General features: G+C 42.6%; 4 protein-coding genes across 7 annotated transcripts; 2 read left to right on the top strand and 2 right to left on the bottom strand.

Annotated features, from left to right (window-relative positions):
• Positions 1 to 20708: 20708 nt before the first annotated feature.
• Positions 20709 to 72076, bottom strand: PLEKHA8 (pleckstrin homology domain containing A8). Of its 2 annotated transcripts, none has more exons than XM_008522951.2 (14): positions 71651 to 72076; positions 57277 to 57393; positions 56107 to 56262; positions 54553 to 54677; positions 51043 to 51201; positions 49973 to 50013; positions 48057 to 48214; positions 46010 to 46169; positions 45516 to 45601; positions 42511 to 42569; positions 41996 to 42126; positions 41026 to 41096; positions 31820 to 31881; positions 20709 to 26637 (listed from the first exon to the last, which is right to left on the bottom strand). In XM_008522951.2, exons 1-14 carry the CDS (start codon positions 71688 to 71690, stop codon positions 26440 to 26442), a joined length of 1563 nt encoding a protein of 520 aa, XP_008521173.1. In that variant the 5' UTR covers positions 71691 to 72076; the 3' UTR covers positions 20709 to 26439. The 2 variants fall into 2 exon arrangements, with proteins under 2 accessions (XP_008521173.1, XP_008521175.1); XM_008522953.2 differs by lacking the exon at positions 71651 to 72076 and adding an exon at positions 70007 to 70107.
• A 63-nt stretch (positions 72077 to 72139) lies between these two features.
• Positions 72140 to 83029, top strand: FKBP14 (FKBP prolyl isomerase 14). Its single transcript, XM_008522954.2, has 4 exons — positions 72140 to 74145; positions 76953 to 77104; positions 79961 to 80088; positions 82152 to 83029. Exons 1-4 carry the CDS (start codon positions 73949 to 73951, stop codon positions 82308 to 82310), a joined length of 636 nt encoding a protein of 211 aa, XP_008521176.1. The 5' UTR covers positions 72140 to 73948; the 3' UTR covers positions 82311 to 83029.
• Positions 83030 to 94951: 11922 nt separating this feature from the next.
• SCRN1 (secernin 1) lies at positions 94952 to 156549 on the top strand. 2 transcript variants are annotated; one of them, XM_070616127.1, is made up of 9 exons: positions 95217 to 95499; positions 107244 to 107341; positions 116355 to 116514; positions 128482 to 128663; positions 135613 to 135815; positions 138789 to 138983; positions 141207 to 141372; positions 149944 to 150124; positions 152463 to 156549. In XM_070616127.1, the coding sequence occupies exons 3-9, from the start codon at positions 116356 to 116358 to the stop codon at positions 152619 to 152621; spliced, it is 1245 nt and encodes a 414-aa protein (XP_070472228.1). In that variant the 5' UTR covers positions 95217 to 95499; positions 107244 to 107341; position 116355; the 3' UTR covers positions 152622 to 156549. The 2 variants fall into 2 exon arrangements, with proteins under 2 accessions (XP_008521177.1, XP_070472228.1); XM_008522955.2 differs by lacking the exon at positions 107244 to 107341 and having other exon boundaries at positions 94952 to 95499.
• A 3066-nt stretch (positions 156550 to 159615) lies between these two features.
• Positions 159616 to 249625, bottom strand: WIPF3 (WAS/WASL interacting protein family member 3). Of its 2 annotated transcripts, XM_070616126.1 has the most exons (10): positions 249460 to 249599; positions 248227 to 248340; positions 225661 to 225816; positions 186977 to 187109; positions 184794 to 184925; positions 179244 to 180008; positions 176151 to 176300; positions 175003 to 175104; positions 163925 to 164001; positions 159616 to 161898 (listed from the first exon to the last, which is right to left on the bottom strand). In XM_070616126.1, the coding sequence occupies exons 3-10, from the start codon at positions 225757 to 225759 to the stop codon at positions 161875 to 161877; spliced, it is 1482 nt and encodes a 493-aa protein (XP_070472227.1). In that variant the 5' UTR covers positions 225760 to 225816; positions 248227 to 248340; positions 249460 to 249599; the 3' UTR covers positions 159616 to 161874. The 2 variants fall into 2 exon arrangements, with proteins under 2 accessions (XP_070472227.1, XP_070472226.1); XM_070616125.1 differs by lacking the exon at positions 248227 to 248340 and having other exon boundaries at positions 249460 to 249625.
• Positions 249626 to 251253: the final 1628 nt, after the last annotated feature.

Raw genomic sequence — 251253 nt, 5'->3', positions numbered from 1 at the left:
AAGGAGAAAAAAAAAAAAAACCAAGGAGAAGCCCATTTTCCTGGCTAGATTATTAAAAAAAACAAAAGTAGCTAGCAAAATTATAGCAATCTTCAAAATTATATAGCAAAAATTATCTATAGTTGTGAAACATTCAGATAAGGAACACAATGAAGATTTGTTCTATCATCACTTCTATTTAACACTGTACTAGAACTTTTCACTAGTGTGATAAGACAAGAAAAAGAAACAAAATTTACAAAGATTGGAAAGAAAAAAAATAAGAACTACTCAAGAATCTACAAACTACTATAAATAAGGGTTTATCAAGGTTGTTGAATGCAAAACAGTAAAACTGTTGTTGAATGTAAAATCAGTAACATTGCTATTCACCAGTAACAAAAATTATAAAATGTAATTTAAAAAAAGATATATTTTTCAATGGTAACAATAAAATATAAGGTACCTAGCATTATAAACAAATATATACATATATTTGTTATATATAAATATATGTTATATATAAATATAACAAAAGATGCACAAGACTTTTATCAATAAAATTATAAAACTTTATTGAAGAACATAGTAGAATACCTGAATAGATGGAAATATAAACCATATTTATTGAAGGGAAGATACAATTTTGTAGCAACAGCACTTTCCCCCAAAATCAATCTAATAAATTCAGTACAAGTATAACAAAAATTCTAACAAGACAATTTTCAGAACTTGACAAGATGATCCTTAATTTCATACAAAAGGTTAAAGGGTGAACAATAGCCAAACTCTTTTTAAGAGGAAACACAAGATGTGTGTGTGTGTGGAGTGGAGGGACCTGATTCCACAGATATCAACACTTTATTTAAATAATAGTGTGGTATTGGCCCAGGGAAAGACACTTAGGTGAACGGAATAGAACAGAGCATAGAATTAAACTCATTTATATATGATAGTGGTGGCATTTAAATTATAGGAAAGGTACTGAGACAAGTGGCTATCCATAAGGAAAAGATAAAATTAATCCAAACCACACTCCCTACACAAATAATTTCCAGATGGTTTCAAGACCTAAAGCTGAAAAATTAGAAAATTATTGGGAAAAAATATCCCATGATGTTTTAGTGAAATTTGAGTATGGAATTATTTTCTAAGCCAAATTCAACAAGCAGCAATCACAAAGGCAAAACGGATCTATTTTGATTATATTAAAATTAAAAACTTGTTTTAAAACAAGAGGCATGAGCTACAAAGTGAAAAGACAAGCCACCATCCAAGAGAAGAAATTTGCTACTCATGTAACCAGTGTAACTAGAAATAAAAATAAAAGATAAATAACGCAAGAGAAAAATGATAAAAAGTAGAAACACACAATACCCAGGGGATGATCCCCGAGTGGCCGGTAAGCATATGGAACCATCCCCTTTTCAGCCATTTCTATTTCCTCATTTGTGAGTTACCTAGTCATAACCTTTGTAACTTTTCAATTGTGTTTTGTCTATTTTCTAACTGATTTGTGGGAATTCATGCTTTGAACTTGCTGTTTTGATCTGGCTATTCCAACCTTGCAATGTCGGCTCTGCTGTTTTAACTCTATTGTTCCTGAGAACAAGTTTTTTACTTAACTTTTTAGATTTAAATATGATTTACATACATTTATGGTTCATGCTTTTTGTGTTCTAAGAAATCTTGTCTACACCAAATTTACAAAGATATTGCCCTATGTTTCCTTGCGGAACTTTTGGACTTTTCACTTTCACATGCAGTAATATGCTGTATCTTGAGTTATTTTTTTGCGGTGTGAGGTATGGGTTGAGGTTCATTTTTTCCCAAATAGATAGCCAGTTCTTCCAGAACTTTTTGTTGAAAAGATATTCCTTTCACCATGGAATTACTTTGGTACTTTGACCAAAAATTAACCGGCTAAAAATTGTAGGTTTATTTCTGAACTCTCCTGTTCCATGGATCTTTACACCATATCATCTTGATCACTACAGCTTTACAGAAAGTCTTGTAATTAGCTAACTTAAGTCATCCAACTTGGTAAACTCTCAAGATTGTTCTAGTCATTCTAGGTCCTTTACATAAATTTTAGAATTAGTTCATCAATTTCTACAAAAATCCTACTGGTAGTTTTTAAACAGTTTTGTTGAGATATAATTCACCCACTTAAAGTGTACAAGTCAAGTGTAAAATTTAAGTATACAATTCAAAGTGTACAATTCATGCAACGATTTTTGGTATATTACTTTATTAATGTTTTAAAGTTGTGGTAAAATATATGTAACATAATATTTGCCATTTTGATCATTTTTAAGTAAACAATCCAGTGGCGTTAAGTACATTCACAACGTGGTACAAACATCACCGATACCTATTTCTGGAGCATCTTCATCATTCTAAACAGAAATTCTATAACCAGTATGCAATAACTTCCCATTCTCCCTCCTCCTCACCCCTGGTGATCTCTAATCCACTTTCTCTCTCTCTGAATTTGTTTATTCTAGATATTTCATATAAGTGTAATCATACAGTATTTGTCCTTTTGTATCTGGCTTATTTCATTGAGTACAATGTTTTCAAGATTCATTCATGTTATAGCATTCCTTTTTTTATGGCTGAGTAACCCATGGTTTGTATGACCACATTTTATTCATCAATTCATCTGTTGATAGACACTTGGGTTATTTGCACCTTTTGGCTATTTAGAATAACGCTGCAATGAATATTGGCATACAAGTGTCTGTTGAAAGTCCCTGCCTTCAATTCCTTTGGGTCTCTGCCTGGGAGTGGAATTGCTGGGTCATATGGTAATTCTATGTATAACTTTTTGAGAAACTGCCAAACTGTTTGTATAGCAGTTGCACCATTTTACAATGTACAGCAATGTACAAGGGTTCCAATTTCTCCACATTCTTGTCAACACTTGTTATTTTCTGTTTTTTGTTTTGTTTCTCATTATAGCCATTTTAGGAGGTGCAAGGTAGTATCTCATTGTTGTTCTGACTTGCATTTCTCTAATAACTAATGATTTGGGGCATCTTTTATTGTGCTTATTGGTCATTTACATACCTTCTTAGAGAAATGTCTATTTCTCTTTTGCCCAGTTTTTAACTGGGTTGTTTGTCTTTTTGTTGTTGAGTTATAAGTGTTCTTTGTACTTTTTGGATACAAGTCCCTTATCAGATATATGATTTGCAAATATTTTCTGCCATTCTCTAGTTTTTCTTTTCACTTTCTTGACAATGTCTTTGATGCATGAAGGTTTTTAGCTTTGACAAAGTCCAATTTATCTATATTTTCTTTTGTTGATCATGATTTTGGTGTCATATCTACATGCTGATATTTTTACTGGGATTGCATTGAATCTTTAAATCAATTTTGGAAGAAATGACATTGTGACACTGTGATTTAAATAATAAATATATATTTGGTCTTCTGTTTCTGGCACAAAGATGCTAAAGCCCTTGGGGTTTCCTAAGTTATAAGAGTGAAAAGGCAACTTGATATTCATAAGAAACCCCTTTCAACCATGCCTGAGTTTACGTTAATGAGGTAACTTTTGGAAAGCACTAAGGATGGGGGCTCGTTGCCAGGGGAACCAACCATGTGATTAGAAGTTTGGGCTGGAGATTGAGTTCACCTACCAATGGCCAATGATTTAATCAATTATGCCTATGTAACAAGGTCTCCATAAAAGTCCCAAAAGGACAGGGTTTGTGTTGATGAACATGTGGAAGTGGTGGGAGAATGGCATGTCTGGAGAGAGCCTGGGAACTCTGCACCCCTTCCCACATACCTTGCCCTATGCATCTCTTGCATCTGCCTGTTCCTGAGTTATATCCTTTTAGAATAAACTGGTAAATGTAAGTAAATGTTCCTCTGAGTTCTGTGAACCACTGTAGCAAATTAATTGAACCCAAGAAAGGGGTTGTAGGAACCTCCGATCTATAGCTGGTCAGTGAGAGGCATAGGTAACAAGCTGGACTTGCCGTTGGCATTTGAAGAGGGGTGGGCAACCTTGTAGGACTGAGTCCTTAGCCTGTGGAATCTGATGCTTTCTCTACGTGGACAGTGTCAGAACTGAATTGAGTTGAATTATAAGACACCCAGCTGGTGTCAGAGAGTTGCTAGATGGTGTGAACAATAAAACACAAGTCAGAGACATCCTATCAGTATCAGATCTTCTAACCCATGAACATGGTATGCCTTTTAAAATTTGTTAGGTCTTCTTTATCTTGTCTCAGACATGTTTTATAGTTTTCAGTGTAGAGGTTTTGTACCTATTTTATTAAATTTATTCCTGGTTATTTTATGCTATTTTAAATGGCACTGTTTCCCAAATTTTATTTTTGAATTGTTTTTTACTAGTATGTAGGAATACAATTTATTTTTCTTATTGATCTTGTGTCCTGCGAACATCCTAAATTCAGCTCAGCTCTTAGCTCTAGTAGTCTTTGTAGAGTCCTCAGAATTTTGTACATAGATCATTTGCAAATAAAATGTTTTCCTTCTTCTTTTCCATGTGTATACCTTTTCTTGCCTTTCTGCACTGGTTAGGACCTCAACTTCAGTAATGAATAGAAGGCGTGCAGTGAGAGCAAACATCCTTACCTTGTTCCTGATATGGCAGGGGGGAACATTCATTATCATATTGTTAGGTATGACGCCACCTAGTGTTATAGGTTGAATTGTGTCCCTCAAAAAGATGTTTAAATTCCAATTCCTGATACCTGCGACTGTGACCTTATTTGGGAATAGGGTCTTTGCAGATATAACGAAGTTAAGATGAGGTCACACAGAATTAAAGTGGGCTCTAAATCCAATGACTGGTATTCTTCTAAGGAGAGAGAGACTTGGAGACACGGGGAGAAGACAGCCATGTAAAGGTGGAGGCAGATACTGGAGGTATGCTGCCACAGCCAAGGAACACCAGAAGCTAGGAAGAGGTGAGGAATTCTTTTTCCTAGAGCCTTCAGAGGGAGCGCAGCTCCGCCAACACCTTGATTTTGGATTTCTAGCCACCAGAACTGAGAGAACAAATTTCTAGCCACCAGAACTGAGAGAACAAATTTCTGTTGTTTTAAGCTGCCTAATTTGTGGTGATTTGGTATTGCCCTAGGGAACTAATACACCTAGTCTTGTAGTAAAAGCTGTTCATGAAGTTTTGGTTTTGCTTTCTAGCTGTTCTGATTGTTCTTATGTGGGAATTCGGAGACTGAGAAATTATTCTGTTGCCATTCCCATCCTCCCAGAATCTTTCTTCACGTCAATAATTTTAAACTTGTTTTATGGTCCGGCATATGGTTTAACTCGGTGAATGTTGCACGTGTACTTTACAAGAATGTGTATTCTGCAAATGGACATAGTGTTCTACAAATGTCAATGAGGTTGATTTGGTTGATAGTGTTTGTTAGGTCTTCAGTCACTTGCAACCAAAAGAGTGCTAACGGGCTCACTGTTCCTGAGGCCCAAACTTCACTGCCACCCTTCTGGGCAGCCTTTGTCCCATGCCCTCAACTAAAAGGACACACTCCTCTCTCTGGATTCCCAAAGCATTTTATTTATACTTCTCGTAGAGCTTGCACTACCTTCTGTTTCATAGCACACTTATTCAAGAACACGTCTTATCTCCATTCCTAGATTGTAGACTCCTGGAGAGCAGGGAGTGTATCTGATTCATGTCTCTGTCTGCAAGGCACCCATCATGGTGACTCGCATGCCCCAAGGATCCATTTGTTTGCAGTGTTTTGCTGCTTGCCTGGTGTTGGGGACCCTTCTGCTAGTAGAACGCAGTCTTCCAATGCAGGGACTGGCAAGGGGCTGTATCAGATAGAGAGATCTCTATTTGGCGTGTGATTAAACATCTTATTTTCTAAAATGTGAGATATTTTAAATAATTTTCTTTTAATAGAAACTTCCTCTCCTACCAATCCCGAACATTTAACAGATTAAATCAAATAACTAAAAGGAACTTTAAAAGCCTTAAGTGTAATATTTGACATTTTACATTTATGAACAGTCTAAAGATGTCCCTCCTGATGATGTGATTTCCTTTGTGTCAAGGTGCAGTTGGAGTGAGCCGAGAAGGGATTAACCACCCATCAGAAGCAGTACCTTCTCTAACCACTCCACCATCCCAACTTAATTAGTCCTCGCCACATGCTAGGCACTATATGCTATAAATATGTTCAAGTCACATAATCCTCATAACAACACCATCTCAGTTTTACAGACGAGGAAACAAAGACTCGAGGGGTTAAATGATGTGCCCAGGGTGACCCAGATTATAAATTACAAGGCAGGACCAGAATCCAGATCTGTCCATCCCAAGTCCTGTGCAGTTTCCATCCTCACACTCAGAAAGGTGAGAAGGGCACAGAAGCACCTGCGCAACCTGTGAGCACTCACTCTGTGTAGAAGATTCGAACATAGGCCCTGATAAAAACATCACCAAGCTTTGGCTTGTCCAGGTGAGTAAGGCAACGCGCCTCATGATCTTCATTTACTGCAATCTCACTCTCTTAGTTTACAGGGGAGAAAGGGAAACTCAGAAGTTAATTAGCATTCTCAGAGCCCCACAGGCAGTGTGGCAGAGCTGGGATTTGACTCTAGGTCTGTGTGGTTCCAGGCTCTGCTCTCTCTCACATCACACTCCCAGTGGTAAGGATGTGGGCTCCCAGTCAGCCTGTCTGGGCTTGTGGCTCAGTGCTACCTCTCCTGCGCATGCTCCCTGGGCAGATGGAGCAACATTTCTAAGCCTCAGTTTCCTTTTATATAAATGGAGTTAATAATAGCATATACTTCATGGTTATTCTGAGAGTTAAATGAGATAGTCTATATGAAGTTCCTCACATGGTTCTGGGTAGTCTATAAATATTCATCATTATAGTCATTTAGGAAGGAGGTAAAGGCTAACAGAAACCAAAAATGCACCCAGGGTCCTGATGCTGCAGCAGTATCAGATAGTTATGACTTAATTGGACTCCTTGATGGCCCCAGTTTAGGGATGCTGGTCAATTTTCTTCTATTAACCACAAAAGAACATACCTGTATATTATGTGGAGGTAGAAAGCATAGAGAGAGAAATATGATATTCTGGCCAAAGGCAAACGGCTCAGACTTATTTGAAAATGTCTTAGGCTTCTTTCGGTTACAAGTGACAGAAACCTAATTCCAATTAGCTCTAAATAAAAGGGGATGTATTGATTTGTATAACTGGGAAAGACAGCCGTGGAACTAGCTGCAGGCATGCTCTGATCCAGCACTCAGCAATGTCATCCCCTCATTCTCTCTTGCTCTCACTCTCTGCCCCTGTGCTGCCATTTCTCAGCTCTCTCTGTTGCCCTCATTTCCTCCTGTTGCAGACCTCCCTGAAGCCAAGGGAGGGGAGGCTGCAGATGAGTCATTCTTCTGCCATCCCAGTTTGGTAACCCTAAGGAAAAGGGACTGTCTCAGTCAGCTCAGGCTGCTATAACAAAATACCACCACAGTCTGAGTGGCTTAAAAACAGACGTTTATTTCTCCCAGTTCTGGAGGCTGAAAGTCTGAGATCAGGGTGTCAGCATGGTTTGGGTTCTTGGTGAGTGTCCTCTTCCCGCTTGTGTCCTCACATGGCCTTCCTGGTCAGTGCATGCAGACAGATCTCCTCTTCTTTTCATTAGGGCATTGATCCTATCATGAGGGCCCCACCCCATGACCTAATCTAACTCTAATTACCTCCAAAAGACCCACCTCCTAATACCAGCCCATTGTGGGTCAGGTTTTCAACACACGGATTTGAGGGAGGACACAAACACGCAGTTCATAACAGGGAGACTCTCTCCCAGGGTCCAAATATATGGTCCCAGAGCAGTCCTGGGATAGGCCATTGCTGTGGCCAGAGGACTGGGCACTGTGTCTGGCAGCCCAACCAGAACTCAGAATAGTGAGGGGGCAGTGACTGCAAGAAATGAGTGTGTTCTAGAACAAGGGAGAAGAGATCAAGGCAGAAACAGATATTAGACGTTCTCTGGAGTGAGGGGGAGGGGTCCTATGGAAAGTATCCACCCTAAAGCCCAGATAGTCATTCTTCTGGAATCCTTCATCTGGGATACAGCTATGAAGCATCACAGCTGGCTCCAGGGCTCAGGCAAGGAAGAGGAAGTACCCCAGTCTCCATGGAAACGTGGTTAGGTGAAGGTCTCCTCCTTCAAGGCTGCAGGATATTCAGGGCAGGGAGGGGACCTGCCCTAGGGACAGCAGTGAATCCTCTGTGAGAGCAGTGACAAGTGGCCCAAATAAGAAAAGGCTGATTGAGCCAGGAAAACTCCAGGCATGATAACCTTTAAAGTTCTACTTCCCTTTAAAAAACAGCAATAATAACAACTATTATCACCACCACTATCTTCAGAGCTCTTCCCGTGCTTGACACTGTGCTATGCACATTATGTACAAGTCCTGCTGATCCTTACAATAATCTTTTGTTATAGCTGTCACGACCCACACTAGGACGAAGGTGTCTTCTAGCTCTACAATCCAGTGATCGTCTTTCTATACTAATCACATCAGGGATTTGGGATTTTATAAAACTCCTTGTGTGACAGAGAGAGAGACAGGGTTGCGAGATGCTCTCACACTTGCCACAATGGAAAACAGGGTTTCCGCAAACATAACGTTGAATGGTCCTTAAAACAAACACTGACTGACTAAAGTTTCCTGCTACATTCTCTCATCCGCCATCGCTGGCAGCTGAGTTTGAGCGGCATGAGCTAACGCTGAATTACAGCTCTATTGCCCAGCAATTTCACTTGGGCAGGAAAAGGGTTGACATTTCATTTCCAAACTCAAGAAGCACAAAGAAAGAAGCCTTTCAGCTCCTCCAATGGACTGCAGCCAATTCATGTGCAAAATTCCCATGTTGCTGAGTCTTCCTGGCTTCCCCTTGGAAGAGGGCTGTCAGCCGTTCCAAACGGCTTCTGCTTCCACTTCTTCATTTATTTCAGATGCACTGGGCAAGTTACTAGATGCACACTGGTGCTCAGTTTTTCTCCTTAGCCCCAAAAGAATACAACACTTATGAGTTATATAAAATGGGATATTTAGATGAGTAATATCTTTGGGTGGGTAAAGGAATAACAAAAATAACCAGTGAAAAAAAGGAAGTGTGGTGAGATTAAGGTAAAAATTTAAAGTACTTAGCTATGAGTTATAAAGCAAACATCATTATAAAAAGCCGCCTATACCAGGGGGCCACTCACACTATACAATGCTTTTTAACCTTGTTTTTAGAATACCATGCCTCCCCAACTTTAAAATAAAAAGCATGGGTATCAAACAAAAGTCAAGCAATATAATAAAGTATAAAGAAAAGAGTCAAATAAAATCAGTACCCACTTAAAAATAATCATCAACTTTAGTGGAACATCTTCCTGACTTTTTTACACAGATACAGATAAAAGGATAGAGGAGATTTTTATAAGCATAGACTCATACGTATTTTTATTTATCATATTTATTTCTAATCACATTTTAAAAAAATAGCATTCAGCTAATTTTCTTGTATTTAAGACAAGAAACTAAACTGAGGCAATTACTAAACTTTAAATATTTCTCTATGCCAACAGGTACTTCTTTAAAAATCCATTTAAGTTTGTTTAAAAAAAGATTATCAAAAAATTTAAGAGACCAGTCATTATACATATATATACATATATATATACATATATATGTATATATATGTATATACATATATTTATACATATTCTAAACATTTCATAACCAGCATGACACAGACACTGAACAAGCAGAACAGAGGTTGGCCATAGTTCTGGGGCAGGGGACTGAAGGTTCCTTCTTGGACCACATGTTACTCCTTCAGTGGCTGGGCTGTGGGGTGGTCTGGAGTTGGGGGGGTTCTTGTGAGAGGGGCTGAGCAGCATGAGACGTTTCAGAAAATGGTTATTTACCTCCTGGCATGGAAACATTTAGATATTTCAATAACCAGCACAGCCTTACCAGTGTGTACTGGCCACGGCTGAGCCCTGCTTGCCTGTGTCTGTGTCTGCATGGGGGAGGGAGGAGGAGCTCTGTACACTGGCTTTTGTTGGAGGGACTGGACTCTGCTCTGTCTTCTGATGCATGAAGTCCTGCACTGGGATGAATTCTGAATGGAGAGGAGACATATCTACTGTATCATGGGTGAGGAGATCCTGGGATGGGCTTGTTTCCTCAATTCAGGAATGGGCTGGTTGTTCCTGTCCCTTGTTTTACCCATCTCTCCCTAGCAACACCCATCCCCCTACACTCCCACAGACACAGACACACAGAGAGACACACACAGAGACACACACAGAGACACACACACACACACACACACGCCCCATTCAGAGGAAGAAAGAGATGTCTACTTATCTTGCCCCAACTCTCCAATCAAGTTCTTTCCAAAACCTGAGATTTTAATGAGAATTATGGATTTTGCAAATTCTCCCAGTGGGGGTCAGGATTAAGAACTCTTCTCATTCTTGCCAGAAAATCTGGTCTTTTTCTTTGGCGATCATCTTTGGAAGTTTAGGGCACAACAACAAGGTTGGGTTGCTTCCCTTCATTGCTGGTGAATTTTTTTTTTGAACTTGCAATACATAATCTATAATTTTAAATTTGAGATTCATAATAGTTTACATCATTGTGAAGTTTCAGTTGTACATTATTTCTTGTCTCTCACCACTTAAGTGCTCCCGTTCACCCCCTATGCCCACCCCCCAGACCCCTTCCCCTAGTAACCACTAAACTGTTTTCTTTGTCCATGTGCTTGTTTATATTCTACATAGGAGTGAAACCATCTGGTGTTTGTCTTTCTCAGTCTGGCTTATTTCACCAAGCAAAATTCCCTCCGGGTCCATCCATATTGCTGCAAATGGGATGATTTTGCCTTTTATCTGGCTCAGTAGTATTCCAGTATATATATGTGTGTATATATATATATATACACCACATCTTCCTTATCCAATTATCAGTCGATGGGCACTTGGGTTGTTTCCATGTCTTGGCTATTGGGAATAGTGCTGCAATGAACATAGGGGTGCATATGTTACTTTGGAAGGTTGATCTCAAGTTGTTTGGGTAGTGGGATAGCTGGGTGGTATGGTATTTCTATTTTTAATTTTTTGAGGAATCTCCATACTGTTTTCCATAGTGGCTGCCCCAGTTTGCATTCCCACCAGCAGTGTATGAGGGTCCCTTTTCTCCACACCCTCTCCAACATTTGTTATTTTTAGTCTTAGTGATTATAGCCACTTTAACAGGCGTAAGGTGGTATCTTAGTGTAGTTTTGATTTGCATTTCCCTGATGATTAGTGATGTTGAACATCTTTTCATGTGTTTATTGGCCATCTGTATATCTTCTTTGGAAAAATGTCTGTTCATATCCTCTGCCCATTTTTTGATGGGGCTGTTTGATTTTTGCTGTTCAGTTGTGTGAGTTCTTTATATACTATGGAGATTAACCCTCTATTGGATATATGATTTACAAAAATTTTCTCCAAATTGGTAGGTTGCCTTTTGGTTTTGATCCTAGTTTCTTTTGCGTTGCAGAAGCTCTTTAGTCTGATGAAGTCCTACTTGTTTATTTTTTCTTTTGTTTCTCTTGTCTGAGAAGACACGGTATTTGAAAAGATCCTTTTAAGTTCGATGTGAAAGAGTGTACTACCTATATTATCTTCCAGGAGTTTCATGGTTTCAGGACTTATCTTCAAGTCCTTGATCCGTTTTGAATTTATTTTTGTGTATGGCGTGAGATAATGGTCTACTTTCATTCTTTTGCTTGTGGCTGTCCAGTTTTCCCAACAGCATTTATTGAAGAGACTGTCTTTTCTCCATTGTATGTTCTTGGCACCTTTGTTGAAGATTAGCTGTCTGTATATGTGTGGTTTTATTTCTGGGCTTTCAGTTCTGTTCCATTGATCTGTGTGCCTGTTTTTGTACCAGTACCATGCTGTTTTGATCACTACGGCTTTGTCGTACATTTTGAAATCAGGGATTGTGATGCCTCCAGCTTTGTTCCTTTTTCTCAGTATTGCTTTGGCAGTTCAGGGTCTTTGGTTGACCCATATGAATTTTAGGATTCTTTGCTGTATTTCCGTGAAGAATGCCATTGGGATTCTGACTGGGATTGCATTGAATCTGTAGATTGCTTTGGCTAGTATGGACACTTTAACTATGTTTATTCTTCCAATCCATGTGCATGGAATCTTTCCATCTCTTTATGTCATTATCTATTTCTTTCAAAAATGTCTCATAGTTTTCATTGTATAAGTCCCTCACTTCCTTAGTTAAATTTATTCCTAGGTACTTTATTATTTCAGTTGCGATTGTAAATGGAATTGTATTCTTGAATTCTCTTTCTGTAAGTTCATTGAGTACAGAAATGCAACTGATTTTTGTGAGTTGATTTTGTACCTCGCAACTTTACTGTAGTTGTTAACTATTTCTAATAGTTTTCTGATGGATTCTTTAGGGTTTTCTATATATAAGATCATGTCGTCTGCAAACAGTGAGAGTTTCACTTCTTCACTCCCTATTTGGATTCCTTTTATTCCTTTCTCTTGCCTAATTGCTCTGGGCAAAATCTCCAGTACCATGTTAAATAAGAGTGGTGACAGTGGGCATCCTTGTCTTGTTCCTGTTCTCAGAAGGCTAGCATTCAGTTTTCCCCCATTGAGTATGATGTTGGCTGTGGGTTTGTCGTATATGGCCTTATTATGTTGAGGTAATTTCCTTCGATCCCAATTTTGTTAAGAGTTTTTATCATAAATGTCTGTTGGATCATGTCAAATGCTTTCTCTGCATCTATTGAGATGATCATGTGGTTTTTATTCCTCATTTTGTTAATGTGGTGTATCACATTGATTGATTTGCAGATGTTGAACCATCCCTGAGTCCCTGGTATAAATCCCACTTGGTCATGATGTATGATTTTTGACGTATTGCTGTTTTCGGGTTGCCAATATTTTGTTGAGGATTTTTGCATCTATGTTCTTGAGCAACATGGGCCTGTAGTTTTCCTTTTTTGTGTTATCCTTGTCAGGCTTTGGTATTAGAGTGATGTTGGCTTCATAGAATGTGTTAGGAAGCATTGCATCTTTCCTAATTTTTTGGAATAGCTTGAGAAGGATAGGTATTAAATCCTCTCTGAATGTTTGGTAGAATTCCCCAGGGAAGCTGTCTGGTCCTGGGCTTTTATTCTTTGAGATGCTTTTGATTACTGTTTCAATCTCTTTACTTGTGATTTGTCTCTTCAGATTCTCTATTTCTTCTTGATTCAGCTTTGGGAGGTTGTAAGAGTCTAAGAATTTATCCATTTCCTCTAGATTGACCACTTTGTTGGCATATAGTTTTTCATAGTATTCTCTTATAATCCATTGTATTTCTGCAGTATCCAGTGTTATTTCTCCTCTTTCATTTCTAATTTTATTTACCTGAACTCTTTCTCTTTTTTTCTTTGTATGTCTGGCTAGGGGTTTGTCAATTTTATTTATCTTCTCAAAGAGCCAGCTCTTTGTTTCATTGATCCTTTCTACTGCCTTTTTTGTTTCAATAGCATTTATTTCTGCTCTGGTTTTTATTATTTCTCTCCTTCTGCTGACTTTGGTCTTTGTTTGTTGTTTTCTAATTCAATTAGGTGTAGCTTGAGATTGCTTATTGGGCTTTTTATTGTTTATTAAGGTGAGCTTGTATTGCAATGAACTTTCCTCATAATATGGCTTTTGCTGCATCCCACATGAGTTGGTATGGTATGCTTTTATTTTCATTTGTCTCCAGATATTTTTTGACTGTTCTGTTAAGTTCTTCAATGATCCATTGCTTGTTCAATAGCATGTTGTTTAGTCTCCACATCTTTGTCCTTTTCTCAGCTTTTTTCTTGTAATGAATTTCTAGCTTTATAGCATTGTGATCAGAAAAGATGCTTGTTATTATTTCAGTCTTCTTAAATTTATTGCGGCTTGTCTTGTTTCCCAAAATATGGTCTATTCTTAAGAATGTTCTGTGCGCACTTGAGAAGAATGTGTATCCTTCTGTTTTTGGATGGAGTGTTCTATATATGTCTATTAAGTCTAACTGTTCTAGCTTTTCATTTAATCCCACTGTTTCCTTATTGATTTTCTGTCTGGATGATCTATCCATTGATGTGAATGGAGTGTTGAGGTCCCCTACTATTATTGTGTTATTATTAATGTCTTATTTTAGGTTTGTTAATAGTTTCTTTATGTACTTCGGTGGTCCTGTGTTGTGTGCATAGTTATTTGTAAGTGTTATTTCTTCTTGATGGAGTGTCCCTTTGATCATTATAAACTGCCTCTCTTTGGCTCTCTTTACCTGTCTTATCTTGAAGTCTACCTTATCTAAGTATTGCAACACCTGCTTTCTTTTGTTTGCCAACAGCTTGAAGTATCATCTTCCATCCATTCACTCTGAGCCTGTGTTTATCATTGGAGCTGAGATGTGTTTTCTGGAGGCAGAATATTGTTGGGTCTTGTTCTTTAATCCATCTTGCCACTCTGTGTCTTTTTATTGGAGAATTCAATCCATTTACATTTAGGGTGATTATCGACATATGAGGGCTTAATGCTGCCATTTTATCACTCGTTTGCCAGTTCTCCTGCATTTCCTTCGTTTCTCATCCTATGTATTTTGGTCTACCAATCAAGTTATGTAGTTTTTTATGTTGTGTTTGTTTGTTTTCTCATTTGTTATTTGTGTCTCTGTTTTGCTTTCTTGTTTAGTGGTTACCCTGAGGTTTGTATTTAAAATCTCATGGATAAGATAGTCCCTTTTCTGATGGCCTGTAATTTCCTCAGACTAAACCGATTTAGTCCCTTACCTCTTCCCCTCCTAAGTCGTTTTTCTCACATCTTATTCCATCTTGTGTTATGAGTTTGTGGTTAAAATGACAAGATTATCTTTGGTTCTGGTGTTTTCCTTCCCTTTGTCTTTAATGCTATACTTGAGTATTTGCTATCCTGCTCTGATTCTGTCTATCTATTTATCTCCTTACTCTGTTCTTTGTAACCCCTTTCTCCCCGCCTTTTTTTTCAGGTATGAGGGCCTTCTTGAGGATTTCTTGGGGTGGGAGGAATCTCATGGCTACCAACTCCCTTAGCTTACGTTTGTCTGGGAAAGTTTTTATTTCTCCATCATATCTGAAGGATATTTTTGCTGGATAGAGTATTCTTGGCTGAAAGTTTTTGTCCTTCAAAGATTTGAATATGCCATTCCAGTCTCTCTTGGCCTGAAAGGTTTCTGCAGAGAAATCCACTGAATGCCTGATGGGGGTTCCTTTGTAGGTTACTTTATTCTGCCTTGCTGCCCTTAGTATTCTTTCTTTGTCATTCAGTTTTGTCAGTTTCAGTACTATATGCCTTGTAGTAGCTCTTTTTACATTGACATATTTAGGAGATCTGGCAGTGTCTTCCACATGGATTTCCTTCCCTAGGTTTGGGAAGTTCTCTGCTATTATTTCTTTGAACAAGCTTTCTACTCATTCTCCCTCTCTTCTCCTTCTTGACTACCTATAATTCTTATGCTGCATTTCCTAATTGAGTCTGATATTTCTCAGAGACTTTCTTCATTTCTTTTTAGTCTTAGTTCTCTCTCCTCCTCTATATGGAGCATTTCAACATGTCTATCTTCAATTATGCTGATACGCTTCTCTATGGAGTCCTCTTGAGCATTCAGGGAAGCCATATTTTATTTCTTCCATTGTGTCTTTCATTTCTAATATTCCTGATTGATTCTTCTTTATATTTTCAATCTCTTTTGTGAAGTAGCTCCTGAACTCATTGAATTGTTTCTCTACATTCTCTTTAACCTGTTTTTTTGATGATAGCTGTTTTGAATTCTTTGTCATTTAGATTACATATTTCTGCGTCCTCAGGACTGACTTCTGGGTACTTGTCATTTTCTCTCTGGTCTGGAGATCTCATATAATGTTTGATATTGCTAGAGGGAGTGGCTCTGTTTTTTCACATCTAGCATTATTTGGTCACAGTTAGCACCTATTGCCACTGGGTGGGGTCAAAAACCACGTACTCTGAGCCCTCTGCCTTCACCCAAAATCCCAGGGGCTGGAGCCACGCTGAGCAGGTGGGGGGAGGGAGGCTTTCTCCTGCATGCTCTGGGGGTTTTCAGCCTCTGCTCTCGCTATCTGCTTTCTTGGGGTATTGGCTTGATGAGGTCATCCCCTGTGAGAGCTTCTGCCCTGGTAGAGGGCTTCCCCCTAGGCTGCAAGGGCTCTTGGGAGTCTTTGATGTTCCTGCAAACAAATGTTCCCTCCCCTGTTCCTTCCCTCTTGGAGGCGTCCTGTGGTCCTGGATAGCAGTCTTTAGGGGAGGGAGTGAAGTTTTCTCTTATCCCATTCCACCTCCTCCAAGGTGGGCTCCAGCCTTTCCACCCTCTATCATATGGTTGTGTGGGTCTCTCTGATATTTTTTGTGTTGTGTTTGGATGTCCTTTCTTGGAGTGTGGATGTTTATTCGTTGTATGTGGAGGGGAAAAATTACTGGGAAAACTCACTCTGCCATGATGCTGATGTCACTCTGGTGAATTTTTTTGAAACTAGTTTTTCCTTTTAACATTCATATTTATTTTAAACTTTAAGAGATGGTGGTTCTGTGATCTGGTCTTACTTATCCTAACAGACCCCAGAGAACAATTTTAAAGGACTAAACCAGCAGCTCTGGGGGTGTCAGTCTGGGCTGCATATTAGAATCACTGGCAGGGACTTTAACAGTACAAGTGAGAGGCTGCCTTCCAAAGACAGATTTAGGAGGTCTAGGAAGGTCCTAGACATCAATGTTTTTATCTGCTTGGTTTTTAAGTCCTTTTAGTGATTCTAATGTACAAACAGGGCTGGGAACAATGAACTGGACTTTGCTTTCTAATTGTTCATAATTTTGTACATATAAGCACCATTTAAAAAACATTTTATACCTGAATTAACAAAGGCAAAATATAAAAAACACAAAGTATTTATACTCTGAGTGGACAGTTGCTCAGAATATTTCTTTTTTTTAAAGATTTTAATTTTTTTCCTTTTTCTCCCCAAAGCCCCCGGTACATAGTTGTATATTCTTCGTTGTGGGTCCTTCTAGTTGTGGCATGTGGGACGCTGCCTCAGCATGGTTTGATGAGCAGTGCCATGTCCATGCCCAGGATTCGAACCAACGAAACACTGGGCCGCCTGCAGCGGAGTGCACGAACCTAACCACTCGGCCACGGGGCCAGCCCCGCTCAGAATATTTCTTGAGCAACCAAGAAAGCAGGAAGGAATAGAAGAGATGTGTATGGCTTTCCAAATATTTTTATCAAGCTGGACAACAGAACTAACACATCTGAAAGACTCAGGGAGTACCATTTGAGGTAATGCCCAATTTCTAAGACGATTTTGGAATCCTCCCATGGACAAGGAAGGCACTGTTGGGGGCTGGGTGCACTGACTTGAACGAGATGAACTTTACGATTTAGTGAGGCAGGAGGCTAACCAATAACTAAAACATACACCAAAGAACTACTCAGTTACCATGCAGTTACACTTCCCATCCCAAGTTCTAACTTATTCAGTATTGTTTAGAAATGCAAGAGGTGGGAGCTGGGGCTGTGGCAGAGTGGTTAAGCTTGCACGCTCCGCTTTGAGATCCCCGGTTTTGCTGGTTGGGATCCTGGGTGCGGACCTACACACTGCTCATCAGGCCATGCTGTGGTGGCATCCCACATAGAAGAACTAGAACGACCTGCAATTAGGATATACAACTATGTACTGGGGTTTGGGGGAGGCAAAAAAAAAAGAGGAAGATTGGCAACACATGTTAGCTCAGTGCCAATCTTCCCACCAAAATTAAGACACAAACAAAAAAGAAATGCAAGAGGTGGTTTAGAGGTGAAACCGATGGCTGGGATTTATTGTATCCAGGCAGTATTTCAGGAGAGATTCAATCTGGGCCTTCAGGAAGGGGGAAGGGGAAAGGATACTCCAAGTTTGTGAAGGAATTTGAGTCATGGCATGGAGTCATAAAGGATTTTCAGGTTTGGAAGACAGCAACAGACAGGTTGAAAAGAGCACAGAATTCAGAGATCAAGGCTGTAGCCACTGGGGGTGTGGAGGTCAAGGCAGGTCTTCATAACAAACTGGGCATAGAGCGTGGAAGTGAGGAAGCAGTTTAGGGCATCTGAATTTCTTGCCTGAGAGACTAGAATAATGCTGATGCCACTGACTTAGATGGCAAAGCTTAAGGGGCAACCAAGTTTGGATTTGGGGTTTCAGATGAGGGCAGGACATCTAAGGGTAGATGATCAGTGGCAGGGGGGTCTGGATTGGAGCTCCAAGACCACAACCCAGGTGGGTGACCTGTGCCGGAAGTGTAATTCAAGGGTTATCTGCCTGGAGGCTGCTATCTGAAGCCGTGGAGACAAGTGAATTTAGCAAGTTTGCAGGGATGCAAGTAGAGAGCCAGGTGTAAACCAGGAGGAACCAGGCTGAGAATCAGCCCATCTTCCTCAGCGATTCACAAAACTCGGGGCAAGAGGTTTGGTCAGTGGAACACAACAGTCAGGGGACTGTCTAAGGTGATCTCATGAAGGACTTTGAAGCAGGATTTGACTTTTAAAACATCTAAAAAATTTTCAACAACTTGGACCATCGAGCCAAAGTAAAAAAGCCCTAAAATTGGCCACACACTCCGTGTTAGCAAAAATGTGACAAGTCTGTTCTCTGAGGAAGGAGATGCGTCCACACAGCCAACCACCCAAATACGTCCTCAGTGCTGACGTCAGCGCAGATACAGACACACACGTGTATGTGTGCTCGTGAAAAGGGTCTCAGGCCACTAATCTACCTGTACAAACATAAGCACAAATACAAATACCAACTCTAGGCTGGTTCCATTCCTTCCTGCTCTTTTGGTTTTTCCATTGATGCCACTAAGCACAGATCTTCCAGGAGTATCCACGTTATCGTAGAATAATCATAGAACAGACAGAAAATGTACCATTATTTGCAGATTCTGGTAGAACAACAAGCAGCAGACACACGTAGCCTCTCCAGCTGGTCCCTCATCACCATGAGGCAGCTCTACTCCCTGACCCACTGGAAGTCAGGACAGATATCCAAAGGTGTTCTCTTTTTGAACCTACCGTGGTTTGTTCTCCAGGAAGTTTATCTTTTCATGGTTCCCAAGTACCCCAGAGGGTGGAGCTAAGGGACAGAAACTGACTTTCTTCATACAACTCCTGTCTGAGCACAGTGCTCCAGGTAGGCGTGGAGAAGGCAGGAGGTAGACAGTTGGTCCTTATACAGCCGTCTCCGGCAGTACTGACGTTCAACATTTATAAGAACGAAGCCATTACAAAAAAAAGCCCCTGGGGTTCTGTGGGAGAACTGCCCATAACTTAGAATAAACAAAGCCCACACCGACTGGCTTCAGGTCTGGACAGGCACTCCCATTTTAGACAGCAAGGATGATGGTGGTGGTAGTTCTTCAGTGTACGTCGCTTTAGTTTTCCTTTAAGACTTGCCCATATGCAGTGTGGAACAAGGACACAACTGCTCATCACAGCGACTGTTTCAAGGGATAGAAGGTGCTAAAAGCAGTCTAAGCAAAAAGACTGGGGCCATATTGCAGAGAGACAGGTTTCTCAAGGGGAGGACACTCAGGGCAGGAGAGTAGGCCTCCTGAGAACCGGAAGTAGGAAAGGGGAAGCCAGCCTTCAAGGAAAGCTTGCTGGTGCCCTGGTGACTACACAATTCCTTGTCCTTGCTTCTGGGTGTGCCTGCACCACCCTTTCTTTCCACTTTCTCTTCGTTCTTCTCTTGCACATGGCCTGACATGGCTGCTCCAGCTCAGACTCCATAGGACCCTTTTGCTTAAGCACCTACCACACTTCACTTGTTTCTCCCTCTCCCTTCAATTCCCTTCCCCTCAATTCTAATTGGCTCAGCTCATGTATTTAAAGAGGCGGCTGGAGAGGACGCCTCAAGTGGCCAATAGGTGGGAAGCCTCTCTGAGAAGGGGCTGTGGACAGGGTAGCACCCCAATGCCAGCCATATATATCTTTCTACAGACACCTTAACAACTACCAACAAGTACATGAGAGAAAATCTGACACGTTCAACCCTACTTCATCATCAAGTGATTTAGGCAAAAAAGTATCTGCTATTGAATGTAAATTTATAAACCACACAGCTATTCAAACGTTTTAGCAAAAAAAAAAAAAAAAATTTTAGCAAACATTTGTAGCAAATTCATCTATCTGTTCTGCGGTTTCTCTGAAAACAGAATTTGACCAGGTCAAAGAACACAGCATCTGTGAAAGCAGCTAGTCTTTCTAGAGCGCTTAGAACACCCAGGGCAATGCCATTACAGAAGCCATTTGACGCTTCAAAACTATTTTTTGTTTAGGTTTGATATAGTTTTATAAAGATTTTGGAGCTAGGCAGCCTGAGGTGTAGCCTGGCACTACCCCTCATCAGCTGTGGAACATTAGGGAAGGGGCTTCGGGGCTTCAGCAACCTGTGCCTCGGGTTTCCCACCTGTAACCTGAGGAGAGTAATAGTACAGGCCCTATAGAGTGACTGTGGGGATTAAATGTCTTCATATTTGTAAAGGGCCAGAACGATGCCAGCAATTAGCATGTGATCCATAAATGATACTTGTTATTGACATTTTCAATTAAGCAGAAAACCACACAAAAGCACTTGGTAAAATACTTTAAAAATAAGTTTATTATAACTAACGAATATAAAATCTGACAGATATTTTCAAACATTTTTGCAAAAAAAAGTAAAACCCTCCCGTGTTTCCCCTCCCCACAAGATATAGAGTAAGAACTTGGACAGTTTTACATGAAACCTAAACATGAACTTCTCATTCATCAGTTGGTCCTAAAAGGCTCCAACACATTACATTCTAAGTAAAGGTCCATTAAAATTAAGAAATCAACAAACCACTTGACACTAGCTTTCTACTGTCATTATGATGCTCATTCAAAATGCTGAAGGACAAGAACAGGTAACATAAGACTGCGTGTGACAGATATTCAAAGAGCATGGATCTATGAAACCACAAACATTCGAGATAAGAATACTGGGGGTCGAATTAAACATTGACTTAAAAAATTAATCCAAGGAAATCTATGTACATTGTAGCCTTTGGCATCTGGTCTAATATGTTTCTTCTTTATAGAGACATCATTTGGTCCAATCTAATAACTAGATTAAATTGACCTTAATATATGTCTCATCTGACACAGATTGTCCACAGCCAATTTCATATGAGGTAGTTGAGCTGTTTACTGACATTCTAGTGAAACTGTCATCACACAGGGGACTCATACATCAAACACACCGTGAGACTGGCTCGTTAACCTTCTGGGAAGCAACAGAATTATTTCTGGATCACCCTTGTCATCACTGACTCCATATGCATCTACGCATACAGGAGTGTGTGGGATGAGGTCAGCTTTGCAAGGTGCCTTCATCCCAGGGGACCATCCGCAGGGTGGTTTCTGTTTGTCAAGTACACGGAGGAAATACTGACCACGCTTTAAATACATATAATAGAAAGGATGGTGCTTAAAACAAACAGGATCTCTTTCTTTTGTTCTCACATAGCTTAGCTGAAAACATTTGTTCAATCTGAAAGGGAAGTGATTAAAAAGAGTAACCAAAGAATTTTGAAAACTCTCGCAGTACAGAGTAGTAGTATGCTTTTTCCTTTTAGTGAAAGGCTATATATATAAAACAGTGGAGAGAAAGGTCAATGCATGCGGCGACCTACCGTCAATGTCACTTAGTCATGCCCTGGAGTGCCTTATGCAGCAGTGCTAGTGGGAATCATGCAAACGGCCTCTGCACAGAGACTGACTGCAACAGGGTGGGAAATGGGAACGTTTACAGAGAAGTCTGGTGAACAACAAGTTCATGGAATTGTTGAAAGAACCCCTAACAATCTTGTAATAGATGAGCAGTCTTAAAACACCATTAGACAGCTAACGAATATTTTCTTATGTCATTATTATGAAACCCCTGAGTAAGCAATCGCAATTACAAAGGGACATCCAGAAGCAGAACATATTTCTAAATAAAGCATTCGATACACACTTCACAGGAACGCAGGTTTACTGTACACACGGAAGTTCGTGCACAGACTGTACCAGATCACAGAGCAGCTGAAGTCAGGCCCTCTAAGGCTGAACACATTAGCTCAGCTAATAGAACACTGGCTTAAAACATATTTTACTTATAAATCCTAAATCTAAAAATGTAAAAAAGGTTGATAGTTCACCTTAAAAAAAGAAATGAAACATGAGGGTGGGGAAACTGAAGAACTGTAAAACCTATGACTAAAATCAGAAGCAACTGATTTTAATCGATGATTTAGAAATGCACCATTATGTAACCAACTTCTTATAGGACATGGTAGTTTAGTAGGAAAAAAACACAGAAATAGTTTTCCTTCAGAAAGTTTCCAAAACGCCTCACATCTTATATTGCTCACGACCCTCTGACTCTTTGCACTGCCTTAAGTGATATTTCTTCATACATAGGATTTTCACAATCAGATTCAGTTTCCTTAGTAAGATACCTCTTACTTCAGCTCTTTGACTTCCTTCAAATTTAATAAAGAAAAGTGTACTTTATTGATTGGTCCATACCACAGTTTTCTTAATTAAAAACACTTTCCCGAAAATACAAAGCTGAAAGCATTAACTGTTTGGATATATACACACATGCAATTAATAATCAAAAGAGAAGACTGCAAACTTTTCCAGCAGCACTCATCTTACAATAGGTCACCTTTCCTAGATGCCACATACAAGGCAGTCACCTGCTTTACAGCCACAAATGGAAATAGCGGTTCTTTAAGAAGCTCTTGCAGCCTGGGAAGAGAACAGAATCCCCACTGACTGGGCACCTAGCCCTGGGCTAGGTCTGTGCCAGATGCCCCACATACATGCTAGAAGACGCTGCTGAGGAATGGGGCAGAACAGCTAAGAGGGGATGGACCTGGTGCTCTGATGGGGCACTGCTGGCAGAGGCAGTGAGGCTGAACTACGGAGTTCAGATAACCCTCAGCGTGGAACATGACATTAAGGGAAGCTGTATGTTCAGAATGACATATGAATAATGATGAGAAGGTGCCTCAAGCCACTACTTACACACCCTAATGAATACCGAGAGCCCCGCTTCCAGAACTCCCTGCAGACCTGGATGAAGAGCTGATGAGAAAATCATCTCTACCTCATAGTCACAAGTTGGTTTCACCCCCAAAAGGTATCCCTCCAACTTAACATTTTTCACCAGGATTAGCTACAAGGAATGAAATTTGCTTTCAAAGGACAAAACAATTGCCATCATTGAAAGGACTTTGTTCAGTTTGACAAATACACACTGATCCCTCCTAGGCGTGAAGCCTGGCTTCTCCCGTGGGGAGGAGGGCAGGCAGGGTGAAATGAGGTGCACAGAAGCGCCGTGTGAGGGGTCATCTGAATGTTACTTATCAGCTTCTACTACACCCAGAAGACACATGACCTTCTTCTCCAGGATCTCTTCAAAAGTTACTCTAGAAAAGGAATCCTAAAGATGTTCTGAGCAGTGAGAGCAAGGTGATTACTCTGTCAACAAACATCCTAGTGTTTTCTCACCTCCTCTCACTATCAGGGCGAAAGAAAGCTTAGATGCCCCAGGAATCTCAGAGGATATGGAGGGAAAGACTATGTTTTCTCTCTGTCACTTCTTAGATAGCAACTGCAAACTAGCACAAATCACGACTTTAACTAAAATGGAGAAGCAAATACTGCAGATCCAGGAGGATGCTCTGACTGTGCCAAGCTTCGGGTCAAGTTGAATTTATCATCTAGCATTAGGTTCAATTTCTAGTTATTTTTACTTAAGGACCCTCAGAGCTTTACACATCTTAGGCAAACTTAATACGCTCCAGTGAGGAAAATATCTATCAAAAGACATTACTCCCTTTCTGTAGGGTTGGAAAAAGGGTAAGTAGAAAATGTAACATTCAAATTACTCAAGTTATTCTGATCTGGGTTCCTGATGATCCCAGAAAGTATGAAACCCTTCCTACTGAGAGAACTGAGTCACACACACCAAGGCAGTACCTACAAACGTGAAACGGCCATGCCGAGCAGCTTTCTTTTTGTGTATATTCAGAGCCTCAGTGGCAGATCTGAGGTATTTTCAGTGTGCCCACCCCCCTCTCCAAGAGACCACACGAGTTCACCTGAGGTGACAAGGAGCCCCAGCAGTTGCTTAAACGGTCATGCCTCACAACACTCAGAATCTCCTGGTAGCATCCCCTCCCAACGGCACAACGCCTAAAGTGTCTTCATGCAAGCTATGAGCAAAGACTGGCTGCTTTTTCTTTTTTCCCCTTTAGGAGGCTATGTCAAGGGCAGGAAGTCTAAATTATCCCCTAGTCCTGCCATCACATTCACAGTAGCCAGAGAAGGAGATCCACACTAATGACTCGTGGGAGTGGGGTAAAATAACACGCACACCTTGGCAGCTGTCAACAGCAAATGCTAAAGTACAAAAGAATCAATGTCATTTTAGCACCCTTTTTCTCCCTAGCCTTAAAACATCTGACGTTGCTTTTCTAAGTTTAAGCATTTCCCAGAAGTCTTTATATGAGCAGAGTACCTGCTTCATTCATTTGAGCTAAACAGCGCCTATTTGTTTAAAGACAGACAGGAGACAAAATCAATACCGCCCCCCCCCCCCCACAGTAACCTCTCTGCCTAAGGAGAGAGTTCTCTTTGCCCAGGAACAGCATTCTCCAGGACTGCCCAGGTAGCACGCACCTGTGCCCCTCGAAGGAGCTCACCTTCTACCCTGGGGAGCTACCTCGTGCTGGAACTTCCCTTCCAGCTACTCCAAAGAAGTAGACTTGAACGGAGAAGGCACCCGTGGCTTCTGTCCCATGCACACTCTTGGCAGCGTGGCCTGCCGAGAGACTAGGGCCACAGTCCTGGCATCACACTTTTCAGGAGAATGCCTACACAAGGTTGTTTTATGAAACATTTAAACGTCACTTTTAAATCATGACGGAGTCCCAAAGCTTCTGAGATTGATAAGAGCTTCATTTAGTTTGCTCTGACTATTGGTGATTAAACCCAGATTGATCACAGAGCACATTCAGAACTGTGGTCGCTGTGTGCAACACCAAGGCCCACTGGCTGGGCGTCGACGCTGGTTCAATTAAGAAGCTGCTGGGTAAACTCACTCCACTTCTCACTTGCCCTTTATCTATTTTATTTCAGTGATAGCCTCTTTCTCTTTGAAGAAATGGACACATCACTTAGCCCATGCAGAAGACTGGGAATTGTGAAAACTAGAATTTGATCTCATGGTTCTTTGACTCTGTGTGCACAAGAATCACTTGGAAAGTTTATTCAGATGCAGATTCCTGAGTCCTGCCCCCACAATTCTGGTTCTTCAGGTCAGGGTAAGGCCGGGGAATTTGCTTTCTGAACAAGCACTCCATATGATTTTGATGCACAGATGGTCCAGATCACACTTAGAAATCACCTGGTTCCTCTAGCGTCTGTGTGACTGTGAGTGAATCCTTCAATCTCTAAACCTTACTTTTGAAATTGAGTAAGAATCCATGAATGTCACGGTTTTGCTGTCACGTCCGATTGACATAATGCATGGGAAAGCATGCTGGGAAAGTGTGGGCACTAGAGAGGGGTCATCTTGGATGACCTGTCCCCCTCTCCCATACATCCTCCAGCTTGGGCTCAGGGCACACCGCTCATCTCTTCCTAGTGTCCCCACCTGTAAACAGGGATGGATCCCATGTTTATGGAGTCCACCTCCCACACTGACATGGTCACACCAGTGCCCCGAGCACCTTGCCACCAGGTTCTTCTCACTCGCAGAGCCACAGAGCAGAGGGTTCCCCAGGGAGGGTCTAGGAGAGCAAACTCTACGTGTCAACAGCTTCGACAAAGGGGCTTAGCTCCGTCCAAAGTTTTAGTCTAGTTCTAAGTTGCCTGGAACCCTGCCTGTGAGTTACAGCCCTTGATACAGAACTAGCTCATTTTCAGCTTTGGTTTGGGTGGCCCATTAAAACTAAAAGCCAAAAACAAAACAAAACACAAAACTAACAAATTCATTTGTCAAGTCTGCTCTTCTAACTTGCTGTTCAAGTCTACATAACAGGTATGATTTGGTTCCCAGAGGCCCTTTGAACTGAAATCTATAGCACCTTGATTTTTTAATACACAAAACACACATGCATTTAAAAAAATGATATATAAAAGCACTAGGCTCTGCCTCCTCCTCTCCATCCCCTCAAGTAAGGGGCTGGAGAGGGCTGAAGCTGCTGCTGCTGCTGGAAATTAAACAGGGCAACAAAACACTTTCGCGAACTTTATTCCCTGAAGTTAGGAGGTGGCCCTGTCCTGCAGACGTCATACCACCTCGTCAGACTCCAGTCCGTGGACCTCGTATAAAGTGTCCAGTATCGCCAGCTGCTTTTCCATGGCAGGAAGGTAAAGGCTGAGATCCCTCTGCATCCCAACACTGAAAGCTGCTTTCTGGTGGTCACCTTCCTTTATGGTTAACGCGGCCACAAAATCTTCATAGGATGGAGCTGCCCTCAGAGCTAACTGCAAAAGAATTGCCCGTGAGAATCTGCATCACGTTTCTCTCTCTTGCACACTTTACTCTAATGCAGGAGCGCATGCATGCACACACACTCACACATACAGAGCTGCAGAGAGCAGGAGTAAAAAAATAGGAATATGTCTTTCTGACTCGTGGACTCTAAAACTATGTTTCAAGCACCAAATCAAATAATTTTAAGGCTAGAAGAAGCAAGTATGTACTTGGCCCATCTTGAGGATGAACAACGCCATCAAGTCAGGGAATGCTGAGAGAGTCTGAGAAAAGCTCCTTTCTCATTCGCAGTGTGATCCAGACTATCCCCCTTGAATCCTCAGTGTCCACCTCTATGCATGTTGCTGCCACAGTCTTTGTTCCCATGTGGCCAGCCTTCCAGGGCACCTCAATCTCCCATTTGTGTCTCATCTCCATATATCTTTCTTTGCATGTCTCCTACTTCCCCTCACATGGATATTTCCTTTGTATTCTTGAATATTTTCTAAAAAGGAAGGGAGCTAACATTTGTTGTTTGCTTGTGCACTGATGCTTTGATGTATTTATCCCAGTTAATCTTTATAAGAACCTGTAGAATTTATATCCCTATTGTACAGATGAACATCACGTAGCTAATGAGTGCCAGGGTCAGGATCTGAACTCGGGGTCATCTCTGTGCTTTTCAACCACACCACGACATCACATGACTTCCCTGATGAAAGATTTCCTAGGCTCCTTATAGCTCCCCTCCCTTTACAGGCCAACTGTACCCTAAGCTTGCTAAAATCTGCTGCCTGGCATCCACTGGGCTGGCTCTCTTGGGATCTCTGGAGACTTTTTGGAACCTTGAATTATCATTCTACAGTTGCTTTCTTGAGTTTCCTTATGCTTTCAAAGTCTTGGAGAATCAACCCTCCCCCTCTAAGCAACTGGAGGGTGATTGGCATTATGATGTAGTGGTTCAAGCACAGGCTTGGGTGAAGGAGACCCTGACTCGAATTCCAAATCTTTCACATATTAGCTTGAGGAATTTAAGCAAGGTTCTTACCCTCCTAGAACCTCAGATTTCTTGTCTGTAGAAGAGGACTGATACCTCTTGCCTTATTTGAAGGATTAATGGGACACGTGTAGTGTGTTTAGGCCACTGCCTGGCACATAATAAATACTCGAATAACGGTAGGGGTACAAAGGAGAGAGCAGAGAATGAAAGGAAGACAATTATCCAAAAATATAAGTGAGAAAATCTCCCAGAACTGAGGGATATGAGTCTTCAGATTTAAACAGCTATCCATAATGCTCTGCATAATGAATGCTAACAACCAAAAGATGAACACCATAAAATTCTAGAATGTACGGATAAAGATCCTAAAAGCATCCAAAAGAGGGTGAGGAACAGTTTATACACAATGGAATGGTATTAGATTTTACAGTAGTAACAGTGGAAGCTGGAGGACAATAGAGGAATGCCTTCAAAGTTCTGAGAGAAAATTATTATCAACCTAGAATTTTATACCAGCCAAAGCATCACTCTAGAAACAAAGGGCAGAATAAAGACATTTCAGACATGCAGGAACTCAAAATTTTAGCTCCCGTGTATCCTCTCTTGGGAAGCTACTGGAGGATGGACACCACCCAAAGGAGGGATGAGATCAAGAAATAGGAAGTCGGAGGACCTAGGAAATGAAATTAGGGTGAGGTGGATTCAATACAGGAAAATTCATGAAGAAAAGTCCCCGGGAAATAGCAGTACAACAGGCCTGAACAATTAATTCAGATTGGAATAAGCATTTAGAAAGTTCTAGAAGGGAAGTCTCTAAGAAAAAAAACGCAGATAATCTGATAGATTTGTGAGTTCAGAATGACCATGACTTGAGAAATCTAACGGTGCACGGAAAAATATAAAACTTGTATAAGAACAAAAAAATCATAGAATTTTGCCTTCTCATCATCAGGATAACTTGTGATATAATTATATTGGGAAGGTGGAGGCGGCGGAGGTGAAGCAGGGTTAGCGAGGCCTAAGAGCTAAATTCTAATCTATGACAGAAAGCCAACAGTAAGGACTAAAACGGCGAAGGCCACAAAGAACGGTAAACATTTTTAGAACTGCAGAGGTGTTGGAAGAGACAGCCACAGTGGAAAGTGGAGGCCTCTCTGCAGTGAGCCAGGGAAGCAGGAGCAGAAGGCAGGGACTGCTAGTTTTTGTTACAATCTTTTTGGACTTTTTGATAAAAAACAAAACCGAACCCTATGTACAAAAGTTTAAGCAAACTTTTTTAAAAATGTTTCTCCAGAGTGGGGCCCAGGACTATTCCTTGAAGGCTCCTAGAGGGCTGTGGTGGAGCCAAGTCTATCTGGGAACCAACCATAGAACTCAATTGAAGAGGAAACCAGAAAGGTCAGATGATGGACGGTTAGTAACCACACTGGAGACAGAGCCTGGACTGGGCGTCAGTTCCATGGCCTACAACTGTGTGAAGATAAAGGTTCACTATTTGGTTGGTAAATGAGTCAAATCCCCTCAGCGTAAAAGACGTTTCCCTGAGCAACTGAGATCAGTTACATGAATTTGCCCCTGATAAATAATAAGCATGTTAGGAAACTCAATGAAGTTTCCAAAGGAGGGAGGACTTGAAGAACAATGGTAGAGAGGCTGAAAGGGCCTGTCGAGCTCCTCTATTGATAAGGCTGTTGCCAAATGCTTGACAAAATCTATTTCCTTAAAAACCAGCAACTTTAAAAATTATTGGCAATAATATCAAGGACCTTCAAAATGTTCTTACTGTATAACTTCGGGTGTATTACCTCGCCTCTTCATTCTCAGGTTTCTTTGTTTATAAGCAGGGAAAATAAGAGAGCCTACCTCACAGTTATGAGATTAATAATTATATATGTAAAGCACTTAAAATAATGTCTAGTGCATGGTCAGTGCTCAAAATTCTAAGTTGTGGTGGTAGTTCTTGGTATTAGACATACCAATTCTACTTCTAGGAACCTATTTTGAGGAAATAAGAGTTTTAGTCAAAAACGGATATTAATAGATGCTGTTTCATTTGGAAAAACAAACTTAGAAGCAGCTTAAATCTCCAATACTGTGGATTGAGCAAATAAATACAGTAGTTCCATACTAGGGAAATATTACGCAGTCACTAAAAATAATGATTTTCAAAGATTCTTATGGGTATTTAAAAACGGTCATGATATAATCTATTAAGTATGGGGAAAGAATACAAAATTATACTGTAAGCTAAATGTCAAATAAATTTATATGCATATACAGAGTAAGTATACAAAATAATTATACACATATAAGCATGCAGATATAAAAATATAAGTAGATATATATCTAGATAAAAATATAAAATTAGAACAATATTTAAAAGAATATGTAAAAATATATAAAAATAAAAGCTAAGAAGGTAAAACACAAAAATGTTTAAAATGGTTATTATGGAGTGGTGAGAATATGGACAATTTTAATTTTTTCCCTTTCTATTCTTCCATGATTTCTAAAAATTTTTGCCAGTTTAAATTACTATATATTTGGAAAAATGCTGTAAGTGAAAAAGTCCTTTTAAAGACTCATGCTTATGATAAATTTTCTGCTGTAGATGCATTCTTGTTGGCAACATCTCTTGGATCATTAATATTTCAGGATTAAACTTTGCCTTCTATACTGAAAAAAAGCACACCCACATTTTTGTTTCTTGTAAAAGGGGCAACACAATGTTTTTATGCTTTGTCATCTCACCAAGAGAACATGGGTGTCAGGCACCTGCAAGCAAACACAGTATTTACTCAGGAAGATCAATGAATGAAGCAGCTTCCATTGTCTAACTACTCATTAGCAGCTTCTCAATTATTCTGTCTTCAGTGCAGAGAACTGCGATGTGGGGGATGAGCACTAGCCTCAGAGACAGTAGATCTGGGTTTAGAGCTGGCCTCTGCCACAGCCTCACATGGAGACTCTGGGACTAAAATGAACAGTTCTGAACTTGTGAAATAGTGGGAGTTAATCCTGAGGATTATCAAAGATAATGAACATGGAAGTGCCTGGCACAGTGCCTAGTGGCACAATAGGCGTCCAATAGCCACATGGTAGCTATTATGATTATTGCATGTTTATGCACTGAAGGTAAGCGTGGGCACTTTGTAGCATAACTGGTCTGGCTCCTATTCTAGTGAACAGTAGGATATGGAGCTAGTTATCTCCATGCTTTCAAAAAAGATTTCATTTTCACTTAAATTTGATTTCTTATACTATAAATTCTTCCGACTTTCTTTACCTGGCTCCTAATAAATCGCGACCTAAACAGTTCTTACCTTAGGCAAATGATGTCTCCTATGCTTTAAATTTGTAAAAGCCATCATCTGCAAGACTATTTTTATCTCCTGACCTTCCAAAGAACACTCACATTCTATGCGTTTCCTAGTGTTCTACTGTACACGAGACTCTGCCTTACGGCTGCATCTGACTCAGGCTGACCTCTCCCCGGATGGGAGAATCGCTGAGTATCAGCACTGACATGAACGGGCCGTCTATTCCTGCTATTTTACTAAGCAGGCTAACTGACTTGTCCAGGGGACTAGGACTCCCATGTGTGTGTTCTTCCTAGGTCAACACGCTGGGAGGGAAGAAGCGGTGGTTAACAGGAGCCAAAAACACATGAATACAAACACCTCCACAATGAAAATAACTGGGTAAGAAGAGATTTCTAGCCCTAGCTGCTGGCACACTCCATTCAGTTAACATTCAAAGATAAAATTTAACTAAGTAAAAAAATTTTTTAAAAATCGACTAAAATCCGAGAACTAACAGGATTGAATACAGCAGGCAGCAGAGGGAGCTACGAGCTTGAAGGCAGCACTGATTTCCCACAACGGTGAGAATTTGCCAGCTTCCTGCCTACCTCTGCACTGATGCTCTTTACCACCTTATCAGAAAGGCAACTACTTCTGAGGCAAAGCTCCACGAGGTCACTAGGACTGGACAGGATAAAGCACACCATCAGTCTTCCCTACTCTACACACTTCCGATAGCCAGCATTTCCACACACAGACCTACAGACTTAAACGAAATAAGCAACATTTTACTCTTATTCTCAAAAACGAAGCAAACAGAAACAGCACACACACAAATCAAAACACCTTGCTGTGACCATCAGAACATTAGGAGGCAGAAGGACTACTTACCGCAAAAACCCCTCGAACTACCCAGCCGTGGTGCTGCCGTAATGTTTTACCATACGCGTTATCTTGAAAAGAAGAAAAACTCCATGAAGAACAATTTCATCAGAACTTGATGTGCTATTTGTATCACGTGCTTTCTAAAATACGCAGTAGCATGGTCCTATGTTATTGGACACCGACTAAAAAAGCCTAATGACAAGATTATGTACTCCGAAAGTCTTGAGTAGGGAAAAACCTATGCAAAAAAAAAAATTTTTTTAAAGAAAAATAGATATTTCCACTCTTACTCTGTGTCAATATATATAACTTCAGCTTATTATCATGGTGGGAAACATTCAATATATATAAGGAAATAAAGAGGGAAGAAAGGATATTGGAAAATTGAGACTGAATACAATTACAAAGACACTGCAAAAATATAAAAACGCAGTTCTTTGAAATGTTGGGTGACCCTGAGCCAGTCCCTCAGATGCCCTCTCTTACCATCTGTTTGTCTCTTTGTAAAATGATCTCTAAGGCTCTTTTCAACTCTAACGTTCTATTCTGGGATGTCAAATGTTTGTCCTAGATGTCTCTATGACCCCAGATGTACAGTATTAAATCTAGAAACCTTTAAAACTATTATGAAAAGAATGGCTTGAAGTTATTAAGTTGGTTATAAAGTAATTGGTGCAGCCTATTAATAAACGTCATTCATATTCTAGACTTTAAAGATAAAAACCTATTATTCTTGTCTCAATGTGTTTTAAAATGAGATTTAAAAACTGGTATATAATAATTTTAATTACCAAAAAAGCCCCTCAAGAACAAGATGACTGCATCTTATGCAAGGGATGTGTTCCTGAAGGCTCTGAATAATTCAATATATGAAAAATTCAAAACTGATTTTTCTATAGGAATAAACGCATTCTCAGGAGGCAAAGATCTACATCACCACAGTGCATTTTTACTTCAATGCTCCATTTTATTTTCTAAGCATCATCTCCAATAGTTTACAGAGTGTTCATTCCTAAATTAACAGCACAGAGTATCATGGGGGTTGTTTGACCTTCTTCATCATGTTTTATCCCATCTAAATTCTATTCCAAACTTACTTATTTTCATGTGTCAGTTTCAGCACTAGTACACGTACCACCATTTAATCAATGCTTAGGTGACATTATAATAAGATATAAAAACATTTTAAATTATAACAAGAGCTGATGTTAAAATAACAGAAAAACAGACACCAAAACTCCAACCACCAATTCCTATGCAGTAAAAAGCAATGTGGTTCACAGAATACAGTGAAAGAAGGTGAAGTGTCTGCATTTTACTGACCAAAATGGGGCTGTCCTGTAATTGTAGTTAAACAGCTTACAACTTACTCAAATTTTGATATTATGTAATTCTTGTTAACTTCTATTTTTAAAATTTGGGTGAGACTTTATTAATACTTTTAGCATATCCTACTATTGATTTCACATAATTTGAATTTGCATAAAATACAATTATATTTTACATAAAAGAAGACTGTACCTTTGAAATATAACAGCAGATTTCCCTGGCTATCTAAAGTTTTAGGAACAGGTTGAAATGCTAGCACTTAGGATGGCAAAGCTAAAGCAGAAATTATAAAAAATTAATAAATTCAAGTACGGAAAAGAACCTTAGAAACAGTCTAAAGAAGGACTCAAGGTTAAATTTAATTATTTTCTTAGGAGAACAGTCTGAATAGACTAGGGCAAGGTTCCAAGATACAAGTCTTCAACATGAGCCACTCTTAAAACCTACCTGATTCTCTAAGGGGACAGATCAGGGACATTTTAGATCGTATACAAGCTCTTAGTGAAGAAAAGGTGGCTGGCCCACAAAGTGTATAGTGCAGATGGGCAGAAAATAACTAGGCACAGCCTCTGAAGTAAATCAACAACACAATCAACTTTCCAACCACCCAAGGAGCCATCTGGGCTGGCAAGACAGTGTGCAGGTCCATGGAAAACATCCTGAGGTGAGGCACAGAGGTAAGATAGCGGGAATCCCTTCTTTCTTGTGATCCTAATCCAGGCAAGGTATTAAATGCCATTATAATAAACAGGTGAAATTCAATGCCATTCAAATCTGCTGGATTTTACATCCATGATGGAACAGCTGCTCCATTCAACAAGAATTTAGTGGGAGTCTACCACATGCCCCACACTGTGCCAGCAGCAGAGATCCTCGGGGGACTGAAACTCAGTCAGTCCCCTGCCCTCAGGAAGTCCAGGGGCTCCTAAGAGAGCTAGCCCTTTAACATCATTATCATACAAACTGCCAACTGCTATAGTAGAGATCTGTACACGGTGCTACGGGAACATAGAGGACAGGAAGACAATTCCAGCCAGGGGGTGTGTGGACAGAGAACGCTCCAGAGGGGTCTCAAATGCTGGGTAGGGCAGAGAGAAGGGTGCAGACAGAGGGAGCAGACGGAGCTGTGAGAGACGGCGGCATGCCGGGCACGGAGTGGGGCGCAGTTCACTGGGGCTGAAGATCACTGGGGCTGAGGCCAAATTGTGAGGACCTTATATGCCACGTCAGGGATTCTGAACTTCCCACTTGAGGCACAGTGGCAGTTTAAAAAATATAACACTGCTTTTTTCTGATTTCACAAGTATTCAATACTCACTATTAAAAATATGGAAAATACAAAAATGAGAGAACTAAAGAAACCTATAATCATGCTCCCAGCGATAAGCACAGTGGGCATTGTAGAGGTATATTCTTAGTCCTTTTCTCTATACAGATAGTATTATTTTCTTCTACTTACAGCCATGATCATTCTGACTTGGAATTGCGGTAGGGAAGTAACAAGGTGAGATTCACTTTTCTTTACAGTATGCAGCAACGTAGCAGTGCTGGTCTCTGAGCCTTCAGCTCCGAAGCCCACCTGGCTGGACAAACTGCCTGTGTACAAGGGCTCTGGACCTGGGGCTATGCCAACCTCACGGACTTGACACCTTTCCTATACTTTGCCATTAAAGTCAACCATTCAGAAAAGCCCAGAAACGCTTCTCCATGGCCCCTTCAACAGGACAGCAAGAAAACAGAGGTGCTGTGAGTCCAAATAACACTGGCAGCTGGTCTAAGGAAGAGGGAGTGTCTGCAGAGCAGCACGCCGGTCTATGTCCTCCCACCCGGCCCTTCTAGAGGAGCAGCTGTTCCTTGCTGTGCCTGCACTTGCCAGAGAAGAGTCCCACAGGGCAGATGTGGGCCAGACGGTCTAATGGGAGAAGAGGCAGTCAGAGAATTTGGGCTGGGTCCTGACTCAGGCCCAGGAAGACCACTGCTGCAATTTAAAACCAACAAATGAAACAAAACTCATCAAAAAAAAAAAAAAAGACTTGGTGAAAGTCCTTAACTGACTTCTAGGGCTGCAAATCTCCCTGCCACGTGAGGCTGCATTAAAATAAGATGAAGTCTAAGCCTGACCTATTTTGGTTACCCAGAGAAGATTAGATAATGAAATACATTAATCTTCACTGTAATACCCATTCATTATCATAATGCATGTTCTATAATCTGGAGGTATTTTTGGCCTCTGAAAGACATAAATGATACCCTTCTCCCAGCTCTTTGAGATGTGTCAGTTCCTGAGAGACTGAGTCCAAATACCTGAGTAGGAAGCCTTGATAATCACCTTGCTCAATTTTCTTCCTTTTACAAATGGAGAAACAGAAGACAGAGAGAGACAGTGACTTGCTCAAGGTCACAAAGCTAAAAGCAATGAGAACCTGAGGCACTCTTGTTGAATTAAACCATTCTGCTGAAAGACTAATGTTCATACTTTGTGAAACAAAATAATGAAAATGAAAAATGTGCCTTTTCTAGTCATTTCCTGAAAGAATTAGAACCTAATTCTGTTCATGGAAACAACAAAAACAGAACTGATTTCGTTACTGGTAACTCAGAAACTTGCTACGAGGTATTTAGAAATTATGCCTAAACCTGTTATAATATCTGATCAAGAACAACCTTTCCATTACTGTTGGTGGACAACTATTCTGTCCCAGAACTGAATACAGGAGAGTGTTTCTGTACTGTAAACCTATAATTGTAAGACTTTGTAAAGTTACTGCAGGTTGTAGAGAGGACAAAGAAGGCATGTAGATTTCAGTTTTAAGAGAGAGCTTGAGAAGTGAATAAGCAAAGCCAGGAGAGGTGGAATCACTCGTTCACTGAGCTCTGGAAATGAGCTAAACCAGGCAGTCTTAGGCAAGAATCAGGAACTGGGAGTGGTTTGAAAGTGAACAAGCAGTGAACAAATCTGAAAAATAATACTGAGTGAAAAAGGAAGAATGTGTATCATGTGACACCAGGTATATGAGTTTAAAATATGCAATACAATATTAGATACTGTTTATGGACACATATATAGTAAAAGTATAAAAACACTTATTATATAAACAGCGAATTCAGGATGAAGATCCTTGGAAAATGAGAGGAGTAATGGGGTCATGAGCCAGCCCTGGTGGTCTAGTGGTTAAGATCTGGTGCTCTTACCACTGCGGCCCGGTTTGTTTCCTGGTCAGGGAAACTCGCCACCCGTCTGTTGGTTGTCATACTGTGGCAGCTGAGTGTTGCTATGACACTGAAAGCTATGCCACCAGTATTTCAAATACTAGCAGGGTCACCCACGGTGGACAGGTTTCAGTGGAGTTTCCAGACTAAGACAGACTAGGAAGAAAGACCCAGTCACCCACTTTCAAAAAATTGGCCACGAAAACCCTATGAATAGCAGTGGAGCATTGTCTGATATAGCACCAGAAGGTGACAGAAGGGTACAAAAAAGAGCAGGCAGGGTTCTGCTCTGCTGTACACAGGGTCACTAGGAGTCGGACTCAACTTGACAGCACTAACAACAAAACAACAGTGGGGTCAAGGAGTGGTACATGTGTACTATATTGAGCTATTTTATATATTTGGTCAAGTGATGGATATTTGTTAAATGTTTGAAATATTTATAATAAAAAAAACTGAGCTACTAGGAAAGTATCCTCTGAATTCTTTACTGTGACTAAGCTTCAGGCAAAATGAACTGTATGGAGAAAAGCCAACTCAGTAACCAGTGGACAGAGGCAAAACATGTACCCAGAGATATCCTTTGTTAACTTCAGGCACTATCAAGATGAACACTTGTACTGTAAGCCAATTCTGCCATTAGAGGCACATGCTGTGAGTAGTTTTGGAGAGGGCATGACTTGATTCATGTTCCATAGTATTTTCAGAATAATCAGTCAAGTTCTGATTTCGTGCTAAATATCTGATTATGAGTTCGACTTTTTCATCTAGCCTTCCTTGTCTGCGAAAGCCTGTCATATTAAACACATAACTAAAAAGCATCCTTTTAGAATGTTTCCTATTTTGTGCTAGAGATCTTGGTTGGCCTAATGTTTATCTGACATTTATGGAATCATTCCAAGGCGAGGGACGTGGCAATACGCTAGCCCGCTGAGGCAACAGTGCAGAGCACATAACATTTAGTACAATGGTGCATGAAATGCCAGAGCAACTTTTCTTCCTTCCACTTAAAAGGATGCTTTCCAACAGCTCTTTTTGATGTGTTATCTCAAATGGAGGGGCTCAGCTATAGGGTGAACCATTAAACATATCTGTCTTGTGGACCCAACTCTTTCCTTACAATGACCTCTAGAGAACATCACAGCACACTAATGGTTCAGAGCAGTGCTTGGCATGAGACCATCCAAACTATTGCAGTCTGATCATCATTATGGAGAACCCAAGTATGGCTCTAATGTAAATGGGGGCAGTATAAAGCCTAATGCCTCCTTCCAGATGCTGGAAACTTATTCTGCATCACAGAACTCAGCAATACAAGGAATATACGTGCATTTTCCAGAGAGTTAACAGATGTCAAAGCTTCCATTGAGTCATTTAGGACTTTTATATATCATCTCTCATTTTCAACGCCACTAAGATTACCAAGTTTTACGAACACTTGCCTCAAAACCTTTCTTAAGCAGTGTTTTCAAATTTGGGAGTGCCATCCAAGGTTTATCCTTAATTTATCCTTCCTAACTGCCTTGCTGCTCCTAGGTTAGGAAAAATTTTCAGTTACTGGAGAACTAGCTAATTATCATGGAAATGAGGCAAAATTAACTGATGCTGTGGCTAACTAATTTTGGCACTTCTATTCCTGTTTATTTAACAATCATCAGACACAGTCAAAATTCCCAAATAATCAAAAGGTAGATCTAGCAACAGGTGAGTTTCAATATCGTTTGAGATGAGTGGGTCCCAAACTTTCGAAGGGATTAGAATCACCTGAAAGACTTTTTAACACACTGGTTGCTGGGCCCCACCTTGGAGTTTGAGTCAGCAAGCGTCTGGCAGGGCCTGGTGGTCTGCATTTCACATAAGCTGCCAGATGATAAAGATGCTGCTCTCCTTGGACCACTTTGAGAAGCAGTGATCTAGATTTGAGACTCTAGAGGAGGTACTCGCCGTAGAAGAGGAGTATTTGGAAGATTAAATGAAATCTTTATTGAGAACCTAGTGTCATAGCTACATTAGGCGCTCTATAAATGGCAGCCTTTATTACAGTAGCTCAAATCTGATTTTAGGATTGAAAGCATGCAAGCTAATTTGCCTGTGTATAGCATATAAATTGCACACCCTCTCTTTTACCTACATACCCTAACTCCCTCATTTCAGACAAGGTATCGGTTCCAATTATAAAGGCTGTGATTTCAGAACGAGAAGAGAAAAGAGAACCCAGAAGAAATACACATCAAGGAGCCTATGGGTTCTGAAGAGTTAACGTGTGAACATTTCTCATAAAACTATATTTGCAGAGAGCTTGTGTGTCTGTCTGGAGAGGAGGGTCGGTTGGTTAGGGGAATTTTACCTCCCCACATTGAACAGCAGCAGGAAACTAGGGATCCCCACAAAGAAAAGATTTAAATCATGAATACCTATGAAATAATCCCAAACATCAGGGTGAAAATCTCAAATTTACAGCCCCCTTTTCCTTTCCACTGAAAATAGTGCTGAAGGGGAAGAGAGGGAAGGGAAAGCTGGGATTGGCTGTCATTATTCAGTTTTGGAGCAGCATTTGCCCTTCAAGTCTCCTCTTGTTTCACAAAGTCAACATCTCCAGCCCGGTGGTGTCCAAATCAAGTAAAAGGTAGGGGAGAAAGACGGGCAGAACTGGGGGTGGGGAAGGGCAGAAAGGGTATATCCTCGACTTCCTCCCCACCTGCAATGCACAAGGCTTTTCTTTTCACTTGCTAGTGTCCTGTAAGCAGCTAGGTTCTATTCCGTCCCAGCTGCAGCTCCAGCAGAGGGGTAAATGGGATTAGCATTCCCCTCCCACTCTCACACAGCCAGCTCTAACAAAGCATCAGCACAGGCGACACACAGTGCTGAATCCCCTGTCCTCCGCAGTTCCTGCAGCTGGAGGAGCTTCTTCCCAGTGTGAAATTTCCATACTAAGAAGTTAGTCTGGAGAGAAATTTCTGGCTTGGCACCTGAGCTTTGTAAACTTTCCATTTCTGATTTGTGAAAAATAAGCCCCATTTTGCTGGCAGGTTATCAACTTCATATATCATGATGATACAAATAGAAGCTAACAATAGAAGCTAACCTCTATTAAGTCCTTATTATGCAGCACTTTTCTAATCTCTTCAACTGCATGAACCTAATTATAAGAATCTTATTAAGCGAATCATATCATCAGTCCCATTTTATAGATGAGGAAACTGAGGCACAGAAAGGTTAAGTAAATTTCCTAAGGGCACAATGCTATTAAGCGATGGAACCCAGAGTACCCATGATCTTAATCACTCCACAAGTTATAAAGTTTGACAGATAGCCGTTAGGGGGCATGAATAGTTATGGTGAATATACTTTTAGTACTGAAATCAGGACACACAGGGGAGAATATAACTGAAACTGTCCTGGAAATTCAGGGACGTACGAGAAACTCAAAAACATAGGTATTCCAGGGATTGTGGAGAAGACCTTTTGTGGGAGAAATGAGGGTCCTGGAGGTAGGGGCCCCAATGTGACCCTGCTTCAGACCCTTTGTGATCTTAGCACGTATTTTAATCTTGCAGAATTTTGGTTACCTAATCTGTAAAAACAGATTAATGTCAAGATTAAGTTGTCTACATTCTTCATAAAGTGTTACAGAAATATCAGCTTATACTGTTTCATGGCACATCAGCAAGATTCTAGACAGAAAGGCCTGGGAAAATGATGTGGGGGCAGAATCCCTCCGGACTCATGGCCCAGAGGGAGGACTAACAGAAGTCACCCCTGACAACGAAAAAATGCTCCAGTCAACACTGGCTCCCCCCGCAAGAGAAGCATCTAATTTATTCATTTCACTGTTTATAATAGTGGCTACTCAGAGCTGGACCAAGTGCTTCTCTATATCATAACAATATACAGGGCTTTAAAGTAAGAGGAATTTCATTCTCTACCCCTCCAGGCTCCCCCATGCCTCAAGGCCCATGCTGGAAGAATTTCCTGCAGGTCAAGAGTGAGAGTTCAGCCACTCTGTTAGGAGCACTATGAGGATGCTTCCAAGTTTTTAATGTTTTCCAAAACTGGTCTGATAGATGCATCAATCCATCCCTCTATCCACTCATCCAGCCAAAGTTTACTAAGCATCTGCAAAGTTCCAGTCACTGCATTAGGATGCTGGAGATACAGGATGATCTTCTCAGACCAAGGCCTTCATCCCGGTCTCAGCTCTGCCACTACAAAAACGGGGCACATAGGGCATTTGAGGTGTACAAGATGATGATCAACCTTCATGTCACTCCAGAGCAAATTCCCAGGGTTCCTCGCCCCCTTACTTTTACAGTCTCCAAAACTAGCTTCTCTCTGGGTACTGACTTTAGAGGACTGCACTCTATTTGAAGATTAATTTAGGAAGAACTAACTTCGTGAAAACATTTTGTTTTCCTATTCAGATTATGAGACGGCTCTCCATTAATTTAGCTTTTCTTTAAGATATACTGATATTTAATAAGTTAGATCTAGATTACCAAGTCACTACCTCTATGAAAGCATATAAGAAACAAATAGTTAATAATAATGAAACAGAAAGGAAACAAAATCAAATCCTGAGAAGCAGAAATTTCCCCTACACCCTGTCTCCTCCTCCAGGGGTCTCCGTTCCACATCCTATTCAACAGACCAATCAAAATGTAAAGAACACTTACTCAAGGCTGTCTGGATGTCCTTTTCTCCATTTTTGACTTCTGTCAAAAATCCCTTCAAAAATTTGAGACCTCTAAAACAAAAAAGAGGAAGAAATATTATTTTCAAATTGCACTTATGTTGAATGGGCATAAAGAAATGGCAGACAACAGCTTCTTTTTCAATAATATCTTGGGAACAGCAGTAAACAGGTCAAGTCATATGGCAGTCCTTTCTGAGTTTCTTGCCTGTCATTTCCCTTTAGCTTGCTCTGGACCCTTCTCATCTGATATTCCTAAACAGTGGTTTTCCCAACATGATCCCAAGGCCAACAGCCTCAGCATCATCTGGGAAATTGATAGAAATGCAAATTCTGGGGCCCTACTCCAGACTTACTGAATAAGAAACTTTAGGTTTAGGGTGGAGCAACCATCTTGTTAACAAGCCTTCCAGCTAATTCTGACACCACTGAAGTTTGCAATCCACTGACTTAAAGAGAATCCAGTCAACTTTATCATCCTTTAAGATTCCTGTTTTATATATTGTATTAATGTAACAATATTTATCACCATCAAGAGTGAGGCAAAAAAAAAATTGTTGGTGTTCCATTCATCAGGCCTTCTAGAAAAGGCTAGCCATTGGGTTAGATCCTTCACTCAGAAGTAGTCTCCTTTGCCTAACAAGTTCTTTACTGGTAACATTTCAGCTGAGCTGGCTATTTTATTTTATTTATTTTTTTAGATTTTAAAATTTTTCCTTCTTCTCTCCAAAGCCCCCCAGTACATAGTTGTATGTTTGAGTTGTGGGTCCTTCTAGTTGTGGCACGTGGGATGCTGCCTCAGCATCGCTTGATGAGTGGTGCTAGGTCTGCACCCAGGATCTGAAATGGCGAAACCCTGGGCTGCTGAAGCACAGTGTGCGAACTTAACCACTGAGCCATGGGGCCGGCCCCTGAGCTGGGTTTTAACCGCTGCCCCAGCCCCACTGCCTCACCTCTTCAGCCACAAGAGGGCTTCTGTAGCCGAGTTCCTGACCTGGGCTACATCAGCCTCCACTTCGTGCAGCACTATCTTCTGGAGGGTGGTAAACTTTGCCTTGTTGGTTATGTACTTCTGATTTACTTTCTGCAGGAAAAGCAGGGGGACACACTAAGTTAAAAAGACTAAAGCTATCAAGCAAATTAGTACAGCATTGAGACTTGGAAGTGTGTCAGGCAGATCTCTAAAAAAATCAAAATAAATTAGGCCTCTATTACTTTCTCCCTTACCTTTTCAAGGTAATGTTTTTTCGTTTGAGAATTCTTATGAAGCTTAAGCTAGAATGAAATAGTCTCAGGGTTTTAAACTACTGTTTTTAAAGTATTTTTTTCTGCCTTAGCACCCTTCTCAGAGCTGGCCTATACTTTTCATCCTGAGTATAAAACTCAACAACCATTTGTTTCCAAATGAGATTTCAAGCAACCACTCCCTTCAAATATAGTCTCCACAGGGACGAGCTAGCATATTCACCTTAATATTTCCAACAAGATCCATTTTAACAGGAGCAAACACCGTAGGGCCAAGTTTGTCTAGAAGAAAAGATTGAAAACATCTTTGAAAAGGCAATTTTTCCAAGTAGAAAACATTTTTTATAATAACAATAAATTTAGCAGATTTCCCCCCCCCAAACTTTTATTTTTTACTTTGAAATCATTTTCTAAGCATAAGCTTCAAAGGTTTTTAGGATATTGTCATTACCTTTTTCTATTAACACTACTCTGAGGTGATTAACTATAATAAGGTCCTAAGTGCCAGGTGAGGATAATCTTACGAGTTTAGGATGCATACGGTAGTCCTTAGGGCTGCACTGTCCAATATGGCAGCCACTAGATATGCAGCTATTTAGCATTTGCAGGGTACCTATTCCAGACTGTGATGTACTGTAAGTGTAAAACACACACCACATTGCAAAGACTTAGTACCCCCCCAAAAAGCAAAATATCTCATTAATGATTCTTTTATATTTGATTACATGTCGAGATGATATTTTGCATATACTAGGTTAGCTAAAATACATTATTAAAATTAGTTTTACCTGTTTTGTTTTCCTATTTTAACGTGTCTAATAGAAAATTAAAAACTATATAATAATTATATTATTTTTATATATAGACTATATAAATAATATATATTATTTTTAAAAAATAACACAAAGGGGTATAGCCAAAAAGCCAAAGGAGAAGATATAAAGGAATTCTAAAAAATACTTGATTGATCCAAAAGAAAAGCAGGAACAAAGATAGGTAGTTAAAAGCAAAAAGGGAAAATAGAATACTAAGAAATAATTGATTAATTGGGTACAAATCCAGAAAGGAATAAAAAAGTAACAAAGAACAGATAAAACAAATAGAAAATAAATAGCAAGATGGTAGAAACAACATCTAAAAATAAAGAAGACGTAAGTAAATAGATACAGCACATTCAACGAATTAGAGGACTCAATGTTGTTCAAGATATCAATTTCCTCCTAATTGGCTTACAAATTCAATGTAATCTTAATCAAAATCCCAACAGACTTTTTAATGGAAACTGAAAACCTAAAATTTATACGGACACGTAAAGGACCTAAAATTGCCAAAACAATCTTGAAAAAGAAGAACAAAATTGGAAGACTTACACTATCTGATTTCAAGCCTTACTATAAAGGCACAGTAATTAAGACACTGTAGTACTGGCATAAGGAAAAACAAACATAACCAGAAGAGAAGAGAGAGTCCAGACACAGACCCACAGCTATCAGGTCAGCTGATTTTCAACAAAGCTGCCAAAGTAATGTAAAAGGGGAAAGAATGTTTTTTCACAAATGGTTCTTGAACAACCAGATATCATAAGAAAGAAAAAAGAATCTCAACCCTTACCTCACACCACATACAAAAACTAATTCCAAGATGGATCGTAGAAGTAAAAATAAAATCAAGACTAAAGAGTATAGAAGACAACACAGGAGAGTATCTTCATGACCTTGGGGGTTAGCAAAGATTTCTTAGGACACTGAAAGCACTAACTACAAAAGAAAGAAAACAGACAAATTGGATTTCATAAAAATTAAAAACCCTGCACTTCAAAAGATATCATTAAGAAAAGAAATGTGCAACCTATAGTCTGGGGGAAAATATTCATAATGCATATGTTTGCAGTGGAATGTTATTCAGAACATATAAAGAACTCTTAAAATTCAACAAAAAGAAAATTAACCAACTTTTAAAAATGCACTAATGATCTGAACAGACTTCATAATGGAAGAGATAGCAACGGCCAATAATTATATGAAAAATTGCTCAACATCATTAGTCATCAGGGAAATGCATAAAGCGACAACAAGATGCCACTAAAAACTCACAGGAATGGCCAAAACCAAAAATACTGACACCACCAAGTGCTAGTGAAGATGTGAAGTATACTCATAGACAGAATACTCAAACACTGCTGTTGGAAGTGCACGACTGTGTAATCACTCTTTATGAAGTTAAACATACCAACCTTATGAAACAGCAAGACCACTCCTAGGAATTTACTCAAAAGAGTTGAAAACATATGCCCACACACCCAAAAATGTTCAGAGCAATTTCATTCATAATAGCCCCCAAAAAGAAACTACCCAAATGTCCATCAATAGGAGAATGAATAAACAAATTGTGGTATATTCACTTAATAGAATACTATTCAGCAATAGAAAGGAACGAACTACTGGTACATGTAACAACAAGGATGACGACGTCATACTGAAAGAAGAAACCAGATGCAGAGGAGTACATAATATGATTCCATTTATATGAGCTTTTGGAACAGGCAAAACTAATCTATGGCAACGGAAATCAGCAAAATGGTTGCCTCGAGCTGGACGATAGGTTGGGGACTGAAGTGCACAGGGAACGTTCCGGGGTGATGAAGACATTCTACGTCTTGATAGAGATGTGGATTACAGAGGTAGGTGAATTTGTCAAAACTAACTGAATCATTACACTTAAATTCTACGCAAGTTATACCTCGATTTAAAAAAACGATGCACAGTTAAATCAGTCATATATAACAAATTTCAAAACATTAGTGATTCCTGGTACTACTGACTCTATAAAAAGTAAACGTAATTTGAACTTAAATTTATACATATTTTTTTATCTTTGAAAAAAAGTTTTAACTGGTAAAAATTTTTTTTCATAATACCAATGGATTTGAAGGTCTTTTCCTCAACTACTTTCACTTTTGCTTTAAGTATGATTGCTAGAAAAAAACAGAATTCCCTTTTTCATTACATTACTCTCAAGTCAATATTTGGTCATAATTAGAAATGAAATAGAAATATGCAATAATGCCTAAGGTCATACAGCTTTAACTATGTGGCTGGTGATATGAAGAGGTAGCTAAGAAAAAGGGTCACCTCACCATACACAGAGTTCAGAATATTTCTACTGCAAAACAACAGTGGCGAGAGAGTCTAGAGACTAACGAATTTAACGCAAATTCAGAAATCTTACCTAATACTGGAACCACAGCATAACATGATGCCAAGAATGCTTCTGTGGGAATGCCACTGTCTTCAAGAAGTTCAATGTCACTAAAGCTGGACAATTTGGAGATACAGAGGAGGAAAGATTGAAAATACAACATCAGCACTCTCTGCAGTTCAGGGGTAGTGAGGAAAACAGCTACCCCTTTGTAGGGCACATCATTTGGCCTGATTTCACAGATATGCCCCAGTGATTGTTTTTCTATTATAAGTCAGTCTAATAAAATCATTTTCCAAAGATAATCCACAATAGCAAGTTAAAATTTGTTCACGGAGTATACTCTCACAATCCAATTCCTTCTCATCCACTGCTTCAGACAAGGTAACAGTAATGCAGGTACTTGGGAGACCATATTCTCTATTCTGTTAGAAGACGTCATCACCTGAAAGGAACACCAGGACTGATTTTCTAGAAGGGAAGCTGGTGTCCAACTGTCAGTGATTTTAGAAAGTATAAAATACCTGGTGTTCATGGTACTAAAGAAAGTTGGGATAACTTCTTGGCCTTCTTCCCAGTGGGATTCTGGAGAGCTACTCAAGGAGTCTGATCCAGGCTGTGCCAAGCTGCTGTCATGATTTCCCAGGTTTCCCTCTCCATCTTCCTTCATTATTTCACCTTGGACTGCAAAGCAGAAGATACCTATTACTAACCTATTATTTATTTATTATAAAAATGAATATATATATTCATTGTCGAACATTTCTACAACACAGAAAAGTATACAGAAATAAAAGTCAGTGAAATACTATACACATACACACATATATATGTATACACACACAAACAAAATTGGGTTTAAATATATGCAGATCTGTATCCTATTTGTTGTCACTGAACAGTATATCACGAATATTTTATTATTCAATACTTTTCAAAACATGAGTTTAATGACCATGTAACATTTGCATCATGCTCACGTGGAGGGCATTTAAGTAGTTTCTAAAATGTTACTATTATAAATACAGTTGATCCTCATTATTAGTGTATTCTGTATTTGCAAATCTGCCTACTTGCTAAAGTTCATTGGTAATCCTAAAACAAATGCTTGTGGCACTTGCGCAGTCATTTGTGGACACGTGCAGTGGGGTGAAAAATTTGAGTCACCTGATGTTCCCAGCTGAGGCTGAACAAGGTGACACTCTGCCTTCTTGTTTCAGCTCTCATACTATACACAAGTGTGTTTATTCAGTGCCACCTTTTTTGCTCTTTTGTGCATTTTGTTGTTGATTTCACTGTTTCAAAGGGCCCCCAAGTGTAGCACTGTCTAGTGTTCTTAAGTGCGTGCAGACTGTGATGTGCCTCATGAGAAAAATACATGTGTCAGATAAGCTTTATTCAGGGGTGAGTTATAGTGCTGTTGGGGCATGGGTTCAACATTAATGAATCAACAATATATATTAAACAAGGCATCTTTAACACACACAAACACACATAACACAAGGTTGTGTATTAATCAGTCGATAAAAATGTTGTGACCAGAGGCTCGCAGAAACCTAATGCTGTGTTTCTCCTAGGAGCAACGGTTCAGCATTCGGTAATTCAGTGTCTGCAGTGACTCTACAGACCATAACGACCGTGAGGAATGAGAACCGACTGTAATGTCATAAAGAACACCCCTGTCCACACACAGCTGTCCTTAGATCTGACTATTATCTGAGAACAAATTGCTGGAAGTAGATTTGTTGGGTCAAATAAATAACAGTACTGTTTTGATAGAAAGTATCCGGTCTTGATTATTTACACCAGGGATAAGACTTCAGGGATGTGTGGATTGCTTGCCTCAGATTAACAGCTATGAAAATGTGTCTTCTTTTTTCCCCAACTCATCTGGAAAGACAAGGTCCCTTATTTCAAGGGAGATGAGGAGGAAATTTTTTTTAAACTTTATTTTCGAAATATTTATTAAACACTTCTAACACAATTAAAAGTTCTAATACGGTTGTCTTGGACTGATCTGTAGTTGGTTTTAGTGGTCAGAGCCAACGGAATTAGCAAATTCAAAGGGGCAGCATTTTCACGCTCGGGCTGTTTTGTAAAATGTGGGACTCTGGCTTGCTGAGAAGGCTGGGTGAAAACCTGATGCTGGCTGGTGAACTCTGACACCCTCAGGCCTCACCAGAAACCAGGAAGATGGAAAACCGAACTGTCATAACGTTACACACTCTTAAGTCTGACATCATAGCCTAAGTTCAAAGGACTTTGGGATACAGAGTGGAAGGCCAGTGACATACTCACACTCTCTAAAAAGTCAGCACAGACAGCTAATGGTCCCTGCAGGCCCTGAACAACACAGCAAGAACAGTGGGCGGGGAAGTTCGTCTTCATTCTGCCTTTTCAACATGGGGTCGGATGGGATGACAAAAGGTCGTCGAGTGACCTGTGTTAGCGAGCTACCTAGTACACTGTCTCCAGGTCAACTCCTATCAAGTGTCGTATCATGGATAATGAATCAAACTCCCAAGGTCCTATTGTTCAATGGTTTGCTTCAGACTTTACTTTTGTTTTTACCTGTTATATTATCATCTGTATTTTCTTCACTTGATATGCTGCAATCTATCTCTGCAGGTTTCAAATGTAAGGAGGTCTTGTTTTTCCTTAGGATTTCTTCATCATCATTTATTTCCATATTTAAAGACCCATTTTCACAATTGTTTAACTCCATTTGCCTGAAAATTTTTAAAAAGGAAAAAAGCCAAAAAGTCCAATTATTATTCGGTCTTAAATAGATCGCCCAGGTAGATCGCATTCTGAGGGATGGGGGAAGGGTTTACAATCACCAACTCATTTTAATACTGATTAAAACACAGAATTGTTACACTAAGCCAATCTCTCACCCTCCTGCCTGCAAAGCAGGTATCTCCTGCGGTGGAAGTTGAGAGATCAAAGAGCCATTCGCGGCTCTTTGCGCACCACAGCTGGCTCAAACTTCCTGCTCCCCACCAGCAACGGGAAATAGTCATTGTCGGCTCTTTGGTTTCAATCAGCTTTCTACAGGTACCACATCTAACACTTTCTCACTTGCCTCAGCTTCTCCCTGGGAGGTTTTTTCTCTCTCCTCAGCTTTGAAGTCACTGGCCACTTCCATGTGTTTGTCTAGCAGTTAACAGTCTAGAAGCACATGCTGTGGTCAGAACACTCCCTGCAAAGTATGTCTGACGGAAAAAACTCGGGAGGACGCAATACAGCTTGAGGCTCTGTCTTCTTCAGGGTAAGAGAAAAGTCTACTTAATATGCAAGTGGAACAGCTGATTCTGTTAAAGGGACAATCATATCTCTTATTATAAGTGATGAGACCTAGCCAAATTAGAACAAAAATATTTTCTTCTATTAAAAATAAAGGGAAAGGGCCAAGCTACATAGTGACTCCAGTAAAAGTATTTATTTCCTAAAGAAATACCATACCTCAACTTAGCAATTAAAAATGTAGTATACTGAGGGGCTGGCCCCGTGGCTGAGTGGTTAAGTTCGCGTGCTCCACTGCAGGCGGCCCAGTGTTTCGTTAGTTCGAATCCTGGGCGCGGACATGGCACTGCTCGTCAGACCACGCTGAGGCAGCGTCCCACATGCCACAACTAGAAGAACCCACAACGAAGAATACACAACTATGTACCGGGGGGGCTTTGGGGAGAAAAAGGAAAAAACAAAATCTTAAAAAAAGAAAAAAAAAAATGTAGTATACTGAGGAAATACCTCAAAACAAAAAACATCTACAAAGATGTTCCTAGAATCCTAGAAATATTCTAGAAATATTAGAACAGGAGAAAATTGTTAACAGCAAAATTGGGAACAATCTTTGCACTAAAGAAGCAAACAACAGTATACACAGAAATGCAATATTAAATAATAATTTGAAAGGACCAATATATGGACTATGTCAAAATATGGGAATGCTTATATGAAATAATAACTGAATAAAGACCCCAAATAATAGGAATACAACTTTGTAAATGTGTACTTTTTTTTAATCAAAGGAGCATTTGGAGGAAGAAATAGTTGAGATTTTGATATTGTTCTTTTTTCAACCTGTAAAGCTACCTAAGATTTTTATTTTTAAGCAAAACAAGATAGCACTGTCTTTCTGGATGAAAGTACACTTAAATCAAGGCTCAGCTCCTCCATGGGAGAGGAGGTTCCAACCTTCGGTACAGCAGAGAGATTAAAGTGACTAGATGTGATGGGTGGGATCCACATCCCAGGGGAAAGGCAAACATCTTCCCTAGGAGGCAGTGCTGAAGGGATAGTCTGCATCACTTCAGGCTCAGCCAAAAGAGGAAAATCAGACACTGTTTCCTTCTAGTATCATCTCAAATCATGAGGAAAACCACTATACAATCAAAACATTCTCATTTTTTAAAAACAAGGGATAACAATATCCTTATTTTTTATTTTTACAAAGAAGAAAAAAACAAAAGAAGTTACTGTACCTTTCCAATGAATTATGAATCGGTACAATAGGATGTTTCATCTTTAAAAGAAGCAAAGAAATGAAAGTTTACATGTTAAACTTCCAACAGAGTAGATTAGTTTTATCACATATGAAAGCGGTAAATACAGCCACAACATATACTGTCCCACTCAACAGGAACATCCTCCCAAAAGAAAAGCATCATTGATACCAACCAGTCCATCATATTTATTCAAATAAGGGTACCCAAATGTCTAAGGAAAAGGAAGATGACCTTTCGAAGGACCTAATTATTACAGCCAAACCCTCGGTGGCTGGCTTTCTTGTAATTTCAGTCATGCTCATTAAACACTAATAAATACCAGACTATGATGCAGCATTGTATCAAACACTGGAAGTATAAAGGTAAACAGTATGGGGCTCCTGCCCTTAAGGTAATTTCAATATAGAGTAAGACTGATATAGGGGTATGCATAAAGGAGGAGCTCTTAGCCCAATTTAGGAAATCAGGGAAAAAGAGATTAAATCTTGAAGGACAAATGAGAGCTAACCAGGGAAAGATAGGGAAGAAGGGCATTCTTGGCACTGGGGGGAGCTACAAAGATACCGGGGGAGCTACAAGCAGTTAATACGTTCAAACCAGGTAATGACAGAGAAAGAAGCTGGGATGTAGGAAGGGGCTAAGAAGTTTTGACTTTAACCTGTAGGCAACAAGGGAGCCACTGAAAAGTTTGGGTAAAGTGGTCCAATTTACACAGCACGAACAGAAATATCACCAGCTGCCTGGAGGGGTGAGGCTGAAGGAGACTAGTTGGAACGCCTACTACAAATCTCAGCAAGGCCTACCAGACAAGGGGGCTGGAAAGAAGAGACATCAGAGACGTGTTTAGGTGGTAAAACTGCCAAAAATAATTGACTGGATATGGTGGACTGAGGGCAGATATAAAAGCTGACATAAGGAAAGTCCACTAAAAATATGTCTTTATCAGTTGCCAAATGGGGATGGAGGACATAGCTCAGTACATCACTTCCTTAACTTTTCAGTTTTTCATTATGCCCTGAGGCAGCCAAGCTCAGCTAGATTGTTACCTTGTTGGACTTGAGCATGGCCAGCTGTGGTGATCCTGGGGGCGTGCGATAGAGAAGCTCAGAGGTGAAGGCTGCATTTGCGATCTGCATGCATTCTTCCAAAGTCTTCAGAAAAGTATTGCAGGTTGATTTCAGCAGAGTTCCCACATCAATTCCCTCCTACGAAACAACGAGAGTGGAAGACTCCTTTACCTTGCCAAAAAAGAAAAAGCCCAATTGTGGAATGTCCTTAAAGGTTTTTATCCACAACATACGTGCTCACCTATTCTGCTGGAAAAATATGTACATCAGTTATGGAAGAAAAAGACTGAGTGAGTCCAATCTATCCTTTAACCATACACAAGCCTTACCCTCAATCTGACACTTCACTCACCCACCACTCCAGCTGAAGGCACCAACTTCTTTCAACTCAACAATATTATATGCCAGCACTGTGGCAGAGCCCTCCTGGAGCTTCCAGTCTGTAAGGGGTGGCAGACATGAAATAGGGAATCACATGGACTGAAGACCAGTGGGATAAATGGAAAATTGCCTCCCATTGCCTGAGTAAAATAAGGTTCTATAACAGAAGCATTAGAAACCACAGATCACGCATTGTTTGCTTTCAGAATGGGTTTTTTGGCTTTCAGTACAGGTGAGTCTAAGAGGTGTCAGCAACTGGAATTCTTTTCAACAGCGAATCATTTTTTCCTCCAAGTTATTTTACGTGTTTTGGGTGTTGTTCCTCTGGATATTGATATTGATAAGTTGTTTAGGAAACTGAGGACACACCTTGACTAGAGGTAACGGTGACGGTAATGGTTGACTGTGACGGTAACCACGTCTCAGTGGTGTTAAAGTAACCAGATTTGGCCCAAGATGGAGTCACTCATGCTAAACCTCACGTCAGCAAATCAAAAACTTAACTAAGTTTTTATGTTCGGCTCTCCCAGAAAAGAAAGGCCTAGGTCAACCAACCAGCACTCGCCTGCTCAGCACGAGCACCTAACCTAGGTCCAAAACTGCCCTTTGCTCCACATACAGAAAGCAACCCTGCTTTAACCAGTTGGCAAAATGTTCAGGATAACTTCCTTGTTCCTGTTCACCTTGGTCTATAAAAATCTCCAGCCTTGTATAGCTCTTCAGAGCTCATTTCCATCTGCTAGATTGGATGTTGCTTGATTCATGAGTCACTGAATGAAGCCAATAAGATCTTTAAACCTTACTCAGTTGAATTTTGCTCTTTAATAGCGGCCTCTATATTTCCCTCAATTTTGTATTTCTAACAAGCTAGCAGGCGATGTTACTGGTTGTGGATCACTGTGATTCTGACACCAATTACAATGTATGTTTTTTTCCTACATCATCAAACAATTCTCCAACGCCAGCTGGGTGTCCTACAATTCAACTAAATCCTGACACCATCTACCTGGAGACGTTGTCAGATCTCACAGGTTACGAGCTCTGTTCTGCAACACTGTCCCCACCCCCCACTTCAGACACCAGTGCCAAGTCCAGGTTGTCACCTGTGCTTCTAACTGACCCACTGGAGACTGGAAATTTCAATGACCCCTCCTTGCGTTTGATTAATCTGCTAGAGGGCTCACAGAACTCAGAAAAACATTTTACTTACTAGATTACCAGTTTATTATAAAAGGACATAACTCAGGAACAGCCAGATAGAAGCAATGCATAGGGCAAGGCATGTGAGAAGGTGCTTGGAGAGTCCATGCTCCCTGAACACGCCACTTTCCCTGCATCTCCACCTGTTCACCAACTCAGGCGCTCTCAGAACCTCATGCTTCAGGTTATGGAAGCTTCAATCAATACACAGGCACGACTGATTAAATCACTGGCCACTGGTGACTGAACTCAATCTCCGGCCCCTCTCCTCTCCCAGGAGGTGGGGGGTGGGACTGAAAGCTCCAACCTCTAATCACATGGTAGGGTCTGCTGTCAACCCGAAGTCACCTCATCAACATAACAAAAGACACCTTCATCTCTCATCACAGGAAGTCCCAAGGGTTTTAGGAGCTCTATGCCAGGAACTGGGAAAAGACCAAATATATATTTCTTATAAATCACAATATCACAACCACAGTTTCAGTTCCCTAGGCACTTACTATAAGCACTTTCTTGAATTTTAAAAATTAAGAATTACAGCTACCCTTCCCTCTAGACCAGGGCTTCTCTAACCCAGCACTACTGACATTTGGGCTAGCTAACTTCTGGAGTGGGAAAGTACGTGGTGTGGCTCCCCCATCCATTGGAGGATGTTAAGCAGCATCCTGGCCTCTACTCCCTAGATGCCAAAAGCACTCCCTCAGCCATGACAACCAAAAATGTCTTCAGACACTGCCAGATGTCTCCTGAGGGCAAAACTGTTCTGGGTTGAGAAGCAGTGCTCTGCACAAAAAACATCCCAAGAGGAGAACTGAACTGTTTTTTGGTAACCTCCCCTTCCCCTCCCCTTCCCCCAGGCATTGTCTGTACACAATAGGCAGTTGCTGAAACAATAAGAGACCAAAAGGAACTGAATGAGAGTTAAATCACCTTCGCTAGAAAAACTCAAAGCACGCATACTATCAGTAGCTTAGTGTTCTTCTATTACCTAAGAAAAGTGACTTAAAACCATTAATTATAATCTTCAGATTCTTCACTTTATAGGCATTGTTTTTTAGGCTATAACTTCTTTGAGAGAAGAGCAGAGACCCTCTCTGGTTAATGTGAGCCATTCAATACATAGGTTAACACTAGATAGATCTGTTAATATATGTTTTAGGGTGAGTGAATGACAACTTTATTAATAAAGGTTAAAAAATCACAATCCCTGCTGATGATGGAGAGAAAAAAAGCTGTGTCTCCATCTTTGAAAGCACCATCTATGCGAAAGCACAACAATTACTATAGTGAAATAAAATCCTGTTACAGTCTCATCAAAAGTAACAGATATGCATCACTGATAGACACAATGTTGGCATCTGAGTAGCCACACCTATAGAAATGGCTCTGCTAGACAGGTAAGACTGCATTTTAAAAAGTAATGCAAACTGGGGAGAAACATATTTTAGTACATCAGTACTAAAGTTAAACGGTTCAAACGTTATCAATGAATTAATCTTGAATTCATTCCAGAAAGGAAAACTACAGTCATGCACCACATAAGGAAGCTTCAGTCAACAACAAACCACACATACAGCGGCGGTGCCCTAAGATTACTACCATACAGCCTACATGTGTAGCAGGCTAAACCATCTAGGTTTGTGCAAGTACACGCTATGATTTTCACATGATGACAAAATCACCTAATGATGCATTTCTCAGAATGTATCCCTGTCTTTAAGCAACACATGACTGTATATGCTTCCACGTGCTGAAATGCACACATTTCTTCTCCTTGTTGAATTTTGTTACTGTTTTTCTCCGAAGAACAGTAAATTCCAAGATAGTCAGGGATTATGTAAGAGTAAGCATCACGTGTAAGCACATCTGGCACCACTTTTCATCTGGCTGAGACAAATAATATTTTACCTCGGAACTGGACACACCAGTTGTGGTCACTTCTTTTGTTTTATCTACTTGCTGAACAAGGAGGTCACAGTAGAGTCTTAGTTCTGACATTTTCGTTTTCAAGTTTTCAGTGTTTTCAGCAAACTCTAAATAACAAAATGATGATATGTAATTATTAGAATGAACAAACGACTTACTAGGTAGTATACGATACAGAGAGTGGAATATATAACCTGTGCCTAAAGTCAGATGTTTATAGTATGGGTTACAGATATGAACAGGTAAAGATGTGGGAGCAAGAAAAACAGAAAAAGGAGATTTCCAATCTTTTGAAGTAATCTACATTATTTCTTGAGCCAACATATTGAATGATCACCCGTATGGGAAGGAGACAGCATACTTCTGATCCACTTGTGTCAGAACTGAGAGCAGAACCAAGGGTTCTGAGTTTTGGTCTCAGTTTTGCCACAGTGTTCCCTATCTGTAAAGTGAAGCCACAGCTATCTACCTGCTAAAATAGCTCAACACTGGGAAACCTTGTTCTGTAACGTGCAATTACCACTAATAAGACGGCTCCTTAATTCAGAGGACTGGCCCAGCATGCTGCCTGTCAAGGCTAATGGCACCCTCTGGGCACCTGCTGCTCCCTTATGAGCATGGCACTCCAGCCACCCTGGCGCTGAGGGCTCAGCTACAATCACTACCGCCTGTTTTCTTCTCCATGAAAAAGCCGCATGTTACCTCCTGATCTGAGCCAAAGCTGACAATGTCTGGAATTTGGTCCTGATTTAGCATTTAAAAAACCAACAAAGAGGCCAATTTTTCTGTTAAGCACATCTGTCATGAGAAAGGAACCCGAAAACACTTTTTCCCTGAGGCCCCTCTCTCCCACCAACCTCTTCAGCTGTAGAGGCTGAAGAATACTGGGTTAAGCAGGTGGGGAGGCGGCGACTAGGGCTGAGGCAGTAAGCCCTGGCATTCTTGATCCAGTCCAACAGAAAATTGTGTCATGATTCTCAGGAGACCTAATGATACCCAGTTAACGAGCATTAAGCAGTAGCAATGTGACAATTAAGTAGCCATCCCACTCGAGGGAAAGGGAGGCGAAAGCAAAGTGTTACTGCAGAGAACACCTGACCCAAAGCTTCTCTGGCTCAGCTACTCTTCACCAAAGGCCAACTTTGTGCCAGCCTGGGTCCTAGACAGCTTCATGTCATCACTAAGGCTCAGGGTAATCCTTCTAAGGTAGGTCGGTTATTACCTCTTTTTAAAATATGAGGAAACTGAGGATTAGAGAGGTTAGGTGACCTATGCCAAGGCCACAAAGCCAGTAACCCGCAAAGCCATAGTTGGACCCCAGTTGTATCTGGCTCCAAAGCCTGCAATCTTTCTACTACGACATGCTAAGAAAGAAGAGTTAGACACAGACTGTGCTTTAAATTCCTGAGATATATAGCATTTGAAGGGTACAAAAAGCTAGCTAGGTGGTCAGAGGCAAGATAACAAATATGGGAACCCAGAGATGCCAGCAGATGATTCCCAAGGTTCCCAGACCAGAGGACAATCAATACTTGCCTTTTTCCTTCTGGGTCCTACTGTCTGTGAGGCAAGCCTTGGCTGACCCCAGGGCTACCAGCCACCGCTGTCTCTCAGCCACACTTCTGGCCTTCAGGTAGAAATACTGTTCCCCAGGGATTATCAGGTCCATGCGTGTGTTATCTACAGAATGAACTGCGAGCAAGGCAGAGGGAGGTCAGAAACCTAGAAGACCCCTATCTAGGTAGCCTCTACCCCACCCAAATTCTTGAGCTCAACTGGTGCCAGTCACTGAAGGCTTCTGCCAAGAGAGGATGCCAACTCTTACTACCTCTCCTAGTTTATTTATCTCTTCCTAGACACCTCTGCTGATGAAGAGGGAAAACCCTGAAATTGGCTACAAGGTATCACCAAGACTTTGGCCTTAAAAAAGGCTTGCCCAATTCTCCTCAGGATCTTTTATCAGAATAGAGAAGGAATCTCTCTTTTGGCTTGTGTGTGTAAAGTACGCTGCTCTGAGGCCAAAAAGGCTTGCATGCCAACAAGTAAGGGTATGTTCTTTATCTTCTTGGGTTTACTGAAAAGCAATCAAGAATATAGTATTTTTCCTTTTCTACTTTCCTTTATAAATCAAATCAAAAGTGTGAGAACTCTCTCAGAGCCTTTCAGGAGAATAAACAAACAAACCACATTCTCCTTCACCCTCCAGGCGCCAAATTCCCTTCTAATCTGTTCCTGAGCTACATCTTTTCCGCATGTCTCAAGATTCCCAAAACCAAGAAGTAAAGGCTATTTGTAGGTCTGTTAGGTGTTTGCTTGTTTTGTTTTGAGTATGTGGTGGTGGTGAGAAGGTGTGTCTGTCCTGATTTAGACATAAAAGTGTTTGATGCTGCAGTAAAAAGACTTAGTAAGATTTACAAAGAGCCACTGGCCCCAGGTGAGCAGGTGACCAAGAAATAAGCACTGGATGTGTGGTTAAGCACAGGGCTCTCATTTATTCTGACTACCTCTTAATCGACTTCCTTGTAAAAACTGGCTGCAGTTTTAGGTCTTATTTGCAAGGCTTTCTTTTGGATCATAACATTATGTATCTCTGTGTATGGACGCAGGGGAGAAAGGAACACAGAGGTCAGTACCTTTTCATATGGGGGGTAGGAGGGGAGGGAGACAGAAAGAAAAACAAAACTTGCAAGTCTCTTGGTTTCTCACCTTGAATTTCACAGACCGCCATTTGGATACTCCCTTTGCAACCTTTCCAGGCATCTTCAGGAGAATCATAATAGGATAATATCCCTCCACAGAGAAGGAACCATCGAGGCTGCCAACCTGAAAACAGAAGCAAGAGCATGGTCTCAATTACTGCCTGCGTGAACAGAGGAATAGGACCTAACAAGGATGCTGGGTCCCAGCTCCAAGGAGCTTACATTCCAGGGGAAATTCTAAGGGCAAGAAGTAGGTTAGAAAAGGCCTCTATGTTTGATTTTCATAAAATTAAAAACACCCATCCACAGAGGCATATATTTTTACTCACAAAATGTATAGAAGTCTGGAATGATCAGCAACAAACACAGTGATGATTCTCTAGGTAACGGAATTACTGATGATTTTTATTCCCTTTTTTTTCCTAATATAGTACAATAATCTGTGGTTTTTAATTTTTATAAGATAAAAGATTATTGTTTCCTGAACATTATTGTTATCATGCACTTGCTCTCTTCCTCTCTGGTTAGGAAAAAATATCCCAGACTTAGAAATGAGGCAAAATATTATATTGCCCTTCCAACATCATATAGAGTGATGCGTAATAAGCCCACCTAGGGTCATGTGACCCCTAGGAAAAGGTAACTGTGACTTACTATTTAGTATTGATCCACTAAAATGGAATAATCTTAAAACATTCAAGGGCTTAACTACTTTTACTTTGGAGAATTTCAGGGGACAAACAACATAAAAAATATACATCATATCAAGTCCTCTTACACCATCTATATTCTAGTCAAACCAAATTTACTTGCTGTATTCCTGCTTCCAGGCTTTTGTTCAAGCTGCTCTTCTTCCCAAAATGTCATCCCCGACTATCTCTGCAATAAGCCTCACCAGTCTCTATTCAAGATTATATTGCAGGTTCTAGCCAGGGCAATTAGGGTACAAAATGCAATAAAAGGCACCCACATTAGAAAGGAAGAAGCAAATCTACCTCTATTAGCAGACATGCTCTTGTATATTTTTAAAAAAAACAAAACGCTAAGGAACTCACTAAAAAAACTATTAGAAAAATGAGTTCAGCAAGGTTGTAAGACATAAGACCAACATACAAATATTGATTGTTTCATTTCTATACAGATGCAATGAACAATCTGAAAGTGAAATAAAACAACTCCATTTACAACATCAAAAAGAATAAAATACTCAGAAATAAAATTAACAAAAGAAGCATAAAACTTTTATACTCTGAAAACTACAAAGTATTGTTCAAAGAAATTAAAGATTTGAAGATCATTATTCCAAAACTGTTACCAGCTTGTTCTTTTCTCACATTGTACAAATGTCTCTTTACTTAATTGACAGCAATTGTTTGCAAAACTCACTTTTTTCAGTTCAACTAATGTTGAATAGATATTTTTTCAATGAGCATAATTTTCTTCAAAAAATGCGCTTATATTTAGATCTAAAATGGCATAGCTCATGTTAATTTTGTACTATATTTTCTTTTTATCTCACAACAGCCACTATTTTTAAATCAAAATTTCTAAATGGAGATGTTCTTATTCTTTTAAAGATGCAAACTAAAAAAGTGATTACTTGTGAGTCATACTCATGTCTGACGAAAAAATACTGTAGTTTCCCTTCCTTTTTACTCAGCAGCCTTGTGACAAGTAGCTCACCCAAACACATCACTAAAAACAAAACAAAAGAGCCCTGTATTCCATTAAAAAGATACTTAAAATTTTTTTTAATGTTTACTTTCCAATTTACAGACAGTGAAATTTCTTCTTTGGTTAACAGTTCTGAGTTTTGATAAATGCATAGTCCTGTAATAATCACCATAATAATCAAGACAATAAAATTCCATTATCCTCCCCCCAAAATTCTCTTGCGCTATCCCCTTTGCAGTCAAGCCCTCCCCCCACACTTTACCACTGGCCAACCACTGTTGTGTTTTGATTTTAAGTAGACAATATTTTCTTTTTCTTGGAGACTTGCTCTTTCACCCATGGGTTACTTAGAAGTGTACTGTTCAACTTCCTAATGTTTGGGGATTTCCCACGTTTCTGTCACTGATTTCTAGTTTACTTCTGTTAAAGACACAGAACATTCGTTTACATTTGGCAGCGTTTCTACTATAGCCCAGAATATGGTCAATCTTAGTGAATGTTCCATGTGCCTTTGAAAAAAATGCAGTATTCTGCTATTGTTTGGGGGATTATTCTATAAATGTCAATTAGGTCAAGCTGGTTGACAGTGTTCAGATCTTCTGTTTCTTTGGATGATTTACGCCTATCTATTGTATAGATTATTGAAAGAAGAATGTTGATGTTTTCAAGTGTAATTGTGGATCTATGTTTCCTTTCAGTTCTACCAGTTTTTGCTCCATATATTTTGACGTTCTGTTTTTAGATGTATACACATTTAGGATTCCAATGTCTTTTTGATGGAATGATCCTTTTATAATTATGCAATGTTTTCCTTATCTCTTGCAATTTTCCCTGCTCTGAAGTCTACTTTGTCTAATATTAATATAGCCAATTCAGCTTTCTTTTGATTAGTGTTTGCATGGTACACCTTTTCCTATCCTTTTAATTTTTTTTTGCTTTTTAAAAAGGCTTTAATTTTTTATAGCAGTTTTAGGTTTAAAATAAAATTGAGAGGGAGGTACAGAGATTCCTCACATGGCCCCTGCCCCTACACTTGCACAGCTTTCCCCATTATCAACATCACTGACCAGAGGGTATATATTTTTACCATTTACACTGACACATCACAATCACCCAAAGTCCACAGTTTACCTTAGTGCTCACTCTTGGTGTTGTACATTCTGTGGGTTTGGACAAATGTATAATGATATATATCCATCATTATTCATCTTCCACCATAACCTCTGACCCCCAGCAACCACTGATCTTTTTATTGTCTCCTAATTGCCTTTTCCAGAATGTCATATAGTTGGAACCAAACAGGATGCCTTTGCAGATTGGCTTCTTTCACTTACTAACATGCACTTAAGTTTCCTCCATGTCTTTTCAGGGCTCGACAGCTCATTTCTTTTAAGCACTGAGTAAGATTCCATTGTCTGGATGTACCACAGTTTATTTATCCATTCACCTACTGAAGGACATCTTGGTTGCTTCCAAGTTTTGGCAATTGTGAATAAAGCTTCTATAAAGATCTTTGTATAGGTTTATTTTTTAATCAAGTCCTTCATTTTCTTACTGTTGAGTTTTAAGTTTTCTGTATATTTTGAATAACAGTCCTTTATATGTCTTTTACAAATATTTTCTCTCAGTCTGAGATTTGTCTTCTAATTCTCTCAATACTGTCTTTCACAGAGCAGTGTTTTTAATTTAATGAAGTCCAGCTTATCAATTATTTCTTTCATGGATTGTGTCTTTGGGACTGTACCTAAAAAGGCATCAAAATACCCAAGGTCATCTAGGTCTTCTCCCATGTTATCTTCTAGGAGTTTTATAGTTTTTTGCGTTTTACATTTAGGGCTATGATCTATTCTGAGTTAATTTTGGTGAAAGGTGTAAGGTCTGTATCTGGATTCACTTTTTCACATGTGGATGTCGAGTTGTTCCAGTACCATTTGTTGAAGACACTATCTTTGCTCCATTGTATTGCCTTTGCTCCTTTGTCAAAGAGTTGATTGTATTTACGTGGGTCTAACTCTAGGCTCTCTATTCTATTCCACTGATCTGTCTATTCTTTCACCAATACCATGCAACATTGATTATTGTAGCTTTACAGTAAGTTGTATAGTGTCAATCATTAAACTTTGTTCTTCTCCTTCAATATTGTGTTGGCTATTCTGAGTCTTTTGCCTCTCCAAATAAACTTTAGAATCAGTTTGTCGATATTCATAAAATAACTTACTGGGAGGCCAGCCCTGTAGCATAGTGGTTAAGCAGCGCGCTCTGCTTCAGTGGCCCGGTTCACAGGTTCAGATCCTGGGCACAGACCTACACCACTCATCAGCCACGCTGTGGTGGCAACTCACATATACAGTGGAGAAAGACTGGCACAGACATTAGCTCTAGGCTAATATTTCTCAGTAAAAAAAAAAAAAAAAACTGAGATTTTTTACTACGATTGCATTGAATTTACACATCAACTTAGGAAGAACTGATATCTTGACAATATTGAGTCTTTCTATTCAGAAACATGAAATGTCTCTCTATTTATTTAGCTCTTCTTTGATTTCATTCACCAGTTTTGTAGTTTTCCTCATACAGATCTTGTACATATTTTGCTAGATTTATACTTAAGTATTTCATTTTTGGGGGGTCCTAATGTAAATGGTATTGTTTTAAATTTCAAATTCCACTTGTTCATTGCCAGTATATAGGAAAGTAATTGACTTTTGCACATTAACTTTGTATTCTACAACCTTGCTATAATTGCTTACAGCCAGTTTTTTGTCAGTTCTTTTGGATTTCCTACATAGGCGATCAATTCCTCTGTGAACAAAGACTGTTTTATGTATCACTTCCCAATCTTGTACTTTTAAAAAAAATTTTATTTCCTTTTCTTGCATTAGTGGATTAGCAAAAACTTCTAGTACGATGTTAAAAAGAAGTGGCTAGCGGAGACATCTTTGCTTTGTACCTGATCTTTGTGGGAGAGCTTCCAATTTCTCACCATTAAGTATGATGTCAGCTGTAGGCTTTTTGCAGACAGTCTTCATCAAGTTGAGAAAGTTCTCCCGCATTCCTAGTTTGTTGAATTTTTATCATGAATGAGTGAATTGTCAAATGCTTTTTCTGTATCTATTTATACGATCATGTGGCTTTCCTTTTTTATAGTCTGTTAATGCAATGGATTATATTAACTGATTTTCTAATGTTGAACCAACCTTGCATATCTGGGACAAATTCTAATTGGTTATGGTGTACAATTCTTTTTATACATTTTTGGATTTGATCTGTTGATATTTTATTGAGAATTTTTACATCTATGTTTATATATCTTGTTATTTTTAACCTCTCCATATCTCTGTGTTTAAAGCAGGGTTTTCATAGACAGCACATAGTTTGGGCTGGTTTTTTTTTAAATCATATCTGACAATCTAGTGTCTTTTCATTCATCTGTTTAGACCACTTACATTTAATATATTATCAATATGGTTGGAGTTATGGCCACTGCTTTATTTTTCTGATTGCGTCCTGTTTTGTTTGTTTTTTGTTGGTTACTTTGTTCCTCCCTTTCCTTCCTTCTTCTAAATTATATGATTCTATTTTAATTTACCTATTGGATTTTCTGCTATATCTCTTGGTATTTTTTCATTGGCTGCTCTAGGGCTTATGAAATACATATCTAACATTTCGGCCTACTTAGAATTAACATTTTACCATTTCAAATAAAACATACAAGCCTAAAACCATGAGCCCTTTTAGCCTTCCCCCTTTTTGTTACAGTCATCATATGTATTGTATTTATATACAATGAACACCCCCACTGACAATGTTATAATTTTTGCTTCTAACAGTCATACATATTTTAAAGAACTCAGGATGAGAAAAGCAGTCTATTATACTTACCCAGATGTTTACAATTTCTGTTGCTCTTCCTTTAGTCTTGATATTCTATGTTTCCCCTGGTATCATTTCCCTTCAGCTTAAAGAACTACCTTTCCCATTTCTTTATTACAGTTTTTCTTCATCTAAAGATGTTTTTATTTTGCCTTAACTCTTTTTTTTTTTCTGCTTTATCTCCCCAAAACCCCCTCGTACACAGTTGTGTATCTTAGTTGCAGGTCCTTCTAGTTGTGGGATGTGGGATGCCACCTCAACGTGGCCTGATGAGCAGTGCCATGTCCGTGCCCAGGATCTGAACCAGTGAAACCCTGGGCTGCCACAGCAGACCACGTGAACTTAACCACTCGGCCACGGAGCCGGCCCCTGCCTTAACTCTTAAAGATTTCATTTGATATAGAATTCTATGTTGACAATTCTTTTCTTTCAGCACTTTAAAGATGTTGTTCCATGGTCTTCTAGCCTCCACATTTTCTGATAAGAAATCCCAGATATTGAAATTGTTTCCCTATATTTATTGTGTCTTTCCACTCTTGCTGCTTTTGAGATTTTTTGTTAGTTTTCAGCAGTTTCATCACCATGTGTGTAGGTATATCTTCCTTTGAGTTTATGCTTCTTGGAGTTTGCTGAGCTTCTTGAATCTGTAAATTTGTAGCTTTCACCTAATTTGGGAAGTTTTCAGAAAGCTATTTTTTTAAATGCTTTTTCTTCACCAATGTCTTTCTCATTTCCCCTTCTTTTTCCAATGCCAGAATGTTAGATCTCTTCTTATTGACACACAGATACCAGAGGTTTTATTCATTTTTCCCCCAATCTTTTTTCTCTGTTCTTCACAGTGGATAATTTCTCTTGATTTATCTTCAAGTTCATGGATTCTTTCCTGTGTCATCTGTATTCTATTGAGCCCTATCTACTGAGTGATTTTTTTTTTTTAATTTCAGATATCACATCTTTTGTTCTAAAATGTCCATTTATTCCTTTTTAATAGTTTATCTTTCTATGACAAGAATCCTACCTTTCCATTTGTTTCCAGAGTGTTAATCTTTATCACGTTAGTTGTTCAATTTTTGTCTTCCTTTGTCTGCCTGCTATCACATACTTTTCAGAGTCCTCAGGTAGTTGCTTTTCGTGCTTTGTTCAGAGCTTTTAGTTGTAACCAGTGGGAGAGAGGCTACCACGGGCTTACTCCATCTCGGCCCAATAACACTCTTAAATAGGAAAACTAGTAAGATGCCTACTAAATGAAATGTCAGTCTCATGTTAGATTACATCACTCTGCCTATAAACCCATCACAGTTTCTTCAGAACTTCTGCCAATTAGGTGTCACGGGAAGCCAGAAGTTTACAATCTCACTGTTTAACAGAAAAAAAAAACAGATAAAAAGAAAACATCAATACACTGTGAATTTTTTAAAATCCATAATGAAATGCTGCTGTGCAGAAGTGTAGAAAAACACAAGAAGGGGCTATTTAAATCCGTTATAAAGAAATAAGTCAAAAGTAAAGAAAAAAGTGAAGGAAAGGTGCTTTTTTCATCAAACATAAGAGGAAAGAAATAGTGACCATAATTCAGCAGGTATACAATGGGAGAAGCAAAGGGCTGAAGAAGCCCCTAACTTCTTTCAGCTTCAGCTTCCTTTTCTACAGAATTACAGCATGAGCTTAATAGACTCTACCAGTCTCCTTCAGCTTTCAAAACCTGTAAAGCTCCATCTAAATACAAAGTAACAGGAAACTCACTTCTTTTGCAGAATCTATTTAAAGAGAAAGTAACTAACATCAAGAAAATAAAGGGAGATTAAATTTCTTGATAGGATTGACAATCTTTCTGAGGTGGTAAATCAAGACCTAATTTATTCCCCAGAAACTATGGCTGCTGTGTTCATACTATATATATTATATGATGGTTATAATACATTATATTACAGATGTTATATAGATATGTTAACAGTTTAAAAAACTGCCCTTTTTAAATTGAAGCAGAGCACAGTTATTGACCCCTGACCTCCATAGCCTTGGTGTCCTCCACTGTCCTGCCCTAGGTGCTCTGCCATACTCAACCCCATCAGAGCCCTCCCCCATAACTCAGCTTCCCTGGGGGAGCTCCAGACAGGACAGTGGCTAACAAAGCCTTGGGTTCCTCTGCCAGGTCACTCGGTAAAAGTTTTGAGCAGCTGGGGAGGAGAGAAGAAGAAGAGACATCCCTAATAGAAAAGATAATAACCGAGCATTAGCTAAATTATAGGCTTCTTAATTTACCATTAATTAATTAATAAAGCATTTTTTGAGCACTTATAATTTGCCAGGCTTAGAGAATAGATGATCCCAGCTCTCAAAGAATGACAGCCTAGGGGACGGCTCCCTGGCACAGTGGGTAAGTTCGGCATGCTCTGCTTCAGTGGCCTGGGTTCGTGGGTTCGGATCCTGGGTTCGGACCCACACCACTTGTCAAGCCATGTGTGGCGGCCCCACATACAAAACAGAGGAAGGAAGACTGGCTCAGATATTGGCTCAGATATTAGCTCAGGGTTAATCTTCCTCAAGCCAAAAAAGAGGAAGATTGGCAACAGATGTTAGCTTAGAGTGAATCTTCCTCACCAAAAAAAAAAGTCTAGTTGGGAGTCAGGCATGCAGATGGTGAGGAGACTAACTATAATTACAATATATTACATCAAATTCTCTTTAGAATCTTCTGTTAGAGCCTGCTGTAAGTCACCTCTCCGGTGTGCTTTGGACTACCAAACTAGATATTTATTTGTTATACTCATTTGTTCTGAGCAATGTCTCTTATATGTCCCACCATCACCTTACTCAAGAGAACATTAATCAATTTTTGCGGGAACCAAAAGTAAAGACCAGTGGTACACAGATTTACATGATCTGTAATCATCATTCATCTAAAAGAATGACTATCATAGGACTGCAGAGTCAATTCCAAAATTCTGATGGTTTATTTGAATCTCTTCCTTCATAATTTATACCCCTCCAACTTCCAAAAGGAAAACTTAAGGAATTCAGGATACATATACTCTCAGAAGCCATGAAGAACCAAAATTTGCACACAGACAATACAAACAAACTGAATTTTTCTGGCATTATTAGTCCAAACAGCTACCCAGTTAACTTACCCTTAAATAACTATGTACCAGGCAGGTTCATATGTGTTATCCATTTCATCTTTATAATAAACTTAGTATGGCTATTATTCTTGCTGTCATCTTAAAACTGAGGCTCAGGGAGATTAAGTAACTGTTCAAGGCGTCAGTACTAGGAAGCAGCAGAGCAAAGGCTTGAACTCAGGGCTTTCTGACTCCAATCTTTTGCACTTAAGCATTCAAACACACCGGCCCATGGCCCTGTCACTGAAACCATGAATAAAGAGCTGACCATTGGATATCCTCATGCAAAAGATGAAGACCCTTACCACCCATTATACACAAAAATTAATTCAAAATGATCAAAGACCTAAGTGTAAGAGCTAAAATCATAAAAACTTTTAGAAAAAACATAGGAATAAATCTTTATGACCTTGGGTTAGGCAATGGTTCTTTGATATCACACTAAAATCACTGGTAATAAAAAAAATTGATAAATTGGACATCAAAATCAAAACCTTTTGTGCTGCAAATGATACCATCAAGAAAGCGAAGGACAATCTACAGAATAGGAAAAAATATTTGCAAATCATATATCTGATAAGGAACCTATATCCAGAATAAAAACTCTTACAATTACATAATGAAAAAATAAACAACTTAATTAACAAATGAGCAAAGGATGTAAATAAATAGACATTTCTCCAAAGAAGATATACAAATGGCTAATAAGCACATGAAAAGATGATCAACATCATTAGTCATTAGGAAAATATAAATCAAAACCACAATGAGATACCACTTCACACTCACTAGGATGGATATAGTAAAAAAGACAGACAACAAGTACTGGTAGAGAATGTGGAGAAATAGGAATCTTCTTTCATTACTGATGAGAATGTAAAATGGCGCAGCCACTTCAGAAAACAGTTTGGCTGTTCCCCAAACTGTTAAAAGAGTTACCATATGATCCACCAATTCCACTCCTAGGTTTATACTCAAGAGAAATGAAAACACATCCACACAAAAACTAGACACAAATGTTCACAGCACCATTATTCAGAATAACCACACACACACACACACAAAGAACCACCTAAATATGTCCATCAATTGATGAAAGGTAAACAAAATATGGTATATCCATACATGGAAAATTATTTGTTAATAGAAAGGAATGAAGTACTGATACATGCTACAACACTGACGAACCCAAAAACATTGTCCTGTGCAAAAGAAGCCAGTCCCAAAAGATGACATAATGTATAATTCCATTTATATAAATGTCTAGAATAGGCAAATTTATACAGACAGAAGAGTAGCGGTTGCCACAGGAAAGAGCGGGTGGGGTAGGAGTGATTACTAATGGGTACTGGGTTTCTTTTTGGGATAATGCAAATGTTCTAAAATTGACGGCGGTGATGGTTACACTCTGTAAATATACTAAAAACCACTGACTAGCACACTTTAAATGGGCGAAATTTATGATAGGTGAATTATTATCTCAATAAAGATGTCAAAAAACAGCAACAAAAAAGGTTGACCAGCGGTTGTAAGACCATGAGAATCTTGCTCTGGATCCCTCACATTCCAGAAGTCCTCTCGGTATTGTTTACACAGCACAAACATATATGGGCAAGAGTCACCTTCTCCACCTGGGGGGTAAGCAAAACTATAGCATCTCCTCAGACAACCATCTGGTCAGCATGATGCAAGCTCGTGTTATTTTTGGAATGCAGTGCTGCAATGTGCTTTGCCCTAACCTGCTGGAGGGGCCCAAGAAGCCTGCAGCTGGCTGGAGCTTATGGCAGCAGCCCTCCTATCTGCTGAGTGGGCAGTGGAAAGGGACCTAAAACTGCAAAGCAGAAAGCTCACAGCACAGCTCAGACAATTTCCTTGTGACAAAACATATGCACAACACTGGGCAAAGCCTTCCTTACTCCTCAACTCTTCCCCACCTCCACCCCCAAATAGTCTGCCATTCTAGGTCAACATACTTTAAATATAGGTACATTATGAATCAGCTAGAATTACATAACGATGGAGCAGGAAGGGCCTTTAGAAGTATTACGTAATGGAGCATTGACTCTGGAGCCATTGACTGTGTGACCTTGGGCCAGTTCCTCCACCTTTCTGTGTCTCAATGTCTTCATCTGGAAAATGGGAATAATGAAGGCAACTGCTTCTTAAAACCGCTGTGAAGATTAAATGAGCTAATGCATGTAAAATGTTTAGAATGGTGCCTGGAACATTATACGTGTTAAGTTTTTTACTAGTCTTATAAATATTAACTGGTAAATCTCATCATTTTTATGGAGGAAGAACTAACGCTCGGAGTGGTAACGTGACTGCAGCTGGCAGTGACAGAGCTGGTATCAGACTTGAGGTCTCTGACTCCTCAACTAGTGTTCCACTACAGAGCATTAATGTATCACCATGCATGTATACCATCCCTTGACTAAAGATACAATACCAACATACAGCGCCTAGCACTGTGTCTCACATAATATAGGTGTCTGTGACATGTTTAATCCATTCCAGACTTAATCTAACATCTGGAGATAGGTTTGACAATAAATCCCAGAGCGTCCAATGTTCTGCTGCTCAAAAGGTGGGATGGCTCAGGACTTTTGAAGAAAATACACATCAGCTCTCTTTTTCCTTTAATTTTCCTCTGACGGAGCACAGGGTACCTGAGTATGCCTAACACATTAGGGAACAGAGACTTTTCTTCCTTTCTCTTTCTGTATTTTAGCCGTATACTCATGCTAGCAATTTAGATGCTATTCTCAGGGCTGGACGATGTTTCCAACTTTCAGGAATTGAAACCCATCAGTTGAATTCAAGAAGCAAGAGAAGCTCACAAAATAACTACAGTATTTGGCAAAATACAGTAAATGCAGCCAAGGTAAGCTTTTCAACAATCGCATCATTTCTCCCTCTCCCGTTCTCACACACACAAACACACACACAAACACACACACACAATCACTGCAGTGTTCAAACCAGCCTGTGAAGCCCTGCAATGCCAGGCTTCCCAGTGGCCCCTGCAGCCTTGTTGGAGCCTCACCCGTCTCAGCTGCCCAGCCATGCGAGTCTTCTTTCCTTTCCTCAAACTCACCCGTCTCTGCTCTGCTTTAGGGCCTTCACCCCGACATTCCCTTTGCCTGAAAAGTTCTTTCTTACAGCCTCCACCTCAGCCTTGCCACCTAGCTAGCTTCTATTTATTCTTCAGGCTCTGCTTAAATCTTTTCCTCAAAGAAGCCTTTCCCAACAACCCAGCCTAGCCTCTCCCCAACTCTCCCCCAAACCACACACACTTGGAACATGCTTCTAACCACATGTCCAATGAACGTCTTTCTCCCTGACAAGACTGTAAGCTTAAGGCAGGCAGGGGCTGCTCTGTCTTGTTCAACGTTGCCTGTCCTGTGCACGGGGCCCAGCACACAAGAGGTAGTGAATGAAATTAACAACATCCTCCAAGGACTCAAAGGATCTGCCAATATTTGGATTTTCTAACTTCTTCACTCAAATTTGACACAAGGCATCCCATATCAAGCTGTGGGCGTGTAAGATATACACAAACTACACAAACAGGTTATGTACTGCCTTTAGAGAAAAATTCAGAATGAACAAAAACTTAGACTGGGATTATATGTATTTTAAAATTACTATGTGCAAAACCATAAGAAAAAAAAATGTTCCTTTTAAAAACAAGCTTCAGAAGAAGAAAAAGTACTGATGTCTTCATCAAAGCTTGTCATTAACACGCATACCATGCTCTTTTGGGGAGACTAACTCACACAGGAGGGTGGAAAAAACAAGAATGCGTTTGTTCCTCCTAGGCCATTACTGTTCATTTCCAAAGTAAATTTATCTCCTAATGAAAGACAATGTGCTGAACCAAAGTTCTAAGTACATCCAGGAAAAGCACCCAGTGGTGTGATGGGCTTGTAGGAACAGTGCGCCCACAACGAGGCAGCACGGGGCCAAGGGAACAAGCAGCATGATGGAAGGACAGCTGCCTCTGGAAATGGCTCCAGTGGCCCTCTTCTTTAGGGCTTGTCACCCTAGCACCACCCACAGAATTACCTTCTCTTACTTGAAGAAAAAAGTACACTCTTCTCCAAGAGAACAGATGGCACAGGCATCACACGATAAAGACTCCAAAAGATCCTTCTCGAGAAGGTTTGCTTTATTGAAGGATACATAAAAACAGCCATTAAAAAAAAAAAAGCATTTCAAGACCAGGAAGTAGGTACTGTAACAAGAGACTAAACTTCCTGTAGAGAAAGGAGAAGAAGAAAGGAAAGGGGGAAAAAAAGGAGGGAGGCGATAGAAGAAAAGAAAAGAAGAGCGTTGAGGATGAAAGAAAACTAAAAAGCTTGTATGATGGAAAGGGTGAAAGATGAGCAACTAAATTTTACTCAAGGGCATAAGATCCATACATCTCAGAGCTTAGAGATACCTCAAAAGGAAAATTACCTGATCAAGCATCCTCCCTTCAGGTTAGTGGAGTGTTAATCAGCCTCTGACATTTACTGAAGCCCAGCTATGAGTTATCCATATCTACTGCAATCGGGTGACATCAAGAAAGGTCCTTGAAGCAAACGCCGGGACTTCTAAAACACCTCTCCTCACTGCATCTCTACTAACGACTACAGGGAAAACAAACAGAACTCACTTCTAACCACACTACGCATAGGGAAGAGATTCTGGGTACACCCAACAGGTGCACTTTCGGCTGTGCAGTATAACCTCATCAGAGTCACTATGAAAACTGACCCTCCCAGACACATCTGTCCTTAAAACTCCCTGGGGCATCATCACACTATAACCTTTAAAAAGCCATCCTATCAAAGGAAGGATGGGAATATATATCTCCCCCCCAAGAGATACTGGGAATATTTCTGGTTTCAAATACATTGCTATTAAAATTAAAAGTGCATAGCTCATTTTCCATAATAAAAAGTTTAATTCCAAAAAAGTGCCTAGCACAGATTTCAGCAAACAGAAGGCTTTAATTAAGGACTTCCACAAATTGGAAAGGGGGCAGAGAACTATTTTTAAGCTATTCCGCTCAGCAGGACAAGAAAACAGTTGCTAAGATCTACATTCATTTTATGGTAATTTCTGAGTCTGTAAAACAAAAAGAAATGATCAACCAGAAAACCGAAAACCTTGTGCATACTTTGAAGCTTTGAAATTGTTGAGATAGAACTCGGATACCTCGGTCAGCACGCAGATGACCCTAAGGCGACAAAGGGAAAGTGTTGGCACTGGCGACTTTGTTTGAAAAAGGACCTTTCCGCTCTGGAGTTCCAGGTTACTGCTGGCATTCATTTGAAACCTTCCAACCTATCTGCTGGCCAGGCGTGACCAGCTCCTTTGCCAGAATTCGAGAGATTCCCAGAAGACCCCACTGCGGGAGTCAGCGCCTTCCTCCAGCACAGCCGGAGGGCATCGTGCCTTTCAAGTCATCCCCACTCTCAGCCTTTCGTAGCTTTCCTTAGGTGAGAGGGCAACTACTGCCCTGGCCCAGCCCCAACAGGGGCTGCGTCCGTACAGCATAGGTGACACGGTCCTGCGAGAGAACTGCTTTAGGGAAATATTCCCGGTCGGCACAGGTCTCCAAAGGTCTCGGGAGGGACCGTGACCCGGCGCCCGGAGGCGCGTCCCGAGGCCGCCCGCCGGCCGCTCAGACAAAGGGCCGGGCCCCCGGCGCGCCCCACTCACCGCTCAGATAGTTGGTCCACTTGTACAGCACCCCCTCCATGGCGCCCGCGGCCCCTTCGCCCCCGCCGGCCCTCACTGCCCCAGACCCCAGGCGGCGAGGAGCACCGGCAGCAGGGCCATCGCCAGCCCAGCCGAGCCGCCCACTCCCGGCGCCCGGGCCCGGTGCGGGGACGCCCGGCCCGTCTCACATCCTCGGCCCGGGGGCGGGGTCACTGCGGCGGCCTCGGCACGTGAGGACGCGGCAGGCCGAGGGGCCGGCGCAGCGGGGGGCACGCGCTGTCCACAGGGAGGCCCAGGCACTGGGTGGGCCCGAGAGGCACCCGAAGAGTCCCAAGTGCCGCGAGCGAGACAGCCGGTCGCTGGCGGCGGCACCTCGCGCTACCTGAGTCTTCGGTCCGCCGGGCCCGGGCCCGTTCGCGCATGCCCAGTGCACCGCTCGCGCTCACGCTCCCAAAATCCACTCCGCGGTTTCGTAGCGCCGGCGGCGGCGGAGCTGATGGAGCCTGAGGGGTCTGCGGAGAAATTGAGTCCTGGGTGGCGGGTTTGGGAGTAGGCAGTGGGTGAGAAGGGAGACCTCTGGGACAAGTGTGGGAAACAGTCCTGACTGTTAATGGTGCCGTAGATGGGTCGGGTCCCCCCTCCCGATTATTGTGGGTTGACGTGACCCCTTAGGGTGCCCCTTGGGTTCTGGTCCGCAGGGTCCAGTTCTTATTTCAAGGCTGTCTAAATGATCCCACTTGAGGTGCCCATCACCTAGGGCTTAAGGAGATGATGGAAATTTCATGATAGAATACTGTGTAGCCAGTGTAAAGAGATGTCTAAACGCTAACGCCTCGCTACTGGAAGTGTGGTCCATGCAGCACTGGCATCACCTAGGAGCTTGCCGGAATTGCAGAATGTCGCCCCAAGCCCGCACCTCCTGAATTGAAATCTGCACTTTAAGAAGATCCCCAGAGGATTCCTATGCATATTAAAGTGTAAGAAAGTACTGTGCTAAACATATTTGACCAGGGAAAATGTAAGCTATAGATTAAGTGGAAGGAGCAGGTTATGAAACAAAGTGTACACTGTGATCCACATTATTTTATGCATATGTCACAGAAGCAAGCTCCAAAATGTTAAGATGATTATTTGTGGATGGTGGCCTTGTAGGCAATCTTTTTTCTTTCTTTTTCTCTAGTGTAAGGTTGCCAGATTTAGCAAATAAAAATACAAAACAATGCATTTGTTGTTTATCTGAAATGCCAATTAATTCGGCTCCTGTATTTTAAATGGAGACCCTACTTGAGTGCTTTCCAGTTTCTTCCAAATCCACTACAATGAACATGTATTGCTTTTGAAATTAGGTGAAAAATGTAAAAGCAAAAATTTTAAACTAAGATGAGCCTGTGTGACTCGTAACCGTGTTTACTGTTTCTTCTTTAAAGCGGAGGTCTGCACGTCCTTATCCTCGATAGAAGCTGTAATTGACCCTCTAACGTCACCTAAGTGATAGGTGTTGTAGAATAAATCAGAAGACCTGGTTTGAAGGCGGAACTCAACTTTGAGGTGGAACAACCCTCAGCAGGACACAACCTCTCCTAGCCTAAATATACTTATCTTTTAAATGGGATAAAAGAATCTGCCTTATAGCGAGGTTCACGCACAGGAACGCGCTTTGTGACCTCTAAAACACTAAGTCTTTATCGTTTATTCTGTAAATTAAATAATAAGCAATAGCTGGAGTCTAAGATTGTGGAATCCTAGGAGGCCTCTCACCAACGACAAGAGTAAGCGAGTCTTTCCTGAAACCTCTACGGTTTCCCCAGGCCCCGCCACGCTCAGCCGCTGTACTTCACAGATGTAAATCGCCCGGAAGAGTTTCCGGTTAGCCACTTGCCCCACCCCTCTGCCCAAGTCCGAGGGTGTGGAATTCTTTAACCCGCGGCGCTCTAGGACCATTCCGGGTGGTTCGCCGCGGGGCCACTGCCCCGCTGGGTCGGGCTGTGAATTATATTGTTGCAGCGTGATTGGCTTGAGAGGCGCCTGACGGACAGCACCGAAAGCCAATGGGAGGCCGTCCTTCTCAGGCAGTCGCGTGTCAGAGCCAGTCAGGCTGGGTTTGGGCTTAACTCTTTAGAGGCGAGTTCGTAGTGCGTGGGAAAGTTGTCGGTAGTAAATGTGCCACGTCTGCTAGGAAGGGGGAGTCATGAACTTGCCAGAGACCGTTGTGCTCAAGCCTTCAACTACATTCTTAACTCTATGAGGTCGGGGACCCTTTCTCTGTTTTAGTAGGAACTTCTTTCCTGCTCCAGCAAGATGAGGCTTTTCTTGTGGAACGCGGCCCTGACGCTGTTGATCCCTTGTTTGAGTGGGGCTCTTATCCCTGAACCCGAGGTGAAGATTGAAGTTCTCCAGAAGCCGTTCATCTGCCATCGCAAGACCAAGGGGGGCGATTTGATGTTAGTCCACTATGAAGGCTACTTAGAAAAGGACGGCTCCTTATTTCACTCCACGTAAGTAATTATATTCCACAGGTAATAAAAGAACCCACCCACCTATGCTAAGTCTCGGCCAGGAAACGAGCCAGGTTTTTCCTGGTTTGACCAGGTTTTGCCTCTTTTAAAAAACTGAAATATCTTATTTCCTTCTTTGGGGAAAGGAAATTGTTTAAAGGCAATCTTATGTAACGAGGCCTTTGAAGGTCTTATTGGAGACATGTGGTCATGATAAAGCGGTTGATTTTTTATTATAAAAGCTAGAACTAAAATCTTTGAAATACTGCAGAAATATGTAGATGTATAATTAGGCAATAAGTAGAAAAAACTTAAAGGAATTTTCATTTCTCAAACTCTGTTCCTGAGGGAAAATACTCAATTCCATTTTTAATTTGGTGTAGGTGAAATTTACTTAGAACTTTCACAGCAACTTCCTGAGCAGTATACATAATCATTTATTTACATATTGTAGGAGATACTAATGTTATTTCATTGGTCTATTTATCTGGTCTATTTATCTGACAGATGATATTTTGGTCAAGGCACAGGACCATGATTTGTTTCATCATTTGTTTCTTTCTAGAAATTCAAAGACCTCAGTGATGGGTGTGGGTATGGTTATGGAACATTGATTCAATACCTACAGTGAAGGATTTTCAGGTGGTTACGCTATCATTATTTCTGTTCTGTAAACAAAGAAATTGCAACATGGAAAAGCTTTATAAGTGAAATGCCACTTAGGCATTGGTTCTCTTCATTCCATTCCAAAAGTATTTATTGAGCATTTCCTTTATGTTAGGCCCTATGCTTGACACTAGGGAGATTCAAAAATTTTGGCTTCTCTCCATCCTTGACTGTTCATTTATCTATCATCTATCAAACCCTTATTAAGTGGCTACAAGTCAGGCCTTGGGGATGTAAAGATGACTAGGAGTGGGTTCTTGTTTTCTAGCAGGACACCATCTACAGAGGGGAGGAAGGCAAGTAAATAACTCATGCTGTAGAGTAAAGAATGTTCAAAGTGCTCACAAAACATAATGGAGTCTGGAATTAATTATACTCTGAGAGGTGGGGAAAGAGAAAGACTTCCCAGAGATCATAACTGAGATGGGCCTTGAAAGATGAGTGGAGGGTTCCAGGTGGAGAACGGAGGAGGGAGGACATGCCAGGTAGAGAGAATGGCGTGAACTAAAGCCGTGAAGCTTTGCAGTCCATCCTAGACTTTGTTTTCTGGTAAGCTGCCTTTACTGGGCATCCACACCTGGTCTGGCTTGAGGTTTTGGAGAAGTGAATGGCACCCTTCTCTGAACTCTGTTAGCCCTTGCAAAAAGTTCCAAGACGTGGCTTGCCATAGGATTCTCAACAGCCCTATCTTCTTATCGACAAGACCAGTGCCACAGTGGACATTAAACGATATTATGACTTGCATTTTCAATTTCCAATTTCAGTCTGACCACTTGTAGACCCAGCCTGATTCCTTTCAGGTCTCAGAACCAAAAACCTCTGCGGACTTCAGTAGTAGCCCTGAGGTTTTATTTAGCAGTTTGCTGCTAAAGTTCTAGTACCTGATGAGGGGACTATTGTTCTGCGGCCTCCATGTAAATGGTCAGCAACTGCTAACCCTGAGTGTTTAGAAATGGACCATCAAATGGTCAGTTGCTAGAACCATAGCCTTTGTGGTAAATAGCTTAAATCCTTTAGCTGTGATGCGAAATGTGCCAAAACTGTAGTCAATGCTGGGTGGTAGGTTGTTTCTTCCTTCTTTGTTCTTTCTTAGCCTTCCCAAATTTTCTACTGGTGTTATTTTGTTACTCTGATCATGGGAGGAAAAGAGGAGGTAATTGCCTTTACCTAGGTTTAGTAACCATGGTACCCATGAAACCTAGTGGAATGACTTCTCGTTCTCACCTACAAGACGTCCTTGAATAGATCATTTTCCTTATTGCGCTGAAAGGGAGCTGAGTGGACTGCTCAGCCCTCCATCCTCCTAGTAGCTCAGCAGGTTGTTTTTCTTAGGCTGGCCTCTCTTCAGCTCATGAGCCAGGATATCTTGACGGTTCTCTTCTTCCTCAGTCCTTGAGGGGCCACTCCTCCAGGCTTGCCTGCAGAGCTCCACGGTCGATCCCTGTGGAGAGAACTGGGCTGGGGTCTGAGTGGGAATTCAGGATTGAAGAGCAGCCTTTTCCACTTGTCACAGGCATCAGCAGGCTGTACATCAGGAAAGTTTGTATGCAGGCTATAAGATGCTGTGCGCCTGACTCTCCAGTGTCCACATGGGTATGGACTCGTGTATGCTGGCAGTAAATTCTCCTTAGTCTCTCATCCTCCTTCCCAAACTCACTCATTTTTCCATTGTTTTCTCCCTCTTCTGGACCCCAGTAGCCTTACTGGGACAGCATCACTTTGTAGTTAAGACCTTGAACTTTGGAGTTAGGTCAACTACTGGCACACTTAACCTCAGTTTCCTTATCTGTACAATGGGGAAATAATGGTTCCTGCCTCATATGATCATTGTTAGAGTTAAAAGGCAAAGCATTTAGGGAAATACGTGGTATGCAGTAAATGCTCAAAAAGTTATTTGTTTTTATTATTATGCCCTCTACCCTCCTCTAGCTAAATCAACTATGTGAAATTTGCATCAAGAAATATGGGCAATGAATTGAATTATTATAAAGTTGGTTTGGCTTTGTGTTCGTGTGTGTATGTGTAGCTGTTTTCATTCATTTCCAAATTTAACCACTTATGGGTAGAAAAAATGCATCACAGCAATAAATAAAAAAAATAAAGTTACTCAAGAGTTCTAATGTGTTTTCTTTCTATTGTAGTCACAAACATAACAATGGTCAGCCCATTTGGTTTACCCTGGGCATCCTGGAGGCTCTCAAAGGTTGGGACCAGGGTTTGCAGGGAATGTGTGTAGGAGAGAAGAGAAAGCTCATCATTCCTCCTGCCCTGGGCTATGGAAAAGAAGGAAAAGGTAATAATTCTACATTGTTATCTTAGCACTAGAGTTCTTCTCTGGATTAGGAGACAGAAGTTAGTGTAACTACTATGTTTGGTCTTTTTTTTTCACAGAAGTAAACAGACTTGTATTTCTTTGGGAAATATAATTATGTCTTGATTATCATTTGAAATGGCCAATTAAAGCCATAATATCTAAATGGTCAACTGAGCTAACAATGAAAAAAGGTTCTGTAACCTTCAACTCTTATTTGCATTATTCACGAATATGATGGGGTTTGTGTGTGTGTGGTACAATATACATAACGTAATGTTTACCATTTTAACCATTTGTAAGGATACAGTTCAGTGGCATTAAGTACATTCACATTGTTGTCCAAGCGTTACTAGTATCCATCTCTAGAACTTTTTCATCCTCTCCAACTGAAACTCACCAATTTATTCTGACAATGCAAAAAGAAAGATTACTCTACACATGTGTTTTGATGAGTTGACCATTTGAAATGTAAATTAGTAAGGCATTAAATGCAGTTTCAGATGTGGGCTGTGTGTGACTTGCAACTACAGTTTCCTACAACAAAGCTTTTATTGGAGGTTCTTCTCACTCTTGTTTTATAAAATTTTTGACAATTTGTTTAAAAAAATAATGGAGTGACAAGAAATAAGTTTAATAAAATAGAGGCAAAGGGGCTAGCTGGTCTAGGGAGCTTTTGTGCTAATCTGTTCCAGGGCAGGCACATAGACCTGTTGTTGGGGTGGAAGTCCATGCAGCTTTCCAAAGGGCTATTTACAAGAGGCCAGAAGATGTTTCATGTACGGGATATGCGTATGTCCTATAACTCCTTTATTATAATCTAACCTGAGGGAGTAATCAAATATTAGGAGAAATATTTGTGAACAGGGATGTCCATTACTGCATTGTTTCTAATAGCAAAAGTACTGGAACCAACTTGAGTGTATAGTGAGAAGGGTTTAGCTAAATAACATGTAGCCCAGTTATTTTAAAAAATGGCATTTCAAAGATTTTAAAAATTATATCCAAAATATGTGTGACATAATTTATATGTAAAAGTAGAAAATAAAGCTGTAGTATATATACTATGATAGTAAGTATGGGGGAAAAGTATGTATACATAAAAAGTGAATCACAAGGAAATAAATAAGAATGTTAACAATGAACTATGGAGCTGGGGATTATTTTTATTTCTGGTTGTGTTTCTTCCAAATTCTGTACAATGGGCGTATATTGCCTACATAATGAAGAGAAAAAAATTTTAAGTAGTCATCAGAACCAGACATAGAACCACTCTGATATGGTAGGAATATAGTCTTTGCAGCATCCTTAGGTCCAAGCTTAACCATTTACAAAGTGGGACTCCTAGCCCTAATTTCCCGAGGAGAAAATAGGTGCCACATGTGTAGAATTATATATTCTAAAATGAAACTTGCTATATAAATCCTATGCACTGAATAGGATTTACTAACCAAATCCAACTCTTATTTTAATAATAATCCTCTTTAGAGAAGAAAATCAAGTATCTAGGAAATGTTTCTCTGCTGTTCGAATGTATTCTTTCACCTTCTTGTGTTTTTATTGTCTCACGTTTAATATTTATATACATAGTATTAATCCGTTATTCTTTCTCCGTACTATATTTAACTCAGTTTTACTTTATAACAAGTAGAGATCTAAATTGGACTCATTTCCTTTAAACTGAGCACTGTGAAACTAATTCTACTAACATGAATTTAACACTGATTTTGTAGTCCTTTAGTCCCATGTTTGCATGCCTCCTTTGGAAAGACACGAGTTTTACGGACGACCTAGTGCATGCCCCTTCTCTGTCTAGATCTGGAATGGTAAGCTTCGGCACACAGTGTAAGTTTTGTTCTCATTAGTGCTTACAAATGCTCTTTCATGGAAATATGTGGGATGGGGGGACTAAGAAATATTTTTAATGTTTACCTAGACCTGTATGTTAAATATAGTTATAAGAAAACAAGTTGAAAAAAATTGTTCATACTTCCCCCAAAGGTTTCTTTTTTAAATCCCTGGGACTTTAACAAAGTTCTTTTCACTTAAAGATTTTTATCTCCCTTCTCAGAAATTTGTTTTAGTTTCTCCCTTGTCGTGAAACTTCTTGAACATAACTTTCTGAAATTGTTGACGCTTCCTGTATTGTTTGTAAAGCCTGTAAGAGAATTCTATGTTAGTAACGTGTATTGAGAGCTTACTATTTTTCAAGCAGAGCGCCAAGTATTTTGCATGGATTTATCTTCCTTCATCCTCCCAACAGACTCTTGAGGTGGGCAGTATTGTCATCTGCATTTTACGCATAAGAAAACTGAGACTAAGAGACAGGCAACAGTACGCTGCAGTCCCAGATAGTATGACGTCAGAGCTCACTCAGTAGTATACTGCCTCCAGATGGTAGAAATGGCAGTACTATTATATATTTTGAAGTCAGGACTTTCTGACCCCAAAGTTAGTAAGTCACTTGTACTATAATTAACTCTAAGTCATCTAAAGCCCTTTAAGTCATTCTTGACATATAATTTGTAATATCTTAATTATATTTGAAATTTAATACCCAGGCCCTTAGGCACATCTGTATGTATGTGTGTATAAAACAATTTTTAATTGAAAACCCAAAATCAGACTGCTTTTGATCTATTAGTTTGGATTATTCCTTCTTTATTCTGTTTGTTTGACTAAAATATAAGTAATTTCTGTCATATGTGACAGTCTTAGGATGGCTCTTCATTTAATTCAATTAAAAAAAATATATGTTGTCCAGTACCATAAATTTTCTATCATCAAAACTTTGAAATCTTTTTAATAAAACTTAACCCCCCTCTTTCCTCATGTCAGGTAAAATTCCCCCAGAGAGTACGCTGATATTCAATATCGATCTCCTGGAGATTCGAAATGGACCAAGATCCCATGAATCCTTCCAAGAAATGGATCTTAATGATGACTGGAAGCTCTCTAAAGATGAGGTGACCTTTCCTTCCTCCTACACCTCTTTCTTTCTTTCTTTCTTTCAGCTCACTTGTTTAGAAATATATTTTTAAAGAAAATTTATTTTTATTTGGATAAAACGTGATTTATAAGTTTTCTTAAACTACCAATGCTTTGAAAATTGACCTTTTCATAGGAAATTGTTGTTTTGGAGAGAAATGTATTGAGACTTACAAAGCACCAGGTATTCTTCCGCTGTTTTTCCTTCTCCCAGTGCTTAAGGTTCACGTGTCTTGCCCTTGCCCTGAGGGTAGGATCCATTTCAAAGATCCATTTTGCCAAGACGACTCTCATTTTGGAGTCACTGTTTAAGAAACAGATCTGTCCTGAGGAATATCTCCAGTGGACAGTTTCTGTTTGAAACTGTAGACTGGCTGCTAAATGCATTTTGTGGTGATTTCCTAGCAACTAGCAACAAGCACCTCACGTGCTCAGTTCTGTTCAGGTTAGCACCTAGAGAAAGGAGACTCTAGTCTCCATTTTCCACATCATGAGACCTTTCCCAGCCCCTCAAAGTCCTGGTGTTTAAGAAGACAGAAAGAAGTCTGCCTATAATTTATTTAGGCTTTCACAGCCATTGCTACACATGCCTGTCTTAGTCTGGCTGCTGTGGGGAAGCAGTGAAGGTAGATATTTATCTCCATGTTTTTTGTCTACCCCTACTCTCCATTCTGCTTGGCTGGTCACAAACCAAGTTCCTTTTTATGCTTCAATCAGTTTCATTTTAATGGCCAGGAAGTGATTAAGGCTTGAATAAGCTAAGTTGTTATGAATCATGGGGTCGTGATCCACAGCTGCTAAATTTGTAACACCTCATAGTGTTACCAGTCATAGGACTTTTCTCTATCCAAGATAAATTTTAATTCCCTTTCATTAAAAAGAATCTTGAAGGCCAGCCCCTGTGGCCTAGTGGTTAAGTTCAGCATGCTCTGCTTGGGTGCTCTGGTTTGGTTCCCAGGTACAGACCTATGCCACTTGTCTGTCAGTGGCCTTGCTGTTGTGGCGGCTCACGTTAAAAAAAAAGAGGAAGATTGGTATGCGATAAGTCTTCCTCAGCAAAAAAAAAAAAGAATCTTGAATATACAACACATTCACATGGTTCAAAAAATCAATCCAATTTAAAAAGATATTTACTAAGAAGTCTTTCTCCCTTTCTTACACAAAAAGTAGCGTACTATACATAGTATTTGTCATCTTTCTTGATTCACACAGTATATCCTGGAGATACATTCTGCATTAATCCAGAGCTTCATCATCCTTTTCTTCTCCCCCCCGCCCCTCCCCCAACTCCATTAAGTCACCGTAATCTTATAAATATACTCCATATCTTTGCATGTTGGTGGCAGGGAGATAAGAGAGGCTTTGAAATTGCTGATCTAACAGAAGGAATAATAGGGATATGATTAAAAATGAAAACAGGTTGAATTGTATTATAGTGAATCTAGTGGGTAATTGGGAGCAGTATTTTGTTTATATCTTTAGATATCTGAATGAAAATGAGAAATTTTATTCTAAGCACTCATCAGGCTGGATTTTGCTTTAATTTCTGAGATCAGAAGGTCATGTAGCATGATCATAGCTGTGTCCACAGCATGCACTATTCCCAGACACTTACGTAAATAAAAAAGTGCCATCATTGAATCTGATTTTAAGAGAAGTATCTGGGATTTTGGTCCTTTTTAGCAAATAAGATCTGGATAATTGAGTGGATTGAAAGACAGCAGTCTTTCAGATGCTTGACTTTATTTAGACTCGAATGAAGAACAGGTAGTATACTTTGACTGGATGTTTTTCAGATGATATAAGCTTATCTTTGCCTCTAAGCAATATTCTGTGCCTCTACTGCAGCAGGATAGCAACAGTTTTTAAGGGAAAAAATTCTGTATAATTTTTTTACTATCATTAGAAATATATCATAAAGTAGTTGTTTAGTAGTTGTTATATATAATTAAAGGAACTACCAGTCCAGTCGGTGATATTGATTGGCTTGATGTGGGTATCTTATGAATTGGAATTATTAATGAGATCCGTTATTTTGTAGGTCAAAGTGTATTTAAAGAAGGAGTTTGAAAAGCATGGTGCAGTGGTGAATGAAAGTCATCATGATGTTTTGGTGGAGGATATTTTTGATAAAGAAGATGAAGACAAAGATGGATTTATATCTGCCAGAGAATTTACATATAAACATGATGAGTTATAGAGATACGTCTGCCTGCTTTATATAGCATCCATCCTTAAAGAGAGGCAACCATCTTTAAAGAGAATCTTATTTTTTAACAGTGTTCTGTTCTTGCTTTGTTTTTTATTTTTATATATTTTTCTGAACATTATTTGAAGAACCCCTAGGGCGTCTAAGTATCCGTTTCTTTCTGGTGAGTTATTGGGAAGAAAAAATTAATTTGTCTTTGAATAGAAGACTTTCGGACCATTTTCCACTTTCACATATGAAGCCTTGTGTTTTACCTGCTTATTTGTAATTTTAAATATGGCAACGGGGAGCATGCCATAACATGAGACCAGGTTATAGCACAAATCAGCACCCTCTATTTCTGCTTCCCTCTATTTTCTCTAAGTTAGATACTGACATTTGAAAAGCCTCTTGCAATAGCTGGAGGCTTACTATTTTCATGTTATAATGAAACAGTATGTCTGTAACTACCTTTGAGACTCTGCTTGAGGAAAAGAGAAAAATGGTTGTTGGACTCTACTTGTTAACAGTTACTGCTTTACTGAGGAGATGTGCAATGCTGAAGTGAGTAACAGAGTTAATAACTTATAAATATGTATACATCGAAACATTCTGCCTAGGACTTAAGCTACATAAGGTTTGGTTCCTAGTAGCTAATGACCTATCATGGTAAATAGGACAATTTATTTATATGTTTGTTTGTTCATAATAAAATGTGTCAAAATATTGTAGAGGAGGTTTTTGTTCTTGTTAGTGTGGTCAGTTGATTGTGATTCCTAGCGACCCTGTGTACAGCAGAGCAGAACCCTGCCTGGTCTTTCTCTGTCATCCTCTCATCTTCTGGCGCTGGATCAGACGGTGCTCCACTGCTCTTCATAGAGTTTTCATGGCCAGTTTTTCCAGAAGTGGGTGGCCAAGTTCTTCTTCCTAGTCTGTCTTAGTCTGGAAGCTCTGCTGAAACCTGTCCACCATGGGTGACCCTGCTGGGGGGGAAATACTGGTGGCATAGCTTTCAGCAGCACAGCAACATGCAGTCGCCACAGTATGACAGCTGACAGATGGGTGGGCTGGTTCCCTGACTGGGAAATGAACCCAGGCTGAGGTAGTGAGAGCTGAGAGCACTGAATCTAAACCACTAGACCACCGGTAGAGGAGGTAGACAGTTGTATTTAATCAATGTTTACTTTTTAAGGCTAACAGATTTCCTTCCTAGTTCTTTAATGGATAAAGTCTATAACTAGTGTATTATACTGCAATAACATTGTATACAAGAGAAATTATTACGCTAATCAAAAGGTTCCCATTTCTGTCTCATCAAAAAATGATGCAGACCCACAGCAGCTACTGTTGTCTATCCTGGGTCAAAAAACTGATGATTTTATAGTTTTTATCTTAAATTGGCTTTTAGCCTTTTATACTTTAGAAAAAAATGTCTCAATCTCCATTTACTAAGAATAGTCCTTTATAGTTTACAAAGTGATCTCAAGTACATCATAGTCTTTGATTCTCATTGCTCTGAAGCCTCTGAAAAAAGCTGGTGGATCTTAATGTACCTATTTTGTAGATGAGGAAATTGTCATTCAAAGAGATTGATTGTTGTGCCCAAGGTTAGCAACTAACGTGTAGAACCAGATTTCAGTTCCTCAGCTCAGTGTCTTTCTACTGCCCTCTACTACTGAAAAAGTGAAAATTTTCTTTGAATTCATTGGGCCTACTTCTCTCTTCAGTTTGCTGTCCTAGCAGTCGACTCTGTTTTTTGTCTTTGGGTCCTTATCCTTTGAAGATGCTTTACTGGCTGTTTCTGGTACTTTAGAATTCTCTCCATGATCCAGGAATGGCTCTAGTTTCATTGAATAATCTTGGGGTTAGCACTGAATGGCCTGAAAAACTCTGTGCGCTGAGAGGTTCCAGGTGTGTCTTAGTCCTTTCATTCCTGTTTACCTCTAAGTTTTTTGCTTTTTAAAAAAATTATGAACAATTATTACATCATGTATAGACTATATTCACCAGTTATATCTTGATATTTTCCTAACTAAAATGTAAAGTTCTTGGGAAGAACATATGTAACACCTTTCTCTGACAAAATCTGCTGTACCTGGAAAACTTCTAAGTTGTCACTGCTGTTTTCCTCAACCAGGAGGAGTTAAAAACTGCAGTACAGAAAGCTTGATGCTGTATTGTGGGGGAAAGAAAGTAGCTTGTCGTATGGTGCTACTTTGTGTAAGCATTACTGATGATGCTATCCAGGGTAGAGCAAAAAAAGTAAAAAGAATTTTGATTATTCACGCAACATATATCTTTACCTTGTGTGAATTTGTATCAGTTTCCATATAAATATTTAGACACAAGTATGAAATGAGAACATATAAATAGGCTTGTTTTTAAGTTACCTGCCTTTTTGGTTTAGCTGCACCTATGTACCTTTCCATTCGTGGGAATAATCAGACATGAACTGTGACCTCACTTGTATATAATTTGACTCCTTAATACTGCTAGATGTGTCATATTTAAACTTATATTGGGCCTGCCCGGTGGTGTCATGGTTAAGTTTGCACTCCGTTTGGGTTGCCTGGGGTTCACAGGTTCAGATCTCGGGCGCCAACCTACACACCACTCATCAAGCTGTGCTGTGGCAGCATCCCACATGAAAAAAGATGAAGATTGGCAATAGATGTTAGCTCAGGGCCAACTTTCCTCACCAAAAAATAAAAAATAAAAATAAATAAATTTATATGACTATGTTGTGGTATTCTTTTAAAATAAAGAATTTGTTTCCAATATTTGGGAAATAATGGGTTGTGAAAAATTCTTCAAGTACCAATTTCCTTAGCAGCTTTATTGATTTTCTTAACTGTTAATCTAGGTCTTATGTCAAAACGAAGTGAGGAAGACGGACAGGTACTGGGAGGAGAGGGGTATAGTGACACTTTGAATGTGCCTCTGATTATCCACTCAGTTTAGATATATTTGTAAGGAAAGCTGTGGTTTGATTTAAATTGTTTTGAAATCAGCATTAAACCTTGAGCATTGAAGGAAAGAGTTAATAGTGAATTTTTGGTACTGGAGAAAGCATATGTGTTTTGTTTTTGTGTTGTTTTGGTGGTAGTTACCGCTATTGTTTTGGTTTGGGATTTTATTGTGTGTCACAGGTGGACATTATGATGATTAATGCCTACTAAGTAAATTTGTGCTATAAAATACCTTATGTAATTAAGTGAAATGCTGGGTTTCATAAAAGTAACAAGAAACAATCATTTCTAATTCAGATGGGTGATCTCATCTTGTGGGAATGAATTTGCACTTCTCTTATTCATGATATAGGGTATTGCTGACATCTATATTACTAGTTAGATATCAGCATTCTATCTCTCCCACTGAAATGTCCAACATGATTATAAATTTATATGCCCATTTGAAAGCATTACAATTATAGTACTCCTCTCTGTTTATATCTGTAGCAGTCTTTTTTTTTTTTTTTTTTGGTGAGGAAGATTGTCACTGAGCTAAACATCTGTGCCAGTCTTCCTCTTTTTGCTTAAGGAAGATTGTCACTGAGCTCACATCTGTGCCAATCTTCCTCTGTTTTTTGTATGTAGGACACTGCCACAGCATGGCTTGATGAGCAGTATGTAGGTCCACCTGCCTGGACCCGCCAACCCCAGGCTACCAAAATGGAGCACATTAACTTAACCACTACACCACCGGGCCAGCCTCTGTAGCAGTCTTTTAGTAGGATTTGAATATTCCCTTTGGTATGGTGAAATCCACACATTCTTACATATGACTTTGGAGTCTTTATTTGAAGGTAAATTCTTTTCTCTCCTTAAAATATTATCTTGCCTCTGCTTTCAGCTTTGCCTCTGCTGCCTCCAGCTCCTTGCTCCAAGCTGACAGCAGAAAGAGACTTTAGGACACATTGGTTTCATAACTCAGTCCTCAAATATAGTGAGAGGCATACTTTGGTTCCTAAAGGTTACGGAAATGTAGCAGTGATGCAAATTTAGTGTACACCAGAATCACATGGGACATGCGTTAAAAGTCCAGATTCCTGAACCTTTTCCCTAGAGATTCTGATGAATTCTTGGGTTGGGGCCATGAATCTGCATTGTAACCCGCTTGCTAGATGATACTGATGCAGGTGGTCCAAGAACCGTAATTTCAGAGAGCACTTCACTAATTCTATTCCCTTGAATATACAATCTCCTAAATTTTTCTCTTCTATGAATATTCTTTTTTGCATTCTGGAAAGCAGTGGAGATTGGGGCAACTAATTCTGCCTAAAAATGAATATACCATCAAAATGATAAATTGTGTGGAGATACCATTTTCCCCAGGGTTAGAAATTTTTTTATGACTCTGACCTTATAACAAAAGTTAGATGGTCAGGAAATATGTTTTTGTGAACATCTTCCCTACCAGAAGAGAGAAAAGAGCCCCAGAATTTCTCAAAATTACTCTTTTATATTATTTTTTCAGAATTATCTACATCCCACCCCGTTTGAAGACTATACAGCCAAGAGATTTAGGAGGAAATAAAATTATTCTCTTAAAAATATACATAGATATGTGCCTGTGTATGTGTATGTATGTATGTCTGTGTGTGTATGCGTAAATATATATAGTTTTGTACTGAGAAGCCATTGAAATGCTCTCTCTAGTACATGATTTCTTCTCTCTGAAAAGTTATCTTTACTGTGCAGTTAAACTTCCCTTTTGTCCATTTGGAGTCTGTCATTCTGTCCTTTGCCCACATTTCTGTGTTTCACTTATAATTTAGGTAAAATTTCCTAGTGGTTCTCCATGTAGAACCAAAAATAATCTTTTTTTCCTTTTCAGCTTGAGACTTTACCAAAGGGGTCAAGTGGCTTATTTTGATATACTTAGATTATTGTTAAGGAAAAGAATAAAAACAGTTGGAAGATTCCAGAGGTCTGCAACACGTAGCACGGTCTGTGGATTCTTTTGTTTACCAGTTCTTTGTGTTCCTATACTGCTAATAAAGCCTCTGACATAAAATGGATGACTTGAGTGAAAATGAGTCAGCCCATAATTTACGAAGCCAATCTAAGTGCTTGCGAGCTAGAATAGCATCAATTTTGTTTTATGATCTAAAAACAAATGACATGAGATGTTTGCTGAGGTTTTATTCTAAAAATCCAGAGTGAAGTGAAAGGTGTCCCCTTGGTAGCTAGTAACAGCTAAATTATATCCCACTGGAGCATTTCTGGGAATCTACAAGTCATTTCATTAATTTAAAATGCCACACTGTAGTAGGATCAAGATAATTTCCTCTCTGGTAAACAGTTGCAGTAAAAACAATTTCATGCACAATGCAAATTGAGGTATTGAGGGACAGTTCATTGTTATGAAGAATGAAGTAAAGATGGGAAGACCCTTTGGGGCTTAGTTCCAATTTCTTACAGCATTTTCTCATTCATTTGTTGGACTTTGCCAGAATGCATTTTATGTTGATATAACTCTGAATCTAATTTTTACCTCCGGTTAGGAGACTAGGACGTTATGACATTCAACCGTATATTGATGGTTCTTTTCCATCATGATCATATCTCCTGGAATTCTTGTGCAGCTATTTTGTGCAGAATACATGCTGTTTGAGACATTCTAGATTTTTTTAAAGTGGTTCTTAAGTTAGAAGCTAAATTTAATTAAATGGGTAATTATACTTGTGTAGAATAACCAAGAAGAGTAGTACAAATACAGAAGATTTGCCTTAAAATAAGAGACAGCATTTTACTTGCAGGAAAATAGGGAAGAATTTAAAAAGAATCTGGCAATAAAATGGCCATTTGGATTGCCAAATTTTCCCACAGTGTAATTGTTCTCTGCTGCTGTCTTCATACCAATGGTTCCTTGACACTATTCACTTAAGTTTTTTCTTGTGTTATTTTGGCTAAATTTTGTAAGGTATGTAATCTTTTACAGAATGTCATATATTTTTCTTCATGTGACATGCAGCAGTATTCAAGGTTTTCTGTTTTGTATCATAGTCTTTAAAGAAAATGAAGCAACCTCCTAAAGTTACTTCATTCTTACATTTAGACGGAACAGTAGGGGCGGCCCCAGGCCGAGTGGTTAAGTTCACACACTCCGCTTCGGCGGCTCAGGGTTTCGCCAGTTTGGATCCTGGGCGTGAACATGGCACTGCTCATCAGGCCACGCTGAGGCAGCGTCCCACATAGCACAACCAGAGGAACTCACAACTAGAGTATACAACTATGTACTGGGGGGCTATGGGGAGAAGGAAAAAAAAAAAGATTGGCAATAGTTGTTAGCTCAGGTGCCAATCTTTAAAAAAAAAAAAAAGACAACAGTAAATGAATTCTGCTCTGTAGATTTTTTTTTCTAACATTTTACTGGTATGGTGATAATTCTTCAAAACTATCAACTGTTCATCATTCATCTATTTCCTTTCATCTGGGCAATGTTCAATGCTTTTCTAATATTTCTCTTTTTGAGGTAGGGTATTTTATTTTTTTAATAAAATTAATATAAGTACAGTGATTTTTTTTACAGTTCAATCAATTTTAGTATTTTCACAGTTATGCAACCATCACCACAATCAATTTTATAACATTTTTATTATCCCAAAAGGAAACCCCCATAGTCATTAGCAGCACCCCCCACTTGTCCCCAACTCCCCAAGCAACTACCAATCTACTTTCTCTCATTACTTGCCTAGTCTAGAAATTTTCTAATAATTCTTAAAATCTAATCTTTTCTTTATACTCAGGGTAAATAAAAATAGATTATCTGAAAAATTCATATGACAGTAAAATAATTTCTGCTTTTAATTTTTGTTTCAAAAAATATGATAGGTGCTTTTTGAAATTCAAAGTGAACTAGACACAGATTCCAGCTCTAAAGAATAAATTACTCTATGTATGTGAAAAATCAAATCCTTTGCACATGTAAGAGCCAGAAGCAATGATATAAGAGATATCATAAGAATAGTAAAAACCTAGGACTTGGTTTATGATTAAGGGTAGAAAGTCAATGGAAAGGAGAGTAAAGAATAATCAGGAATTTAAAAACTAAAATATCTCCATATATCTAGATTATTCCCAATTCTCTGAAAGTCAGGTAATTAATCCAACAGGAAACAAAATAATGCCAGTTTTCTGGTCTTTCGTGGAAAATAGAAGAGCACTCAAAATACTCTTTCTCTGGAGTCAGAAATTTCATACATTCTCTCAATAGGTAGAATCATTGTTTAATAACTTGTACCATGAAGGACGCCTTCCTTTAACTGAACCCAAATTCCTACACAATTTAGACAAACTTTCTTTAGTTCTCTGAAGAGCTACTGGAGAATAACTAATAGTAACTTTTGTTTAAAGTCATACATTATTTCAAGTGAGCAGTGGTATTAAAATCGCAGAGGCTCAGTTTTACAATTCTGGATAAGCTTTCGTCTATTAAAAGGTGGCCTCAAGCATCACTAGAATATTAAAAACAAACCATGTTTTAAAAATGTACATAGCATGAGGTGAACCTTTCCTGCGCATATAAACTAGGGAAATAGATCAGCAAGAAAAGATTAGGTTGAACTCCTAAGTCTGATCATCGAATTGTCTACTCTGCTCTTTGACCACAAGACGAAGTCTCAGCAGTTCCCTTTGAACTCTCTGTACAGTGGGCTAAACCATGAACGACTCCTGGAGGGGCAGCCGTGAATGTGAAGCATACGTAATAATTTGTTTTTAAAACCAGGTCTGGAACATTCATGAACTGTTATCTTATTTAAAATTAAATAGGAACCATTCATTGAAATGACACATTTGAATAACTGAACTTCCAAACCCATTACCTAATTATAATAAATAGGATTTTACACCTTTTGCCAAAATACGATTTATGGTTGTCTAAATCCCGTATCCAAAGGGCTTGATGGATCATTTACATTCTAAAAATAATTCAAAAATAGATTTTAATACTTCAATCTCTCTACGTTGCCTATACTCAATATGGGCAGTTAATTCTGTAAATTGATTTAAATGCATTCTAAAGGTTTGTTTCTATGGTAACCAAATTCAGAAAATTAACCTTCTAAACATGGTTGTCATAGGATTAAGGCAGGTGGCTGGCTCATCTTAACTAGTGCTTTTCTTTCTCATTTTTCCGTAGCTTTTCTGTCAGCTCCTTTCTTTGGTTCTCCTAAGATTACATACAAGGCAATTACACAGGCTTTCTTACCCATATATGAGAGTCTCATTCACATAATATTGTCTGTCGTTCATCCCCGTGAGATTTGCCCAGTGACAGATCTTTTTCCTCCTGCTACAATTGTGCACTAAAAGAAGCACTAGTGGAAAACACCTCTGTATGCAATGTGTTAAAAGCGTTTCTTGAAGTGGTGTACCCACAACATGACTAGCAAAAATGTACAACTGAAATCTCACAAGGTTGTAATCTATCATAACATTAATAAAAAAAAAAAAAGCGTTTCTTGATTGCACATGTACTTTGGCTCCTCAAAATCACTGAATGGGCTTCTTTAGACAATAACACTAGTCAGAAGAAGAGGCAAAATTGTCATCAATATATTTTTAAAAATAGGTTTGGGTAGCCCTCATTTATGATCCTCCTTAAACTTGTTATATTTCACAAAATGCTAGATCAATGTATTTATCTCTGTATAACTCTTAGGTTACCCTGATTGCAGCATATAATATGTGCACATATTACTTCTATGCTTAATTAATTTTCCTTGCTTGCTTCTGACTTCTTGAGAGGTGGAGCTATGATATGCCTTTTTCATCTTTGTAGCAATAATGCAGTTCCTGGTGCAGGTGTTCAATAAATGTTTCTTGTTAAATTAGTATAGTGAAGAAGTTCTGTAAGTAAACTATGCATTTGTAGTTCTTGAAATAATGAGTCTAGATGATTCTGTATCAGGACATTTGGTTCCGTAGAGGCATTAAGATTAGTGTTCTCAGCCTTCCACATCTGCCCATGAAGGAAAACTTGCTATGGGACTTGCTATCCTCTTGTGGACCACTAGAAAACTGGGCAAAATATATGAAACAGCTTTTGGATTGTGATTCTTAAGAAAAAGGAAACAAGTAAGATGAGACCACAATTATCCCAGCTTTCTGCTTAGAGGCAATTCCTGAAGCATACACAGCTAAGAAAAGAGAGACGAAATAGAGCCCAGTTATCTTGTGGGGTTGAGGAAACAGAGATCAGAACTCAGGGAGGTCACAGCACCTAGAATTTGTGGGGCAGAGCTCCAGAGAAGAGAAAACTACACGGGGGAGAACTTCAGAAATTTGCATAAAGATTCCCTTGAGTCACTGACTGAATGCCGATCTGTGCATGCATAGGGTGAATCTGCACAAGGTTGGGCAAAGAACAACTCCTCAGGAAAGAACAACTATTGGGGAGCTGTGCCCCCCAAAATTCCCAGAGCTCACACAAACCTGGGAACTGTTCAAGTTCCTACCAGCCAGAACCACCTTATTGATTACATGGAACGTTCATCAGATCCCATAGGTGAGTCATACCTTAGAAGAAGGGCTAAAACAGCCATTGAGTTAAAGCTACCCTAGAATTTTCCTAAACAGTTTATAAACAAACCTCAAATGAGTCAGGCTGATTGTTAAGTAACTGCCAGAACAAAGTCCAACCACCTTTAAAGGAATACAGAAAAATCCATCACTCAACAACATAAAATTCACACAGTCTGGCATGCAATGAAAAATCAAAAGACAAAAAATTAGGAGATTAAGAAATCAACACAAAGAGACCAAAAATTGACAGAAATGATGGAATTAGCATATAAGGACTTTAAAACAGCTATTAAAATATAAATATGATCAGAGATTTAAAGGAAAACATATATGAGAGAAATGGATGACATAAAAGTAACCAAATAGAAATTCAAGAGATGAAAAATAAGATATTTGATATAAAAATTTCACTGATAGTACTAACAGTAGATTAGATAACAGTAGATTAGAGACTATAGAAGAAAAGATAAGTAAACTTGAAGAAATACCAAGGGAAATTATTTAAAGTGAAGCACAGAGAGAAAAAAGACTGTGCATGTATAGGGGAAAGAACAGAACCTCAGTGACCTGTGGGACAATACCAAGTAGTCTAATACATGTCTAATTGGAGTCCTTGAATTTGGGAGAGGCAGGGTACAATGGGTAAAATATTTGAAGAAATAATGGCCCCAATTTTTCTTAATTTGATGAAAATTATAAATCCAAGAAGCTCAATGAGCCCCAATGGAATAAACAAACAAACGAAAATAAACAGACCAAGGTACATCATAATCATATTGCTCAAAACCCATGTTAAAAGAGAAAACTCTTAAAAGCAGCCATAGGAAAAAAAATATTATGTACAGAGGAAGAAAGATAATCAAACACAGACTTTCCTTCAGAAGCTTTGCAAGTCTTGTGACAACGTCTTATGACAATAGAATGGTACCTTTAAAGTGCCAAAAGAAACTCAACCAAAAATTATGTTCCAACAAAAATGTTTCAAAAATGAAAGTGAAGTAATAACTTTTTCAGACAAAACCTGAGGGAGTTCATTACCATCAAATCTGCACCTACAACAAATGACAGCAATAGTAGGAAAGAGAAGGAGGGGAATAGAAGTATACTGTTGAAAGCGTTTTGCCTTATACCTGAAATTATATTATTTGAAGGGAGACAGTGATAAATTTAAAATGCATACATATTGTAAGTCTTAGAATAATCAAAAAATAAAACAAGCAGTCTGACTAATACATCAATAGTGAGAATAAAATAGTATATTTAAAAAATACTCAATTCTTCAAAAGAAGGCAAGAGCAAAAAAAGAGAAAAAACAAAGAACAGATAGAACAAATAGAAGTAGCAAGACATTACATTTAAAACCCATCATATTGATGGACCTTGAGGGAATTATGTTAAGTGAAATAAGCCAGCTAGAGGAGGATAATCTCTGTATGACTCCACTCATATGAGGAATTTAAAAATGTGGACTAAGAGAACAGTTTAGTGGATACCAGGGGAAAGGTGGGGTGGGGGGTGGGCACAAAGGGTGAAGTGGTGCACCTACAACACGACTGACAAACATTAATGTACAACTGAAGTTTCACAAGATTGTAACCTATCATTAACTCAATAAAAAATAAATAAAAAAATAAAACCCATCATATTGATAATTACATTAAATACAGATGGTCTAAACCGGAGTTTCTCAACCTCAGTGCTATTGACATTTAGGGCCAGATAATTCTTGGTTGTGGGGGCTGTACTTTGCATTGTAGGATGTTTAATAGCATCCTTGGCCTCTATGCACTAGATGCCAGTAGAGACCTCCCCCACCTCTGTCACCGAGAAACCAAAAATGTCTCCAGACATTGCCAAATGTCCCCTTGGGGAAAAATTGCCCCTTTTTAAGAGCCACTGATCTAAACATTCCAATTAAAAGGCAAAGAGTGTCTGACTGAATGAAAAGCAAGATCCAATTATATTCTGTCTAAAAAAGCAAAAAAGCCACTACAATGTAAAGACGGAGAAAAGTTGAAAGTAAAAGGACAGTTTCCTTCGTTGGATTAAATGCACAGTGAGGCCCCTTATTGCTCCAAGAATCTATATGACCACTGCTCTATTGGACAGTATCTGCACTGATTCCCTCAGCCCTCTCCCACTATCCATCACTCATGTGGCAAACGACAAGCACAGGGATAATATTCAAAAGACATGAGGAAAAAGTCTCCTTCCTTCCCCTGCATTCAGTCACCTATTCTCCTCCCTGGTGGCATCTACTAGTACAATTTCTTATATATTCTCCCAAGATATATTCTATGCATTGGCAAATATGAGTACAGGCATTTTATTTTCTTCCCACAAACAACACATTTACCCAGTGTTCTGCACGTGGTTCCCCCATTTAGCGCATTTAGCGTAGGATGCAAATCCTTCATATCAGTACATAGAGATAGATCTCTTTGTTACAGCTGGATGGCATTCCATTATATTGATGTGCTGTGATTTGTTTGAACAGTCCTCGGCTCATGGCTATTTGCTTCCCATTTTGCTAGCACAAATAGTATAGCAATGGATGACCTTGTACTCATATCATTTCACACGTGTCAGTGTATCTGTAGGATAAATTCCAGAAGTGGAATCCTTGGGTCAAAGACTAAATAGGTATTTGTTATTTTGGGAGATACTGCCAAAGCGTCCTCCATGTTGGATACAAAACTTTTTGATTTTTGCTAATCTGACAGGTGGAAAATGCTACTTTGTATATTTAATTTGCATTTAAGTGAGCTTGAATATTTTTTCATGAGCCTGAGTGGTATTGCATTCGTTTTGCTGTGAACTGTCCATTCATACCCTTTGAGATGGTCTTTTCTTTTTGATTTATAAAAAAGACATGACTAATGGTCATGTCCTGACCAATGACCTTGACACCAGCATCAACACACCTGTCACCTTATTAACCCAGGTATGAAATCTTCGCTTTGCTACTTGTTGTGTGACCTTGGGCAAGCTACTTAACCTCTTGGGGCTTCAGTGTCCAAGTTTTTGGCATAGGCTTATCAACATGGCGCACGACGGCACCTTTAAAACCAAGGAGTCGGCTTGGACATGTGAGTCAACAAAGTACAAGACACGTTTCTCCGCGGAGAAATTTTGCTTAGGCACGGAGGCCCGCACGTAGCAACCAAATGGCGGAGTCCGGGAGATGCGCCCAGAGCAAGTGGGGCCTGACTCCTTAAAGCCCGAGTTCTCCGTTTTGAGAGAGCCGCGACCCCGGCCGTGACCGACAAATAGAAATCGAGCAAAGAGGAGCCAATTTCTGCAGCGAGATTCGCCTCCTGGTCCCTCCTCCTGCTCCCAGGCGCCCTCCCCTACCAGGCCGAGCGCGGCGCTGCGGCCCCGGCAGCCCAGACGCGGCGGGTGCGGCTCGGCCCGGGGACCCCGGGTGGGGAGAGGCGGGGGTGGGCCCGGCGGTCACGTGAGCCGGGCCAGCTGTTAGCGGAGGGCGGCGGGCCCGAGCGCCAGGAGTCTGGGGAGGGGGAAGCGCCGGACGGCCGCCTCTGCCACTGCAGTTGCAGCCCCCGATGTCGCCGCAGTAATAGCGGCCGCAGCAACGCCCGCACCCTCGGCGCACCCTCGGCGGCCGCAGGATCAGCACCGCAGAGCCGAGCCAGGAGCCCGCCACCCCGCAGGTGAGCCCCGGCTGGCACGACCGGGAACGCAGGGCGTCTGCAGCTGCTTCCCCGCGCGGGTTTCATCCCGATCCGCCATCGCCGTCCCCGTGCCTCGTCGCCTGCAGCTGTCCCTCCCAACCCGCGGGTACCGCTACCCCGGGTCGAATCCCGCGGGTGCAAACTTGGGCGGGCTGGGCTCCCTGGGGGTCAGGGGAGAGGTGGCCCTGGCCCAGGGTTGGGTGACTTGGGCTAGTAGGCTGCGGGGGCGCAGGAGAGGGACGCCCCATCCCGGGGCGCGGGCACTGCAGCCTGGTTGGAACCTGTCTCTGCTCTCCACACCCCATCCTTCTCCCCACCTCCCTTTAACTCTCAAAACCCCTCAGGCTATGCTGCAGTTCCCCTTTTCCAGTATTGCGGTTTCCTGATATCCCAGTTGCTGGCCCGCTGGGGTGTGTCCCTTGTGCGCCCTGCACCCCCGCCACCCCTCGGGCCACTCCGGCGCAGCGCGGGTGGTGGAGCGGGCCTGGCACCTTCGCGGGAGGTAACGCACCTGCCGCGCGGGCGGGCTCGCGCGAACATGGCTGCCTGGAGGGGCCCGCTGCCCTTGACCCGGCTCTGCCCCCACGTCCACCGGGTCGGCGATCCGACTCGTGTCCGGGGGACTGCCCTCCCCTTAAGGGCAAACGCACGGGCTGTAGCTCTGGTCTACGTGGGCCGCAGGACTTGACACAACTTCCCCCCAAGCCACACCCGGGGCGGGTCTTGGGGGTGGGGGGGTGTCAGGGCATGTTAACGCAATGGCGCCGGGGCACTTATTGGTAAAAAGCGCTCATGCCTTTAAGACGATTGTCCGCTTCAGTTTGCTTTTGCGTCCTCGGTTCGCTTGTCTGCCGGGGCGCCGATTATTGGGCGACATCACTCTTGAGGTCTGAGACGAGTGTGGTCTGCAAAGCAGGAGGGGCGCTTGAACTTGAGAAAATTGACGAGGACCCGGATTTAGAGCTTAAAAATGTCCATTATACCCAAGTGCGTCTAAGGAAGCTGTCATTTACCGTGACACAAAACTGACTTGGTAGAGTTCTGTTAAATAATACTGCCTTTCTGGATTTGCTGTTTAATTCTTGCTTGCAAGTGTCTTGAATTACTCTGGTGTCCAGCTTCCGCGTGGTGTGTGTGTGTGTGTCTGTGTGTGTGTGTGCGTGTGCCTACTGTGTTCCAAGCCTGCCCAGAAGATGCATCACTTGCAGAGGAAACCTATATTAATTCAAAATGGCAGCATGAAAAATCAGGCCAGACTGAAGCAGCACAGACCACAGCTAACATCAGCTGCCCCCTGACTTAAGCCGTGGTGAGGGAATCTTCGGGAGGGAAGGCTCTTCTGGGTGTGGCTGCAGCCAGCTCTTGGGGTAGGGAGTGATTCTTGCATCAGGCTAGATTACAGGGTGCTGTCGGGTCCTGGAGAGGTTCAGTGGGAAGTTTGGGGAGCTGTAATTATCTTCTCTAACTTATCAAAAGCTGATGCAAAGACCTAATTAAAACTCTCCGTGATTTTGGTCTGATTTTCTCCAGGCTCTGCTAAAGTCTATTTATGTGGCTGCTGATGTCTGTTTGATACGTAACTTCTGTGTTTTGTACCTACAAGTGGCTCATAAGAGATGAGTGTCTAGTGTAAACATCATCCAAGAATAGTACATATAACAAATACCAGGTTCTTAGAGCAAATTTCCTTGGAAGAACTGATTTAGCACCATGAGCAAGCACCCAGGCACAAGAGAATGGTGAATTCTTGAAAGATGACGCATTTTAGGAGTTTTTATTTTTTGAACAGCCTTTCTTTCCCGTTTCACTGTCGTGCTGCCAGCCATCTTCTCATTTAGGAAGGAGGAGTTGCATGAGGAGGCAAGTGTTTCAGGGATAATGGAATAGAGGAAGATTAGCGCAAAGGTCAGGAGTGGTGAGCCGGGAGCAGCCTGAGAGAGGTTGTCTGCTGTCAGCTCCCTTTTTACAGCCTGGGAGGCTGAATCCAGCACGCTGAATGGACTGTGCCCAAGGTCATATAGCTGGTTGGCAGCTGGCAGTGAGGACCAAAATCCAGGTCTTATAACCCCCCATTTCAGGGTTCCACATGCCACCTTTCAAAGCCTGGGGGAAAAGGGCAAACCTGTCATTATTAGGACGGCAAATGTGTAGAGCAGCTGGAAACCAAGCTGTGACATGAATTTTAAAATCTATAGGTATTTAAAGTAAGTGACTACACTTTAGTTTCCTGATTCAAGCCCATTTAACTTCTTAAACTGTGCCTACCTCCTGTTCCCATTTTCCAATGACTAGACTGCTTCTATATTTGAGAACCAGAAACATAATTTAGTCAAAATCTTTGAGGTGAGAAGTGCATTTTCTGATTAAAAAATGAGTTGCTCCTGTTTGTGGAGAATCATTAGGTCAATTTCTTTTTAAAAGAAACCAAAGTAGGACATATAATAGTTTTTGAATGTATCTAATTTTAAGTAAAAGTAAATATCAAGCCTATTTTAAAATAACTTTGAAGTAGCCCTGAAGAAAGAGGCTTTTTCTAGAATTTGAATTTGAATTCTCTGAGTCATATACCAGTAACCTCAAATCTACTAAAGCAGAACCAGAAATTGTACACACGTTGGTGTTTGTGCAGAGGTGGCGAAGATCTCGAGAATATTTCTTCTGGGTATTCTGTACCTTCAACCTGGTGATCTTCAGAAGAAGAAGGTGGGCAGGTTGTAGGGAACAAGGAGAATAATTTGAGATGGTAAAGCAGATAGGAGCTAGATGTGGATAGATATGTCAAAGTGAAGACATGCTGATGCCACGTGTGACATTTAAAAAAAATAACTTGCATTAGAGCATGAGTGTGCAGATTCATTTAAATTCCCCTGATATGCCAGATATTTTAAATCACAAGTTTTTAAAATACATAAACACATGCAATTTGTGCTTGTTGGAGAAAAATGTACAGATAAGCCAAAGTTGTTTTTTTTCTTTTTCTTTTTTTTTTTTTTTGAGGAAGATTAGCCCTGAGCTAACATCTGCTGCCAATCCTCTGCTCTTTGCTGAGGAAGACTGGCCCTGAGCTAACATCTGTGCCCATCCTCCTCTACTTTCTATGTGGGATGCCTACCACAACATGGCTTGCCAAGCGGTGCCACGTCCGCACCTGGAATCAGAACTGGTGAGCCCTGGGCCGCTGAAGTGGAACTTGCTAACTCAACTGCTGTGCCACTGGGCCGGCCCTAACCAAAGCTGTTTTTTAAAAATCACCCATGATCCCTTTATCCAGCAATAATCAGTCATTATGATCATTTTCATTGGAATAAGAGCCTAGGTCTGTGCTGTCCAGTTCAGTAGCCACTAGCCAGCAGCCACATGTGGCTATTGAGCACTTGAAATATGGCTAGTCTGAATTGTGATATGTTGTGAGTATAAAATACACACCAGATCTCAAATATATGAAAAAAAAAGAATTTAAAATATCTCATTAACAATTTTTATATTGATTATATATTGAAGTAATATTTTGGACATATTGGATTTAAATAAAATATGTTATTAAAAATAGTTTCACCAGTTTCTCATTTTTTTAGACGTGACTACTAGAAAACATAAAATTGCATATGTGGTTGCATCTGTCTTCCATTATATTTCTGTTGGAATGTATTGGTCTAGATCATTAACAAAAAGGGGAGGTTGGTTGAGGTGTGTTATACTGACATAGACCTGGACATGTAAGGAGAGAGAAGATTGAACAGAAACTGGAGGGGAGATAGGATGGCTGGAGAAGGCTACAAGGAGCAGGTGCTGCGGGACACTTCATAGATGGAGAGAGTGAGTATGTGGTGGGCTGGGACTGCTGGATGATGAGACTTTATGAAGCAGAAAAAGCAGAGTGTGTGGTGTTCCCGGATTTGGAGTCAACAGAATTGGGGTTGGCAGGGGTTACAGTGATGAGACTAACCAGGGTGGTGAAAGGACAGCACGGACACAACTGCGCAGCACACTGGAAAGTCTCTTCCACATTCTGATATGTCTGGTTTCACAAACATATCAAACACATCAAGGTAAGATGAATGCCTCTCATACAAAGAGAGGTTTCCAGGCTGCAGGTCCGGGGACCTTGGTCCTAGCTCTGGTTCTGTCTCTAATTAGGGATGTGACCTTGAGTAAGTCACTCATCAAGACTCTTATGATCTCCTTCTTAAAATGGGATAAACAAACACTGTCCACTGACTTTGCTGGGTGGTTTCCATGGGATGAAATATGGCATATTAAAAAACACAAGGGATTATTAGAATTTATATTAGCCTATTACAACACTACACACTAAGGTAACTTTTTCTTCTACACTTGTGCATACGAGGACAACAACGAAAAGACTAGCCTTCCTCTGGTTCTACCAATATAAATGCTCAAAACTGTTACATTTTTGAGTAACAATATTTTTGGGGATTAGGAGTGGGTTAGCGATCTGGACAGATTTCTTCCCTCCTTTCCCCATCCTAAATAGTCAGTTATCCCGACACCATTTTTTGTTTAATACATCTTTTCACCTCGGTTTCAAATTCAGCCTTCATCATATACGAATTTCCTGCATTATATGAATATATTTCAGGAGTCTCTGTTCTATTAATCTGTCTATTCTTGCATCAGTATTAACTGTTTTAATTACTGAAACTTTGTAATGTGGTTTAATATCACGCAAGGTTAGTCTTTTGTCATTAGTTTTCATTTCTGAAACTTCTTGGGTACTCTCACATAGCCTTTCTAGATGAACTTCAGGACCCTTTTTGTCAGTTTATGTCCAAGACTGATTGCTGCCGAGTGACCCCGTGGATTATTAGGGGAGACTGACACCTCTGTATAGCATTGGATCTTCCCAGCAAGGAACAGGAATATCTCCCTGCTCTTCAGATCTTCTCCGATGTCCCCCAAAAGCCCTACAGTTTACTTCATTGAGGATTTGTACATCTCCTTCTAGTAAACTCACCAGCAAATGGGCAGAACCCCCATGAAGAAAACTACAGAACTCCAATGATGGACTTAGAGAAAAGCTCACGCCAACAAAGACTAGCCCTGCCTCTGGTTGGAAAGATGGAGGCAGGCAGCCTGGTAGTTAAGAGTATTTTGGAGTTTGGGTTCCCACTCCACTACTTGCTTGTCATATGACCCTGGGGAAGACTTAACCACTCTTAACTTTTATATGTTATATATTTTTATATATTACTTAGCATGTTATTAAGCTCATAGTGAATGGTTAATATTCCAATACAAAATGTTAGATTTTATGATTTTGATTAATTTAGTTATCCCTGTCAAATGAATCTATAAAGCCAGTATAATTTCAATCACATGCCTAGAGGGACTCTGGAAACATTTTCCCAAATTTTTTAAACGTTCAGCTGGAGAAACAAATGGATGAAAGAGCCAAGAAATGTAGAAAAGAGTCGTTGGGATGAAGTAGGATCTGTATTCGCTTTTTCTCTGAGATTGATTGGCCACAACCCTCTAGCACTTTGTACCTACCCACTACCAGGTGATTGGCATATCCTTTTCCATCATTCTATGTGTCTCTTCTACCCTCACTCTCATACCTACCCCCAATCTGGGCCTTATATGGGATCTTCTTCTCAGCAACTCTCAGGGGTGGTTTCAAAGCTCTTATTAGTGGAAGGAATGGCTAAGACCACCTGCTCCCATTCCTTTTGTGACAGGTAAGCTACCTGAAATCCAAGAAGGCAAGAAGTGATGTAGGTGTCAATCATATCTACGTGTCCTCCCTCCCTCAGTAGCTCCCAGCATCAACCCAGTCTGAGATGGTGGTGAGCTTAACCGGATGGAATGTCAGGTCACCCAGTGAGAGTGACTGAAAGGGGAGAGAGCTGGGGGTCTTCCAGCTTGAGTCTCACTTGAAGCAGAGGGAAAGAGCTGGAGATGGTTAATGTTCGCTTCTTCGTGTGTTCTTAATGGTTATATATTTAACCTAAATCTCTCAGTGCTTAATCTACTCCCCTAAGGTGAGGTAGACATCCTTGAAACCTCCCATAAGCTTTCCAATCATTGTTTTCAGTTAGGTTGCTGCCTTCCTCTCTTGGTTGTGTACATGAGCACCTCTTCTTCTGGATGATAGAGACCTTGAAAACATCTGTGGAGCTCCATTTTCCCTTGGGTTGAACAAGCAGCCTGTAGGTGGTTAGGGGCTCAAAATACACATTGGCAATTCATCTGACTTCTTAAAAATCCTAATCAAAATGATGTAGCAATCAAAGGCTCTTCTGAATATTTTTTTCTCCTCTTAAAGTAAAACCTTAGTATACTTTAAAATTACACTTATCAGTGCCCTAGTGACCTGGAAGAATTCAATGAAATGTCTTAAAATGTCCTTCTCAAGCACTAAAGTAATCAGATTTATAAAAAAATGATTAAAAATCCAATGAAGTAATATGAGCTTGCTATAAAGAAATTTAAAATGACATAACTGATAAAGTAAAATTTAAAGTTTCTATCTCTATATCTCACCCTTACTCCTATTGTCAGTTAGATATTAATCCTTCTTGGCCCTTTTCTTTTTTCCTATCTATCAGTCTATCATCTATCTATGTATTTATCATCTATCTATCTTTTATACTTATATTTACATAAACGTTTATGTGCACACACATATATATACATACAAATATATTTGTATACACATATTATTGTATATATATATAGGGTCCTTTTGATAATAAAGTGGGATAAATTTCCTAATGGTAAAACGCCAATGGCTCTAACCTTAATGGACATTTACAAAGTAGTTTTAAAGTCCATTTTGCTAGACATAAAGTAACTCTCTGGTTACTAGCAAGATTTAAATCTTATTACTTTATTTCTTCTGTAAGAAGTGAATGTTCAGCTAATTTTTTTACAGGGATAGAGTGTAAACCACCATTTTAAGAATGGGAAGGTTTTTTAGAATCTCAGTCTGCAGAGTTGACAGGTACATATCAAATCACATTAATGGGAAAAGATCAGAATAGACAATGCATTGTTTAGATGAGAGAGGAAAACAGATGGTGGGAATAGGAAGGTCATAATTCAGAGTAACCTTGCCAAATTAGTGGACACAATGACAGCAATGTTAGAAATGAGAACAGAAGGAAATGAAAGGACCCTAGAAGCGGCTTGCTCAGTAGTTCCCAGATCTTCCCCACAGAGAATGCTTTTGGCAGCTGACCACATACCTGCCTGTTTCAAACACATTCTTCTCCTTTATCTCCAATATCATTATATTCCCAGAACACTGTTCTTTAAGAACAAGTTAAGGGAACAAACCTTTCTTGCATTCTAGATACTCTACATATATTATCTCATTTAATCCCCATAACAGTACATGGTAGACATTGTGGCCACATTTTATAGATGAAGAATTTAGTGGAGGAACTACGCCTGGAATCCAAGTCTGTCTGAATCTTTCTTAAAAAGCCATCATGTAACTGCTTAGAGAGATCATCGTGACTGCACAGTTCTAACGTGCATCATTAATGTGACGCAAGCCACTTTCTTTGCTTCTTTCTATTACTATGAAAGATGGAAAACTGTCTCCAACCTGCCATGTGTTAGAAAACATCTTCCTTACAATGAACTTGTCTGTATTTTTCTAATTTGGCTAGTTTGAGTGACAAAATGAATCCCGCTTATGCTGTTTATCTACTCTTTCCTGCATTAAAAAAAAAAAAGAGGGGGAGCTGGCTCCATGGCTGAGTGGTTAAGTTCGCACACTCCACTGCAGGTGGCCCAGTGTTTCGTTGGTTCGAATCCTGGGCGCGGACATGGCACTGCTCATCAAACCACGCTGAGGCGGCATCCCACATGCCACAGCTGGAAGGACCCACAATGAAGAATATACAACTATGTACCGGAGGGGCTTTGGAGAGAAAAAGGAAAAAATAAAATCTTAAAAAAAAAAAAAAAAAGAGGCATCCATGAGAAATGGATGCCATTCAACTAATCTCTCCTCTTCCTCTCACTCTAAAATCCCTAAAAGAGCTCTTGCAAAAGAGATAAGCACGCAGCCTGCGTTTTCTTTTACGTGGTACCATGTTATGAATGCACCAGAATGATGGACAGATCACTGGGTGTGGTGGAGTTTTGGCAGGTGGTCCTTGAATCCATGTGTCCCAACACTGAATGTACACAGACTACATAATGAGCCATCTGTACCTGCACTACTATTTTTCAAATGTGTAAGAATTCCATTGTCATTTAGTAAATACATATCTATTGAGAGTGTTACTAAATTCATGACATATTCATTACGTATTTTTACAAACCAGCTACAATGACTGTTATGTGGAGTGTCCATGAAAATTTTTTGACGTTTAAGAGTTGGGAAACATCAAATAAAAATACTTTGCATTATAGAGGAATTCTGGAGTGATTTGAAGAATACGTTTTTTTTTTGAGGAAGACTAGCCTTGAGCTAACGTCTGCTGCCAATCCTCCTCTTTTTGCTGAGGAAGATTGGCCCTGAACTAACATCTGTGCCCATCTTCCTCTATTTTATATGTGGGATGCCTGCCACAGCATGGCTTGACAAGTGGTGCGTAGGTCTGCACCCGGGATCAGAACCAGTGAACCCTGGGCTGCCAAAACAGAGTGCGTGAACTTAACCACTATGCCACTGGGCTTGCCCCTACTTTTTTTTGAGGAAGATTGGCCCTGAGCTAACATCCGTGCCCATCTTCCACTTTATATGTGGGACGACTGCCACAGCATGGGTTGATAAGCAGTGCATAGGCCCATGCCCGGGATCTGAACCAGTGAACCCTGGGCTGCCGAGGTGGAGCATGTGAACTTAACCACTACCCCACTGGGTCGGCCCCTGAAGTATACTTTTGTAAAGTGATTAGTTACCTCCTAATTTATCCTATGAATAAATGTAGATTTTGAAGCACAACATTCCATTTGACTATAGAAAACTCTACATTTCCTTAATTAGTCTGTCACATGAAGCATTAAGTTAGACATTTTGCTTTATTCATATTTCTCATTGTGACCATATCTTGCAAATGAGGCAGAATCAGATGTGGCCAAAAGATCAAATGAGTTCATTTGCCATGGCTAAACTGTGGGGTTCTCCCCAACCCACGAGTCTCTGCCTTATTGCAAGCCCATATTTATTAGCTACAATGAATTGGAATAATAGATTATTTCGATTTCCACTCTTCCTTTTCTTTTTTTAAAAAAATATTTTCATACAAATTCTATATTTTCATGTGGGAAATGTGAAAGTGACTGAATATATAGAGGTTAAGAAATTGTTTACAACCAGATATACTACAACCAGGGATAATATTACTCCTCAAAATATTGCTGCATTTCCTTATGATCTTTTTGCATCACCTATCTAAATAATATATGTAATTTGAATGATACCATATACAATTTGTGTGACCTCTTTTCATTTTACGAGCTTGTTCCCATCTATTTCTTTATTTCCTGGCTTTCCATGATGTGTATAGATAGCCAATTATGTCATAAATTTGTTTTGTTTTCTTTTTTGATTCTTATAATCATCTAAGTAGGTGTATTTTGGGAGAGAAGGTTGTACCAGCAGTGGCCCATTAAATTATCAGCGGTTATGGTAAACTTGAGTAGTCATTAATTACCTGGAATTTTGGTTTTACAATTTTTAAAGATTTTATTGTTTTCCTTTTTCTCCCAAAACCCCCTGGTACATAGTTGCATATTTTTAGGTGTGGGTCCTTCTAGTTGTAGCATGTGGGACGCCTCCTCAGCATGGCCTGATGAGCAGTGCCATGTTGGCGCCCAGGATCCAAACCAGTGAAACCCTGGGCTGCCGAAGCAGAGCGTGAACTTAACCACTCGGCTACAGGGCCGGACCCCATGGTTTTACAATTTTTAAATAGACACTCTTTTAATTTCCTCTCACTAATCACCTGAATTGCAGTATTTTTGGGATGAAATAATAAATCAGTTTGTGATCATCTCAATCATTAAGAAAAAAGTGTCCTAAGGATATTTCTTAGCAGTCTTACTGATTTAGAAATATTCAACTGCTTGACATGATATTTAACTCTTCTTTTTTCTGGCTCAAATTTCTTACTTTCTATCCAAGGCAAAAGTAGTCATCAAAGGGTTTACCTTGCATCTGTGTTCAATAAAGAAGACTTTTTTTTTTAAGCCATTTTTAAAGAGTTGGATGAGACTCGATTTCTTTAAAGCAGTGAAAAATGCAAAACATTTAAATAACACTTAACAAACCAAATCTTCTTGGTTGTCATGTAGCCTGATTTCCCAGTTTTAAAGCTAGAGACGAGAAAACACAGCCTCCTACACCCCTATTCGTCATACAAGGGAGAAGAGAATCCTACTCTCGCAAGTTCACCAGGGATGGGTTTCGCCCACTTTCATCCTGAAGGCAGAGAACGCCGCTGCCTGTGCTGTTGCTGAATTCAGCAACATCCCATTACAATTAAATGGTTTCCTTAAAAATAAAGTTGAGAAGCAAGAAGGCAGAAAGTTGATGACGCTTGAGGATGGCTGATGCCTTACAGGGCTTTGTGGTACTCCTCTCGCGTGTGTTGGGAAGTTTCCACAGTCCCAAAAAGAGCCAGGCAGAAAAAATGAATAATACTTTTGAGAAGCTAAGAAGTTAAACAAGCTCTCCCATGGCTGTTGCACACCAGTCTGAACTGGCTGCATCAGAATCACCTGGGCATTTGTGAAAAACATCCTTCCTGTGGTCTCAGCTCAGACGCACTGAATGAGAATCTCCAAGGAGGGGGTGTCCAGGAAGCTGCCATTTTAACAGGCTGCCCAGACCATTTTGATGTGTGGCCAAATGTGATTACCATGGATTGAACTACAGCATGGGAGCATCTTGTCAGAATCAGATTTTTCAGCTCTTTTTCTCTCATTGAAGTGAAATATAGATACCCCTCCTTCCCCTTCATTTGCTCAGCAGACATTTAGCGAGGTCTTATCATGTGCCAGGCTGTGTGCTAGGTGCCAGGGAAATAAGAATTTATGTAAGTCCTTGCCCTCACGGGGCTCACAGTCTGATGAGACCAGGGTTTTACAACTTGAGGAAAAGGGATCAGGCAAAGCAGAGGGAACCAGGGACTCGCCTCTTCCCCCAGTGCACTAACATCCCGAGCCAAACTAAAGCCCTTCCCTGTCCGTCTTCCTTCCTCAAGGAGGTATCTGAGCCCCTGAGTGAGTTACTCACAGGTAATAACTCCGAGAAAACATTGCCTGTGTTAGATCAGTCCAGTGCTGTTTCTTATCTTCAAAGAATTTTAAACATCTTATCCTGTGCTTTACTTTTTAAAAGTTATTCATTACAGAAAATTTCAGGTACATGTAAAAGTAAGGAGAACAGCATAGTAAACCCCTATGTACCCACTCCCCAGCTTCAGCCATTTTTATTACATTGTCCATCTTGTTTCTTCTGAACGCCCACCCTTTCTCCCCACCCTGATTACTTTCACTCTATCACTTCACGTGGAAATATTTCAGTATGTATCTCTGAAAGCTATCGGCTCTTTTTTCAGACAGAGCCACAACATCATTATATCTAAGAAATGTATTCCTTAGTATCATAAATATCCAACCGGTGCTCACATTTCCCCAGTTGTCTTATAAAGTTTGTGTACAGTTTGTTTAAATCAGGATCCACGTAAGTTCTGTGTACGGCAGTTGGTTGGTTGATTTGGTTCTTTTTTTCCTTGCAGTTTTCGTCGTTGTTGTTGAAGAAATCGGATTTGTCCTGTGGCGTCTCTCACGGTCTGGATTGTGCTGGTGCATCCCCACCGTGCCCTTTGTCTTCCCTGTAAGCCGATGGCTAGAGCTAGAGGCTCTGTCCTTCCGCTTTGGTTCTTTAAAGACATCTTGGTTAGACTTGGAGTGTGTCTTACATGTCAGGTGCAAGCCGTCGCTGAGAGGGTATCGTAGCATCGGAGCATGGTAGGAATTGGTGCCAAACTGGCAAACCCATCACCAGGGACAGTAGGAGGGAAGGAAGTGAACATTTATTGAGTGCCACTGTATACAGCCACAGGACTAGGTGCTTTCCGTAAGCTCTCACACGAACACGAGTGCTGTGTTGGGTGTGGGGGATTAGTTCCATTTTCACATGGGGAAGCTCTGGCTCAGAGAGAGTTTCTAACCTGCCTGTTTCACCAGGTTAGAGGGTGGAGTCAAGATAGGAACAAGGGTCTGTCTGTCTTTCAAGTGTGTCATTTTCTTGTCCCTGTATACGTGGGGCTGCAGGGGCAGCCAGGCATTGTAAATGAATACGACTGAACGGGAAAAGAAGAAACAAAGCAATAGTCCCGGGGTGATGATAGGTGGCGCTTCACTGGCCTCAGTGCCCGGGACTGGAGGGGACTGTGGAGAGGAGCCCTTCTCAACCCCAGTCTCACTGTCATGCAGGAATGTGGACCCGGGCTTGCCAGATCCTTTGAGTTTTCAAGAAAAACCAAGTATCTGAATTTCTTTGGAAAATCTCTAGATTTTAAAATGTTAGGGGCTAATTCAGGTTTTTAAAAAAATACTATCTAGCCCAGCACTCTGGGCCAAACCAAACAAACATGGAGCCTGCCACCCCTGTCCCACCCCATGCTGCCTGGAAGTATGTCAGCTAAAGACGGGCACAATCCTGTCCTTATCCATGCCTCAGAAAGGTGACAGGGGGCTGAGATTTGAACCCAGGTTGGCTCCAAGGCCTGCTTACTTACTTAGTACCCTACAGGATCTCTCTTCCCTTAGATAGTTCTCATTCAAGGCATTAAGTATTGGAAGCTGGAATTCACTGGCTGTGGAGTCCTAAAGCTTTATGTTCTAGTATCTTGAATTTTCAGTGAAACGCTTAGTAGAATCTTCCTTTCTTTCAGGCAGAGCTTGACGAGTCTGAGCTAATTTATACGCCTTTCATCAGCTGGCATTTACATTCCAATTTTTAGTTAGATAATTCCTTTCCCAAACACTTGATTTATTCCTTACCATTTCAACAGCAGATATGACAGAAAAATCAATTTATAAATGAGTATCATCTGTCCTATTTTCAGTTCAGCAGGAATGTCAATAATTTAAAAAATGAATTCATCAATCAGTAAAGTAACGCTAGAAAATAATTTCTTCTTTGCTTTTCTGGAAGGTGGTAATCCACAGACCTTGGACTTAAACTTACCCAGCCTCCTCGGAAAAGCCGGGAGCTTGGAGAGCACGGAAGACTAGCTGAACATTTGGGTTTCATTTCCTTGTGTGAGGAAAGGCGCTTTCTCACAGTTATTTGCAACACAGTTAATAAGCCTATAGCTTATACACACAGTCATTTTCTTCCTCTCAGGCAACTCAAGGCTTTCTTATTCCTGGATAAGGTGACTGATGAGGGCCACTCCAGCTTCATTGAGCTAAAAGGGCAGGGCTCTTTGGCAGTCAGGCGAAGAAAACCCCTGCCCGGGCTTGGAGCATTCACGCCCTTCAATAACAACTCACTGAACTTGAGGACAAAGACCTTTTCTCCCGTGCAGCTTCCTCCCTCCTCGTCTAGACATTCTGGAAGCGGTCTCCTAGTTACGGGGGTGCAGTGCTCCAGCCTTCCACGCCTGTACCCAGGCTTCTGTCCCCAGTCAGAGGGTGAATGCCAGTACAGGCAGCTCCTGTGCTGTGAACGCCAGGAAAGCTGGAGTTCTGATGCCTCCTTCCAAGAGGCAGTCAGGAATCTTGAAAGGAGTTTGATAAGGAGGACGATGATGGTTTTGGGATACTTGACCACAGGGCATTGCACAATCTCCAAAACCGAGTGGCCCAGTACTGTAGCCTCTACCGACGAGTGGCTATTTAATTAAAAAATTTTTTAAATTGTGGTAAAGTACACATAAGATAAATTTGTCATCTTAATAACCGTTTTAAGTGTACAGTATATCCATATTGTTGTGCAGCCACTTTCTAGAACTTTTTCACCTTGCAAAACTGAAACTGTACCCATTAAACACCAACTCTCCATGCCCCTCCCCCCAGGTTCTGGAAACCACCCTTCTACTTTCTGTCTCTATGAGTTTGACTACTCTAGGAACCTCACAGAAGTGAAATTATACAGTACTTGTCTTCTTGTGAGTGGCTTATTTCACTTAGTATAATGTCTGCTATTTGATTTTAAATTACTTAAAAACTCAGTTCCTCACTTGCACTAGCCACATTTCAAGTACTCAATAGCCCCGTCTGGCTAGCGGCCACTGTACTGGACAGCACAGATGTAGGACATTTCCGTTATCGCAGAAAGTTCCATTGGACAGGGTTAGTCTAAAGGAAAACAGGTGGCTCATACTGAGAACTGACTGGAGGTGGGGGCTGTGAGAAGGAAAATACTAGCTATTTTTTCATGCCCTTCCAGCTGGTGAATAATCTAACTTCTTTTCTCCACCACAAAAACAATACCAGCTATGTGATGTTTTAATATTTACAACTTGCATCCTTATCCCAGCCTCCATTCTTTTAATATCCCCTCTCTTCTAATAGCATACAACGTTAAAAATAATTTCAGCTTGAGAAAACATACAGTATAGACTACAGATAAATGTACTTTAATATATTCTTAGCAAGTACTTCTTAGGAAGTGCCTGTCAGTTTAACCATCTATGGGAGTTAAATTGGAGTGTTTCATTAATTGGAACTGTTAGTTTATTGCTAGCCTGGCAAGAATCCTAATTGGCATTTACCACAAAGAAGCCTTATTCAGTAGACCTACCCTTTAGACCCATTGCTTTTAAAGATTTTTGCTTGAAACCCACAGTAAGAGACAAATGGGGTGTCTCAACCCAGTACATGTACACTTACGTGTTCATATGTGTATACCCGAACTTAAAATTAAAGTTTCTTGTACTAACTTACTGAAATGCATATATTCTTTTATAAAAAAGGCTTTTCTAAAGAGAAAAATGCGGATCCTATCCACTAAAGTGATTTTATAGCTGGCAGAAGGTCCACAACCTGCAGTTTGGAAAACACTACTTTGGACGCTCCTGGGTTCGGTTTCAGGCCTAGGGTGTGCCACCGCACCCCACCCCACCTCTGGGTCCCCCTGACTCAGAAAACGGCTTCAGAATTGCACCTCAAAACCAGCACGTTTGAAAAAGCCATCAATCATGGCTTTATTTCTGCGTAAGCTCTGTTCACTGATTTTAACGCTGGTTTAAGTAGAGTGTAGTTATGATGGAAAATCCATTATCAAATGGTTATACTATTTTCTAAAGCTGAATGTAAAAGATGAAAAAAATTTTTATGCACTGAATTTCTGTGCTGACATGTATAATTGCGAATTAATTGTATTTTAGTTTATTTTTCTTTGTGGAGGAGAATATGACATCTCCCAAAGCTGGATAGAGATAGAGGGGGAAAAGTAGAAAAACCTTGAAGTTGGTTTCTTGTGTCGTGCATGAATAGTTTGACAATTTATAAAAATCCTGTAGACAAAGATTTCAAACTACATGTTTTATACAGTAGATAGATGAGCTAACTTGTCAGGTTTTTTTTCTTTTTCCTTCTTAGTGTGAATATCTGGTATCTTTACCAGTATTTTGACAAATAACAGGAACAAAATTGAGTTTCCTTGAATCTCTTTCAGAAGGATTTCATTTCGGGATCAGCACAGAATTGGCTTCCTGATGGGCGAATTTTTCTTTTCCTGTTAAGGGGACAACTGTAGGAGGCAGGTTTACTTTTTGTGTAAATAATAGTAATGAACATTCACGTCCTCCCTGAATAACTCTGAATTGGGCAGGCTGTAACAAAAAGGACAAGAAAGTATCAGAGAAGAGCTATAATAATGCTGAATAAAAAATTTCGTCCTAGCTATAACTCATATAAGAATTTGCCAGTTTTGAAATTTTAGATGTGTCAGGATGTAGAAGTAGAGCCAATTTTTTTTTTTTTTTTGAGGATGATTAGCCCTGAGCTAACGTCTGCTGCCAATCCTCCTCTTTTGCTGAGGAAGACTGGCCCTGAGCTAAAATCCGTGCCCATCTTCCTCCACTTTATATATGGGATGCCTGCCACAGCATGGCTTGGTAAGCTGTGGGTAGGTCCACACCTGGGATCCCAACTGGTGAACCCCAGGCCACCGAAGTGGAGAGTGCAAGCTTAACTGCTACGCCACCGGGCCAGCCCCCCAATTTTTTTCTTTAAAATAAAATTCAGGGCAGCCCAGTGGTGCAGCGGTTAAATGCACACTGTTAATATTTTGGGCACATTTCCTTCTAGTTTTTTCTATGCATATTTTTTACATAATTAAGATAATTTATTTTGGAATCCCTCAAACCATTTCTCTATGCACTTAAGAACTCTTCACAGACATTTTTAATGGTTTTATAGTATTCCACCATATAGATGTAACATAAACTTTTTAACCATTTCTCTGATGCTAGACAATTAAGTTTCAGTTTGTCTTTCACCTGTATAAATACCACTGTGATGAACACTTCTGTGCATAAATCTTGTTCGTATTCCTGATCATTTCCTTTGGGTAGATGCATAGAAATGGAATTCCTTATCGATCTCTTCATCTCCACCTACTGTGTTGTCTCTTCCCTATCACAGCCAACTTCTTTCAGAAGTTGTCTATGTTCACTGACTCTATTTCCTACGGAAAACCTGGCTTAAAAGTCTTCAGTGGGTTTACTATCTATTATGGGATAGACACTAAAATCGTCGCCATCTCCCTCCCCGTCCATCTGTCCTTCGTGGAGTAGGAGGAGAGATATCTGCTTAGAGGAGGTGGTTGGAGGTTTGAAGAGAAGTGAGGGTATCAAAGTTTATTTAGAGGAGAAAGAGACAAATTGACCAGAGAAGTACACAGAGGATTTCCAGGCAGCAGTGAGGGCCACTTTCATGGTGTATTCAGAGTAGGAATATGAGATTCAGATCAAGGGAAATGGAATTGTTATCCAGGGCTGGGAGCACCATTAGCTTCTGGGGAAAAGAGTTTGCCTAAACTCTGCCTGGTGAGTTCAACAGCTGCTTCCTAAGCTTTGTTTTCTTTAGTCTTCCGAAAGTGTCCTGCCTCCTCTTTGCTAATTCAATTTATATGGTTGATAGCACATTTTGTCATTAGAATAAGTAGAGGACTTCACAAATAAGTACTTCTGGGATCATGGGAAGCCTTCATGTGAAAATCTTCATTTCTTGGTTTATTGGGAAGTTTTGATGCTGCCCTGTCCAATAGGATTCCTACTACTCACGTGTGGCTATTTAAATTCAAATTGATTAAAGTTTTTAATAAAATTAAAATTCAGTTCCTTAATCATATTGATTACACTTAAATAACTACATAAGCCTAGTGGCCACTGGGTTGGACAATGGAGATAGAACATTTCCATCATTGTAAAAAGTTCTTTTGGACAGCACTGATCTAGAGAGCAGAAAAGAAACCAGCTAAGTCATCTCCGAGGCTAGTCAGTATGTAGAATGGTGATCCAGGAAAAATATATGGACAATTAGCCTTGGCTAGTTTGCTAAGGTTGTGATGCACAGTTTGCTGGTTCATCAGCATTTAAAAAAAAATAGACTTATAAATTCTGCTCCCTTTTGGCATTCCCAATCATTCACAAAATTCAGTGGAAAAGCCAGCCTCCCTGGGCCCACAAACCCCTGGGCTTCTGTTGCCTACATCCTCGTCATGGTCCAGTGACCTAGATGACCTGCTGGCCAAGCGGACGTCCTGGCTGAAGAATAGGTGCTTGTCAAAAACCCTATGGGTTTTATTTATTTTCTGTAGATACATCTTGAAAATTCAAGACCAGTGGATTCCCACTATTTTTAAGGATCAAATAAAGTTCCGCTCATAGATGAGACAATAGTACTTTTGAAATGGCCCACCAACGGGGGCTGAAGGGAAGTCATATTGCATATGAGAGGCTTACAAACATGGGTGAATGTGTCCTTTCTCCATCTTATCTTCTTCTGGGTCTGTTTCACTTTATTTGGCCCACCATCAATTCTTCCCACCCCCAAGTTCTAAGAACCCTCTATAAAGGCATTTTATCTTATAATTATTCTAGGTCTTTCTTACACATACAGAGTCTTTGTTTTTCTCTCTCTACCCCTGGAGTCTAAAGATAATGCAGTTTTTGTGAGAATGGGAAAGGTTAAGGGGAGAAAGATCTGGAGTCCCTTTATCGTCCTGCCTTTTCTTTCTCACAAAGGGAGTGGGGGATATTTTCATGAGCTAAGAGGGAATTATTTTCAAAGTTATGGGCTCCCCCACTTCTCTGTACCCTGGGGACGGGCCTGCCATAAGCAATAAGCAATGAGGGGACGACCTCTGACAGTCCAGGGTGTGCGTGTACAGACTAACCTGAAGTAGCCTCGATGTAGACATAGGAATATGGTCCCTCACAAAGATGTTTCTAAACACAGACAGAATGTTGCTGACCCTGCGATTTGATAACTGCTCCAGTTATGGGTGAGGAGAGTTGGTTTTGATTGGCTTGCTTAACAAAAATTTTGAGATGCTGCTCTATTTGAGCAGTCAAAACCCAAATAAAATATCTTATACTCCTATAGCCTCTACAGTTTGCAAAATATGTTCTCAAGAATCATTTCATTCGATACTCATGGTAAACCTGTGGGCTGAGGCAAAACAATTGCAGAAGAGAAAACCTAGGCTCAGAGAGGTAAAGTGACTTGCTCAAGGTCACATAGCTAGTAAGTGGTGGGGCTGAGTTTTGAATCCCAGTTGCTTTTCTGAGGACATTGCTTTACTTCTCACTTACATTTTGGACTCATAAAATAAAACACATTTAATTGTATAGTTGATGACATAAATATGCTAGTTAGTTCAATAGATAATGTTCTTTGAGTGCCTATAGTAGGGAGTTGAGAAAGGGGTGACTGTTGGTGGCATGGGTCCTGCCCACAGGGAGCTTTATTCGAAACAGCTAAAGCAGTACATTTACAAGCAACAAATGCACATTATCCTAGAACAAACTGGATGCATTAGTGCTTATGGATGCTGAGAAAATGACAGAGTCCGTTATAGAAGGCTTCCTGAAAGAAAGGGATTTTGAATCAGATCCTGAAAGATATGCACAAAAATGAATGGAACAAAATTCTAGCATGAACATCTAGGTGCAGAGGCATGGTGCAGAGAAAGAGCTGTAGAAAGTCAGCTTCAGTTTGGGGGGAGTATTAAGAAAGAAGAAAAGAGCGCTTGTTCGTTGTTTATTGAAAATGTGCCCTGCAGAAGGTTTTGTGTAGAGCTGCATTTATAGTTGTGTGCAAAAGAGACATGGTCCCTGCCTTCATGTTGCTTAGACTTTGGAGGGAGACTAAGTATTGATTGTTGGTAATAAAATAATTATGCAAATATTTCAGATTGTGATTGTTACTATAAAGGAAAAGGTTAAGATTCTATGAGAGCATATGGTACAGTGACAGAAATTAGACTGACATTTGAACTGGTTTGTGAAGGAGCAGAATTAACTAGGCAAATGGTGTTGGTGTAGGGAACAGAGAAAGGAGTGCTCAGGAAAGCGGGTACAGCATGTGCAAAGGCCCTGGGAGTATTGGAGGAATTAGAAAAAGGACTGTGTGCTGGAGTTGAGAGAGTGGAGGGCTGAGTGGCATGAGATGAGGCTGGAGAGGGGGCACAAGCTTGATCAGGTTTTGGTCTTTGTTCCAAGAGCCATGCAAAACCTCTGAAGGATTTTAAGCAGGGAGGACATGATTGACATGATCAAATCTTCCTTTTAAAAACGTCACTTTGGCTGCAATGTGGAGAATATTTTGGAGGGGGAATAACAGTGGTCATGGAGTATCCTTAGGAGGCTACTGCCGTGATCCAGGCTAGGGATGACGGCAGCTTGGTACAGGGTGGTGATAGTGGAGATGGAGAGAAGCAGATTGTTCCCAAAATTTGGAGATCAAATCTACAGGTGGAATTTGGTGGTATGTTAGGTAATGGAGAAGCCGATGGTAAGGATAGTTCCTGAGTTCCAGATGCTCCAGTGGGGTGGATAGTGGAGCTGGCCAATGAGATAGGGAACCTAGTTTAGGGAAGAAGATGATGAAATCAGCTTTGGATAATGGGTAGGCAGTCGGGTCTTTGGGTCAGGGGCTCAAGGAGAAAACTGAGCTGGAATTAAATGTGTAGGTCATTGGCACATAAGTGACCAATGGGCATGAATGAGTTTTCCCAGAGAGAAAAGAGAATTAAATGGGGAAAGAAGGGTCAAGCAGTGAGGATGCTCAGTGCTCAGGTAGAGGAGAACAAGGCAGCCCGGGAGCAGCTGGAGAGTTGGGAGGAAAACCAAGAGGTGCTTGAGTGTTATGTCATTGAGGTGGACTAAAAGTGCATAAAAAAGGAGGAGTATCTTTCAGTTTATCTCTAGACCTATTTCCCCATCAGCACCACCAAATCTATTAGGTGGCAGCCACACATCTCTAGAGCGGAGGCGTGTCTGTAGGGCACTCTGACAAGGTATATTTATTTATTTTCTATTACTGTGACAGATTGCAGTGTGTGTGTGTGTGTTTTCTGCCTGGAACAATAACCTCCTTTCCTTTCTCCTACGTCATTGCACTTTTGGCTGCCACTGCAGTTTGTTGCAAATCTGAGCTCGTTTAATCCCACGGAGTACTAAACAGTATCTGGTCGGAGCGGCTCTGTGGTTCTACTCCAGGCACCCCACCTTGCTTTGCCAGCTGGGATCTCTTAATGAGCTTGCTGCACACAGTTCAATACTAAAACTGTTTTAGCTGGTGAAATATGTTGGAAGAACTCACTGTTGGAATAGTCTATGTTAGGCCTGCTCCCATCCTGTCTCTACCGTTCTCTCTCTTTTCAGGATGCCTGTAGCTCCTCCAAGTTACTGTTTTGTGGCCTTCCCACCACGTGCTAAGGACGGTCTGGTGGTATTTGGGAAAAATTCAGCTCGGCCCAGGGATGAAGTACAAGAGGTTGTGTATTTCTCGGCTGCTGATCATGACCCCGAGAGCAAGGTTGAGGTAAGTCGTGTGTTACAGTCTCTCAGGTAGCATTTATTTTCTTCCTCTGGCTTTGCCCAGCCCATCTTAACTTTCGTGGAAGCCTATTCACTGGTCAGAACTGTCATATTTGTTCTGTTGATTCCTGTTTCCATTCAGGTTTATTCATAGCCTTAAAAACAGGATCACGTGGAGAATTCCGTGTTCTTTGCTGTGGCCCTTGTTTTATAATTAAGTAAAATATTTACATGGTTCCAAAGTCAAATCTACAAAGTAAGATATATTCATAGAAGTCTAACTTCTATCTTTGTCCTACTTATTCAGTTTCCTTTTTCTCCTATAGGTAACCATATTTTGGAAGTTTGGTTTATCCTTCCGTTTAAAAAATTATGTGTATATGTAATAAACTACACACACACACATGCATTTGCATATTCACCCCAATCCCTTTCCTCCTTTCTTAGATGAATGGTAGCATGCCATACACACTTTTCTTCACTTTGCTTTTTTCCACTAAAACCATATCTTGGAGATCACTTCATTTGGTATATAGATATCCATCATTCCTCGTTTACAGCTGCAGAGTATTCCTTCTATGGATGTATCATAGTTTAATCAGTCCCATGTTGCTGGACATTTGGGTTGTTTTCCACTCTTTTGCCATTATACATAGTGCTGCAGTGAATAATAGCCTTATGCATCTGTCACAGTATCTGGTCCTGGTTTATATATTTTTGTCAGGTTAAAAAATTATCCATCAATTCCTATTTTGAGTGCTTAAAAAAATCCTGTTTTTGTCAATATTTCTTTGGGATAGGCTCCTAGAAATGGGATTTCTGGGTCACAGGGTAAATAAGTATATAATTTTGTTAGGTATTGTCCAATTTCCTTCCAAAGCTGGTGTACCATTTTGCATTCCCACGGTCAATGTATGACAATGCCTCTTTCTCCATATTCCTAAAGTGTGTTATCAAACTTTCCCGGTGGCTATTTTATGTTAATTTTACATTCTGCTATATACTAGATTTTTTATTGGTTGTGTCAGCTTTTATCATTGATTCTCTTGGGTTTTCCAGGTATACTGTTATAACTCCTGCAAATAGAGATAGTTTGATTGTTCTTACATCTCTAATGATTTTCTTATCTGATTGGCTTGTAGCTTGGATTCACTGTTAAAAGTAGTGGAGATAGTGGGTGTCCTTGCCTTTGCTCCTGGCCTGAGTGAGGGAGCCTCTAGTGCTCCCCCATTAAGTAAGATGCAGGCTTTGGGGCTAAGATTTCTATAGTTTTATCATGTTAAAAAGTATACATCAGGGGCTGGCCCCGTGGCCGAGTGGTTAAGTTCACGCACTCCGCAGCAGGCGGCCCAGTGATTCGTTGGTTCGAATCCTGGGCGCAGACATGGCACTGCTCATCAGACCACGCTGAGGCGGCGTCCCACATGCCACAACTAGAAGAACCCACAACGAAGAATACACAACTATGTACCGGGGGGCTTTGGGGAGAAAAAGGAAAAAAATTTTTTAAAAAATCTTTAAAAAAAAAAAAGTATACATCAATTCCTATTTTGAGCGCTTTAAAAAAAATCCTCAAAAATAGGTGTTAAATTTTGTTAAAGGCCTTTTCAGTGATTGTGGAGATAACCACCTGATTTTTTCTTTCTATTCATATAATAATTGAACCCTCTTTGCATTCATGGAATCAACTTCTTGGTTATGGTATATTTATTTTGTGTGTGTGTGTGTGTGTTTAAATGGTAGCTGTTTGTTGAAGGATGACGAATTTGGAGAAAGAAATTGAGGGCTGGTAAATTAACAAGCTCTCTTCACTGACATAACCTCTACTCTTCGGGGTTCTATGCTTTACAAAATAAACTGATTTTTCTGGTGCTCATGCTAGGTTTTAAATGGATATTCTTCAGTGTGTATTTCATTTCCTTATCTGAATCTTTATCTGTTTCGATCCTTTAAAAGCATGAATCAGCACCAAAGAGCAACAGGACTCCACAAGGAGCTGCTTATGTTAGACGAATTTAACAGGAGCAGTGAAATGAACAGGCAGAGTTGAGCATGACTTTGCAAGGGCTGTCTGTGGGTGGGGCAGAGGCGGCCTCTCTCCCACAGGAATTTCCCCAGAACCACTTGCCTCTCATGTTGTGCCACTAACTTGGTCCAAGCCCCTAAACTTCAGCAGGACTTTCCTTTCGTATAGACGAATATAGACGTATAAAGAAGAGTGCTAGGTTCTCTGGTGAGCATGCTAGGTTTTAAATGGGTGTTCATTGATGTTTGAATGTTCATGTTGTTTGGATCTGAATCTTTCTCTCTGTTCCTGGAACAGAGTAGACTCGGTATGGATGAAGTTTGCTGGTTGGAGTTGTGACTGACCTTCTCTGTCCGTCTTCCCTAAATGTTTCTATCCTTTTTCCCAGAGAGTCATATAAACTGAAATAATACTTTGATTTTCACATGGGCAGGTTTAATTTCCCAAAGATGGCAGCACCAAATCCCATCGCCCATGCACATCTTACGCTCCTCCGTGCGACAGACGCTCCTTCATAGAGTGGTGGGGTTTACGCCCTACACCCCTGCCATGAATCTTGGTGAGGGCTTGTGATGGCTCTGACCACTGGAGCTTTGTGGAAGCGATGCTATGTGACCTGTGGGGCTGGGTCATAAAAGGTTTCAGCTTCCACTTGTCTCTCTTTCTTTACGGACTTTAGCTGTAAGAAGCCGGGCACCATGTTGGGAGGAGCCCAAACCGGCCCACATAGAGACCACGGGGCGGGGCCCACATGGATGGGAATCAAGGTCCCCCAGCTAACAACCAGTGAGTGAGTGACATGTGAATGAATGGCCTGTCAGTGGTTCCAGGCCCCAGACACTGTGGAGTGGAGACACAGCATCCCCGCTGTGCCCTGCCCAAATTCCTGACCCATCGAATTCATGAGCATAGTAAATGGTTGTTTACACCACTAAATTTTGGGGTCATTTGTGAGTAGCCATAGTAACTACAGCATCACACAAAAGCCATTTGTAAATATGTCTGCAATAAGTCTTTTTGAAAAATTTGTTTTCTTTTGGGGGGGGATAGGCTAAATAACTCAATATTTTACTCTCATGGTTACAATCATTTTAGGAAATAGACTGGATTCCTTTCACTAGTTGTCTATGATATATTAATACTCAAATACACTGTAGGTTAAATTATATCCCCTTGCATAAATACGTGCAGTCTGAGACATACCAGAATTAATCTCTCAGGCAGCCCTGACCTCTTTTCTGAGTTGCATACCTGTGTTTTGAGGTGCCTCTGCACATTTCCACATCCATATTCTGCAGGCAAAATAACCTCACAGGTCAAAAACCAGATTCATTTTCCCCATCTCATTTGTTCCTTTTGCTCTAATAGCATCATTGCCTGCCATGTAGTTTAATCTAGAAACCAGAGGGAAACACTGACCCTGGTTTTCCCACTCATCCCTGGATGCACAGGGACAGCTGTCACTGAGTCCTGTTGCTTCCTCTTCTGTGTCCCCATCTCCTCCCCACTGCCCCATCTCCCTTCTGCTATAATCTGCTTATTGGTGCGGGAGGCTCTTTCTCCTGAATTCTTCTTTCTGCAGAGTCACCAGAATTTTCTTTTCCCAGAACTCAGCTCTGTCACTCCCTTGTTTAAAAATGTTTGATTGTGTTTATAGGATGTGAGTCTGGACTGATCCGTATGCCATTCACAACTCTTCCCCACTGACACCCTGCTCGTTTTTCCTTTCTTTTCTTTTTTCAAATTAATAGACTTAATTTTTTTTAAAGCAGTTTTAGGTTTACAGAGAAATGAACAGAAAGTACAGAGTTTCCATATAACACCTTACCACCCCAGTGGCCCCCCCGCCTGCCAGTTTCCCTTATTATTAACATTTTGCATTAGTGTGGAACATTTGTTACAGTTCATGAGCCAATGTTGATACTTCAGTATCAACTAAAGTTCACGGTTTACATTAGGGTTCACTCTTTGTCTTGTATATTCTGTGGGTTGTAGCAAATGTGTCAGGACAAATATCCACAATTCCAGGGTCATACAGCTTAGTTTTACTGCCCTGAAAATCCTCTGTGCTCCACCTATTTACCTATCCCTTCCTCCACCTCCTGGCAACCACTGATCTTTCACTGTCTCCATAGTTTTGCCTTTTCTAGAATGCCATATAGTTGGAATCATACAGTACGTGTCCTTTTCAGACTGCCTTCTTTCACTTAGTAATATGCATTTAAGGTTTGTCTGTGTCTTTTCAGGGCTCAACAGCTCATTGCTTTGAAGCACTGGGTAATATTCCATTATCTGGATGTACCACAGCTCATTTTTCCATTCACCTCTTGAAGGACATCTTGGTTGCATACAACTTTTGGCAATTATGAATTAAGTTGCTGTAAACATTTGTGTATAGGCTTTTTTGTGGATGTAAATTTTCAACTCACTTGGGTAAAGATACCTTTTAATGTAATTTTACATTTTGGGTAGGTAATATACTGATGCGGTTCAAAGATAAAGTAAGATTACAAAGATTTACGGTGAGAACTCTTACTCTCCCCTTGTTCCTGTCTACTCTGATTCCTTTCTTACATAACCCTTTCTATTAATATCTTGCACACCCTTTCAGTGTTTTAAACAAATGCAAATAAATATGAATACTTAGCCTTTTTCCTTTTTTCATGAAAGTAGCACTTTATATACACTATTCTGAAATTTGATTTTTTAAATATATAATTTCAAACTTACAGAAAAGGTCTACAGTTTGCTTTTTTTGTAATAACATTTTCTAAAGAGTTTTCTGTATCTGTACATAGAAAGTATCGTTTTCTCTACAGCTATTCATAGTCCCTTGTGGAGATATTCTGTAATTTGTTTAATCAGTTTTCTATTGGTGGACTCTTGGACTGCTGGCTAATCTAGAAAGTACAGCCGTGAAGAACACTGGGCATAAGTCATTCTGTACGTGTGCAGGTATAGCCATTCGATCCACTTCCAGATACATGATCACTGGGCTATAGGTTAAAGGTTTTGTCATAACTGACCTCCATAAGGGTTATACAATCTTCTGCTTACTTTTCTAGCCTCATTCTTAGTTTCTCTCTCACAGCTTACACTGTAAGCCCCAGCTACACTGAGCTGCTCGCCATTTTTTGAACAAACAACATGCTTACATTTCTCTGTGTTTTTGTTCTTTCTATCCTTTGCTGAGAATGTCCTTCTTCTCTCCTCCTGTCGTCTACTTAGTAGACTCCTATGCATCCTTCAAGGCCCTGGCACTGATATCCCCTCCTTGCTCTAGCCTGCCACTCTTCTATGAACATGTAATACTTTAGGCATGTTCTGCCATTATGCATCAATTGAAATTTACAATCAGCTGAAAGTAGGGGGGTGTGTTCTGGCCTGGGAGGCAGGGTCCTGGTTTCTGGTCCTGCCTTCTCCATTTACTGCATCTTAGGCCTTGAGCCTCTTTGAGACTCAGTTTCCTCATGTGCCAGATGGAGATCGTAACACCTGCTGTGTCTGCCTTATGGGGTTTTTGTGAAGCACATGTGAGCTGACGTGTGAACACACTTTGTAAACTTTAAGGAGAACATTGTGCAGAGAGATATTTTTAAAAAGAATTGAGAGATTCTGTGACTCCAGGTCTCGGTTCTCAAACTCCTGTCTGTACTACATGCTTCTGAATCTGCTTTTCAAACTTCTTCTTACCTCTTTAATTCCCTTACAGCTACACCTGTCTCCATCCTCTGGTCTTGTCCCAAGTATAGAATGACGGTTCTTTTCCATATTTGGGCCTATGAGCCACAATAACTATCAGGTAACTTTCATAAAAGCACTCATTAGCATACAGAAATTATTTTATTTTATTTTATTTTTAGGAAGATTAGCCCTGAGCTAACATCTGCCACCAATCCTCCTCTTTTTGCTGAGGAAGCCTGGCCCTGAGCTAACATCCATACCCATCTTGCTCTACTTTATATGTGGGATGCCTACCAGATCATGGCTTGCCAAGCGGTGCCATGTCCGCACCTGGGATTTGAACCGGCGAACCCGGGCCGCTGAAGTGGAATGTGCACACTTAACTGCTGAGCCACCAGGCCGGCCCCAGAAATTATTCTTTTTAACTGTGAAGAGTGAGAACTTCTCATAAAAATCCTCAGCCATTTCATGACATTCCTCAGCCATTTCATGACATTTTAAACATACATATTCTGTGGTTTCCCTAGAAATCTCATACTCGAGTGTTGAGGTCCCAGGAACTCATTTTCTGAGAATAACCGTGTGCAAAAAGTCATCCTGATTACTCATCCACCCACCCACCCACGCTTATAGCTCGTCCATCTTTCCAGGCAGTCTTTCTTTCCAATGTGTCCACTTACTCACCCTTCATCCCTCCCTCAGTCTGTCCATCAATCTGCCTGTCCATCTATCATCTACTATATGTCAGTTCGCTTTGCTTGAGACTGGAAGAATAAGAAATAGGGCCCTCCAGCAGAGTCCCTTAGTTTCTCAAATTATGCTGCACGTTTTTGTTCTGCACAGTTGGCAGATTGGAACATTTTATTTCATATTTGTTAGTCTTTCTCTTGTAGATTCTGCATTTTTAACAACTCTTTTGGTTGCAGAGTGGGATGGATAAATATGTATTCATTTGTGAGAGCCCCTCTGTCCTCTCTGAGGACACCGTACCGCTGTGCATCACAGAGCCCATCTCAGCTTTACCTCAAGCCCTACTCTTCCCTGTGGGTGGGGGTGTTGAGGAAGCGGATGAACAGTTTCCTGGATTATGATGTTCTGTGTGTGCATGCGTGCATATGTGTGTGCGTGCGTGTCTATGTGTGACCGTGGATGGGTATAGGTCTATTCTTATAGGGTTGAAACTTCTATTTGAGAAAATGGATCCAATGTTAGAATCCTCCTCTAGAAGAACAACGGATTTCAACTAAAGTTTACGTTATTTATACTTGGTGCCCAAGAAAATACCACTATTCGTGGAGACAGAATTCTTGATAGCCAAGTCAGGTTTGACACATAGTATTTTCTGAAAGAGTCCATTATTACTGTATAATAAATCTCATCTCCACTTTCCCCTCCGTAAGGTTTGAAGTCTTCATGGTTTCCTTTTTTTGAAAGTTAGTTTTAATTTACCTCTATTTTCCACTATATGAAGTTCTGTATGGGGTCAGCATCCTTTGTGAGGTGGGTTTTGGTAGATTATTTCCCTTTTCTTCACCAATGGAAATATTTGCAAGAAGAATAGAAAATTACCAATTAATGATAGCTGGTAGCATTGTTAGTAAAATTGTGGTGTGTAGGGCACTTGTGGGTATGGCAGAGGGGGAGTGGTCTGAATTTTAATTCTGAAGATTATCTCTTACCATCGGAAAACACAAGTCATTCTGGAACCAAGAGAGCTGAGCAAAGCTCCATGGCCACTGTGTGTCATTCTTCCTGTCTGTTTTTCTGTTTTCTTCTCTTCAGCCCCAGGAGCAGGAGTCCTCCACCTTGGGTGGAGTCAGAAGGATTTCCCTCGCTCTGTGGGAAAGTGGCTTAGCGGGGACTTCCCTCCATGCTGTCTCCTTTCCTGAGCCTATTTCTGACCTCAACCCTTTGCACTGCCCATCCTCAAGGATCTTAAGAAAAAGCAGCCTTCTAAAATATGGCTGACATCTTCTTATGCCTTTATTTAGACCCCTGTGAGCCTTAAGGGCACGTTTTCAAAAACCCAGACAAGTAGCAGGCAAGACACTGGGATAAAAACAAACAAAAAAACCGCAGTGATAACTAGCGATGCTGCTTTAGAGTTGGAAATTTTCTAAAACTAAACATATTTCTCTAAAGCATCCTATTTTCCCTCCCTTTTTCTCCCACCCTCAGAAGCCTGCCTGACTCATCAACTCATTTCACAGTGGTTTTCGCTGGTGGTGCCAGGGTTGTGTTCGCCATCTGAGTACAGTAGGAAAGGCACAATGGTTGCGTTTCATGAATTGAAACGTCTATTGTGTGAGTGTCTCTATTCCCCCTTTCACTGGGTGATATCCAGAAATAGTGTGTACTGGAATGTGCAAGGGGTAGGCGAGAGCATGAAGCTGATTTTGCTCTTTCATTTTTGACGCGATCACGCAAAGTAATCAAAGGCTTGCTCTGCAGGAGAATTGTCTTTTGTGTTTGTCTCTAGGGCCTTGTCAAGGTTCCTCTCTCCATCTTCCAACCTGGCCTCTGTCCCCAGGAGCTACCTGAGAGAGGAGCAAGCTCAGCTTGTCAATACCTGTAAAACCTCCAGGGTTAGCACAAGGCGGTGCCAACATTTAGAAGTGGCCCCGCCATGCTCCTCACCCTGGGCATTCTTAAATTGTTATGTGTCCTTGGCACCCAGAAGTCACACTAGCTGACAGATTTGTTTTATTCAAGGCTTAGTGGGAGTAGCTGTGGGGGCAGCAAGACAATTTGCTCATCTCTTTCTGCAGCCCACTTTAACAGCTTAATAACCAGAGCTGAAGCCAGAATCATCCGTGCAAAGATTGATCTTTTAAGTGATGAACATTTTTTTTCTCCTTTTTCTTTTCTAATGGAAATTTGGCTAGGAATTTTGACTTGGGGAACTGAATTGTTTTTGCCATGCCGAAAGAAGATTTCCGGTGCTTTTCGGATTGTTTTTCTTTTTGAAACCTTCTCTGCTTCCTCAAATCCCACTTATTCTCTGCCACGTTAATAATGTGGCAGTTGTGTGAAGGTTGGTGAATTTTATTTAAAAAAATGACTGCCTGTGGAGTTCATGTTCCAGATAGCTGACTTTACGTGATTTAGCTAATTACATCATGTACAAATGATCCTTATTTGGGACATTTGCTCTGTGTAATTTAGATCCTTAAATAACCAGTCCATCTTCCCCACTCCCCCCAGACCTGCCTGTGATGAGTCAGATTTCAAACACAATGGAGCATGTGTGAATTGTAGCCACAGAAAGACCCTTGTTAGGCCCAGGCTTCTGGGGTCCATGGCAAAGATGCCGTAAGGAGCATGTGTTACAGGTCACTAGGGCTTGGGTGCACAGCCTCCCATATCACCACTCTCCCCACTTAGCACGTGAGGGGGATCTGGTGCCTCAGAGCCTGGTGCTTAGGAGCGGCTGATTTGGCCCATCTGCCTCCTTGGGGATCTCCTTCCTTCCTCCTCATTCTGAATTTGGCCTGAAAAGTGTCAAGTTGGCTGCATATATTTTGAACTCCCACAAAGACCATATGGTCTTTTGGATTCAACTTTCAACGTTTTCTTCAGTCAGTCCTTACCAAGCTCTAGCAGTTGTGTGACTCAGTGCCATCCCAGTAGCTCTTCGAAGTAGCACAGTCGGGGACCTCCCTGGACCGTGAATACACCTTCGACATCCCCATCTCTCTCTGTTCTCGGGCTTTCACCTCTGTTGGGAATACTTTGATGTCTGCCCCATTTTTCAAGATCAACTCAAATGTCACCCACTTAAGCCGTAGAGCCTCTGGCCACTTGAGGATGTTCCCTCTTTCCCTCTGAACCTCTGTGATGCTCCCTCTGACCTTTGTTGTTCATTCATTCATTCATTCATTCAGTCAGTCATTCCAAAGAAAGGTTTATTGATGCCTAGTGTGTACCAGACTTGGGATATATCAGTGAACTAAACAACAAAAATATCTCCTTGCCTTCACGGAGCTTACATTCTAGTTGGGGAGAGAGCAGTACGTGCAGTACATAAGTCAACTATAAAATATTTTGGAAGAGGATAAATGGAATGCAATGGGAAAAAGAAAAACCAGAGCAGGATGGGGTTGAGCAGAGGTACGAGGTGGGAGGAATGGGCAAGATGCAGTGCGTCTTAAGTAGACAGGCCTCAGTGACGCTAAGTTGGCCATGTGGTCCTAGTAATTTGTGTGTGTGCCTTATCCTTCCTTCCCAACAAAAAGGACAGGGATTAGGCATCCTCACTGATTTATCTGCCAGCAGCACTTAGCATAAGATGCCTTTTTCCGGTTGATACTCTATAAATAATTGGTGAAATGGAAATGAGTGTGTACAAATGAATTTGAGGACTAATAAACCCATTTCCTATTTTCACTTTTTTCCTCCCTTAAAAAAACCCAACTTTATGATAAATCTATGCTTAAGAATCTGAGATTCCTTCCCTATTTCCTCATTCTTTTCAAGACAGAAATTGTCACTGGAGCTCATTGGGTACACAGGTTTTGGAAAGTGTTGGTCGATGCCTGGACTACTTTTTACATGAAAGAGTGCGATTTTAAGATATAAACTTCAATTACTTTTAGAAGAGCGCAGAGGACCATAGTTTAATTGTTCACTGCTTTGGCTGGGTTTTTGCTCTAAAATAATCATTTTTTAAAGTAAGTAACTTTTAGGAACTGAATAGGGAAAACTTTTCAAGAGTATATTTTATTATCAATTTGCCGTGAAAAACTCGAGTCTCTTGACAACCTTTGGATTTAATTAGCTTTCACTTTACAAATATTTATCAAGTGAAATAACATTATCCCCGTGCAAAGCAATACCTAACATGGATTGTGAAGATACGGATGTCAGCTGACCAGTGAGTGCATGCTACATGCATTTTAGCTCTTACCTGAGGGTTAGAGATTATGGGAAATCGATGTGGAATAACTTTCCGGATTGCATTCAGTCAATATAACTGGGTCTTGAATCAAAAAAAAGATCTAAGACTGCAGTTGATTCAGTGCTTTCAGCTGGCCAATTTAAAATGTAAATGGCTGCTGCAGCTCATAAAATTCTCCCTTGAGAGCTAAAGAGCTCTGTGTAATTTAGAGCCCTAATTCCATACCGCATGTACCACACAAAGAGTGTGCTGTAGGCTGATGGAATGTCAGTCGGGAGGCCCCTTATGGATAAGCTAGATGAGTGGTTTTCCAGCGACTCCAGTGGAGCCCTCCCATGGGCCCGGTGTGGGGAGGGAAAAGGAAGAACCAGCAGGGAGGGCTGAGTTACCTAACCCTGGCCCCATGCCTATTCTTCCATTTGCTTCAACACACTTTGACCAGTTTTATTGTCTTCGTGCTTCTATGAAAGAGTTCGTATAAAGGAAGGGTTCTGAGGCTGAACATACTTTGAAAGAAATAGTTTGCTCCTGATTAGCTCACCCATTTTCCAGGTAAAGCCCCAGCAGCCTAGAGAAGGTAGGACATACAATGGCAAGTGGTGTGGTCAGTACACTGGTTCTGACAGCAGTTAGAACTCTGGGACCGATTCTATATGTGTCCACCTCGTGGACTTAGTGTGAGAATCAGATGGGACAGGCAGGGAAGCACAATGTATAAGAGAGTTTGCATTTATTGCGTTAGTTAAATGTCAAGTATCATTATCATTTTCTCTTTTCTACCACTAGAGCAATCAGGTAGGTTGTCCAACTGTGTTCCAGGGAGCCCCAGGGATCATTGCAGGAGGCTTAGTGACCTCCCTTCTTCAGACAAAGCATCTTCCCTTTTATCTGCTTTCTATGTTAAGCTTCTAGGTAAAGTTTCTTTTATAGATAGGGCTCTATAACTTTAAAAAAGTTTGAAAACCACTGATCTAAGAGGGTTCTTGCAAATGAGAATAAATAGCCATGTTTGTTTGACACGTTGGTAGCCATCCATGCCTATTGAAATGACTGGACACGGAATATTCAGGGCAGAGATTGGCTGAATACCCGGTTCAAGATGACCACCATAGATGTAAGCAGTAAGGACAGATTGGCTTGAACCAGAGAGACTGAAAACTGAGTGAGGGGCAGGCTGAAACTCACTGTGGAGGCCTTTGAGCTGCATTGAGACTTGGGGTGTCTTTTAAGTCTGGGTGTTCCCAAGGCCTTTTGTTTTTTGGTTCTATTTCTAAGCGATATATGGGTTCAATGTAAGTACAAAGTTGAAAACTAAGTGGTACCTGACACATGATGACCCTTTCTTTCCTGTCCTTATTTTTTAGTGCACTTACATTTCAATTGACCAAGTTCCCAGGACCCATGCCATTGTGATAAGCAGACCTGCTTGGCTTTGGGGGGCAGAAATGGGAGCCAATGAGCATGGAGTGTGCATAGCCAACGAAGCCGTCAATGCCAGAGAACCGGCCGCTGAGACGGAAGCCTTACTGGGGATGGATCTGGTCAGGTACTGCACGTGATTCTTTGGAACAACTGGCCAGAACAGATGTGGGGCGGGGACAGGATTTATCTCCCTCAAAACCTCATATTTGGTAACACAATCCTCCCAAAGAAGACATATCTCTTTTATATAAACTTTGAGGTGATGGAAAAAGAATAGATTATAATGGAGTATTATTTAGCAATTAAAAAAATAGTCATGTACTGATACATGCTACAACGTGATGAATCTTGAAAACATTGTACTGAGTGAAAGAAGCTAGACACAAAAGGCCACACATGGTATGATTACATTTATGTGAAATATCCAGAATAGGCAAATCCATAGAGACAAAAAGTAGTTTAGTGGTTGCCTGGGGTTGGGGTCAGGGACTGAGGAATGATTCCTAATGGATTCAGGGCTTCTTTTTGGGGTGTTGAAAATGTTCTAAACTTAGATTGTGGCAATAGTTGCACAACTTTGTGAATATACTGAAGAGTACCAAGTTTGGTACTTAAATGGGTGAATTTTATGGTTTTTGAAATATATCTAATAGTATATAAAAGAAAAAGAATATATAAAAAATAGATGAAATATGCAGGAAAAAAGAACGGAGGTCACTTCCTCCTTTCCCCTCCATGTCTCAGTCATCTTTTCTTCTTTTCCCTCCTCTTCTGGCCACCATGTAACAGAAGGGAGCGGACATGTAAGCTCGATGGCATGGGGATCTGTGTCTGCTTGTTCACTGCTGTGTCACAGGCACCAGGAACTGTGTGCCTGGCATACAATGGATGATCAGTGACTGAGTTTCGAACGAATGACTGAGGTAGAGGGTGGGCTGGAACGAAACAACATTCTGAAATGGCTATTTTCTCTGAAATAGGGAAATGCAATAGACACGTGACATAGTTGAAAGCAGATTAGGCTGGGAGCCGAGGCCTTGGTTTTCAGTGTGGATACCTCAAGTTGCGTCCCCTCTCCAGGCCACAGTTCCCTTGTTTGTCCAATGTGAGGCCTAGATGGGATGACCGCCAAAGAAACTTCCACAGCTAATATCCTGCAAAAAGGAATGGAGGTTTTGACATTTTCCAGGTTTTGTGGGGAGAAATTGCACGTCGACACAGAGACCTCTGTGGCCATAACTTCTGCCAACTGATGGATAGGTCAGTTAGCGATACTCTTTTGGCAGCATATGTCTCTATGCCTTCCTCACTATTCACGGTTCTTATAAACTCAGAATGATCAAGTTCCCTGACCTGGAGAAGAGGAGGAAAAGCCTCCTATTTACAACCAGTTTTCTCTTGATTAACAGAATGAAAGGGATAGAGTAACAGCAAGTTTTGAACTTGTGTTTTGACAGCTGTCCCAGTATTTTTACCTTTGTGCTTAACAGAAATTGTGAAAAGGAAAAGTTAGCCATGAAATCTATGCCCCTTTTATGCCTCATTGATGCCTTTGCATTTTGAGTTATCATTTTATTTGTGGTATAGGATTTATAGAACTGGCAAAGATCACCATTTTAACAGTTGATTTCTAGGAGATGACAGAAGAGAATATTTTTTTCTTTCTTCAAAGCTTCTGAAGTATCTTTTCAAGATTATCAACCTATGAAGCAACGGGGGTTTACTGACTCTCTGCTTTGTGCCAGACTCTGGGCGCATGAAAAAGCTCAAAAGCTTCAAAGACATTTTAGTCTGGTTACAGGGAGAAGACAGAAAATTGAGCAATGCAAGATTTTAAGACCAATTTAAGATGACGGTAGGAGAGATGTGTCTCAAGGCACTCTGAGATTTATAGCCACTTGAATGGCACAGAATTCCAGAGTATAGCCCTCAGCAGACACTGCTGGATGTTCAGAGGTTATGAAGGACCGTACGCATTTGGGAATGCTTCGAGAAGGAGGTGCATCTACAAGGCTGAGGGATGTAGACAGAGAAGATATCCTTAGCACATAATCAGGGTTGTGATAGTCACCAAGGTCTGGGAAAGTTGTAAATGTCAGGAGTAGATGACAGGGTGAGTTTAACCTTAGCCGTTTAATTTTGACTTCTCCTCTGGCTAGCCATGTCCATCTATTGCAATAAAAAAGGATGTGAAGAGGATCATGCTGCAGGTGTCTGCACCTTGAGCTGCTCTTTATGAGTGCAGGCTGAGAGCTTTACACAGGGTATGAGCCATGCAGCCAAGCACAGTCGGATACTCAGGGGCCATTTCATACCAGCCGAATCCTAAAAGTGACCCATGAGCCAGAAAGCCTCCTACATCAATTTCTAAGAAGCTCTCAGGTGATGTTGGTGCCATGGATCCACAAAGCACCATTTGAGTGGCAAGATTCTACAGCAGCGGCTCTCAAAGTGTGGTCGGTGAAGCAGCAGCCCTGGCATCACCTGGGAACTTGTTAGAAATGTATATTCTGGGTCCCCACCCCAGAACTGCTGAATCAGAAACTCTAGGGGTGGGGCCAGCAATCTGTAGTTAACACACCTTCCAGGTGATTCTGATGCTCATCAAAGGCTGAGAATCTCTGCTCTAGAGGAAACCTTCAATTGGTTGGTTGTGTTCTCTGAATTTGAGCTCAGTATTTCCCTAGGTATTGCTGTACGAGGACCACTACTTCCTCTGCTTTGCTTGTACTCTGGACAGCTCGCGGGAGAGTGGGCTATTTGCATTTTACAGTCTATTTCGGGTACCTGCTAGACCTGTGGTTGATTATTCAGTGAATACAGCAGATGCCCCATGTGGATTCTGATCCTTTGTGCTTTCCAGCAGCATGTCAAATCCAACCTCAGTTCAAAGAGACGTAAATGAATGTCAATAACAGTTTAATAGGCACTGTTTTAGGATAAAAGTATAATTTGTGTTTCTTAGAGGCTTGCTGTGGGAATGCAAGCATTAGGCAATACTGTTTTTTTAATAATTCATTTTCAGTGATGCTTATGCTAAAAGCCAAGCTTTGTCTGTTATGTGACCCACTGATCTCTGTGAGAATCTCACAACTAGTCTCTTTCTCCCCCAGAAGAGGCATATAAACACATTTTTGCATATTTCTTGAAGTTGGTTCCAAGTAACAAGTAGCTGACTGGGGCTAGCATAAAAAATGTGCATTTGTTTTTTTGGAGGTCAGGGTTCTCTTACAATCCAAGGTCTGTCTCTCATGATAATGCGTCTGGGCCTCAACATGGATGAGAACTAGAAAGCTTTAGAACTCATTTGTCAGTGGTATGCCGTAAATGTCTAATAGCCAGATTGGGGGTGGGGACAAACCTGATTTGTAGCCTCTTCCAATTTCCATGGTGTAAATACTCCCGCAGTGACTGATTTCAAGCTACCAGTTTTTTAACAACTGGCTCGAAATTCCTAAAATATAACCATCTGCTCCGGGTTGGCACCAGCCGCCTCCAGCGCCTCACTGCCTTCTTTCAGTTTCATGCATCTTCTTCCCTTTGCATAACTGCTTTATTCTTTTTTTTCCCTGCAGACTGACTTTTGCTGCTTCCACTTGGGTTTAACTCTGACACTAAAGCCCAATCGGTCCCAATATTTCAGAACATCTTATAATTCTGGACACTTACCATCAGACCCTCAGCATGTAAATAAACACTAAAGTCCTTGAAGAAGCCAGTGTGCACATTTAGAAAGGTCTGAGGGTTGTCTTTAGGTTGTTGGTGAATGTGAGGACTCACAGGGGACTTGAAAGGGGGCCAGTCAATGTCTGCGGGAGGAAACCCTGTGTCGTTAGAGGTACCATTCCCTGAACGCTATTGTATGATGTGCTTTGCATGTAGTATTTCTTTTACCTCACAACAACGCAGTGAAGTAGGTCCATTCACTTCCATTTGTGGGACGAGGAAGATGGAACTTAAGAGGTGAAGGGACTTGCCCAAGGCTTCAGAGCTGGAAGGTGGCAGAGCCTGCTGACGTCAGGCAGGCTACTCCCCTCTGTACTCAATCACGTGTTACTTCTACTCTGCATGAGACAGGAAGCTCTGGACACCAAGAGATGGACATTAGTCAAAAGGTTTCTCACACCCTTCCTCCAAGTCAAGCAGCCATTAACGTCCACTTATTTCCTTCTTGCTTCTAGCCCTCTGGCTGAAGACTGAGAATCTTCTGATGCCTAAAAGGTCATGAAGCCAGAAGGGCCTTGCGGACTCCTTGACTGTGGGATGGGGGAAGATTACTTGCATCTGCGTCCCTGCAAGAACACCAGGTCCAGCTCTAGGAAGGGAAGGGGAGTGACTATTTTCATTCCTTTCCCAGGACAGTGATTATATATCCATGGTAAATCTAGTCATAACTTAGTTTTACCTTAATTGTGTACAAAGGGACAGGGGTTTCCATACTCTGTGGAGGCATAGATATCAAAAAAGACGAGCAGGCAGAGTTCCTAAACACAGGGGCTTTAAGCAGGGGAAATGCAGGTGTTACTCATCTTCCTTAGTGAGACACGTGGCCTTTCAGGGATGGGCACAATGAGCTTGACATACCTGTGAAAAAGTCATGGGGCCCAAATAGGGATTTTCCCAAAGATTTCCCATAAAACAAGGGTTTGGATTTGGGAGAATCTGACTCCAAGACCCAGAAAAACCCGGACCAAGCACACACACTGGAAGGCTTTGAATTGCACTAAAGATAGATGTCAGAGCAAGACTCTATTCTTGGCCCAGTGACTTTCATCCCTTTTCCTGCCCTGGTCACGCCCCTAATGAGATGTAGCAGCCAAAGTGAAAGTAGGCATAGGGGCCAGAAAGGCACTGTTCTCATTTTGAGTCACGTGAATCTACCCCATCTAGGAGGTAAGACCATTGGGAAAGCGTTAAAATAGGCCTCTTGATGTGCAACTAGTGGCCCTGGATCACCATAGCCCTGAGGCATGTGCGCCCCTCAGTCTCAGGTGGAGAGTGTGTAATCGCGCTCTCAGGCATGGCCCTGGTACTGGAGCGTGTGTCCTGTCCTCATTCCATGGCAGGGGGGCCAGGTGGAAATGGTCAAGTGGACAAAGGAGTATCTTTTTCCCATGGTCCTGGCATGAGGACAGGAAGGTGAAAGCCAAATCATGTTTGTGGATGAGTGCTGAGGTCCTGCTGCAGACACCATGCACAGGAGGCATCAAAATCAGTGTGGGAAGGCAGGTGCAAGGATTAGGAGTCTCAATGTGGAATGCAAGCAGGCAGAACATCAGGAGAGTGAGTTTGAAACTGCAAAAAGGAAGTCACGTCTCCCAGAGGTGGGGCTGTTGCCCCTGGTTAGGTATTCACATGCTCCTAGCACAGGTTTGCATGGGCAAGTTGGGGACCTATGGGAAGGAGAAAGGGGCCCTCCTGGGTCCACAGCTCCAGGAGACCTATGAGAGGTGCTTATAGCATGCTTGTTTGCTCTGGATCCTTAAGATAAGGTCAGTGCTTGCTTTTGCTACTCCTCTTTGGAGAAGATGGCGCTGACCAACAGAAAAGTCTACTTACTTCAATCTTCTAATGAGTTTATTCTTTTATCACTCTCTTAAGCTCTTAGGGTTCAGCTTTGCAAATCATTGCCTTGTTACCAAGTCTTCCTAAATAAGCTTAAATTGAGAAATACCAAATGAATTGATATACAATTATCTGACTATGAAAATAAGCCTATTATGAGAATAAGTCCATAGCATGTAGCTGTATTAGCTTTTCTTCTCCCTGGCAGCACAGTGAAATTCTTCCCTTCAGGAAGAATCAAGCTGGGTGAATTTTAATAACGATTGCTTCTCAAATTGAAAATTCACCAAGAACTAATCTATGCTACCATCTTAGCAGCCTCCATTGCCTCTGTTCTAAGACTTTTGTGTTTCTGCCAGCAGAATTATAATTTGAATGAAGAGATGAATCAATGGACATTTACTGAGTTCATATCATGTGCCATCCTCTTTCAAATCAGCCCGAGAGGGAAATAGTACTGTTTTTACTTTACAGATGAGAAAAATCAAAGTTTGGAAAAGTTACATTGCTTAAGATCATACTGCCTTGGGCAGTAGAGCCAGAACGAGAAGCTAGGTCCCTTTATCTCTGAGTCATTTGTTTTCTGCCACGGTCTGCTACCTCTCAAAACCTACTGATAACTTACCTGATCCTGGGTACTGGTGCTAAGTAGTGTTCATGTTTATTATCTCATGAAACCCAACTTCATAGCAACCCAATGATGTAGGTACTTATTTTATATGCATAAAACTAAAGTTCAAATATCTTATGTAACTTGCCCAATGTCACACAGAGGGCAGCATCAGTGCCCTCTTTAAGGGGTCTATTAATTGGAAGGGCCCAGAGGAGTTAGCTGTTTCACTTCAAAAGAAATGTGTACTTTTTGATAACTGAGCTGTAAGCCACATCAGTAGAGGTAGGCTGATAGGTAGGAGGAGAAATATGTAGAAAAATAATTGATCATGTCCTAACCAGCCACCCATTCCTAATGAGGTCTCTGAGTAAGTTATAATGCATCAAGGACAATGGCTGGCTATGGAACGCTTTCATCACTAACCGAAATACCTGGTGTAGGATGATAGAGATCAAGGCTGGACTGGGCAGAGATTTCCTTTTGCCCAGAGGCAGGAGGCTAGAGGCGACAGGGAGAACAAGTCACAGAAAGGGGGTCTTGCTAAAGGCTAGAGCTGAGCTGATCAGCTCCATGGGAGACAGAGTTAGAAAAGAGAAAGAGAGGTGGTTGGGCTTCCTTTCAAGAGGAAAAGCTGCGGGGCTCCTGACTTTTCTGTCTGTGTGGGAGGAGACATTCAAAGACAGAAAACGCCCCATGATTTTGAACTGAATGTGTGTGAGAGTTGTATTCTGAGTTAATGTGCTGTTAATCGCATTTGCGTATTGGCCCGAATATTTAACATATTTACCCATGTTGACTTGCTTCGTAACTCAGCCGTGTCCCACTCTTTGTTTACTAAGGTGACAACAACCTAGTACGAAATGACTGAGGTATACTTCTGGTTTCCTTACTTCAGGCTTGGTTTAGAAAGAGGGACAACAGCTAAAGAAGCCTTAGATGTCATCGTCGCCTTGTTGGAAGAACATGGACAAGGTGGGAATTATTATGAAGATGCAGACGCCTGCCACAGCTTCCAAAGTGCATATCTGATTGTGGATCGTGAGGAGGCCTGGGTGCTTGAGACCATAGGAAAGTACTGGGCTGCTGAGAAGATCACAGGTGAGTGGGTGTGGATGGAGACGTGCTTTGAGGACACAAACGGCTGAGATGGAGGTTGCCTGGACTTACAACGTACACCCAGAGCAATCATGCTGCTGTGGTGGACCCTTTCTGTGCTGGACCTTCAGGCTTTGGCATGCCTCTCGCTTTTGGGCTTCTGCTTCAGGAATCTGGAGTCTCCTGAACCTGGAGTGAAGGGATGTCAACACTTGGGAAGCATGCTCCTAACACTTCATATTTTCCATTTCCTTTCTGAACAGGACCCAATTCAGACTCCTAGAAATTCCATGATCCCAATTGTTACTCTATTAATTGGCCAAGAGAATGATGGTTTACCCATTCCATTCGTAACAGTCAGTGAATTACTATAACAGGGAGCTGCCCCTGGTCACACCAGCCCTGTAGCTCTTTGTACTTGGACCATTCCTTTAAAAGAGGAATTTGGATCTCTGTGAGGACTGTTGAACTGTTGAATGCCTCTGGGCCAGGAAGCCCATGTCTCCGTGAGACAATGTTCCTAGAGGAGCAGAGGACTAGAGAATCCACCCAGAAGGCTTCAGTGCCCAATAAATTGCTACTCGGTGCTCCCTGTAGCATCTTGTTCTGAGATAGTTTTGGGGAAGGAAGTGTTAGGGCTGGGAGTGGCTGTCTTGTATCACTGCCTCAGCACCCTCATAGTCTGGAAGGATGGGATCCCAGAATGGGTTAAAGGACTAAGGAGTTCTAAGAGAGAAGTGGCTGGTGAAGCCCTTAGGACTAGAAGACAAATACATGGCATGTGCACTGCCACTCTCTTCTCCTGTGCCCGTGGCAGATGTGGCTAGTAGATCACAACACTCTTCTCTTGTTGAACCTATACTTGGCCTATGTCATTTTCTCAACTGAATTTATCAGGAAATCTCTTCCAGTTCCTCAGAAATGATGTTAGGGATGAAACCTGTTTGCCACCTTAGCCTTTAGGGTGACTGGCACCAAATCTGACCTGAATTAGAAGTAGAAGATCGACTGCGGTAGTTGGAAATCAAGCCCGTTGTTTTCTGTGGCCTAAGTCAGTCCATGATGAAGGTTCCTGTGGATGATGGGCACATTGTATCCTATACATGGCCGCCCCACTGAGGCTGTGGAATCTAGCCATGGTTTCTTGACGAAGCTGTGCAAAGGCTGTGTCTGCCTGGAGGAGGGTACGGCTTCTTCTCATTCTCACATGGGTGCAGGATGGGCTGGTGGTGCCCTCGAAGCAATCTCAGAGAGTCTCTCCTCCCACACGTGCCCAGTGGATACCCACTTGTGCCTGCCTCCTGCTCCTGCAGTAGTTACAGAACTGCTGCAGCCAGCGTGGCCCACCGGGTCTCCAAGCCTCCTGCCATGCAGGAGCTTAAAACTCCTTCATTAAAAAACTCTTCCGAGATGAAGTCTTACTAGTGAATGGTTCCATCAAGAGGGCTAGTGGCCCGTGCTGAAAAGCAGTCATGTTGCTTTTAAGTGGCACTTAAAACTTTTTGATCTATAACTGCATTTCAGAAGTGTAGCTTCCCTTCAAAATATAGCTTAAAAAAATCCACCTCCTTAAAATGAATGTTGTCTTTCTTTAAATATTTTTTTTAAAAAAAAACTAAACAGCCATTCCTTGGACTCACTGATTTCCTGTCCTCTGACCCCAGCAGCAGTGTGACTGCAGGAGGAGTTAATGAACTCTGGCCCCTGAATGCTGAAATTCTTCAAAGCAAATGTCTGTTAGAAGTCAGCCCTCTAGGAAAATAACATCTGTGGAGTTGTTCACAAGATTTAAAAAAATAACTTAAGTATGAAGAATGTCAAAATCACTTATTTAGGCTAGAGGTACTTTTTATTTTAAATTTTTAGAAATAACTTTACTCTTATGGTGTCCTCTGAAAAGATGAAAGGATAGATGGCCATCAGCCAGGAACGCTTATTTTGGGAGTGTAAATCAGTGAAGCGGAACGTACTGGAAGCACTCAGTCCAGCACTGATCCTGCCTCTAGGAACCGGTTTTCAGGCAGTAATGGCTTTATTGCAGTGTGTAGTCTGGGCTCTATCTCTCTCATTCATTTTCTGAGAATTTAGGAGATTGATGTGCTCCCCAGAACAGCAACTGTGAATGGGCCTTTTGAGCCACACTAGTAACTTCTTAGTGTCCTGGACAGCATCTCGGAGCTCGAAGGCCAAGTCATCCTCTGTGTATGTGCCACCCAGGCTTCAGAGAAGCCACAGCAGGGCTGCCAGTGGATAGGAGAATTTCTGGCCTAACCTTCATTCAGCAAGGTGGAACGTACCCAGAAGGCGGGCATTTCTGATTCTAGATTTATTTAGCTATACTTATATTTTTATGAGAAAAAAAATTCCCATAGATTTTTCTCATAGGCACACATGACACACATATTTTCCCGGGTACATTCCATTATTTTAAAGCAATTCATTATCAGTGCCACTATGATTTTCTAAATGTTGGAACCTGAAAAAAAGGTTGAAGGAAGAAGTATCATATTTGTAGTTTTTAAAAGACTGTATAGTATTTGGGCAGAGGGTCGTGGTGTGAAGCGTTCCTTCAGGTGGAGCCAGACTAAATGGGAAGGAGGAATCTATAGTTGCGACATTCACAAGTCTTGTTGGTAGTGCTGTGCCTCCTTCAAAGAACCTTTCGCTTTTCTTGTAAGCAGTAAATGCTTGGGATTTATTTAGCCAGAATGAAGAGCCTCACGTGTTTCCTTTTGATTGTGAATTTAGATCAAGTGACTGTTTCTCATTTACAATGTGGTAATGCCTGGCTAGGACTGGTTCCAGATTCTGGGAGATCTCCTCAAAAGAGGAGCAAGGATCATCTGTTCCTCTCTTCAAAAATTGAATCGATTCCTCCCTGCAGTTAAAGTCAAGTTGCGGGGCAGAGATTCTTTGTAAATTTCTATTTCTTAAGTCTTTATATTGCCAACTAACTGGGCTTTGCACTCTGTACAGAGGGAGTCAAGTGCATTTGCAACCAGCTGTCACTTACCACTAAGATTGACGCCGAGCATCCTGAACTGAGGAGTTACGCTCAGAGTCAAGGCTGGTGGACAGGAGACGATGAGTTCAATTTTTCGGAAGTTTTTTCTCCAGCTGATGAACATCTAGACTGCTGTGCAGGCAAAGACAGCTTAGAAAAGCAAGAAGGTGAGTGAGTGCATCCCTTACAACTCTCCCTCTCATGCCTTTGGTGTTGTAGCTATTTTGGTGAACTTGTCTGAACGTCAGAGAGTGAGCAAAGAGGCGAGCAGACCTCGTATATAGAGACCCACTTGTGCTAACGTCCCCAGTGTGCAGGCAAGATGACGACTTGCATTTATTTTACATGATGCTTCCTCAGCTGTGGAACTTTCCTGCTCCTGTGTCTCCTGTAAACACCGATGTCCTCGTGCTTGTCTTTGTGATACTTACTGCAACCTTCCTTATGCCCCGGCCTTTGTATGTGTGACTTACCTTCTCCCTGTATGTCCTCTCCCGTTAGCCTACTGGCCCTTGAGGGAGGGGTGTTTCTTTTACTCATCTTAGGATCCCCTTGTGATGCCTTTTATAATCCTCTGTTCCATGAATATTCATTAAGTTAATGGTTGACTTGAATTCTCTTCATGAGCCCTCTGCCTTCCATCCAATTATTGACTTAACCAGAATCCATATTTAGGTAAATATGGTGACTGGATGGCTTGCTCCTTTTGTGCTTGAGTGGAAACCCTTCCAAATAAACCGCAACGGCCATATTTTATATTTGCTAGTGATGTGCGTGTTTTGTAAGTCAAACCTTTGATCACTTAGAACAGGGGTCAGCAAACTATGGCCTGTCAGTGGCTGCCTGTTTTGTAAATAAAACTTTATTGGAACACAGCCACATGCATTTATGTGCATATTGTTATGGCTGCTTCCATGCCACAGTGGCAGAGTGAGCAGTTGTAACAGGTATGACAGTGGTCATATGGCCCATAGCCTAAAATATTTACTGTCTGGTTCTTTAAGAAAAAGTTTGCCGACCCTTAATCTAGAAGAACATTTATGACTTTTGCTGTAGAACTTAATTAATATATTCTTGGCTAGAAGGTAAGAAAGGATACATTTAAAAATGGGAACTCTAAAAAAACTTGAAAAGTTTTTAATTAAAAAAAACTGGCTTGAAGAAAGTGTACAATAGCACGTATGAAGCAGCCCTGCCAAGACATCAAACCTAAATCTGATGAGGCCTCCAGCTCTGGCTACTAGTTCTTGGGAAATACAAAGGTTAGGGAACAGATTAAAATAAACACCATGGGGATGCCACCTTCAAAGTCCAGACTGTGGGAAACTGGGGGAGAAATGGCCCAACAAATAAAACGCAAGAAGGAAAAATGAGAGGCAGCGATTCAAAGAGATTCAAAAGACATTATCAGCCTATTGGATCCTGATTCAAATCAATAAACTCATTTATGAGACAACGAGAAAATGTGAACACTGGATAGTTCAAGGAATCAAGGGCTTATTATTAATATTTTTAGATGTGACACGTTGTAAATAGAGATTTACAAAGAGGATGTGAGTTGTGCTAGTGAACCTTAAGGTCTCTTCTCTCTGTGCGATGCTTTGATTCCAACTTTGAGAACATAGACTGAAAGAGCAGTGTTGTCATGAATTATAACCATAGGGAGCAAACGTACAACTGGGATCCCATGTAGTCAAAGACTTGTTTATCTATTTAATAAAGTCAGAGCCAGTAGTCATAATGACTCCGAGTATTCTAATTACCTCTCTGTGTGTATATTTCCCACTGCACAGAGGTCATATTTCCACATGTAGTATTAACAAACCCACAAGAGTATATGAGAGAGCTTGCTTGGAGGGCTGTGCACAGACTGCATATACTTTCTTACAGATATCATTCTATTGTGTTACTACACTGGCTGAAGTATTGCTAAGTGCTGTATGGAAGAGACCCTGAAATAATGTGGCTTAAAGAAAATGGAAGTATATTTCTCTCCCATGTTATAGTGAGATGTATATGGACAGTCTAGGGCTGCTGGATTACTCTTTCTCAACACATGACTTCCACATGTGGTCCACTCACTGGCGTCTCCCAGCCGGCAGGAAGGGAGAAAAGAAAAGTGCAGGGCAAGCATTCCTTTTTGTGGATGTGATGAGGAAGTTGCACACATCATTTCTGCTCACCTCCCATTGGTCAGGATTTATCACATGGCCCCAACTACCCACAAGGGAAGCTGGGAAATATAGTCTGTCAATATAGTTGGGCAGTTATGTTCCCAGCTATAATTTCAGGGGTTCAGTTACTTAAAAGGGAAAGGAGTGAATGGATTATGGTTAGCAGCCTGCCACAGTTATCTCTCCTTTCTCTCTCTCTCTCTTTTTTCTTTACAGAAAGCATCTCTGTGCAGACCATGATTGACATCTTACGGGACAAAGCCAGTGGAGTCTGTATAGACTCTGAGTTGTTCCTCACCACAGCCAGTGTCGTGTCCGTCCTGCCTCAGAATCGAAGCTCACCGTGCATTCACTACTTTACCGGGACTCCAGATCCTTCCAGGTTCGTCTGAAACACAGTCACTTAGGCGGAAAGTGCGTGCTTCCCTTCAGTGTTCACCCAACCAGCGCACACTAGGCTCCTGCACCTCCTCTTGTGCAGCCGAGTCAGGTTTCTCGGTCGGCCTCCACACGGCTAGCGCAGCACAAAGAGCTCTGATTAAGGGAAGGTCTTGGCTTTAGTCACACGGTATTCATCAAAATCATGGAATCAAATTGTTTTAAATTCAAAAAGTATATATTGAATATGTATCATGGGCCAGGGGTTGTGCTATATATGGGGAATACAGAGATAAACAAGATACAGTGAGACGGAGGGATCACAGGAATGCCCAAGATTGATCAGAACAACCAGTTCCTCTGAGTTCAAGGAGAGAATGGCCCAGAGCCGTGCAGACTGAAGCAACCTCAAGTTCACTGGCCTGTTCTTTCAGACGCTGTGTTTTAGGCGATTGCTTTCTGCCCGTGCACTTCAGCAAAGAGGTAGTATTGCACAGTGGTTGAGAACACAGCCTCTAGAATAAACTGCCAGGATTTTGAATTCCACCTCTCTCACTTAGAAGCAGTATAAGTTACTTAACTTCTCTAAGCTTCCGTTTCTGTACTATACAATGGGGATGATCCTAGCCCCTACATTTATTTGCTTGTCGGGTCTGATTTTTTAAACTACTACCAATATTAATAGATCTTTCTAGCATGACCTGACTAGTAAATTTGGTATAAGCTATTCTTAGTTTTTTATTCACTCACTTATTCATTCAACAGGCACTTATTAAGCACCTACTGTGTACCAAATATTATGCTTGTTGGGGACAAGGTGTGTACAAGTTAAGAGGTGTGCACAAAGGAGAGGATGAAGAAAAACTTCACAGAGGAAGGAACTCTTGAGTGCTGGGTATTGTGGGAAGAGTAGGAGTTTGTTAGGTACAAAAAGCAGGAATGATATTCTGGGTAGAGGGAACAGCATGTGCAAAGGCACAGAGGCATGAAACAGCAAGGCACGCAGTTGCAGTTGTGCATCCTCTTGTAGATTAGGTTTCCATCTCTCCTCTGCTAAACAAACCCAGCCACCCTTGTGAGGTACCTCTGCTGGCCTCTGATAGTGAGCCTCACCCCTTCAGCATAGGTCCAGGACGTGCCTCCTGTTTGACTCCAGCTGCTTTCTCTTGATGTTTTTTTTTTGTTTGAGGAAGATTAGCCCTGCGCTAACATCTGCTGCCAATCCTCCTCTTTTTGCTGTGGAAAACTGGCCCTGAGCTAACGTCTGTGCCCATCTTCCTCTATTTTATATATGGGACGCCTACCACAGCATGGCTTGCTGAGTGGTGCTAGGTCCACGCCTGGGATCCGAACTGGTGAACCCCAGGCCGCCGAAGCGGAGGACGTGAACTTAACCACTTCTCCACCAGGCCGGCCCCTGCTTTCTCTTGATTTTTATCTCCCACTTCTGAATGCTTGGTCAGTGGGCCTCTCCTCCGATTTTTTGGTCCACCAGATCTGGTGCTCATCCTTCCTCTCCTTGGTGTCTGGATCTCCCCTCATGGACTCTCAGCTAGCTTGTCCCCCAATGCTGGTGGCTGAGCAGCCTCTTGTGAGCAGTTGCTGCTGGCCCACACAGGTACTTGTGGGCATTTAGAGACTTACTTGGAAATGTCTGGAATGCTCTGCCGAGGTATTTGGACACGGTTCTTTAGGGAACAGGAGGCTTTGAAGGAGAGGGTTGAACTGGAGAATGACTGTATTGACCTCCTTTCCCCCTAATGTCTCAGAACCTTGCTCCAACTGTCTCAGTAGACAGGGCTTTGTGAGGCCAGGATGCTAATATAAAGAGTTCTGCTTCCTAGGCTGAAGTGCACAGCCTCATACAATTAGAGAAACGGGCTGGGAAATAGCCTTCTAATATTTAAAATAGAAAATTTCAAGTAATTTTATAAGCAAATTATTCATGGTTAAATTAATTGGAAAAGCCTTAAAGAAAATTAAGGGCTTTCTGGAGGACGTTCATTTGTATCTTCTCTGGTTAAATGAGCTGCATTTCCTACTGTGATTGTACAAGCGTCGTAGATTTTTTTCCTATTCAACATTTTCAATGTTTCTATGTAATTGGGCATGTTCAACATTTTGTATTTTGTCAGCAAGAAGCATAATGATCTACTCTTGGGTTTTAGGTAGTAAAATTAGGGAAATTTTAGCCGGCTTCTGCTAATGTTAAAAACATTAGAGAGATGTTGTCAGGAAATAGTTTCAGGGCAGTGGACTTGCAAGAGATTATGATGAAAGAGCAGGAGCGTTTTATTTATCCCTCCCGTCAATGTTAGAAGCCAGGGGACATTGTTCTTTCTGCTTCAGTACAATTCTGTCCTTTGCTCATTGTACCGAATATCAATCCTTTTCTTCAAATAACTCGTTCTCACATTCTCTTTTTCTCTTCCTCCTTCCCTCTCTTTTTTCCTCTCTGCCTCCTAATATGTACTATGCAAGTTTGAAACTTGGGAGGAGATGCAAAAGTTTGAGAGAGAGAGGGAGATGCAAAAGATCTTTAATTGATTTTATTGAGAAGGCAAATTCCATCATACTAATACTCAGTTGCGTCAGCTGGTGCCTCAGTCATTCATATCGTGACACTGGTCAGCTTTAGTGCACTAGTTCTGACCTCTGGAAACCGTTTCACAGTTGGAAACCAGCGCTTCCTAAAGCTTCATCCATGTGAAGAATCGGGGAGGGAAACAGTAGAGAGGAGGGTGAGAGCTCATTACCGGCATCTCTTCCCAACCCTGTGTTCAGCGATGTCACATTGGTAGCTTGAAATGGGCCACAGGGGGCGTATTTACACCACAGAAATTGGCACACACCATGAATCAGGGCTGATTTTTTTTCAGAAATATAGTTGTCGAACCAGCACACCACTGAGAAGACACACAAATACTCAAGATACAGGGTGGATAAACCAAGAGGGAGAGAGAGTTTTAAAATTTTCCATTTTAAATATTAGAAGGCTATTTCCCAGCCCATGTCTTTAACTGTATCAGGCTGTGCACTTCAGCCTAGGAAGCAGAAAATAGGGAGGGAGTTCTGGGAAAATAGGGTGTTTGACCTACTTTAACTAGTGGCAAGGAGCTGAGGAGGTGCAAGGGACGTGGTCTCTGTGTGCACGTGTATGAGTGTGTGTGTGTGTGTTTTGTTTCCTCCTCTTCCCATTATACTAAACTCGCGAGGCTAAACTGGATCAACTGAGACTGTCTCAACTGGTTAATTCAAAAGTTAGCCACCAGCGACACTTTGTTGTTATTGGAGATAACATTGTGGGCTGTAGACCCGTAGTTTGTGTAAATGCAGCCCCTGGAACAGCGCAGGGCACAGCCTGCACAGACACACAGAGCTGAGGCCCTACACAAAACAGCATCCTCCACCCCCAACTTAATTCAGAATTCTTCCAACACCGTCTTTCTTCTCTCTCCTACCCTTCGATTTTGACTTTTCAAAACCTCCCAGGGTATCTGGATCCAGCCCTAAGGGTGTCCCATGCTCCAAAAGTACTTGTTGTCTTTCCCTTACGTGGAAACGCCCCCTCCCTGAAAGGTTCTGCTCTCGGCCAGGTGTGGCTTTGACTCTATGATTAAAGTGACTCGTAGTAAAGCTGAATGACCCACAGATGAACCATTCGGAGGGACCCCTGCAATTCAGAGAAACTGGTCATTCTAGGTTCTTTTCAGATTGGCTCAAAGTTTAGGAGATTCCTCTGAGAGGGAGCCTGTGTGCTGCTCCCATCAGTGCCAGGCTGCCCTCGGGGGATCTGCCGGGGCCTCCAGGGCCTGGATCAGCCCAGCTTAGTCCCTCAGGGAGTTTCTGCTCCTTCAGTAAGAACAGAGTCATATTTGAAGTCACAAGTGTTAGCTGGCCGCTGATATTAAAATTCCAAATCCCAAAGCACAAGGACTTTATTTTTCTGCAACAGCACGATGTGTATAAAAAAACTAACAGAAGGATATAGCGGTGAGTGGGAGTGAGGAAAAAACTGACCTTGGCTTTGGAAGATCTGAATTTAGTTCTTGATCTGTCGCTTATGGGGAATGTGCGTTCGGACAAAGCACTTAGTGTCTGTGAGCCTCAGTCATCTCGTCTGTAAGATGGGACAGAAGTTTTTGTCCTGCCTTGTTCACTGCTGTATCCCTAGTACCTAGAACAGTATCTGCTACTCAGTCAGCACTCAACACATACTGAGTGAATGAATGAATGAATGAATGAATGAATAGGGTACCATGGGAATTGAATGCAAGCACTTTAAAAATGATGATACACTATAAAATAATAGAGATTTTCAGGATAATTTTGTTTTCCTTCCAAACGAGAAAATAAATGAGAGGAAAACAGATTTTTGACACTGGCTTGGTGCATCCATCACAAGGTTTTAGGAGGTACAAAAGGATAAAAAAGGCAAAGATGCCTCCACGGAGGACATTTCTTGGCTCTGGCTCAAAGTGTCACCCGAGGCTGACACTCCGCAGACCTCTGAGACAGACGTTGACGCCCGTGCTGTGCTTTGCGTCATCAGACTGTGCCTCGGACCGTAGATTTGTCTCAGTGAGAGCTGACGGTTGTAGTCATGTGGTCCCCTTTAGTGCCGCTCATGGCCTCCTTTGTTGAATTGTCCCGCACGGGGGTCCTTTAGATAGCTTGGCCACGTTTGGTGCTCCTCCTTACCCAGCCGCTGGGCTGCCCTTTGCCATTGGAAGCATTTCCCTCTTTTGGGCCTATCCTCTTGTGTTCATGTCACACTGCACCAGGGAGGGGCTGAGTGACCAGGCGATTCCAGGTTAGGTGACTTCTCTGAAGGTCAGTCTGAGAGGCAGCTCTGAGGACAGAGCAGAATCAGCTCTCTGGAGCCCTCTCAGCCATGTCCCCATCAGAGCCACCCACGGGACACTCTGGGGGTGCTCCACATGCATGATGAAGTGGGCCCAACACTGCCCAGTGGCCTGGGAGGAGTTGTCACCCCCCAGTTTTAGCTTTGCCACGAGCTGGACATGTGACCTTGGTCAGGTCATTTCGTCTCTCTGGGCCATTAATTGGCATATATTCACTCAAGTGGCATTTAGGAAGCTACCATCTGAGGTGGAAGTGTGGGAAAATGTCAGAGTACCTCCTCACCTTTTTGGATTTTTAATGCAATTTTCTATAAAGATTGGCAAGAAATCAGAACGTGTGGGAACCACTGAGTTATCTACATTCACCTTTTCTGGATATGTAGACACAATTTGTCAAGCCCAAGTCATAGATAATTCCTGCATTCTGGTTTAAATAAATGTTGGTATTATTGCAATATATGATTAGCAGTAATTTTTATGTATCCAATCTCTAAAAATCTCCCTTTAACTGCCTGACAGATCCATGCTTCATATTATTAGTAATCGAGGACGCTGACTTCCTTGTAGACTTTGGAAAAAATCTTTGCAGAACTTTGGCTGCTTTAGAATATTATGGGAACCTCATCATATGCATTATTTGTTTTAAAAATAAGACTGATAGGTGGGAGGGATAAACATGTGATACTTCTTGTTTTACAGAAGCTACCAGATGCCTTATTGATGTTAAACTAACCCCCACATTCCAGTGAGTGTGGAGTGGGTTTGAAGTTCAACAAATAGAATGTTCTGATTTTTTGCTATACTATTATCCTGTATATTGGATGCAGAAGACTGTGAGTGTGCTTACCATGAACTTCTTGAAGTCAGAGTCACAGGTTCACGCTGCATGACATAGAAATAGAAATAACACAATAGATTTAGAAGCTAGATGGGACTGTAGAGATCATTTTGGGCCAGATGACAAACAGAGAAGGAGACCATTGAGGGCCCCACACTTGGTCGGAGGTGGAGAGGGGATGCACACCCCTATTCTCAGTCCCAGCCTAGTTTCCTACCCCCGCTGTCGCTGAGGCAGGCAGACCTGGGATCACAGCTCAGCCCAGAGGGGGGCTGCTGCTGGGCTGTCCTCCTTCTCCCCAGTGGGGCCAGCGTGTCAGATGGTTCTGAGATGCATAGTACATAAAGTCCTGAGGTTTCAGAAATGAAATGACAGGTTTCCCGATGAAAAGATCACTCCCACGCAGGCTTTTGAGGGGTGGAGAAGAGAGGTACAGAGCAGGGGGTGGAGAGGGTGGCATCACACATGTGAACATCATCCTCAGCCTGGCGCGGGTGGAGGGCAACCGGGAGAACGCCTCTCCGGAGGGGTCTCCGCAGCAGCCAGGCTCAGCGGCTCTGCTGGACACTGCAGTCCCCCAGGCTCGCCAGTGGTTGAGCCTGCACCGGCCCCCCTGCCAAGCCCAAGCCCGCGGGAGCCACAGCTCTGCCCCTTTCTGCCCAGCGCACAGCCCTGCGGCAGAGAAAGGGTTACTGGGCGGGCTCAGGGCTGCTTGGCAGGAGCCCCAGGCCCAGGTTCCCAAAGAAGGGTCTCTACGCCAGCCAAGGAGGCTTCAGGCACTGACTTCTCAGGTCCCTGAATGCTGTCAGGCCTTGAAGGATGGGATGCTTGCTTGCTGTGAGGCTGCTGTGTCCTCAGAGCCTAGGGGGGCCCAGAGCAGTTTGTTCTGGGTATCTTTCTGCTGGACTCTCTCTCCAACCCTGTCCCTCCCCCTCCTTTTTCCTCTTCCTTCCCCTCTTCCCCTCCCTCTCCCCCTGTTACCCTCCTTCAGCGAACCCTCATCTGCAGCCCTTTTGCAGAATCAACTAAATGACCAATTGGAGAATTCAATGTCACGTAATCAACATTGCTTTAGACACTTTTCTATTTGGTGTTAATTCCTTTCACTTTCAACAGTCAGCATTCAGGAGAAGGGAAAAAGAATGATCTTGTTTCAAGAGGCTGTAGGAAGCCACAGTGTGTGCTCCCTCTGGACAGGGTCACTCCCCTCTGTCTTGGGGAGGGAAGTCCTTGGGAGGGCTTGGCCTGGTGGAATCGGGCCCAGCCCGCATGCCTTGTGCTTCCCAGGAGATGGGGCCCAGGATGGGCCCCGTCTCCACGTGTGTGTGTTTGCATCACCTGCAGAGAACAGCAGAGAGCCCGGTGCTTCACCAGTACCACCTGCTTCCCCAGCTTGGGGTGCAGAGATCTCAAGGCTCTGAATATTCACATCAAATTAGCCTGAGCCCTGTCTTGCATACTGTGATCAGGGTCTTTCCTCCTGAGCCTTCTTTCCTTTGACGACCTCAGGGAACTAAGCTAAGAGGTTATTTCTCATCACTGTTGTCTCCAGTAGTGCTCCTTAGACTTGGTCTGCCATGCACCCCCGGGAGCTTATTAACATGCAGATTCTGACTCAGAAGGAGGGGGCTGGTGCCTGAGGGGGATGCTGATGTCTCAAGTCCAAGGACACAATTTGGGTAGCAAGTCATCCGTTCCCACTTCTTTTCAGGTTATGGCGCCCCAGCAAAGCTGCTCTGGCTGACCCAAGCCCAGACACCCCGGGGCTGAGGGAATCAATACCCGAGCTCACTTCTAACCCGCTTGAGGCAGGGAATGGGCCCAGGGGCACCAGTTAAGAGGAGAGAAGATAACCAAAATCTGATCGATACACATGCGTGTATGTGTGTGTCTTATTCTCTCTGATTGTTATTGCAGGTGCTGCCCTGTGGTGTGGCTGAAAACAGGCCACCCTCAAGGCCCAGAGGTGCCTGTGTTGTGCCAGGGGTACTGCTTTGATCTAGCGGTGTTTTTTCTGGTGCAGAAAGGGGAGAATAACGTTGTCTCCCTAGTGTTACAGTCAGCTGTGGTCACCACACACCCTGTTGGCCTGGGACCCCAGGATTCAGTTCTTTAGATACATGGCTCTTTTGGGTGTGTGTGTGTTGTGTTGACATGTGCCCAGGTATACATACACACACACACACACACACACACACAGTCACTTTCGCTAAGATATATCCATATGCCAAAAGAGCTGAATGAGAGTTCTTGCACTAGCCACCCACCGTGCCCAGAGCTGCTCTCTCACAACCAGACTTCTGTCTCTCTGTGGTGTGTCCTTTCTGGGGCCTCTGGGATCTTTTTTTTCTTTTGCCATCTGTCTTTCTTAATCTGTTCCCTCCCTGAGTCTATTAGAGATATTCCAAAAATTTTCAAATAAGGTAGACCCTAAAAAAAAAGAGATGGGGTCTCGGAACCTTCCAGGAGGCCACTTTCGAGCAAACCATGGTAGAGAAAGGCAGACTTCTTCCAACTCAAACAGGTGGCCTGTTGCGTGGTTTTCTCAAAACACTGTGTATCTCTTTGCCTTACTTTATGTAACTGAAAGGGGCCTCTCAAATGGCCTTTCCAGAACAAAGCAAGTCTGTCTTGATGTCTCCTCCCTGTAAATAGAAGAATTTGCTCCTTATACATGGCAGTTAGTTTTACTAAAATATTTACTGAAACATGCAGTAGTGTCTCTCTTGGCATGCACCCACCCACTGCCCACCCACCCCCCACCACCCACCGGGAGCTGGCCCAGGGAGTGTTTGCTGAATGAAAGTTCAGTCTCTGGGTGTCCTCACGCCCCAAGCTCCGTCTGGCTGAAGCACCTCTTCCTTCTCTCCAGGTCCATATTCAAGCCTTTCATCTTTGTCGATGATGTAAAACTTGTCCCCAAAGCACAGTCTCCCTGTTTTGGGGACGATGACCCTGCCAAAAAGGAGCCTCGGTTCCAGGAGAAACCAGACCGCCGGCATGAGCTGTACAAGGCTCACGAGTGGGCACGCGCTGTCATCGAAAGTGACCAGGTGAGCCGGGGTGTGGGCCTGTGGAGGGTGGTGAGGGCAGTGAGAAAGGAGGCAGAAAGCAGTTAACAAGCTCCTCAAGATGCTCCTCTCCAGCATATCTCCTCCCAGAAATCCACTTCCCAAGGCCCTTCCTAGGAGGCTGGTGTTAATTTTTCTACCCAGTTTGATTTTTTCTTTTTTTTTTTTTGAGGAAGATTAGCCCTGAGCTAACATCTGCTGCCAATCCTCCTCTTTTCGCCAAGGAAGACTGGCCCTGAGCTAACATCCATGCCTATCTTCCCCTACTTTATATGTGGGACGCTACCACAGCATGGCGTGCCAAGCGGTGCCATGTCCGCACCCGGGATCTGAACCAGTGAACCCCGGGCCACTGAAGCGGAATATGAGCACTTAACCACTGCGCCACCGGGCCGGCCCGGACCCAGTCTCTTGAAACCAAATGCAACAAAGCCTGCAGTTTTGATGTTATTCTAGAACTCAGTGGGCTAAGAAAAGCCCTCTTTCATTCACTGTTTACCTGGGAATAATAGAAATGTGCAGTTCTAACAGGGACAACTGCTTTTTGGCTGTCTAAAATTCTTTGTGTACTTTTGGGGGTAAAAAGTTGTATGTGATGGCCACGCTTTATTTAAAGAGGCAATCATAGGTTGTTTAAAAAAGTTCTGGAGATGGACAGTGGTTGCACAACAATGTGCGTGTACTTAATGCCATTGAACTGTACGTTAAAAATGGTTCACATGGTAAATTTTATGTTATGTATATTTTATGACAATTGAATAAAAGATTAAGTTTTTAGTTAAAAAAAGTTATTCTTCAAAGTGCAACTGCCCTCCGCACCATAGCTTTGGTAGATAAAGTGACAAGACATCAGTTCAAACCAGACAGACAGCCGGTATATGCCCACGGCAGCCAGGAGAGATGGACTTTCATATAAATCCAAGCCTCGATTTTGCTGAGGGGAGGAGGAAGGAGCGTGCTCATTGGATGCTCATCGGCTTCCCAAGCATTGATTTAGCAACTGTAACAGGTCCAGTTTGTCCTAAGAAAGGACACCTTTTAGGTAAACTGGTGCATGCACTTTGTGTGGACTGGGGAGTTACTTTCTGATGTTCGGGACAGTGGACTATGCAGCATCAGCAGTAAACCTAAGAGAATTCAGAAAGTGTCTCTGAGAAGGGCAGTCTCACTTTTCCTAGAACTTGCTCTTCTAATGCCCCAGAAATGACCATCGTGACATGTAAAAGGCGCACAGTTATTCCACACCTGTGTCCCTGCCGAGTGTTTCCCTGCAGCCGTGACCACTGCTGCTGGGCTCCACTGCATTTGTCCTGGGCTGTCCGCATCAGTTCCTGACACCACATATTTCTAGGTGGGTGACAGTAAGCCCGAGTAAAAATGTCACCATGTGGTGCATGGTTTTGTGGATATTTGGCAACTAGATGACAGAGGTAGGAATGGCTATATGTTCTGAGCTATTCTACACAAAATTTCCAAGAGATGAGACTGATGACATTGGGCTTTGAAATTTAGAACTGACCATTGGTGTGAGTCAAGGCAGCGTTAGGAAGTGGTGGATGGATGGTCACAGCAGCTCCTTCCTTCTGGGACAATTGGGCAAATGAAAGCTTTTCACTGTCATCTACCGTAAATGAGTGAGTCCCACTTGGAAGAAGAGATCTCACCACCTCAGAAAAAAAGTAAATTGGGGATAGACATGGCATGCTTTTATTCATTCATCCATTTATTCACTCAGCAAGCATTTATTGGGAGTTTCTACTATGTCCCAGGCATGGTGGGATAGAGCTAAGTGCAGTTCTCACTCCCCAGGAGGTCATGTCTAATGGGGGAACACAGGCAAGTAGACAAACCCTTACAAGACAGGAAGAGAAGAGCCATGGCAGAAGACATTGGGCTGTGGGTGCCCAGAGGGAAGGCGCTCAAGGAGGCCTGAAGATGGCTGCATGTGGCCCAAATGTTGAGGGAGAGCAGGGGCTCCTGTGCAGTGGTGAGAAAGAGTAGCATGGCTTGGAGGAATGCAGTTAATTCAGTCTTGCTGGAGAGAAAGGAGACACGGGGCCTGGCAGGAGGTGACGCAAGCAAGAGCCTCGTGTGTTACAAAGGGCCTTCCCTGAGTGTCCCTCAGGAATCTGGATTTTATCCTGAAGGCGGCGGGGAGCTCTGTTAAGTACTCCAAGCAGAGCCGTGACATACCCACATTGGCATTCTAGAACTATCCTCATGGCAGTCGTGTGGGAAACAGATCGAATGGGGTGAGGGGGCCCCCGGGAGGCTTTCTGTGTCCATGGCAATGACCCCCACTGTCTTGGTCCTTCCTCAGGAGCAAGGACGCAAGCTGAGGAAGACCATGCTGGAACTGGAGAAGCAAGGCCTGGAAGCCATGGAAGAAATCCTGACCAGCTCTGCCCCCCTGGACCCTACTGAAGTGGGGGATCTTTTCTATGACTGTGTTGATACGGAGATTAAGTTCTTTAAGTGAAGTAAGCATTCCCTGGCCCCTTCTTATTTAAGGTTTCCCACCTTACTAAATTACCAGCAAAACAAACCGCTCTCCTGTTTGAGTAAAATGAGAACGTTCACATGTGTTAAAGTCGCACCGTTAGCTTGTGTTCCGCCTCGAATCTCGAAACGTCCCCTTCCTCTGCAGTGTAGGCCCCTTCTTTTGCAATGTCACTTGTATCCCATTTGCCTGTTGTTCGATTGTATGACATTGTGGATTTTAAGCTGCTATTATTGCATTTCAGTGACAATGGACACATTAGCTTTTTCACGGGAGGAAGAGAGTTCCTGGGGCCTTGAAAGACAGGCTCCACAGTGCTGAGTTTGTGGGAAAAGCAAAATCTTTTGAAGTCTTCATCTTTCTCTCAGTAACGGCTTCTTTCAGGTTTTAACAAAAGGCACGTCTCTGTCTGGCTCAGGGCTCTGCCGTGTGTACTTGAGGGAGAACGTCCTGGCCTCCTTTAACCTGCGTGCATGTCTGTTGTGCAGAATGTCTCCTCATGAGTCTTCTGAGGGACAAACCAATGGGAAGGAATAAAGGGGATTCCTCCTCACTCCCAGCTCCATCCCGAATCCCGTGAACCTTAAAGAACTCATCTGCTATGCACTGTGCTTGTGTGCGGTGGACCCACATTCTGCGTCCAAGTGCGGGGGAGCTGGTCATCTGTGTTAGCTGGAACTTGCCCACTTTGGAGATTCAGAGGCAGCCATGCCAGTGACTTCCCGAATCACCACATGGATCTCCCAAAAGGCACGGCGGCTCTCCCTGCACAGCAGCATCTCCCCCACCGTTCCCCACAGATGCATGGTGTAGAAATGATTCTGGGCCTGGTGACCGCCATCTAGTTTAGGATTAATTAAATGGCCCTGTGGCGTAGTTCCACCCCACAGAGCTGCGAATCTCTCAGCTAATGAGGGAAAGAAAAGGAGAAACTCTTGACTGTTTAGATTCCAGTTAAAGTAGCTGGAATCTGAGCAGCCACTACATTATCTCAGCAGAGGCTTTAATTAAACTGATTTGTTTTCAGTGTCGTGTTTGCGTGAAGGATTTGACTTCCCACCAGAGCGCAGAAAAGCATGCAAGGAGGACCAGATGGGCTCAGTATTGGGAAGTCAGAGGGCAAGAAGGTGACAGATGGATGCAGAAGCATTTCGCTCCAGGGTAGCAATCCAACCCCCACCCTTCCTGCTCAGCCTGTTATAGCCCACGATGCTGCGTAGGAAGCAACTGGCTTTCCCTGGTCCTTCTCCTTATTACTCGTGCTCTGCGTGACCCAGGAGCTGCCTTCAGACTGATAGCTGAAGTGGGCAGGTGTCGGGGGGGCGGGGGGCCGTACTTCCAGCTATTGAGACTCTCAACCACTCTTGAAAGGGAAAGGGGGCAGAGAGGATTATTAGAAATGCATGTTAATATAGCAACTAGTGGGAGAACAGCAGCTTAATTACTCCAGCCTCACCCGTAGCATTTGGGCCTAATGACACTTTACCACTGATAGGAATTTACAGACGGAAATGTTGTAAGTGTCACCAGTCTTGGAAGTGACTTAGAGTTAGTGACTCCTTTGCAGCAGCTGCATATCACAGGCCATGAGAGCTGGAAGGGACTCGGGCCCCATACACAGATGTGGACACTGAGGGTCACAGGTTTTATCAGAACAAATCTTTTTTTCTACCAAGTCCCCTTTGAGAGTGTAGCATAAGAGCACCGTGAGCTTTCTGCCCAGCAGTTTTGTAAATTCTGCATGTAAAATCACTGACTACAAGTGGTGAGAGATGGGAAGGATATTTGAGCTGACGAAGGTAACAGCAGTCATTCACAGTAGCTTGTCGTTGTTGTTTTGTCCAGGTTTGGCCGGGGCTTTCCCTGTTGCTGAACTTAGGGTCTCCTCTTAGGTGGAGCAGCCATTCTGAGAGTGTCTGTCTACAACTGCCAAGGGGGGAAGGGTGGGGTTCCAGGATGATGTGGGCACCTCATCCCCTCCTAAGTCCGCGTGCTCAGTGGTTATTTAGAAGATGATGCAGAAAGCCACTCCAAAATCTCACCCCTTGCTCCCATCTCCATCTATTATGGAAACATTTCATCGGACCTGGCATGTCTGAGATACCCAAGGTGATTTGGGGTTTGACCAAAAGAAGTCTAGTGAGAGTAAATTACAGAGGCCTGCTTTCATTATTATGGACCAAACGAAGGTCACGGAAAACCCAGCCAGCTTTATGCTGTTACCTAGCCATTGTGCAGTGGGAAACACAATGGCTACTCCTGTTAGGGGACCTTGACCTTAGTCCAGCACCTCAGAGAGGGGCCAGTCCTAATTGAGAGTTGTTTTGGCTGACGCTGTACCTCACAATTGTGATGCCCCTGTTTAACCACTAGAGGGCGTGGCGGCCCTCTGTGGCACAGCCTGGGACGCTTCCATCAGGTATAGAGGTGGTCTGTGTACAGTCAAAACCCGAATGACAGCAGTGGACAGATTCTTTGTGCAGTGAGATGCATGAGGAAGGACAAGAAGAGAGCAAAAGATTTGCTCATGTGACTGTGCTCACTTCTAGTGACTTTTATCTACTTACATTACTAGCCTGAAACATGTTGTTGGATTTTAAGCAGGCTGTTTGTTTTTATATGCTCCTAACAGACTCTGCTTTTGAAAAATGCTTATCATTATGTGGGTGATTTCTTGACTAGGGATTGCTTTTCTAAAGGCAATATGGGGGAAATGAATATTCAAGATGAACTATGAAAATAATGTTTAAAGGTCAGTGTGCAAATAGCCTCCTAAAATACCATTTGTGTATCCATTAAGACTTGGGTGGGGGGTGTGCATGCTTTGTGCAGAAAGACAACATGGCCAAGAAGGACAGAATCTCTCCCCAGTCTCGTGCCCCATAACCAAACATAAGCTAGTTGGTCTTGTCTAGTAGATGGGATTTACCATAGCTGAACACAACTCACACTCTGGGGGTTGGGGGGGCAGGAGGGCAGAGGCTCCAGTAACAGGAAGTTAGCAAAGCAGAAGTAGTACTCTTTCATTCTTGGAGGTGGTTTGGAACTTTAGGTAGAATAAGGACATACTTGAAATTATAGTGATTCTTTAGTGCCCAATTACATAAGATACAGTGTCATCATTCGAAAGAGTCTTTCTTACAAGCTGTCTGACAGAGCAGGTGTATGCCTATTAGATATTAGCCATGAAGTTTCTTCACTATTGGGTGAATCATTAGGTATAAAAAATAATTATCAACCAGGCAACCTACTTTGCTTCGTAACTGATGTCATCCCACGTTGGTACAGGTGTTACACTGCTGGTCGGCCCAGCAGGGAAGCCGAGAGAGACCAGTGTGTCTGTTATGAAACCACTAACTGCATTCTTGACTGAAGACCAGTCAAGTCATTTACGGGGAGGGTCTTCAGCTGAGCTCTCAGCTTCAGGAAGGAAGCACATGGAGGAAGGAGGGAGGGGAAGTCACCCAGCTGGCTGTTCTTGTATGGACAGGGAGGAGTGGCAGGTCACACACACGCGCTGTCCCAGCACTCCCTTGTGCTTCCCTGTAGCAGTGGCATTTCATTCCACATGGTCCTAAGTCCCAGCTCCCCTCCTATGGTTTGTGTCAAATGTGCTTTATCTGATTGAATTCAAACATCCTGAAATGTCACATGCAGATTTCTCGTGGGAATGACTATGTACACGTTTGCAATCATGTTGTGAGAAGTTAAATGTGTGAGCTGGAAAATACTATTGGCAGGGAATAATAAAAAAGGAAATCTTTGTTTCCTGCAGTGGGAACTGACCGTGTAGTCTTAACAGCCTTTTGTAAAATATCTACAGACCAGATAACTTCCCCCTCCACTGCTTGCCCTTGGAATTGTCTCTACATACATCAAGCATACAATAAAAACGTGATGAAATTAATGTCCAGTGGCCTCTTCTATCTTGTGCTTCATGAATAAATGTGGGCATCAGTGACAACAGAAAATGTATGAAAGGGGATATATTTTTCTGACTTGAATCTTCAGAAAACCCAACCAGTTCAGCAGTTTCCTCCATTTTGTACCATTCTGTGGATAAATCCACTCTTTAAAAATAAAAATAAAACCACAACGAGATACCATCTCACACCCATTAAGATTCTACTATGAAAACAACTGAAAATAACAAGTGTTGGCAAGGATGTGGAGAAATTGGAACCCTTGTGCGCTGCTGGTAGGAATGTAAAATGGTGCAGCTGCTGTGGAAAACAGTACAGAGGTTCCTCAAAAAATTAAAAATAGAATTAGCATATAATCCAGCAATTCTACTTCTGAGAATATACCCCAAAGGACTGAAAGCGTGATCTCAAAGAAATATGTATATGCCCATGTTCATAGCAGAATTATTCATGAGAACCAAAAGGTGGAAGCAACCCAAGTGTCCACTGACAGATGAAAGGATGAGCAAAATGTCATACATACACACAATGGACTATTACTCAGCCTTCAAAAGGAAGGAAATTCTGACATATGCTTCAACATGGATGAACCCTGAGGACATTATGCTAAGTGAAATAAGCCAGTCTCCAAAAGACAAATACTGTATGATCCACTTATATGAGGTACCCAGAGTAGTGAAACTCAGAGACAGAAAGAATGGTGCTTGCTGGGGACTGGGGGGAAGGGAGAATGGGGAGTTGTTTTTTAAGGGGTATAGAGTTTCAGTTTTGCAAGATGATAAAAGAGCCCTAGACACTGGTTGCACAACGCTGTGAATATGCTTAACACTGCTGAAATGTAAAAATGGTTAAGATGGTAAATTCTGTGTTATGTGTATTTTACCACGATTAAACAAAAACAAAACCCATACCAGAAACAGAAGTCCAGATCATCAGAATGGCTGGTGGCACCTATGCCAAGCATCTTTCTTTGAAAGCCATAGCAGCCCCACAAGAGGAAAAGATGCCACTTAAGAAAAAAGCCAGCCCTCTCCACTCTTGTGACCTAGAAATGCCAGGTTGCTTCTATGATTCTGGTTCCACCATGACAGGCAAAATGCAACTGAGTATCTTCTTCATGAAACTAGGACTTAGTCACTGGCAACGAGTGACCTCTGTCAAGGTCAGAGTAGTTGACTACCCCATTTCTATGACAAGGAACTGCTAACTCTTTAAACTTTATTCCCAGCTCTTTTTGTCATAAACATAATACACTCCTGCAAAGCTCCAAGGTGACAGAGCCTGTCTGAGTTTGCCAGGGCTGTCATAACAAAGTACCACGAACTGGGAGGCTTAAACAACACAAGTTTATTATCTCACGTTCGGGACTCTAGAAGTCCAAGATGAAGGCGTTGACAGGTTGGTTCCTTCTGAAGGCTATGAGGGGCAATCTGCTGCATGCCTCTCTCCCGGCTTCTGTTGGTTTGCTGGCAATCTTTGGCATTTCTTGGCCTGTAGAAGCATCACCCCGATCTCTGCCTTCGTCTTCACATGGTGTTTTCCCTGTGTGTGTGTCTGTGTCCAAATGTCCTCTTTTTATAAGGACACCAGTCATTGGATTAGGGGGTCCACCCTAGCTCTATATGACCTCATCTTAACTAATTACATCTGCAACAACCCTATTTCTAAATAACGTCGTGCTCTGAGGTACTGGGGTTAGGACTTCAAGGTAAGAATTTTGGGAGGACATAATTCCACCCATAACAGAACAGGTTCGTGCAGGATGCCGAGGCCTCCTGTGGCCTGGAACTTGCCTCTGGAGTCCAGAGCCCCTCCCCATTCAGTCGCCCCCCTCATCCCTCTAGGCACCACCTCTCCCACCCTTAACTCCACGAGGGGTGCCTAAAATTATGGCTCCTTCACATCGTCCCCCACAATCAATGGCTCTGAAGTTCATCATCCACTTTGTCAATTATCCCGGGCCACTGCTTTTCTTCCCCACTCGGACTGGCCCTTTTAATCATTAAAGAGTTTATCTGTACCTCCACTAAGAAGAGAGCGATAAAACAAGTCAGGTCCTTCATTAATTTGGACGCAAAGTGTGTAGCGGCTAACTTTGAAATTAGCTTCTAGATGAGATTTATTTCGGGAACATCCACGAATTTTAATCACTGCTCTCTCCTTGTTATCCAACAGCGGAGCTAGTGGAGTGTGTTCTGAGCAGCCCAGGAAACATCTAAACGGCATGCCTTGGGTGCAGCCAGCAAGAGCTCTGTTTGAGACTGAGCATGTAATGGACAAACTGGCTGTATCCTAGAGGGTGGGGTGCGCTGATACCTGGGTCTGTGGTGACCCGAGGGTTAATGGCTTGCCCAGGTGTTATGTCACTGAATCTTCACGACTATACACTCAGGGACATATTTATGTCTTCATTTTACAGATAAGGAAACTGAGGCACAGATTGGTTAAGTAATTCAATTCCACAAATTTGTAAGAGGCAAAACAGATTCAGATCCATGTTTGCCCCTGAGCCAGCTTACCTAGCGGGTATACCTCATTGCCCTTGTACCACGTTTCACAGAGGACACCTGAAAAGACTGTAATGGACATTGAGGAGATCTTTTGAGGGGTTTGCTAAGTTGGGGGGATGGGGGGTTAAGTGCAATTTAGGTTGAAAGTTGTTCCATTTTAACACAAGTTGGAGGAATTTATAAGCAATACTCTCTGCCCATTTTATATTAATAAAACTGAATATAGTGTTATCTTCTTTTTTTAAAAATGCATTTGAGAAAGTTTTTCCCTTGGTTGGTTTTTCCAAATACCCATTAATTTAGTTAGCTATGAAAACCAGGAAAACATCACTAAACTATGACTTTGTTGTTGAGTCAGAAATGTCAGCTCAAAAAAGAAAGGTCTCGATTCTAACACAGCGTGTTACAGCAAGTGTTGGGTCCTATCAATACCCTTTTAGCTCTGTCATTCTTGGAAACCCTCCTAATCCTTAAAAATGGTGGGCTTAGATTGGTACTGGTGACCACTGATGGGTTTTAACAAGGAAACAACCAGAAGCATTTCCACTTATTAAAGTTTATTAGGTACAAAGAAATGAATCTGCAGATGGAACATCAATAAATATAAAATACGTGGGACACGTTGGGGGAGTCTCAGACGACCGTGTCAGCGAGAATATGCAAGGATGTGGGGCGCATGACTCGGATGTTCTACACACGAGCTGATGGGCGAGGGGCGAAGCCTTCGTCCTGCCAGAGGGAACTCGGTGCCCCGGCCTGAGTTCAGAGGGCATGAATTCAGTGCTGGGTCTAGGAGGGGTGTGATGCCAGAGTCCTGAGATTTCTCCCTAATTGCAATTTTTGGTTTCTGCTCATTCCTTCTCTCTGTCCTTGAATAGTTTTATTTTTAATCTCCATCCCCGTGGTGCAAAACATGAATGCATGAACACCTCATCAGGGCAGGCAATCTACTCTGAAGGTGGCATTGCCTTTGTCTAGGGCCTTCTTAATCAGGATAATTAAAACTTTGTAATTATTTTATGCAACTTCGAGGGAGGTGGAGTGGATACTGTTACAATAAAGAAACTCTGACCTTTCTGAAACCTTCCAGAACCAATAAAGCAAATTAGCTAAACCCAGAGCTGATGACCTGCAAAAGCTTCTTTCCCATTGATTTAGCTATTACAATTTGGCATGATTTATTCCCCAGGGAAGGGAACTTGACCTGCTCAGTTGTTTCTATCTGGAAGGAGAAAGAAAGCACAACAATAATGTGGGAGACCATCCACCATCTTGGTCTTTACTCCTGACAACAGCTGGGTGTCTGCAGTACGTTCACCAAAACCCTCCTAACAACCGTCTACCTATTTTGGATGGCTTGGTCTGGGCATGATATCCTTGAGGTGTGAGCACATGCATGGGTTGTTTCAAAGGAAACTTATTTTTCACTGGTCTTCCTGCCTCTTCCTCCCTGATTTCCTTTAATCTGAAGCTATTTTGAGCATAGACCAGAGATCTGTTTGTTTCCTTCTACTTTTTCTCCTTCCTCTGTCACAACCTTCCTCTCCAAGGATGGGAGCATCTGGGGTCAGGCGGGAAGCAAAAGCACACGTCCATTCCCTCGCCAGCTCGAGAGAAGGAGTGAAGCTGCAGTCCAGCCTGTCCTGACCGGTCCACTTTCAGAGGTGGCTAAGCTCACACAGTTCTCCCTCCACAGAGAGGTGCCCGCCACAGGGCACGGGAGCTCTTGGACCAGTTCTCAGAAAGGAGCTAGGTTTTGCCGGATAGGTGGTTCCAGGTTTCCTCAGGGTGGGGGTGGGGCACCAGATACTTGAGGCAGATATTTCATAATACCTTTCGGTCTACATTTTTTCATGTCATAGTTTACATAAAAATCCTGCATTTAGGGGAGAAAAAAAAAGACCTCTGAGATAGAATTAGTAATTTGCTATAATAATGAGTTATGTATGTTTCTAACTTGCAGGGAAAATACTGAAATCTCATAAAGCTCATGTCGCCTCACCCTCGCTACCAGATGGGGCTGGGAGCTTGGAGGGGCCAGGAGGAAAGTCACGGAGGCTTGGGCACAGGGGCACTGTAAACAGTCAGAGCATTGGCTACTTGTAGGCCCATTCAGTTACAAAAGGGGCCCTGCGGTCGGCACTGGAGGGGCCAAGCCCACTCTTGCCTTTATTTTGTGTTATATTTACATTTACATTAGGCAGCAAAAAAAAAATCCCTGTACTGCAAATCGGAAGCGAGATGTGGCATCTCGTTCACTGGAGGCTGCGTGGTATTGTCTGGGTGTGGGGACACACTACTCTCTCTGAGCTGCATCGTTTGTAAGGCATTATTTGGTTTGATTTTGCAGTTGGTGTGATGAGAATATAAAATCATGCCAATAAGAAGCCGTTGTGGATACTATGACGTTAGAACTATCTGCAAACTAAGGGTTCTTCTAAAAACGATTCAGAATCTAGGAAGAGCCAGCTCGCACGCATATTTACAGTCATGGAATGGACTCTATGGGGTGGGAACAGGGCTCTATCTGGACTGACAGACGAATGTCAAGATGCATTTTAAAAAATGTTGAAATGGTGCGTATGGATTTTTTTTTAAATTACTCAAAAGTCAACTATAATATTGATTTAAAGCTTGTGCAAACCACGTATTTACAATAAATAAATGCTCCATTCAGAGCCTGAATGTCGAATGAATTACAACTTGAGTATGGTGGGGTCAGACACGCTCTCCTGGGGATGCTCAGCCCGCGGTGTGGACCCTTAGGTGGCCCACAGGACCTCAGCACCATCCGTCTTCTCACCGGAGTGTCTTTAGAGATAACTGTGGAAACACGACAGCATTACTAGGTGGGGCCAGAAGACTCATTCCACAGACAGCCCACCCTAGGGCTGGGCGCCACAGCTCTCCCTCACTCACGCAAGGCTGCCAGGGCCTGAGGGTCCCAGCACATGCAAGGAGCTTTTACCCATTGGGTGGTGGGTGGAAAAGGGATGAAATGGGATATGTAGTTTGTGGCATGTGGGGACCTAAGGCCACCTTATAAACATTTCTAGGACCAAGCACCAGCAATTCACTTGATAGGAAGCTCAGGAAAAGCAAAGAACATGTCGGAGACCCCAAGACATATAATGAAAAGGAGAAAAAGGGCCCCAAGCCTTCAGATTTCCAGCCCAGGGCTCCCACCTGTGCAGGGACCAATCGGGCCTGTATCCATAAGAAAAGAGCACCCCTGGGGCACTGTCTGCTATGTCTGGAACCTCGTGACTTCTCTGGGTGATTGCTTTTTGTCGTACTGACAAGAAAATGATTCAGATGGGAGACCTAAAGAAGATCTTCTTGACTGTGGGATGCTCAAGAGAGACTTGACAGTCTATCCTTGACTAGACTCTCATGAGCTTGGGTGATTTAGGTGTGTGCCTGCCACGAGGCCAGGGATCAGACATCGCACAATGTTCGACTGTGCTTGCCACATTTGAGGTGAGGGTGACCCCTGCCCTGGCACTTCTACCACGCCAGGAAAAGCAGTGAGGTATAGCTGACGGAGCACTGGACAAGGAGTCAGAGATTGGGCGTGTGACCTTGGGCAAGCTCCTTAATTCCTTGGAGCTCAGTTTTCTCGTCTGAAAAAACAGCTTTAAAGGAATCTCTCCAGCTTATATCCCAGGGTTACTAAAAGGATCAAATGAGATAACATATGCAGGTTATCTGAAACATGTAAAGAGCTATATAACGTAGGGACTATTATTTTGATTATTACTATATTTTTCTGACCACAGGAGTAATGTCTTCATTGTAGAAAATTCAGAAATTGCAGAAACACACTAGGAAGAAAGTAAAAATCAGCCATCATCTCCCAGAGTGAATGCCTACTAACAATTCTGTGTGTATCCTTCTTGTCCTCTTTTTTCCTCTGCATACATACTTCTTCCTGAACTGCACTCATACAGCCCGATTTGGGCCTGTGATCATCTGAGAATGGTTTTTGCAATTCTTGGATCAGCCGTGGTCAGAAAAGGGAGGAGATGCTGTCCTCCTTCAAGGAACTCATCCCAGCTTCCAGGAACCTAGCTCCTTCCTTCCCACGTCTCTTTCTTTGAGGTTCCACACAGCTAAGATCCAATTTAACAGCAGGCCACCCTCTGTCACCCAGAGCTCTGAAACAGGAGGCGGCCAGGGTAGCACTGAATGCGTGTTTTCAAAGAAACAAAACGCCTTTAAAGATGAGGCGCTGTTGTGTGCGGTAGGAGACGTCATCTCCTCTTAGGTCGGGCAACACTCGGCCCAAGCTGCCTTGCATGAGAATGAGGGCATTTTCTCAAAGACTGTCTTACCACCCAAGCACCCATCTGCTTCCCTTCCCAGCTTTCCTCTAGCCACCAGGACTTGAATTGTGACTACATTTGACCAAAATTCATCATAATGTTGATGGGGGAGGAAAAAACCCAAGAGTGCATGTATTCTACAGATGAGAGTGGACACTGAATTACGTTTTATACACATTATAGGATTTTTCTCTCAGGTTTCTCATGCCATCCTAACGAGGGAAGAATGAATGGGGACTGAAGGGGGTGACTGTGGCAGAGTGATTCCAAAGGGGCTCTGGGTTGTCAAACTTCTCTGTATGTCACGGGGGTGATTCCAGGGAAACCCCCCTTTCACTCTTCAGATTTTGGAATTTCCAGTGTTTCACTCCAGCAGGGAACAAAGGGACACCAAACGGCTCTCCCTGAGGTAAAAGAGCCTGAGGAAAGTGTAAAGCTGTTAAGGAGAAAGTACACCCTCAACATTTCTGGGCTCCCTGAGGAGAATTCCTGATCTACATTCAGAGACCCGCGGGACGTGTTACCTGAGAGTTTCTGCCCTTGATGTCATCGGAGCCCTGCCCGGCTGGCTCGGCGTGGAGCCAGGGACCAGGTGTACGGCCTGAAAGAAACAGGAACCATCTCATCATCTACTGGCCCAGGGACCACTGTGCGCTTCACGGAGGAGCTCTGGCTACACCGATGGGCACTTAGAGGGACCAAGGGAAACACGAGCCCGCCAACCTGAAACCTTCAGGCTCCTGGCCCTCGACCGTGTGTTTCCACCCACCGCTTCTAAGTCAAAGACTGTGGATACACGGGTGTCACGCCCAATATACTGGGAGGAGAATAAGTTATGAAAGCTCATCATCTAAATGCATGTGAGAGCTTCTTAGCTCCAAACAAACCACCATCCCCAGAGTCCCTCATCTGTCCAGTCCCCTGAATGTGCCATGCACCATAAAAGATAAGTACAGCGACATAAACCAGGCTCTGTTCCATGATGCCGTGAGGAGCCCACTCATTCTCTCAAATATATTATGTTTAAATATTAAAGTTACATATAAATATAGTCTAGTAGTTAAAAATTCAAAGAATATAGATGATAGAAAAAAAATAACCAAAAGTGTCTCTTCTCTGCCCGCCCCTCCTTCTAATCCCAATTTCTCTCCCAGAGTCACCTCTGCTAAAAGTCCGGTGTATATTCCTCCAGATTTTTTTTTTCTCTTTGGCATTTACTTACACATATGTGTATAGTGCCAGATATATGGTTCGGTTGGTGTAGCCAAGTTTTAAATCCACATTCCCAGGTGTTCTAGAACTTTCCCTGTGAGTCAGGGTTCTCAGTGGAGTCCCTGGTATGTCTGTCTCAGCTGCATTTGACACAAGACTTTTCTGTCCTGCTTCTGTCACAGACTGGGAATTAAAGAGCCGCGTCCCAAAGCCCTCCAGACAATTCAGGCTGCTGTGCTACTTACGAAGCACCGCGAAAAGGAGAAATATTCATCACAGATTCTTTATAATAGTGGAAACCTGTTAATAACCTGTGCTCAGCAAAAGCGTTTAGGAAATCTAGGGTGTATTCTCATTTAATGGAGTACTAAGCAGCCGTGTGAATGTTTATTTACAAAGGCTCAAATAATTTGGGGTGATGTTTGAAATGTAGGAAAAAAAAAGCAGCCTAGAAACTATATAAATAGGATGACTTCGACTATTTTTAAAATTCGTAAAAAATGTAAATAATATACTGAATTCATTCTTCCTGGATTTACTATTTTTTTTAAATCTCTTAAAAAATACTTTTCAAGGGGCCAGCCCGGTGACCAAGTGGTTAAGTTCACGCACTCGGCTGCGGTGGCCCAGGGTTTTGCTGGTTTGGATCCTGGGTGCGGACATGGCACTGCTTGGCAGGCCACACTGAGGCGGCATCCCACAAGGCACAACTAGAAGGACCCACAACTAAAATATACAACTATGTACCAGAGGGCTTTGGGGAGAAAAAGGAAAAATAAAATCTTTAAAAAAAATACTTTTCAAGTTTTCTACAGTGAACATATGTCATCTTAAGAATCTTTTACGGTAACGTACAGTTTTTTAAATGAACTATCACACAGAAGGGTCCTCTATAACTTATAAAACACAGAGTATTTCAGATTCACTAAAACAACGGTTTTCAAACTTTTGGTACCACGACTCATAGTAAGAGATACTTTTACATCCCTACCCAATCCCACGCATGTACTGTACTTGGAGCTGCTTGAGTGACCCCTGCCGTCACCTCCACCCCCGGGGAGTGGGCTGCTCCTCCCCCGCTTATTAACACAGCTGTGTTGCAGGAGCTTCTCCCACAGACCAGCCCTGACGTGAAAGACTTCTCATAACTGCGGAGCTTAAAAAGAAAGTCTGTGCTTGGGCTGAAGGAACAGAGGCCTGAGGGCCAAGCTGGCTTCCAACTTTATTTTTTGTCATTTGTAAACCAAGCCAGTCTTGTATCTTTCTCCAGGCTCCAAGGTATTTTCATGTCAGGAAAAAAAAATCCATTTTATAGCCAACCAACAAGAGGATGAACACTGCAGGATCTGGAGAATGTCCAGAAAGGATTTACAAACTTGGCTGGTCGTTAACGCCGGGTGTCTTTGAGAGCCTCCCAGAACACCTACCAGCCTTGGAGCATAATTCCTGGGGCTGCGAAGGTGCGTGAGGAGAGAGGGGGGACTCCCAGGAGAAGCAGATATCATCAACACCGTCTCTCCAAGGCACGGTCCACATGGCATAGGGTGGGGAGGGAGCCAGGCGTGGTGCAGAGAACACCAGACAGGGAGCTCAAGCCCCAGGTGTGCCACCAGCTGTGACCAGGGGCAGGTCACTCCACTTCTGCCTCAGTTTCTTCAGCTGTACATGAAGCAAGTGGGCTGGATGACCTCAAAGGGCCTTTCCAGTTCCAACACCGGAGGCCTCTCACAGTCTCTAACTAAAGGAAATGACAGGTGTCACTGGAAATGAGAATTCTAGTATCTGCCAGATCTAAACCTAGAAATGGCATAGCTGGCCTCTCCTCTCCTTCCCCGCTGTCACTGTCATAGCTGAGGCTGGTATGAGAGACCCATCACTTCTTCCCCGACGACATCCCCCTTGTAGAGAACTGAGGGGTCATCCTACACCCCATGGGGCCTGGCTTCTCCCTCCACAGGTGCTCAGACCAGGATTGGGCTAAGCATATTCTCTCTCCCAATAATTTGGAATTTCAAAATTAGTTTTAATGATTGCTAAAAGCAATGTAGGGGGCCAGCCTGGTGGCGCAGCAGTTAAGTTCTCACGTTCTGCTTTGGTGGCCTGGGATAGCCTCTTCAGATCCCGGGTGCGGACCCAGGCACAACTTGTCAAGCCATGCTGTGGCAGGCATCCCACATATAAAGTAGAGGAAGATGGGCACGGATGTTAGCTCAGGGCCAGTCTTCCTCAGCAAAAAGAGGAGGATTGGTGGCAGATGTTAGCTCAGGGCTAGTCTTCCTCAAAAAAAAAAAAAAAAGGTAATACATATTTATTATAGAGAACTTGGACAAAATATGAAGCATAAAGAAAATAAAAATCACCCAGAATTCCACCACTGAGTAATAACCACTTTTAACCCTTTAGTGTATGTATTTCTAGTCTCTTCTCTCTTCTATTTGGTCAACTGCTTCTCCTTCTCCCTCGCAGCACAGATTCACAGAATCATTTCTTTCTTTCTTTTTTTTTGTGAGGAATTTGGCCCTGAGCTAACATCTGTTGCCAATTTTCCTTTTTTTTGCTTGAGGAAGACAGTGCCTGAGCTAACATCCATACCCATCTTCCTCTACTTTGTATATGGGATGCCACCACAGCATGGCTTGAAGAGCAGTGTGTAGGTCGGCACCTGGGATCCGAACCTGTGAACCCTGGGTCACTGAAGCGGGGTGCATGAACTTAACCACTATGCCACTGGGCTGGCCCCACAGAATCATTTCTTTTATAATTCAGCTTAGGTTCTATTTTATGTACTTTTAGTATACTGGGGTTTTTTCTTGTTTTGTTTTTACTTCTCAAGGTAGTGTTAACATTTTCCCGTGTCACTAAATACTCAACAAAACTACTTTAATGGTCCATCCTGCAGCTCTGCCTTACTTTATTTAACCTCCTTGTTGGAGATTTGTGCTGTTTTCAAATTCTTATTCTGTAAATGGCTTAGCAGTGTATATAGGTGTGGAATTTTTATTTATTGATTCAACAAGCATTTATTGAGTGTCTCTGTGCCTGGCCTCATTCTGGAACCTGGAGATAGAATAAATAGGATAAATAAGCAAATAAAAATTGATGCCGTCCCTGCCCTCCAGGACCTTACACTGTACTGGGGGAGACAGATAGGAGGCAGGTAAATATATGCTATGTCAGGAGGTGTTAAGTGCTTTAAAGAAAAGGATAAAGCAGCGTGAAGAGAACAAAAACGATGGGGCAGGAAGGGCTGCTATTTTCCAGAGAGGGGTCAGGGAAGACCTCTCTGCTAAGGTCCCACTTGATCAAAGGCCCAAAGGAGGCAGGGAGTGAGGCTCACGGATTTCTGGGCAAAGTGTCCCACCGAAGGAACAGCAAGTGCAAAGACCCGAGACATGGGAGTATGCTTGGAACAATCTACAAAGTGCAGGCGGTCTGTGCTGTGGAAGCAAACGGAGGAGAGGGGGAGCGGCGGTGGCGGCGGCAGCTCATGTAGGTCTTATGAGCCAGGATACGAATTTCTAATTGACTTGGAGCAAGACAGGAATTCACTGGAGGATTCTGAGCAGAGGGCGGCCTGACTGCACTTGGGCTTCAGACGAATCACTCGGGCTGCAGTGTGAAGCAGGGATGCCCACTGGCGGGTTCCTGCAGCGTCCAGGTGAGAAATGACAGTGGCTTGGGCCAGGGTAAGAGTGGCCGAGGAGGTGAGAGAGATCAGATTGGGGGCGCATTCCCAAGGAGGAGGCCCCAGAGTTGACTCTTAACTTGGATGCGGGAGAAGAGAAAGAAAGAAGCCAAAGATGACTCCAAGTTTTTGGTGTAACAAATGGAGGAGCAGTGAGTGAGTGGGGGAAGGAGAGGAGGGAGGGGGCTGTCTGAAAATCTAAGCGAAGAAGTGGTCCAGAAGGAGGGAGTGATGGACTGCGGCCAATGCCTCTGACCACTGGATTGGGCAACATGGAGCTCCACTGGTGGCCTTGCCAGGGCTCTTTCCATGGCAAGGTGGGGACATGCCTGGGAGGACAGGAGGAGAGGAAGTGGAGATGGTGTTGGCTATAAGAGGGGCAGAGAAATGCTCCAGGGGCTACAGCAGGTCAGGAGATATTTTATAGATATTGCAGGACCTTTGTGGGTTCAGAGGAATAAAGGAGTAACCTGCAAAGACAGGACTAGTGGTAAGAGAGTGGGATGCTGGAAGGCAGCTCATGAAGGGATGCGGTCAACAGAAATAATCAGGCAGGGCTAGCATACGCCAAGGGCAGAGGTCCTTACGTCCAACTGCCCTCCACATGGGTGGAAATAAACACTGGCATTGTCTACTGATTCTCTCAGTCTTGAGACAATTAATCCTTTGATTTTATGACATAGACCCCCCAGTACTGTTGGAAGTTCGTGTAGTGCCTGGTGGAGAAGTTTCTCTGCTGATGGAAATAATGGTGGCTGGTTTTGCTCTAAGTGTAAAGTAACACTATTCTAAAACAGGAGTCAGACCACAATGAGATACCACTTCACACCCAACAAGATGGCTACTATAAGACAAAACAAAACGAGACCTAGAAAATAACAAGTGGCGCCAATAACAGTGTTGGCGAGGACGTGACGAAACTGAAACCTTTGGGCACTGCTGATGGGAAGGCAAAATGGTGGGAATAGAAAATACAAAACAGTATGGTGGCTCCTCAAAGAATTAAAAATAGAATTACCATAGGACCCAGCAATTCCACTTCTGGGTATATACACAAAAGAATTGAAAGCAGGGTCTCAAAGAGATGTTTGTATACTCGTGTTCACAGCAGCACTATTCACATAGCCAAAGGGCAGAAGCAACCCAAGTGTCCATTACTGGAGGAATGGATAAACAAAATGTTGCATCTACATACAATGGAATATGACTCGGCCTTAAAAAGGAAGAAATTCTGACCCATGCTACCACATAGATGACCCTTGAAGACATCATGCAAAGTGAAAAAAGCCAGCCTCAAAAAGTCAAATATTGTGTGATTCCACTTATATGAGGTACCAAGAGTAGTCAAACTCATAGAGCCAGAAAGCAGAACGGTGTTTGCCAGGGGTTAGGGAGAGGGGAGAAGGGGAGTATTGTTTAATAGGTTAAGAGTTCCAGTTTTGCAAGATGAAAGTTCTGGAGACTGGTCGCACACAAGGTGAATGTACTTAACACGGCTGAACTGTACACTTAAAAATGGTTAAGATGGCAAGTTTCATATTATGTATTTTTAAACCACAATTAAAAGCAAAAAAAAAAAAAAAGTTGGGATGTAAACACAGTCAAATTTCTAACCAGCCACTTTCCCACTGAGCTGGCTGTGATTAGGATGGTTTTGCTGGGAACACCAGACTGAAATGCTGTCTGGGTGTCTGTTTCTCCTCCCTTCCTCCACTAAAATGTGCATTTCTTGAGGACTTGTCAGGGGACTGCTCCATCTAAATCTCTCCAGTGGGTGAGGGCCTCAATGGTAGGCCCTTTCACTCTTTCCACCATCATTATGCTAATAAATATTTGTGACCTAAGCATTTTTTCCCCAAAGATGCCTATTGAAAGGGTTTTTTCCCCCTTGCTGTTTTTTATTGTGGTAAACACACATAACATAAAATTTACCATTAATAACATTTAGTACATTCACAATGTTGTGCAACCGTCACCTCTACCTAGTTTCAGAACATGTTCGTTATCCCAAAAGGAAACCTGTACCCACCAGCAGTCCCTCCCCACTCTCCATATCCCCAGCCCCTGGCAACTGCCAAATCTACTTCCTGTCTCTATGGATTTGCCTATTTTGGATATTTTATATGAATGAAATCATACAATAGGTGACCTTTTGTGAATGGCTTCTTTCACTTACATAATGTTTTCAGGGTTCATCCACGTTGTAGCATGTACCAGTGCTTCACTCCTTTTTATTGTCTAATAATATTCCATTGCATGGCTGTACCACATTTTGTTTATCCATTCATCAGTTGATGGACACTGGGTTGTTTCCACCTTCTGGCCACTGTAAATACTGCTGCTGTGAGTATTTGTGAGCACTTGTTTGAATGCCTATTTTCAATTATTTTGGATATATACCCAGGAGTGGAACTGATGAGACATATAGTAATTCTATGTTTAACTTACTGAGGAACCTAATGCATTTAAAAAACATTTTAAAAACTAGGCAGAATCATCCTATCAAAGAAAGAAAATAGTTAATATTGCGGAGTGGAGACAGTGAAGATGGCAACTGGAGTGGCCAAGCATTAGGGAATTTGTGTGCTGCGTGTGGGTCGGAGAGAGAGAGAGAAAGCCAGAACTGCTACCAAGGTGTGTGAAAACACACTCATCTGACAGAGCCAACACTGTCTCCTAGACCACGAAGAACTCTAATCTCGGGGAACCAGGTCAGCAGTGAGCAGGAGGAAAACTGTAAGGAGAAATGGAATCAGACAGGCATGACCCACATCCGACTCACACTAATGTAATTAACAAGGTTCTACCCTGTGGTTCGAAGGGATGGTAGGCACATGCTAATGTGACTGTGCTGGGAGGCTCCTGAAGTAGTGTATGTCTGCCAATGCCACATCAAGCTAAAACCACATCTTATTTTTGAAATTGCAACTGCCCTTTCTGGTCTGGAGGATGTCAGTTCATTTAATAGATTTTCTTCCTTTCTTTCTTTTTTTTTTAAGTGTAGCCTCCTGAGCATCACAAGATTATTCGTTTGGTGTGGGCACTGATTTGAACATTCCTCTGAGATGAGAGGGACACAGCACAGACTGCCAGCCGCACCCCCTTGGGGAGCTGTGTGGGGCACAGCTTTTCCTCTATTCTCAAGGATGAGACTGCACACCACGGGCTCAAAATGCAGCTAACTTTAGAATTTACCGAGTCTGAAGGTTGAAGGTTTCCCTTACTGAGAAAGGCTGTATAACAGAGAGAGATTTTTAAGAATCTGCTTTTCTAGAATGGTTTAGGGCAGAGACAAGCAAAATATGGCCAGCAGACTGAATCCAGGCAGTACTAGTTTTCATGAATAAAGTTTTACCGGAAGACAGCCGTGCCCATTCACTCACATATTGTCTATGGCTGCTTTCATGTTAAAAACAGAACTGAGGAGCTGTGACAGAGACCATATGGCCTGCAGAGCCTCAAAATGTCATCTCTGGCCCTTGAGAGAAAACGTTTACAGATTTCTGGTTTAGGATCGGGGTCACCAACTGAAAAGCCTCCAGGGGCCATGTGGTCATATTCACCTATTGCAGTCTGGGTGTAACAGAGGGCAGAGGGGACTGTGCACAAAGGTGGCCAGTTAGCAAACCCCAGCTTAGGGAAAGGAAATGAGCCTGAATGAGGCAGTAACCGTGATTCTGGAAGTGTGTATTTTTCCAAGAGCATAGTTATTCCAACACCACAAACAAGACTAATGAATCAAGACTATACACTCCTGATTTACAACTTGGTGACAGTACAGCAAAAAGAATTCCTTACTCCACCCCCTCCCCCAGCTATCTGTTAGGCCCTTCCCTGGTCTTTATTCCCATCTGCAAACCAGCACATCTAGTCCCCACTCCTGACCTGATCCTTCAGCCTCAGACCTGTGGACCCCGTGCTCCACCTGCCCCAGGACATCTCCCCCCTGCAGCCCTCCTGGCACCTCAACTCACCATGACTGATAGAAATCTCGTTGTCTCCTCCTGAAACCAGTCCCCTCCTGATCCTTCTTGGTGCCACATCATCCATCCAGGCCCAGGCAGCTCCTCAGGGGTCTGTGGCTCCTGCCCTCTCCTTGTTCCTCTCATGACCTGCATCCCCAAGCGGCAGCCACCCTCACCCCCATCCATCCTCCCTCCCATCAACACTTTCAAAAGCCTTCCAACAGCTTCCCTGCCCTTGGTCTCTACCTCCTCTGATCAAACCACTGGTTATCTGTCTCAACCTAGATCTATTCACATCCCTGCTCAGAGTTCACCAGGGCCCAGTGGAAGCAGCACTGGATCTGGCTCAGACATACCTGGGTTTCAAATTCCTGGCTCTGCCTCTAACTTGCTGTGAGGTCTTAGGCAAGTCACTTGGCCTCTCTGGACGTCCTTTTCCCTACACATAAACTTTCTACATCAAGGACTTATGATAAGATATGCAGAGCACTTAGAAGACGGCCAGGAACAGCTGAGGTGGTCCCCAACAGTGTCGCTCCCTGTACTGGCAGTAAGTAAATAATGCCAGTATTTTACTGACAGTTCGTCTCTGCTTATAGGTACAAGTTCCAATGCCTTAGAAGGGATGTCTAAGGAGGGAACACATCTCCTTGTCCTCTTCTTTTCACATGGAGGCACCTCTGGTAGGGTAACACGCCTGGCCTCTCTCTGCCCTCTTTTCTGGTGAATTGAGGAGATGGAACTATCCATTTGCAGCCTGGCTCCTCCTGGGTCCTCTCTTTGAAATCCAGCTGCCTGTTTACGGAGGAGTATTCTGCTCTGCAATCCTGGCCATGCAGAGAGCTCTGTGAGGCAGGCTGTGTGCTGCAGGGGGAGGCCAGCCTCCGTCTCCTCATCTGTAAGGCCCTCTGCCCGGGTGAGTCAGTGAGCCTCCTTCAGAGCACAGTATGAGGGGGTCTGCTATTACTGCACACCTAAGCTGTGTCCTCCAATCAAAACACTGACAGATCCTCATCTGTCTGACTCCTGTGAACATTTCACATGATGGGGACACTCTGTCCCACCAAACCTAACCTCTCTGGCAGCCTGTGAGGTCTTATCCCCAGCCAGGCACCTAATGCCCTTACACACGATGTGGTGCTCAGCTGGGAACACCCTTCCACCCACTCTCTATGCCTCAGGCCCCCATCCTCCACCTCCACTCTCACACCCACCATGGTGCCCTTAGCTCTTTAAACAATGATTGAGACACTCCATTTTGACGGAGCTAATTTCTCACACTACTATCTCAGGATGTGCACGGTAGGTGCTTGATGGTGGGAACCCTGTTTCTTACACTTTGTGGTCTCTGGTGCCAGCCTGGGGCCTGGTGCATTGTGGGCAGTTCATGTGAGTCTGCTGAACTGACACAGCACCTGTCTCCTCCCATCACCACGTCTTCAAGGTCTATTTAAATGCCAGGTGGGAGTGATTTTCCTCCGTCCATCTTTATCCTGCTCCTTTCTCTCTCTCTTTATTCAGAGAAGTAGTGTTTACATACTATTTTAAAAGCACACAAGGTCACTTCTCTAAATGTGCAATCCCACAGACCAGCAGAGAAAGATCTTCCCAGGCTGGTCCCAAGAGGACCCCTGACCTGAGCAGAGAGCAGGCTTGGTCTGCTCTGCAGGAAGCTGAACCCTGGAGAAGGGACGTCACCAAGGTCCCTTTGAGAGGGGGAAAGAGGGTCAAAGAGCCTAGTTCCTCGTCTTGCGCTAACCCTGGACATGATGATTTCCCATGCTGGTCCACAAATGTCTGGGATTGGAGGCCTTAGTCAGGTTGTGGGGTGGGGAACACATCCGACCCTCACCCCAGCTTGTGACTCTGTTCCCTTCTTACCAGCTCCTACCCAATCGGACTGGCTCAGCACCGGACAACAACCAGCTCCTGTTGATTAACAGGCAGCATCACTGTGTGGTCAACCCCCCACCTTGCTTTCCTCTGCTTCCTGTGTCCCTAAAGCACTTGCCTCCCTGCCCTTTTGGCCCTCAGGGGTAGGCCAGCCAGGCTCTTCCTCTTCCACACTTAGGGCTGAACAGGTAAGCCAAGGGACGGCCTCTCCTGGAGTTGGGCCCCACAGGAAACAGGAGGCGGCAGGCTCTCCCGGGGCTGAGACTCTTACCCTTCACTGGACGCTGGAATCACCTGGCAGCTTTCAAAATACTGACACCCGGGTCCCACCCTGATATTCTCATTTAGTTGGTCTAGGTGCAGGCTGGCCTTCAGGATTTTTGAAAGCTCTCTAGGTCATTCTAAGGTGGAGCCGAGGTTGAGAACCACTGGCCTAAGGGCATTCTCCATTTCACAGTCTGCCAGAGTTCTGAATTGGGGGTTTTCAGGCTCTTCCCCAACTGTTAAGGCAAAGCTCCTGTATCCCATTGTGCTGTTGTCTTGGGGTGTTTAGCCCCCTAGTCAAAAGCCCAGGGGAGGGAGGGACAAGAGGTAAATTCAGACACCCAAGCCGGCTGCCAAACAATTAACCCTGGTGTTCCGTAAAAGGCCTCTAAATGAATTCTTGGGGATTGGGACAGATAAATGTTTTGAAACTTCTAGGAGTATGAATAGCACTGTATCCTCGCAGTAGCACAGTGAAATCATGACTCCATCCTTCAGACAGTCTGTGGCCAATCAGTGCACCCCAAACACCTAATTCTAGAGGGTCAGGGAAAACCAGCAGGCTTACCAAGGCGGTACTTACTTCTGGGGATCTTGCTGGGGTAAATCTTCTGGCATGGTTTATACTCATCCGGAGGAGGAAAGTCTTCCACAGAATGGAACGTGAATTTAGACTCAAAGTCATCTGCACACACAGGAAATGCAAAGTTACTGTGGTTACTGTGATGATCCGAGTTTTGGCAATTTCCAGGAGCACAAAGGTTTGCCTGCCCAGTGCACAGGTTTCAATGGCAGGGCTAGTCCCCCACTGAGATGTCCATCCACCTCTCAGTTTTTACTGTTTAGCTGAGACAAGAGGAATCAAGTGAAATCAACAGGAGAAGTGAAATCAACAGACTCTCCCCATCACCTACCCAACTTACTTCAACCAACATCTTAAGGAAGCTTCTAAAGGGAGCAGAAGCGCCCCAGGGCTATCCAGGGTCCAGAGTCAGCGGTGGGGAACTTGGCAGCAACAAGGGACCAGTGAAGTCCTTGTGGCCTGAAGCCCCTCCTGGGCTCCTGGGGAGGGTTTGGGTGGGGGGGGTGGGCAGAACAGGAGTCCTCAGCTTGGCTGATGGGAAGGGACTTGGCCTGTGTGCCACTGGGCATCAGGGCTCCCCAAAGGAAATGGGTTCTGCCCTGAGCTCCTGATGGCAAGAGGAGAGGGGTCTCGTGGCCCTCTTGCGGGCTGCGTCCCTGCTTTGTGATGTAGACTTTGGATCTGACAGTAGTTCAGCCCACGAAGGGATCCAAAGATTTTTTGGTCACATCTGACCCTAGGTGACTTTCCTTCTTGTCTTCATACTTTTGCCCTAATTGTCCCCATGGCTGGTGGGCCTTCCGTCCATCCTTTCACCTGTCCACATCACTCTATTCTTTCAGGCTTATGCATGGATTTCTCCATGAAGGCAGACAGACATACACACACAGTTGAAATGTTGGTTTTCTTCCCCCTCTCTAATCTCAATCAGAAGGCTGAAGAGTGGGTTCTGGAACCCCCCAGAACACCTCAAGAGAAACTCTATTTAACACAATCTGTAAGTTGTTCTGTGATACAGTGATGCCCCTGTTCTTGCAAAGCAAGTGCCCTGAAATGACAGCACTGTGGGCGAGCAAACTCCCTCCAGGCGCCAGGGGAAACCACTTCCTCACTGGCAGCCAGCACGGCGGACGGTGGGCCCCGCTTACCGATGATGTGCAGGGTTCCGTTCCGCAGCTGACCGCTGGGCTGCTGTGTCGGAGTCCAGGCTGGGGCCTGCTGGCTCCTGCTGGAAAGCTCCGTGGTGGGTGATCTCGCAGGGGGTGCTGGGGGTGGATTTAGCTTTCCCCCACTGGTCCCTTACAGAGAAGATCGTGTATTCAGACACAGGAATGGGGATGGCAGATGCTATAACCTTCTGTGAGAGGCAACGTACTGGGATCTTTGGATGTCATATGATATGGGGAGTAAACGGGCAGCCTCTGGAGCCAACCTGTGTGGGAATGAATCCCAGTTCTCCCGCTGGGATAATAAGACAACCTCTATGCCTCAGTTTCCTCATCTGTAAAATGGGAATCATAATAGTACACACACCTCCTAGGGTTGTTGAGGGTTAAATGAGTTGATTGAAGTCACGTGGCATGCAGTAAGGGCTCAATAAATGTTAACTGCTGTGATAATATTAATGATGAGGACAACCCTCATCAGCAGATGGCACAGCCCAAGGAAGGGGAGCCACAACAGAGTCCTAAGAAAGGCAAGGACTGTCTGTAGGTGTGGGCTCAGAGGAAGGCTAGATGAACTGGCTGTCGGGGGCTTGTTCCTGCCCCCGGGTTTCTGCTCACGCTGGTCCCCTGCACTGCAGACCCTCGTCTCTCCTTCCAGGCGATCTAAGTCCACCAGACCCACCGGGTCAATTCAGATCCTACCTGCTTCATGAGACCTTCCCTGTGACCTCTGCGGGAGCTCACTCTCCTTCACCAATACTTTTTTCTATGACTCATTTGGCCATTAACAACCCACTCTCTTGGCAGATCCGCGCAGGTGTTCCACTCTTTACTCAGCTTGAAGTGATGACAACCGCACCACTATTACCTGTGCCAAGATGTTCACATTACAACCTCCTTCTCTTCCCCCCAGTCAGCCTGAAGCAGAAATTACCCTCATTTCATTCACGGAAAACTAAGTGTCAGGTCCAAAGACACAAGGAAAGAGGCCAGACGAGCATCCATTCCCGGCCTCAAGTTCACTGTTCTGCAGCAGGCGAGGGCACCCAGACGCAGCAGCTGGGACCATCCATCACCGGCCATCAGTGCTCCTGCCCTCCAGCTCCCGCCCAGCTTCCTTTCTCCTTTCCTAGCCTCCCTCTGCCCCCTTTCTGGTCTTCCCTTCCTCAGTACCAGGACCCACTCGGATTTACCTGCTCCCACAAGCAGACTAAAGCGGCTAAGGGGCCACAGGGGCTGCTGCCCTTCTCCTGGATGAAAAGCTGCCTGTCCACATGGCAAGACAGAAGGAAAGGAAAGAACGCTGCTGAGCCCTAGCTACATCAAAGCACTTCAGGCACATTCTCTAATAGTCACAACAATCCTATGTGAAAGGTGTTAGTATTATCATCTCCATTGGTCAAACAAGAAAGCAAGGTTCAAGAACATTAGGAAAAAAAAAAACTTCACCAGCATGAAGTAATACAGAAGTGGGTGGGGAGGGCAGGATTCGAACTCAGATCACTCTGAATCTAAACATTGTTTTTTTCACCACCCCAGGAACACGTAAGAATCAGTGTCAGAAGAGGCTCACCGGTACTAAAGCTGGCCCTTCTGGTGACCAGTCAGTTGAATGATTAAAACCTAAACTCTTGTGACCAAGAGCCTTAAAAATATTCTTGCCCTTTGTACTAGGAATTCCCTTTTAGGAACCTATCTTTTAGAAAAAATATCCAAAATGGAGACTACAATTGCTAAAAAAAAGTATTTCCTGCAATACTATTCATAATAACAAAAAATGGAGTCAACTTAAATATATAGAATTATGGTATACACTGATTATCATATTAATATGCTTATAAATAAATTCTAAGAACTTGACATTGCTTTTAATATTAAATAAAAGAATAGAAAATTATATATATAAAATAGTATTAACTATGTAAATATGTAGATATAGTCAGAAAAAAAATGAAAGGATACATACACATCCAAATATGACAGTTTTTATTTCTGGTGATGTTATTATGGGTGATTTCATTTTCTTTCTGTGTGCTCTACAACGAGTTTGTATTATTTTTAATGCAAGGAAACACACTTAAGAAACTTTCTGCATCAAAAGATTTTCTGAAAGACCAAAGAATGTGGGTGTGTGTATAAGCAAGGATGTGTGTTGGGGTGTGTGTGGATGTGGGTGTTTATGAGTGTGTTTGCATGCGTGGAGGAGTGTGTGTGTGTGGGGGGGGGGTGTGCATGGATGTGTGGGTGTGCTCTCCATTCGGAAGGACATCAAAGGAGAATGAAGCCTCACCACTACACGGAAATCACAGTCACGGGGCATGTATACTCTGTCCAAAGTCCTCTCTGCTAGATATGGGAAGGAATTATTTTTAACATTTGGCTCAAAATACAGACCCTCAGTTTTCTTGAGTCAGCTGGAGAACCTGCCAAAACTAAGGCAGAATGCTAAACGCATCTACTGAGGGCCAGTGAGGATGCTGGCTGGAGCCAAACTGCAGTAACTCAGGCAAAAGTTTAACAGGAGACCTGGTTCTGGAACAAACTGCACCCACAGCCCCAGCTGCCCCAGAGAGTAGACTGGACATCCGAATGATTAGAATAAGAATAAATAACCCTTCTCTAGAGCTCACCGTTGCCAGGCCCTGTTCTAACAACTGCATGAGGAGGGAACTATTGGCTATCCCCGTTTTACAGATGAGGAGAAGGAAGCACAGAGAGGCTAAGTGGTTCCCCAGGGTCACACAGCTAGTTATGGCAAGGCAGCAGGCGAAAATCCCTGGCTTGCGGTCTGCAAGATCTAGGGCAAGTCTTCCAACCTCCCTCACCCTTGGTTTCCTGTCTCTAACACGAATTCCTCCAATAAAAAGTCCCATAGGACATACTTTTACTGTGCTGCACAACAAGCCCCGAATAGTTCTGTTCTACAACAAAATCCCCAGAGTTAAGACATCCGAGGTGTCCCCAAGTGGCTCACAGGAGCAGGCCTCTGGCTGTGTCCCCAGCCCCTCCGTAACTGCGGGCAACAGTCAGGTGATGCTCTGACCCGCCGCCCTGGACCCGAGCCGCAGCGCTTACCTGGGCCTCGGCCGGGTCTCTTCTTCTGCAGGTAGGGCTGAGACGCCGGCAGGGCGGGCGGCGCGGGCAAAGTCTGCCCGCTGGGCTTCGGTGGCTGTGCCTGGACGCTGGGGGACTTGGGGGGCAGCGGAGGTGGGGCTTCAATGCTGTTGTTAGCGCCTGGCAAAGGGGGCGCAGGCATAGAGGACCTCGGGGTACAGGAGGCATAAAGGGGGAGTGGGGGTGGCGGGGGTGGCGGGGGCGGCGGGGCGGGAGGTTCTCGAACGTCTTGGGTGGGGCTGGCAGCATCCGCATTGAGCCCGGGATACCCACAAGGTGGGAGGAGAGGGAGTGGGGGTGGGATGGGCGGTAGGTGCAAGGGGGCGAGCTGAGGCTTCACCGCCTTGTCACTGAGAATGGAGGCCGGGGGAGGTGGGGGCGGGGTGGGGGGAGGGGGCGGCGGCGGAGGGGGCGGCGCGCATAGCAGAGGGGGTGCAACCACCGGGGGGTTCCCTTTGGTCGGTGGGCCAGGGGGGGACACCAGCAGAGCTTTGATGGGGGAGGAAGGGGGCAGAGGTGGGGGTAAGGGTGGAGGAGGTGGGGGTGGGGTGGGAGGAGGTGGCGCGGGCACGCTGGGGCGAGGAGGGACTGTCCTGGCAGCGCCATGCGCCTCGGCTGCATTGCCTAGCGTGGGAGATGCAGGGGCGGTCAGTGGGCCGCTGATGGTTTTGGTGGGCAGCCGAGGAGAAGGCGCTCGGGAGCCAGGGCCCTGCCCTGTCTTGCCACCTGGAAGTGAAACAATTTCTGCGTTAGCTCAGCGATAGAGGAAGGAGAAGCCCCAGACCTCTCCAGCATGATGTCAGTCAACTGCATGGTGGACGCTCTTCTTGTGAGTCCACCGAGAGGCCTCAGGTGCAGCAGCTGTCATACAAGAGGGCCAACTGGACCAGCCCCAAGGTCCTTGCCAGCATAAACGTGCTGTCCTCCTCTGAGACAGCCCAGCTCAGGCCACCAGACTGTCTGCAGGGCAGCCTTCCTATTCCATTCCACCTCTACCCTGATCTGCCAAAGGCCCGGAGTCTCCCAGCCCCGGGCACAGGGCTGCCCCGACCTCCTTTGCCCTTCCTCATCTCAAGGCCACCCTCACACTCATTCACGGTGATCCACTACATCAACCAGCTTTTCCCTCCTAGCTTGGTTCCTCAGGGGTACCAACCAGAAGCTCCTGGCTAGGGAGGTTTTCCTCATTCCCAGCCATTTGTGAACAAGGACTTTGTTTCTGCATCAAGAGCAGAAGATTCATAATTCCTTGAACATATAAGGTGACTCAGAAATCAATGGGAAGACACCCCGGCTTGGGGATCCAGGTCCAATGACCTTGAACCTCACAGGTCCATGGCCTCTGGAAGTTCAAAGTTCCCTTTCCCAAAGACTTGCACCCATTTCCAAGGGGCTCGCTGTCTCCTGGTCTCCTGGCTTCCTCACCCCGTAGATCCCTCACCACATCAACCCTAACTTGAACGAATGCCTCTTTTGAAATCAATAACAGCAGCTGCTTACAGTAATTTTTGTTTGGTGGACTTTGTGGAAGATTGGGGTGGAGGGTGGTCCCTGGGAGGGGCCTTGTCACTCCTGGCACAACCTTTCACCATACTGCTGGTTCTTACCCTTTTTCTCCTCTAAGGAGAAAAACTTCCTCTCCCCTTTACTGCACAGAAGTTCTGCAGTCACTGCTTAAACATGTCCTTGGAGTACCACTGTCCCCTCAGGAGGCATATTAAGATATTTCTTCCAAATAAATCCAGTCCGAAATCTCCCTATAAGGAATTCTGGGGAATACAATTTCTCCTATTCCAGCATCCCTATATTTTATAATAGCCATTGAAAACACCTGAAAAAATGGCTGCTTCTCACACCCTCCATTTCCTGAGTGCTGGAGAATAGGGAACACAGCTCTCAAACTGGCTTATAAACTCCAGCATCTGGTGGCGGTTCTGAGCTTGTCAGCCTCCGAGTCTCCAGCGTGTTTACCCAGGCAGGTGCTGAATCATACCCCAAGGACTGATGCCAAAGGCCGGCACAATCAAAGCAAGGTGTGGCAGGGGAGACTCGGGCTGAAGCTAAGTGGGCAGGACGGCAGTGTCTGGCTTTCCAAATGGATGGTCCTCCTCCGGCTACGATGTGACAGTCACCTGGACAACACTCCTCATTACAGGTCTCAGCTCAGGAATGACTGTTCTTGAGGCAGAGCAGTGATGTCATTATTCCTGTTGAGGATTTTTTTGAGGTTGTTCTAGAAGAGATAATGCCTTTGCACTGATGCATCCACCCTGTTGATGTGATCCCCCTGGCGGTCAAGTTAAGGGCAGGCATTGCCAGAACACGGCTGACCATGATCAGGAGTGGAAGGCCCCCACTTGGCCTTTCCAGGGACAGGATCTACCACAGGCAACTCTGACATTAGACATTTTATGTGAGGCCTAGGGTAGGTGTGAGGCTCAGGGATTCCTGCCTCCAAGTGCTCAACCTGTTTCCACAGTACACAGAGATCAAGATGGAGGAACCAAGCAGCTCCCTAAGCAAGGTGAGGCCCACCTATATACCCAGTTCCTGGATGAACTTTAAAGGGATAACAAATTTGAGGATCAGAATCAGCCCCTGCATAACCAATCCCAACTTTTTAAGTAACTGAGGACACCATGTATCCAAGATTCAAAGACCCTCAGGATGAAGCAGAGAGCCAGCAGCACCCACTTCAGGTGAGACCCGTGGGAGAGAGAGGAGCCAACAGTGTGAGTGCAGGCGAGAAAGCCAGGCAGCTGGGGACCAGCGGGGAGAGAAGGAGAGTGGGTGCCGAGGGAAGGGAGGGAGGAGGTTTGCCTTCCTGACACAAATGCTAGCCCTAGAAATCCAAATAGAAACACGAAAGGAGACCGTGAAGCGGGTGGGGAAAGGCCTGCTCCGGTGCATCAGGGAGGCTTGCTGATACGAACGGAAGCAGCTGTTAGAGCCTGGGGATTATCAAAAGGTGAAATATGTCTTCTTCCTTCAATGTGTGTATGTTTCCAGAAGACCTTGGGTTGCATTTCCATGCAATGGAAATTACACAATCTGTACACACCAGTGATGTTTACTCATCACATCTTATTGTGACCATCCCTCGGAGCTCTGGGCCAGGGCCACATTACGACTTTCCAAGACCCTGGGCACTTTTGCCTTTGTGGGCCTCTTCCTCTTAAAAAAAAAAATACTTAAAATTACATTTTATGACTGCATTGGTATAGAGACAAATATAATCTTTGACGCTAAAAGTTCATGTTTCTTTTCAGGTTTTAAAAGAAATTCAAACATTATCATGGGCCCCTAAACGTACTGTGAGCACCAGACGCTGTGCTTTCTGGGCCTGATGGCTCTAAGGAACCATACTACCACTCACACATTCCATTCAACAGTATTCACTGAGCACCTATCACGTACCAGGCATTTTTAAGGCAGTGGACCAAACGCAGTTCTTGCCCTCACGGAGCTTACGTTTAGAGAGAAAAGACAAAAAATTAAAAAAAAAAAAACCCAGTATATATGTAATATGTCAGATGGCAATAAGGAATACAAAAAAAATAAATCAAGGTAGAGGGGATTTGGGGTGAGGGGGTGGCACTCGTATTTTATATGGGATGAGAAAAGCCTCACTGATAGGTTGACCACTTGAGCAGAGACCTGAAGGAAGAGAGAGAGTGAGTCATGTGGACACCCGAGGAAGAGTGTTTCAGGCCAAGGGAACTGTCAGTGCAAGGGCCCTGTGGCAGCAATATGTCTGGTGTGTGCAAGAACAGTAAGGAGGGCAGTGTGGTTGGAGTGGAGGGTGTGAGCCAGCAAGACTGGTAGGCAATAAATTGAGAGAGGTAGGGAGCAAAGGCTGAAGTCCTGTTCTCTGAATGACAAGGGGGCTGATGGGAGAGTTCTGAGAGAGGAGAGCCGTGGTCTGACTTACTCTGACATGGCACTCAGTCTATGCATCTACCTATTGGCTCTGTCCTTGAGTTTCCATTCCGTAACAGGCATCATTAGTCACTTCATCATAGATTTCAATCTCCTCTAAAGAGATCAACTCTTGTCTTCACATAGTGGCTCAAACATCTGACACTTGTGTCCTATTAGAGACAAGTAAGAATACTGCTGTCTTCCTTTGGCTGGTCTCTGTTAAAACTTGACTGGGGGTTATTTCTCCTATCTTTATTTCTATGAAAAGAAACTAGTGGAAGTTTTATATCCCAAAGGATGTATGTTTGATACCACTCAGCAATTTTGAAAGAGGGCACTGAGGAATGCTAGGTCTCTTTATTCAGGAAGATCTCAGCACTTTCTTGCCCGCCAAACCCTCGGCCAAAGCGAGGAAATGAAAATGGCCTCTGAGAAGGTTCAAGTTAGACCTCAAAGCATCCTAGAACCTGTATCTTTGCTGGACTTTACCAATAGGTGACAGCAGCAAATGCACCCATAAGGTCAAACAGCCACAGAGGCCACTGAGAAGGTTAGCAAGGTCACATGGTAGAAGATTCTATACCGGGAATGTTTGGGGCTTGATATTCCCTAGATTAATGAAATTCCTGGAGTTTATTCAGCTTGCTGGCTAAAGTGCCAGCAAGGAAAACACTTTTTTGCACACAATAAATATATATTTGCCGAATTTTAATGCAATACTTTCAAAATATCTGATACCCACTAAAACACAAATGATTATAGTAGATTGGTTGCAAAAATGGCCTCAATCATCCACTCACTCCTGATTTCATAATCTTTGAAATGTGATTTTGCAGCTCTTCTCATTAAAAGGTGAAGTCTTTTTCCCCATTCTTGTCTCTGGTCTGGCCTTGTGACTTGCTTTGGACAAGAGGATGTGGTAGGAGGTAATGCTGTGCCATTCCAAGACTAAGCCTCAAGAGACTTTATATACTTCCGTGCTGTCTGTTGGAACCCCGCCACCACCATGAAAACAAACCCTGAACAGTCCGCTAGATACTGAGAGACCATATAGATTGGTCACATCAGTTGTCCCAGCTGAGGCACCAGAGGTGTAAGAAATATAAGGTTAGCAAAGCCACCTACCCAACCTATAGATACTAGAAGGAGTCCAGTTGAGACCACCCTAAATTGCCAACCCATAGAATTGTAAGCTAAATAAGTGGTTGTTTAAAGCCCCTAAGTTTTAGGGTGTTTTGTCACACAGCAATACCTAACTGATATGATAACTGAGAAGCATTACAACTCGCACATTGCCCATGAGCCCACAGCAATGTCACTAAGATCTTCTGTTGTGAATTACATCTTCTGTCTATACTTTGCAATGTGGGTCATGATCACACCATTGCTGAAAACTATACACTATGGCAATTCATTCTTCAGTTATTACAATGGGATGATTTAAACGGTCCCTTGAGAACAATTCTGTGCTTTGGAAACTTCCAGTGCTTAGGCTCCCAAATACACGCTCGTACTGTGGGGATGGCCCCATTGGTTGTATAAGTTAGGGAGATAATGATCACAAGGCAGCCATTCTGAATTCTTCCTTACCTGCTGCATCCCTCTGGCCTGCTGGTCGCAACACAGGAAAACCACCAGCAAACAGATCTCCCAGGGCTGGGGGTGTGCTTCCGCCTCGAGAGTTTGCAGACCCTCCTCCTTCTTTGCTGGTTCCTTTAGAACCTTTAGAGAGAAGAGGCAAGTTGAGGAAGACCTGTGAGCAGAGCTGAGCAGCCAGTTCTCCCCCGGGGCCATGGTCTAACACTGTCCACCACTAGGCAGCCTTCCCATCCTCCCACCTGCACCATCACCTTGCTAGTCAGTGTCTTTCCTAAACACCCGCTGCCTTGAGCTCTGCAAACTCGTTTGCCAGGCCTGTCTGCTACCCACTCCAGGCCTACCGGAGAACCGACCATCGGTGGCTGACCACTCTGAAAAGTGACCCAGACAAAGGGAAGTATATACTGCCATTTAGTAGATGCTGATGGCGGAACTGGCAGCACCTTTCAAATTAGAAAACCCAAACACGGTAGGTACAGAGCCAGCCCTATTTTCGACTCGATTGTTGTTGTGGAAGGACTAGACAGAGAAAACCCACAGATTTAACTCAGTCAGTCATTTCAGCTTCTTGTCCACAGAGCCTGGCCCAGAACTGCAAGCAGGAAGTAATGGTCTGCAATGATTTGTGCTTCGGCATTTTCCTTCTCTGTCTCCCCAGCTCGCACTCCCCGAGCCCTGTACGCTTCCCTGAGCCTTTTGTTTCGTGGAAGAGAAAGCTCATGAGCCCCTGAGGGGAGGTGTCGCTCATTCCACCCTCCAGGTGTGTGTGATTACTAACTACGTAAAATGAGAAGACATTCAGCCTAGACAAGAATTCCTGGCAAAAAGTGTTCACAGCCTGAAGCTAGTACACACAGGGAAATTAAGGCACAGTATAGTCAGATTATTCTGAGTATTAATATTAGACATTACCTACGCATTGGAATGATTAGGAAATGAGTGTTCCAATAAAATGGCTTAACCAATTAGACAGTGGGTCTAACCAGAAACTAATTTTTATTGTAATTGTTGAAAATACTTTAAAAATAATTTGTCTATCCTTGTGTATTAACATACATAACTACAACTACTAGATACAATTATATTTTTAGGACTATCTTTGAGAATTATCATCATGTACATTATTGAAAAGTATATGAAGACATAACATGTTACATTGATAAATAGTTTTGCATATATTATTTCAATCTTCAACAGTCTTGACAAAAAAAAGAGCAGATATTATCGTCACCCCCATTTTGCAGATGAGCAAACTGAGCCTCAGGAGGTTGCCTGGTGGCAGAATCAGAACTCCACGTGGGTCATCTGACCCCCGCACAGGGCGCCTTTTATGCTACCAAACTCTAGAAGACAGAGAGAGCTATTGTCATAGGCTCCTGTGAGAGAATTCAGAATAAGTCTTTTTCCTTGTGAAAAACAAAAACTTTGCATTTTTTAACTTGAGACTTTCATTTTTGAGTTTGAGGGCTCTGTTGACACAAGGTGAGTGATCTTTAAATGTCACCTCACAGTGGATAGACACAAAGTGGTATAGCCATACAATCAAAAGGAGTGAAGTGCTGATCCGTGCTACAACGTGGATGAACTTTGAAAACGTGCTGCTAAATGAAAGGAGCCAGTCACAGAAGGCCACATATTGTATGAGTCTATTTACATGAAATGTCCAAAATAAGCAAATCCATAGGACAGGAAGTAGATTCAGTAGTTGCCAGGGACTCGGGGAGAGGGGGAACGGGGAGTGACTGCTAATGGGGATGGGGTTTCCTTTTAGGGTGATGGAAATGTTCTGGAACTAGACAGACATGATGGTTGCAACCACATTGTGAATGTATAAATGCCACTGAATTGGGCACTCTGAATGGTTAAAATGGTGAATTTGATATTATATTTATTTTATTACAATTAAAAAAAAGTTATCTCACCATGAGTGTTTTTGTCTTTTTTTTAGCATTTCGAGAGTGATGGAAGATAAGCTAGAAAGCATCTGCAGACTTGGAAGGGAAGCTCTGAGTCTCTCATCCCTGTGGCCTGTACATGGGGCAGGTCTGAGATGGCCCCATGAGTGTCTGGGGTAACAAATGTGGCCCCTGCCGTGAGCAAGCCAGGGGTGTCTGGCTGAACCTCACACGGCCTGCTCTTGGCTCACAGCAGGCCTGGCCCAGATGCCCACTTACTCTCGATTTGCGGTGCACTGCGGTCATTGATCTGCGTGACTTTTCGTAGGCGAGTTCCTTGCTGGATATCAGCCAACAGTGCACTCCGACCTTTGGGATCCGCCTTTCTCAAGCTGGAAGTGTCCGTACTTACCTGCAAGGGAATAAGAGGGGTTTGATTATAATTGCATATAAAGCCAAATGTCCTGTCCGCTGGAAGTTTTCCTCCTGTAGTTCTCTGCCTACCCTGCACCATTCCCAGGGCACATCTAACTAATGCAGTTACCGACAAGTCTTGGTGGAGACACCCCCTTCCCTGGGGACCCAATGGACTCTTTCTTGTGCTCAAACTCCCCTAAGTCTTAAGGAGCCCTAATCACAGCCCCTCTTCTTGCCTCCTAGGTAAGCCCCACCCACAAACCTGGGCTTCCGTCTGTGTGTTCCTGACTCCTGCTCCCAGGTTCTGAATGATCACCCTGCCTGGTGTCCCCAGGTCCCCTCCTGGACTGAATCCTTTACTAACCTCCAGATGACACGAGTTGGTCCTGTTGCTCTGTCTTGCCCTGGGCTGTTCTCTGGAGTGGTACTAAGTTGGGCTCAGTCCCCAGTACTCACATCCTCCCTGCTGTTGGGTGGCCCATTGTGTCTCATAACTGAAGTTGACTCAGCCTCCAGGAGCTGGTTTTGAGGGAGGGATGGTGGCCTTTATGTGATCAAGGAGCAAAGAGGACAATGGGGGAGCTCAAGAGAAACTGGGGCTCAGAGGGGTCATAAAATTGGGAAGAAAGGGAGGCCAGGTAATTATAACAAAGGTTCAGCGACTGCCTACTTCTCTGTGCCTGGGTGCCTTACTTTAATCCTCACCAAACCTTGTGAGTTTCAAGGGCATCTGCCTTCCTTTTACAGATGAGAAAACCGAGACTATGAAATATCCCTTCAAGGTCACAGGGCTGGATCAAACCCAGATCTGCTGAATTCTAAAGGCCATGTGCTTTTCACTTTGCAACACTATAGCCATCAAGGTCATGCTATGGTTAGGATAAGTGTCCCAGAGACTGCTACGATGTTTCATGAATATATTTGGGAGAATGACCTTTGTTCTAACTCTGCAAGAAGCACTGAGGTCCAGCTGCTTCACTTCCATGGTAGCTTGAGCTGACACGGCAGGGGTCTCCAAGACTATCAGAACCAGGGAGCCCAGAAAAAACATAGGCAGGCCAGTGGCAAATCAGGGGAGGGGTGAAGGTGCAATGGAAGACACAGCCAGGAGGAGCCACTGCAGTCAGAAGATACCACGTGACCTGAGAGCTGGTTACACATTTCTCAAAGCCATAAGTACTTCTTAGCGCCTGCTGTACAGGGAACACCACGTGTCTTGTGTTTTCAGCTTACACATCACCACTTCGGAGGACTTTTTTGACCCCTGATCTAAATAAGGCCATCCAGGATCTTTCTTAGGGTACCATATTCCTTTTTCCTCTGTAACTTTTATCACAGTGTACAAATTTATATTTATTTTTCCCTGTGGAAATTTTTCATTTGTGGTTATGGATTTAAGGTTCATCATGCCCACAGGACTCTCTATCAGGAAGAGGATCTTGTTCGTTCTGTTCACCAATGTATCTCCAGAGAGTAGAACAGGACCTAGCCCCAGATGGACTCAATAACTATTTACTGGACAAATGCATGAGTGAGTGAGTGAATGAACTAGACTCAGGATGTATAATACACTGACCTTAACCTCAAGGGCATATGCATGTACCAGGCAAACAGGACACACATGCGAGGAGGTCAGCCGCTATATAACACAGCATATGACCGAGCGTCCATGTGAGTCCTACAGAGAGGAAGATGCCCAGAGTTCAGAAATAGTCATATTTATCAGGCCAAGGAGGCTGCAAGGAAAATATGAGACCTTAGATGGTCCTTAAAGTATAGACAGGATTTACAAATCCTTGCTATAGCCACTTTATGTTCTGAAAAGGACAAATCAGGTTTGCTGACTAGACAGTCACAGACTCTCGTGTCACAGACTAGAAACAAAGGCAACTGTGGTTTTAGCTAAAATGTGCTGAGTCTGCATTTTCATTGGCTGGCTCTGCTGCACTGGTTTGAGGGGCACAGCTTCAAAGTCGTGTCTTTTTTGCGTGTGTGAGGAAGATTGGCCCTGAGCTAACATCTATTGCCAATCTTCCACTATTTTATGTGGGGCAATCTTCCTCTATTTTATGTGGGATGCCACCACAGCATGGCCAGACAAACAGTGTTGGGTCTGTGCCCAGGATCCAAACCTGCAAACCCTGGGCCACCTAAGCAGAGCGCATGAATTTAACTACTATGCCACCGGGCCAGCATCCAAAGTCGTGTTCTATGAAGATTTTATTTTTCCTTCTTTTTCCCAAAAGCCCCCCAGTACATAGTTGTATATTTTTAGTTGTGGGTCCTTCTAATTGTGGCATATGGGACTCCACCTCAGCGTGGCTTGATGAGCGGTGCCATGTCTGCACCCAGGATCCGAACTGGCTAAACCCTGGGTTGCCAAAGCAGAGCACACAAACTTAACCACTTGGTCACAGGGCTGGCCCCCAAAGTCGTGTTCTTATTGCATAGAAACATGTTGTTTGAAGGCTTGAGAGGGGCTTGTGGATGATGGTCAATAATAGAGCTATGTGCAAGGGGCCCTAACCCTAACGTGATAATTTTTTTAGGAATGCATGTATGAACGCACACCTACAGCAGGTATTTCCCATACAATGTGATTTAAGCCTCTCTCTCTAAAACATTAATATCAATAAGTCATTTTAAACTGTAAAAGTTTTAAGATTGTTAAAGTCTCCTCTCATTTTATTTATAAATAATTAATGACAGGAATAAGAGACCAGCAGAAATACCACAGACCCTAACCCAAGAGAAAATGGAAATTTTTGTAAAAATCTGGCATTACAATCTCAGGCATGTATTATGGTCAGGGATTTGGGGGAGAAAGTGCTTTGTAATTTGCTTCCCAGTTATAAGATAAACAACGTAGTGAATTATAATGATAATCACGGCCCAACTCAGGTGACAGCCTTGGGGAAGGCGAGGGTTAGAATGGTGCCTTCTTCTGTTTAAGGAAGCAACTGGAACAATGAGCAAACCCTATCAAACCTTATCCATAACAACTCCCAGGGAGGGGTGGGGGAGTCAGCTCATCTAATTTAGACTCAAATTTTTATTTATTACCAAAATGCATCCCCTGCTCTCTGAATTTGCCCCTCCCAGGCTTTTCAGGTGAGGGCTACGAAGAATGTTGTATGTCCGAGGAACAATGATTTTAATTTTAGTACCTACTAGCACAGTACTTTCTTGATGGTTCTGCATGACAGATATGTTGATAAGCTTCTTCCAGGCTGGATCATGAGGAGGATATGGCAAGTCATCTCATGTTTACATAATATAGTTCAACTGGCTGGACTAAATTTAGCATTCCTTCTTGGACTTCTCAGCTTTCTTTCCTGCTCCACTGTCAGCCCTGACGACTGTCCACTAGAGGGCTCTCCCTCCCCTGACATTAATATGGTTTCCTTCGATCCTCTCCGGTGAGGTAGAAAAGAATGAATAACTTCCTGGCTAAAGTGACCATATATATTTAGGTTTAATGGGTTTGTGCCAAAGGACATCTAAGGACATTTGTTTGCACATTGTAGACTACATTAGACAGTGACAGTCATTTCTACTCCATCTGCAATATTTATTAATTCAATCCTAATTTGCTTTCCTAAAAATCTACAACCCTAAGAAGTCTTGTTACTGAGGTTACAAGACGAAGAAACAGGAAAGAGACAATTTCCAGACATTCACTGCATCTTTTATTCCTGATTATGGGCAGCCTTACTAAAAATATAATCACTGGAGAGAAAGCCACGCCTGGACACTTCTCTCATGACAAATATATCCACCAAACGTGCCCCTCCCCCCAAAAAGACCAAGAAACCAAAACATCACTTCAAGTTTGCTCTTGCTCTTTCTGGTTAACATTGTTATGGAGTGTGACAATTTACTGGGTTCCACACCAAGCTTTTGTTGACTCGGTTCTCCTATAGCCAGCTTCAAATGAAACAGCCCTGATCCTAAAAAGATGCCAAGGAGCAGAACAGTGACACCAACGAGCCCATTCGTGCTCACAAAGGCTGAAAACCGAAGTGACTCAGTAAGATTAGAAATACAAAAACTGAAAGACACTACTAAGACAGCAAGGCTGGTGAGGTGTCTGTCCTCCTCGCTTGATAAATTATGAAAGCTTCTGCACATCCATTTGTTGTTCCAACAAATGAGTCTATCAGGTTTCAGTGTAGTTTGGGGGAAGGGGATGGCAGTGGAGCCCAGATCAAAACTTTGAAATGCGTGTCCTCCTGATATCTGCCACCCTGCCACCATATGCCATTACTGCAGCTGTCTGATACTGGTATCTATGAGAAACACTAATAAAAATCTAGCCAGTGGATCCAAATCCAGCGGGTCGTCTCAAGGATGATCTAAGCCCTATCATTTTCATACTATTTCAGCCTTGCAGCCTCCTAAAAGGACCTTCTCCAAGGTGGCTGTTAAACCTAAAATTAGCCCTCGGGTTTCCAGGCACACAGGCTGCTCATTATCCCAGCCCTCAGCCTCCTCCTGCCTCCTCCAAACTTGGGGCAGACAGGTCTCAGCAGCCAGGGTACTTGTCATTCATCATCAGATCTGAATCCCAAGCACAGCCAGAATGGCCCTGCCTCCCTCCTGCTGCCACCGTCTTCACGTAGGAGAACACAGAGAGCCAGCGATCCAAAAGAGAGACATGGAATGTTTTCAGAGAAAACAAACTCTCCCCTGTCAGGCCTGACACAGTGTTCTCTGTACCCTCAATGTGCATAAGTCAAGCTGTTCCAGAATGAGGCATATGGAGATATAACAGTTTTATGTCTCATTTTCAGAAGTCCAAATTTGCAATTACAATCCACAAGCAAAACGAATGGACGCTTTAACCTCCTTTTCTAAAGCCTGGTTTCATAAAACAACTGTGTGCAGACCTGTGACTGTTACTTAGAGAGCAGAGCTGCCTCATAGGGTACCACTTCTCTTATCAGGAGGTAAACAGAATTAGGGCCCTTTCTTTGGAGCTCTAGGCTATAGGTGAGTCTGGTCCTATTCTCTACACCCACAAAGAAGTCCATCCATCAGAGTCATCTTATCAACAAGCATGACTTTGGTTACTATATGCTGGCAGCTACCTCCCTGCCCGCAGACCTGGAGGCCATGTCAGACCCTTCCCTCTTCCTCATTCCCAATAACCACTCAATCACAAACTTCTGTTGATTTTTCCTGAGTGCCTTCTCTGGAACCTGGCTCCTCTTCTCCATCTCTGTGATGCTAACTTAACACAGGCCACCATCACCTCTGGATTCTACCACCTGGTCTTCATGCCTCCTGTTTTGCCCTTCTCCACACAGCCGCCAGAGTGATCTAAGGGACATGTCTCTTATCATGTCCCTCCCCTCCATAAAACTCTTTGCTGGCTCCCCACTGCCCTCAGGATCAAGTTCAAATCCCTTTATGTTGTGCAAGGCCCTTAGTGACCAGCCCAGACCTTCCACTCTGAGCGTTCCATCCCGGGGTTCACCTGTGGACCTTAGCTGGAGCTGATCCCTCTGCTCTTTTCACACTTGTCTCTTGGCTGTTTTCCAGGAAGCCTCCTGATCCTGGAAGGCCAGAAAAAGAGCCCTTTTTTGTTGCTACAGCAATGTGCTTACCCCCAGCAGGGCATCTGCCACCCAGATCATGTCACTCTGCTCAAAACCTGCAATGGTTTTCCATCTCATCTGGGATAAAAATTTCAAAGTCCTCATTAATTTCGTCTGCTGGGCTTGAGTGCATTTCTGTATGCTATCCTGAGTTTACCTATAAATGCCAGCATTTTTCTACCCACACCAGTGTTATAAAGCACTTCCACTGTATGGCAATCCCTCCCTAATGACAAGTTGTACTTCTGGGACTCATTATTAGCCATAGTGAGAATTTTAATTCCAACCTGAATTTCAAGTCCCTTCATAGGAAATAATCAGAAAAAGAGAATACAGGTTGGGAACAGAAAGAGTAGAAATAAAGAAATATGGGGAAAGAGGGATCTGCGATGCATACAAACAGGGCCCGTGGGACAGGTTTCAGAGGCAAGGATTAGAAATTGAACTACCTCAGAGCCATAAATTTAAAAAGGCAGCTAAACATATGGATGGGACACTGGACAAAAACACACCTTTTTAAAGCAAGTCATGGATATTTTATCTGCACCAGAGCAAAATGAATTTGTAAGTAGTTCATGGAAACTGCTGGAGAGAGGAGGCCTGAAAAGATGGTAAGCAGACATCAGTAGACCAAACCCCTTGGTTACTAATGTAACCCAATAATATTTAAGATTTGAGGGCTGACTCTGTGCCAGGCATTTGGTTAGGAGCAGGGGATACAGTATGGGTAAGACTGCCAGCATCCTGTTCTCAGGGAGTATATGTATGCATGCATGTATGTATGTGTGTGTGTGTGTGTGTGTGTGTACATGTGTGTGCGCGCATATCTTCCTCATTATTTATTTTCTGGACCTAGACCTCTAAGCTGGTCTCCACAACTCTGATCCTAACCAATCTTTGAGGCTGCCCTCAGATGACTGTATTTAAAGCGCTCACCGTCTGACTCTCCTTCTCAAAATGCTTCAGTGACTCTCCATTCTCCACCAAATTAAGGAATCCAGCCATACTGCCCCAAGGAATCAGTCAACCTTATTTTCTATTTCTTTTTTATTTTTTGAGGAAGATTAGCCCTGAGCTAACATCTGCTGCCAATCCTCCTCTCTTTTGCTGAGGAAGACTGGCCTTGAGCTAACACTCCCCGTGCCCATCTTCCTCTACTTTACACATGGGACGCCTACCACAGCATGGCTTGCCAAGCGGTGCCATGTCCACTGCACCTGGGATCCCAACTGGCGAACTCTGGGCCGCTGAAGCAGAATGTGCGCACTTCACCACTGCTCCACTGGGCCAGCCCCTTATTTTCTATTTCTCGATGAGTTATAACTGCTCTGGATCTCTCCGTGTTGCTTCTCTCCTTCCAAGCCTGTGCTCACGCTCTGCCTCTTCCGGGAATGCTCCCCCCACCCCAGCCCTGTCATACCTGCCAAACCTTTTACTTCTCTTTTAAGATTTACATCAAAAAGTTTACCTTACAAAATCTTTTGATTTTTTAAACTTCTTCAACTAACCTTTTCCTTGTACGATCCACAGCTCCCTCCAAAAGCACATTGTAATTCTCTACAGCACTATTTGTATCTTGCCAAATATTATAGCTTTTATATATAGTTCTTTCCCCTTATTTTTGAGTGGAAACTCTTAGTGTGCAAAAATGAAGTCATTCCTCTTTTAGCATCAGCATATCCAATTTCTCTTTTTTAAAACAGTGTGAGCAATCCATCAGTATTTTGTTGAAATGAACTCCATATAAACCCTGGCCCCTGGATCTCTGACATCTGTCTGCTCCAACACAACGCACACTGTGGGAGGAGAAGCTGCTGCCTTACAGTTATGCCACAGCCCTGATTCTACAAACCGTCTTCACACTTTTTATCCATTGGTCACTCTCTCCCTAGAAATGGGAGTTCAACTCAGCACCATTCTTTCTTTATTGAGGATACCATTATTTCCAGGCTTGTAAGATTAAAACTTAAATTATGAGAAAACCTGATTTTAAACCTACATTGTTCCTGGAAAGAACAACCTTGTAAACTAAAAAAAAAAAAAAAAAGGCTAGCATCTAGAGTTAAGGGCCAGCCCCGTGGCATAGTGGTTGGGTTTGCATACCCGGCCCGGTGTTCTCATGTTTGGATCCTGGGTGCAGACTTACACACCGCTCGTCAAGCCGGCTGTGGTGGTGTCCCACATATGAAATGGAGGAGGATTGGCACAGATGTTAGCTCAGGGATAACTTCCTCAAGCAAAAGGAGGAAGACTGGCAACACGTGTTAGCTCAGGGCCAATCTTCCTCACACACAAAAAAACAAATAGTTTGCTCAGTGTCTCAAGAACGGGTTGAGGTTTCATATCTTCTATTTCTTTTAGACAAAAAGTACTACTAAAAAGAAACATGCCCCCTTCCTAGCAGACTAATTTGCAAACTAATGAAATAACACTACCGGTCGTCAATCCCAGCTCGCCCTCAGGCATTACTCTTTCTGTTAAAGGCTTTCTTCCATTCCTCCAGGCTTGCAACCTACCGCTCCTTCTCTTTCATTTGAAATAACCAGCTTTCTCTGAGCCCTGGTTCCTTCTCTTTACTGTGCACACAGAGGTGATTTTGGAGTCTAGGTAAAGAGGCTGCAACATGCAATGACAACAAAAGCAACAATGAAAAGAAATGAGAAGGCATTAGTATGTGCCAGGCACTGTTCCAAGTACTTTACAAGTACTAATTCATTTAAAGGGCACTTGAACAACCCCATAATGTGGGTACTAGTTAGGAAGATTACGTCCGGTTTACTGAGGAGGCACAGAGGGGCAAGCAGGCCATCTACTACAAGTAAGTGGAGAGTAAAGGGGCACCCAGGCCAGTCAGGGTCTCTAAACCACCATGCTGCATAGCTTCTAGTAGTGACATCACTCAGGACAATAGTGAAGGGGAAACATCCAGGAAACACATGGCAAGCCTGTGGCTGGGTGGGGAGTGTCTGATTACCCTCTGGCCTGGGACCATGGAAGACGTTGCTTTGCAAGCAGTGTGACAGCCAGAGCAGGAAGGAAGGGGCCGGGAAGGGTATCAGAAGGAAAAGGAAGGGTGGGGAGAGAGAGCAGGTGTCACTTCTAAGAAGGCTGGGGCCCGAGGAGCTAAGTGCTAGGCCTTCGCCAGGGCCAGAAAGGACAGCCAAGGCTGAGGGACGGACTCTGAGAACAGGCTGATTAGTGCATTAAACGTGAGCCAGCAGCCGTCTTGGCAGGGGCGCTGAGCGCAGTTCAAATGGAAAGTGTGCATAGTAACCTGACGCTGTGAGGCCGATACCCTCAACTGTAAATTGCCTGTCTACCTGAAACTCCCTCGTCAGGTAACAGAGAACCTCCTGTGGGCCGACCCTGCTGGTCCACCTCTTTCTTTCCGAGTCTCAGCCCCCTACTCTCCTTTCACACCTCCCTGTTGGCTGCATAGAAAAATGCAGAGTTTTCAGCACATGGCCTCCCTCTGTTGATTCTGAAATAGATAAGGATCATGAACATTGCTCAAATATGAAAGGAGACAAAGGTAACAAAAACAACCAAGAGGGAGGAAATTCCAAAATTTCTAGAAAGTTCAAGATGTTTCCAAAGTATTGTATCTATTAAAGATGATAATATACGGGTTGGCCCCATGGCTGAGTGGTTACGTTCGTGCACTCTGCTTCAGTGGCCCCGGGTTTCCCTGGTTTGGATCCTGGGCGCAGACCTAGCACCACTCATCAGGCCATGCTGAGGCGGCATCCTGCATGAAACAACTAGAAGGACCTACAACTAAAATATACAACTGTGTACTGGGGGGCTTTGAGGAGAAAGAAAAAAAAGGAGAAGATTGGCAACAGATGTTAGCTCAGATGCCAATCCTGAAAAAAAAAAAGATAATGGAAATAGATCTAGACTTTCTTTTCTCACAGTCACTGTTCTAGGTCCTTTGTATGGAGAGTCCAACAGAAGCCTCAGGGTCCAGACTTGGATTGGATCCTAGAGAAACAATGACTCATAGCTGAGCCCAAAGACAGCCCTGAAAGGGTCTCACTGCAGGATCGGATGATAGTCTCATCCATTTCAGAACCTGCTTCCAAAGCTCTCTGGGTTTGGCCCCTAAGTCATCAGATCTGGTTTCTCAGCCTATGTGCTCCGAAGCTCCGCCATCATCCTTGGACCTCCCTCTAGTTCTAGGCCCCATCGATGAAGAGTGGCAGGCCCTTCCTTCCCTATCTGGCACCCAAGAAGTCCTTCCTTGGCCTGCAGATGATCCTCCACACTCTGCCTGATGAACCCGTGGCCCTCCTCCTGCCATCCTTTGTTCTGCCCTGGGCCACTTCTTTTGGTGCTGTTGGGCTGCCAAAAGTCTATTCACTGGCCGGTTGTTAAGAAGGCAGTATGGTATAGTGGAAAGAGCTAGGCTCAAGAGCCAGTTCTACAATTTACTATTCTATTCTGGCTGAGTTACCATTTAAGGCAGCATCTGGCTCCAGTCTGACAGTGGCCAAGTGGTCTTGGTGGAATGAGCCATCCACAGAGCAGCCCCTCAGTCTTCCATCAGTGGGAGACAGCCCTTCTTTGCAGTTAAAAATGAGGGTTCCAGAGTCCCCTCACCTTGAATGGGATCCTGGATCCACCATTTATTAGTGGCATAACTTAGGGAAGTTAGCTTACCTCTACAAGCCTCAACTTTTAGAGATTTTTTTTTAGAGACAAAACAGGGAACACTTAACTGGTTACATAAGTGAAGACAAATGTTAACATCCTTAACTATGAAGAAGTTAATACAACCAAACAATATATAAAAAGAATAATAAGCTACAACTAAGTGGGATTTATTCTGAGAATGCAAGGCTCGATATAGGAAAATCAATCAATAAAGGTCATCATATTAAAAGCCTAAGGAAGAAAAATCACACAATCACATCAATCGAAGCAGGAAAAAATCTGACATTTATCCATTCATAAAAACTCTCATCAAAGTAGGAATGAAAGGGAACTTTATCAACTTGATAAAGGACATCAACAAAAGAACTATAGCTAACATCATACTTGATGAGATATGTTCCTCCTAAGATCAGAAACAATGCATAGACATTCCCTCTCACTCTTATTCAACATCATAAATGAAAGTCCTAGCAAGTGCAATAGGGTACGACAAAGAAATAAATGCAGGTTGTAAAGGAAGAAATAAAATTGTCCCTATTTGCAGAAGACATGATTTTCTATGTAGAAAATTTCAACATACAAAAACTCCCAGAGCTCATAAGTGAGTTTAGCAAGGTCATAGGATACAAAGTCAAGACACAAAAATCAATCATATCTCTATATACTAGCAATAAAGAACTGGAAACCAGATTTTTAAAAAAACTCGAATACCTTAAAATAGCTCTAAGTACAAATGAAATACTTATGCATAAATCAAACAAAATATGTACAGGATATGGTTTCTAAAAACCACAAAATGCTGATGAAATAAAGAGGATCTAAATAAATGAAGAGAGATACTGTGTTCATGAATTGGGGGACACCACATAGTAAAGATGTCAGTTCTCCCCAAGTGGAGAGAATAAATTGAATGCAATGCTAAGCAAAATCCCAATAAGGTTTTTAAAAAGGCATAGACATGCTGATTTTAAAATTTATATTGAGGGGCAAAAGAACTAGAATAGTCAAAATAATTTTGCAAAACAAACATTGGGGGACTTACACCATCTGATTTTAAGACTCGCTATAAGCTACAGTATTCAGGATGGCATGGAACGGGCAAAGCGATGGGTACATGAGCCAATGAAATGCAACAGAGAATTCAAAAATAGATCTACACAAATATGGTCGATTGATTTTTAACAAAGATGCAAAGGCAATTTAATGGAGAAAGGATAGTCTTTTTAACAAACGGTGTTGGAATAACTGGACATCCTATAAAAAAATAAAACTAAACCTAAGCCTTATACCTTATACATAAATTAGTTCAAAATGGATCATAGATCTAAATGTAAAATGTAAAACATTTTTAGAAGAAAACTTAAGAGAAAAGTTTGTGACCTGGAGTTAGGCAAAGAGATTTTAGGCAAGACACCAAAAGTATAACACATAAAATAAAAAATTACTAAATTGGATTTTATCAAAAATTTAAATGTTTTGTTTTAGGAAAGACAATGTTAAGAGGATGAAAAGACAAGCCTCAGACTGGGAGAAAATATTTTCAAATTGCATATGCAACAAAGGACTTACATCCAGAATATATAAAGAACTCTCAAAATTCAACAGTAAGAAAACAAAAATTCCCAATTAGAAAAAAGGGCAGGGGCCAGCCCAGAGGCGCAGCAGTTAAGTTTGCACGTTCTGCTCAGGCAGCCCAGGGTTTACCAGTTCGGATCCTGGGTGCAGACCTATGTATGCACTGCTTATCAAGCTATGCTGTGGTAGGTGTCCCCCATATAAAAAAATAGAGGGAGATGGGCACAGATGTTAGCTCAGGGCCAAGCTTCCTCAGCAAAAAGAGGAGGATTGGCGGTAGATGTTAGGCAGATGTTAGATCTTCCTCAAAAAAAAAAAAAAAGGGCAAAAGGGGTCTACCCAGTGGTATAGTAGTTAAGTTCACATGCTCTGCTTTGGTGGCCTGGGGTTCACAGGTTCGGATCCTGGGCCTGGACGTGCACACTGCTCATCAAGCCATGCTGTGGTGGCGTACCACATTCCAAATAGAGAAAGACTGGCAACAGATGTTATTTCACCAAAAAAACAAAAAAGGGCAACAGACTTAGATTATTTCATCAAAGACAATATATAGAAGGCAAATAAAAACATGCAAAGTTCAATATCATTAGCCACCAGGGAATGCAAATTAAAACCATGATGAGATGCCACCTCACCCCTATTAGAATGGCTAAAAAGAACAAAACAAAGCACCCACCTGGCAGTACCACGTGCTAGTGAGAACGAGGAGCAAACGGAACTCTCATACATCGTTGATGGGATTGTGCAATGGGACAGCCCTTCTAGCAAAGAGTTTGGCAGTTTTATATAAAGTTAAACAAACACTTAACATATGACCCAGTAATCTCACTCCTGGGTATTTACCCTAGAGAAATAAAGACTTGTGTTCATAAAAAACTTGTACAAGAAAGTTTATACCAGCTTTATTCATAGTCACCAAGAACTGGAAACAACCCAAATGCCCTTCAGTGGGTGAATGGATTCGCAAACTATAAAATAATATCCGGCAATGGAATAAGAAGAAAGTAAAAAGGAAGAACCCTTGATGTACACAACATGGATGAATCTCCAATGCCATATGCTACGTGAAGGAGCTAGGCTCATAAAATTGCATACTACTGTATGATGATATTTATAAGACACTCTGGAAAAGGCAAAACTATAGTGACAGAGAACACATCAGTGGCTGCCAGGAGTTAGGGACGGGGGAGGGTGTGACTACAAAGGGGTAGCATCAGAGAGCTTTTTGGGGGTGATGGAGTCATCCTGTATCCTGATTGTGGTGGTGGTTACACAAATCGCTACATGTGTTGTAATGCACAGAGCTGTTACCCTCCCCTGAAAAAGTCAATCTTACGATATGTTAATTAAAAAAAAAAGACAAAATAAAAAATACAGCTAAGAAAATTTGGGAAGTGGAAGATAGAAAAGAAATGAAGCAAAGGTTATGGGCACCAGTGACCTCATTTCATAAAATATAGGGTCCAAGCATAATGTCCAATGCTGACCAAAAACAGCAGGAGTTTAAGTATATTCTTTAAAGTTACAAAGTGTGATGGTTAATTTTATGTGTCAACTTGACTGGGCTAAGTAAGGGATGCCCAAATAGCCGGTAAAACATTATTCCTGGATGTGTTTGTGAGGGTGTTTCTGAGATTAGTTAGCACTTGAATCGGTAGACTGAGTAAGGAAGATTGCCCTCACCAGTGCAGATGGACCTCGTCCAACCTGCTGAGGGCCCGAATAAAACAAAAAGGCAGAGGAAGGAGAAATTTGCTCTCTGTTTCAGCTGAGACATCATCTTCTCCTGCCCTTGGACATCAACGCTCCTGGTTCTCGGGTCTTTGGATTGGAATAAATTATACCACCAGCTTTACTGGTTTTCCAGCTTGCGCATGGCAAATTGTGACTCGCAGCCTGCATAATCGTGTGAGCCAATTTCTATAATAAATCTCCTCAAAAATATATCCTATGGGTTCTGTTCCTCTGGAGAACCCTGACTAATACACAAAGGTAACCAAAAGGAAGTAAAAATGATGCCATAAATATAAAAAATAAAGAGGGGGGTGGGGAGGAACTAAATCCTCATCTCACAGCAGTAAGTCAATCAATGACTTCTCAAGGTAATAAAGAAATAACAGTGCTGGCATATTATTTAGAGCCTGCAACTTAAACTCAATGTATCCCAACAAACTCAACATGTCCCAAAAAACTTATCATCTCTCCTACTCCCCCTGCCAAAAAAGTGAACACCATTAAAATGCCCAGACTACACTGGGACTCACACTGTTGCTCCCCCTGCATGTTGACTTTCGTCACTAGTTCATTTTTTAACCATGGGCGTGCATTTATCTGATATGCCCACTGGCTGCTCACCAAGTTCTGATATCTGTTCATTTGTAGAACAGAGATGATAACACATCCTGAGGGCAACAAGTGACCAGGCCCTTTCCAGCCCAAGTAACCATCCTTGCCTAATGCCTTAGGGTCTCTCTGACTCTTTATCACTTCATGGCCCTAGAGTGAGTCTTTCACAACCTGAGAAAACTTGAACACTCAGAAACAACCGGGTCTGACATTTTCCCTAAGAAGAAAGGCTGACATTTTCCCAAGCCTCATCTTGAACTTGAGTTTAGGTGCTGAATTGTCTCGTTTTCCTGTGTGTGAGGCCGTCATGGAACAAGGTTAGTGACCCAGGAGGTACTTCTGGCAAAGAAGCTAATATGAACATGTTCTGGGAAGAACAAACCACTCTCAATTACAACCTCCAGGGCACCCACGGATGGAGTGCCAGAATGACACCCCCTTCCATTTCAGCCACCACGCCGGGCCCTTCCCACCACTGTGTGGCTGAATCACTGCAAAACACCCCCAGGCATTCTCTCTCCAATCCCGTCCCCCTGTCCCCCACAACCAGAAAAATCTTCACCAAACACCATTGTCATCAGTTCCTCCTCTGGTTAAGAATGTACAATGGCTCTGCTGGCTTAAATACACCTTCTCCAGGAAGCACTTTTTGAAACCCCAGTGGGTCTTTCCCTCACCTACCTAATCTTTGCCAAATAATAACAATATTGTCCTGTAATTGCAAACCTCTACAGCTTACAGTCTTTCCATATACGTTATGATGTGCGGGCCTCACAGCAACCGTGGGGGGTAACTGTCAGTTTACCACATAAACCCAGGGACCACTGTAGACCAGGAATTCAATTCGTATGTGTTTGAGTTTCTTGATCTATAAAGCACAACATTCTGGTCTAAAGTTCTCTACAAAGACAGCCTCAGGACGCTGCTCTTTAAGGGGCAATATCTAAAGTGAATAAACAAATAAATGACAAACAGAATAAATAATATTATTTATTAATTATAATAACATAGTATAATATAATACTATAAAAATAAATGACAAACAGAAAGAGGTATAAAATATTATGCCAACAGATGAAAACAAAGAAAAAAGGAAATAAGGCAGGAAGGCAGAATTAAGACTATTCGGTCTCCACTCTCCACCCTCTTCCTTATGAATTTTTTAAATCTCTTTTGTACAGTTATATTTCTTTTATTAGGAAAATATTTGTTACATCTATATGCATATGGACAAAAGGTCAATTATAAGTAAATATAAGAAATTATTTCCATGCCATAATTTGCAAAAAACGTATAAACTCTTCTCCTGGTCCTTCTAGCATCGCCAAACTCATTCAACAACACAAATTGGTTGAGCATCTCCTATGGGCAGGGACAGAGCCGGGGGGAAGCCAGACTCTTCCACATATTACTTGCTGGGTCAGACTCAGGAACGTGCCAGCAGAGCAGAAACAGCTGGGATCCACTCACTCTCCCTCTGGGCCTTGCTGGCATGCATGCAGCATAGACAGGCCACTTCAGAATGAGCTGAGTTTGCAGGCTTATGTTTCTAATTGGCTGATGAACATCTCCACGTAAGTGTCCCACTAATACCTTAGAACTCAACACATTCAAAACAAACTCACTCTCCCTGCCAAATCACCCTCAAGCATACATACACACACATACACCTGCACATCTGTTACTCCTCTTGTGATATGGATCTCAGGAATATCTTTCAAGCCAATCTGGCTCAAAACCAAGAACTCCCTATATCACACTCTTGACATTGTATAATTTGTCAAATTTACCTACTATGAACTTTACTTCTAAAACATCTCTCTCATTCCTACCATCCTTTCTAGTTCCACCACCACTTTGTGTGTTCACTCTTCACTTCTCCCCCACGCCACTTAAACCACGGCTCCATTCTTAGCAATGGGAGTAGGTCAACCTTCAGGTGTGGAGGTGGAGGTGGGAAGTCTGAGAGTCATGAATTTAAATGGTCTCCTAACAGGCCTCTTGCCTTCAAAATCTCCATTCTCCAGTTAAATTTTCATGTTGTTCCTCCAAGTTGCTTCTTTAGATCTAGATGAGACATCCACAGAATTAGGACAAAACTCACTTGGCGTGGTGTTTTAAGGCCTTCCAGAATCTGACCACAGCCTATGTTTCCATCTCCCACACCACACACTTTATATACCATCCATGCTTGCCTAGTTCCCCAATCCCTGTATTGGGCACACACTTCGTATCTCAAGGTCAGTACTCACGCGTTCCCTCTGCATGATATGCCCTTCTCCCCCAACTCTGCCAATTTAAATCACACTCATCTTCCAAGGCCTAGCTATGAGGCCTCTCTCAGAGGAGCCTAAATTAATCCAAGATCAGAATTAATTCTTGGCATTCTTTGCATTTCAATTCCTACCCACTTATTGTATAATAGCCATATATTCTAGAAGTTTAACCTAGATAAGCAGATATCAGCTGGAGTTTCCTGAGCCCTTGAGATCTAGAGGAGACTGGCTCAGAGCCCTACTTAATGCCCTTGGGAAGCCCAAACCCACAGATTTCTGCAATTTCAGGGGTGTTTATGTCTCAAGGGCACGTTTACTTCCAGGTTCCCACTTTCATATATACTGTCTCTGTTCTACTCCTTATGGTCTCAGAAACACAACTGAAAGCCTTTTGTGATCCTTTCCCTTCTTCCCCAACCCCCCTCAAAAAAAAAAAAAACCCCAAAACTCAAAACATTCACATAAAGCATTCATGAGCACAGTAGAGTTTACTGAAATGTGGGTGGAGAAGAGCAGGGCTTTCCATTCCAAGCATCAACAACCTCACACTGAGCACTGGGCACCCCTGGCCCTCAGATGGCTTTTGATCATCCCAGCACATGAGGATTTCATCTGGCCCAGCATCCCAGTGTTCTGGCTCCTTTCTCTCATCTCGCTTCTTAACTCCCCTTTCCCTCTGCCCAACCTCTTATGAATGAAGCAAATTCTTCCCCTTGCTTCGTGTGGTGCTGTTTAGTCATTCTCATTGTTGCCTCGTTCCTGCCCTCGAGTTCCCTTCCACCCCCACCCCTCCGTGGTTTAGCAATATCAAGATATGTTCCCAAAGACAGGTCCCTCCTTAAGAAGAATTCTGGTGCCAGCTGCTGAGATCATGTTTCACATCTTAATGTGCATCCGTCTTCCCCAAGGAAGCTCCTTGAGACAGAAATTATGTCTCCGTCAACCCTTCCAGTGCTCAGCACAATGTCTTATATAGAACAAACACTCCAAAAAATGCACTAAAATAAAATTAGCTCCTTAATGTAAAAACACAGCATGAATTAATAATAAAAACAAGTAATTTTGTCATAAGAATCAGAAGGGGCCCACTGGAGCACCTGAAGTGTGACTCATTCAACATACTCTTACTAATGACACTCCTTGTATATTTTTAATAAAATGGGGCCACCTCAAACCCTCCCTTAGAATACAGTAGCATCTGTTTAACTGAATGCCAGCAATTCTAGAGGAGAGCAGAAATAGACTGAAGGTCATGACAGCTGCAACGAATCAAAATGAAATGTAGGCTTTCATTGTTTTTAATAACCATCAAAATGTCTTTATGACAATTATGACAGGGAAAGAATTTTGCTTAAATGGAACAGACTGATCATCTGAGGAAGTGAATTGTAACCGAACAAAGGGGGGGCTATTTTTAGCTCACTTCTCTCAACTGTATTTTTGTATTACACTTCCTAAAATTAGGCTTGCTGATGGTGGCTCTATGTAATCAGAGTGGTGTAGGCTGATGCAACCATAGCTTCTGCAAACTGAAATATATCCCCTCCCACCGTTTGTCCTTTGCACTGATGAATTTCTGCCCCCTTGGCAACTCGGTGAAGTCAATCCCACATGCTAAGGAAGGCGCTCCAGCCCTGCTCACGGAAAGGCCATTTAAAACCACTAGGCTAATGGCAACAGTGACGGCAGCTGTTCTTCTCCAAGGCTGAAGACTGTTCAGATGACGAAGCGTCTGGAAGTCATAGGACCCTTGAAGGAATAGAATATCAATAGAGGCAACAAACATCAACAGCCTTCGATGCTCCAGCTACTAATCTGATCTCTAGTACACTTAATTCCATTTTAAGAACCAATAATACTTGTACTGGCAGAAAATATGACTACATTATCTGAACCTAAGACACTATAAAAAATTAATACGGAAACTTTTTTTTAAAATCACATTTTAAAAATTCCACTAATCTTCACTACTTACTCTGTTGATCTTGAGTGACAGTGCTATCAAAGGAGTGGTTTTAAAGATGATGAATCTTTCACAAAACACAGAATTTAAGTAGATGAAAAATCTGCTGTTGATAGTGTGGGAGTCTGTGCATGTGTGGGAACAGGAGGTATAGGGGAATTCTCTGTACTTTCCACTCAATTTTGCTGTGAACCTAAAATTGCTTTAAATATAAAGTCTATTTTTTAAAAAATCACATACACATACACAGATATATTCCAGTATTTACACAGAAATACTTTAAAGAAAATAATAATATTAAAACACTCTAGTCATCAAAGTCACAGGGTAGGGAGTCAAGGAATGATGGAGGCCCTAGATAACACCAATGGCCAACAGCTGGTCCCCAGGAGCTGGAGATCTGGAAAGTGAGTTTTATCACTGAATTGGTGGATGCCTTCACAGTGCTTTTTGATTCGTTAACAAATGAATCAGACAGCTGGAAACCCAGAAGAAAGATCTGTGGAAGCCAAGTACTGTGGAAAATGTTTAGGAAAAGTTTGTGGAAGCAGAATTTTAAACAATGGCTATGTCAACTTTTTGTGGAATGAGGTGGAGCATAATGAAATGAAAACCAAGAAAAATACATTCATTTATTTACATTTTCGTCAAATAATTGGAAAAAACGGTGCCACAATTCTTTTTGAAAGAGAAAACAACTTGGTTAATTTCTGAAATGCTAGGTTATGGGGGAGCAAAGTTTAATTGCACTGTGTCACAGAGCCAGGACAAGGGTGAGGCAAGGGAGTCGCCTAGGGTGCAGAATGAGGCAGTGTGTCAGGGCCCAGGGCGAGCACCCTGGGTGCCTCCTGCTCTGTCTTCATTCCCTAGAGGCAGGCAGCCATTTTAGCCTGATCCTTTAAGGACTAAGGTCTGTTATCACTTTGTTCTGGCTCAAGCTTCACTCTATTCTTTGCTGCAATGCATACATATTATTTTGTATTCTTATCTTTTCATGTGTCTTATCTGGGGATAGAACCAATGGGCTTCCCTGATTTGGGAATCCCACAGCCCAGCATAATGATTTGCAAAAAAACAGATATTAGAGTAATTTATGCCTCTTGACTGGTAGATTTTAACAAAATGTGATGAAAGTAAAAAAAAAAATTATTTCCCCAAACTTCCTCTGCTGCCCATGAGGTTCTTACATGACATGTATCCTACCTACCTCATCAACCTTCTGTCAAAGGGTAGGATCCCATTTTCCATTTGAGAGCCAGTGATCCGAAAAGGAAAAATAAATAAGAATCACAAAAAAGCAGATTAGAATATCTAGGCTGATAATAACTTTATTTTACTGGTTTTTAAAGAGAGAATTATCAAGTGTTTTCCTTCTCAGAATTTTAAAGTAAGAAGGAAACAAAGTTATTTATTAAGTATGACCAATATTGATGCTGGGGGGACTACAGTTTTTAAGGATAGATACGGGAGATGGACAATAGGGGAAGGGACGTGGAAGAATGAACAAAGGAGAACTATGTATAAGCACCCTATACATATGAACGAAGGTGGGGAGTATGTGTTCACAGGGGAAGACAGATAAGTGAAGTCTGCGAGGGAGAGAGCTCCATCTATGTCCATCTCTATCCATTTGTACATACATATGAGAAACACACAAAAGAAGGCACACTGAGAGACAGAGTTGCTAGCTAAAATACAGGATACCCAGTTCAATTTCATTTTCAGATAATTTTTTAGTATAGCTATATCCATATTTGCTACTGACTTAGACTAAAACATTTATTTGTTTTAGTTGTTTAATTAATTTAGTTGTTTAGTGGTTTAATGGAAATTCAAGTTTAACTGAGCATCTTGTATTTTCATTCCCTAACTCTGGCAACAGAGAGAAAGTAACAAAGGAAAGGTAGAGTGAGAAAAAGTGAAGGAATCAAAAAAGGGGAAGGAGTAAGATGATTTGTAAAAAAATGGATTAACGTTCCCTTCTTGTGGTTCCCCTGGTACCAGTGAAGGCTTTAAAGCACGTTGTACTTTTGCAAGCACAGGTCAACACTAGGACCCCCCGAGGCTTACCCTGAGCCTACCCATGCTCTCCAGCCATAACTGAGCCCCATCATTCCAGCAAGAATCCGTGAGTAACAATGAGGTCCCAAGAAGAGAGGCAACAGCTGTTGCAAGGCATGTGAGCAGAGCAATTTGCTTTGTGATGGCTGAAAGATTGTCCTATAATGGATGCTAAAACGATCTAAGGCTGCAAGGAATAGACACAACTCTCCATATAAGCTTCTAGAAATAGAAGTTATCTGTCCATTGATTCTGAAATGCATTTCTCTTGCAGCACACTCAGCAGTTTATGTCATTAGAAGCAAAGGCTTCAAAGGCCTTTAAAACAAGGTCTTAGTGGCAGAAGACCCCTTCTAATCAGAGATTCTGGGTTCTTCTAAACAGTACACAAGATAAGACAGAAGAAGAAAGAACAAAATTCTAAAAAGCACAAAAACTCGGGGGAACGGATGTGCATACGCAGCAGCGGGGTGAAGACATAAGGCGAAGATTCTGTTTGGGGATGGCTGACACTGGAACTAGATGTGCCCCAGGTGACCTTTCCTCAGGGTGTGGTGGAGTAGCTGAGAGGACAGAGGTTGGGACGTCACTGAGCTGATGGAGCTGGTGAGTGGTTTCTACACTGGCCTACTCATACAGGCACCATGTCCTTGTTTGCCAGGGCTGTCATAACAGAGTACCACAGCCTGCGTGGCTTAAACAGAAACTCATTTTCTCAGAGTCCCAGAGGCTAGAAGTTCAAGATCAAGGTGTTGTCAGGGTTGGTTTCTTCAGAGTGCTCTCTCCCTGGCTTACAGATAGCTGTCTTCACATGGTCTTCCCTGTGTGTGTCTGTGTCCTAATCTCTTCTTATACAGACACCAGTCACACTGCATTAGGGCCCACCCTAATGACCTCGTTTCCCTTCCTTTCCTCTTTAAAGATCCTATCAGTTACATTCTGAGGTTCTGGAGGTTAGGACTTCAACATATGAATTTGGGGGATGGGGGAGATACAGTTCACCCCGTAACATGTTGGGTCGGTGACTTGGTGTTGAGGCTGTATAGCCATAATCCACCTTCCACTACTGGGTGCCTCCAACATTTACCAATGAGAACTTGGTAATTGTGAACAAGCAACTCGGCTCAGGTCAGTTCTGCCTGAGGGTCCTCCACACACCTCAGAGGGTCTGAGTTCCTCATACGTAAAACAGGACACCCAATGTGACCCCGACCCATTTTAACAGTGTGTCAAGGTCAGACTGATGTTAAAATCAGTCCACCTGTTGCCACACAGTATCATGCATAATAAAACGGTTAATACCAATAATTAATGGTAGATGTTAATATTGCACATCGAAATGCCACACTCCATATTTTAGCTTCCAATTTCATCTCACTGAGCATTAAAGAACTGAGCCACAGCTGAAAATTCTTTTGATGGACTCAGAACAGTGTTCTATAAATATAGAGAAAATTCTGGGAGGAGTGCATCTCTGGTGCAACCTTTTAAATTCTTTTTATGCTGATGTCACCAACAGCAGGTGGCTTCGCTGTGTGACATGAGCTTTGGCATCACAGTGAGCCCCAGGGAGGGTGCACTCCCATTCATCGAACACGAGTTTCCTGAGCAGCTCCCAAGGCCAGGCACCACACTCGGCACTGCTCGTTCCGTGAAGGGCGAGGCAGGCATGATGGATCTCCGATCTCCATCCTTAGGGAGTTTATCAACACGCAGTGAAGACCCGCGCTAAACAAATCATGTGAAGTGTAACAATGCTTAAACTTTGCGAGATGCTTTCCAGACACGAATTCAGCAATGAAATGTGAGCTTTTGTTTTATAAGGAGTTCAGACGAATTCTAAAGCCAAGAAAATGTTAGCAGAAGGAAAAAGAGCATCCATATGCACAATCCCACCACCAGCTAACACTCTTATGGCTGCTATTCCCCACTAAGCACTTTACATGTATTAATTCATTTCGTCTTCACATCAACTGTAATGAACCAGATAGTATTTTAATAGAGAAGAAAACTAAGACACAAGAAGTTTAAGTATTTCCATTTCCAGGATAGGAACACAGGGAGTCTGGCTCAGAAGTCAACCACCACGCTATGTTACCTCTAAAAAACGGGGCCACAACCATCATGCAAAGGGCCCTGTGAAAATGAAAATGTGAGAAGAACTATCAGAGAAGGCCATTCTGCCATTCCCGCTCTCAGGCCTCCTGACACTGGCTGCCTTGGGGTTTTAGGGGATGTCTCAGACATCTCTGCCATAACAGCAGGCCTGGAGGTGATGCGGTGTGAGGGACAGACTGCAGGCGAAGGTGTGCAAAGACTCTACAAGCTGTGTGACTCTGAGAAAGGATTTAACCTCCCTGGTTTCTTCCCCCGTGAATCTGTGATGACTATAGCAGATGCTGCTGGTGCCCCTCGCGTATCTGCTCAGCCCACCCCAGCAGCTGACTTAGACAGTTCCCACATGCGAACTGCTGGTTGGCCTCTGCCAGAGGGAATTCCCTAGATGGGAATGCACTCTGCTGCGGGACTGCGACAGTGCCGGAGAGTGACAAGAACTGGTGGATAAAAACCCCAGCCCCTCGCTTCTTTGAGGGACAGCTCCAGGCCGTCCCTCAGGGTCCCCTGCAGGGTGGAGCCCCAGTTCCCACACACCCTTCACTTGCTTTCCTCCCTCCTCTATCTCACTTCCTCACTCCCTCGCCAGGGCTTCTGGGAATCACCTCCCAAATAAACTACTTGCACCCAAACAGTTGTCTCAGAGTCTACTTTTAGGGGAACCCCAAATTACACAATGACCTTATCTATCTCACAGAAGTTAAGAAAGATTCAACAAGACTCTATGGGAAGGTGTTTGTTAAACTGTCAAGCTATTTACAGTAATATGTTAGAGGAATACTATTTTGGGTAATAATACAAAGTACGATTATAATTGCCATGGAGAAGTTACCATGCCAACAAGTGATTTTGGATGCACCCCTCTTTTTCCCAGGCTTGTCCTCCCAACGTGAAACTAAGCCATCATCACAGGTCTGTGGCAGAAAACCGAGTTCAGGGTAGGGAACAACTACATTTGGCAGCTAAGAGAACCAGAGGTTTGGGGAAATGCACTGATTGCTCAAGTATAGAACATTAGGGCCCATCCTCAAAAGGGGACAACCTACAAGAAGTTCCTGCGGGTCAGGGGGCCCTGAGGATTGGTGTTCTGTATGTCAAAGCAGAGAATGAGGAAACTGGAAGCTTGGGTGATTCTTGCTGGTTCTCCCGGGGTCTATGTCTTCAAGGAACATATTCCAGAATAGTGTGTCCTGATACAGCTGCCATATTTCAGTTCATTTCACCTAAGAGCTAAACCAAGGGCGTGTGTGTTGTGCGTAAGCATAGAGTCTACATAGGGAACCTCACCGGTTCCTCCTATCTGCCTGAGGCGGCTTGGTGTGGTGTGCTCATGTCACCTCTTCTCCCCTTACATGACCTCCCCCCATTTCGCACTGGAGAATCTAGCCTTTGAAGAATATGTTTCAAGCTTTAGAATAGCTTTTCTCTTTAGGCATTACCTAGCAACAATTAAAATGAAACGATACAACAGCAAAATGAAATAAAAAGGAAATGAACAGTGGCCACACCCCCGCCCCCGCCCCCGCTCTCCCTGTAGAATGGTCCCATCCTGTGGCCTGAGAGGTGAAGGGCAGAGAAGTCCAAGGTTACGCAGAGGGCACAGGTGAGGCAGATGTGCAGGAAGCTCAGCTCCTGGGGCTCCTGCTAGGAGCCAGCCTAACCAGCACAGGCACGTGGCTGGTGTCGCCAACAGACTTCATCTCCACGTGCCAGAGTGCAGCAGCAAAGAACACTGAACTTCATAAAGTTCACTGAGCATTCCAGGTCAATCACTTGACTACTGCTCTCGTCCAAGCCAAACAGGCCGAGTCTGGCCTGTTACTAATGGAAAATGTATGTGTCTTGAACACAAGATGGTATTATTCATGTTAACATAAGTCAATGGATGGAGGGAGTGGTCTTGAACAGCCCTGATGAGGAGCAGCAGCCATGGTTTTTCCCAGATGAGGGCTGGGAATTGATGATTCAATGAAATATTTGGTCAAAAAAAGGAAGAGAAGGTTGGACTAAAGTGACAGCCCCAAGAAGGGAAAGAGGAGCTGAGGTGTGAGTTTGAAAGCTGCTGGAAGATTATTGGACTGGAAATGGGAAAACCACTGTGCCAAAGAGAAAATCTCGGATGCCAGGAAACGACCCTCACCCCTACTCTGGGAGAGCCTCAGGGAGAAGGGAGATGGCGACCTTTGTCTCCTCACCCGACTCTCAGTGTCCTCCTGAGGGCAGCCTTTCCTGGCACAGATCAAACCTCACTAAGGTGAGTGGAACTGACGACAAGGGAGGGCCTGGCAATAGCTGAATGTGAGGAGGGAGGGTTTACTGTACTCCTGGAGAGAACAGCGTGACACCCAGTGAGGCTGCGTTCTGACCCACGTGTGGGGGATGGAGGGGCTGCCGAGAACAGAAGGGCACACTTGTCTGTGTCAGGCCCTGGGCTGACATTTTCGAAGCATCATTTCAATTAAGTCCTGTACCACCCCATAGGGTATTATCATTCCCATTTCACAGGTGAGAAAATGAGGTCTAAAAGGATTTGCCCAGTTCCAGTAGTCAGGTTCCATCGGACACGGAAGCCTGTGGCCTTCCCTTCCCAGCTCAGGTGTCCTCCCACCTCACACGGGTGGTACGGGTGTGCCCAGTAGGCACAGTGCCCTCTGCCCCCTGGAGTTGCCATTATTATCGGCGGTGAGTCTCCCCTTTTCCCCATCCCAATCCTAGCTTTCCAAAGTGATTCTTACGGTGGGAAAGAAGGGTGGCATGCTCCCCTGGTGAGGGCATCTAGATCTCCATGTGGCCTTTGAAGAAGGAAGCAAAGACATGCCACATTTCCAATGAGTCTTTCTCCCTTACAACCGGCTTCTTTTTTAAAAAAAAAAATCCTTTCTGTTGGATACAACAATGAGCTTTTGGTGCACGTTTTTTAAAGAATAGTTTTGAATTAATGGCAAAAACAAGTTAACTCATTGGTCAGCCCTCAGCTATATTTGCACAAGGGGCCCTGGAGCTAAAGCTGTGGGTTTTGCTGGGCCACTGCCCTGTGCACCCAGCCTCAATGGGCAGCTGCACTCCCTTCCCATCAAACATCTGACCCCTGGCATGGTTGCACATTTTTTTTCTTCCAGTCAAACCAAAAATAGTTTCCAGAAAATCTGACAGTCTGTGATGCCAAAAGAGTAAATATCTGTATTTCACAGTTGTGAGGTTTAACGAAGTCCCTGGATGCCTGTGATCTGGCTTCTTGAGAATCACTGTTCACCTGCTTGTGAACCCATGAGGTTTTGTCAAAGCCATAACACTTTCCAAGCTATCTCCACATCCAAACGCTTTGCCTTAGAGTTGGTTTTAAAGTTCCTTTCCCCTCACCACCCTCCGGAATCCTTCAGCAACACAATCACAAGAGGCATTCGGTCAGAGAGGAGAGAATGCTGAAGGTGACAATTCTTCCATGTCTGGGTGACCTTGCTGTTGAGAAGAGGCGCCAGCTGGGAAAGTCTCCCTTTACTAATTCCCACAATGTCCTCTGTGCTTTGAGGAGAAAACCCCGGCTAGGGCTAGGCGTCCTTGTACCAGGTCAGAGAACAGTAATGCAACAGTTTCATTGTTATCTGGTGTTTGCACTAGGTCTCAAGGTTTATTTAAATAAAAAGTAGCAAGGGAGATGGTGGTGGCCAGCCTCACAGCTTCTCTGACATTACCATTCAAAGTCACTTGTATCAATTCTCAGTTTTAGGAGAAGAAAAAGCAAACCATTCCATAAATCAACTCAATGCTCAGAGACGACACCTTCGATGTAGGGAAGTGGCACTAAAAACCTTAACATTAATCCCCAGAAAAACAGAAACCAGAGAGAGGAGGCAACATAGAGAATTTCATACAGACGCTCTGTGCCTACATGGGTCTTATTTTTTAAAATGAAAAGGCATATAATATTTGCTCTCAAACATCCATCTGAATTAGTGAAAACATGCTACATAACTCCCTCCTTGCTTGTGCTATATCACCTGTATTTTGCATATTTTGAGGTTGTTGATATCCATTAAAAATTTTTATTATGGACAATTAACAAAAGTTGGGTAGTATAATGAGCCCCCACGTACCATCAACCAGCTTCAACAATTATCAACTCACAGCCAATCTTGTTCTTTCCCCACCTGCTTTTCCCTCCAAATCCCTGCTTATTAAAAACATATATCCAATATTGTATGATATCAAAGGAAAGAGCTCTTAAAAATGTAACAGTAGTTATCATTACATAAAATTAACTACAATTTCTTTATATTAAACCAATATCCTGTCAGTGTTCAAATTCTCCCGGTCAGCAGAGTTTTAAATGAAAGTTCGGGCCAGGCAGAGAAAGACCAAGACGTAGCATCTGAATCTCAGCATTGTGGAGCCACCACAAGGCCCAAAGAACATCTTTCTTTGCTTTAGAGAGGAGCTCAGAGCCAGGCAATCTAGAATTCTTACATGAGCATCACCATTAAACCTTCCAGGGAACACGTGCCTTTCCCTTGGGCAGCCTCTTGGTCTGCTACTGCTGAAGCTGCTTGTAAAATGACCCACCAAACAACAGCTGAGAAAACACAGCCTCCTGTAAATGTTTAAAATATTTGAACCAGGCCGCCACTCCATGGGAGTGGATCCTAAAGGTCAGCCCCAGATCTCCACTCCCTCCTTGCTCAAAGTCTCGGTCCCACAGCTGGGGGCTCCTTGCTCCAACCTGTGGCTGATTCTGAGTACCTCCTGCTACACCCATGGACTCAGTCCACTCAGCTCAGTACAAGACACGACAGAGGAGAGAAGGCAAACTGTTCAGCTCCTCAGCATTGGGCTACAGGAGCAGGGACGGGTGCAGTGGATTCGGAATCCCTGACAAACTACAAGTCATAACCAGTGCCTACCTGTTTTTGGACTATTTTCAGACTGCTGGCCTGACTCCCCACTTTGAATTCTCAGGCTCTCAACTTTGATCTTGACCTATGGGGTCTGACCTTCTGTCCTACACTAGCCGCAGGGGCCTTTGCCCTCAATTTATCAGTCCTGGATCTGGTACCTGCCCCGTGGTTTCCTGGTCCCTGGAATAACAGCAGCCACCACTGACGGAGCAGGCACTGCATACACACAGCTTCCACGGCTCTCTTACTAGATCCATACAACAGCCCCATGATTCGTGCATTCGACGCATATTTGCCGAATGCCTACTACATGCCCAGCCCTGCTCAGGTGTCGGGGATGCACTGTGAGTAAAACAGACAAAACCCACTCCCTTCATGGAGCTTCCACGCTAGGGGCAGTGTATCCTAGGAAGCAGCCACCATTACTCTCATTTACAGATGAGGAAACTGCGGCTCAGATTACTAAGTAATTGCTTGACATCACCTAGCTGGTAAATGGCACAGCAGGGATGCAGTTTCCAATCTGTGTGGCTCTAAAGCCCACGTTTTTGTTTTCGTTTTTTAACACACCACATTGCATCATTCCACGCTCCCTACCGAAACGGACAGCTTGGCACAGCGAGTGCCGAGCGCATGATGTAGGACACAAACCTGCTTTTACACCTTTGTGTTTTAAATACTGTATGTGGCACATGTGGAATCCTGCCTTCACCAGCTGGAAAACACATTCAAACTTCTCCATTGTGAACAGATCTTATTAAAATGGAAATCTATAGCTACCATGTACAAAATGGGTACACTGTGTTGCTTTCCCTGAGTTTTTAAATGTCTTTATGTAAAGCAAAGGCACAAGGTCTGTTCTCTTTGAAAACAATAACAAATTGGAATGGGGAAGGTTGTGCCAAAGGACATTTTATGGTTTATAAAATAACAAGTGAGTGTTAACTTTTGCTATCCCTAAATTTGCTACTTCTGATATAAGTGCATTTGCTTTATAAAATCTTCTTAGTAAAATGTGAGTGTGTTGATGGTGTTCTGACAGGACATAACATAGAATGTGTTCTGGCTATCCAAGCTTAAGCAGGTGGAGGATGCAAAGACGTGGCTGGTTAGCTCACAATGGGTTCGCCTTGTGAATTACATCATCTTCACGGTAACTCATCAGTTCAGGAAGTAATGCTAGATACTGAGCGCCTCCTGTGTGCCTAGTGCTGACCCGGGCACAGACTCTCTGTCTGGGAGTCCCTCACTAACTGCTCCCGGGCCCAAAGATCCTTTCATCCCTTGACTCATCTGTTCAGGAGAGAGCTCAAAGCATTAACAAGAGACATCCAGTGCCGGATGCTCAGAGAAGCAAGCTTAGGACGATGAAAGGTGACTAAGTCAGAGGACAGGAGGGCCCTTCAAAGATGAGACTCCAAGGATCCCACGTGTAGGAGATACATAACAAAGAAGCAATGCAAGGTACGAAGTTCTGGTCTGGGAATAACCAATTGTTCTCTCAGCACTTCCATGACTGACAGTGATCCGCAACAAGCCCAGCCTTCTCTGGACTCAGGTTCTAAACTCTTCAGAGGCAGAGACTGCTTAATTCTGTGCAGCAAAAGCTCAGTCAACTTGCATGATGGCTTCTGTCCCCACCGTGTGCCCAGCATCGCTAACAGCAGAGACCCTGTTTTTTCCGAGCCCATCAACAGCCCAGCTGTAAACTAAAGACAAGACAAAACTGAGCTCCTCCGCATTGTATCTGCTTCTTTAATGCTGATTCTCTGCTGTGAAACCATGGGTTTTATTCAGAGGGTAACCTGCAAAATGTGTTTCTATTAAAAGGAGAAAAAACCCAACAAACCAGTGGGAGGAAATGATGGAATCATAAAGAAAAAAAGAAAAGGAAAGGAAAAAAAAAAAAACAAAAGAGCAATCTTAGGAGGAGCTTGGAGATACAGGAAGAAATCTGGGAGCTGTGTCCTAGGTGACGGAAGGGGAAACCATTCACTGCCTGGCTTGTAGATTCAAGGGGTAGGGGCAATCCTTGAGAAGGTCTGTGTCAAAGGGCAGCTGGTTCAGTGGTACAGAGCGCAGACTCTGGCGCCATTCTGCCATCGTTCAAACCATGGCTCTGCCGCTTACTAGCTCTGTGATCCACGTAAGGCACTTCCCCCTCTGTGCCTCAGTAAACTGATCCATAAAATGAGAATAACAGTACCTACCTCAAAGGGTTACTGTGAAGATTAACTCAATACTGTGCTAAGCACTTGGAACAATGCATTCAATAAGCACTACATAAGTGTTCGATGATATAGCCATCAGTACCACTCATTCCACCTGTACACACATATGGAAGCAATAGAGCACACAGCAGTTAGGCTCTCAGAGAGCCTGGGGAGGAATCCAGCCTCCACCACTTCTGGCTGTGTGACACTCGGCACCTTAGTAATCTCTCTGTGCCTCAGTTTCTTCATCTGTAAAATGGCACTATCAGTGCCCCCACCTCATTGGATTGTTGTAAATCTGAATTTAGATAATCCACGTTAAGTGCTTACCGCAGTACCTGGTACACAATTCAGTAGACGCCTGCTATTATTATTGTACATTATTATTATATGATCCAGTTCAGCCAGTTGGTAAATGATCATTCATTCCTTTTTTTTAAAACCTTTTCTTCTCATTATAAAAGTAATACATGCTCTGTGTAGATATTTGAGAAAATACAGAATCACACAAAAGAGCAAACCGAAATCACCCCTCCAGCCCCTGGATAACCAGTGAAGTTATATATGGTCTATCTCCTTACAGTCTTTATCTGAGAGCGCAGGAGTGACACGCACACACAGTTTTGCTCTGTTTTATAGAGGTGGGACCACACCACCTACACGCAGCCCACTTTTTTCCCTTCACGTTGCCTTTTCATTAAACATTCTAGGAAACATGACTTCGGCAGCTGCCAACACCCCACTGCAGAGATGTGCTTGTGCTCTGAGGGTCTGGGCCCCCACCCCTCTTGCTTGCAGCATTCTCTACCTGGCCAGGGCTGGACATCTAATTGCCAGCAGCAATCTGACCTTGTCATTTTTCTTCTTTTATGGCAAGAAAGGAAAGAGCAGTTTGGGAGAAGGAGGACAGGGCCCCAAAGATCCCAGGCTCCAGAGCACGGTGGCCCTCCTAAGTACAACAGTGTGCATATGAAAAGACAGCCCTGGTGTGGGGGAATGGTTCCCTGGCAGTTTTCTAGGAATCCTTAGTTCCACTGTAATTGTAAGAGATTTCAAAGGCAAAGAGCCAGCAGGTTCGGTGCACAATAAAGCTCTGGTTAGTAATCATTGCTACAGAGACGGCTGTGGCTTTCGAGGATGGCCCCTTGGCCTCCTACCGCATGGCACCTTTCTGCCACATCCTTCTGCCACATCCTTCAGCTCAGATGCTGCGTGAGAGTGGCTTACGCTCCTGGGCTCCTATGAAATTTGATAAAGGCCTTTAACAAGCGCCTACAGGCTTTTCTTGCCAAGTCCCAGGCATTATTAGCACGTAATCGCTGCCTCCTGCACCACTGCAAGCCCTTTCCTTTTTGTTCCTGCCACCCCTCCCACCTCACAGCTGTGAAAAGAGAAACATATTTAAATCCCATCCTGAATGGCCCTTTGGAAGTATGAGTGGCAGACCCTGCCACACCTCTCTCTTCATACAGACCAAGTATGTAGGCTGCAAAGACGGCCTCGTTCTTTCCCTGAAGCAGTGTTACTGCTCACGGGTGCAAACCGGCAAAGTAGAGAGGGAGAAGCAAGCTTTTAAGATTTCTTGAAGACAAGGGTGTAGTGTTGCAAACTGCTAAGCAGAGACCAAATGTCAATTTAACACTTTCCTAATAGCTTGGCCTAATGCAAAAGCCTTCTCCTTGTCCCCGTAGCCACTGTCAACGCTGGGTAAATGTCCCCAATCCTTCATTAGGGACACTAATCAAAGCACCAGAGTGTCAGGAGAATCTAAGTGAGTGACAGTGTTTAAGATTTTTTAAGCCTCTCATTATTCCAAATGCACCAGTAAACATGCAAATTACCTTTTGCAGAATATAGGGTAATATGCAATTCTACTAAGCCCCTTCCACCTAGTGCCTCCAACTCCTGCATTTATTTTTCAACCACGGCAAACACAAAACTCCAAAAAAGGCTCTCAGGGGATTTCAGATACCACTCCGTTTTCTTTCACAGATTGACATGCTTTTCTATCCCACATGAGCTCCTGCATCCTAGAGATGGTGAGAAAATCTCCCTATAGAAGCCACAGCTGGTATTTCCTGACACCGAGTCTACGCTGCCCATGAATCCTGCATCCTTGGACTGCAAGGAGAAAGATTATCTCACTGATTCCCAGCTGTAAATAAAGACTCTGGCAAACGGTAATGAGGGGACAGAACAGCGAGGGGTCACCATATGCTTCTCATTGCCGTTTCCCTTCAGCATTTTGTTAAACATGACCCCCTGAACAGGCAAGCAGAAATATACAGCACCGCAGTGTCTTCCTACTTAAGAGTTTTGCTTTTCATGGTAAATAAATCATTATTAGGCCAGTTTCCCCTTTGTTTTTAAATGATAAAAATACGGCCTCCCTAGAAGAACCAGTTTCCTCCTTAGGGTGTTTAAACTTGAACGGCAACATTAAAAAATAATGCTACTAAAATTTACAAATCTACTTTTTAAATGAACACACATGCTGTGGACATGACCCTATGGTCAGGCTTTGCCTGGGCAACCCGACTCCAAAGAATTTATCAGCTGGCTAGAGACACGTATTTGCTTTCTCTTGTATAGGTAGTGTTGTGGGATCGTGGCAAGAAAACAGAGATCGCAGGCCCTCAAGGTGTTTATTCTCTCATCTTGGACATTACCAAGGGGTCAAAGTAGACTTGAAAACAAATGTTCAGTAAAATTCTGCTGCATTTCGAAAATCAAATCCATTGTATTTTCTTCAGTTTTTTTAAGTTACATCCTGTAACCAAAGCAACAATAATAGGTGGATGAATGCACCATGGGGGCAATTTTGACAGTGGTAAGGGATAAGACAAAGGAGTAGAGCTCAAAAGATAGAGGGATTTGGAGGCTGGCCCAGCTGCCCAGTGGTTAAGTTCTGCACACTCCACTTCAGAGGCCTGGGTTTGGTACCTGCATGCAGACCTACACCACTTGCCAGTGGCCATGCTGTGGTGGTGACCCACACGCAAAATAAGGGAAGACTGGGAACAGATGTTAGTTTAAGTTGAATCTTCCTCAGCAAAAAAAAAAGAGACAGAGGGATGGTGACAAGAACAGAAGGGAAACAAGATGGAGAGGGCTGTATGCTTTCCGTTAGAGCCTGCGCCAAAATGTCAGCAAGCCCCAGCAGCCCTTCTCTCTGTTCTCCTACCATGTTCTTAGAAAAAAGAAAAGATAGGAGACGAGGATGGGATGGGTAGGAAGAGGAAAAGTGAGAGGTAGGAGGGAGAAAACGAAAAACTTTCAGCCCCGATCTAATCTGCAGATCTTCAAAGCTAAGCTGAAGTCTGACAGAACACTTTTCATTACAGAGGATCAGACATCACCTAAAATGCTCCCTCCTTGCAAAGATTACATATAATAAATCCTGACACGCTGGTCTATGAGCATAGATATTTAAAGTCCTCGACACTGCTTACAAAGAGGTTTAACTCCATTACTTATCCCTATTTACACAGGTATTCATTTATCCACCCATCCATCCATCCATCCATTCACTGCCTCTTGTGAGCCAGGCACTAGGGACACAAAAGACCACAAAACATAAAATGTGGAACCCAGTCAAAGAAAAACAAAATTAAAAACTGGTAACTGCTACGTAGGAGGGGTTTAAAGTGTGTTATAAAAGCCAGTGTGGGATATGGGGAAATGAGGCCCTGAGGAAGTGACATCGGAGCTGAGAGGAGCAGAAAGAGCTTCCCAGGCAGAAGGAACAGTTATGGTTAAGTTCTAAAGCGGGGGGCACGGGGGGAGAGGCGCAGTATGAGGTCTGAGAGGCAGTCAGGGTCAGATCACACAGGTAGGTTGGGCTACAGTTAAGAGGTGATGGGGAGTCCTTAAAAGGTGATGCAGGGGAGGGACATGATGTGATGCAAGCGTACTGTTGGGGCTCAGGGCAGGCTGCCCCAAAATATGCCACTTTGGCATATTGATTATTTTGAATTAAAGCTACTTGAGAAACAGCCAGTGCAAAAAGAGCACTCCGACCTTCCTCTCTCTGTCCCCCTAAAAGGAGGAAATAAATCTCCTATCTGAAAGCTACCTCCCCACCCCCTGCACCAGAAGGTAGAGACATCCTTATTGCTAGAGATTGGGAATTCAAGGCCAAGAAGGCTGTGTAAATAAATTCTGCTTAGATGCTTCACTAATGAGACACCCAAAGCCTAAGTTTCTTTGTCTTGTCAATTTCTCACAAATTCATTGTTTCTCTGTCTAAAAAGTACAAAAGCTGCTTGCTTTGGTCATTTCTTCAGGTCCCATTTCTATGAGAACTCTGTATGTACAAATTAAATTTTTTTTTCTCCTGTTAATATGTCTTGTGTCAATTTAGTTGTTAGACTAGCCAAAAGAACTCAACAGGGCTAGGGGGAAATTTCCCCCTCCCTGACAAGACCAAGATCATTGGCTGCTGCTAATGAAAGGAAGGCTGAATGATGTCAGCTATCTTGTAGGACAGGCGTAGGCAAAGACTCTGTAAAGGGCCAGACAGTAAACATCTCAGGCATTGTGGGCCAAAAGGCAAAATCATGGATGTTATGTAAGTACTATAAAACAAAAGAGAAAACAAATTTTCACCCAGTTTTTATTGATGAAATTCAAAATACAATACTAATAATTGAGTATAACTTTAAAAATACAGGATAACTAGGGGCTGGCCCCATGGCCGAGTGGTTAAGTTCGCGCGCTCCGCTGCAGGCGGCCCAGTGTTTCGTTGGTTCGAATCCTGGGCGCGGACATGGCACTGCTCATCAAACCACGCTGAGGCAGCGTCCCACATGCCACAACTAGAAGGACCCACAACGAAGAATACACAACTATGTACCGGGGGGCTTTGGGGAGAAAAAGGAAAAAATAAAATCTTTAAAAAAAAAAAAAAATACAGGATAACTAGCGAGAAGAATGGAATTCTTTTTTGGGGGAATAACAAGTTGTTTAATTGGTGTTCTGCCACTATAGCACAAAAGCAGCCATAGACAATACGTAAGTGAATGAGCATGGCCGCAGTTCAGAAAAACTTGATTTACAGACTAAAATTTGAATTTCATATAATTTTCATGTGTCACAAAATATTATTATTCTTTTGATTTTTTTCAAGCGTTTGAAAATGTAAAAGCCATTCTTAGCTCGTGCACTATACAAAAACTGGACCGTGGGCTCTGCTCTAGTTTGCCAATCTCTGTTGTAGAAGGTCCCATGTGCTGGATGTGTGCCAGTGCTTGCCCAGAGGACATTCACTTTTGGCAGGTTGATGCTGGGTGAAGCTACGTATTTCTTGCTGCATCACAGTAAAAGCCTTGTGATATGAGGTCATTCTATTACAGGTGACACTAAGTTTGATCCATTTTAAAGGTAAATTTTCTCCTCTGCAATTAGAAGTAATCTCTGGGTGCTACTTGGGATCCTGTGGACATCCTGTTCCTCAAAAACCTTTCACTAAGTGTTTTAGCTTTTATGGATGATCTTGGCCTGAGTCAATCATTACACTGGAAGTTACAAAATAATTTTGATAGGGGTTTTAATGGCTGCCTCGTATACCATTTTGTGGACTGCATAATCATTTATTTATTGAATCTCCTGGTATTAAAAACTTACTTTCTTTTCTTTTTTGGTTGCTATTACAAATAATGCTTTCACTAATATCCTACAGCTAAATATGTCTGTACATCTATGATTAGTTACTTAAAGAAAATTACTTGATGTGAAACTGAGTCGTAGAGTATATCCATTTTTTAAAGGGTTATGATCTATATCAACAAACTGTGTTTTAGGGAATTATACCAACTTTTGCTCCCATTAAGAGTTATAAGAGCCTAGTTCCTAACACTCTAGCCAACATTTAAAAAGTACCATCACCAAATTGATAGATGAAAATGGTTTTTCATTATTTTCATTTGTGTTTATGCAATTGTAGTGAGGTTGAAACGTGTATTTCTTCCACCTGGTCATATCCTGTGCCCGTTTTTCTATTCATCCTTTCCATACTGATATGCAAGAGCTCTTTATACATTAAGGATGTTAATTCTTTGCCTTTAATATGGATTGTAAATATATTTCTCAGATTGCAGAAAAATGTGTTCTAAGAAATATTGAAATTTACATGGCTATTTTCCTCCTAAATTGATCTGTTCCTCCACGAGATAGATGCAAAAAAAAAAAAAAATTAGGAATGCAAAAAATTAACGAAGTGTAGAATTATTTTTGTTTGTTTGTAGAATTATTTTGTTTGTTTGTAGAATTATTTTGTTTGTTATAAATTTAAGCATCTTCAAAGAGAAAGCCTTCCCTAATGAAATTTAATATTTTATTATCAGCATTCAAAATTCTCTTCTGATCTTTGTTATTTATTACATATATAGTTGATTTCATTATGCACAAAATGTGTGTTGTTTTTAATCCATCATTCCATATCTACTTTCCATAATCAGCACAGTTATAAATGTAAGTTTTAATTAACACTATGGCATAATGCAATTTTTAATTAACAGCATGACATAATACATTTCATTTAGTTCTCATAAACCATTTAAGATGTAATTTTTCACTAGAATAAATAGCATTGCTGTGCACATTCTTGTATAAATTCTTTTGGGTTCCTTCAGGGTTAAATTCTTTTTTTTTTCGTTTTTTCCCCCAAAGCCCCCAGTACATAGTTGTAGGTCCCTCTAGTTCTGCTATGCGGGACGCCACCTCAGCATGGCCTGATGAATAGTGATAGGTAGCAGGATCCAAACCGGTGAACCCTGGGCTGTGGAAGCAGAGCACGTGAACTTAACCACTCAGCCACAGGGCCAGCCCCTAGTCAGTCTCAAAAGTAAAACTCCTCAATTACTAGGGGAAAAGATATCACACATTCAGGTTTATTGTTTTCTGCCAGAGAACACTCCAGAAAGACTCATTCAACATTTATTGAGTCCCAGGTATTTGTGTATCACCAGCAATATTTAAAAGGGCTTATTTCCTCAAATCCTCAACAATATAGGTTTTGACAAGTTTATTTATTCTGGCTAAGTTTATGGGTGTATTGTGGTATTTGAAGTTATTGTAAGTTGTACTTCTTCAGTGCTAGCAAGTCTGTGTAAGAGCCATATGATAGTTTCATGTATGTTTCCTTCACTTACAAATTGTTCCTTTCTTTTATTCATCTCCTTTATCCCTCGTGGGGTCAAATTCAGCAGTGGGACTTCAATATTTATTCTTTTTTTTTAAAGGTATGCTTTTTGTTTTTTTGGCAAGGAAGACTGACCCTGAGCTAACATCTGTTGCCAATCTTCCTTTTTTTCCCTTCCCCAAAGCCCCCCCAGTACCTAGTTGTACATCCCAATTGTAGGTCCTTCTGGTTGTGCTGTGTGGGACACTGCCTCAGCATAGCCTGATGAGCAGTGCTAGTCCGCGCCCAGGAACCAAACCCGTGAACCCCAGACTGCAGAAGCAGAGGGGGCATGAACTTAACCACTCAGTCATGGAGCCACCCCCTATTCTTTCTATATATTGGTTAGAGAGCTTTCAGATATAACTCACGTTATGTGCTTTCTTCCACTCTCTTCAAGGGCAAGGGCCAAGTTTCAGGCAGGTCTATGTCCCTGGCACTTCAAATATGGCTGGTGCGCAAAGCTAACATCACAGAGGATGACATCCTAGGCATAGTCTGGCTCTCACCAAGGCCTGTGGCCGGGCGGTGGGGCATCAGGCCCTCTCTTCGTAAGCAATACTCCCCATGGCCCTGTCATCCATGCATCTGAGGAGTGGGGTGCGCCCCAGGGGAGGATGGCAGGTTAGGCTCTAATCCTGGCTGCTGCCGACTGAGCTCATATGGTCCCTAGGCAGCCCTGCGTCTGCGTGCCGTATCGCCGGTGGCATCCGTATCTTTCATCTTCCACTGAAGACAGGAGCTGTGGTTCCATCTAGACCTCGCTCTCTGAAGTGCGTGGAGGATGAGGGTGTGAGAAATGCTCCAGGTTTTCCCCAGAGGAAAGGTTTGCTGTAAGCATTAAGCACTAACATTCTAAAACAGTGTGTGTAGGGGGGTGATTTTACCCCCCAGGGGACATTTGGTGATGACTGGGGACATTTTCGATTGTCACAATTGGGAGTGCTACGGCATCCAGTGAGTACAGACCAAGGAACATCCTACAATGCACAAGATAACCCTCCATGACAAAAATTACCTGACCCCAAATGTCAGCGGGGCCAGGGATGAGCACCCCTATTCTAAAGCAAAATAACCACCCTCTGTGCCTCTCCTTCTAAACCCAAACCAAACTATTAAACCAAGAGAGAGTATTCCGTAACACAAACTGCAATAGACTAACGTCAGTCTTATGTAGATAGGGAAATTTCATTTAGAGATTTTCCTATGACACTTCTCTTACTTGGGCCCAGAAACAGGCAACTGAAACCCAAGCTATCATTATCACCATGCAGATTACGCACTGGAACTTGACTTGGCAGCACGCCTCATTGACTGTGCACTTGGGCACGGCCTGTCTTCTCATCTGAGCTTTCCAGTGAGGTGGAAGCATTGCTTAGAAAGACTTGGGAAGCCTGAATCGAGCAGCAGGAATTGGAAGAAAAATTATGGAGACGTCTGTAGGAGATACTAAGGTAGACGGTGGAAGCTGCCAAGAAACAGGGAGAGAAATACCCAGGCTGGCTGGTTTGGAATCAGACCTTGGAGCCGCTAGGGCCAGCTACCTAAGATGCCACCTGTCATAGCAGAGCTAGGAGGTGACTTGTTCTGAACATTTAAAACCTTCTGCTTAAGTGTATTCAAAGCAGCTTATGCGCGACAGTAAACCAGACTGAAAAACAGGTCTTACCGGGGGCACTGATGGTGGGGGAGGGGGAGGAGCCCCCAGAGGCGGAGGAGGCGGAGGCAGAGGAGGAGGAGGTGGTGGCGGAGGCGGTGGCACTGGCATATGTCACAGTGTTGGTGTCCCTTGCTTATGAATGGTCCCAAGAGAATGGTTTCTGCTCTGAAACAGAGAAAAGGGAGAGTTTTAAACTTGGATGTCTTTATTCATGCACACGTAATATATGTCATGCAGACATGCATATTACAGCTATTTCATACTTTCGCTTGTCCATTCATTCTTTCAATAAATACTGTGTGCCCACTGTGAGGCAGGCATTGTGTCAAGTGCTGGAGACTGAAAGAAGTAGCCAGATTTTAGAGAGAATTAGGTGATGAAACAGATAAAATTGAGCTATCTGCGTCTCAATATAGACTACATAAAGAGCAACATCTCATTCCACAATGATTTCTCCAAAAAACTGAATTCTACTCTTTACCATTAAACTTTTAGTTTTATCATTTCTGAAGCAATTTAAAAATATTCTGCTCATACTCCCATTTTCCTAAGCAGAGCAAACACAACGAAACGTAACCTTTACTGAATGTCACAGGTTCAGCGTTGCTCATGACGTCAATCTTGAGTGAGGCTTACACGGGGCATGAGTCATTTTCCTGATCCTTCTCTACTGTCAACCCTTTTCTTGCTGTTCCTGTATTGTTATTTCTATACAATCATGGTGGGGGGGGGGCATGCCACCTCTCCTCTGCATAGACTTTATATCTGGTACTTGCTGCACAGAGGGCTCTTTGGAACAATTCTGCAAATACAGTTAAGTTTCAAACAGTTACTGCCGTAGGACGTCTAATCTCCAGATAAATGTGTGTGTGTGTGTGGATGTGGACATGTGCTTTAGAAGCCATATCAAAACACACTGCAAAGGCTTATAACCTGTACTAAAAAAAATCCCACAGTTTACAAGTTGAGGAAAACCTATACACGGATCTAAAAATAATTTAAGCAGAAACAGAAATTAGCATCAGACTTAGACAGCAGAGATTTTGCGTTCCTTCTGTCTCTTTAGTCACTAGAAGGCCAGGATAAGGTCTGTGTCTCCGTTTCTTTAACTTTAAAATCTGACGGAATTTATATTACTCCATGTTAATATTCTTATCTCCTAGAGGTAAAAAGCAAGTATGTCACATGGTGCTTTATTCTTAATATAGTCCACTGGATTTTGCTTACTTAATATATGTTAGTTGTCTTTACCTTTTTATATAGTGGCTACTATATAACAGGCTGATGACATTAATTTCCATAACAATCTTCTAAGGTCAGTAGTTTATTCCCAATTTTATAGGTAAGGAAAACAACATTCAGAGTTATTAAGCACTCTGCCCAAAGTCACACCTAGCTAGTAACCGGTAGACTGGAGATCGAAACCCAGGCTTCTCAGGCTCCAAAGTCCAGCCTCTTATCAGTGTGATTTTTTTTTTTTACTGTCGTGAAATATACTTAACATAAAACTTATCATTTAACATTTTTAAAGTATACAATTCAGTGGCATTAAGTACATTCACGATGTTGTGCAATCATCACCACTACCCATTTCTAGAACTTTTTCTTCATCCCAAACAAAAACTGTGTATCCATTAACCAATAACTTCCCATTCCTCTTCCCCTAGCCCCTGGTAATTTCTACTCTACTTTCTGTCACCGTGAATTTGCTTATTCTAGTACCTCAAATAAACGGAACCACACAGTATTTGTCCTTTTGCATCTGGCTTATTTCACTTAACACAATGTCTTCAAGGTTCCTTCCCGTTGTAGCATGGGTCAGAATTTCATTCCTTATTATTCCATTGTATGTATCCCCCCCATTTTGTTTATCCATTCATCTGTTGATGGATACTTGGCTTGCTTCCACCTTTTAGGTATTGTGAATAGTGCTACTGGGAACACTGGTGTACAAACATCTCTTCGAGATTCTGCTTTCAATTCGTTTGGGCATGTACCTATGAGAGCAATTGCTGGATGTATGGTACCAGCCTGTTTTCATCAGGGTTAAGAATCCCCTAAAATTGTATAAGAAGTTTAAACCATATAAAATATATGTATAAGTTCAGTTTTGGGGGTAAAGAGTCCATGATAGTTTCCATATAAGTTCCCAAGAGGGGCCTGAGCTGATCATTGGAGAAGACCATCAAGCCATGGAGAGTTTGGAGTTAATCTATTATAGCTACTACTATTGAACCAATCTAATATAGGAACTAAATAGAATACAGCCAATTCTCTTTATTCGTGGTAGCAATGTTCTATAATGTTGCCACGAAACTGATTTAGCAAATACTGAACCTTTGCTCCTAGGAGAAATACAAGGTTAGGTTCCTGTGAACATCTGGTCACGAGATTTTTGTCAACTCATTAATATCTAATCTTGTTTTATGTGTGTTTCTGCTTAACGATACCTTATTTAATGTATACTGTTGATTCATTAACATTGAACTATGGCCAACAGCACTGGAACTCACACCTGAACGAAGCTTACCTAACACACACATCTTCTCCATGAGGCACATGGCAGCCCTCTTGCACTCAAGAACATGAGACAGCACTTCAACATTACACTTGGGGCGGGGGCGTTTAAAACAGCAAAATCACCAATAAGCACAAAAATTTGAAAAACATGGCACTAGATAGAATGTGAAAAGGACACTTGTTTACAGCATGAGAGCTGAAATGAGAAGGCAGAGTGTTGCCTTGTTCAACCTCAGCTGGGAACCTGTACAACGGGCCACTCATGTTTTTGCCACTCTGCAAATGATCACAAAAGCGCCTTAGCGAGTAGGTGATTTGCAAACTATGGAACCAGTGAATGATGAAGATTGACTGTGTAACTTTTTGTTTGTTTGCTTTGTTCTTTTTTTTTTGAGGAAGATTAGCCCTGAGCTAACTGCTGCCAATCTTCCTCTTTTTTGCTGAGGGAGGCTGGCCCTGAGCTAACATCTGTGCCAATCCTCCTCCATTTCTTGTATGTGGGACACTGCCACAGCAAGGTTTGATGAGCGGCGTGTAGGTCCACACCCAGGATCCGAACCCATGAACCCCAGGCCACTGAAGCAGAGCACATGAACTTAACCACTACACCACCAGGCCGGCCCCCCGTATAACTTTTTGAACATCCTATATGTGCTCAGTACTGCATCAGGTACTTTTAATACATCATTTCATTTATTCCTCTCAACAACTCTTATGGTAGAGACTCATGTTTCCATAAAATAGATTGCTAAATTTTGTCCCAGAGACGTTATGTAGTTTCTGTTAAATTTCAGAAAGAGTACTGGAGCTGAGCTAAAGCCCTGGCCTTTCTGATTCAAAACCTCACTTCTTTGTTTTACTACCTTAGTATAATTCAGGTTGTATTACTTCTCTGCTTCCATTTTGCAAAGATTTAAAAAATATCTGCAAAGACCCTCAAGTAAAAGGGATCTCACAGAGCTAAGTATAATTCTTCCACATGCTCCTCCCTAACCTAAGCATCCTTGCTCCCCATCCAGTTTTATCCATAAGAAACTGAGAATGACCAGGGGCCACCGGCCTTCTGTCTTGCTGAAATCACAGGAATGATCTTTCAAGCTCCAGGATTAAAGGATATTTTTATATGCAGTACTTGACGGTGGTGACGGCTTTTTCTTGACAGATATAATAATTAAGCAATTATCTAGAGAAGTTAAGATCTGACAGCTGAGAATGCAGAGCTCCGGGAAGTCACAGGCTGTACCTATGAGCTCTTTGATGCTTTGTGCTCTCCTGACACATTTAAAAATGTTATTTTGCTCTGCAACCTATTAAAAATTGTTTAGGATTAAAAAGCCAGATTCTCAAAGGCTTTTCTATTTTTTCCCAACTCATGAAATAACTCTGAATAACAGCATGGAAATGCAGGTTAGATATTCAACAGAACTAAGAGGCACTTGTGCATGAGAGCCCAAATGTAGGGGACAGAGCTGGTCCTAGAGAGACCTCTGACCTCTAGGCAGACCTGGGTTCTATTTCTACCTCATTTTCCCTGCTGTGTGACCTTGGTCAAGTCACTTAACCTCAGTGGGTCTTATTTTCTTTACTTGTGAAATAGCTATAATGCTTGATTCTTAGTTTCTTATCTGGATTAAAACAAATCCTTTATATGAAGAACACATGGGTCCTGCCACACAGCAGACGTAATTGGAAGCTGTATTTATCATCATCACACCACCGCCACCTTCACCGCCACCAATAATGGTAATAAAAGCTGGAGTAGATAAGTGCCCGGAGAGAGGGTCAGTGTGCTAAGGCACGTCATCATCAATTCAAACACGAGGAGTGGGGGACAAGAAATAAACGTCTGGCAGAAGCTATCGCAGTTTCAACAGGTAAAAACGTGGCTATAGGAGTCTGGTTAGAAGAAGTAGCATGTAAGCAGAGATACAGAAGTGGGAGAATCAAGCGGCCTGGGAGGCTGGTATGGGCTGGATCCCAGAGGGGCTTCAATGCTGCTACACTGTTCTGCAAGTGTCTCCTTCCCGGGGTAGGGGTGCACATGTCTTGTTGCGGCCATCTGCCATCTTTTGGACGCTTTTCCTATGCCCAAGGAATTTTTCACATCATGAGTCCTGCCTCCCCAGCCAGAAGCCAAGAACTCCTTTTCCCAGCATCCCTTGCAGGCAGGGAGCTGACTTGTGTCTATGAACTCAGAGGTGAGGAAATAATGGATGCACAAGTCGTGGAGGGGCCTGGCTAACAGGAGTGACGGCCTGGGTCTGGGGCGGGAGGCCTCCTCTCAGCTCTGGCTGATTGCTATTCAGTGGGAACCCAAGCCTAGTATTGGCCAGATCCTCCCATTTTTTTTCCAAAAGCTCCCAAATCTGGATTTCTGTGTGAAACCCAGTTTTGAAATGTGGGTAATTAATTCAAAAAGCATTTTTAAAAACCAGTGGGCCAACAGAACATGTCTGCAGGTTACACAGGACCCACAGACTGTCATAGCACAACCTGCTCACGGGGAGTTACTGGGGCTGGGGCGGGGGCAGAGGACGGATGCCCCCTTGGTGTAGGTGACTCTCCTTCCTCCCACTCTGCTCCTGCTCATTCCTCACCTGATTGGTCTTGTCTGTACTCATTCAGAAACAGACGTGGACTGGGCTTGCCTATCTCATTAACATAAAAAGTTATATATGTATCTATACCAACGGGGCTTTGTGAGTTATCTCAAAGAGAAATAACCCACAGTAAATGCTTTGACACACTGGTTACTTGTGTCGAAACTTCATACTCACTTTTTTTCCCCCAAGAGTTTGACACATTACAGCTGTTCACAAATAGAAAACGGGCCTATTTTAAAAATATAAGCAAGAAGGATTACTGCTGCTATTTGGCAAAAGCATCTTTGGCTGGTTCTAAAAATACCTTTCAATAGGAACCTGAAAACAAGGGTCTCTGCACTCATAACTTTTTATGCTTTGATGCTGTCCCATTGAGTCTCTCGCTTATTTGGCTCTGGAGTGGGGTGGGGGGAGAGCAGAGATTTCTCACCTCTGAACTAATAAAATAAAGGTGCATGAGCCCCAGGAGGCAACCATTTCTCACATTATGGTCCCGGCAGGGTCCTGCCACCTGACAGATCAGTCATTTGTTTATCAAAGGTGCCCTGCAGCCAGGAAATCACAAACCACAAGCCGATAAGCATTCAAGGCACACATAAAAATGTTCTCAAAAAACACGTGGTAAAGTTGCCAAAACTACAAGGAAAATAATAAAGGGACTTTTTTTTTTAAAAAACCTTCTCTTCAGGTGATGGTGAAAATGATTTACGAGTGGTCACTTCCTCACTGCTTTTTTTTTTTCAAAGTTTTAACCCTTGTATTTTGGTTCTTTCTTTTTTTTTTTTTTTTTTTTTTGGTGAGGAAGATTGGCCCTGAGCTAACATCTGTTGCCAATCTTCCTCTTTTTTTTTTCTCCCTAAAGCCACAGTATCATAGTTGTATATCCCAGTTGTAGGTCATTCTAGTTCTTCTGTGTTGGATGCTGCCACAGTATGGCCTGATGAGTGGTGCATAGATCCAAGACTACTATCTGAACCAGCGAACCCTGGGCTCCCGAAGTGGACGATGCGAACTTGACCACTTGGCCACCAGGCCGGCCCCATCCTCATAGTTTAATGAGTGAATTCTTTGGGCATAGCTCTCTCCCGGGACTTTCCACTTGTAAGATCTCATGCCCCGCACACCACCTCTCTCTGTTACGGCTGTCCTCTGACAGGCCACACGGAAGATTCTACTCTCACTCTCCTCAATGGTATAAAAGTCCTGGAAATATGTAGCCTTTTTGGGGAGATGGGGCATGTTGGCCTGAGTAAGCAGGGAAGCCGAGACAGGGTAGGAGGAAATAAAGAGCACAGCATAAAAGATCCTTTAACATTCATATTCTAGATGATAGAAAAACAAATTGAGCTTTGACACAGCCCTTAATGTGTGTCAGGCACTGTTTTTAGAGCTTTTCATATATTACCCATTTAAGCCCCACAACACCCCCACTGGATAGATACCATTATCATCTCCTTTCTTCAAACGAGCAAAGAGAGGCACAGAGAGGTTAAGAAACTTACCCAAAGTCACACAGTGAATTAATGGAGGAGGTAGCATGCAAACCTGGGGTGTCTGGCTCCAGAGTCCACACTCTTAAGCACCATGTTAACTTAAGTCACTTGTAAACATATGACTTTCATAATTTTTGTCACATCCACATGCCACCTGAACTTACTTTTAGTTATATAAGTTTATTTAATAAAAGATACTTTAAATTATTACTGTAAATGGAAAACTAATATCATTTGCCATAAATAGAAGGTAATCATAAAAATAAACACAATAATTTTTAAAATAAAAATGTTCATCGATGTACCATCTAAACTCATTTCAGGTTTTCCTAGTGATTCCTAAACCTTTGTGCTTTGGGGAATGGTGACCTAGAGCAACGCTTCCCAAACTTTCACGGAGGATGAATCAGTCTCCTGTCAAAATGTAGATTCTGATTCAGCAGGTCTGAGTGGGGCCTGAGACTCTGCATTTCTAACACACTCCCGAGTGAGGCCAACACTGCTGGTCTGGGGACCACACTTGGAGTAGCTCTAGAATGTGGAAGCATGGGAGAAAGGCAGAGTCTCCACTCCAGACCGACTGAGTCAGAATCTGGGGAGTATCTTATCAAGAAGTGATTTCTGTGCCCGCTAGAGTTTGAAAAGCTCTGTTCTAGAGGATGGTAAAACTCTCTGCCCCACAGAGTCGGAAGTTGTGTCCTTTACTGAAAAGTCCTTTTCTGTAGACTCATTTAATTTCAGCAAGCTGGGTTCATGAAAATGGCATACTGGTCTTAGAACTGGAATTGACGCACAAAATTCAAAGAGAAACCAAGCCGAGTGCCCAGTCACCTCTCACAGAGGTGACATGAAGGATTTCTGACACCTGAGGAACTCCAGCCCCGACAGCAGCTCCTGAGGCTGAACCTGTTCAGCCCCAACCGGATGTTACAGTGAATTATCTGCTGAAACGCCTAAAAGATGAAGGCAGACTTGCGCATGTGAGTTCTAAAATGAAGACACACTTTAATCACAATCTCATATGAAAGCTAGTAAGTGACAGCCACAATGAACTCACAAATTGGTTTCCTTTTATAAGACTCTTATTGAAACAAAAATTTGTTCCCAGATCACTCACTGAATTCACAATAATATCTGAACAGTATTTGACAAAAGGAAAAATGGAGATATTGATAATACTTATCATTGACTCAGGTGTTGAAATTATGGCTAAATGCCATAAAAATCATGTGTGGTTCCCAAAGGTGAAAGGAGAAAATATTGATTTCCTATCTTTTTTTTTTTATGCCTTTGAATTAGTTAAAAGAAGAACCAGGCTTATTAAAAATACATGATATTAATCACACATTCAAAAGCCAGCCTCCTTTTATATAACAGCTATGCTTCTGTGAAATGGCATTTTTAATTTTGGAAAATTGAGGCATGCTCTAAGTACACAAAAAGGAGTTTATTATTCAATGGAAACCTGTAACCAATGTTATAAAATAATGAGTTATTTTACAAAATAAGTTCCCACCTCTTCAATTTATTTTATGACGTTGGATTTGATAAGGAGGGTATTTTTCACTTTCTAAGGCTGAGGGGGTAACTTCTCTCTTCGGATTGCGAGTTCTCCTGAAAGTGCTGTTTGAGAATCAATGAGGAAATAATGCGCAGCCTGGAGGTGGCACAGGGCACATGTCTCCAGGACAAATCCTTCCAGGTTTTACTTCTGAGACTTTAGAATAGTTTAAGTACTTTCACCTAACTCCCACTGCTTCAGCTTGGGCCAGAGAAAGACCAAGCAGAGCTAGCACCTCCAGTCCTTTGTGTGCTAGAACCTCAAACTATGGCTGCAAGGAGCCCCCTCATCTGCGTCCCCAGGCAGAGTCCGTCCTACAGCAGCACGCACAGCTCACTGACAGCCAAGTCTGCTAAACTGGCTGGAGGTCTCACCCCTCAGACTACAGGGCATCACCCCCCGATGTAACATAGACGGCTCTTGTCTATGGGGTCACGTTCTACAGCTCATCCTCCACTCCGTTCTATGCATCTTGTACTTGACCCACACCACACTCGTGACATTTTCTTACAAATCTTTCCTTTATATATCTCTCTGTCTTATCCACACTATTTAGGCTGCATGAGATGGCCTTCACCACCTGGAAAATTCCTACTCATCCTTTAAAACCCACTCAAGTGCCAGCTTCTCCCTCTGGCAGAGCCAACTGCTCCTACCGTACTTTGCTCACAATTTTATTATGGTACTAGGCTCTCGTGAAATTTTCTTTTCACATGTCTGTGTGTCTCTCCTCACTGGACCACGGGCTCCTCAAGGGTTCAAAGCTGGGACTATCTTAGGTATCTTGGACTTGCTGAGGGCAAAGGTAATGCTAAATACCATTGCCTTGGTGTAGCTATGGGGAAGAAATAGAAAAGATATATAGCAGGGATCACACCAACTACTCAAGCAAAAGATGGAGACATACCCTGACAGCAGCACATTATGTAAGTTCTATGTGAGTCTACAGATGCAATAATCATCTTAATGATTATTAAAGAAAAATATTACAAACTAAAATGAGAAAGGAAGAGATGTACAGGAGAAATTCCTGTCCAACTGTAGATCTTACCATCAGTGTGGGAATAAAATATATTCTGGCTGTTGAGTTCTCAAAGCTTACAGCGCTCACTAGAAAAGCTTGTTAGAAATGACGTAATCAAAGCTTGTTGGAAACCACGTAATCAAAGAGGAATAGTTTGATCGTTTGGAGAACTGGTCTCTAGTTCTGTCTTGAATGCCCATCTATTTCTCCATCTATACAAAGATAAAGAGTGTTCCTTCTTTCCCAATTTGCATGAGTGCGAAAACCAAATGCATACTGCTTTGAGATAAATATTAAAGAAATTAAAAATAGTATATGATCCTCTCCAAAAAGCAAAGTTCTTTGAAATGTCATTTTCTTAATCAAGGATATGGCGGCTTCTTGGAAATGGAAATGCTTGTCCCAAAGGGCAGCAGAGAGGAAGCTTGCGTCTTTTAAACTAGAAAACACTTTTCAAAATAAAGTTGAGTTCAAGAAGGTCTTCTGGTTTTCAGATGGTGGAATGAAAATATCTCTGTTCCTTTCTTTTCTTGGAAACCATCTCAAAATAATAAGGAAAAGGAAACTCAGAAAGATAAACTCCGAGCTTCCGGGTTGGTGAACACATGGAGATTTGGGGAGAGTGGTGCCCCCAAAGAGGGTACAGAAGCTCGCATCCCTTCCCCATACTTTGCCCTGTGCATCTCTTCCATCCGGCTGCTCCTGAGTTATATCCTTTTACACTAAACCAGTGATCTGGTAAGTAAACAAAACACAACAAAAAAATATAAACTAATTTTTGGGGGTAAAAACTAGATTTCTGTAACTCTGAACTTCAATAAATGAGACAGAACTGCCCAAGGCTCAGGATGATCAAATACGGGGTACCGGTAAGATGTTGTAGAGAGTACTCCTGTGGCTGCAGACCTCAGACAAAGCCTGCACAGTGCCATTCTCCAAAGCGGGAAGCACTGGCTCCTCCGTGAGGAAGATCCACCAACACTTGTTTAGAATAATGGAAAAGGGTGCGTAGGATGGTGCGGGAGTGGCGTGGACCTTAGACTCACCAGGGAGCAGGGAAGGTGGCAACAATAAGCCATTTCAGCAGGTGCACTCTGGAAATAAGGTGGGGTGAAGGAGAGAGTGAATCTCCAGCAGCTTTAAAGCCACCCATCGCCCCCTCTCTCTCTCTCTCACTCGCCATCATAATGAGCACCTGCCAGAGCCAAAGAGGATTCTTGCTGGTCTGGAACCTCCCCTGGTCTTCTCCTCAAGTAAATCTTCCGCAAACAGTTAGTCCAAGAAGAATTCAACTCATTCTAAGATGAATAATAAAAAAGGGAACCAGTATCAGATCTATACAAAGAAACTACAAAAAAAGTGGGGAAAAGAATAGGACAAAGGACAGATGACAGACGAAGAACACTTATCAGAAAAATACTGCTGGAAGCATATGAGAACTGTGATAAGGTATATAATTATTAACTGAAAGAATTTAGTGCAACAAGTATCCTTTTAAAATAAGGACTCAAAGAAAAGAGATAAGGACTCTGAGAAGATTAGCAGGACCACAGAAGATGAAATATAATGTGGCAGAAGAGAAAGAGAAAAAGGAAGACCCCACTAGAAGGAGCCCGGAGAAAACAGGTTCTGTTGAAAATACACTGAGAATTGAGAAAAACGACCAAAATGAAATGGAAATGGAAAAAATTTAAAAGGATTAGAGAGAAACTGATAGATAGGGAAGACAGACAAAAAAGATCATTGGTTTCTCTGATAAAAGACATAAATAAATGGAAGAGAATAAACATTCAAAGACATAATTTCAAATATATAATTTAAGAAAACTTTTCAAAAATAAGATTTAATTCTACAGATTAAAAAGACACATGATATCTGAAGAAAAATGATACAGTTTTGGAGACTAGCCATAAGATCCCAGAGAAATAATGCATGACTCAAAAGTTTATACCCAGCCAAACTGTCACTGTGGTCAAAAAGCAAGTGACAGAGCCAGCCCTGCTGGCCTAGTGGTTAAAGCTCAGCGTGCCCCACTTCAGTGGCCCGAGTTCAGTTCCCAGGTGGAACCATATCACTCATCTGTCAGTAGCCATGCTGTGGCAGCGGCTCATATAGAAGAACCAGAAGAACTTAAAACTATACACAACTATGCACTGGGGCTTTGGGGAAAAAGGAGGAAGACTGGCAACAGATGTTAGCTTAGGGCAAATCTTCCTCTAAAAATTAAAAAAAAAAACAAAAAACTGGCCAAGACACAAGAGACATCTAAAACAGAAGAAATAGAGAAAGCTGTCAAAGACCCAGCAGCAAGAAGGATGAAGACCAGACGGATGCCCAGCTGGATTCTACCCAGCCTCTAAGGAGCAGTATATCACCATGCTGCACTCAGACTCAAACAAGAGAAAGATAGAACAACAACAACAAAACTACTGACTGATCTCATTTATGAATGTTGAGGAAAAAATAATAAGCAAACAATTCAGCACCACACTAAAAATACTACATATCAACTGAGTGGGGTGTAAATGCAAGGATGCTTCAATCTGGAAAATCTACTGATCTAATTCACCAGAGTGGGGGCACAAAAGAAGAAGACCATAAGCTCAACTCTACAGCTGCCCCCAAATACTTGTAACATAACTCAAAATACATCGTGGTAAAGGGGGAGAGACTAAATACACTCCATTTAAGTCAGGAACAAGACAAGAATGCCCCTTATTGCCTACTATTTATCATTATCCTAGAGGTAGTAGTCAATTCCATTAGATAAGAGAAAGAAATAAAATATATCATAATCAGAAAGAGGTTCAATTATCATTTTTTTGAAGATACATAGAAAACCTAAGAGACTCAATGGAAAAGTTATTTCAAACAATAAGAGAATTTTAAAAGGTAGCTCTTCAAAATCAATAAACAAAATCCAAAAGTATTCCTGTATATAAACAATAACTGTTAGAAGATATTATGAAGAAACAATTGCATTTATGATAGCAACTTTTAAAAGAGATATCTAAGCATAAATTTAAAAAAATATGAAAATATAGAAAAAACTTTAAGGTTCACATGGAAGAACTAACAACTATACATGGCTATGTACTGGGGCTAGCGTGGGAGGGAAGGAAGAAAAAGGAGGAAGATTGGCAACAAATGTTAGCTTAGAGCAAATCTTCCCTTGCCAAAAAAAACGTAAAAATAAAAACAACAAACTTTAAAACATTACTGAGAAACAGTGAAGACATGGAAAACTATATTCTATTCTTGGGTAGAAAGACTAAATATCATACAAATGCTAATTTTCTAACTATTTAGAAATTTAACGTGATCATAATGAAACAACTTGTTTGTTTTTTAGAACTAGGCAAGATGATTCTAAAGGAAACTAAAATCACTGGATAATAAATAAATTTATAAAGCCACATTCATTAAAACAATTCAGTATTGGTGCACGGAGAATCAGTGAGATAAATGGAACTGAGAGTCCAGAATAGACCTAAGTATTTTTGGAAAATTTGGCTATGATAAAAAAAAAAAAAAGAAAGAAAGATACTTCATATAAGTGGGGAAAAGATGAGTTATTAAATAAAAATTATTGAGAAAACTTGGTAGCAATCTGGAAAAAAAAGTTAGATAACCATGTAAGGATCTCATACCTTACATTAAAATACATTCCAAAGGGATAAAAATTTTAATTTTTTAAAAAGGAAACTAGAATCAGAACAAAATTTAGGAGAATTTTTAAAAATACTCTCAAAGTCAGAAAGCTATAAAAGTTATAAAAGAAAAGGTTTCTGCAAAAATAAGCACATACATACATAAAACCCACAGTAAACAAAGTCAAAAGTCATACTACCAATTGGAGAAAAATGACATTAAAACAAAAAAGTCATACTACAAACTGAGGGGAAATTACAGTAAACTAGCTGTTTCCCTTTATTTCCTAGATAAGGTGTTCCTACAAACCCATAAGAAAGATCAATAAGCCAATAGAAAAATGGACAATGGGCCAAACAGTTCACAGACAAAGAAATACCAACGTGTAGGGGCCGGCCTCAGGGCCAAGTGGTTAAGGTCACGTGCTCTGCTTCCGCGGCCCAGAGTTTCACCGGTTTCACCAGAGTTTCCTGGGCACCAACCTACACACCGATCATCAAGCCATGCTGAGGTGACATCCCACATAGAAGAACTAGAAGGACATACAACTATCTACTGGGGCTTTGGGGAGAAAAAAATAAAAAGAGGAAATTGGCAACAGATGTTAGCTCAGGGTCAACCTTCCTCACCAAAAAAAGAATAATAAAAGAAAGAAAGAAACACAAATGTGTAAAAAATACACATTTGAAGATGCTGAACCTTATTCATAATGAGACAATGCAAGTCAGAACCACACTAAGATGCCGTTTTTCAGTTACACTGGCAAAGATCAGCAGTTTGTCAAACGCATGTTGGAGAGAGTACAGGGAATCAGACTCTCATAATTATTGGCAGAAATATAAATTAGCACAACTTTCTGTAAAGGGTAATGGGCACATGTATCAAAAATTTAAAATACACTTTCTAACTCTAGTAATTTATCTTACGGATACACTTACACTTGTGAGAAATGATGTGTAGTGACATTCATTGCTGCCTTGTTTTTAATAGCAAAACGCTAGAAATAATCTATATACCCAAGGACTGGGACATTGGTTATTAAATTACAGCTCATACCTTATGACGGCATACTAGGTAGCTGTTAAAAAGAATATGGCAGCCCTCTATGGACCAATAAGAAATGATCTCCAGGTTCTATTAAATGAGAAAAGTAAGCAGCTGAACATGTATATAGAATGAGTATGCCTTTATTCGTGTTATATGTGCATATCTATAACTATACCTATAACATATACAAATATAGGTATACACATACATGCTTATGTGTGTATATGTATGAAATATCTCTGGAAGAATGGAAAATAAATAGGTGGTCATAGAATGGGGTATGAGAAAGACTTATTTTACACTGTATATTTTTACCCTTTTTAAAGTATGTATCATGTGCATTATTACCTATTCAAAAAATTAATTTAAAAAATAAAAGTTCTAGGGGCTGGCTCCGTGGCCGAGTGGTTAAGTTCGAGCGCTCCGCTGCGGCGGCCCAGGGTTCGGATCCGGGGCACGGACATGGCACTGCTCGTCAGGCCACATGGAAGCGGCGTCCCACATCCCACAACTAGAAGGACCTGCAACTAAGATATACAACTGTGTACAGGGGGTTTGGGAAGATAAAGCAGAAAAAAAAAATTTAAAAAAAAAAAGTTCTAGATTGCCTTCTTGGGATAATTGTGAAGAAGTATTTTTTAAGAAACTGCACTATCTGAATTAGGAGACCTCTCTACATCTAAAAGGCAAATACAAATGAATAAAGAAAAACCTCAGTTTGTCCTGACAATTTGACCCAAGTGAGCAAGTGCTGGATCCATAAAGAACAGTGCTGACAGCCCATCACGGGCTTCCTGGGATGGCCCTGCACGCAGACTTCCACGACAGCTGAAATCACCCTCCAGCCAACCACAAGTGTCAAAGGTGACTGACCAAGTGTGCTGGGAAAATAGCCAAGAGAAGAATAAAATAATTCTCCTCAAACCAAGCCATAACCCCTAAGGTTTAATTCTTCTGCTAACACATGGTTAACACACAATGAACAGTTTTAAGATATGACTGTCCAGTAGGTATGAATCATTTGTGAGTTGGTTCCAGCTGTAACCGATCCTTGTCATTCATTAAATGTGAGAACACAAAAGAACACTGGGCGGGGGTGCACAGGTCTGAAATAACAACTGGTGGCTTTCTTTCTCCAGTCACAAAATAATTACCCCTAGATCTTACAGACAGGTATCCTGGCCCACCATTCTTAGGCATATGTAATTTATGTGGATAATGTCAAAATGACTACAGGTCAAACACCATCACCTAAAACTCACTGAGCATCCACGAACCATGGATTCTCATGGGTATCCATGAGCACCAAGAAGGCACAAGACCAGTCACAAATCCAGATCCTCCTTAGCCTTCCTTCCAGAAGTCTGCAGGTGAATTTCTAAAACGCTAGGACTACACATTTGGGTGAAAACCAGAAAAAAAAGCCACGCAAAAGCTGTTAAAATGTGCAGAAAGTTAATTTTAAATTCGGGGAAAATATTTGCTTGCCTGCCTTGTGTTAGGCAGTTATCTTACCTATTTCTGAGGCGACTTAATTTTTCCTCTGATTTGCTGGAGAGCAGCATGATTGAACAAAAATGTCTCATTCAAAAGTTTAAAAGTGTTAGAATAAACAACAGCCTTAGGGGTTACCGGAGACTTAGAATCTATTTCTGTGCAAAGCACAAAGTACACCTTTTGTCCTTTTTCTTGGTTCTACCATATGAGGAGAAAAAATGTCTTGTGCTCCATTAGGGCAGTAATAATTTATGTCACACACAAAGCAAAGGGGCCGGTATCATTTTTTACTCTAAGTTTATTCCCTGGGCTGACATGGTTGATGTTTTAATACTGACGAACGCGGCTGGGAGAGTGCTTTGTTAAATGGTTCACTAACAGAAACAACAGTTCTCACGTACTAAGTGCATTCCCCGTGCTAGCAATTTTGACTGTTATTTACATAATTATCTTTTATCCCCTAAAGCAACTCTGCATAACAGATGTTATTATCCCCATCTCACAGATGAGGAAACAAAGGCTCAAAGAGGTAAAGTAATCGGCCCAAGATCAAACAGCTGGGATGTGACAAAACCATATCTACCTCCAGTGACCATATCTGACCCCACGCCTGTGCACTTTCCACTACCCCATCTGGCCTCTGACAAGCACAACAGCCTCTGTGAATTCAATGCAATGGAGCAAATATTTACCGAGCTTCTTCTATATGTTAGGCACTATGCTAGGCACTATGCAAAACTATCAACATAAATAGCAGATAATCAATAAACATTTGATGAATAAATCAATCTATAGATACACGGCTCCCATCCACAAATGATAGCTTATAATATGTATGTATTGAAAGTTACTATGTGCCAGGCACTTTTCTAAGAAAAGGCAGAAAAGGAGTAAAAAAGAGGTAACAATAAAGCATACAGTATATAAAAAGCCCCAAATAAGTTCCAGTCTATCAGTAATCGCAATAACCGTAAGCAGATTATTAAATTCCCTTCCTAAAAGACAGAGATATTCAAATTGCTTTAAAAAAACCAGCTGTATCTTCTCTACAAGAAACACAGCTAAAACAAAATGATGTTTAAAACTTTGAAAATGAAAGAATGAAAACAATACCCGAGGCAGACACTAAAAACTGGCACAGAACCATCATACATTGCTGGCGGGAATGTAAAACGCTGCAGCCACTTTGGAAAAGTTTGGAAGTCCATCAAAATGTTAAATAGAGTCATCATAAGACCCAGCAATTCCAGTCTGAGGCATCCAGCCAAGGGAAATGAAAACATATGCCCACACAAAAACTCATACATGAATGTTTATAGTGGCATTGCTCATAATAGCCAAAATGTAGAAAAGCCCAAATGTCCATCAATTTATGAGTGGATAAACAAAACAAAGCAGGGCCGTGCAATGAAATATTATTCAGCAATAAAAAGGAATGAAATACTGATAAATGCCACAGTACAGATAATCCCCCAAACCATCAAAGGCCACACACTATATGATTCCATTTATATGAAATGTCCAGAATACGTAAATCCATAGAAATAAACAGTAGGTTAATGGTTATCAGGGCGAGGGGTGGGGATGGGAAGTGACTGCTAATGGGCTTCTTTTTGGGGTGATAAACAGGTCCTGGATTAGATGATGGTGACGATTGTGTGACTCTGTGAAATACTCAAAAAACCACTGAACTGTATACTTTACAACAGTGAATTTTACGGTATGTGAATTATATCTCAATAAGGCTGCTATTTTTAAAAACCTGGTGCGGCATGATGAATATCAAGCAAAACAAAATCCAGGATAAAAAATATTAACAGAAATATAAAGTGCTTTAGAAATACGAAGGAAAAGGCAATTGATTGCTTCCACGGGTCACAGATGAGTAAAAGGCCTAAGAAGCCTCTGAGGCTGGCCTTCCATGATCGAAGGGGGTGAGGAGGCAGGAGAAAGCTCTGCCATGTGGCATGTATGGGGTGTGTGCCAACCAGTCACAGATAGCATGGCACCCACGGAGCCAGGGTGTCAAGGAGTCTGAGCTTTATTCTGCAGGCTTTTAAAGAAAGGAAAGATGTTAGACACTTGTGCTTTAAAAACAGCACCCTGGGGGCCACGTGTGGAAAATGAATTACAGAGAGAAGAAATAGCAAATAGGTAGACCCATTTGGGGATCCACACGAGTGAGGATGGATATTTATTTGAATTGGAATAACAGCAATGGGATAGAGCCAAGGAGGATAGTAGATTGGATGTCTGGGATGGGGAGAAGGAAGAGTCCAGGATAACCCCAAGGCTCTTTGCCAAGACAATCTAGTGTCAAGTAAGGAAGGCAGGAGACACGTGTGTGTGTGTGTGTGTGTGTGTGCGCGCGCGCGCGAGCAGGAAGAAGTGAGTTTAATTTGAAGCATATGAGGTGCTTTTGGCAAATGGAATTTAGATCTGAAATTTAGAAAATAAGCAGGGCTGGTGGCAGCGATTTAGGAATCTTTACATAAGGCAGTTGGGTGTGTTTCATTCTCTAATGCTAATTGTATGAAGAACTAGAAAAGTATAACATTTTAAATCACTGAGTCACCTTCCGCAGTTTCTAATTAAGTCAGGGACATGGCTAATAATGGAAGTAAGTCAGGTGGCTGATGCTGCTGGTTGCCCACTCAATAACCATTCCCTCTTCCTCATGGCAGAACTCCTAATTTCAGAGAGAGTGGTGGCAGTTGTAATTTACTCAGCTAAAAATATTTCATTTCTCAGACTCTCCTACATTTTGAGCAACCCCGTGACACCATCCTGGCCAATGAGATGTAAGTGGAAGTAGCTGGAGAGGGAACCACTTTCTGAATAAAAATGCAAAACCTCCCTAAAAGGACCCTCACTCTTTAGCTATTTATGCCTTCCTTTTCTTCCTGCCTGTCCTACAGATGTAAGACTAGAGACACAGCAGCCATCTTGTGACCATGAGGGAACCAGATTTGGGATAAGGTCCTACAGGCTAAGGACAATGAAGCAGGAAGAGGGAAAGAGGCTCATTCTTTGAGCTCCTGCATATTCCACAAGACAAACAAATTTGTATCTGTTTAAGCCAGATTCTGACGTGAGAATTATTTTTGTTTTGTTTGTATTGGCTGCTGAATACAATCCTAATTGATACAAATCATATTTGGATATATATATATATATGTATCTATATGTATACATATATAGTGAGACTAAAAAGATAAGACCATTATTTCAATTACTAAACAAACAGTTTAAAAAAAAAATATCATTCATTCTTACTACCAAGAAGTACCAAAAGCATTAAGGGGCTTAAGAGGTAGTACACAGCATTGGATTTTTCCTTTTCCAAACAGTGTGATAAAATCTGTAGCTAAAAGGAGATTATGGGACTAACAGTATTAAGAAAATTCATGAATGCACAACTCATCTATTAATGAGTATATGAGCACGATGCCACCCTTCAAACTTTTTCTGGATGAGGTAAACTGATCTGACTCATTTAAAAGGCTTCAGCCAGATGGATGTTCTTAAAGGGGGGAATGTTCACCTGATCTTCACAAGAATTATAATCTTTGGAAGACTCTTTCTACTCTCCCAGGCACTCAATAAACATAGCTCAGGAAATAGCTCGTCCCTGAACCACAGTGTCCTTGTCCTTCACGGGAGAGCTCTGACTGGGCTCCACTCTGGGATTATGGCTCCAGACATGCAGTTAATAAAGTTCTAGGACACACTTAGGATCGCCTTCTACCACAAAACTTCCATTGTCTTCACGGCAGGCACCACATCGAAGACTTAGATCTCCATGGCAACAGAGACTGCTTTGACGACCCGCCAGGAGAAAAGTATTCCAGGTTCAGGACCAGGAAAAGCAGTGTAACTGATCTGCTCTCATCTCATGGTCTCTGCGGATCAGGTAACTATTGGTGTTTTCCTCTTTGTTTTGGCTACTAGGAAGCTCTCACAAATTTTTAATCCTATCTCCAGAAACTATGCTAGATCTCAGAGTAACCTCATCGCTAGAAACTGCCTGCACCTATGTACAATCTTGTTCTCTAAATTACCTCTGGTTTTATCTTGCTTTCTAATCTGTGTCCTCTTTACCCCAGTTTCATTATCTATTAATTTTATGTTTTTACTACCTATTTTTGTAAACTCCTCAAATGCTTGATGCAACAGGGAACATTTAAGGCAAACAATTTTTTAAGGAATTAGATAATAATAAAAATAATAATAGCTAATTTACTGAACACTGCTATGAACAAGGTATTGTCCTAAGCTCTGAACATATCAAGTTATTTAGCCTAAATATAAGTACTATGATTATGCCCACTTTACAGATGAGAAAATTGAGGCACAGAGAGGTTAAGTAATTTGTCCAAGATCATACAACATATAAGTGATGAACACAAGATTCAAACCATTATTCTGAATTACAAAAGTTATACAAAAGAAGAAATACTAATATTTAATTTCCAAAAGAAGCAGAGATCTTCTGATTTTACAAGCCAAGCTTAGCATTCTTCGGCTTTAAAGGTGAGGATTACACATCTTGTCCATACAATCATGCCTGATGATCCACGTCAACAGAGGGGAATGACATAGTAAAAGTCGAAAGGATGGGTTATCCAAAAATAATTGACTTTTGATCTTGGAATATAAAGATATTCATTCATTCACTCATTCAGTACTCATCACGTGCTGGTGCTAGGAACAGAGATGACTCGGACAGAGTACCTGCCCTCCACGAGCTCAGGTGCAATAACGGAAAATCAGACAGGTGAAAGGCACCGCAGGGTTAGGAGTGGGCCGATGGCAGACCCTAGTAGGACGTGACATGACCATTCTGAGAGCAGTTCAGCCCCGCCTCTGTGTCCCATCTGATAACGGGAGTAGGAAGACTCAGCTCCCTTGCAGGGCTGTTGTGATCATTCCATACACAGAAGCTCTTAGCCCAGCCCAGCACTCTAAGAGTTCAGTAGGTGTCAGCCTTCAGCTCTCAAGGCCCCATGGATGGCAGCCTGGGTGCCTTGCTCTGCCACACACGTCCGCTAGGATGGTCACACGTCCTCAGAAGCTCAAGACGTGAGGCTGGTTACTGTCTCCTCCTAGCCAGTCCCAGGAGCTAACTGACAGTCCCTAGGCAGGCCTGGCACTCTTTTCTGGATGCCACCACCTCAGACACAATGTCTTGCTGGAATACATCGCCCACTCAGGATGAATATTCCTTCAAGATGTACCTGAAAATCCCCTTCCACAATGCCTGGCCCCCACAATGCCTGGCCCCCACAATGCCCGCCCACATTTCTGCCACATTTGCCCTGCTTCACTTTATCTCCCTGGCACTTCAACACGGCAGTTCCCTACGCCATTCCCCTCTTGCAAGGCGGGTCGGGTTCCCGCTTCAAGAGTCTAAGGAAAGACCCAACTAGAATTGCAAAGGGGGAGTTTCAAGTGCATCACTGGCTGAAGCAGGTGAGAAAACCACCATGTGCCTCACCTGCACCTGCTCAGCATCAGCTGGGAACTGTATGTCTCTTTGGTTTTGCACAGTGGCTGAATAAGAATTAATTAATCATTTTCTCACCAGCCCTAACTCATATTTAATAGCTCCCTCTGGAAGTTTGTTTTGTCATGCTATCAGCAAAGTCAGTCAAACATTACGATTTCTTTCTAAATATTCCAGCAGCCAGATGGCAGGAACACTCCTGTGACAAGGCAAAACTCACCTAAAGATAACTTCGTGGTGCTTCATCATGCTTCATGGCACCCGGCTGAGCACATTCACCCAGAGACACCTCTTTCGTTGCCCCACTTAACCCACGTTCTTTAAACCAAAACTTTATCATTCCAAGAATAAGACACACATTCAACTCTGCGAAGATGAAACTGGCTGGTAAAACAAACATATTTCTACTTCTCTAAGTTCAGATTTTTAGGCAGAAGTATAAAATCACTAGAAGACCACACATTAAGACAAATTTCTCAAGCTGGCTCTCTAGATGTAATGTTACTGTACTCTAAAGTTTCAAATATTTCTGCACCAAATTTAGTGTATACTTATAACACATTTACTAGAAAACAAATTTCCTTCCTTCTGCCAAGTTGTTTTTGTAGGTTTTTTTTTTTTACTTAGGTGTTAATGAATATATATTTATAAATTCTAGAATGGAAGAAAACTGACTGTTCCTCCCTGGTGAAAATTTTACATGTTCTCCTCTAGTTAGTGAACATTTTGGTTTCTCAGATCTCTTCTAGGTTATACGATTTATTCTTTGTGTGTGTGCTTGAGTGACTGCCAAATCACGACCTGTACTATATGGTTTCTGAACAATAAACCTCCTATAAAAGAGTGTTGCCAGGCTGGGCCAGCTGGCTTTCTCCTGTTCCTAAAACTGTACGTTCTTAGACACACACACTTCCTCCATCCCTTCTGCTGCGGGCTAACTGCAGTCTGTGACATAATCTCAGATTCACAATTATATGAAAACAACAGAGACTCCTGGAAAGGAACAAAAAGGAGGCACGGCAGGAAGCCAGCCTTCCAGGCTCTGTCACCCTGATGGCTCTGCCCTCCTTCAGGCGGCCAAAAACTGCCGGTTTATAGTTGCCTGTACAGAATTTGAAGTCCGTGTACCCAGGTTTTTAACCGTGGTTCCCCTGAGTAAAGCATTTAACCTCTGTGACCTTTTATTTTCTCATCTATTAAAAAGGCACAATAACAACATCTCCCTTAAAGAACTGTCGTGAATCATATGAGGTGATGCATGTAAAGTCATTTGGTAAAGCCCTCTGCAGTGTATATTTATTTCCTTTCAAGTTATTTCTCAACTTTCTTTTGCTCCCATGTCCTTTCCTCTCCTGATCTGGTTTTTGTGGTTTTTAAATGTATCTCTAAAATGCATTGGCTGGAAAACTGTACTAATCTATGTGTTACCACAGTGAGCGGATTTTTAGCACTAAAGTTTTATTTACTTTTTTATTGAGGTACAACTTACATAGGTCAAGTGCACAAATTTCAAGGGAATAACTTCATAAATTTTTAAATATGTACACCTGTGTAACTATTACTTAGGTCAAGGTGGGGAGCATTTCCAGCACCCCTAAGCCTCCCTCAGGCCCTGTCCAGTTCATTCAAGGCCCAAAGGCAACTCCTCTTCTAGCCTCGATTGCCATGATTACCTTTGCCTAAAGCTATAAAAAAAGTTTCAGGGAAGACTGGAGTCCCAGTGATATCTTCGACAGCTGATCCCACGAAATGTACTTCCAATCCTCCCTCTGAAGAGAGAAAAGATTCTGGAAAGGAGGAGAGGCGTATGAACTTTTTAAATCACACAGGTCACGCCGAACAAAGCCCTCGTTTTGCAGCCAATGACCCGAGTCTCAGAGAGGCGAAGTGACAGCCCACTTCCTGCTTCAGAGTAACTTTCCTTCCAAATGCAGCCCGTCCCCAAATACCCCGGCGTCAAGGATGCTGCCGGTGCGTCCCAGCGCGCTGGGAACAGCTCTCCCCGGCCAGCCTCTCCCTGCAGAACTTCTTTCCAGGGAGCAGCGCACACTCGGTCCCCAGGCCGCCCCCGCTCCCGCCGCAGCACACCCAGGGGCTGGCACTCTACGCTCAGAAGGCACTGTTCCTGCGAGCCAGTGCCTGCCCGCCCACGGGGCGAGATCCCGAGCGCTCTCCCCCGCAAACCTGCTCCCCATCCCACCCCTGCCCCCGCCGCCTCCGGTGTGTATTGGGTGAGAGGGAGGACAGACTCTGCCACCTTCTCCCCGACTCCTCCAAAGGACTTTACAGCCCATTTGTGGCCACATCTAAGTCGCTGGAGCACAGTCAGACTACTACCTTCAGGGGCTTGGAGATGAGCACTGGGAGGGAGTCCCGATACCTGCGCTCCAGCCCCGTGCTGTGTGACCTTGGGCAAGTCACTTCACATCTCCGGGACTGGCTTCCTATTTGGAGGCTGCTTCTGCATCCCCAAAGCCACCTCCAGCTCTGCAATTTGCTAGCTCTTTACTCCGCCCCAGCTCTTCCCGCGACAGCCCCCTCCTCAGCGAGACCCCAGCCTTTTGTTCTGGGGGTGAAGCAGGGAAAGGAAAAAGGGCGAGCTTCCCAAGGACCAGGCCCGGGCGGCCTTGGCGCCAGGGGCTGCTCGCTGGACAGTCGGGTCCGGGCAGCCCCAGAGTGACCTCGGTCCCTCCGCGGTCCCGTTACGGCCGGGCCCGGCAGGCGCTAGGGCGGCGCAGCGCCCGGACGCCGTCCCGTGCGGGGGTCCAGGGCACGGGCACGCGCGCAGCACCCCTGTCCCCGCCGGGGGCCAGTCCGCCCCGGGACAGCCCGAGCAGCCGCCACTACAGCCCGTCCCCCACCCTTGGGCACGGACCCGGACCCGGACCCGCGCGCGGAGCCGCTACCTGCCGCTGGCCGTGCTGAGGGCCGGACGGGGCTGGAGCTCCGGCCGACGTCCCCGCCGCCGTCGCCGCCCCCGGCTCCGGGCTCCGGGCTCCGGGCTCCGTCCCGCAGCACCGCGCTCCCGGCGGCGCCGCTGCGGCCGCGCTGCGCTCGGGCTGCGCTCGGTGCGCCTGGCTCGCTCCCCGGCCGCCGGCTCTGGGGCTGCCGGGACGCGGAGGCGGGGCCGCCGCCCCCACCTGCTCCGCCGGCTCCTGCCCGGAGCCGCCGCCGCCCCGCGCGCAGGGACGCGGCCCGGGCGGGCGGAGTCGCTCTGGCCCCCGGGAGGCGGGTCCTAGCCGCGGGGCGCGCCTCCCTGCGACGAAGTCCCAAATCTGAGCTGCGGGGAGAGAGGGGCCTCAGGCTGCAGCTCCCCAGAGAGGAGGGGCTGTGGTGCGGGCGAGGCGGGGTCCAGCACCTCCGCTCGGGGGACACTCCTCTCCTTCATCAATTTCTTCCAAAACATTTCGAACCCTTCTTATGCGCCAGGGGCGTCCTAAGCGGTGGGAACAGAAGAGAAAACAAGATCGCCTCTTGCCCTCGCAGAGTTCATGGTCTAGAAAGGGAGACCAACTAATGGGCAACCACAGTCCAGAACCAAGAGGCAGTGGTCATAGAGGAGGCACCTGATCCAGACTTGGGGGAGGTCAGGGAAGGCTTCTGGAGGAGCTGAAGTCTGAGGGAACTGAAGGTGAGCGTGAAGTATCCAGTGGCCTGGGGAGGAAGATTGTCTCAGGTGCAGCCGAAGCGGAGAGGAGGCAGATTGTGTTTCAAAACTGAAATAAGTTTGAGGAGCCGGAAGAACTTGGCATGGCCAGCAAATCCCTGTCACACTTCATGTTCAGGCCCCTTGGAGGATGCAGAAAGTTTGTCTGAGGCTGGGTGTCTTCCTCTAGGCGCAGGGATCGTTGGGTGAGGATGCCGTATCTCCCATGTCCTGGGCATTCCTGCTACTGGAGGAGCTGAGAGGATATTTATGGACCATTCACTCAGCCCTGCCACTTTTGAGCGTCTGCTGTGAGCCAGGCACTCCTCAGGGCCCTCAGGGTGTGCTGGTGAGGGAGGGAGGTCTCTCACACTGAAGGAGCTACTGGTCTGGAGCAGAGGAGAGACCTGTGCTCAGCGCTGTGCCACACTTGTAGGAAGTGCATGGGACACCAGTGAGGGAGCAGCCAATGCCAGCAGGGAGGGTATCCCACATGGATTGCTACCTGTCTCGAGGTTCAGATTCTGTAGCAGATGCTGTCAAAATACGTTCTTCAACCCCTTAGCTGGTTTCTTAATTACTCATGTTTGTAGCCTGACAACCTGTAGGCTTTATTTATAACAAGGATAAAGAATTCACTCCTGATGTCTTTCACTGCTGTGTTGTCAAGAACATGGTTTTCTGTTTTGTTTAGGTGCAGAAAGGTATACATGTAGCCAGTGGAAGCCAACGAGGGAGGGACCTGCTTCCCACCTGTCTGTCCTGTACCCCTCCTGCCCTTTTTCTTCCTTTGGAACTGTAATAAATTGATCACGGGCAAGAAATCTGAAAAACTATGCACAAACCAAAACTCACGAAGCATTTTGCATTTGATCGCTACTAAAAATAAAAAATCTGAAACATTACCCAGACACTCTCCTTCTCTGGACTCCTAATGCTTGATTTTGTTAAATATAGAACTGCTAGTATTCTGATGCAAAAAAGAAGAAAAGATAAGTTGGTAGAGAAGACATTTCCGTGAGCCCAGAAAGATCCCATCAGGTCTTCTGCTGAT

This window comes from Equus przewalskii, chromosome 4 (genome assembly GCF_037783145.1).
Source record: "Equus przewalskii isolate Varuska chromosome 4, EquPr2, whole genome shotgun sequence".
Classification (NCBI taxonomy): Eukaryota; Metazoa; Chordata; class Mammalia; order Perissodactyla; family Equidae; genus Equus; species Equus przewalskii.
This window is presented reverse-complemented; position numbering and strand designations above follow the sequence as displayed.

Bases quoted from the DNA above. Each gene is read 5' to 3' on its own strand.
- SCRN1 (XM_008522955.2), top strand. From the start codon at position 116,356: ATGCCTGTAGCTCCTCCAAGTTACTGTTTTGTGGCCTTCCCACCACGT. The intron at 138,984-141,206 runs GTGAGTGAGTGC...TTTTCTTTACAG, and splicing joins CAGCTTAGAAAAGCAAGAAG to AAAGCATCTCTGTGCAGACC. The intron at 150,125-152,462 runs GTGAGCCGGGGT...GTCCTTCCTCAG, and splicing joins CTGTCATCGAAAGTGACCAG to GAGCAAGGACGCAAGCTGAG.
- PLEKHA8 (XM_008522951.2), bottom strand. From the start codon at position 71,690: ATGGAGGGGGTGCTGTACAAGTGGACCAACTATCTGAGCG. The intron at 51,202-54,552 runs GTAAAATATTAT...GTTGTTTCGTAG, and splicing joins CTGGTGTGTCCAGTTCCGAG to GAGGGAATTGATGTGGGAAC. The intron at 42,127-42,510 runs GTGAATATGCTA...CTTTTCCTGCAG, and splicing joins ATCTTGTTGGAAATATTAAG to AAAGTAAATCAGAAGTACAT.
- FKBP14 (XM_008522954.2), top strand. From the start codon at position 73,949: ATGAGGCTTTTCTTGTGGAACGCGGCCCTGACGCTGTTGATCCCTTGT. The intron at 77,105-79,960 runs GTAATAATTCTA...TCCTCATGTCAG, and splicing joins CTATGGAAAAGAAGGAAAAG to GTAAAATTCCCCCAGAGAGT. The intron at 80,089-82,151 runs GTGACCTTTCCT...GTTATTTTGTAG, and splicing joins GGAAGCTCTCTAAAGATGAG to GTCAAAGTGTATTTAAAGAA.
- WIPF3 (XM_070616125.1), bottom strand. From the start codon at position 225,759: ATGCCAGTGCCACCGCCTCCGCCACCACCTCCTCCTCCTCTGCCTCCG. The intron at 164,002-175,002 runs GTAAGTACCGCC...TGTTTCTTTCAG, and splicing joins CCCCAGCAAGATCCCCAGAA to GCCGTACACCTGGTCCCTGG. The intron at 161,899-163,924 runs GTAACACGTCCC...GTGTTTCCACAG, and splicing joins TCAAGGGCAGAAACTCTCAG to TTATCTCTAAAGACACTCCG.